We start from the raw sequence: 288,358 nt of genomic DNA, 5'->3' as shown, positions 1-288,358 counted from the left end.
CGCTGGGAATGTTCTGAGACAATGTGTTACAGGAATAAGGAACAAACCCATCCTCTTGAAGGGATGTAGCTAGATCAAACTGACAATAAATGGTACTGGCTCATAATGCCAGTTCTGGCTACTGAAAATTGCAGCCTGTGTCCTTCTGCTCAGAGTTTGAGATTACCTTCATGCATTTAACTTCTTGTGGTATACTTGTCTACATGTGTCTTCCAGCATCAGTCAGTAAACAAGTTTTTGTATTTCTGAGAGTCAATCCATCATTGTGTAGGATGAGGAGTATGATGAAAACCTAATGCAAAATGTCTTTCCTCCACTGCAAGTCATAATAATAGTACTTAAATTATTAAACTGAGAGATTAAGCAAACGCAGCAGTTAGACATCTGGTAGAAATCTTGAAAATATCATTGAGGATATTTTATACAGAGCATGAAATACTCGGTATGATCAAGCTGCTAATAACCTGATGCATATTTTCAAGAGTTGTTCAGAGCAGACATGAAGCATCCTGTATCCATTTTAAGGGATTTGCATGGTCCTGAGCCATACCACAACATGTTGGTGGTGACAACAAGGAATGACTAGGAGGAGTTTTTTGAGGTGCTGGTTAAGGAATTTTAAAGCTCTTTTAAGGACATGTTGAGTCATATTCTTTTCCACAAGAGTATTTGAATGGGATTTAATCCTACACTCAAGCACTTTTTCTGAAAATGGTTGCCCTCTGGAATCAGCATTCATTTCAATTTGTCATCTAGTGACAACCCCCACCTGGATTTGAAAAGAGGTCATTGGACCTGAAAGGTGAGTATCTAAGTAGCTTTCATGAAGACTTACTGTGTTGCCTATAGCTACTTTCCTCTTAAATAAGGAAGTGTGGCATGTTTGTACTCACAAATGCCGTTGTGCAATGTTCTGTCTCAATTGGGGCTGTCTGTGTCTCCATATTAATTCTGAGGGCAGCTGCAATTTCCTCCATTTCATGCAAATTATCTTCAGCCTTAAAGCTCCTGGCAGGTTGCCAGCATAGCCCTCTGGCAAAATTTGGATTTATCTGGGCAAAGGTATTAGCCCTTTGGCTTCAAAGGCCTTTATTTAGGCAAATATTTCAGGATTTTAAAGATAAATACTTAAGAAAAATCTGTATCTTTTAGACAGATGCATTTTTTAACTACTAGAATAGTCCCAAAGATAGATAAATAAACCACAAATACTTAAAATAATGCTATATATTCTTGCTGCTTATCTTAAACATTACTATAAATGCCACTGCACCAGTGCCATTAAAATGCATGTCAGGAATTATCCTTGGCTGCCTCTATGTGGCCTTTTAAGATCATTCAACTACATAATGACTTTTAAAGATATTATTTTTGAAATGGAAGGACTTATTTTCACAGCCTAGCTGAGAAAGGTATTCCACAGTTTTTCTGTGCAGGTTTTAAAGATATCTTAATTCCATCTCTCTGATTTTTGTAAAACAGGTAATTTTTTTAGATTCCAAAATGATTTTGTGGTTTAATGTTTTCTATAGTTATTCTGAGAATTTTTTAAACTTTTACATTATTATAACTATTCTAGCCATTTTTGGTTTTATTCTGGTTTTATGCTATTCTTATTAAAAGTCAGATTGATTTTTTTCCTGTAAAAGCAATAAAGGTGCTAAATTCTTCCTCTTTCTTTTCACAAGGATCACATTCATAGATTTCCCAGCAGCCATTATTTAAATTCTAGTTCTACCTGAGCAGTGACAATAAAATAGCATGAAAGATTCTGCATTCATGATGGCACACTGATTTTGCATTTAATTAGTTAGCAGATAAGTTTTATCTTTTCCAGATATTGCTGCCATATAGTTTCTTGGCTGCTTAGAATCAAGGTATGTTTGTCCTGTAAGGGTTATCATCAACAGAAGTAGAAATACCACAGTTCAACTTGTGCAAACGTGTTATTTTTACCTGATGCCCTCATCTCTATAAACCCTCTAGAGCACAGTGGACTTCCACAGGCATTACTGAAACCACCGTCTCAAGACACTGCTTGTGATTAAAATGATTGGCTTTTTTCTTTCCTGTTCTTGCTGACATGCAAGATGATAAGATCCTAGGCTGTAGTATCTAAAGTGTTTTCCAAAGCCGGTATTTAGAAAAATATTGCTGTATTTGCACTACAGTAACTGGAGGCACTTCGCAACTGACTGTTCCCTTGTTCCCGTAGTTACTGAGCCAGCATTCATGAAAGCTCCCAATTTTTAGGCCATCTATTGTTGTATGCACTTATATCATATCTGCTGTTATGTCCTCTCTAAGACAAACTGTGGCAATCATTTCAGTTTCTGTTTAAGAGCTTTTCTGTGGCCTTCTCTGGGCCTCTGTAATTTCACACAGTACCTGGTCACCCATGGAGATGGAGAGCCCTCTCTGCACAGAAGTGTGAAGGCACCTGGTCTGCCTTGTGATTTTCCAAGGTGATAAAAAAATGATACAGATATTCATTCTTCAGGAATGGATCGAAAGTTTGCGAGTAATACAGGAAAACAGGGTTTATTGTTCAGCAAAGTATGGTTAACTTTTGTAGCTGCTGTAGCTGGTCACCTGGCTGGATGTTTTAGGTAGTTAGATTTTTAGAAATATTTCTATGACAGTGGTTAAATAGTATAGTCTACTGTTTTACTTGTGCTGGAAAATTGGCTGTGTCACAAAGTGAAGCGATAAACAGACCGGCTTGTTAGGGACAATGAAGTATCCATTGTGACCTGTCATGGTCAGCAGATGTGGCATCCACAAGGTGATGGATGTCTGTCCTTGGATGATTTAAAAAAGGCTAAAAAACATTCCTGTGTTATCTAAGATCTTTTAACCCTGGGAAGCATACGTTTTCCTGAAGGGAACAATTTTATTGGAAATACTGGCTTAACCACAATTACAAGCTGGTGGATCATAAAATTCTTGAAGTTTCACCTTCTTTTAATTATAATCTGTATTTTTAAATGGATATTTGCTTACCAGGCAAGTAATTTCACCAGAAATTAGGTAGTGGCTTGGGTATAAATGTTATCTGTTTGATCACAAAGAATCAGAATTTCATTTAAGTAAAATTCAGAAGTTCTCAGATCTTGGGATACTGAAAGACAACTGTTGATGTATTTTCTCCATGTATTTTGTGTATGTAAAAATCCTGCTAATGTGAAGAATCAAATAGCTGCCTAATGCTTTGGTCAAATATGTTGTTATTAGAATGCCTGTTGGCACAGCTAACCTTTGTTTGGAATGCTGGTAATTCCCATAACACAACCCCTGCCCCAGCTAATTGCTATTTGGGGTGGAGTTCCAGGGCATTTTTTTTTTTCTAAAGTTTTGTGTTTTTTTTTTTTTTTAAACACAGAACATTTCTATGATCAGACACAGGTGAGAATGTGGTGGAAGCAGTTTGAAGGCGCTAGCACAGATAAGCACGAGGACAGGAATGTCTTAAACTAGCTTTGCCTGAAAGTTTGTGATCACAGAACTCTATCTTAGAGTCCTTGAACTCAGTCTTGGCCTGGCAACTGGTCCAGATCTTCATACCTGAGTGCTGGCACTCCATCTTTTGCTGTGTAGAGATAATTCTGCTCTGTGTTCTTTGTATGTCATTGGTACCTGTTAATCAAAACTAAAATACTGTTCTCAGAATATCCAAACCACTCAGAAAGGTCCACTGAAGGAATCTGGTCATATCTAAAGTATGTGAGTGTTTGCTGTAGTGAGGTGCTGCTAAGGAACTTACTGCATCAGTTAGATTACAATACTGCAGTCCTACTCTCCTGCAAATTTTAAACTCCTGCAGGTAGTGAAGAAAAGAGAATTAAAAAAAAATAAATAGGAAAGGAATGGGTGCAAATGAAATCCACTTTTCCATAGGCAATATTTGAATTAAACAGGATGAACTCCTGCTTGTTCTAACAACTGTTATCAACAAGATTTAGTGGAGCATTCAGCTGTCAGAAGATAATTTCTCCATTTGATACTCACACAAATTAAATGGAACAATCGGTGTCTGGGACAGCACCAAAAAGAGCTAAAACTGCATCCACTTTCTGTTCATAACAATGGGAAAAAAACCAAAACCATTTGCACTGTCCATGCATGTTAGCTGTGTCCAAAATTTGGGTTAGTCTTGGGGAAAAAACTGCCTACCTAATGGACAGGCTCAACACATCATAAAGGAACAAGTGCAGGTGCAGATTTCAAGACCTGTCTGGTAGTCATATCCGGAAAGTGCGTTCAGACCTGGGTGCAGCTATAGCCTTTGTGGTCCACTTGACTTCTTGCTTCTGGGTTACTCATCTGGCCAAGAAGATGCTTTGAGGAGGGTGGTGGGCACCATCGGAACCATGGTCCCACTGGTCTATGTGATGCCAAGGGGATGAATGACTTGCCCAAGGTTTGGCAGTGACAGGGACAGGATCTCAACAGGGATCAGGCTGCACACCTGGGCTTGCTCTGTGCCTTTCACCACTGAATCTACACGAAGGAAACTGAGGTGTCTTGGCTGCCTGTACTGTCCCCTATCAGCTGCAGAGTAGCTTTTGCCTAATATGTTATAATTGTGATGCATATTAAAATGTGCATGTCTGTGCTACACACAATCTATATGCCAGAGTTGCAGTTGTTCCCAACAGCAGTAGTTGATTTCTTACAGACCTGTTTGTAAATAGTTACTTTTATTTTTAAATGGCTTTAGGGTGCATTTGGGACACTATTAATGGCTGCAATAGCCAGAACCATTAGCTTTCCTGACTGTGATCATCAGTTCATGATGTCTGCACAATATGGGGGTATTTAATCCCATATAGGAATATAGGTAAGATATCTCCTTAATCAGAGGGCTAGAAAAAAGAAACTCAAAACACTTCAGGGAGCAAAATTGCTTAGAGGTCTTAGCTGAGCTTTTAAGTCCATTTGATGGAACTATCAGACATATTTACCAGCTTTGTCCTTGTAGGTGAGTGTTTGCTCAGAGGTCTGGGACTGACTCTTCAAGGAGCTTGCACACTGCAGGTATTCAGTATAAATTCATATGCATCAAGCACTCAGACAGAGAGAAGTGTGGAGGAACCTGCATCCCAGCTATTTACACAATGCACCTCAATTGCCTGAGAACAGAAGACGCCTGAGAGCCCTACATTGCCAATCCTTTACGTGGGTCGAATTTATCATTTTAAGAAAGGGAGAAGCAAGATGAGACAAGCAGGATAGTTTATTGCAAAGTTGCTTTAGTGTTTGAGAAATGGAGAAATGTGGTTGAATTGTACTTTTCAGCCATGACTTGCCACTGTCCATCACTCGGTGCCCTGCGAGTCATTGGGATTCTTGCAGGGAGCGCAGCTTGCTGCCAGAAGATCTCAACTTTTGTTAATGTATAGGCATTCATCATCTGCTGTTCATTATCACACGTATTGCTAATGCCTGGCAATGGAGCGAACATTTTTCTAGAGTGGGGTCGAAAAACTAATTATTCACCATATGGTGGCCAGCTCAGCAACAATTGCTGAAGCCATGGAAGCAAAAGGAAGTTGGCTGGTTGATTTCTTTGGGCAGTTTGCACAGTGATGACTCTCTTGACACATGCCATTCATGTGGCCGCTGCATAACAGATGGGCTAAGGCTGGGAACTGTGGAAAAATCATGGCAGAGATCTGGTGGCAGCCCCTGTCTTTTTATCCTTCAGAATGACTTTGGGTCACGTGGGCTGTGAAAATAACAAGTAGGGGATTGTGCTCTGAGGATTTCCCTGCTTCTTTCATAAAGCCAGAGCGTAATTTTGACTGCCTTTTCGTATTTTGTTTATTAAAGGGATCAGGGTTTTAGATGAAAGAGATTACTTGGTTTGTGGTAGGGGGCTGTGCTGTGCCCATGACACTCAGCTCATTGTTAGCAGGAAAAATGCTGGCAGTTTGATAAGGGATAAGAAAATGGAGGGGTTTTAAATTAAAATTTAAATTACTCCTTATTTGTTCTTTTCTCATTTGTAAATCTCACATAGGCAAGTTAAGATAAGAGCTGTTTTAGATTCAGAATACTCAAACCTGAAATGAGTTAGTGTTTTTTCCAGAGGAGCTTAGTAAGGGAGGGTAAGATTAATTTGAGCATGCTGCCTTTGCAACTTGTATGCTTTCTGGATTGCATATTGTCCTAACAGTGACTGAATGGGGAAGGCACTGAAAGTTGCTGACTTTTAGTGTAATTCAAAATTAAATGGGGTGGGGTTGAACTATCTGCAAATTAAATGTTAATTGATTATAACAAATTGTTGCAGTTGAGAGTTTTCTCATGTCTCCTTTCACAGGAGTTGAGAGGAAAAGTTGACAAGCAATGAAGGTATTGCTAGATCCCTTCTGATGCTGTGCAGCCTTCCCAGGTGGGTGCTGGTCACAGTGGACATAGGAGGGGAAAGGAAAGGCGAAGTGAAAGCAGAACTGAGCTCAAAGTTGCCCTGCATGAGGGGAAGCTTGAAGGTGAGTCAATCACAGTCATTTGGGATTTGGGTTCGTCTTGTCAGGAACAAAATATGAAGTTTCTTAGGTGAAATGTGATTTTGTGAGGTCTTGGTTCGGGATTCCAATTCTGTAAAAATTTTTTATTGTCATATTTTAAACGTATACAGGCTCCCCTCCACACCTTCCCCTCCCCCTCAAAAAAACTGAAAGAAATTAAAATCTCTTACATAGGAAACTTCAAGCAGTATTTCATGATTCACTGGTTTTGAGATTTCTCTTTATAAGCAAACGGGCCTGTGTGGCTTATCATTGTGGTGTTACACTGTTAGCTGCTGACGCAACACTGTCATTTCTTTAGCAGTTTGCCACAGAGATGGCATGGTGACACCGATCAGGCTGTCGAGTGAATGCCACATGGCTTTCAGAGTCCTCACATCAGCCTTCATGCAAAAATGTTCCATTCTTCCACGTCAAAACCGGGCCTGTTGGTTTCAGAGGTGGGATCTGCTTCTCTCATAGTGGTGCTCACAGGGAGCCTCTTCACAGGCTGGCACTCGCTGCATCAGTGCAAGTACACGGGAGTGATTGAGTGGAATGAAAAGAATCTGTTTTTATCTTGGATTCTCCTGTCACTCTTCACTGCAGGCAAGGGGGTAAATAGCATTAGTTTTCATCAGGGCATGATACTTTTCCATGGGTAATCAGGGGAACCAGCCCTATCTCCTCTGTGAGAAGGAAGTTCACTAGCCCATAATGTTGCTGGCACTGAGCATTTCTTCTGGAGAAGGAGTAGTGTGTTTTATTTGATGAACTTTCTCATCAGCTGTTTTGCCCTGCAGTGATCTGAGCAAGTGCAATGTGGGGTTATGCTGCATTCCCCTTAGCTCCATCGTGCGTTGCCTGCATTTCTGGGCTCTTGTGATCTCCTTAGTCCATGATGGCTTTTTCGCTCAGCCAGTGCATACCCCACCTTCCCTTAGCGGTTTTCCTATCAGTGCTAAAGAGAGGAATACTCTTTTTAGCAATAAGTGGGTCCAGCAGAAGATCAGGACGATTATCCTCTAGCAGTTGCTGGAGATTTACATGTCTCAGTGCCCTGCTAGGATTAGACTACTAGAGGGCTGGATTTTCAGATCACTGCTTCTCTTTGGCTTTTGGACATAAGCCCAAACTCCCAGTGCCTATTCAGGTGTTCCTCCATGTGTGTTCCAACTGCTCACCTGGCTGGAAAAAGTCCCTCAGATTTTGCATAGAGATTTGCAAGGAGTTCTTTTGGGTTGCAATACATAAATTTGAACGCCTGCCAAATGTGATGGTAATAGTTTCTTTTCTCATGAGAAAAATCCAGAAGAGGATAAATGTTTATTAGGAAAATTCAACAAAATACCTAAGGCCTCATGTGAGGTGTAAAGCCATTTTGCAGATTTGAACAGAGAAGAAGATGGCATGAAAGTGTGTCCATATACACATTTACACATAAATGTGCAATATACACACATACGCACTTCCATGACATTTCCCAGACATGCACATGTGTGTATACAAGCATATACTTAATAGCAAAATAATTAATTTTAAAAATAAAGGTTACATATTAGGAATACTAGGTCACAAAGAACAAAGCCAAAGAACCTGAACGTAAGACCATTTGTTTTTTTTGAAATGCCAGTAGTTGCCATAAGACAGTGATGGAAAAACATTGCAAACGAGTTTCTTCATAAAGTGCTTCTAATCCAAAAGATGATTTTGTAGCGATTTCACCATACGCAACCACTCATCTCTTTGTCTTTTGTTAGAATCTTATCTGACTATTTTACTAAAAGTGCACGTGGTGTTGTTTTTTTTTTCCACAGTGCAATTTGGAAAGTGTAATCTGTGTTCCTCCCCTGCTTACGAAATACATTAAACATAAAAGGCAATCTTTAGACATTAAAATCTAAAAATGGTTTGGTATGAATGACGTGAACAGCCCAAGTATCTGTGTTGAGGTCAGTATCTCAGATTATGTTTCAGTTACAAAAGACATAAATGAATTTGTCTCTGTGTTAATAGCTAATAAGACTGCAAATGATATAGTTTTTCTTTTGCAGTCAGCTGAAATACCACATGCAGTGGGAAACATAAGATTTAATATGTTGACTGTTTTGCTTGAAGTGCTCAGAAGACTGAAATTTGACAGAAAGTTTTCTCAGATCAGATTTTGCTGTTGCTTGCTCAGGTTCCTACAAGAACTGGAGGTGGGGATGGATTGTACAATGATTCCTCATGTGAAAATCCATCTGTTGCTGTGCTTTTGTACTTTTGCTGCTCACTGAATGGTTTTGGTTTTAAAGTTTCCTTCACAAGAATCTTATCAAAGTGTTCAGGCTTTTGAAACAGATGATAGATGAGCATAATGTTTTGTTTTACGAATGAAGATGTATTGTAGAATAAAGTGGGGGTTTTTGGGGGGTGGGTGGGTGTTGTTTTTTTTAAAAAAATTGAATTAAATTCCAGACATCTGGCCATTGAAGTGTAGGGTTTAATTTAACATTTGTTTAACTCTTCTTACACAACCAGTGAGAGAAGAGCTGTGAAGCCCCAGGTATAACAAAAATCTTTCTGTGTTGAGGCACAAGATCTGCCATGGGCTTCATATAGGGAACTGGTGGATACCTGCCTTGCAAAAAACCCCTCTATAAATTGCCATAAATTACGGTTACAGAGCAGTGCAGCCGTTTCTGGCTAAACCCTGGAGCCCAGAGTTTGCTGCTTTATCCAGCCCTCCTAAATCATATCAGAGTCCCTTGTGGAGCTGATGGACTGACCCGTTTGGATAGGATATGCTGTTTATTCTGTTGCTAGGCTAAAGCACCTCTCACTTTAAGAACAGCTGAATTGTGTTGCTCTCATCCTTGTTTAATACACATCTTATGTAGACTATATGAACCAAATTGGTTTAAAGGGGAGATTAAGTGAGTGATGTGCAGTGATTATATCTGCCTCTAAGTGTTAGGCTGGCTATTTAAAACTTTGCTGTGTATATTTTTTCTAAGTTGGTTCACGTAGAGCATGGTAAGAAACCCCCAGTCAGAATATAGGGATTTTTCCAAGACGAACATCTTACACACTTCTTGAATTAGCTTTGTTTCAGCTTTGTCAGCCTTATTAGATAAATCATCACAAATGTTTATTGGATGTTTTGGCTTTGCTACTGTCTCCACCATGCTGAAGCAGGCCATTAACTTTGGGAAATACTCTACTGCCATTCTCCTGTCACACATTAGCAGTTTCAGGGTCATAAACAATGAAAAGAGAAAAAAAGAGAAAGATAGGATGGATATTGCTTTCTGTATTTCCCTGTGTTTTATTTACATTATTCGTTTTTGTCCTCCAGCAGCTGAGTTGAAGCAGGTGGTTTAAACGGGAGATTAAGCAAGGACTGTACAACCCCATTTTTGGGGGAATCTCAGCCAAAAGTCTAGTCTCCACCTCCCAGGAAACAATTCAACCCAAATTTGATTTTAATTAGATTATGGTAGAGAGCAAACCTTCCTGCTGTTAGTTATAATTTTTCTCAGAATAAAATTTATCACAAAACTAACACTAATCACTAACCTTGATGGTCAGAGTGGACCTCAGGGTGTCTGGATGCCCCCAGTGAAGTAAGGATCACCAATAATTGTCCAGTTCGTGACTAATTTGTCTCACAGGCTTGTGGAGGCCTGCAGAGGTGGGGTCTCTGCAGCCCCCTCAGGCAATGTAACCCAGTTGCATGTACCCTTCTTGCATAGAACTAGGTTTCAGGGTTTTGCTGCTGCACTCGAAAGCCGTTTAACATGGGACCCTGGAAGACTTTTGGGTTGCAGGCAGCAGTGCCTGGCAGTCAGAGTTTAAAGCAGGTTGCTTCAGATTAGCTGCAAATAGCCTGGCACATAGGGATTTTTTATGTTTTTTTTACACAAATAAGGTTAATCCCGTTACCATGCTGTCAATACATCTGTGGTCTTATAAACCTGTGCTCATCCTAATGCCACAAAATGCCTCATTTGTTATTTGATCTGGCCACCTTTACACATATTTCATTTGAAGTCTGTGTCAGCCTCAGCTTTTTGTATCGCCTTTCAAGTGTACCTAAAAAAGATTGATGGTAAACAGGTCTTACGGTTTTCTTCTGTTTTCCCGGGAGTGTGTAATGCTATTCCATTTACAGTAACGTTCCCTGCATTTTACAAAGGCTGTATGATGAATTGTCTATGAATAGGAGATCGATTTATGTTGTGTGACTCTTTTTTGGGATGTGCTTCAATGTTGCTGAAAATCGGCAAAAACATGAGCAAAATGCCTGGTAAGCAGATTGCTTTATGATAAGAGTAAGGCTTCTCAGAAAAGATGTCAAACACTTGTATGTATTGTGGGAGTCTCAAGTCTATACATATCTGCACAACTAAATAGGATAAATATTTGTGGTGGGTTGATTTTGTTTACTGTGTTGGTAAACTTGCCAAACACATGACATGGTGAACACAGGGATTGACAAGAATGACAGAAGTGATAGCAATGACAATACCCAGGGTGTATTAAGGGCTCATAGTTTCCTACTAGCTTAAGTGATAGTGGTACCCTTATGGCACAGTAGAATTAGAATGCAAGTATTTGTGGTTTGCACATTTTGCATATAAAAAGACTCAGTTTTGGTCCTTGCCAATTCAGCCAACAAACTTTTTTTTTCTCCACATATCTTTGGTCTTATACATGTTTATAACACTCAGAGCTATAATCTTACATGTATGGACACGTGCAAGCATGTAGATGCTATAGACTCAGTAAACTCTGAGCTTATTGATATTGCTGTGTGATATGGCAGTAGCTGCAAGATGGCAACCTTATTTTCTCTGGTTGCTTAGTACAGATGACAGTTTTCCATAACCTAAAAGTTGTTTCTGGCACTTACTATCTGCTAAGAAACTCATGAACTGTACTGTAGAAAAAAAGCAGAAGCTTAAAGACAACCATGATTTTGGAGAGAGAAAGTATTTTTCCCCTATCCCAATAGTGATAACTTTACTAAGCCCATGTTTTTGATTTTTCAAAAGACATGATTTGTTGGGACAGAGAAATTGATCTATCTGAAAAAAATAGGACGTATGTGTGATGACAGCTGGGATGTGTTGATGTGGTGGTTTTTTTCTGTAGCCATCTAATTTTTGTTCTGAGAATGTTACACAAACTCAGACACTCACTAATTCAGCAAATAAGGACCCACTGCCAAAGCAAATTCCAGCTGTGAAAATGCAATCAGTTCTGTGGCTCAAATAGGAAAGTACCCTATGCTTAAATTCAATTTCCATGCACATTTGTCTGTTTGGCTGCTCCCTCAGTCTTCGAACAGTGCAGTTTTGCAGTCAGTGCAGAAGCCGACCCCATTGTTCTAATAATAATGAAAATAATTGTTGCATGGAATGTTTGGGTTTGCATCTGGGTTTTCTTTAACAGGACCTGAGTGAAAGCCAAATCCTCAAGTATGGCTGTGAGGGTATAATCTGACTGGCAGGCGGGTTCCTGTCTGAAATGTTGGTGGGAGGTATGTGCAGCCTTTGGGGGGGGCAGGGACCAACTGCTCGCTGGCATGTCACCCCCACCTGATGTCCCCTGGGTGTGAGGATGCACCTCCAGCACAGAGAGCTCTCAGGGTCTGCCTGCTTGTATGATGACGTTGGTCTTCAGTGCTGAAGCACTTGCGGATTAATGGGAGATTCCTTCCCACTCTGGCAGTATTAGTGGCACATATGGGCACAGCCACTGCTGTCATGTGGCAGCGGGGTTGCTTCCCATGCAGCTGCTCTTCTTCTGTGCCCCTCCAGTGAGGCAGTGCCAGTGCCTGCTGACCTCTGCTTGTAGGTGCAGAGCATGGGATGGGCTGTCACTGATGGTGGATAGACAGATTAGTGACCAAACTGGTCCTTTGCTCCTGGCAGGCACCCAGAAGGATAAGAACAGCAATGATCAGGAGCAACATCTCTGCTGCAGGGTTTTAGGCTTGGGAGAGAGCTTTTGAGAGCAGGGAGCCATAAGAAAAGGCCCTGAGAAGCATTTCTGGGCTCAGAGAGCTCAGCTGTGCGTCCAGGCACTTTGAGGTAAGGTGATAGGCACTTCTGCACAGCGTGGATGTGCTAAGGCTGGGCCACGCCAGTGCAGCTGGGGAAGCCTTCAGGAGGGGCATGTAGGCTGTGCCCTGCAGCAGCACGCTTGCTGGAGGGGCTTAGGATGTGAGCCACGTTCAGCTCCCACAAAATGCTTGTGAGGGTTGGGAGCAGGATCTGCCTGGAGATCAAACCACTGTATCTGCTAACATCACTTCCTGCTTTGCTTTGAACTCACACTTCTGGAGATTTCTGGGTTTGCCCCAAAATTATCTGTGCAAAACAGGTATCAGCAGCAGAATCTGTGTGTTTGCATTGACCATTTCTGGTTTGTTTCTTTTTAAAAGGTGATGAAGATCGTATTGGATATATTACTATTTAGTGCTGAAATGCAAAATTACATTTCAGTGAGCAGTCAGACAGAAGAAATACTTTCAGATACAACTGAAACATACTGGATGAATTAGAATTAAGGTCTAGAGGCAGTTAATGTACATTACCTGTACCTGATGTTATGCCGGAGCCAGTTCTAGGCCTTACTCATATGGGCTGGAGGCTATATGAATATAGTTGCAGCTTCTAGTGCTCAAGCCCAGGGCTGAGGACACAATGAGACTGAGTAAGACTATCTGCAGAGCCAGAGTGTGCAGCTGAACAGGCACAGAAATGTTCTGCCGAGCTGCAGTCAGAGCGTGCCTCATGTTTTGGAGAGCGGACCTTGAGAGTCAGCAGATGAGTCCCCCCAAACCATGTTCACTGAAGAGCTAAAGGGTGTGTTTCTTGAGAATGTCATAGGAAATTATTTCCCATTTTGTTCTGCTGTGGCTGTTGCTATTCAATTTTGCTTTCCTGTGGAACATGGTGGCTTCCTCACCTCCACATTACAAGTGTGAAAAAAAATTACCTTCCAAATAATTTTGTGCTTGGATTGTTATCTGAATTTCTTCACAAAATTCACTAACACTTGCTGAAAAATTAATTAACCAAAAATCTTGGAACATTATTATCAAGAGCATATAGGTTCATAGTTGAGTTTGGTATTGCTTTTACTAAACCACAGACTTTGCGTTCTGATTAAGCTGTGTTTCAGACTCTGGACTGAAGGTATTTAACACTTTCCTTAGTTCATATTCTTTCTAAGGCAGTTGCATAAGCTATGGTATGGTTAGGCCAGAGCTATAAGAGCCTTAATAAACTAACGATCTCTGAACACAAGAATTAATTCAGCTTGGTTCCTGGTAAATTCAGATCTCATGTCTGTCACATTTTAAGCAAATGCTTAAATGCACCAGGGCTGCAGTTTACCTTTTTTGAGAGCACCCTTCCCTCAGAGCTCTTACTGAAATATTTGTTAGAGCAGAAGGGAGCTGCTCAGAAGGAGCCTTGACCAAAAGCACATGTCCTCTCATGCCTGGGAAGCCCCAAGCTTGGGCTGAGTCGTCTCCGTGGTGAGGAGAGGAGCAGTTTCCATCCAGCCCTCAGACTCTCAGTTCAGCAGTGAGTGGTACAGCCATGGGTTTTGCTGGAACTTTGGCTGGCGGAAACCCATTTGTGTCATCCTTGGTGCCTGCCCAGGAATCCCTCCTGGGCTGCTTGATGTAAGGCTGTAAAACTGACTTGGAAGCAGAGTGTTCTCCTTCCTCTTTATTGTTCAGCTGATAAGTAAACACTCTTACCAAATTTAAGAAAGAAAAAAAAAAAAAAAAGGAGATTTTACAGAAATGTGTCATACTCAGATTTTAATTTTAAATATGTGTCTGTACAATTGTGCTGTGCATTGAACAGCTGTTAGAACCAAAGTGACCAATACATAGTACTATCTTTCTGGTTTCTAACTGTTCAGTGGGGCAGAAAATGATTGGGAAGCTAGTATTTGTTCAGTGAACAAAGGAGTCAAACTATTTAATTTAACTAAATGAATGAACACTGACAATGGAAATTTTCTGTCATCTATTAATTTTACTAAAAAGACCTCTACAAGGATTGTAACAGTTTTGTCCCTTCCATGCCATCTAAGGGCCAGACTGTGAATGTCATATACTGAGAAACAGTTGCTGACGTAAGTAGTACAGCTGATGTTTAACTGGTGTAACCTCACTGGCATCATTTTCATGACTACTGAAGGATCAGTCAAAGACTTTAGCTGGCTGCACTATACCCTTTTTATGTCAATTTTCAAATGTTTTTACAAGTGAAGAGTGTATTATTGGGCCTCAAAACTAGAGCATCATTGCTGACTACCCATTACTGGTTAGCCAATGTGAGAGCTATTGTGGGATCTCTACCTTATAGGAGGAACTGCTGTTCAGCCTAATTATTACAGATTATTAGATTAATTTTTTAATTGAGTAGCCTAATTAAAGTACCCCCCCCACTAGCAGTTAGGATGAATATATCTATTATCTTGTGTTCTCCTTCTCCACTGCTGCTGTGCATTCAGCCCCTTGAAGAATTGCCGCTAAGGAGGACCGTCAAAGTGGTCGCTGGGTTTGCATCGGTTGCCAACTTTCAGACGTGTTCTGAAAACAACAGGTCTTGACAGACTTCTTAAAGCGTTTTGCCCCCCTGTTTTGGGGCGATGATAAATGTGCCATACAGATCACCTTTGCACAAGGCCGCATGCTAATACTCAGAACCGTGCTTTTGTTTGTCTGGAACAATGGCTGTCATTAAGAAAGCTGAGTTTGCCAATATGCCCCCCTGTTTCAGTGCCGGACTCTTCCTGATTGGACACCGGGAAGCATCATGTGCCTTTGACTGAAATGACATGGAAGATGTATGGTCCGAGTGCCGTCCTCAGCACCACTGCTGTGATGGGAAGAAAACCACGCTGACCCAAATAGACCTGTGCTCAAACAATGTCACACCAAACGAAGACAACATATTGGGAAGAAAAATGCTTGTAAACTGTGTGTGCTGGAAGATGTATTGGCCAGACGGCCATAGGGCAATCTTTGAACTATTGAAATCTTTAGAAATATTGTTTAGTTCTCGAAGAATACTTACAAACCTAATTAATCAAGCATAGATGGTTATTTTCACTCTTTACATACTGCATCATTTTGGGACAAGAATAGGGCTGTCACATTTATTTTGCTGACCACTTCCCAGGTGCTTGCTGGAAAAAACAGGGTTTGAACATCCATTTCCCCAGCAATCTTCAAGTAACAGCCTTAAGACAGCTCCTGGTCTTCTCCTAACCCTTAATATGCTTCAAAACTTCCTGTGTGTTTCCATTTTTCTGTTTGTGCATGTCTTGGGCTATGACACTTCCCTTTTCTTTTTGGTTTAGTTCTGTTTATATTTAAGTATTGCTGGGAAGAAATCTGACATCTCCTCCAGAACAGCATTTTAAATGTAGCATGAACTTAATAAGTGATGGAACAGCTAATGACATAATTTTAATGTCAAATCAATTGTATATGTACCTCTCAAGAGATGTGCGGATAAAAAGTTCAGTATAAGACCTGTTATTACTATTTTATTTTCTTTTCTTTTACTACAATCTTATGTGTAGAAGCTCCTGGGAAATATTCATGCCACAAATTCCTATTGAATTGGACACAAACTGAAGACTTCAGTCTCTTTCCAAAACTTAGATTCTTTGAATCCACAGTCCTACTGAATTCCAAATTCTCATATCCCTAAATTTAGACTACTGTTACTACAATAAATGTTTACTGGTTTCAGAAATGTTGACATACACCTTCTGGACTACTAAAAGTAAGTAACATAACATATTTAATTAGTTTTAGAGGCTATCATCACATTTAGTAAGGGCTGAAACTAATTTGTACAGTCTGTAAACAATTCATGAAAATGTTAAAAACTTTAAAATTCACCTCAAGCTATAATGTACAGCACAAGCCATAAAATACCGTATTTTGTTATAATTAAAATCACTGAAACAACATTTTAATAGTTTAATACCAATTATATCTACCAATTTAATACCAATTTGATATGTATCGTCATATAATAGTCATACTAATATGTTCAAGTGGTGTGCTAAAGTAAGCTATTATTCAGAAAAATGTTTAAGTCACTTCTGATCTTGGACTTGACTTCAAATGAAAAGTCAGAGTTAAAAACATGTGTATGAACTGCCCTCAGAGGCAACACTTTCTCAATTCAGAGATTACTTGCTATAGGAATAGGCGTCCTTAAGCATATGGTTTACTATATTCGAAGGCAATGCAGTAGAGATATACCCATAAAACATGGAACTGTTGGATGTAACCAGGAACTATTTTGCAGTTCTAAGTGCACATAGTAATTAATATGAATTGCGTGTTTGTCACTGTCTTTTTTTAAGCACATTTTTTAGTCTACCCCCCTAGTAGTCTCATGCATGTATATTTAATATAATAAACAGTTCATATAGAAGCATGTCCCTCCCAACTAGGCTTGAGTTGGTGTGGGAAAATGTTCACCCATTGCTTGGCAAGGTCTGCTGTGCAGGAAACAGGCGTGTACCATCCTAGAAATCTTCCCATTTGCAGAAATGAATGGCAATAAGCCATACAAAAAGCTGTTTTGATCAGGCTAGAAATGTTGAACTCACATAAAATTAAAATAGTCCCAGGTATGTGGATCTTCAGGGTCTGCACACACAACCTGATTACAGGTAGCTGTGTAGATCTACGGACTAATTTTAAAGACGCCAAGCTGCTAGATCTAATCAGACAGTGTTTCTGTCTCTCAGCACTCAGAGATCAGGAACTGAACCACTTCTTCACTTGGCATTTAAAAATTCAGGATCTTTGGTTTTATTCTACAAAGACTGGAAAGGCAGTATTTTCATGTAAAAGGGAGAGACAGTGACTTAATAACTTTAGCTTGGGGGTTGCTGCTCCACTGTATAGAGGTTTAACTTCTTTCTCTGTCTGTTTCAGTTGGGTTTAGAGGAGAGGACAAATGGGTTGTGTCATCACAGTGTTTCCAAGTCACCTCCCCCCCAGAAGGCTTCTTTACCAGGCTGAGGGCAAGCAAGTATCCAGACCTTCTTGGATCCTGTGGGCCAACACAGGTGTTGGATAAAGACGCTGCTATATTAGATGTGCTATGGGTTGATGGTGAGAGTAGAGGTGAGGTGCGCCCCGAGGCTGCATCGGGGCCATGCCCAGGCTGACCAGGCAGCACCCAGCAGCAAGAGAGTGCTGCCAGGCCAGGTAGATATGACCCCATTTTACCTTCTTTTTCCCTGTGTGGACTCATTCACTCCATTTTACTTTCAATCTCATCTTCAGCAGCACCAAACCAAGCCTGTCTGAGATTTCTTTACTTCAACCAATATTCTGTAGCATATTTCAGAAACCAGTTACACCATTCATCACATTTTAAGGGGAAAAGAAAACCCCATCTTTAGAGTATATTTTCCATAGCTTGGAGCTCCTCTCCCTTTCCTTCATGAGCAATTTAAATACTGATTACACTGGAAAACAGATATTTCTATCATAGGGAAGCTGTGTTGAGGTTAATGCAAAAGAAGAGGAGCTAAGCTGTAAACCTAAACAGTCTAATCATGAGACAACATTCTGACGTAACATGTTCCAGTCCCTGGTGACCTTATGAGTCAAACGATATGTTGGTGACTGTCTCAGTGTATCCATCCTTAGATGAGGATGGAGGTTGCTTTCTGGCCCCACTATGGTAAGAAGATAGTCAGCCTGCATGTCAGGCGCTCTGCAGGCACCATTTCATCTGCCTCCATCATTCACAAACCTGCCTGCACCAGTTGCACGTTTTATATATTTCTGTACGAACACAGTGACAATAATATCTAAGTCTTTCCAGGTCTTTTTTGTGCGTACATCTATATGTCAGCTCATTTGCTGAGCAAATCCTCACTCGTAGTTTTTTTCCCTGAAATCTCCTCAGCTTTTTCTCCATCTGCGAGGGTCCCCTCAGCTGCGGACATGGAAGGAGGCAGGAGCAGCATCCAAACCTGCCAACCTGCGCCACATACAGGCTGTGCCTGGGTGGCGGAGGGTGGCTGCGGCCCCAGCAGCCCCAGTTACCATGGCACTGGAGACATTCTCCAGGCTTCTTCATATTCTGTGAAAAAAATGCTCGGGGCAAACACCTTCTTTCTCAGAAATTTGGCATGACCGTCTCCTTCGCCGCTGGCCTGTTCTTCCACCCATCTCCCCACAAAGAGGTTAATAAATGTTTACTTTTTTTCCTGTTTCCATATGGTTTGTTCACAGGCTTTTGCTTGTGTGTGTATGAATGCTCACTTGCATTGACTGCTGTGAGGGAATTGTTCTACTAATGCTGGCCATCTTCAAATCAATGCCTGCACATAACAACAGAAAGTGCCTCAGATGTAGTGGTTTCCACAGGACTATTGTTAGGCCTTTGTTAAGCATTTTTGAACCTAATAAATAATGTCAAAAGTCTCTATCCTAGCCAAAAATGTTCCTTTTGAAACAGTTCTAATAGTATTTTTGTTCTGCAATGTCTCCCAGTGTTGTGAAGAATTTGTGCCTCACAATAGGAATCTGGTATATCGCGTGCCGCATCGCCTTTTATTTATTTATTTATCTATTTATTTCTTTATTTATTTATTTTGAGATGTGAACTCTTCTCTTCTGGGCAGGAATTCCCATTTCTTTACATAAATGCTACTTTTTCTTGGATAAGCACATAACCTGGAACTTCAGTTCTGTAAACACTACTAAATTTCAAAACCTACAGGAGGATCGAATCTTAATAATGATGGAATGAAGGGAAGGAAAACAAATCGCTGAACTTAATTATGTGTTATTTCAGTGAACCTCCTTTGTGTTTTGTTGCATAACTCATAATTAAATTATGTCTAAAGCAAGGTTTTAACAATTGCTTTATGCACTGAAAAACAATGATAACAATGGTCAAAGATGATCACAGTAGTCCCCTCTGGCTGTAGGACCTATTAATCAAGATTAATGACTATTGACCTTAATGACTATTTATTCTGGATAAAGCTTTAATTGGAGACTCACTGTGATTCATTATACCTTATATAGTACATATTAACAATAAATTTGAGCTGTGCTTAATCTGTAGTTTAATTTGTGGATAATATTCCCATTTCTCCGGTGCAATAATGTGTAGCAAATCAAGCTGGGATGAAACATATTTGCTAGACATATTTTATTTTTGTGCATTTTACTTTGCTTATTTTAATTGAGCTCTGGGGAAAAATGTGAAAAAACACATTTCTGTGCATTCATTTTCTCTGTGGCACCAAAGCCGTTGGATGCTATCTGTATTAAACAACTGTTTATACTGTAGGGGTTTTTTAGTCATCTCATTTCAGATTAGTGCTAAAAGAGACATTTTAGCTTGTTTTTTGGCTACAGTAGAAATAAATGTAAGTTCTACAGTAGGAACTGCTTATTTCTGGTGTTATGTGGGAGGGTCTAAAATAAATTTCAGCTCACAACAGTTGTAGTAGAGAATGAAACTCTATTTGGGGTTTGATAAATCAAGCTTCTAATACTTCTGATGATAGCGCGGTAGGCTTATGTCTGTGTTCACTTTCTTTTACAGTTGATGTCAGTGGAACTGCTACCTTGGACTTCTGGAGGGCAGACTTTGACCTGTTTAGGAGCCTGGTTGACAGAGTCCCTTGGGAGGCAGTCCTGAAAGGTAAAGGAGTCCAGGAAGGCTGGACGTTCTTTAAGAAGTAAACCTTATAAATACAGGAACAGACTGTCCCCATGTGCCAAAAGACAAGCCAGTGGGGGAGAAAACTGGCCTGACTGAACAAAGAGCTTTGGCTGAAACCCAGGAAAAAAGAGTTTATGACCTTTGGAAGAAGGGGGCAGGCAAATCCGGAGGACTATAAGGATGTCATGAGGTTATTCAGAGAGAAAATTAGAAAGGCCAAAGCCCAGCTAGAAATTAATCTGGCTACTGTTGTAAAAGACAACAAAAATGTTTCTATAAATACATAAGCAACAAAAGTAGGGCTAAGGAGAATCTCCATCCTTTACTGTATGCAGGAGGAAACACAGTGACAAAGGATGAGGGAAAGGCTGAGGTACTTAATGCCTTCTCTGCCTCAGTCTTCAATAGTAAGACCAGTTGTGCTCCAGGTACCCAACCCTCTGAGCTGGAAGACAAGGATGGGGAACAGAATGAAACCCCCGTAATCCAAGCGGAAATGGTCAGTGGCCTGCCACACCACTTAGACACACACAAGTTTATGGGGCCTGATGGGATCCACCCAAGGGAGCTGGTGGAAGTGCTCCCCGAGCCACTTTCAATCATTTATCAGCAGTCTTGGCTAACTGAAGAGGTCCCAGCTGACCAGAAGTTAGCAAATGTGACGCCACCTACAAGAAGGGCAGGAAGAAGGATCTGGGGAACTACAGGCCTGTCAGCCTGACCTTGGTGCCAGGGAAGCTTATGGTGCAGATCATCTTGAGTGCCATCATGCGGCATGTACAGGACAACTAGGTGATCAGGCCCAGCCAGCAGGGGTTTAGGAAAGGCAGGTCCTGCTTGACTAACCTGGTCTTCCATGACAGGGTGACTCGCTTAGTGAATGAGGGAAAGGCCGTGGATGTTGTCTACCTAGACTTTAGTAAAGCCTTTGACATCATTTCCTACAGCATTCTCCTGGAGAAACTGGCTGCTCATGGTTTGAATGAGTGTACTCTTCACAAAGTAAAAACCTAGCTAGATGACTGAGCCCAAAGAGTGGTGGTGAATGAAGTTAAATCCAGTTGGAAAATGGTCACAAGTGGTGTTCCCCAGGACACAACACTGGGGCAAGTTCTGTTGAATATCTTTGTCAATGATCTGGATGAGGGGATCAAGAGCACCCTTAGAAAGTTTGCAGGTGACATCGAGCTGGGGGGGAGTCTTAATCTTCTTGAGGGCAGGAATGCTCTGCAGAGGTATCTGGACAGGCTGGATGGATGATGGGCCAAGGCCAGTTGTATGAGGTTCAACAGGGCTCAGTGCCAGGTCCTGCACTTGGGTACAACAACTCCACACAATGCTATAGGCGTGTTGAAGAGTGGCTGGAAAGCTGCCTGGTGGAAAAGGACGTGGAGGTACTGATCAACAGCCAGCTGAATATGAGCCATTAGTGTGCCCAGGTGGCCAAGAAGGCCAACAGCATCCTGGCTTGTATCAGAAATAGTGTGGCCAGCAGGACAAGGGGAGTGATTGTCCCTTTGTACTTGGCTCCGGTGAGGCCACGCCTTGAATGCTGTGTCCAGTTTTGGGTTCCTCACTGCAAGAAAGACACTGAGTTGCTGGAGTGTGCCCAGAGAAGGGCAACGAAGCTGGTGAAGGTTCTGGAGCACAAGGCTTATGAGGAGCAGCTGAGGGAACTGGAGTTGCTTAGCCTGGAGAAAAAGGAGGCTCAGGGGGGACCGCATCGCTCTCTGCAACTGCCTGAAAGGAGGCTGTAGTGAGGTGGGTGTCAGTCTCTTTTCCCAGATAACAAGCAATAAGGCAAGAGGAAATGGCCTCAAGTTACACCAGGGGAGGTTTAGATTGGATATTAGGAAAAATTTCTTCACGGAAAAGGTGGTCAAGCACTGGAACAGGCAGCCCAGGTAAGTGGTTGAGTCACCATCCTGACATGTAGATGTGGTTCTTAGGGACATGGTTTAGTGGTGAACTTGGCAGTACTAGGTTAATGGTTGGACTTGATGATCTTAGAAGTCTTTTCCAACCTAAATGATTCTATGATTCTATGACATTTTTTTAAAAAGAAAGAAATTTCCTTGCACATCAATGCAGAACTCTTGGCCCTTGAGCTATGTATGGCATTGGTGCAGGAGCAGGATGCAGGAATGAGGACTGCTGATTGTCATGGCTTCTCCAGGGAACACAGGATGCTGCTGGTCCCAGCTGACATGACTCCAGGTGCAGTATGGTACATGATATCCCCTCAGAGTAGGAGAAAAATGAGTGCTATCAGTGTATTTTTAAAGTGCTGATAAATCCTGGAATATCTTCACTTTATCTGTTGAAGTAGGAAAAAAGAGATAAATTTTGGGGTGTGAAAAAGCACCTGAAGAAGCCTCTCTGAAAACTGAAATGCCTCTTACCTGCACAGGGAAAAATGGATTTTAGCAGAAACTTTATTAATAGAGATTTTTTAGATTTCTTTTTAACTGCTGTCTCTCAAATTTAACTTATAAGCTCAAACCAAAATGAAATAACTCTCTGGAAAAGGTTTTAGCAAGTAATATGATTTGCTGTCAGAATTTAAATAACAGTATTATCAAAGTTTCTGCCAGAAAAGAAAAGAAAAAAAATCACCTGAAAAGCTGTGTGAATGTTTAAAAAGAAGTATTAAGAGTTTATTTTCAGTATTGAAATTATGAAGAGGAATACTGGATAAAACAGTTCTATTGGATATAACAAATACAATAAAAAATAGTTTTCTAGTATAGTTGTGGGGTTTTGTTATGTTACAACAGAAGAAAAAAATTATGTTGAACTTTTTCCTAATATTTGAAAACTCAATGTAATTTTAAATAGGTGAAAGTTCTCTTTCTCAGAGAGATTATTTTTTTGTAAACTTAGGTGGATCCATATGAGTTTTAGAGTGAGGTTAGGGATAGCATAGAATTATTTTGAGTTTTACTGAGACAGTAATTCTAATACCTCCCAGTTTTCATTGTGCGTTAGGCTGCACAACACTGAAACACTTCTGCAAGGCATGACTGACCAAGTCCCCAAACCATGACACAAATGCCATTGGTCTACAGTAATAAAGTGGAAAAAATAGTTTTGTTATAGATGAATGAAAAGGTTAGAGCCAAATAAAAGAACTTATGAATGGCACCATTCTCAACACTGATATATGTCTAGAGTCAGATAGACCTATCAAAATAGTAACATAAAAATAGGGGAATAGCAGTGAACTTAAAATACATCAATTATTGACCACTGTACCAAATTAAAAAGGGGCTCTTTTTAAAATGCAGGAGACTTCTTTCTTCTGAGGGTGAAGTTTGCTGCTCAACTTGCCATTGCCTTTTTTTTTCCTTAAGGTCTTTCCTTGTCAGGGACATGTCACTGTCGTTCGGTAGGACAGCCCTGGGGAAGTAGCTGTTTTAGAGGCTTTGGAGGCTGGTGGCAGATGCTGCCAAGCTGCGACGTGTGGCAGCTTCTCTGTCACCAAAAGTGGGTGCCAGGCAGAGGCTGTATTGTGGTGGGTAAATCGCTGGCTGGGCAAGGGGATGCCTGGCTGTGTCATAGAACCATAGAATAGTTTGGGTTGGAAGGGACATTTAAAGGTCCTCTAGTCCACCCCCACTGCAATGAGCAGAGACACTTTCAACTAGCTCATGTTGCTCAGAACCCTGTCCAGCCTGAACTTGGATGTTTCCAGGGATGGAGCACCTGCCACCTCTCTGGGCAACCTGTTGACAGTGTTTCACGACCCACATTTGTTAAAAATTTCTTCCTTACATCGAGCCTCTTTTAGTTTAAAATGATTACCCTTTGTCCTATTGCAACAGGCCTTGCTAAAAATTTTGTCCCCGTCTTTATTGTAGGCCCCATTTAAGTACTGAAAGGCCACAATAAGGTCTTGAAGCCCTCCCTGCACCAGGCTGAAGAACCCCAACTCTCTCAATCTTTCTTCACAGCAGAGGTGTTCCACCTCTCCGATCATTTTTGTGGCCCTCCTCTGGACCTGCCTCAACAGATCCATGTCTTTCTCGTGCTGAGGGCTCCAGAACTGAACGCAGTACTCCAGGTGAGGTCTCACCAGAGTGAAGTAGAAGGGCAGAATCACATCCCTTGACCCACTGGCCATGCTTATTTTGGTGCAGCCTGGGATACAGTTGGCCTCCTGGGCTGCGAGTGCACTTTGTTGGCTCATGTTCATCTTTTCATCCACCAGTACCCCTGCCAAGTCCTTCTTGGCAAGGCTGATTTCAATCCCTTCATCCCCCAGCCTGCATTGATACCGGTGGTTGCTCAAGGGTCCTGCCAAGGGACAGGCTGGCATGGACTATGTGGTGGTCTTTGGAAAGGCTTTGGGAGGTATTCAACCTCCTCCTGCATCCTGGTGGCTAGTGCTCTGGGGTAAACTAATTCCTATAATTTGAATAGTACTAAGGCAATGGAGCTTTCACCCCAGCTAGTGCTAGGGGGAGCTCCAGTTATTGAAAAATTGAATAATAATGGTAATAATCATCTAATAGCATTGTCCTTTCTTTCTCAAACAGACTACTTGTAGCCATGCAAGTCTGAGACATTTTCTGGCCATTGCTTTTGCCATTGCCTTGGGCAAGGGGAATGGGGTGATCCCGAGCTTCCTGATGCCAAACCGACCTGACCCAGCATCTCTGCCTTCCCCACACAGCATGCAGGAGCTGCAGCCTGCTGAAGTCTCTGCTCTCAAGGAAAGGAACATATTTTGCCACAGTTCACCTGAGTGCAAACAAGATGGTGGGTATGAGCTTGCTTCGATGTAGTTAGCTTCAGAAGTGCCCCATCACTGATGCAGAATGGGCCCCAGTAAGTGTTTTGGGCAGGTAGCCCATGCTGAAGCTGGTGTTTGGTTGGTACCTGAGGTGGCTAACTTGACTCTAACATGATTGTGTCTATATGCACAGTCATTAATTCCCAAGGTATCTTAAGTCTCTGCTACCTGCTTGCTCAGTTACATTGGTAAGAGCTACTGTTTTCTGAGTTCACATTCAGTTACTCTAAGAGGCAGCCAAGAAGGTCAGAGTTTGAATGATTTCTATTTATTTTTTCTCAGAAAATTGTCTTTTTTTCCACAGTATGGGATTTTTTACAAGGTTTCATCTCGTTTTTTTAGAACAGATGGAGAAAAAAAAAAGAAAGTTGATATGGTCTGTACTGAGGCCGTCTCTAATAAAATATGTCTGGTCTTCTAAGGAATTTTTCTAGGAATGATTCAGAGACCTTCATGGTGTGGATTGTCTGGTGCATCTTTAGCACCTCCACAGACAGGGCATTACATAGAAGGTTTTTTCTTTTCCTTTAATAAAGGATTGATGGAATTGATATATTGCTGGAAGAAAGCCAAAGTACTTACCTTACCCATGAAACATCTTCCCTTTGACTTGAGAGATCTGTAGCTTTCTACCTCTCTATTACTGCAAACAACGTGCCTAAGAAAATTCATGTCCGAAGAAAAGCCCCTGTAACATAGTAGCTGTGGAACAGTCGTTCTGCAATGGGCAGAGGCACAGACTGGACCTACAAGTGGGGTTTGGTTCTGTAATTAAAAACATAAAGATTACCTGGTGGGGTGGAAAAATGAGAGGACACACAGAGAGCAAGGAAAAAATCTGTTCATTGCTGTCAGGTTTTGGCAACAAGTGGAAAAGAGCAACAGATCTGAGCACCCTGATTAACTTCCAACATGATGAGTGTGGCAGCATCAGGTGTGCTAAGCAGTAGCCATGAGCACTGCTGAGCTAGTGACAGTGCTGTAGGTGCCCTGAACATCATATGCCAAAAATCCAGCCATGACTACTGATGCATCTCTATGTATGCACAGTCTGAAACTATACAAATTTGATTTGAACTGAGACTCACTGCCTTCCAGATGCAAACACAATATTATATTTCCAAGGGCCAGATCATACATTTCACAGTAGTTTTCTTTTATATGAAATATAATTCTTGTGGGGAATCTTCATGGGTTCTGGTGAGATATATTTTCTTTCGGACTATGTTTCACTAGTATCTAAAACCCAGAGGAAAAAAAATAAATTGAAAAAAATTGCAACTGCTGGTGATGGGAAGAAGATGAAAGCCTTAACATTAAATTGACTGTGAGAGAGAATCTAAAATAAGGATTTCTGGAGGTAGGAGTTCTTGGTGATTGATATTTGTTGTTTCTTTTGCTATGCCTATTCCTGCAATTTGTATTTTCTCCTTTCCTGAAGACTGCTGAACTTCTCAGAAGAAATCAAGAATTCAGCTCTTCTTGCCTCACCTTGCCTCGCTTCTCCCTTAACCCCTGCAGAATGAATACATTTGAATGTTGCATTAAGCAACATGACTGTCATCTGTTGTTCACGGCCGCTTTCTTCTCTGCTTGCACTGCCTTACCGGTGACCTTTTCATTTGTTCTGGTTTTCAAAGCCTGTGATGGCTGTTAGCATCACTCGCCGGCAGAGTCCCGAGGAGGCACAGCCAACACTATTGGGGCTCCTGCGACATAACTCGCTGGTCCTGGGCCGGTGGCCAGAGCCCCTCTGACGGTGGGACGGGAGCCGCCTGAAGCTCAGCCAGGAGCCTGGGTGGTGTTACACATTGGCTCTTGGCTCTGTGCTTTTCATAGCCCGGCTGCTGTAGCTCAGCTGGCAAAGCCCTGCGGTGTGCACCTGGCCTTGCTGCCTTTTGGACCTTGTTCTTCAGGACAATTATTTGGAAAGACAAGGAGGAGACTGTATGTGATTCCTTGTTCTCCTTGGTGGACAAAAAGAAATTTCTTATGAGGATAGTGGGGGAAATTCCCTAAGAGATTGAACGGTTTGATGTAGGATTGAATGAAACACCTGGGATTCCCCAGAAGGGTACATTTTAGCCATAGAACCTTTGCACCTGGAACCTTTTTCTGTCCGCCATGAGGCTTTTCCAAGAAGGAATCCAGCTTCATGTTAAATATTAAATGTTTACAAGCTTCTTGGAGCCGAGTAGGAGTTTTCTTCTGCTTGTTGAAATGGTGTCAACCACTCAGCTGTTTCAAGTTTCAGCAAATACCTCAAAGCAGCCTCAATGACAGCGTTTACAGTAGGGGCCAAGATGCGTGAGAATGTGTGACCCTCCAAACCCAGTTTTCTCATATCCCTATTTCTTGTAGGCAACCTTGCAAAGAGCAAAGCTTACTCATGAAAAGTTACAAGAGTTCTGTCTTCTCTGAGGTCCTCACAGCATAGTTTTAATATAAAAAAAAATAATAAAAGTTTTCCTTATCACCACCAGTACTATGTTTGATGGAACTGGAACTTTGAAATTCAAGGCAGAGTGTTTTTGCTCGTAGGACTTCAGTTTTTCCTGAAAAATCCTGAAATACTAATTTAGCTAATCAATTTGATAGTGACACATGAAAGAGGACAAAGCTATAATTGTTCTGCTAATAACAGGAGTGAATTGCACTGTGTCAGTCAGGTGTACGCTCCTAGAAATCAGAGGAAATAGGGTTTTTTTAGAGAGGAAAAATCCTGGTATCTTTTGAAAGCACTGTAAACAGCTATCTGAAGGTTGGTTGTTTTGTTGGTTTTTTCCACTTGTCATCCTCAGAAGTGTACCTGAAATGTACATGTGCACTATCTGGCTAAACAATTAATTGCAAATATATTATCAGGTGGATTTAACACTTTTGTTCTTTAGTCATTAATTAAAATAGTTTGGGGTTTTGAAGGTATTTACTACTGCAACAATTTAATTCTGTTTCAGAAAACTTTCCCCTGTGTTTTCCATGAGCTGTTCCTTCTGATCCACAGCTAGTTGTTGTTCATGGAGCATAACTGCCTTTCTGAGTCACGTGTGATTGTCTCCTTCCCTCGATTTGAGAACTGGGTCCTTCTAAAAAGAAGAGTAATGAGCTGTGATTAAAGATTGTTATTGGGCACGTGTTCATACATCAATACAGGATAATGGAGGATATTGGTGAATTTGCCTTAACACTGTACAGACATGTATGAAAAGTGGCCAAGTTAAAAGAACAAAAAGGACAAATTTGCTGCTTGTCAGCTCTGCCTTTCACAGAGATACATCAGCAGAAAATTTGACCCAACATTTTTGTGTTATCTAGAGTGCTAACAATCACAGGCAAATTTAAATCCTAATTATGTTCTAATTAGAAAAATCATAACAAAATCAAACCCACATTTGTCATTAAATGTCTTTGTACTTCATACTACATTTCCAGCTTATTCAGTTTACGGTGCTGTTAGCGATGTCTATACACATTCATCACCAAGAAATGTTTTTTCGTGTGTGTCACTTAGCCAACCTAATACTAAAGCTGAATTTTTTTTTCCAGGTGTCAATGCTAGGATAAAACTTTATGGACTTTCAGCAGGTACCATTTATCAATGTCTGACAGTAGAAATAGATGAAAGTGGGAGATTGTTTTTCTTACAGCAAAAAAAATGTACATGAAAAGCCTGAAAGCAAGATTTGTATATAATTGTGTTACAAGTTCGGCCCTGAGCATACACAGATTTCACCTATCCTGAGAAGACGACTGTGTGTCTACCATGCCCATTTCATGATCCCCAAGGCTGAACATAGCTTTCCTCCTCTTTTGCTTCTGACTGTGACAGCCTGCTCTCATCTTCAACATTAAAACCCAGTAAGGGGACAACAGTTCCCTTATCCTCCAAACACCCTGTCTGCTGAGATTCATAAGCCATGGAGGGTAATAAGTTGTCTGAAGAAAACGCAGAGGTTGGGGAACATGGTGCTGTGGGGGATGGTGAAAGAATATGAGAGAGAATGGAGGATGGAGGGGGAAAACCAGGATAATGACATAGCCTGAGTTGCCTCACACTGTTGTTGAGGGGAGTTTAAAACTTTGACCCTTGCCAAGGCATTGCTGGTGAGGCTGGGATAGTCACATATGTCTCAATTGCACAGAGGCCAGCAACTGTGTAATGACCATTTTCATCACTATTTTGAATGATCTAGTTTAAGACCGCTTTCGCAGCAAGCCTAAAAGTCACAAATGCTTTTGAAAAGAGTTAATACTGAAAGAAGCACTGATAATAGTACCGTGACTGCCATTACTGTTTAGTACCAGGTAATCATTTGCATAAGGCTGTAAAAAGCTCATTAAAAAAATAGTTCTAAATTCAGAGACAAGGGTTGTGTGGTATAGGGATTAGTCTACAGGGCTTTCAGCTCAATTTACCTTCACAGAAATATTTGGTGCCAGATGAACACTGAGACATCAATATTTTTGAGTATTTAATTTTTTTGTTGGAACCCAGTGTATGAGTGTGAAGTAAAGAAACTGAGCAGATAAAATAAGAATTATGACATATTTATAAAAACCGACCAGGGGTTGCTACAAGACAAGTTTTCACTGCTGAGATGAAATGATTTGTCAAAAAGATGGAAAAGATTTTATACCTGAAAAAATGACTTTGAAAACTCTTGAAACTATTGACCTTTGATTAGCATTTTAGGAATAGATAGCTTTGATGGGTGTGTGTGAAAGAAATTTTGTAGAAGTTTTAAGTAATTGAAGCTGCTTTTTTAACTGCAGGGAAGATAATGGTAAATAGTGTTTGTTACATTCATTATTTCTTACTCTTGTAGAAATGGGCTCCCATTACAAACCTTGATTTTTAAATTAGATATGAATTTGAACTTCCTCAAGTCTTAAATAATTTCATTTTTTATGACCTTCATGAATTTCATGTCCAACACTATTGGTGACTAAGGAGAACACCACAGACCACAGTTCTCAGCAGCTGAATTGATTTTGGGGAGATAAAAAGCTACATCACCTCAGAGGCCAGTTCTGCATCTCAGCAGATACAGGAAGATATAAGAAAGTCCAGCCCCAGACTCAAGGATTTTCCAAAATTTGAGAACCTGTTCAGTGTGACTGCACAGTTTCAAAGATGATTTTTTGTTCTTATTGTCATCTCGCCTGAAGGTTTGAAAAAGCAAAAAGGGAGAAGCTGTCTAATAAGCAATGTATGCAAGACCATCACTGACCTAGTCAGAAGTACAAGTGTGTGAAAACAGAGCTGACTTCTTGCTCCCAGCAATGTTACTGGAATTTTTGCCACTGACTTCAGCAGGGTGGAAATTTCAGGCATTTTTCCTGTCTGAAGTCGCTCATAATGGAATGTACCCTTGCTGCAAATGCAGATGCAAATGAATACACTTCATGACTAGTTCTGCTGAATGGAGGCTTTTTCAGGCTTATTCCTATGCAATGCTGCATTCAAAAATCAAAAACAAGCCAACATTTTATTAATAGAGAAATTAGACTTCTAATAATAATAAAAAGTAAGAATCAGGTTTACATAAATAAATGGCTTTAGAAAAATCTTTTATTTCATGGAAAATTTATCTTGGGAATTACATTTGTGTAAATTAAGTCTACAAAACTTTTTTACAATGGTAACATCTGACTTTCACATAAGCGTGAAGAGAACATGCACACACAAAGAGGTTTCAGTAGACTGTATAAGTATTGATTTAGATCATATGCATGTAACCAAAAATATTTTTGCAATTTTCCATTTTTTTCTTTTAAAACAATTGGTATTAATAAATGAGTAAGTCCATTTCAGTACCTAAGATGCACCCATTCCATTGAGCTGTGCAACACACAGTGATTCCCAAGGAATGTTGTGAAAGCTGGAAGCAGACAAATGAAAAAGTCATGGGAAAATTACAACTATTTCTCTCAGCGTTGCTGTTGGTTTTCCCCTTTGTTACTCAACCTATATCTCTCTTTTCTTTTCTGTGCTCTGGATGCATGTTGCTAAGAACTGCCATATCTAAACTGAAATTCACGGTTTGTCCACTTGCGCTGCTAGGTTTTTTGACTCCATTTCACTATGAGATTACATCAGTATTTTGTGTTGCACCCCCCGCACCCCTCCATACTTCTCCAGCTTAAAGATGTGCTCTTTTAGATTTTTTTGTGTGTGACTTTAACAATGTTCTGTTCACATTTCCTTGGATAGACCCAACAATTGCTTGTTGACCCATTTTAACCCCTTTTGAGCATCATCTTCAAAGTGTAACTGTCCTTGACAATGAAAGAGACCTTCCTATTGTCTGGTCCTTCCAGGCAATCTTTAGCATTGAGTTAAATGGCTTTCAGATGGAGGAGTTGGCTGGAAGGAAGGAGACAAAGTGGTCTGTTGTTTCTGAGTGACTTTGCTAGAGTTTCCCTTTTTTCTTTTAGAATGGTGCATTTCTATAGAAGATGACAGACGTTTTGACAGGTGCAATATGCTTTGAACTGTTGTGTCAGATAATTCTTTTGTCTTGGTTTTTCCCAGCAGAGTGGTACGTCTCCTTAGGATGCTGATATGCATATTGTTTGCTTTTCATTTAGTGTGGTGAAGCCTTCCATCCTCCTTTTCCCTCTCTCCCTCTCACTTTTTTAATGGCTTTTTGCATATATGTAGCTAACCCAGATAGGAAAGCGGAGTGACCATGACTTTAACTTCTCCCTCCAACCTTTTGATTGTGATAACTGACAGTTATAACTCAGGAAATTACAATGGTAATAGAGGAAGAGCTGGCAAAGACACACAAAAGCATGACCTCAAATAAAATCCTGGTATAATATCTCTGGCTGCAATGAATGATGCTCGTATAAAAAAGATGGTTTCAGGGCTGTTACTTCAGAGCAGGAAAGATCTAACTTTGCTCCTCTATGGATCGGCCTAGGTGAAAACAAAGGGCAGTCCCATCACACAATCAAAACTGGTTTGAGGGGAAAAGAAGAACTCCATGATAAAGTTTTAAATCTTAAAAAATGTTTTATCTTACTCCTAGTAAGGATGTTTTATTTCTTTTTTAATATTCTCAAAGAGTATTTCTCAGTCAGGTGGCTTCATGTATTTGCAGTGTGTAGGGCATGTTCTAGGGCATGATCAACGTTTTTGCAGTGTCAGCTCTGAGGGTTTTTAGTCCTGCTATGAATTGCTGTATTGTAAATAGCAACACTGTTACATGGGTCTTGCAGAGAAGATGTCAGGGTTTGTGCCTGATACTGTTTTTCTATATATGTCCCTGCTTCTGCCTGCCTGCCCATTTTGGGCTTAAACAGACTTTCCTACTATTACTGTTGATGTTTTCTTTCTATTTTCAGAGTTAACATCCCTTCTTTTGGTGGCCTGGGTATGACTCTCATTCATTGTGTCATGAATGACGCCCATGTTACTGAAAGACAACCTGACCCTGAAAAATTGAAAACAAGATCTTCTTTTGCAGTTGCTTCACATGGCGTAATCTCGAGGGGCAAGGCAGATTTAAAGGCTGCCAATCAAAGAGAGGAATGGACAACATAATTTACTGTAACAGGGAGAGGTGGTTTTGAAAATGTTGCTTTACAAATCCTTCCAGAACATCTGAGAACTTGATTTAATGCCTCATGGCATACGTGTTTAAAATATTTGTTCCAAGTTTTTTGAAAATCAGGGACTAGCAGCTAAATCTTTGTAAACCATAGCTGGGTGACCTGGTGGCTTGATTTCCAAAAATGGCAAAACCCCACCAACTTTAGCAATTTTCACATTTGTCTGCTCCACTCTGAGGAATGCTTTAGAGCATCTTACTCTAGTGTTTTAGCCTACAGTGCAATTTAAGAATTGTGTGTGTTATGGTATATAGTGGGTAATCTTGCATTAAAAATATATATTAATTCTAAAATGATAAAATTTATGGGAAGCTTTTGACTAGTACATATGATATCCCAAGCTGTGAATGGCTATTTTTTTTTCATTAGTAATAGACGTCTCAGTGCTGCAGTGTTCTACAGCAGTACCTAGGCATGTGAGATCAATGGATCTGAAATACATGGCTAAAACATTGTCTGAAATGCTGTCTGCTGCCATAGAATGGTCCTAATAATTGTTATACTTGATTGTAAAAGTGCTTCTTTGGAATCACTGAAATTTTCTGTCTTTTCAGTTACTTTTTTCTGAGTAATTCTTGTTTATATTGTAATTCTTGCTTTTGTCAGTCATGCAAACATGATTTTAGTGGTTATTCTTCTGAGCTGAAAATGTAGTATTTTTGCCACCTGTGTTCTCTGCTCAGCTGTTACTACTAGTCTCTGGTTGCACATTTATTCATGTATTGACTGATAAATGGTTGAAACTCCTTGTGTCACAACAGCAGAAAATATATTTGCAATACTGGAAATTTCAAAACAGATTTTTGTAGTTAAATGTGGTAGGCAGCTGAGAACAGGTTCTTATGAAGATTGTTGGATGGTCTTAACAACAGGCCTATTTACTAACACCATCTCTAATTGGTATGTGTCATGGAAAGTTCTCATCTTAAGAAATCTCACATCATTCAGAGAAGAACCAAACAGATCTGACATTGAATTGCTTCAGGCTTTTTTGCAAAGTAAAGTATATCTGAAGCTGGGAGAATTTTGCCAAGGGACTCATAAGGCATGAATTTCTTGGACGATGTGCATCACATTCAGTTTTATGGTTTCCCTTTCACTATTTGAGGACATTGCATAGCTGAATAGTTTGAAGGGGAACCCACGCCTTTTCTCAAGAGTTCAGTGTAAGCATGGCAGAGTCCTTGTTATGGTCATCAGTGAGATGGTTATTTATTACTTGATCGGTAACTGAAATTTCTATAGGGTTCTCGTCAACAAAATGGAGGTGGTTGCTCTTTTTATCAGGTCTAGCAGGAAAATACGCAGAGTTCTCACAGACTGCTGATGCCTCAAAATATGCCCACTGTAACAATTCAAAGGCTATACAGACTTCATGGTTGTCAAGTATTCTGCTTGCCCTTGCCATATAGACGTCATGGTTGTCACTGGAGATAGAGCGCTGTACCTTCTGCTCCAAACACGTAGGCTCCTACTGTCAGTATTGGTATCGTGTTGCGAGCATGGGGAGACTATGCAAATTGGATAACATAATGCTGCTCATATAGGAGCTGACTGTGCTAATTCCCACGTTAATCCTGTGAGCGAATGCAGTATGAATAAGACACTCACCCTAAGGCTAGCTGAGGCCAAGCCATGTGTTCCCGCCATTAAGAGCTGTGTCTGCTCTCCAGGTGAGCAGTCTGACTGCTGAGTGCTCACTAAATGGTGCACCTGCACCCGATAGCATTTTCCATTACCCTAAAAGTGTTAAGAATGGAATAATCGGTAAGGAATCCACTGGTGAAAAACCATTTTAAATCAGCTGGGAATCTTTCCACCATTTTGGTAAAATTTGAATCACATCATCAGCAAGAAAGCCATGCTGGGCGCATACTTTCCCAGAGGAATCATTTCACCTGTCAAGCAGAATAACATCAGAATGATGCAGTCTTTCTTAGAGCAACAGAATATGAAAAATCCTACTTTTTTTCCTTGCTCAGGAACCATTCCAGGCCCATAGGTTCCTTCCTACCTAAAATATTCTATTCCTATTCTATTCTATTCTATTCTATTCTATTCTATTCTATTCTATTCTATTCTATTCTATTAATTTCATTTTACTACGTTTCATTTCATCTCATTTAATCTCATTTCCATGGATAGGAGTATTTTGTCAGAGCAGCTCTGGAACACTGAGTTAAGCAAGAGGCAACAGCATCAGTGTTATCACTAACAGCTGCTTTCTGGTCAAAACCTTTAACATTTCTTTGCTTTATGAAACCTTGAATGCCATCACCTGAACGTATTTTTTCTTTGAACACAAACTTTATTGTGTTTTATATATTCTTGCATTCTTAGATCCCTCTTGCACTCTTAGATGAGTGAGATGGCAGTTTGAACATTCAAATTTAGTGGGTTGTACAGACCTTTAATGAAAGTGGAGAGCTTCTTGCATACAGTCTCCTCTTTGTCCCAGCACAAAATGACTCATCTGACAAGACAGTCATACCTCTTAAGTATGTTTTTTTGCTGATTCCTACTCATAACTGCCATGATATATTGAAAGAGACTATAGCACTTTATGAGTGCATTCTTCACCGAGGTTTAAAATCAACCAACAAAAACTTAGAATGAAATCTCTAAGTCCACATTTACTTATTCAAGTTTCTACTGTGTTTCAAAGCACGTTAGCATGCTATAAAATTAATGGTGATAATGAAATCCCCATTAAAAGGCATAAAAAGTTATGAATCCAAACACACTACATTTAGCAGTTGCTTGCCAACAAAGTACACTTGTATGTGACCAGATTCAAACAAAAGGATAGACCCATAATTTTCCATCTTCATTATTATGTAGGTCAACATAAAATTCTATTATCAATCATCTCAATTCAGTACTGATTTGATGCTGCTGAGATATGGTGAAACTGTTAAGATGTCCTTCTAGCCTTGCATCCAAACATGCTAGTCAAAAGTTAATGCCTTTTTCTAGGTAAGGTTAGTCTCAGATACTGTAGTCTGAAGTGTTTCATTTGTTGTATTTGATGTATTTAAGCAAGCTGAAGGTGTAAATTAATGGCTACAATAAATAACTACAATATCCTGTCCCATAGCTATAAGAAAGTTCATTTATGCGTTAACTTATATGGTCTATGTAGTGAAGAAAACTCTGAGAATGAATTTTACCTCTGATCTCTTTTCTCCCTCACAATGATGATGTTCAATCATTAAGATTTTTCATTTATGGATGGTTTTCCTCATATAAGAATTTAAGGATAAACTGAAAGAAATGATGCACAGAGGCCAAGCAAAGTTCTCCACATTACTTTGAATCCTACGGAAATATTTTGTGTAAGAGTTAGATGATTTCTAAAATGGTTCTGAATGACTTTGCACTTTTTATTTGGGCTGATTGAAAATTCTGTTTTCATCTATTTTCCTTTTACAAAATGTTGATTTTTGGAAAATAATATGTTCCCCAAAAACATACTGATTTTATTACTATTTTAATCAAAAGTTCCTGAGTGATATTTTCTTTTCAAATTCAAATACTTTTGTTCCAGGTTTTCTTGATCATCATTATTTTATGATTTATGTTATGATGCAAGACAGAAAAAAAATATTGAAAGGATGAAATGTCACTGTGAAACATTTGATAATGTCAAACCAAAATCTATCATTGTATGGAACTCTGCAACAAAAGTTTTTCATTCTGCTTCCACGAGAAATATCAACATAACATATTCTAAATTAGCAGTATAATAGATGCTGCCAATCACTTTTTCTCTATGTTTTTCATTTCAGGTTTCTCAGACTTGAACATTATATAAAGAATCAATAAGCAGTTGTTACTTTATCTTTGTTTCACTGAGTTTAGTTTATGTATGAATTGCTGTTTCAGGAGTTCTTGGTCTTCTTGCTTGACTGAGAATTGAAATCAGTTGCTTAGCCAAAGTTTAATCTTCCTGTTTGTAGTGCTGAGGGTGACAACTAGCATTAGTAGGGTGACTGTTAAGTAAACTGAAGGAGTTAAGTTCTTACTATTTAACTGAGACTTATAATAATAGTGTCATTTATTCCAATAATGTTAGTCCACATCATTTGATCCTGGAACATGACTTCAGCTGAAAAGCATTTGCTGATGTTGACTGTAGAGAAAAGGATCACAAAAGGTATCTTAGTGCTATGTTGCAAGAGGAATACTATAATTATTTTCCTAAAAAACAAAGATGAAGTAATTTGAAGATCCCTTTTTCTTTCTCCTTATGTCAAAAACTTCCTTGTGAAATGTGAACAATACTTAGACAGTGTCTCTTCACTGTTACCTGCTTCGAGTCAACACTTAACTACTCTGGAAGTCAAGCACAACCAATGCACCTACTTTGCATAGACTACATGACTACACAGGCAGAAAGGCACTGGAGAACCTGGATACTATACTCATTCTTTAACCCCTGGATTGCTGGGATTTAATTTTGTGGCATATTTTCTTCCCATCTCTCTTAAGAAGCCAGGACAGAAAGGATATTTCTAAGGAATTCTCTTAACCATTCACAGCAAAATCCACGAATCATTGCAAATGCATTTTTCTCCTTTCAGAAGAATTCAGTGTAATTAATAGCAGTTTTCCCTGTTGGAACTGAGATTTGAGCATTAATTATGTATGCAACAATGAATGGGTAGTTGGTATCAGACTTTCTTTGCTGAAGAACCAGAAATAGGAAAAGGTGCGTCATGAAAAGTATAATTAGAATGTTTTAAGAACCAAGTAAAGTTTGCAAAGATATTTCAGGATATAGGAGGCAAAATATTGTTGGACCTACTACCAGAAACAGAAATGGTAGGAAGACGTTTACATCAGCAGGGCTTTAGTTTGAAGTGACTCTGATCTTCACTTGGACAGCAGTTAATATATTTGTCTGCAAATGTACTAAGTCCAACTCACTGGCAGGGCAGTCTTGAGGATTTTCCTTCAGCCAAACGTGTAGAAGCCACAACTGAATAAAGACTGAAAGGATGCAGTGGACAGGCTACAGAAATGGAGGAGGAGAGGGACAGGACAGTGGAACCCAAGTTCTTGCCTATGACGGTTTGTATGTCAGCTGCTTCAATCTACAGAGGCCAAGGATGTGTTCGTTGAGCTCAGATGTCTCTTCCTTTTAGTGAAGCTGTTACAAGGCGAGTCCTGAAGGCTGCCTTGTTATTCCCTGGTATAGTCCCTGTGGTCAGGGATAACACCTCAGTCGTTGAGACTGAGAATATAATATCATTAGTTGGAAATTCTGAGCCTGGGAACTCCTCATTCCCTCACAAATGCTGAAATACAAACCCATAATTCAGGTTCTCAAGACTCAGCGCTTTCCTGGGTTCTGTATGTGCTAATGGCATCTTGAAGATGTTTAAGTGTAACTGAGAAGGGAATTTGGTTATTAACTAATACTGGTGCCTCCCCTATGGTGATGAGTTACCTCCTTTATGGTACCATCACATTCAGTTCCCAGGCATCAGCTCATTACATTAGCTTCAGGCACAGGTGCTCCTTTTATCAAGTTTTCCCACAGCTTTACTCTCTCCCTTCTCTAAAATGTGTCACACTAGTTTGAGATGTATTTTGAGAGTTTTTGCTGTCTTTGGTTTCCTATTATGTACACTATGTGGGAAACTGAACTAACCATGACATAGTCACATCTGCGAAGAGGAAATTTGCCTTTGGTAAGATAAACTGAGACAAGGACAGACACACTGCACATCTAACAAGTAAAGCTAGGATGTAATCTACATTTGCTAATGAATTGTTTCAGAGTGATGTACAACTTGAAAAATCAACATCTAAATGGTGAGCTATCTTTGTTGTGGTATTGCTTGATCTTCGTGGTATGATACATAGTTCTGAAGGAAATGCAGATAAGGAAATGCACACAGCTTTTCAGCTTCCATTCTGAATGTCACGCACTTTTCTGGACATAATACAGCTGGGAATATAGATCTTGTGCAAGCTTTAAAAAAATATTTCTTAAAATGGTTTTCATTTTGATAGCTTTAAGGTAGCTTTCCTATATCAAGATGAAGATTTCTGAAGATGAAGTGTTTGACTTACAGCCCAGTTTCAAAATATACAGATTACTGTAAGTTATTGTGATGCAAGAAGAGGAACGACATTGATCATCGGTTGTTCAATTTAGTTTTAATTTTACTGATGGATGAATGTTGAAAACAGCCCTAATTAATTTTTATGTGTGTTAGTGTTCCAGTAAAATGCTGATGTGGGTTTCCCTAGTATCTACTGATTTGGATAAGATCAGGGTTGGATGCCTCAAAGTGGTATCTGTATTTATATTTTAATTATATGCAAGGGAGAAAGGGAATCCCATAACTATATTTTGCATAGCTGGCAAACCCCAAAATATTTTTAAAACAGCTGGTTTGAAGAGCTTCTTCTTGAACTGGCCTTATATGAGCAGGTCTAGTTTAGTTCCCAAACGGTGGGAGACAAGTAGAATTAACATGTTTACAGCATGTTGAAGCCTGTTTCACTACCAGAATAGGGGTTTTAATTATACATATAGACCTCATGCTGAATCACTGCCCAAACCAAATAAACCAGGGACCATTCCAAGGCCAAGTCTTCCAGTTTTCTTACAAATACCTATGACCTGGTTGTCTAGGAGAGAATGGCCCAAAACAGATGGGCTGCTTCAGCCTGCGAGGAGGATCCTTGTTCCTGGTAGAGTTTTTTTTTTTGTTCCTGGAAAGAAAAATGCCAGCAGAACATCACTGCCTGTCTCTTTGGCTATAGCTTGGCCTTAGCTGCCTCAGAAATCAAAGTTTTGAAGGGTGGTGGTGTGTGTGTGTGTGTGTGCACGCGCGTGTGTGTGTAAACAGTAGACAAGGAAACTTGGGACATTCTGGGACTCTGTCACTTCTGACTACACCATGATTGAGTTACTGAATGAGCCAGTTCACCCAGGGAGCAGCACTTGCCAAAGTGGGTAACAATTTCAAAATCTAGGCCGTGCTTCTTTGCAATTATTATCTGTATAATTTCATTTGAACTTCTTAGCATTAAGATTACTCCCCTAGCAGAAAAACAACTATCGTTATGGTAACTATGGTATCAAAAGCAACTATGGTATCATTGCTATGTAGTTCCAAGTCATAGGATGTTTTCCAAAACTATTTTATTTTGCTTATAATGAGACAATTAAAATGTTTTGTTTTAGATGTACTAGAAATTATAATGGATAAAGAAAATGGAGCCAATCTGTTCAATGTTATTTTCTTCTTAGTTTCTTATTACTCTACTGTTTTAATTCCTGGCAGCATTGCATTAATGTTAAGCACTGGTCCCCAGCACCGAATAGCAATTTATCATCTTTCTTGGCAGGCTTCCTGCTTCATCCTGCACCTGCCTCCTTGAAAGAAAACAAGACATCAGATACTTATTCAAATAATGCAATAGCTGATCAGCAGAGTATCTACACAATGGTAAGTTATCCATGATAAAAGGACAACTTTTTCATGCATTATGTGTGACATATGTGTCCTTTCTCTTAAGATTTATGACATTCATGACGGTTAGTATTGTTACTATAATCAAATCTTTTATAGCCTATCTGCAAAGGTTCAACTTATTGTCAATAGATTTCTATATGAGAGTCAATCAAGCAATTTCATAAATGCTTTGAAACACCTGCACTCTTCTTGGAAGTGTAGAAATAGCAATATTATGGTCTCATCTTTCAAGTCATGAAGCTACTATGTCTTTGTAAATCCCTATAGGCAAACTAAGTGGAAGAAGAGTCAAAACTATATGTTCATTTGCATTTTTTCCATATGATACATCTGTTACATATATATGCAAGTGTGTATATTCATATATGTATTCACATTCATATATATATATATATTTATGTGTTTATATATATAAACTTCCTGAAGAAAGATATATAACATTTCTGAAGAATATTGTAGCCTTAAGGCACAAATAAAGCAGAAACCAAAGGAAAGCTATATCTAAGAGTCAGGATGTGAAGAGAATGGTAGGAACTATTCATAAAAAGGATACACAAAATCTTACTCACAAATATGAAAGGAAAGTTCATGTGCTTTATCAGGAATTTGCATTTTACAAGCCTCGCTGGAAGCTAAATGCACAACTTCTAGGAAGCGGGATGTCATGTTCCTTCTGGCATGGGAGGCAGGTCCTTTGGTTAAGGCATTCATTAGAGTGAGGTATGGAAACCATTTCCTTGTGCTGCCACCGATCCCCTGCAACTACCTTCTAGCTTCCCTTAGCCCCACTTCCCATCTGTAAAATGGGTAATCATAGCCTTTCCCTGTGCATTGGCTGTAGTTATCCAAGACACATGCAGGCACCATTCAGCTTCTTGTATTTGATCCAAAGTATTTAAAATATTAAAACAATGCAGCTGCATTTGGGAGCATGGTGATCGATAAAGCCAACTTACTTTCCGATGAGGAATACTGTGCTATCTAAGATTATTGAGAATCCATAACAACAACCCACTCTGTTAGGAGATGTAATTAAGGATAATTCTTGCTTGAGAGCTCTCAATCTAATGAGAAAAATGAAGAGAGGTTAGAAACAGTGAGAATGGAACTATTAAAAATGCCAACCCCACACAACGCAACAGGCTTGTGGAAGAGTGGCTGGAAGCTGCCTGGTGGAAAAGGACGTGGAGGTACTGATCGACAGCCAGCTGAATATGAGCCATTAGTGTGCCCAGGTGGCCAAGAAGGCCAACAGCATCCTGGCTTGTATCAGAAATAGTGTGGCCAGCAGGACAAGGGGAGTGATTGTCCCTTTGTACTTGGCTCCGGTGAGGCCACGCCTTGAATGCTGTGTCCAGTTTTGGGTTCCTCACTGCAAGAAAGACACTGAGTTGCTGGAGTGTGCCCAGAGAAGGGCAACGAAGCTGGTGAAGGTTCTGGAGCACAAGGCTTATGAGGAGCAGCTGAGGGAACTGGAGTTGCTTAGCCTGGAGAAAAAGGAGGCTCAGGGGGGACCGCATCGCTCTCTGCAACTGCCTGAAAGGAGGCTGTAGTGAGGTGGGTGTCAGTCTCTTTTCCCAGATAACAAGCAATAAGGCAAGAGGAAATGGCCTCAAGTTACACCAGGGGAGGTTTAGATTGGATATTAGGAAAAATTTCTTCACGGAAAAGGTGGTCAAGCACTGGAACAGGCAGCCCAGGTAAGTGGTTGAGTCACCATCCTGACATGTAGATGTGGTTCTTAGGGACATGGTTTAGTGGTGAACTTGGCAGTACTAGGTTAATGGTTGGACTTGATGATCTTAGAAGTCTTTTCCAACCTAAATGATTCTATGATTCTAAGAGTATGAGCATATGTAGACAATTGGTGCGTAAATAGAAGTTCCTGTGCTTTTAAAATATAAAAATCTGACCTCAGAGAATTCTCTCTTTACCATAAATTTGCCAGAAGACACATGGATCCTGATGGAAAAAAAGTTCATAACTGTATGGAGGTGTACAGGGAAAGAGGTACCATGTAGAGGTACCGTGCAGAGCTGATCAGATCATTAAAAGACAAAATGTTTCTTCCAGCTACCCACCTCAAAGCAGGGACCTGAACTTGGGGATCCTTGTGCCAGGGAAATGCCATGGGACTAGGGAACAGCCCATCTCCATCTTTCTTGTCAGAGCTGTTGCAGTTGTGCATAGAACTTTAGAATGTGGCTACAGAGAAAGACTATCATGGTGGCAACAAAGTATTTTAAGGTAAGCTGGTTTTTTAGTTTATGTTTTAAAAGATTTTAGCTCAAAACATTACATTTGCCCACAGAAATACCATCTGCAAGAGCCATTTGATCCAGAGACTAAATCTGGTCTCTGTCTCCTCTGAAAGAATTCTTCATATGTTCTCCTGTTCTTGCTGTGGTGCTGGTGCAGCACAGTCGCATATCATCTCCACAGAAGCCAGAGACCTCCACCACTCATAGCATCACCTAGGTCTGTACTGCTGTTGCTCACACCTTACACCTCCCAGGGGTGGTCTAGGGAATTGGTTCTAGCTGTTGGACCTCATGATTTAGAAGAGCAAAACTACTGGGAATGCTTATCGGGATTTTTTGTTGTTGTTGTTGTACTGTATATGTGGCTATTTGATTTCTCAGGTTTTCTTGCATGTGTGGATACCCTCATTTTCCTGATGAGCCCTTGTGTGCAACTGCTTAGTAAATACCAGCCTTAATGCTTCTGACTTAGAAGCTTTGTTCAGTAGCAATAAAGGCAGAATAAATGCATAAGGCTTTGTGTATCTGGTTGCTTGGGCAAGTTGCCTTACTTAGCAAATGCAAAGATATTAAATTTCTATTCAGATGATTAAAAAAGAGCTTCTTCATGTTTTACTGCATGACTTGCTCTGTTTACGGTGCATTAGGTGTTTACTATAGTGATAGAAAAATGGCACCTTCTCCATCTCTCTCCTCCTTTGTAACGTGTTTCTTCAGAAGGACTTGGTGATCACCTGTGTCTCCAACAGCATCTAACAAGATTTTATTTTTTTTTTTAAAAGTAATATGTATGCTTGCCTTTATTTGGTTAAGTTTTGATTTCTAAAGGTAACAGCTAGTGTCAGGTTTCTCAAACTGCTCCTTCTATTTCTTGTTTTCAATTGAAACAGTGCTGTGTCAGCAAAACCCGCAGCTCACTGCCGCGCTTTCTTTTGTGTGGCAGTTGTTTGACACATAAAACTAGCAGCTGCCCTTAAGGGACCCTGCGAATTAACCGTATTAAAGACACAAAACATAAAGGGGTTCTTTTTCATGATGGTGGGAAGCTTTCTTAACTACATTTAATTCAGGGGTAAACCTTTACTACCATAATTAAAAAGAAGAGTGAAGTAAGAGTGTGTTTTACATACAACAGGACTGCTAACATCGAGAAGATGGGATGAGATGGGATCAGAATTGCCTGTGGAGGAGTTATAGACTCACTTCTTCCAACAATTATCCTGACACCTGAGCTGTAGCTGTTGAGTGTAAGAGACAGTGTCCTCAGCCTGCTGTCACTGCTGATGTTTGTGTTGTGTTCAGCTTATACTCGCGAGTGTCACCAGTGTGAGAGCCTTTGGGAAGAGTTTGATGATGCTGAAAACAGTCTTGGATCCCTTGAGGCACTCCTGTTTTTCAGTGAAGTGACACAGGACCTGTGGGCTTGCATGGTCTATGAGCAGATACAATCTGTGCAATGCATTAGATAAGAAATACTGAAACAGAGCCCTGCAATCAGCACTTGGAAAATTATTCTGCCGGGGGTTTTGCTGGCCAAATTTTAGCTCAAACTGGAAAAGCTAACTTTCAATGATTTTGGTTATCTTGGAGTCGGAATTTTTGTATTTATCTGAGGAGAAAAAAAAAAAAGACCCCAAAAGGTGATCCTGGCAGGGTTTTTCTATTGAGATTTTTTTTTTCTTGTAACATAAAATGCAGCTTTTTACACTGAAGTTTCTGTGAGGAAACCTCACCCTGGTTTAAGTCAGTACTGCACAATCTGTGCTTCAAAGACAGTTATACTTCATGGAGATTACAACAATCTGTGGGTAGTGAGGCAAGAAATCACGGCCAGAGGAGAGGAAGCAATCTGGACATAATTCTCCAGAGGAGAAAAAGCAAACCTAAAGACTGAGTACGAGAAAGTCAAACTACCACTAGGAAGTTATGACCACCCATTTTCACTATAAAAGCTTCCCAGTGTGACAGCATCCAGTCTTCTCCTCTGTACTTAGATTTGAACCAGACTAACATGGATGGTGAGAAGAATTTCCTATACTCCAAAGGGAAAAGTCACAGGTTCCTCAAAACTTACTAAGGACTTAATTACTACCAATCTGTTTGACCCTGCAGATACTCAGGTTTCATTGCACTGGTGGGCAAGTGGGGCAGAGCTTCAAAGCAGAGAAGCTGTGTGACATTGCTGGAACCACAGATGTGTCCACTCATGAGTGGTAAATGGGCTTAAGGTAAGCATCCTTCCTTGAGTAATTTCAAATCAATGTGAAAGTTTTTGTAAATGTTACAGATTTTGAGTGAAAATGGAAGAATATAGAGAATTAATTACTATATTGTGCAATGTTTTTAGAACTAAAACATTCAAACCTAAGGAGGATGAAAGCCTTGTGCTGTGTTTCTTCAGAATATTTTAAAATGTTAAAGTTCCATAACAAATTTTAACATATATGTATGAGAATTAGTTTGTCCCTGTGTTACTGCTGTTCTCCTGGAGAAGACATTCTGTCATTTCAGTTACTTTATGAACTGGACCTATAATTTTGATAAATATTTACTGATCCAGTGCTTTATCAGAAACCAGAAAACTTAGGGAACTTAGTTCCTCAGGTTCCCAGCAACCTCATATTTTATCATGTATGAAACTTTCGTCTTTTATCAGAAGTGTATAAAGTAGTTTGTTAATCTGTAGCAGGGGATTTTTGTCCATCTGTCATGTTTCATTTGGCTCTGTCAGGTAAATGATGCCAACCATATAGCATTCAATTGGAAGGTGCCTACAAAAAGTCTGTTTCATGAGGGAAGCCTGGAAAGTATCTGGCAAAGCCAAAATGGTCTTATAAAGGAAGGTAGATTTGCAAGGGAAAGAGGAAAAATGGTAGCCCCCTCTTAAGATCCCAGCAAAACTCTGCTGACAACATGAGCAGCACGAATCCAAATCAGAGGAGGAATATGTATGTCTGGGCAGATCCCAAAAGACTGACAGCTTTTATCCACTGGAAATGGAATGTAATGGGATTTAGGGCTGCAGTATCTTCCACATGAAGGTCCAAGTATAGCCTAGAAAACCCCTGTGAGACATTTCAGGGAGTGTCAACAGGCCCCATTGGTCTGGAAGGCACTGGAGGTCTAGAACAAGAAGAAACTGGGTTAAAATGTAAATTTGGCCAGATCCTCTAAATCAGAAGAGCTCCACTGAATGTGTCAAGTGACCTGTTATCATTAAGCAGGCTGAGGAGAGCTTGTGATTTAGTCTGAGCGTGAGGTGCCTATCAGCTGAGGGTCAGTGATGTGAGAACGTGTTTGATCTGGGCCTTGAAAATAACCACTTTTTTGTTTTTCACAAAGATCTGAGAGGATCCTGCCTTCCTGTCCCAAGTAGGCCTGCAAATCAGTTTTTAAAGCTCAAGCAGTCCCTAAAACATCAATTCAATTCTGTGTTGGGATATAAAAGTTGCAAATCCTGGCTGCTTTTTCTGGTTAAGAACAGTGCAGTGATATTTTTTCTGTTTCTCACAGATGGAATTGCAGAAGGAATGAGTGATATGCAGGCTTGGCCTGAAGCGACAAAATCAGCAGTTTTTCCTTTCTCTTCAGTAGCCATTTATCTGGCCATTTGTATTATTTGGCAAATGATATACAAATCAAATGTTTCATATAAATGATTGGCTTTGGTGCACTAATATCTGAAGTGACCATGCAAATCACGAACCAGATATACAACTGGAATGTCAACATATGAACAATTTGCAAATCTGAAAATATTTGGAGAAAACATTTGTGACAAATTTGAATGATTTATAAGTTCAATACTTTCACAGTCTGTCCACACTCATCCAAGTAGAAATACAGGTGCAATTCATCAAATACATTGCTAGCTGCAGATTATTCTTTCAGTAACTTTAAATGAGGCCAGCCACTGTTTGGTGCTTTTGTTTAGTAACGGAGAAAAATGTAGGAGCCCTCCGGTGGTCAAAACACACTTCTCCAGCTAACGCATATTCCCTTTAAAGCTAAGCAATTTAGCTGATAAAAAGCTTTATTGTAGCTAGCATATTAGTCGCAAGCTGTTTTAAAAATAATTTTTAAATTATTAACACACCTGTCATCCTGCAACCATGGCTAAGTAAAGCCAATTTTTTTGCAGATTTCCACATCATAATCAAGAAAAGCTATCAGCAGCAAACCCAAATATATTAAGCAAAGGACTTAGGTAAAAAAAGAGATTCCCTGGATTCTTGATGTTGTGTGCTATGGGTCCTACCTAAGCACAAAGGGAGTCTAAAATAAGCACAACAATCTCCAGTTTACATTCTCCATAGGCATATATGTCCTAGTGCAGTGAGGTCCTCATCCATGAAGAGACCTCACACATTGCATAAAGCAAATAACTAATGATAGCAGTACTTTGGCATATATTTGACACCAAAGTGAATGACTACACCTGGGGCAGTGTGACTGTGACCTGGAACTCTGACGGTTCTCTGGGAATCAGGACAGTTTTTTGATAAGTACTTAAGAATAGATTTTTACGTTTCTCCATTACTGAATAATTTAAGCCCTAAAGAGAGAGGAAGAAAAGATACCACTGCAAACTGCGTGTATCATGGCTATAAAACAAGGATGAGTAAAAAATCGTTTCCTATTGACATTAACAAAACATAGTTACAACCAGGTCAGTTTCTGAATTTAGAGCTCCCATGGTGAGAATTTATGGCAACACCACATTAGGGTTAGTACTTCCCTTCTCACTGAAGCACTCTGGTAGCTAGCACGTGTGAGGTAACTAACTGATAAGACATTGCAGTCTAGAATCAGTATAAACCATTGTTTTGCTTAGCTTTTGTGGGGAGAAGGGAAGAGGAAAAATTACAACTTAGTGTCTTTGCTCTCCTGCTCATACCTGGCTGTGAGTACAAGGCTGATCCCCAAGGTGTGCTAACGGAGTCTCTTCTGGCACTGACTGGCACTGAATGGGCATAAGTCACCCCCAGTTTTGAAGTCCTCCTCTTTACTTCTTGCCTTTGAACATGCCTGGTCTGTTTGATGACCATCCCCTGGTTTGGATGTTCCTAGAGCTGAATCCTGAAGATGTGCTCACACCCTGGCTCTCCTCTTGATGTCAGCTGAGTGTTTCAGCATGCACAGACTGCTGGTTTATGGATTGCTCTCAGGGTAGCTGCTCGCACACTAGTTCATGGCCAGAGCACTCAGCACCTTGTGCAATTAAATCTTCAATATGAGTGTCCTTATACATAGTGCAGTGTCTTCATAGCACAGCCTTGTAACCATTAAGAAGGATGCTAATATACACTGTGTGTCTGATTTACTGTACTGAAATCAGTGTAAAATACCTTGTTTTTTACATTAGGGTAGTCCTGGGTCTAACATAGTCTTGAGTATCTCTTTATTGACAGGAGCTAATTGCAAGATGTAGTGTACTTCTGAAAGTAATTATTTCTCATTGTGCTTTTTTTTTTTTTTTTTTTTTGCAGTCTCCTGGAATAAAATCACCAAGCACCCTCAGAAATGCTTTATCTACTCCCGAAATGCATTTCAATAAGCAATTTGGAATAAAATTATCTGAATCTTCTTTGATTAAAAATTAATGCTTGTTCTACCAGTTACCAGGTAAGCAGGATGCAGCAGCAGTTAAACTGTAGTGTTCAAAGTGTAACGTGCTCCCTACTTCTCTTCACCTAAGAGAAGAGATAGGAAAAGACCTACAAAAAATAAATGGGCTTTCTAGAGATGATAAGATAGCTATCTTAAAGCCCCACTTGAAAAGGTGTATTTTCCTTCCACCGAATATCCTACCTTCATGCCGAGTAGATCAGCTTCCTGGGGAAGTTCACCTGAACTGTATGACCTGAATGAACTAACTGTAACAATGAAAACCAAGTCTTTAAGGTTATTAAACAAAGGGAAATAGATGGTATAGCTAATGTAGCTCTCTGAAGTACCATTGTCAACCCAACATTACATTTTTGCCTAATGCAGACGAGGAGGCTGCTGTGGTTTCTTAATGAAATGCTACTCCTATCACTAAATGTACAGTTTGTCTTACTAGTGTCTGGCATTAAAGGAGACAGAAAACCTCTACATGCTAAAACTTCTGCTGTTTTCCCAGCCAGACTGCAGTCTGGGCTTATGCTGCTCCCAGTGCCTATCACCTGCGACTCCTGCTCTCCTGGGCAGAACTGAGCCTGTCACTTTGTAGAACTGAGATCTCAGGAGCAACAGGAATTGCCTTTGATGAAAGCAATTCCTTGGCCCTCAAGAGGACAGACAGGGAGGTATTACATGCTGTCCTTAGCCATGAAGGCACTTTACATCCCTGGGTGAGATCTCATATTGCTTTCATTGTTGAAACTAAGAGGGGAAATAGGGATATAAGGGAAGCTGAGATGATTGTTTAAAATTCTTACCATTTTTACAAGTGTTGTTGAAAATTCACAGGCTCCATGATTGATCCATATATTTAGTTGAATTGTTTGCTTTACAGTTGGGTTTAGTCTGTATTGTATAAATGGCTAATCCACTACCACTGAACACAAATACAGTGAATGCTGTCTAACCTGGCAGCAGCAGGAAGCTAGCTGTAAGGCAGAGAGTCTTCAGTGATAAAGCCATTGAAAATGAAAGAAAAGAGTTGTGACTAGACTTATGAGAAAGAAAAACACGAGTATGTTGCTGTTTTGAAACAAAACAAACAAATGTATTGACTGTTCTATAAAAAACTCTGAGGTAATTACAGTTGTTCTCTACCTCCAGCATTAAAGGTCAGCTCATGTCAAGCTCTCAGAAACTCACAGGGAGGACCACTGAAGTGTACTCAGTTCTCAGCTTGGTGTGCTAGGCAAGCATGGGTAAATCATTTCACCTCTCTGTGTTTTGGCTCACCCTAGGTGTCTCCTGTTTTGACCTTAAGCCCTCAGAGCAAGGGCCTCCTCTCTTTGATGTGCCTACCACTAACAGGTCCTCAGACCAATTTCTCTACTTAAACATAGATAAATAGTGTTGATACTTCGAGAGTTATAAGCTCTTGGCTGGCCTCTCCCCACTTGGGAAAGTTGCTGTCACTGCTTCAGCACTGATATTTATTGACAGTCAAGTCCAGAAGTACCACAGATCTACTACTGCTGCCTTTCAGCCAATGCTGAACTGCTCCAGCCCTCCTTTGTCCTGAGCCTGAAGAAGAATAGGGAGCTCCCCTGCGTAACCCCTCTGTGGGGTTTGGTCCAGCAAACGTCCTCAAAACTTGCCCAACACAGCCAGCAGGACTGAGCCGGAATGCAGTTTGGGCTGCATAGCCTAAAAAAGCCCAGCTGAGACAAGGGTAGAAAGAACGGTGTCATGGAGAGACCAGGACTCTCAGGGTCAGTTCCTGTCCTTGCCTGAAGGGATTCAACCTGCATCCTGCATGACAGGGTCCCATATCGCATCCACTGGCCCTTATAACCCACCTGCTGAAGCTGTACCTCTGCAAAACGCAAATCAAAATGTACAGGGCAAAATAAAGAGCAAAGGAAGAGTGTGAGTGTGTCATTCAACACTGAGGAGGGAGAGGACATAAATCTGGTTGCTGCCATTGGTTATTTCATCAACAACTGATACAATTACAATACACAAACAATCCCAGAACTCTACCAGGGCTATTTTTATAGCGGTAGCAAATTACTTGTGTTGGAATTGGGTGATAAATGGCCACAGAGCTCATCTGGGTGGAATGCATGGTGGCTCTATGATGACGGTTCTTGAGTATAAACTCCTGTTCCTTTCCCACTTCTGACTGGAAATTAATTACCTGAATGACTTCATACTGAGCAAGAGCTGAATTTGTCAGTTGTATGGGAAAGGACATCAGAAATAACTTGTTTTCTGGACTGCATTTTTTTTCTTTTCAGAAAAAAAATAATTTTCATATAATCCTATAAGAGTCTGCCTGTGACCTACTCATAGTATTTTAACACTGGACATATTTCCTTCAGCAAGTGCTGTATTATTCCGCATAGTATTTAATTATTATGAATTCGAAGTCAGTTTCAATGTTAAATAGATAATGGACGTATGGCAGTGGCATTTTCCCTCTCTGAGGATATATCCAAGTGGGTAAAATAAGATTTTTGGATTCATAAGAATCAGCAGTAAAAATGCTAACAGCTGTGACATCACAGATAAATAATTGCATGTCATGAATTCACTATTAAAGATGTATATAACATAAAAAGCAGTATTTGAAGGCTTGGTGTCCCAGTAGCAATGCAGGGCACCCACTAACAGAGCATGTTTGGGGGCAGCCCTTCAAGGTTGTCAATGAGGGCAGAATTACTGGAGTCCTGGTACTTTGCTGCATAGTTAAAATGGTGAAGGAACAAGGGAAACAAGGACAGTCCTTGGGCAGGATGGCTCTGTGCATGGTCTGTAGGGTGCTCAGTAGGCATTTCTGATGAACACCTTCTTCTCAGCCCTCATCAAGCCTTTCAACTCATGGTGAGTCTTATGGTTTCTTTCAAAGTTGTGAACCAGTCCCTATCTCTCAACTGCAGTGAAAGACCCTGAAAATTTTATAGCGACCCACCAGAAAAATCTTTTTGCATCTGTTCAGCTGCTCTTGAACATGTATGCCTTAGTCAAGTGAATATCTTGTATGTGCGTTTCCCATCCCTAGTATCTCCTACTACACCTAAACACGTAGAGCTGTGGTGTTGTCCACTTGCAAGCAGCAGGGCTGAGTACCACCCAGCTTTGCTTCAGTCCATAGCCAACCCCAGGCTCTAGAGCAAACCAGACCTGTGCTGCTTTGGTGGGTAATACAGGAGAGGAACCAAAGGAGAGTGGCAACCCTGTGACTGCAGATCATGATTGGCAAAATGTCACTGAAAATAAAATTTAATAACCAAATATTAGTATTATTGCCAGAAGCAGTCTTCAGTCTTTATTCTTTCCTGCAGAGTTGCCCAACAGTGTCTGAACTTTTTTTCCTGATGTCATTTTTACTGAACTACATTTAAAATTCTCTGCTAAAGAAAGTCCTCAAATTCAGATAAATTTGGGGTGGGGGGAATAAACTGTATTGACCCTTTGGAGGTGTATTAAAATTAGCTGCACAAAGGAATGAGCACGTTTAGAGTTTCTCCATAAACAAACCAGTAAGGCTTGCATAAGCACTTCTCGGGTATGTTAGATGTGAAGCTGACTTACTAAAGAAACTTGCATGCCAACTGGGATGTATATTGGATGGCTGATTTTTCCTTGGAGAGAAGCAGGAGACTGAGTAATGGATAAAGGACACATGCCAAAGAAGAAAAAAAAGAAATTAGAATCTGGAGTACATGGGTAAGAACAGGCAATCCTTACACCCATCATTACCTCAGGCCTGTCCTGCATGGGGAACATGTTCCTCGTGTGCACAGAGATGCTCTGATGACAGCACAGGTAGGACCTGGGGGCTGTACTAAGACCTGCTAGCTGTTAAACTGCCCTCTTCAAGGAATAGAGCCATTATTTTTGTTAATGGCCTAGCGATTTTCCTTTTGTTTTGCTTAAGTTTTACAGTGAAGTAGGCCACAGAAGGAACCTTTAGCTGTTTAGCAGAACAATACATTGTTGTAGGGATAAGGGCAGAAATAAGAGCATGACAGTTTCCTCTGTGTAGTATCATATATTTTTTAATGTGACCCCGTTCAAATTACTGCTTTCCAACCAACTGCTTAGTAGGGTTGTCTAGGTAGGAAATGTGATCTTGTTTGTCACAGCGTCTGTCAGTGCGTGAATGGAACTGCTAAATTGATTTACAGTGTTTTAGCACAGCTACTCCTGGACATGTGAGGCTAGAGTTACAGAACAATTAGTGTGAAGACATCAGTGGTATTTTATTTATGAAAGGTCTGTCCACGTTCTGTAATTAGGCTGATCTAACCACAATTATTTATGAGCTGTAGCTGGCGAAAAATATTCTCAAAAAGTTAATTACATTGGACAGTGGCCAAGGAAATCCTGATCTACAAATGTTTTGCAGCTAAAATGGTGATACTTATATAGATACTTTCATTAAGAAGTTTTTATATCCTCCCTACTTCTTGCATGGGACATGCTCAGAGAGCACATAGAGAGGAGATGATGCTCTTTGGACCTGATGCAGAAGTGGAACATGTGCATAGTCTTAGCCCCAAATAGGCTTAAAGTCTCATTTAAGATGATTTAAGTTAACCCTTTTTCTTTTGCTCTGCCATGGAGCAAGGAGGTGTACGTGTACTTCCAGCAAACGTGCCACTTGTGTTATTCGTCTTTACAGATAAAGCCTTTACACCTTCTTGATTCTTGTGAAGTTTTGCCTGGCTGAAGACCACATAGTCAACTGTGACCAGAACATGAGCTTTTTTAAGGTTCCCCAGCATCAGACCAAGATGCAGATTATCATTTGTTCCCTTGAGAATTCTCACATTCAGAAGTACAGCACTTTCAGTTCCTTGCATTTTTACCTGAACAAAGTGACTTGAACGTACAGCTTATTTTGCAGATGATGGTACTTTCTGCTGTCTATCAATATGGTATTTAATTATTTTTTAGATTTTTCACAGTCACCAAGTGAGCATAGATATTTGTCCTCAACGGCTTGTACTGTGGGGTTGTAAAGACACTTTCTCTCAGTCTCAGTTTTTTCAAAGGCAAGAGGATTCTGTGCAGAAGCCATGACCCTTAGCTGTAATATTTTCATCATCTCTGGCAGCAGCAGGGCAAAACATACGGTGAAACCTGACCATACTTGAGGAAGAGAGCTAACAGAAATGAGGTGACTGAAGTGGTGTTGCCTGCAGGCTTGTGTTTTGGTTTGAGGGATGTCAGATGTCATCCTTGGTTCAGACCTGAACCCTAATTTATGCTGTAGCTTGTGGTCCATCTAGCTAGCTAGTCACACAGAAATTTATGCCAAGTGACAGCAACTGGTTGGAATAGCTTCTAAAATCAGCTTTCCACTGTGGGGGTGGAAGTGGCCCTTACTGCAAATACAGGCAGATTGAGGTGGCTCACACAGCCCTGTTTGCCTTTGCAGTGGCTGGGGAGAGAGGTGGTCATGGAGCTGTGCAGGCAACATGCACTTGGTCCTTGTTCTTGGGGCTGCTTCCCTGCAAGCCGCTAGGCAGAGGGTGTGGACTTGTCAGGACCTGAGGCATTCTGGGCTAATCTTGCACTGTGTCCATCACCTTTGTAAGAGAAACTACTGCTAACATGCAAAAACTGACAGAGAAAGCATCCAAATGAAAGTTCTTTTTTGGTACAGTTTCCTTTTCCCTTTTCAGGTATATAAAGAAGAAAAGAACCCAAAGAATAGGCCTCTTAAAAGGCCTTTTAAATGTTAGAAATTGTTTAAAAAAATCATTTCATTGATCTTCAAATCTTCTAATTCTGTTATTGACAAGTATTTCTTCAGGTATCTTTGACTGGAATAATGTGGGGGGAAAAAAAGCCATTATGGTAAAAGAAGAGGTTGGTGACATGCACTGATAAACTTCATATTTAGAATATGATAAAAATCTCTTGGCCCTTGTTCAGTCTTATTTATTCTAACACTCTCTGACAGGTTTGCATGAAACTGAATCCACACTGGAGAGCTGAGACAGTTGTTTTGCTGGGCAATTGTCTGAGACTCAGGATGGTACAGGTAAGCTGAGGACTGTTTTCTGAAGGCCTTCTTAAATTTTATATACTGTGTTTACATTCCTATTAAAGCACACTAGCCTGCATATCTAATTATAAACACTGCTGATTCCCTTGATAAACTGTTGGTTTATCCCCCAGTTTCTAGTCCCTTTTCTTATCTGATATCTGCTCATGCATGATGTTTTTTTTCCCTCTGATCTCTCAGTTTGTCTTTATTACAGATCTCATGGGTTGCTGAACGAAGTCTGGTCTCAAATAACACTTGCCTTTGAAGGTCTGATTGCTTGATTTGGGGACCTAAGAGCTCTTGGCTTATAATTCAATGATTGGAGGGTTTTTTTTCCTCTGATATTACACACATTTGTGTACATTCTTTCTCTGGCCTTCAGTATAGTGATATATTTACACAGATAGTATATTTTGTAAACACTACAAAAGGCAAATTTGAATTAATCTTATAAGATACTGTATATGGACTTGTGTATCTCTGTGTATTATCACAAATTTGACATCACTGAAAAATTTCTAAAAGCTCACTGGGTATGAGCTTTATTTTTCTGTCACTGATAAAAACCGTATGAATAGCTGCTGACATATGAACCTTCATATCACCATGTTATTACTATTGGTGAAAACCCCAAAACAATTAGAGATGTAAAATTAAAAGCAACTGGTAACTTTACTAAGCTTTCAGTATATCAGAAACTGCTAACAACTTCTTGCCCTAGTGGTTTTTGTCTGGACAGTTTTCCATAGAGGTTTGAATGAGAAGGGTTTATACGTGGCGGTAGCAGGCAGGAACAGTTTGGTGCAGAGGAGGGTAGTGGCTTGGTAATTCAGCTTGGGACCGTCACCTCCTACATCAAGCAAATGGATCAGGTCAATGGTGATAGTTGTCAGAGACGTGGACAAATAGGTGCCAGGTCTGGTACAGCTGGTGGTGCTTGGAGGATGTCATGCAACAACAGGTAAGAGAAAAAATCTGTCAAGACTGGTGAAGTCACTTTGAAATTGATGACAAAAACCTTTAACTTGGTGTGGAATGATATGATGGGGCAGCAGGGTAAAGAGATGATCTTATCTATAGTGCAGATAATTAAAAAACTTCCTGGCCCTGGACTTGCTAATGTATAAGGTGATGTAACTAGGTGCAATTTCAATGCCAAGGGACTTTAAACAAAATTCCACTCCTCTCCTGTCTGTTTTTATTTTCTCATGGTCTATTACTTGCAAATCACAGCAATATACTCTGCACCATGCACAGGCTGGGCAGATGCTATGTTGGTTTAAAGAAAGCTTGCCTGAGTTTAGAGACTTCTACCTTGTTTAAGAGATCTGATCCTTATACATCCCTTTGAAATCAGTCGAGCATCCAATGATTCCTCTCTTTAATTCTGATCGATATATTTGCATTTTATCTGAGCAACTTCGTATCATTTGTCTACTGAAAATATTTCCACAACTGTCAAGCTTCATAAACTGTTTCTGAATCCTGTGCAACTGCTGTGCAAATGGGAGCAGAATTCAGACTCTTAGCTAAATATCTGGAGCTTAATTATTATCCTGATCTAATGAAGGTTACTGTGAATCTAATTATAATTATACTGAATTACTGGAATACTATCTCTGAAAGCATGTTACCAATGCAGGTCCATGGTCACTGTCTTCTATTGTATCCCAGTTTTTTATGCTGAGACTGACAATGCAATTGTAAGGCTATGTGGGTATAGTTTTCGCTGTGATTAAACAAACTTGCTGGATTTTTTTGACATTCAGCTGTTGCTGAAGATGTTAAAGCAAAAGTAAATGTACTAATCATTGGTAACAAAGCAGCCTAATCCATGCTGACCTACAACTTGTTCAGGATCCTTTGGAGCAACAAAGAGATTAAAGTATATAAAAAAGAAGAGGTAAACAGTGGGTCAGAGATTAGAAGTGAAAAAGGAAAAGGCTGGCTTCCCCCAGACCACACACTGATAGTGGACCTTTGGTCAGTGATTGTTAGAAAATGTTTCATGTTTCATTTTCCCCCAGAACCTTAGAAACAGAAGGTTTGATTGGCACTTGTCATGGCTGATAGAGAGAAGAAGATGCTTTGGTAAAAAGGAGAGGGAGGCAGCCGTGTCAAAAGCAGAAGTAGTCAAAGGATGATTCCTTCTTTCTGTGGTTTTGTCTCTTTCTAAATTATTCAAATCTGGGTGGCATCTTAGGATAACTGGCATTTTGACACAGCTTAAAGGATTGTCTCACTAACTCTATTGAACTAAGGCTGCCATCCTTTTAAAAAAAAATTATAAAGAGACAGATCTTCTATAATCTGATATGTATACAAACGAAAGGCAGCTTGATGCAGGCATCTTAAATTTTTGGGGGTGGCGGGGGAAGCAATTTTATCCATTTTGTGACTGATTGTCTTCTACATCCATCTGCAAGAATGCTACTTATTGGTTTAAAAAAGCCTTTATTTGATTTTCTTTAGAATATCCATAGTTGTTTGCAATGCATCTGGTGGTTGCAAATCCAAGTCAGGCCATCTGGATTAGAATCAACAAATGTAGGGAATTTTCTCCGTCGAAATAAGGCACCTCACCAACAGGGAATCTCCTTTATTGATGGTCATCCTGATTATGGATTTTTCTTTTAGCGGCAATTTTCTTTCTTTCTTTTCAGAAAGGGACTGTGTCCCCCCTTAGTGCTTTGTCTGAACCACGCTGGCTGGTGTAAATGGGCTCCCCAGGGTTAAGAGTTCCTCTGTCATTCTAAGCTGCCATTTTATGCTTTGGTGTCCTCTTCACTTATCCATAACCAAAGCCAAATCCTGCTCACTTTATTCACAGGAATCACCCACTGAAATAAATAATTGCATACATTTAGCAGGATTAGATGTTCAGTGGCATTCTGTGCTTAATTTATTAAAATAATTCAGCAAAGCCTATGCTTCCCACACAGTTACAACTATTGCAATTCACTGTAGTTAGCAGGAAAAATATCATCTCGGTCCCTGTGTTGATGTATTTGCCTTGAGCTCCTAAAAGCCAACCATCAGCTGTCATTGGCTCAGCTTTTTGATTCCTGGTGAAGAAAGTCTCTGATTTCCTGAAAGGGCTGGCTACGTTGGGCAGACTCCTTACATATAGGGTGCCTGAGCGTTTCAGAGGTCCTTCATCCCCACCCAATAATAGCTGGCAAGCTAAAGGCTTCCTAATGGACAAAGTGTCAAACAACACCAACCGGTTAAGCACAACCTTTAATGATGAAAGGCTGAACTCTAGACAGATTTGGCTGATTTTTTCCTAGCAGCCCATTTAGCCTATGAGATGAATCTTCCAGACTTTTATGGACAGGACATGTACATTCATTATTCCAATAACACAGACCAAGACAGTTGTGTAAAGTTTCTGAGGAGACAGCTGAAACAAGAGTACTCCCAACATGGGGAATATGAAGTAAGCACCTTTTTATTTGACAACACTTGGTGCTTTGAACTATTACATCATGTTTTTATTAATTGTTCAGAAGGGAAAGGCCAAAAGAGATGAAGAGATGCACACCTAGTCTCTAATTATTTTTTTTTTCTGATTTGGAACAATTCTTACTATTCATACCTTCACGTATGATATACCTTTTTTGATCTAGCATTATAAGAACCAGCTGAAGATTCATATTCAGAGAAAGATAGCTTTTTCACTGGAGGTGGGATTTCTGAACTCTGCAGAAGGTCTGCATGAGACTTCATGTGGACTTTGGTAGATCTCCCAGCCTGGACTACAGAAACCCCCAAGATGCAGAGCAGTGATAGGAAGAAGGAAGAGGCACAAGTCTTTCATGTTAATTCAGAACTCAAGAAGGCTCAGGTCACCGTTTCCAAAGTACTGAAAATATGACCATCTCCAACTTCCAAGACGGTGAGTTTTTATGTCTAAGCTTGTGTTTGATTCCAGAGATCAAACGGGAAGAAGGTCACTGCACAATTAGAAACAAAATCCTGCCCCTACCATTTTCTATTATGTTGCCATACTTCAGACATGATCATGATTATCAAATAACCTTAGTCAACAGGAATACACTTGTGAAGATTATGTCCTCTGTAAAGTGATATCTTTCATGATAGCAGAAAAGAGACAGGGGGTCTATTTTCAAAACTAAGTAATACACTCAAAATCTGAGAAAGCCTTCCTTTTACACAATTGAACCTATTTGTGTGTATGAAATAATTGGATTGTCATGTGCAATTGCTCAGAAGAAATTCTGAATCTGCACCGGTGACTTGCATGAAAGTTAGGTTTTTGCATTTGCAGTTTAAGCTGCTCTGCTATATAATCCTGAACCAAAGAGTTTTCAAATGCACTGGTTCATCTGATTAGAACTAAAAGCATTGTTGTTGATGCCACTGTGTGATTGGTGAATAAGACTTACATCCTGCAAGGTATAGCTCCTCACAGGCTCCTGTACCAGGTCCCAGATTTAAACTAGACAGCAACAAATAAAGCAAAATTCTGACCGACCAGAATATCCTAAACTGGAATTATTTGTCCAGGTTTCTGAAATCAGTGGCCTTAAAGTGCCGACTGTATGATCTGTATTTGCCTCAAACTGTGAAATTAGATTCCTTTTATGGATCCATCACGGTAGTATTGAGCCATTAGATACATCATACTACACTTGTCAGCCAGCCTTCCCTGTTCATCGGGACTGTAAAGCATATTAAGCAGACAATAATAGTACCCTTCAGGATGATTAGGTTGTCACGTTTTCCAGTCGAATAATGTACTTCACTCCTGCATCTCACAGGCAGCAGAGGGCTTCTCTGAAACCCAGGTGCCCCATGCTCCACTTGCAGAGGGTAGTGCCAGAGACATTTCTTCCTCCTCTGCCGCCAAGTTTCCTTTTCCAATTCTCCCAGTGTGGTACCTATGAAAGTCAGCACAGATGCCAGGTTTTTATCCAGCCACACTTCATCCCGTGGTGCCAGTTCCTGGAAAGACGCTGAAACGTGCTGGCAGGCTGCAGAGTCACAACATGGAGTGAAAAGAGAGTTGTCCAAACAACATCTAATGGACTTAATCCCCACTTCCTGCCCTTTCAGGGTAACCGCCGAGTTTCAAAGGCAGTGCAGACTAATACACAACTCCTAGAAACAGTTTGACAAAGTTAAAACATCCGTCAGATTGAAACTGGTGACAAATAAAAGTCTCTCAGGAGGCTAGAAAGGTGAAAGACAAATTTCTTTTGTGATGTTTCAATCTACCCAGCGACCTGCAGCCTGGCCATGGCCAGGCATGAAAGACGACGACACCTGCCCCGAGCAGCCCCTGCCCTCCTGCCCTCGGCAGCCTGCTCTCCTTGCTGTGTTGCCAAGGCATGGGAGGCTCTGGGACTGGTTTTGTGCCATGCAGGGAAAAGTACATCTGGGACCTGTAGATGCTAAATTTAACTGAAGTGGGGCCAAACTCACATTCAACTGTGTTTCCTGTTAAAAGTCAGTATTTCAGTGGCAAATTTCAGGTATAACGTCCTTATGTTTACCTCTTCCAGTAGCTGCTCCCTTAATTTGGTTATATCCGTAAAAGAAAAAAAAACACAACCCAGACTCCACTGAGATACGTTCCCTGTTGCTTCTTTGGAAATTCCCTCCAGAGGTGGTGGGTGAATGATAAGGTATCACTGACTGTAGGCCTCCTCCTGCTGTGTCAGAAGTACTGTGGCTGTGGTGCAAAGTCATCATCTGTTTTAATGTGTCAATTTTGTACCTGCCAGTTTTATGTCCTGTAAGGTGATGATCATCTGGACTACTTTTTTTCTTATATCAGGCCTTTTTTATCCTTTTTCTGGTGACATTAAGCCAGCATGGGGACACTAGTGTCGCATAACTCCGTGTTGCACCTTTCTGGCTGCCTTGACAGAGATACAGCTGCATGTTCATGCCTGGTTTGGATCCTATTTGTAGAGCTAGGGAACTGCTACAGCATACTCTGCTGTTAGTGATCATAGAAGCATCACATAAATCTTTCGAGGTGTCAGCAACCGTTTGAGCTTTTCCATTACCACAGGGATATGCATGTACTGAAATGAACTGTGGGGTTTCTTGCCCTGTTGTCATCCATGAACATTATGCCAGTGCTCCTCTTCTGGGCTGGGGCATCCTCCTCCTCCGAATTGCTGCTGACAGCTCCTAACAGCACAGGCGGCGGCCCCACAGCCAGTTTTCCCATCCACACTTGCTGTCGGCAAGATTAATGCTGAAAACGCCAACAAAGCAAATTATATGCTATTGTACGATCATGCTACAATCATTTCTGTAGAAAATGTGCCTTTAATAAGTGCATTGTAAGAATTTCCATTCTCTTTTGTGTATAGCATAATGAACCTTCAGACAGCATTTTAAAGAAAGCATAGCAGTCACTAAGCTCCTATTTCTGTGTTTATTTATCCAGCAATTTACATTAAGCGACAAGTATAATTAACTTTTCTGAATAAACACTAAGCAAACTGGGAGTATTTTAAAAACATGATAGGGCACCCTGCAGTGGTTATCTTTTTTACTTTATTCAGAAAAGATATTTCCAGATGCCACAGATTCTCCTGTTTGACATTGCTTAATGGCTAGTGTTTCAAGACCTGTGCTGAGCACTGTTTGCATGAGGGTGGCTGCCCTCAGGAGTCATTAACAAGTCTTATCTAGCAGAGGGTTTTAAGGTGTACTGCTAGATAGTTTGACCAAATTAGCACTTTCTAGTAGTATAATCAAAGCAAAAAAAATAGGCCTTGACTCAGTCACATTGTAAAGGGATTAACAAGGTGGAGCAAAGGCCAGAGAAAGCCCCAGCCATGACCATGCACAAACCACCACAGTGGATGTGCAAACATCAAGGGAGGGCTTGACCATGGTGTTTTCAGGTGTATGTAGGTAGCACGGTGCAGCTTCTGGTTGCAAGACCCCAATGAGCTGGTGCTCCTAAGCCTTTATGCCTAACCCTCGGAAGCAAACGTCAGGTGTAGAGCTGGTGTCTGGGATCATGGTGTGCACATGTCCCTGCTCAGGTTGTTATAGATAATTTTTATAATGATGTGCTTTTATTTTCACAAAAATGATCATATGAATCCAGAACTGGCTCCTTGTGGCTCCTATGCACTGTTCTGAACTTCTAGATGAGGATCAGGTTGTTTCTGTCCTCTCATTCTTGACACATTTTCATTCTCCTGGTAGAGCCCAGTCCTGGAAATCAGTGGTTCCCCTGTGATCTTCAGAGCAATCTGCATAGGAGCAACCATCCCTTGGGTGGTCCTTGCATAGCCTCTGCACTGCTGTTCCTGCCCAGGGACACATGGAGGGAGGTCAGCAGAGTTTCAGTTTTCCCGTGAAACTGTGAGTTGGAAGTGAGTCTTTCTAGGCTGTCCCTTTAGTCAGCAGAGACGCATAATTTGTGCTACCCATCTGGAAAAACCTGCTTCTCTCCATTGACCACAGAGGGAGCCTGAAGTGTCCTAATTTAGGCTTCCTGCTAACACTAGCTAGTAAGAAGTGTCTTCCTCCTTCAGTGAGCTGCAGAGCCTTTACAAAGCTCTCTGGGCTGGCATCCCAGGAGCTGTTAGCTACTGCTTTGTGCTGGCAGGGGTGTCAGCACTGTGTGCCCTCTCTGGCAGGGTGGCAGCATGAACTCCACAGTTTTGCAGGCTTGTAATAAGACAGCACCAGTTCCTTGTACTAGAACAACAGCAAGGGGAAGTAGGAGGGAGGAACTGTGTTTATGCATCAGGCCTTTCCTCTTTCACACCTCCATAGTGAACAGTTGGATGTTGCTTATTTTTGGAACAAACAAACAAAATTCAGCAAACACCATCTGCTTCTGACAAAATGAACACTCACTAAACCAGATATGACAATATTCATTAAAATACCTCTGAAAGATCAACAGGCCCCAGAAAAATATAACAAAGGCTGAGGTTTTGTTCAATGCCAAAAATATGGGTAGAAAGAAATGTTTCTGTTAAGTCTAAAATAGAGTTGTACCTAAAAGAATCCTAAAACAAACCAATAAAACAACTTTGATTTTTTTTCTGCTTGAAGTCAAAGTCAGAAACTTCCGAATTGATTATTAACCTCTCTCCGTCACAAGGCATCTGGGACACCACACTGAAGTTACAACAGCAGTTTGAGTGCATCTTCACTTCTGTGATGTCAAGAGCCTGTTTTTCTCTTACCCAGAACTGAAAGCAGTTCAGTCTGATGGGCAAATTCCAAATGGTCATCTCAGATGTGTCTTGCTCAGCTTTGTTTTTCTGGAAACGGTGCAAGCCAATGAATGACCAGTCATTATGTTTGCCCTAGTGAAAATATTCACTGAACGAAGATCCTTGGAGCGGCTTTCCAGCTTCACACTGGGAGGGTGCCTTCATGCTTCTCTGCTTCTCAGAGTATGTCTGATGTAATCATCACTCAGTGTCACAGAGAGAGAGAGAATACAGAAATTATGTAGTTAAGATCATCGCTCTGCTGACATTGCATGATGTGACTCTTCTCTGGTCCCCTCTTAAGTGGACTGCAAAGAGGTACTTAGACAGCTTTTCTGTGATATTGGCATCAATATCACATCAAGGCTATGTGGACACTGCTCACTTCCAAGGGCTGCCTCTGTGAGTGTGTCACCACTTGAACTATAATCCACATAAAAGACTTCTAATGTCCCCTCAGACCACTCCAGGCCTCTATCCCTGTCAGACCAGCCAGGTAACAAGGTGCTCATGCAGGTTCTGGTTTTGGAAGACCTTGTCAAATTTGTAATGCCATCTGTAGATGTTGTATATCATCCATATGGAGAAACAGCCATGGGCCCCCTTCTGGGAACAGGAGGCAACCCAGGCCATGGGCTCCTAGCGTTCTCTGTGAAGGGGCTAACCACAGTAGGATCGTGTTCATGGAAAACTGCACATCCTGTAAGGCAATGTGGGTGGATATGACCTAGCAATCCTGTAGGCATTTTAGTCAGCTTGGGCAGCTCCAGGTGGAAGCAATGCTCGCAGGGTGGGTGTACTGAATAGTGCAATAAGGGAGAGGTACCATTCCTGCAGCACTCTCTTCCATACTGTCCAGGTACTGGCAGGACACTTAGGGATGATGCTTGAGTCTGTTCAGTGTATACTATCAGGAAATCAGGCCTTGAGAGCATCTCCAAGGGCTCTTTCCTGCCAGAAGTAATGTAACAAGTCTAGGTCTCATTCATATTCTCTGATCTATTAGTGTGAAATGATATTTAAAGCTGTTGGCCATGGTATTGAGCTGGAAGTTCATGTTGGGTGGAGTCTTCATTATGACCCTCAGATCTTTCTATTAGGAAGTCCTTACATCTAGTCGCTTCAAAGCTCATATTGCTTTACTGTTTTCAGCTAGCTAAACCATCCAGATTACTCTGGATAAGCAACAACAAAGCTGCTTAATAATATCATCCTCCTGAGCAACTGGTCCTCTGTTGTCTTTAGTGACAAGTCTTTCTTCTGGATCATTGACAAAGATGTTAATTAGGAGTGGAGCGAGATACAGGTCAATAAATGTTCTTCATTTGTAATTACATTTTTAGACCTGTCAGCCAGTTTTTAACCCATTGAATAGGTAGCATAATTGTTTTGTGTCATTCTGGTGTCTTAATCAAAATTTGATGTGATATGAAGTGAAACACACAGTAGAAGTCCTAAGTCTAATACTTATATCAACCAAACCAGTAATCTTATCCAAAAAAGAAATCAAGTTAGTTTGACAAGATCTATTTTCATAAACCTGTGTTGACTGGCATTAATTATATTTCCCTTCTTCCATTCTTTATTAATCAAGTCCCTGATCAGCTGCTGCACTGTTTTGCCTGGGTTTGATGTCAAGCTGACAGGTCTATAATTACCTGGGTCATGCCATTTACCCTTTTTAAACAGTGGCACAATATTAGCTTTCTTCCCAGCTTTGGTGCTTCCTCAGTGTTTGGTAAGTGAGGAGTCAAAGAACTGTTCCAATTTCTGTTAAAACTCTTGGAAAAAAAATCCAGGTTGGTTGATATCTAATTTTTGTCTTTGCTTTTTAATACCCCTATAAGCTGCTATTGCAATGGAAGGCACTTCATGATCATCCTGTGATTTCTTTACATCAGTGAGCTTAGTATAGCAATTTGGTGTTTTTTTAATTACAGTGGAGGGCTATATGTTGAGCACTTCTGCTTTTTCTTTATTGCCATTATTGGCATTTATATCCTTTCTTCTTAATGTCACTAGAGTAATGTCATTGTTAGGATTTATTTTGTTTCTTGTGTAGTTTAAATCTTCCATTGTGCTCATTTACCTCAAAGCACTCTATGAGCTTTGGGTGAACAGGCTTTCCCACAATTTCCCACAATTTGACTAAGGAGCTCAGCGCCATGGAAGTCAGCAAATTTCTCAGGTGCGTGTAGGTAGCACAGTGCAGGTCCCTTAGATGCTGCCACCATGTCTAGTGCAATATTGTGTGGCTCACCCAAAAAAAGCCTGGGCAGTCAGGCCTTTGGAGGCTCAGCCCATGCTGGCTTCATGGTGCATCCCCTCCTGGAGGGAAACGGTGGTAGTGGTGGGGGCTGTCAGACTGTACGGCTTACTAACTGACCCAAGGACCAGTCTGGTCTTTCCAAGCAGCCTCTACAGGACACACATTAGAAATGTGTTCATGACCTTCAGAAAAAACGGTAAGGAAGGTGTGAGTATACAATAATGTGGTGCAGAAAATGCTCAAATATTAAAAAGGGGGCAAAAGAATGATTTCCTTGTCTCAGTGGTATAGGTAGGAGAAAACATGGCATAAAGTCCTGCTCACATTTCTCCTATTTTGTTGAGGAACACTTTGGTTGTGCTGCTTTTAAACATTAAAGATATCTTTTGGGGAAGGAGAGGAGAAGATGACATTTTTTTAGACAGGTTCCTGCTGCAAATTATCATTTCATGCTATACCACATAGAAGAAACCAACCTGTGTCCTTTAAAGGGAAGTGTGAGGGGGTGGGCAGGGTGCTGGTGTCGGGGACGGGGAGGCAAGTACTCAGTATGTAATCAGATAAAGTGAGCTGTTTGGTATTAGTGTGTTAGCTTTGTCCAAGCTCCTAGCACCTTCAACGGGCCCAAGCACACTCTTAATTTGTCACCCCAGCGCACCTTTTGTGTGAGTAATTTCCCATTGGTATTACCCAGAGCTTGGAGTTGATTGCTGACTAGCCTCTTTGCTTGTACTATTATGTCCAGCAAGCTTCGTACATCTGCAATAAATCCAGGAGGATTTGCAAGTGGGCTGAGGAAGTATGAGTGACAGAATGAGCTGATAAGGCCCGAGTCCCCCAGAAACAAAGGGCTTCCCTTTTTGTCCTGACAAGACAGGCGCTGCCTTGGAATTGATTTGATTTGATCAAGTTTTTGCCAGCTGACCCCCGAAGTTCATGCGAGTGAAGGATTAATCCCCCAAGCTCTCTCATGCTCCCTAGTAAACGTTCACATCAGTGCCAAGGATGAGAGTATCTGTTGTGAGTTGGGATGCCTGTTAGTTTTCAGCAAGCGGGATCACTGAGGCTTTTTCTGCTGACGTTGTTTTGATGAAACTGAGAAGTGTCCAATGACCCACAGCTCTGTGGACAGAGCACCCTGGAAGAAAATTTAATTGCAAAGCTAAGTATCAAGACACAAAAGCTATCGAACTTTAATAAGCTCTAAAAGGTTAAGACCTAATGAAGTAAAACATAATAACTTTCTGTAAGTCCTTGTTCTTAAGCTGGTGCCTAGTCAGGAAAGCATAAGACAGAGCCATCATGAATCAGAATGCCTGACTGATATTACAGGGCCAGACTGTGTTCAAAAGTCAGTGAAAAATCTTTAGGAGGGTGTAAAAAGGTACAGGTCTACTTCTGCTTTGGTAAAAGTGAAGATAAAGCTGGCATGTTAGGTTGCACTAACTATGGCAGGAAAGCATGAATGGACTGGGCAACTTGGCTAGCAAAGGAAAAACTGGTGTCAGAAAGCTAAACCTTTCCAAAAAGAATGGGGTCTTCAGAGAAATGGATTTTTTGATAAAAGGTGTTGTTACTTGACTTGTGCAGTACAGTACCACAGGACTACAGATGCAGTAAAATAGATTGTCCTGCCCGTCTGTTGGGGGTGTGTGAGGGGTACACACACTTTCTCAAGTTTCATCCTACTTTATTGAGAATCTTCGCCAACCTGTGCAGTCTTGATCTAATTGGTTTATAATGCGTTTATGTATTTATGCCCAGGGAGGCTGATTTTGATGATATACAGCTGAATTTTTTCCCTCTTGGCCTTTCCTATTATACCACAGAGCTTTAGGAATGACAGGCTGGCTGTCTCTTGCTGTTACAATGGCATTCACACCCTTGTTTGCAAAGAGTAGTTAACATTTGTGTAACCTAGGAAGAGTCATCCAAAATAGAAGGATTTCTGTGTTAATGTATACATGTGTGAGAGAGAAGCAAGAGGGAGAAGCTAGTTTCAAACCAAAGTCCGACTCCTAAATTTTAAGATGTATTTCTTTTTAAGGGGAATAAAGTGAGTTATTTACAGTGCTTTGTGGATGCCACACCTGGGAGTTACAGGACTGTCTGTTGCGGAGGCCAGTAGAAGGAGGTGCCCTTTGGACCCTTTACCCTAGAAAAAAGGTCTGCTTTTTCATATGAAACAGTGTTGCTGTGTACCTCAGTTAGCTTTTACTTCTGTAGCATGGGAGTCCAGACTTCACAGACTCTTGAACCTGTTCTATACTTTTATCTAGCAGTGGTGATGTGTTAAATCTAGCTCTGTGCACAGTTTGTGGCAAACATCAAAAACCTGTAAAACTGTTGGAAATCCCCATTTAGGAAGCATTTTTGCTTAAATGAATTGTCATATTTTTCTTGTAACAAGGTCCATAAAAATAATGTAGTTTGGTTAAAAATACTAACACCAAGATTTTGAAGCCAGTCGAATGCAAATAAGAAAAGAACTCCCTTGCATTTGCAAAATATTGATGGGCTTTCTTTGAAGTGAGCTGATTTTGGGAATAGGTGTGTGTGCTTGTACATACACTTTTGACATTCAATTTCTATCTTTATGCAATATTATTCTGCCCCCTGGTTCCATATAAATGTTTGGTTCTGAAGAGCTAGTGTGTTAACTGCATGGGTAAATGCAATGAATTGCATAGTAATATTTCAGAATTATTGCTAGGAACCTGAATGTTTGGGTTCCCAGCCCTGACGTTTGAATAGTCAAGTCCCAACATAAAGTAGTTTCTATTCCAGCAAAGCTTCTTCAGCTCCTTGTAAGGAATATACGGGTTTTAGTATTTAATTGAGCCCCTGATTATTCTTTCCCTTGTAGTTGCCTTTCTATCTGTCTCATAAACATCTATGATTGCCCAGTCAACAGCATTACTTAATTGGCTGAAGATCCTAATCCAGCTTTCCTGAAAGGAAAGCAGCATAGACATAGTTGCCAATTATTCCATTATCTCTATTGACAGCCTGGTGTAGTTTGATGTCCTTCAAAGCTCTGACACAGATATCCCATGGGAGACTATTGTCTCCAGTTGAAGCACGGTACTGAGGAGCAGTGATTTTCTGTGTCTGCTACCACCATATTTGCTGGCTTTGAAAATGTTACTTAATCTCTTGATTTCCCTATCTGTAAAATGGGAATAATGTGTTGTTCAAGGAAGGTTAAGAGCGTTAATCCTTTGATGTTCATAAAATGTTACGTGATCTTCTTTATAGTTTTAAGAACATACAACAAATTTAATCAAAAACTAAGTGGAAGTTATGGAGCTGGGTAAGAATAGAGGTTGCTACTGATTTCATGTTAGAGTTGCCTCTGTTTTTATCTGATTTTGAAATGCCAAAGCTAAAGTTTCCACTATAATCTGACTTCTACCCTCCTTCTTGCATCATGACATGGCCTTTCAGAACACAGTACTGTAGTATTTTCCATAATTTCTTAGCCTTTAAGCACTCTGACTTTTGAATTCTAATATTCTTTTAATATAAGCAGCTTAGTGTGAGTATGAGATTTTTAGTTTACAAAAGCAAAGTAAGCCACCTTCCCCTCCTCAGGAATGGGGCTTGCTGCCAGAGCTGATGTGGCCCATGAGCTCTGCATGGCCACAAGGTCCCCATGTAAGCTTCCCCCCGGCCTGGGCACTTCCCTTGAGTGTGTCCTGAATCCTCTTTTATTTCCCTGGCATCTTACATGTCCTTTGCCTAACTCTCCTTACTCATTCTCAGCTGCTGGGCCCTTTCCTTCTGCAAACTTGTGCCTGTTTTCTTGGGACACCTCCTGTGCACGCTATGAAGTGCAGAAAGCAGTTACACAGGCATGAGTGTGTGTATGAAGTAAGTGCTAGAGGTGGTGCACAGCCTGTGAACAAAGGAGCAAAGACTAATTTTCCTGCTCTGTTCCCCACCACAGTAATGTATTTTATTTTTCTAAGTGTCTTTATTGGATAGGATCTTAGATATAAAGGACTAGAAAAGTGTTCTAGTACTAGCTTTTTTATTTTCCTTTAAGGGATTAAATTTTAGTTTTGCAACCCTCTATGAAATATTTGGTTAGAATGATTTCTGGTTTCAATAAATATCACCTTTTTTTTCCTCAAAATTAAGAAAAGTACATTATTCTACCTGTACCTAAGGAACTAACAGCCTTGCAACTGTGTTGCTGCAAAGCTAGAACATTTAAATGCTTTGGAGTCCAGACTGACATTTGGCACAGGGTGGGTGACTAGTCCAGCCTGGGCGATGCACCCTCTCACTGTCCGATAAACCTGGCCAGTCCATGCACATTTGGTTTGAGTTTGAAGCTGGTTTTTCTTAGGCTTTCCTCAGCTGTGTGCAAACTGAATAGCTACTAGGAGAGGGCCTGAGCACAACTTTGGATGCAATCACTTCTGTCACCAGCCCTGGGGTCCCCGGTAGAGATGGGCAGCGGAAACAGACCCTGATGGCGGTTGGGTGGAGGAGCGTGCCTGGCTGTAAGGTACTGAGCAACAGCAGGACAAACATGGCAGACCCACACTGGGGCCTGCTCAAGCCCAGAGACCTCTAGCAACCTTTTAGGGGTTTGTATTATGAAAAGTATAATGCATGTGGGGCCCACTTTCCCCTGACCTCAGTCTCCATAACTCCTACTGGGGGCACTGCAAGCAAGCTTATATTGAAAGCTATGGAGCTGTTTTTAAACGGTTCTTTATGGCAGAGAATAATTAATTAAACAGGTGGTTCCATGAGCGGTGCTACTAATGATGGCTGCTTTCCAGGGTTTCTCTCTCGTGTGGATTTCCAGGCAGTAACAAAGGTTGAGCTCATGCTGAGGTCTTTCCCTCAATGAGGGAATTAATAGGGCCTCCCTCCCTCCCTCTGCTCTGCTGCCTATTTTCATGAAACTTGTAGGTACTCAATTCCTGTCAAACCTCTACGCCTCCATCACACTTGGTCAAAATTGATCGACGATTTTGAAACTTCCTGGGGACAGGGGGAATAAACAAAGAGAGAGAAGCAGATGCATGAGGAACATGGCTGGACAACCCCCCTGCCTTAAATTGCCCAAGACTGGAATGGAAAACTGATCTTTGTTTGCCCCTTTGGCCATACCCAAGGGAAATAATAAGCAAGAGGAGATCTATGCTGCTGGTGAAGTTGTCCATACAATTTTGGTGTCCATGTTTTAAAAATATGTCAGCCTTTGTAAGGAGGACAAGAATCACTGAAAAATCCTTTAAGGATTGGTAAAAATGTCTGAGAGAAATAGTGACAGAGGTCCACTTAATTTCCACTGAGAGTGAACTTTACTACAGCATATAAGGGTTTTTACAGGGAGAATGTACTAGCTATTAAAGGATTCTTTAACCTAGTGAAAACTGCTGTTGTTGGGACTAAACACAAGTTCAAGTCACATGTAAGCCAAACAGTATTTTTACAAATAATGTACCATACATCCATATGGGATTCTTCATATTCTGACAGCTTCAGATTAACCAGGACACTCTTCCAGAAAACTGGGACAAATAATCAGACCAATGACACAGGGATATGTGACGTCCTTTGGCCTTTGTTATGCACTAAATCAGAGCAGATGATTGAAGAACCTAATCTGACCTTAAAACTGACTGAATAAAAACTAAAGCTTGCCTTCCTGATCCTCCGTTTCTGGGACAGAAATGTCCTTGTCCAGAAAAGTCCCTAATGTGCTCCCTCTTCCCCCTCCCAAAATTGCTACCGGGCTATTTGGTTAGCCACACAGTTGAAAGTGATGTTGCAATGTTATGAAATGCTTGGTAGGAAGAAACGTCAAGATTATACCGAGAGCAAACATGACACGTTTTCTTTTATGCCTTGATATTTTCCAGAATCACCAGATGGCGCCAATGTAGATTGTCCTATAAGTGATGTTCTGGCAGGTTGGAACATCTACATCTCCTAAGCCCGTGTCAGTGTGCAAAGAGGGCAACTCCTGAAAATTTCTTGTGGGGAAAATAGGTGTTAGATCCTGGGGAAGTGTTCAGTACTTAGCGTGATGCATTTTTTTTTTCTAGAAGCTACACCACTAGTGCAGTTGGTCCTCTGACTTAAATCTTTCTTAGTTGCTGCCAATAAGATAGATACGTGCAAAACCAATTTTGGCTGGAATTAGTTTTCTCCGTCCTTTCAGTATGGTAGTTTAGTTTGGAATTCAGAAGCACATCATATGACAACAATCTTGGAGCGTCTGTCAATTTGTGCTTGAAATAGAAACCTCTGTTGTTGTTTTGCCGTGGAAAGCCAAGAAATTTTTGCTGTTGTTGTTATCATACAGATTTGGTTCATCTGGAGTGTATAGGCTAAGAAACAATGGGATTTAGGCATCTTCATTTGTCCTTTTGTACTGTTTAGGTCACAGCTATAAACAAACAATGAGCCTTCCCTTCCAATAAAAACCTTTCTTGTGCATGCCCCAAAACACAACCTGAAGAGAAACGTGTTCTTTTGAAAAGTAGCAGGGGATTTATGTTGTGAGTTTGTTTAGACACCAGTCAGAATACCGTGTTGCCAGAACCCTTTGAATCACTTCCTTTCTCTTTACAGTAAAATAATGTCACTGAGAATGATGATGATGATGATGATGATGATGATGATAACAATAAGTCAGAATTTTTTTCAGGCAGCCTTTTGCAAATTATTACCTCTATTTTCCAGTTCTCACTCTAAATGAACAGGAAATTAGAAGAGCTGAGTTCCAACGCTTTTTCCCCATCAGGTCCTGAATTTGCTGGCAGTTTCCCTTGAAGTGAAAATGGAGTGTCTTTCATATGAAGGTGATGATGAAGTGATAGAAACAGAAGCCTACGGACACAGACAAAGAAATTAGAAGGGAACAAATAAGCGTTAGGAGGAGTTTGAATGCAGAGGTGACGTAGTCAGTATCATCCACAGAACTCATGAGCCCAGATTGTGTTTGTGGTACGACCTGACATTTCCCTCCAATTTTCTCATCCCATTTCCAGCAGATTTTAATGCTGTGTTATGTGTAACGAAGCAAGGCCAAATTCATACAACCCAGTAACTCAAGGTCCTTGTCTTCTTGGATGATAGGCCTAGAAAAAAGCAAAAAAAGCTTGAGGAGAGGGAATCACATATGTTATTTTTAATGGTCCAATGTGCCTTATTTGATCTCAATCAAGAGAGAAATAGGAAAAGATATGTTATTTGTTACAGAGCTACTTCATACTGGAAAAGTTTATGTTGATATACCTGTTTCTTCTGACTGGAACAAACCAAAGAAATTTTGATTCTATTGGTACCTTTGAACTTGGGAGTATATATGGAGGATGCTGCTCTGCAGAACTTGAGTCTGAAGAGGTTCTTTTCTGAGACATTTAAAACAAACAACAACAAGCCCTCGCCACGCTCCCAGACTACTGCCTGACCAGGATGGAGCTCTTATGTGTTATACATGTTAAACATCTCCTATTCAGAGCTAACTTTGACTTTGTGCCCTGGGCCAGGTGAAAAGACTTTTCCAAATAAGAAAGTGTAAGAAACAGCCCCACAAAACAAAACACAAGATGTGAACCATAAATTGAAAATTCTACAAGAGGATGTTTCTGTGGCCAGCGTTGTTGTGCATTTTAAAAAATAGTTTTCTTTATGGCAATTTACTAAAATGCTGAAGGAAAAGTGGGGAAAAGAGTTCTTTTATGGGCTATTTTATCCTTTTTTTGTCTGCTCTTGCAGTCGACTTTTTGGCAAAATACTTCATCTTCAGCCAGGAGAAGTTGGCGAAGCACAAAAGGGCTTTTGAAGCAGTAAGTGTAAATTCAGACTTCTTTTCTTTTCTTTCTTCCCTTTTTTTCCTCTCCCTCTCCCCTCTCCTCCTGTGTCTGTAGACAGTTAAGCAGAAATAATAAGCACCATTGCTTGCAGTACACGTCCCATGAATTACGCTGACATCAAATGTAACTTTAGAATGGAGGCACGCTTTATTCTTTTCGACGAACTGTTCCCCTATCCATTCTTTATTTACATGTCGTGAGCCTAAGCGCTGCACAGCCAGTCAGAACACACACAAGAGGGGGGAGAAAAAAGGAGGCCATTAAACAAATTAAAAGGGATGGGGATGACTAATACAGTACTCTTGGAATCTGCAATTTGATTAGTCTGAGTTTAATACAAAAAAGCAGCGCCGAAGCAGGAGGGGAGTCGAAGTGCTCTTTAATAACCTTCTACAATTAAATTATGGTGATGAATTTAACTATTCTGTGCTTCTAAAGGGGTCTTATTATCTGATTGACTCTGAAAGAAAGTCAGTATTTAACCAGGGTTCTTGAGTCCAGCTATTGGTAGTCATACAGTAGTTTTATGCATTAACAACTATTTTTTTTGTTGTTGTGTGCCTCTTCCCATTTGAATGCATCTGTGATTTGAGAAAGATGGCTCTTAGGGTTATTCCCACTGCTCTTGATGGGAGTGTATGCTAACCCCTTTACTGTACTGCCCAGAGAGTTAAAATGAAAATTGTATGCTTGGGTTTGTCTCCTGTTTTGTATTTTTGCTTGTAATTTGTAATGTTCATTTATAATTTTAGACTACTTCCCTCTGCTGGCCCTCTCCATTGTCTAACAATGCATCATTCAAATGTAGACAGTGTGTAAAGCATGCTGGGATCTTTGAAAAAGACTTTTGCCACAGTTTATCCTGACTTCTGGTTTTCTCCCTTCCCTTTACATGTTTTTACATATGCTGAAAGTGGAGTAAGAGGTTTCATGTACGAAATATTAGTAGAGGTGGGAATTGAATGTGTTCCTTGAAACAGGATATTTCTTTTCTTTTTTTACTAGCAAGTATATTTCTTTCAGTTCTTTGATCTTTGACAGAGAGAGGGAGAGAGAAGGGGACAGAGACTTCATGATTAGCCTGATGGCAAAATCAGAGACCTGATTTTATTCAAAATAGAGGAATATGATAGAGGCAGAATCCAAATACTCCAGCTTTTACTTTTAATGGCCAAAATGCTGGAGCTTCTTTAAAGAGTTTAATCTGAATATTTGGAGAGGATCTAGGCTGAGGGGATGAAAAGAGAGAATTATACAGTGTGCTGACTATTCAGCTAGGGCCTTATGCTGATACCTATTTTCATGCTAAGTTGTATCTTTCTCTGCCAGTAGTTTCGTTAAAAAAAAAAAAAAAAAAGAAAAAAAAAGAAAAGGATACTATTTCTGGTGTTAAAATACTGTGCTATTTGCATGAGGGTGCTATATCCAGCCCTCGTTTTGTTCTTGCGTGCAGTGCCCGAGCAGGAAGCTCGGTGCCTCTGCTCCACCGTGCCAGCTGATGGCCCCGGAGCCAGTCCCCTGGCATGGCTGAAGGGCAGCGCTGGCCCCGGCTGCCTGCACAACACCCGTGCGTGGGGCCGGATTCAGAGGTCTTCATTCAGCTTTTGTGCAGCTGGCTGGCTCTGGTGAATGAGGCCAGAGTGTAATTTAGACCTCTGCCGCTGTGCAGAGGAGGGAAGGGGCTCTCGCTCTCTCACTCTGTGTTCCCCTCAGTGTCCTCCGCTCCCTGGCAGGTGAGAAAGAGTGGCTTTGAGGGAATGCTTGCCCTCCTTTTGTGGCATTTTGCATTGCTGTTGTTTCACAAAAATGTGTGAGGACAAAGTATAGTTGTATGCAACTATGCGATAGCTTGCCATGGATAGCAAAGGAGCAGCTAACGCAGCCGAGGGGTGCACAGCTTAAGCCAGCAGTGAATGCAAAGTGCCGGCTACATCTCTGGCAGCCCAACATTGAGTGTCCTGAACGGCTTAGAGGGGGCTGAAAATTGCTGTAATTTATGTCAGCTGCCCCCAGGAAATATGATAACATCTGAAGATGGTCACTGCAGCAAAAAAAAAAGACAAAGCTGTGCCCCTTCTTTCCTGCCAGGGCTGTCTGCACACCCCGCAGAAAGGACTTGGGTGCCTGCACTGTGCTGCTGGCAGGACAGTTCCCTCCACCCCCTATGCCAAGGGACTTTGTTCACCCTGAGGGCTCCTCTGGCCTGCACTGAACACCTGGGGTCTCAGCACACTGTGTGCTGTAGTTACCCCCTCCTTGCTGCTGCTTGTGGCTCTTGTGCTGCTGGGCTGCCAAATTTCTGGACACTGGTGCTCTCTATAGCTCTGTTAACCAAGATGGAGCAGCAGACAGCTGATGTGCATTCAGAAGCTCTGCTCTTTATTTTTGGCCATGTTTTTTACTCATGGTGATCTGTCTTTACTCCTGTGAAGGGTCAGTTAAGACCAAATACTTTAGATCAAGGACATTGGAGGAAAAATTGTATTAGTGTTTTGATATTGCAGTTTATTGTTTTGTCTTAATAGTAAAATCCTTCCTCTTGCTTATTAAATCATGGCAGAAACTTCCATGTGAGCCAGTGATGACAGGCGAACATGATGTCAGTTTTTAACAAGATGCCAACCAGAGGTTTAAGAGAGCTGATTTTTACCAGAAGCTTTTATACTACTTGTGTAGTAAAAAAAATAGATTGCAAGTAGCATCCATGGCTCATGCTTGGTGAAAAGGGCAGCACGCTGCATGAAACTTAGGGATGCTGGGCTGAGCAATGCTTCCTTTTAAGAAGATTGTGCTCCCAAATTAACTTGTTCCGATGCTAAGCATAGCAGAAACAGTGCTGCTGCTAAGCAGAACAATTGCTTTTCCTTTGTAGTCTGCCTGCTGGTTTGTTCAGGCCTGCTTTGTGTTCAGCCTTGGCTGGGTCTGGGACAGTGGTTCAATAACTGTGAAGCTCTGTGTTTAGATCCTAGCCAAATCAATGACACACAAAATCAGGGCAGGCAGTGAATCCTCAATGTGCCAGGTTTGGGAAATCAGCCCTCTGAATAGATGAGCCAATATCCTGTATTTATTTTGCTGTTTTCTGTACTCATTTCTCTTGCATCTGGGTATTTAATACATATTTCTAACCAGCAACACATCAGCCTTAAATTAAATTCTCTACTATGGGCAGCAAAAAACAGGCCCTTCCTTCCTTGTGCTGTTCCAGCTCCGTAGCAGTCACCCAATACAAGACCATGCTCCCCCGCAAGCCCCCTCCCTCTTCCCTCCCTCCCCAAAAGCAATTTTAAACTGCTTGACTGAAAGCAGTATTTGAATGAGGATTTCAGATATGGACTCAGGCTTTCTCTTTAGCTCACCGTGAGAGAACAGCACAGAGTAAATGGTCAATTGCAGTGAGCACGCCGGCTGTAATTAACTTCAGTATTCACTAGCTAAAGAAGCGAAAAATGAATCAGATGCACTTAAAGTGAGCATGGTAGCATTAAATATTTTAAAAAAGGTTTAAAACAAAGGGGAATTTTACCAAAAAAGATAAAATGGGACTTCTATCTTGCTCCCCTTAGCCTGCCGTGGTGGAGCCAGAATGCCAGGAATATGCAATACGGAGAAGGAAGCAGGGAAATGAGTCACAAACATTGCACTGAAAAGGCAAGTGAGAAGTTTGGTCTCCTCAGATATTCCCCATTTCCCAGCCTGCTGCCACCCTTGGGGGGTGCTCTGAGCGTTGCTGTGCTCCCGTATGCATTGCACAAAGGAGACCTTGGATCTGGCCCTTGCTCTCCATGTTGTATAATCTCCTCCATGAGCTGCTTGGGCTCCATCTGAAAGCTGTCGTGCCTGCTCCTCTGCACTGATTAGCAGACTTTTCAGACCTGGGCTGCTTTGGTGGTAAGAAATCTGTGTCTGGTTTCCAGATTACATTAGTTTTCGTGTTAACGTTGCCCATTCATTTAGCTTGTTTCTCTTTCCATTTGCTTACCTTGGAGATATTTATTGAGGCAGTTGTGCTCCAGCTTGGCAGTGGTATTGCAAGGCTGACCAAAGCAAGGCTCCTTCACTCTCCCTCATGCTCCTCTCACCATCCTGAACCTCCTCCAAGTTGACTATCTCCTCCTGTATCGGGACACAGCAAGGGTGGGAGAGCTGGAAGATGAGGATAACAGCAGGGTGGGCAGGGCAGTGGACTCACTGGCACAGTCCCCTGCCCCACAGCACTGAAAAGAGGTGAGCAGGACATGTCCACCGGCAGTCAACAGGGTCAGATGTAGCCCAGTGGTTGCAGACACATCAATAGCAATGAGGTAGGTCTTAGGTCAAGCCAAGAAGTCAGTCCACAGGTCAGGGTCAACCATGTAGCTCAGGCAGGAACCAAGGGCAAGTGTCAGAGCTTAAACACAGCTCCTGAGCGCACGGGTCAGGCCCTGATGAGGCTCCTTGCAGCCGTTTCCATGGCAGTCCATCCAGCAAGGTTAGCCCACAGCACCATGCCAGGGCTCAGCCCCGTGGAGCAGCCCAGTCCCCAGGAGCAGGGGAGCGGTGGCAGAGCCCATTGGGGTGATCAGGGAGGGTTCTGGCAGTCTGGAAGAGGGTAGCCAGACTCCAGCCATCAGCATAAATAAAGTCTTTCTGCTGCTACTCACTAGTGATTCTCTACTGGAAATATACCCTTGAGAGATCTTACATCACATTTTTCACATCTGCATCGTATTTCTGGCTCATAATTCTCTCTTGCTTGGATGATCTCACATGAACTTCCACCTCTTCTGTCAGCTGCATTTGGCATGTTCCTGCCTAACAGCAGAAAGTCCTATTATTAGTCCTGAAATACATGCCTTTGGACATTTCACCTGAACTTTGTCTCTCCAGTCCTCAGTAACTCCCAATTCCATGAAAGACTTTGATCCTTCTCCTTTTCAGCCTTCTGCTAATTGAATGACTGCTTCTCCTGCTACGTAGTTGCTCACCTGAGTCTGGTGCTGCTGGCCAAGAAGAGGAAAGGGACTATAGGATTCTTTCATTCTGTAAATATTTTTGACCTTGACAGATCTGTGACTCACCATGACACAGATGTTCTTCTTTCTTCTGTTTCTCTCCATTTCCTTCAATGCCCTTCTTTTCTCTTGTCTTCTCAACCTACTCTTTTAGAAATGGAATAGTTATAATTGTGGGAGTTACTTTTCATTCAGAATATTGAGTCTGGAATTGTATTTAGATTCATATCATATTGGGCAGTGCTTTTAAGAAAGTCTGCTGATTAGTGACTGTTAGACTCTTTTACATTATGGTGAAGACACTTTGTTGAGTTGCATTTTGAGTAACAAAAGTGGTTTTGCCTCGCTGCGGAGATGAAAAACCTTTTGGCAGAAGTGCAAAAATATCACGATTTGGTTTAAGAAAACAGGCTTATCCTTTCAGGAAAACAAGCTTGGTCCTAAAATTTCAGTTGTTGATGGCATGAATCATTGCTTATGGAAGATTTTCATGTGGCAGGTTGGCAGTTTTGAATCCAGTGTTCTTCAGATGTGAACACTTACTGCCATGTTTCTGATCCTTTGAAAGCTTTGGGTGAGATCAGTTTGGGCACTGACATTTTTCTCAGGTGAGGTGCCACTGCAGATCTGCAGGGACCTCCTGCCTGTTGAGAGCATTTGCTTGAAGTAGAAATATTGGGTTTCCCAGGATACATGTTTGTGAAAGATGACAAAACTCATGTTGTTGTATATCACATAAGTTGTAAAAGGTGTATATTTATCTGTGTGTCTAAGAGAGAGAGCTGAATACATAAAACTAAATATAGCAACCCTTCTACCTCCCCACCACCACTATAAAACCATGACACGTTCACAAGACTTCTGGTTTTGGAAGGTCTGCTTTAAGACACTTGAATGTTAGGAGTCAGCAAGCTGATCCTAGTGGTTTCCCAAGTGCCCCTGCAATTACTGTCTTTCCGTGATATTTTGCTGAGAAGACAATCTTCTCCAAGATGGTGAAAGACAGTGTGGTGACTGAGTATGAAGGGATTGTGTTTTCCAGTCACACGGTTATATCAGTTTCCACACAGACAACTGAGCTTGCTCAAACACACTTCCAAACGAGATCTTTGTGGCAGAATCTAACAAAAGCCTTAGTCCCTAATGTGCTGCCAGGCCCAGATCATCTGTGTGCGAATGACCCCATGGTGCTGCCAGTGTCAGTAAGGCCTGCATCAGCCTGCGGTCTGACGGCTGTTTGCACAAATTTGTCTAGCTGGGGAGGGCGGCTCTGTGCAGTTTGCTTCTCTTTCAAAGCTTCTCAGAGGAATGTCCTTGTGCTAATGGCAATAGGTCCCCTTTTTTATGGAGCCCTGTGTCGTTTACTGCACATTTTGTGGGCGCACGTAGAGCAGACAGAGTCCCATGGGAGCACTGCATGGTCCCACGAACATCTGTTGGTGTAGGGTACGCCTGCTTTGCTTGCCTTAAGTTTTACTAAACAGAAAGCTATGGAGAATTTTGACTTCTCACCTTCTTAGGGTGTACCTTTATAGGAGCAGAGGGTGACCTGTGCAACAGTGCCAGAGCTGGCTTTCATCAGACTGGCTGTGTAAAGTGTGCTTTCCCCTGTGCTACCCAACACTTACTACATACAGAATTAATTAGCAGTGGGGAGGGATGTATATGTATAGAGAGAACCTGAGCTCATTACCTGTGAGTAATCATGGCATCTTTTCCTTTCTTTTGCTGTACTTTCACTGTTGTGAGTTTGTGAAATGTACTGGTAGTCAGCCGTCAAAATATCTATTGGCTTGAGCAGAAAGGGATACTGGCTACACCTGCACGTTCTCAAGGCAGTGAATGAAGGAACTGATGTGATGGGATGTGACGGCTTCTCCATTGCTGATTTTCAGTACTGAACCTAAAGTGTAAGCTGCTGCCTGGAAAGAAGTTGAATGAAAACAGAAATCAATAGTCCAGTTATGTTCCAGAAGGACAAGGAGATGCAAATCCCCAGTTTGTATGATGGCAGAGCAGTTACTTGCTACTTGCATATACAACTGGCTTTTTTTTTCCTAATGTTATCTCATATATTACTTTATTCTGCACCCAAATTAAAGTGAGCTTTAGTAGTCAGAGATACTCCTCAAAATAGGAAGTTGACTCCATTAAGGAAACTTCATGGACATCTTTAAAACTGACAATAGGCTCTTAGCATTATTTGCTGGTAAAATTGAATGGTAGCAACTTCACCCTGGATGGGATCTTGAAAATCCTTTCCATTTCCTGACGATCTCATTCTCATGTGTGAAGAAAAGTCACATGTTGCTGGGCAGGGGTATCCCTGTTCACCTCTGCTGCAAAACACAGCTCTGGTGTTCCTCCCGGGATGCCTTGGCACATCTGTACTCTGACATGCCTGATGCTGCTTCTTCTGTGTGGATAAAACAAATGAACAAAATTCCCACTGCTAAGCTACCAGCCTCTGGAAGATTAACTGAAGTTTACGACCTGCTGCTTAGCAAAGCTCTGGTTTGGAAACTCCATCACTCCCAGTCCTTTCTTCCAGCTCCCTCTGAACATTTCCCCCTGAAAATATCTGTCACTGCTGGCACAGGACTGCTCACCTCTCCCTGGGAAGGCCACAGCGTGCTGCCTTTGGGGCTGCCAGCCGACAGCAGGCTATGGAGCAGGCAGCAGGGAGTGTTGATAGTGCAAATCACCTCCCTCCCTCCTGCCACTCTTCTTGCCGCCTTTCACTTTCCTGGGAGGGGAGGCACAAAAGGAAACTCCACTTTTCAAAACTGTTCAGTTTGCATTGGGCCGAAATGTGTTTTCAACTGAACAATCACTCTGTGCAGACAGTGACAGCTCAATTGGTCCAAGGAGGGGGGGCGGGAGGGGGTGCTAAGGTTTTCTTTCACTTCTTGTAACGTTAGACCATGTCAAATGAGACAGTTGAAACAACACCCGGTTTGTTTGTCTTGCGGCCTGGACTGGGGTGTGAAATATTAGGACAGCAGCAAAGTGTTTGCATCTCTCCACAGCTGGAGAACATCTCCCACACAGCTTCTGCCCCTCTTCTCTTCGGTGGGGACCTGCAGAGCACCTTTCTCTGGGTAAAGGCTTCCTTGGGTGCCAGGTTTCTGGCCTCAGACTCTCCCTTGAGCATCTGAACAGATCAAAGGCATATTTGAGGAGCTTTGCTAAGCTCTCACTCTTACAAGTTCCTTACTTGGCATATAAAGTTGATTGAAGTAGGATGCTCAAGTTTCAGGTTATCCCTGAGACTATTTTTTCACCGTAGGCTTCCTTCCCATGCTTCTTTCCCTTAATGCTGTTGCTACATTATTGCCTTGATTGAACCACAAGCATAAACCCGTGCAGCTGGTGAACTTGAGAGCAGGGGAGGGAATCCACAACTCTGTGGTTATAAGAAGCATGGAATACCTTCATATTTCCTTCTCAATCTCTCTCTTTCCCTTTAAAACACGAACTATGCTCTTCCTGTCCAATCTTTGCATTACAGCAGTAGCGTTTCTACCCTTTTCCTACAAAAGATTTTTCTAGTTTGTGAGCAAGACCTGCTTTAACATTGAGTGAATTTTTAGTTTAGTTGTGGGGTTTTTTTTAATTGCCATTACTAACTATTTTGGGAGGTTCTAAGCACCAGCAGAGGTTGACAAAAGTCTCTAAGATGGCAGCTCTGCCCCTCAAGATCTTCTCCAGGAAAACCTTTCTGTCTATTCCTGCAATGACAGAGCATTGGTTTTGCTTTTGCTCTGAGTCCCAGAGAAACAGTAAACAGAGGAGTGAGCACAGACTTGTAAGAAAGCTCACAATACTAATCCATGTCCTATGTGGACTGTTGAATCTGAAAAAGGAATGTTTTATATCGATATTATAAGGAACATATGTAAGTCAGTATGCCAGTGTAAGACAGGTGAGACTGGTAGAACTGCAAGTGGAATAAGAGAGTATGCTGTCAATGTGAACAGATTTTCTCCACTAGTCACATTTACTTAATTCATGCAAACCTCTAAATAGTGTGTGTAATGATCTGTGGCCCCGAGGGAGCTAACCCAGCTGGGCGTGAAGTAAAGCAGGCCCAGAAACTCAACAGCTTTGTTAGAAGATGCACAGTCCAACGTGTCCTGTTGGGGATAAGGTGTGTGGATACAAAAGCTGAAATCCCTGAACTGCAGGTAAGTTGCTCCCAGACTCATGCTGGTTGGCATAGGCTGTGGCACACTGGAACGTGTGGGTATAGCAGTTCAGGTCTCCATCAACTGTGGGATCTCTGCACCGTCTTCCAGTTTGCAATGCAGACATGACCATTGTCTCCTGTGTAACTTAGATCTTTCAAATCTAGTGAGAGCAAGTTATTGCAGTGTCTTTTTCGGTCAAAAGCTGGGTGGTCCTTCCAATTAGACAGGTAACTACTGAAGCTCCATGAGAGAATTTAGGCTGTTTATTTCAGGATGCCCAGAGTTACGCTACATTATCAGATACCAGGGAGTTGCACAGTTTCTTCCACTGCTAGGCGCTGTGGCCAGGCCCATTAGACTTAGAGAAGACCTTGAAAGTTTTGTTGAAGTGGCAAGGATGGCACTTTCTGAAGACTGAGGAAGCCTGTTTAGGCTGTAGAGAGAAGAGAGGAGAGGAGAGGAGTCAAGTCCCTGACAGGGAAACACTAGGGACCTCTCCAGCTTGGTCGATCGAGGGAGTAAACTATGAGGGACAGCTGAGGTGACCAAAAAAAGAAAAAGGTAATAGTCTTATATGTGAATGGTTTTGAAGTAAAAAGTGTTGGTTTGGGTAGAAAAGGCTGAAAAACACACTAATCCTTGCTTGTTCAAATCTGTTTTTCTCTGTCTACACATGTTCTCCATTTAGGCTGTGCAGTGCGTGGACATACCTGATGTATCATCTCATGAAGAAACTTAGTGAACACTAGTGTCTCTGTAGAAACACTGTTATGTGTTACCTCAGTATAATGGGAACTCATGGACAGCTGTCAAGTCCCTACTTTCAGCAGTTCTTTATATTCCCATGATTTTTGAATTTGCAGTTATTCTGCTGCTGCTACTTGGGAAATGACTAATTGGTGAAGAAGGTGATGTGGAGCCAAAAAAAGCTAAACGACTGTGCTTTTGTGCTCAGTGAAGGGAAACAGTGAGAGGTTTTGAGGGTTTCCCTCAGCTTGAAAAATGAAAGCAGAGCATAACTACGCATCGTGAAAGCCACACTTCTGAGACACTGGAGTTCTGCCTAGAGGCAACTGGCTAATTTTGTGAAAACTGATATTGTGAGCATCATTCCAGGCTGATACTGATGAAGATGGGTACTTGAACGACTGGCAAGTTTTGATGTCCTTGAAAGAAGTTGCTCCTTCAGAAGCACTGGCTTACAGCATAAGTAAAGCCAATAGATCCATTCCTGGAAAGGCGTGAGAAGGGCAAAAACTTCCAGTACTCATACCTTCATCATTTATTTGTGATATTTGGTTGGCCAAAGCTCCCCTTAAATAAAGGAAAGGAACCTGACCAGCAGCAGCACTGACACATGTGTAAGACATTTCTTCATTAAACAATTCCACACCTAACCCAACTAATAAACAACACAACTTTCTTTTTCTTCAGTTTTGGAAGTAACAGTAGTGTTAAAGTTCTGAAAGGCCTGGAGAGAAATCAAAGCTCTGAAAAAAAGGAAAGACCAGAGGTCAGCAGTGGAAATAGGAGTTTTACCTTGGTTCTTATACAGGTAATTTTGGCCATGTAGGTGGGACAGGACCAAGAGACAACACTAAGGGTGCAGTCTACTCATGCTACTCAATATTATGGTTTTGCACAGATTTTTTTTCTTTTTTCAATTGATAGCTACATATTGAAAAGTGACAGAGGACTTGGGATCTGTCCCATTTTTGTCAGCCAACTTGGCATAATGTAGAAGAGTCTAAATATAGTGGTAGGAGGTGTTACTCATTAGGCAACTGAAACCACTAGACAAGATAAAAATATGCCAAATAATCTGTAGATTTAATTTTAATCTCCCTGTATAGCAGCTCCGTCTCTATGTTAGCTGCATTAATTTGCTTCCTACAACACACATATTTCATTACATTTAAATGTTTTGTCCATGCTCAAGTATTAGAAATTTTTCCAGGCTTCATGGTAGTGCTTGAAAGATTTCGATGTCTGGCATTAAAACATTTGGTTCTTCAAACGATTCTGGTTTGTAGCTGATGTACTTCAGTGGAGTTGTGCCAGCTTCCTCCAGCTGAGGCTTCGGCCCTTCACTGTTGGCCTTTTTGCAGTTCACTTATCACGATCCTGTTTGAACCATCCAGACATACAGCGTGAACTCTGTTAATACAGAAAAACGGTACTAGGAAATACAGGCATCAAGAAAAAGAAGTATAAAAACCTCCGTGATTTAATCCAAACCTTACAAAGGCGTTGTTTCTTTGGACGTTTGCTTTGAAAAGGCTACCATTTCAAACAAAACAGAAGGAAATTAGTAGGAAGTGATTATGGAGACAGGAAATCTGAAAGCCATGAAACTGTAAATAAAGTGTTATTTGTACTACTGTACTTGGTGCCCTGCTTTGCATTCCCAGCACGAAATGTTAGACAAGGCTTTAGCACTAGAGCAGGGACCAAGTTATTTGGATGTTTTAAACAACAACAACAACAACAAAAAATAAAAGAAAAAAATGTTCCAACTACTTATTTCATATGATTAAAAGAAGAAAGTCTTTTGGACAATTATTTTGCATGGAATTCATCTGGGAACATCTGGGCAGATTTTTATCTCAAACTTCGAGCCCCACAGCCAGTTTCCATCACGATTTGTACCTCTTTGCAAAGGACTTGTTTAGACATCAAACACATATCAAGTGACTTGATGTTAGTATTCTGAAGCATCAGCTCTACGGCAGGCGCCAGTGCTAACATCATTACACAACTCGTGTTGCACAGTGATAACCCAGTTCAACAGTGCCTGCATTTATTGTTTATTTTTATCAGACCTACAAAGCTCATCTTTTCCATCTGTCACTATTATCTTATGTGATCCATTAATACAGCTAAGAGGGATGTTTTACACTGCATACTTGAATCTCAGTTAATGAACCACCTTTCCCTATAGTAACAACAAGGAATGAATGAACAAAGATTTTAATTACTTCCATTATGATATGTTTGCTTTGGCAGTGGTTACTGACATACGAAAAGTTAACCAGCAAAATTAATCTTACATCTTTGGTTGTTTGTATTTATTCATTCAGAAAACATCTTCCTCTCCCATCCTCAGCAGCCATGTATTGTTTTCTGCTATAGTTTAAAAACAATTTGCAAGGCTCAGAGGGATAATAAAGCAAAGCACCTGAGCAAGAGAGCATGTACAATTCCAGTTTGGTCTGAAGAGATGCTCTGAAGCATATGAACTTTATGGGAGTTGAAATTATGTATTGCCATGTTGTGAGAGGCCACAGAAGTCCTGTGGGCAGGAATCAGCCTGTGAAAGACAAAAAGGGCTGACATAACCAAAGCTGAAAGTCCATTGTTTCACATTGCTGTCCAAGCAGAAATGTCTGCTTGAAACTGCTGTAAGGCCTTCGGTTGCCAGTGGTCTTTCACATTAAGAGCATCTGGAGATAAAATTTGGACCTTGATTTTTGAACAGACATCCATTTGAAGGGAGCTCCAAGGAGTCTGGTGATGAGACCTACAAGGAATTTAGACTGGTGTGTCCCCACGTGCCAAGAAAATCAAGATGACACCAGCAATATGCTTGTTGCTGGTAGAGTAAGTTCTGCAAGTGTTAGTGAGTGGAGCAAGTGTAAGACTGGACAGAGCAGACAAGAAGTCAGGTCATGTTAGGCAAGTTTTAATACAGCTGGGTGGCTCACCCAGCCAGTGTTATTGCTGGTACTATTTCAGTGGTCACAGAGGCAGTTAAATGGGTAATATGTTTCCTGAAAGCATTTTTCACTAGAGTGAGTTAGTCTTGTTTAAAATGTGGATGTGTGGCAAGGTGAATACAAAGTAGCTGAGATCTACTCGTGAGTCCTCACCATTCTAATGCCTTAAAAATCAGCAAACACCTCCTTTGCAGAGGGAGGGGGAAAGGAGGAAAAGACAAGGGTGTAAGGAAAAAATTGCACTTACTATCTGGTGGTACCCTGGAGAGAGTGTTATATAGTAGCAAAAGACAAAAAGATTTGGGGTGGGCATCTTCACTGATTTAGAGGATGTTCTCACAGAATCTTCAGTGCCTAGTTGTGTATGGCAATGCCTAAACTGTAGCTGTAATTTTTTAGGGCCTCCTTCAGCTTTCCTGCCGCAAAGCATTTTTTCCACACCAGTCTGGTGTCCTTGTCAACTTCCTTGGAGACTAGCACTAATATTTTGGGGGGCTGTTTTGCTGGCTGTGTTGGTTGGGCTTGTCTCTGCTTCTGTCAGGGCTTATTATCCAGCCTTCCCCCCTTCCCCCTGCCCCCTGCCTCCCTCCCCTCCAAGCAAGGCAGCAATCTGTTCTTTTTAAACCCTTCATCATCTTTGCTCTCTCCATCTCTGTTTCCCCAGATTTTAGAGATTGTTGACTATTATGTAACAGATGGCCTGACAGACCTCCGACTCTTTGCGGTGATGGCTAGCTTGGCGCAGAAAATAGCAGCACTGGAGTAAGTATTCAGTGGCATAGACGCTCATGAATTTTAACTCCTCGGTGACAAAGGAATTCAAGGGGGTAAGAGCCAATCTACCAGTAGCTGAAGTAATTAGAAGACTTAGATGGCTCTCTAGTGCAGAGTATCCCTTCACCGCTACAGGCTGTTCATAGTAGATTAGGATAGTCTATGTCCCATTGATCTCTAAACCATAACTATGCTTCAAAACAATGGGACAGCTTAATCCAGAAATTGAGACATTCAAGTAAGCATCAGCGAGGGCTGTTCTTTTGGCTTGTAATGAAAAGTACTTCGCAGCATCAAGCTGGGACAATGTATATTGAGCACAGTTAAATTTTGATTTTTGTTTCTATTGCATTCCTGCTTAGCACAGGAAAATCTCTTGCACTAAATGACCAATCTTCTGTCTCAAAACATTTAATACTTGGGAAATTAATTTTCTTGCCTCATTCTCTCTTCTGTTTTCTTTGTTCTTCGTCATTCTTGTTTCTGTATATATGTATTAAAAAAGTTCTTGTAAGTGACTACAGTTTTGGCACCCTCATATAGTTTTTTGTCATCGCTAATAAGTTTCTGAATATATTGTTCCCTTTCCCAGAAATCTAGCTGCTTGCCTTTCAGAAATATTTCTGTGTCTGACCAGTCAAAGGAAGATTTTTCTCTTAAAGTAGGGGAAATGAGGGGGAAAGACAGTCAGCTCAGAAGAGCATCTTCAAAACAAATCAGTCAGGTATTCAAGCCAGAGCAGGTTTATATTATTTTTAAGATGAGGTTAAATTCCAATAAAACCCAATGCCTGGACTAGTGTACTGCAGGGGAAAACGAGCGCAGGAGTAAAGATGTGGTCAGATGAGCTTCCACTGAACTGAAAATAAAGGGAGAGTTGAGTTTGAAGCTTGGCTTCTCATAGCTTCCTGTTGAGACTATGCCAGTCTGTGTAACCTGGCTAAAATATTGTCGAGGAGCATAGAGAGCTGGACGTACATCTGAGCAGGCACCGTATGGCTGAGGTAGGTACTGTGTCTCTCCCACAACATGACCAGAGGTACCATGTCCTCACACTCGTGCTCACAGCAGGGACTCCGGGAGCTTCTTTTAGCCCAGAAATGTTTTAATTACCTTGAACAATGTTCATTTTCTGTAGAAACCTTACCAAGTTATCAGCAGAGGGGAAAATCCAGGAGTGGAAAACCAACAGAAATCTCTCCTTTCCCCTCTTAGATGTGCTTTGACACTCCTGCAGATGAGGGGTGAGCTTTCCATACATGCTTCTGCAGTTTAGGAATACTTGTCCTATTGGAAGCCACTTGTGCTGAAGTTTAATACCAGCCAGTAAAGTCTGCAAAGAATAATTACAGTTTATGTTTCTCAGCAAAATGTGTGCTCCCTCATAGTTTGCACTGGATCCTAACCTCGAGCTAGCCCAAAGCCCTAAACACTGGTAAACGGTATAGACTATCCTGGAGGGACAAAATTCTCTTTACCTCAGTTACCCCTTGACCACTGCCCCTGCCTATATGTAGATGCACATATACACACACCCCATCCCTCAGCACATCTCCAATCTGAAGTCAGTGCTGTAATACCGGGAGACCTCAGAGACCCTCCTTTGCACCTTTGGGTCATAGAAAATCATCCCTCTCCCTGCCAAATCTCCTTGGCTCTATGCAAGTGTTGAGCTTCCCAAGGATGGTGTATCAATGAGAGGATGCAACATAGAAGTCAGCTGGCAGCTCCAAGCTCAGCAAAAGGTAACGATCTGCCTAGACTCTGTGAGTGCTAGTAATGTCATTTAGCAGCAATAAGTCTGTCTGTTTTAATAGGAGTGTCAGTGTCCTAAATGGCCATTTCAATAAGGTTTGGACACAGAGTTTTCCTGCTTTTGCAGCCCATAATAGCTAGTTAGTTGTGCTTAAAGTCAAACAACAATGTCTGGTCAGCAAATTCTTTATTCTACAAAATAGCTTAGAATGGGATGAGCAAATGGCATCAATGTTGTAAAACTGATTTATCCATTTCTGCTTATTGTTTATCCAAGTGTCACAGCTACAAAATAACTACCCCAACAGGAAGTCCAGCATTCAGTCTTGGGCAAAAGAAATCTTGGCAAACACACCAGCTGGCTGGAGATACCAAGCAGTGACACGACCATTTCATTCATTCTTATTTTGTGTAGAAAGAGAGACTTGAAACATGATCTTTTTCAGCCATTAGAAATAAACAGTCCATTCTTAGGTCACAACAGTTTCTGGGTGCACAGCACAGCGGGGCTAGGATGGATGGAGAGAGGGAGGGATGCTCTTCCCTCCCCAGTGCCAACACATGGGCTAATCCCACCTGCGGCCCCACAAAAGGATTGTTGCGGGTGGCTGCCGATAGCCAGTACTGGCTTCCCCAAATGGGAAAGGGCAAACTCTCCCCATCATCTCTGGCTAGCAGATGAAAGTGAGCAGGGGACATGCTTCAGTCACTCATGTTTTTAGTAAGGGCCTATAAGAGGGCAAAAAGGAACAGGTTAGGGAGCTGTTACTTGAGCAATGTCCTGTGGCCAGTGCCTCTGCAGCTGCAGTTTCTCTGTGTGTGTGTTACCTCTTCACAGCACTGTCTCAGAGGACAGGGACAGTTCAGGGTGTTTTTCATCTCCACCTAACCTTCAGCCTAGTTGCTGAAGGAAGGCAGACACTCTGTGGAGCCCACTGCTCCGCTGGGTACACCCAGTGTCTTGCAGAGCCATCCAAAGCCCGCTCTAGCAAGAGCATTGGTCCCTCACAGTCATGGCTGAAGTCCTTTCAACAGTGGGAGCAAGGATGGTTTTGTGATTTGAGGGCCTGCCACCAGAATCCAGGAGGCCAGGAGCTCTGCACCATTGGGCAAGTGCTGACCTTTCCTCTGCTGTGTTATCTTAGACGCAAAGTTAGAATAGCAGTACTTCTTCAGGCAGGCATCAGCAGGGGACTGGCTATAAGGCGCTTGAGAGGAAGAGCCATAAAATTCAACACAGAAAAGCCTACTCACAAGTAAAGCCTGCAGTGTAACTACCCTTAATGGGTCCATTCTGCAACTCTGGTGAAATATTTAGCATCTTTGAATCACAACCAGAAATAGCTGACTTCTGTCTCCAATGTTGCTATGCAAGGATTTCTCATGCAGTTTTGTACCTTTTTTTTTCTTGTAATAATACCCCCAAAACTCTTTCCATGTAACATTTAGGCAACTATACCTTGCAATTTAATTGTTTGGGGAACTTTCCTTATTGCTAATACAGGGCAGCTAACCAAGAAACACAGTAACATGGAAACCTCCTGCTGAAGTCACATCGGACATCCCAGTATTTCTCTGACAGGAATCATGCTGTTCTGCTTTATTTTTGCCAGGCTAATGTCTACACTGCCATGTAATAGCAATAATAATAATAATTTTTAAAAATATATCTTTTTGCATTATTTGTTCATGAATTTATCTTGCTTAGACAAGCCACTTCCTGAACTTTAGGCAAGTAAACAGATAGGAATAACCTGCGTCTAAAATCAGTAAAAGACAAGTGCAGCACAGTCTGCTGCTTCTTTGTGAGTCAAATGTTCCAGCTCCAAAATAAACATCTGCAGAAAAAAAGGGTCATTTTGATCAGGCGTCACATGTGAGAACTACCTGAGGGCAAATAAATGTGAGGATCACATTCTTATCAGCTCTTTCTGATAATAATAGCCCAGTCACTGGGGACAGTCTGTTAGTGTTGGCCCACTGGGTCAGATAACAATCCCTTGTCTCTCGCTCTTCCCCCGCTGTGACCCGGCCCATCTGCTTCTCTCTGGCCATATGGTACAGAAGTATCTGGGACTGGAGACATTATAGTTTTTATGCATCTGAATGCTCCTTGCTCTCATTGAAACTTTGCTGACATGACATTCCTTTGAATATTCCCTGACAAAAGTGGGTTTTGTTTTGGTTTTAGTTTTCATTTCAGGCAGAGTATAAATGAACACCGAGGTTTATATCAACAGAGGAGATATCTGTCTAACAAACTCATTGGGTGGGTAGGAAGGCTGGCCACGCGTTGCCTCCCAACTTACCTTAAATGCAATGTTATTTATTCTGCCTCTTAACAAGGAAAACAGCCTCCAGCATACCCAAAAGAGCAGAGTTTGTTTGGTTTTGTTATAAATAAGCCCAGCCTGACAGAGTATCTGTTTGCCATGGATGAAATGCAGTCAAACGCAAAAGCTGTAACACTGCTTTACAAAAAGTGAAGGAAATAAACCCACTGGGATAAACTGTGCTCAGATCAGGCATCCCTCCCCTATTCCAGACCAAGCAAGGGGGGGTCACAGGACACTGCAGTGCTCTGCCTTGCTGTGGCTAAGGTCTCAACCCTGACACAGCCCAGCTGTAGTCCTGCCCCTGCTCCTGGGGGCTGCTGGCCATGCTCCTCAGAAGTCTTCAGCTGGCCAGCACAGCATGGCCCCAAAACCTCCCTTAAGGAGACATCCCATTCCCCAGGCAGTCCTTGGGCACGGGAACACACAGGTATACCCTCCACTGGGGGCACGTTGCAAATGTCCAATTAGGCCTAATGAGAGCTCAGCCCAGGCATCAAAGCAGGGAGAGACAATGGCAAATGCACAATACTCCTGTTCAATGGTCCCTTTACCAAGAGGAGGATGTAATTATTGTGTGGGCTTTAACATAACAAAGCCTATATGTTCATACTGCGCCGGCATCCTGGGGCCCCTCTCATCTGGGACCTTTGGACATCACAGCAACCACCTGCGTGATGGAAGCCTGAACTGGAAAAGTAGAATAGGGATTATTATATAAATATTACCACAACAAGCTGATTTACAAATTCCCTGAGGCAAGTGTCCAGCAGCACAGTTGTCTTTCTGTAACAACTGTAATTAGCAATAAAACCCCAAAGAGCTGAATCCATATCTGTGTCACTCCCACCCCTCATGTTTCTTACAGGGTCCCCTCATGCTTTCACCTGCCTTGTGGAAAGCCCCGCAGACTATGTCACGGGAAGCTCCAGGGAATTATAAAATCAGTGACTGTCTCTACAAGAGTACAAGGGTTTAGGCTATGTTTTCACTTTGTCAATCAACCCTGTTCTTTCGCAGTTCCAGGGAGGTGACTAAAATTGTTCATTTAAAAAAAATATCAGTGTTTTTAGTTATGACAGTCTCAACAAATCTTAAGATTTACTATCTGAGGCTATTTTTAATGCCTAGATGCCAGAAACTAATGAACAGATTTTCTAGGGACATCTGAAAATTCAGACTTGATTGAGAGTCTTAGTGCTGGAATTTGATGTAGATAGGTTGCCTTTCCTGCCAAACAAAGAGGCTGACCACCTGCTGCTTGTGTAAAATAGACCCCCAACCTCATGATGTCAGAGTGAGTTTTTCCATGGCCTGGGACAGCATTTAATGGATCAAAATCTGTAAGTCCATCATCACCCTCTACAGCCAAGTCTGGATGTGCTGGAAGGGATGCTGGCAGCACTGTTGGGGAAGAAGGGAAGATAAAGAGGGAAGTAGGGAGCCAATAATCTGCTTCATCCTCCTCTCCACACATCCCATTGATCAGTGAAACATGGTAGGACTCACGTTACCTGAAAAGTAATACTGTCCTTTGCATTAACACCTTCCTGATTCCTCTTTAGCTCAGAAAATTTTATACTTAGAAAGCAAGATTTGGAACCTATTAAGCAATATGCTATTTCACAAGCAGTTTTGCACCTCAGCAATGATTGTGGAGCAATGCTTGCTGCCCTGCTGCCAAAGGGAAAAGCAACTTCCTCTTATAATCCCAGGTCTGACTGTCATTTACCTCCTTTCACTTCAGAAAAATAAATACTGTGAGTCTGGACTGCCTGTGCTGGGGGAGGCAGGGAGGGCTGAAAGGCCAACGTGATTATTGTGCCCATGTTAAGAGTTTGAAAGGAATACGGATTTCTGATGAAACTAAGTGCTTAAGTTTTCCATATGTTTTATTTTTTTCTTCTTTTCCTGCTGTTACCATTTACTGACATATCCCTATTAACACTAAGGCTTACAAAGATGTATGTGCATGCACATGTGCACACATACATAGATGCAGAGCCTGCGTGTGACACAGCTAGTGGCTGTATGGCGCTAGCACTGGCAGTCTGTAACTAGCACAAGTCTAGTCACTGGTATGGCCCACATCATAAGTGTATTCAGTTAGAGCAAAAGGTTCCTTCTGTCTTTACCTGAGATTTCACTGACCAATTTGCAAAGGAAAAGAAGAAAAAAAAAAACAACCAAAAAAACCAAAACACAGAGAAAATCTGCCATAAAAAATAAAAGCAGATAAGAATGATGACAAATTTATTGGATTATATGATATTGACTTGTTATTTCCTTTAAAAAGGCTACTCCCTTGAACATGCGTGAGGAGGGAAGAGATGAAAGCAAAAATTTGTTTGCCTGGGAACTGTATTCAGTGATGACTCAGAAACCCTCTGGACCCGGGCCCTCCTGTATTAGATGCTACATGGAGATGTTTTAAGAATTGTACAATATGATCATGTTATATTGTATGCATAATATTGCAGAATTTAATACAAAATGTGAATAATTGCTGAAGTGAGTTTCTCAACAGGCTTCAACAATCTCTCTCACAGCCATGATCTACCTCCCTTTCTACAATATCTTTGTTCCTTAAAACGTGCAAAAAGTTTTATATGTTTCAGAATAATGTATTATTAAGAGTTTATGTAATCTTATGTTTTATTCAAGAAACTTATTCTTAGTTCATCGTGTCATGTGTATAAGTACACTCACTCCTATATAACTTATTGTGGAACTAGAGCAGTTATTGAAGTATACTTTCCACATTTTAAGAATACATACAAACAAAAACTCCAATGCCAAATAAAAATACACTGCCAAATACTTTGATTTTCACTGTTCTAGTGACTTGTATACATTGTTTGTTTCACCACTTCAATCCCTGGTGGGAGAACTTACACAAATGCCCTGGGCCTGTAAGCCTTTAGAAGCTGTACTGTGTATTTATGAGGCATTCATACCGCACTGTAAGTATACATAGTCAACAACAGTCTTCAGTGAACAGGATTTCTTTTAGGAAATCAGACTCATGCTAATTCAATATCCTGTTGCAAGAAGGAGCTGTACACGTTGTTTCACAGAATGACGCAACCAGCCCAGAAGCTGGTGATTAGGAGATAATATGCTCTTGCGGAAAGCCTCTTCCCAAGCCAATGGGTGGGGATGATGCCCTCAAGACAGAGAGTTCATTTCTCATTCTGACTTTTTGCTTCTAGTACTTGATACTTTAATGCTGTGTTCTCTTATTTTCCCAGATAAGTGATTGGACAAGCAAAGCAGGGGTTCAAGTTGTAAGGTTGGATGAATAGAGCGTGTTAAGTACTGGGGAGAGAGGCTGATGAAAGAGCACAGAAAAAGGGTGAGTGGTGGCTTCCTTATGAATTGGTTTCCAAACCTGCTAATCGATCAGCGATTCTTTTTACTGTTCTCTTTTCCTTTTTCTAATGTAAGCTTTTCTGCATAAAATCTATTTTTGACACCGGGTTATTTTCATATTTGCATATAAAAGTCTCTAGTACTGCCTTAACACACGGTCAGGATTTCTTATGGTTTGTGAATATATGAATGAAACCAAAATCAATTTGACACCCGTCTGTACCGTACAAAGACTGAGATGGGGTGCAACCTTGAACTTCCTCAAGGCTGAGTAATGCTAGACTGTTATCTTGCCATTAAGAATTGCTTTGAGTCCCTATCTGTTCGGCAACTCTAATTAATGATCATTTAACTGTACTGTCAGCCCCGTTTAAGTCTGAGTGTTGCCAGTTGCTTCCTTCATGCAGGCAGCCAATAGGTGCTGGGGGAGTCGTTCATGCATAGCATTGCCCCAGTGGCGCTGGGCCTATAGCATCCCAGTTTAATAGGGCATTCAGGGCTCATTAGCAAGGAAACACATCAGGAGTGACCGCTCCACTGCCACACGTTGCAACTAATAGCCTTGCCGAACAGAATCGTTTCTGTTTCTGCTCACTTGTTTTTGAATCCTTTCAATGTCAACAAGTGGTCATGTCGGCAGGAGCCCGCCATTCTCCACAACAGTTTTATCCGTTGCTCTCCTGAGCCAGACTTGTGTCCTCCTCCATTGTTCCAGCCACAATGGAGCCTGAGCAATCACAAAAGCTTCACAGCCATTCATCATCAGCTCACAGATTCTGGGGTTGAGATTACCCGCCAAACTTTTGGGCCATCGTTTTGGCATAATGTGTGAATGCCTGTGAAATACAAATAGTTTCTGAAGTTTACACTTCTGTTGCAAAAGCACAGAATGGTGGTTGGGGGGGTTGTGGTGAGGGGACTGGATGGAGGGAAGAAAGAGGAAATAAAACCTGACATCTCTCTGGCTAAAAGAAGAAAAGATCCTGTGGAGAGGAGATAAGAGACAATGAGACTGCTGCTGGAATAAGAGGTGTAGAAAGGAGCAACTGGGGAAATGGAGGTGTGTCCAAAAAAGTGTAATCACACTTTTGGCTTACAGATTTGGAAACGGTCCCTTGGCTTTGCAAGGAGACACAGGCAGCGTTGCTGGGCTCTGGGAGGTGCAGGGACAGGGTGCCCCTGACTGAGCTCCTCAGACCCTGTCTCCTCCTTCCATTCATGGGAATAACCAGCATTTCTTCTTGATTACCGGAAACGTGATTGGCAAAAGGCTCGGCTCGCTGGAAACGTACACCTGCTGCTTGTGATTTGTATTAGGTGAGCATTGAGTCACTGTTGAGCTAACGGAGAGTGAATGGGCTTTACACCCGGAAACCTGTGATCTGAAGATGTAGTGACTTTACCAGAGTCACACCATAAGGGTCAGAGATAAGAAGCAAAGCTAGAGTGTGTGTGTTCCAGTTTATTTTGGTGTACCACTTTTACAGTGTCATGCTTTTCCCTACATCTGGAGTGACTGGGCTGAATTATGCCTGCTTGAATGCTAGGCAAAGCAGACATTCCTTTATTGTGTACTGGCTACTGTGTGGATGTGCTCAATACACCCAAAGCATCCTCCAAATTCTCTACTTTGGGTGATGTGGAAAGAGTGTACTGTGACCACAGTGCATAACAGTGCCATCAGATGTTTGCTCAGCACATGGCAGAGAGCTTGCTGGACACTTCCACCTCTTCCTTACTGTGTGCTGTTTTATGGAGTTTATATTATGTTGATTTTATAAAATCATAGATTCATTTAGGTTGGAAAAGACCTTTGAGATCATCGAGTCCAACCATACACCTAACTAACTGCCAAGTCCACCACTAAACCATATCCCTAAGTGTCACACTTACACGTCTTCATATTTTGCCTGAGTAAGGACTAAAGGCTGAATCCCAGTGAGGTGGGTTGACCTTGGCTGGATGCCAAGTGCCCACCAACCTGCTCTATCACTCCTGTCCTCAGCAGAACAGGGGGAAAGAAAACAAGTTGGAAAAAACCCCAATTTGTCTTTCAAGATAAAAACAGTTTAATGAAGCAACAGCAAAAGTAGTGCACATGGAAGTGAAGGAAAACAAAAGATGCTTTTCTCTATTTCCCATCAGCAGGTGATGTTTGGCCACTTCCTGGGAAGCAGGGCTACAGTACGTGTAGCAATTGCTCCAGAAGACAAATGTCATAAATAACAAATACTTCCCCCTTCCTCCTCCTTTCTCTTAGCTTTTATATCTGAGCAGACATCATATGGTATGGAATATACCATTGGTCACTTTGGGTCAGCTGTCCTGGCTGTGTCTACCCCCAAGATCTTGCCCAGCCCCAGCCTACAGCGGAGTGGGGGAGGGGGAAGGTTGATGCCTTGACGCTATGCGAGCACTGCTCAGCAGTAACCAAAACACTGGTGTGTTATCACCACCTTTCTAGCTACCAATACAAGCACAGCATGGGCTGCTATGGGGCTTAGCCAGACCCAATACGCTCAGTCAAAAGGATTTGATTTTAGGATCATTTGGAAATCCCTGTGAGCATCCTACAGTCTCCTCCTGGTCATTTTAGCAAGCCAGGAATTTACAAGGGAACGAAAAGTATTCATAAGAAAAGTAAAGGTGATTTTTATTTTTTTTTTCTGTCACTGGAAGATTAAGTTTGTCAGAAATCACAATCATAGCAAAAGATGCTTTTCAGTAGAAACACCTAGAAATGGTTTCCTGTTCCACTGTCCACTGTATATTGACTAGAGAGTTCTCTTTTTGCCTGTTAGAATAATCAGAATGAAAAAAATAATTCTTTAACTGCTGTACTGTTTTTTCCCAACAGCACAGTATCCACTATGTGGCCCAGGCTGTTATAAAAGTACCAAGAAGTATTGCACACCTATCAAACACATTTCTTAGCAGAAGTGTTGGGTGTAGAGCTACAGCAGTCTCCATCATCAAAGGTAACAGAGAACACTGTGAACATTTCTAGGTCGTGTTTTATGTGATCATTGCCCTTCAAAAACAGTCACAAACCCCTAATTTTGTAAATATTGGGTTTCCTGTTATCACATTAAGGCCTGCCGAAATCATAAAGCACTAACTCTGGAAAGCAGCCTGTGTGTAATTCCTGGTTATCTATTGTTTGTCTCTCTTGATTTTGGTAGTTACACCCAACTGATACTGCAGCAGGGCAGGTGTTTCTTCTTGCCTCCTGTGGTGTAAAGCAGGAATACTCAAAGCAAAACAACAGCCTGCAGTATGCTTCGGTGCTGTTTACAATTTGGTTATAAATTAATGAGCCTGATCTGATCTTAATTTGCAACTAGGCTGGAATAATCCCACTGATTTCATTCACATGTGGTATATACAACTGTGAGGAGTCAAACTTTCGCAGGAAAACCTTGAGTTCCAGTTGTCCTGGTAACTGCTACATGTACCTGCTGAGTGAGTCACCACCAGCAGTAAAACCTTTATGAATCACAGTACAAGACATGCCATAAAGTTAAAGTCCCAGCTGCAGTAGGCCCCCATACAGGCATTTGTTGAGTGAAGGTCTCACGGCTACGTCCATAAACTGCGCCTTGCACCTTCAAGGCCCCAGAGTTTTCATCACCCAGGGGCTTCCACAGACTCACATTAGGTGCTGAAGCTGTGTAAGGTGGAAGAGACAAAGGCAGGCAGGAGTGGAAACCACAATAGCTAAGCAGAGAACCATACAGGGTAGAAATATTCCCTTGGTGCGTTTTGTGTGTGGCTGATCTGGTAGATGGGCACAGGGAACACTGATTGTCAAGTCTTGTAGACAAGGTAAGCAGAAGAACATCACAAGGAATTTCAGCAGGTTTAGGTGTAATCTAAGTGTGTTTCAGCCCCCAGGACTTAAATGGGGATACCCATATTCAACACAACATCTTTAGGGATCCTTAGAAATACTGTCACAGGGACCCCACCTGTCCCTGGGGTTAGGCAGCAGCTTTGCAGAACTTAAGTGCAGGTGTATCTTGTGGAGCAATGAAGCAAAATCCTGACTTTGGTAAATCAGATGGGGTTTTGGCCTCAAAATGTTTTCAGGTACTTGCCCCAGTAACTCTTACTAAAGCCATAATGCTATGCATCGCTTCAGGCTTTTCAAGGACAGAATACTTCTTTTCTCCTTTCTTCCCCATCCCACCGCCCCCACCCCCAGCAGCCTATGAAAGAGGTAACTGCCTCTTTTCACAGTCACAGCAGCATATTCAGGATGGAATACTAACCAGACTTGGGGTCAGACTGAAGAAGCAATTGGGCAGTTTTTCAGATCTGGGGGTTTAGCTTCAGGATCATAAGTAATAATATAGAGGGGGAAACTCTATCTGGAAAATGTACAGATAGCAGCCTCTGAAATTTCTTCAGTTTTTTTAAAAGTTGGAAGTTTTCCCAAAGAGAAGGGGAATCACGGTATATAAAAATGTTGCTGTTGAATTTTGCAGCAGTTTTATGAGATTGTTGATTAGCTACATGGGCTGGAAAGCCATGGAATTGAAAATGTTCCAGGCTGGGTAGGTAAATCATTCTAGTGCTCTTCACAGAGCTCTCTTCTGAGCTTCATGTAACCCTCTACAGCTGGATATCAGATCTCCTCTCAAGTCTAGGTCCTACTAAGACTTAACTATATGCATCTACTTAAACTGCTCATTTGCTTAAAGTTCCACATATTGTGATGAGTTTTGGTTATTCTGAAAGAGAAATACAGTGAAAGTTATGTGAATGCCTAAATTTGTGGATTTGGGGCATGCAGGTGGGCAAAGCAGTAAACTGAGAGGCATGCTTGCCTCCCAAAGCAGGGGTTTTGCATTAAGAAATGTTTTTTAGTCATAGTTTCCAAAATCACATCTGAACATATCATTTCACTATCTAGAATTGATGCTGGAAGTTGTTTTTTTAATATAATTTAGAATGAAAGCATAGAAGACATAAAAAATAGCATGTTGGGAAGTATTCTGAACTATATTGAGCAACTGGCTGGGGGCAGGCTTTGTCCCTGATACTGACCATATCAGTACATGTTACTGATTTCTAGTATCAGATACCACGCTGGTATTTCAAAATGCCACATCTGCACCATGGCTTCTTATTTTATCATCATCAGATACGTTATTCAGTGGTAAGTAAGTAAATTGGGTACCTGAGATATGACATAAATATGTAAGAACCTAAGTCCTATGCTGCTCCATGTCTTGCTCTGCATTCCATATTTGGCTGCAAGTGTTATTTTTAGGCCCAAAAGTTATGTCTAGGTTGAGTCAAAAATCTCCCTTACCTCTGTTATGATGATGAAGTTCATTCTGCCTTCTTTTGTTCCATGCTTCTCCTCTGGAACTTCTGGGTTTAAACAGCAATATTTATGCAGTAGGGGTAACCTTAGGTACAACAACAGTGTAAGACAGCTAAAAAGTGGTGGTAAGAGGGAAAGCTCAGGCTTCAGTACCAGTCCCAGGGAACTGGTAAAAGGATTGATATGGTGGTCAAGCATAAGCCAGCCCAGTTTTCACTGCTGAATGCTTCTCTGAACATGTCGGATTGCCTTTGGTGCAAAGCTTTTATGGCCTCAAAAGTGCAATTCCCTTTACACTTTCTAGGGATGCGATCTTGCTTTCTCTGATTTGGGAGTAATTCTGATTATACAGTGAAAAACTAAGTGAGCAAAAACAAACCCTACGTTTTTAGTGCAAACTTTGTTGCATAGCTCTTAGTTCCTCTCTCCCTCTCTCTCCCTCTCTTTTAGGGCAAGTAGCTTAAAGAATAGCCTTTCCTTGTTGATTGCTCTACCATTCATCGGACAGCATATGGTTTTTGTCTTGGGAATCATCCAACATGTCACAAAGGAAGTGATACTGGACAGTTACTAGGCAGCTTTTGTATACTTTGGGGATAGGGGAAGATGGTATTTTAATAGATTTCCTTGGGGATCTCTTAGAAGGGTAATTTAATTGTTGAAATCAAATTTTGTACCCCTGTCACAAATCATTACCTTATCTTTCATCCATCTATTCCCTTGTTGTTCAAACTAATAAAACATGCATACTGCTTTCCATTCATGTGATTCCCTTCATACATTTTTAACTGTTAACCCTGGTTAATAATGGGTAGGTGGTCTGTTTTTGGTTGAGGATTTTTTTGAAAGAATGGATAGTTTCTCTCAGCTACCACATCAACAAGGGTGGCAACACTCATTCACTCAAAATGAAAAGCCACAGAAACATGTGAGTGTTGGTGAAATTTAAGCAAGAAAATGCCTAAAACAGTAGCATGCAGCCCGGAGCATCTCAAATATTCACATTCTGAACACTTGCAGACAAATTCTGGTCAAGTGAGCTGTTGGTGAAATGATCTCGAGACCCTTCTCAGAGGGGCTGTTTGTTGCCATTGCTATGGTAGAGTTTTAGCAGTTCTGGCTTTCTCTTGGTAATACTTTCAGAAGCTAGTTTGCTGAATTTTGTTGCAGCTGTTTGATTGAAGCATCTGAGATGAGGTGCACTAAGACAGTGGGAAATGACTTGTGGTCCAACTGCCTCAGCTGTTCCTCACCAAGTCTAAGCAATGTGCCACCTGCAGAAATACAGTCAGGCAGCACCTGTGTCCATTCTGTCCCAGTCTCCCCAGCCTCTATAGCTTCTTTTGTTTCCTCAGGAGCTTGCAGCTTCCTGCCATCAGTTTGAGTGCTGCAGTTCTCCTGAGGACAGCATGAAGGTGTGAAGATCTTCATTCCAGCACTCCAGACAATAAGGAGATGGGGAAGGGCAGGGCAGAGGGGAGTGAGCTCTGAGCTGGCAGAGGCAAATTAAGGTAAGAAAGAGAGGCTAGGTAGTAGAGTCAGGGCAGCATGTGCCATGAAGTTAGTGATACGGTCTCAGAGCATCCCTAACACTTTGCAAAACATCAAGTGACCTTCAAGCTGCTTGAATTTGATCCAAAGGCTGCTTCAGCCTTCTGGTTGCCCCCTGAATTTAGGAGTGGAGAATGGAAATGTGTAGGCTCGTATTTCTCACTGTTCAGTCACATTATTCAGATGTCTCTGATCATGCGGGCACTAAGGGATTGTAGTTATTTATAGACAGGATTTCTGAAAGTGCTCAGGCTTGGCCTGGCTCTACTCACAGAGACATAACTGGAGGTTTAAAAAAAGGAATCATTGCATCATTAAAGAACCCTAAGTCCTCTTTAAGGCAAAGTGCTTCCTTTACAGGCACTAAATAAGCAGCATCCATCCCTCCTGTTAAGTATTTATAAACTTAAAAAGTAGAAAACAGAATATTGAGGAGCATCAGGCCCAAAAATAAAAATGTGTGTATTTAGACTGAGGAGATGATAGCAAGCAGCTGTACACTGTTTGCTCACTTATTTATTGGCCTCAATTCTATGGTCACTTCTTGTTTTTCACTCCAACATCCTTTCAAATTTGCTCGCTTTCACCTTAACAAATATTCTTTGAGCTGGTGTGGGCTCAGAAAAATTATATTTAGAAACACAATGAATGGCTTAAATAATGATGACATTTAGTGGCTGTTTCTACCAAGTGTAGCTACAATTCCTGTCTTAGAGTGGGAATTATTAGGCAAGTTAATAGGTGAACTTCTGAAATAAAGGGAATTTTTCCTAGTTACTCCAGTGAAAACAGGATCAAATCTCGTGCTTCATGCGCTCAGGAGCTGACGCCTGCTAAGTGCAGTTCTTACACGTTTCTTCCCAATGTTAAGAAAACCCTAGCTTTTTTTTATGTTTCATCAAAAATGTTTTTCTGGAACAAACCAAAACAAACAGAACCCAACCAGTCTTTTGTTGGTCTTTCCACTTCCCAAAAGGGTGCCAGGCACTTAGTGACACAGCATCTGTCTCAGATGCTATTGAAGGCATTCAACTCCTAAACGCTCTTCCACTGACATTCTTTTATATTGTGGTATTTGACAAACTCATACAACTGAGGTAGAGGAAAGGGGAAAGGCATCTTTTGAATAGGATGGAAAACATTTAATCTTCTCTCCACTTGATTATCAGTTAAAATTCTCAGGAACCCTTCTGCACTGTTTCTACTTTGGGGAAAGCAAAGAATGTGTCTTTTCATTATTATTAAAATTATTGTTGCTCTTGCTATTAAGAAGAGCAACTGGAATAGTCCCTGTAAGATTTAAAATTGGAAGCTGGCTGAGGTCTCCAAACCTCAGTGCCCTTTTACTGAATGTGTGTTCAGGATTAGACCCTAGATTTGTGCTGCATAGTTTGAATTATGTTTTCACTGATGTTAAAGGAGAAAATGAATGAATACAGTTTCTTCTGTAGCAAAGCCTGTGGACGAAGACTAATGTTGGTCTTTTGAGGTCTGTCCCTTTAAACCATCCGAGGTGTTTATTTAGTGTATGAAGAAAGACTTTACTGCTCTGAGTAATCCTGGCTGTGTGTAGAAGTGGTGTGTATATGTGTGGAAAGAGGAAGGACAGTTGTTCTTTTCGTTCTTAAAAACCAGTGTTCCTTTTTATAAAGAGATTTTAGTGTAGCCCTCTGTATTCTTCCTCACTATAGAGAAATCCAGTGAAATAGTATCTATTTCTTCCGATTGCTGTCCTAGATACCGTAACACCACATGGGTAGTAGACATGTTAAGTTAGAGGGGGGTTTTTTATCACCTTTGTGGAAGTGTTTGTTCTTGTATCTTTTCTTTTTCTTCGTAAAAAGGAGGGGGAAAAAAAAAGAAAGAAAAACTTCACAGAATAGTAAACCTGAGACATGGATTCGAGTGCCAGACAGTTGAATGAACAGGATAATCGGGGTATTTTTTTTGACAGGTGCGACAGCCTGCCTATGACTGGCATTATAATCATTACCATTTTAATAAGGCTCTAATAGGGGGGCCGATAATTCAATGGGGTGTGAGGATCCTAATTCAACTCCCAATCCCACATGAATGTGCTAGAATTTGTGAGCTTTGTTTTCCTCTTTTGTACCCCTGAATGCAAATAATTACTGGCTATAGATTCAAAAATTCTTAGAACTGGAAGCTAAATTAGCTCTCCTAATACTGCACAAGAATGTCAATACTCAGGGGGGAAAAAAGGAAGTAAGTGGGTTTTGGTTGTTTTTTGTATTACACTTGTGGTACTGCAAAGGTTCTGTAGCTTAAGTGGTTTGGTTGGCAGTGTGAATAATACCAGCACTGTTTCTAAAGGACGTGCAGCTTGCTTTCCCCCCACACACACCCCCACACCTCCCTAGAAGGAGAAGTAAATATATTTGTCTGAAAATAATTTCTGAAAAATCATATGCTGCTTTCTACCTGCTATTTTTGTTGATGTTGCCTTGGTCTATTCTGGCTGCGTCCATCCACTCTGAATCATTTCAGCAGTGGCATGTGGTAAATTCAGCATCTGTGGCTCCACTTCCACAGGAGCCCTTTGGGCTCTAGTGTAGTCAGTTTATCCCATTCAGACTATCCTGTAAAAATTTCAAATATTGCAGCAGTGCCCCACGCTGCAGTTGAGGCTGTGTGCTGAAGATACTCTGTCTGTGCAGGAGCCACTCCACACCTGAAAAGGATTTGTTTCTAAGCTTAGGAGCAGACACCAGTCCCTGCTCAGGACAGTACTTAAATTTGTGCTCAATAGTAATTCGAATAGCTGTCTTAAAACACAAGAGGCTAAGGGGTAAGCAGCCCTTCTTCCTTGTTGCTGCTGACTCCTACCATGTGCCTGACTCACGGCACACAGGACTGGGTGAGAGGGAAGGGACCCCTCCTCACCCCTCTCCCCATTAACAACCAGAACAAAAACTAAAGGGCCTTGTGCTTTTCCTTTTTTATTGTTTTTTTTCCCCCAGCAGACCTATGCAATGAATTTCTCCATTCATTTGTGATCAATAATACATATTATAATTTCAAATTAATGAACAACAGTGCTACATGGGACAGGACTTTGAAAAATGGAGAGGGATATTTCCATATAACCCCTTGCAGCTGGAATCGGCTTCTCCCGCCCACTATTTCTGATCCCAAATTAGCTGTGGAGTCTTGCCATGATTTCAGTCCTCTTGCTGTTTTTGCACACACACTGCCTGATGTATAAGGAATATGAGCAGCAGTTGCTATATGAGGCAGTGAAAAACAAGCAAATACACTTTATACCATGTCAGAGCAGGAAATAACTAAGGTGGATGAACTGATATGGGAAAACCAGCCTGAACCTTTGCCCCAAACTGAAATGCAGAGTTTTGGAAGTTAGCCAAAATCTGGTTAATCTTTCTCCCTCTCTGTCTTTTAATGGTATTAATGGTTTCACTGCACTTCCTGGTTTCAGCTGGGTCCAAAAGCAAGAGACTGAAATATCATTGAAGAGGCTATTCACAGTGTTTCCAGCTGGCTAGGACCATGGAATGAAAGATCTTTCACAATCAGGTCTGTTCTAGAAGGATTTTTGCCCAATTTCTATCCTGACGAGATTCTGATGAGCAGCCAAACTGTTAGAAAATAATCCAAATTAAATCAAAACTTTGAAAATATGCCCATCCACAAAATAATTGATGTCCTTCACCTGAGGAACCTGTGTACAGAAAATTCATTAAGTTTCTCTTTTGCCTCTTTACTCAGAAGATGTTATTCTTGCTTGACCTTGGAAGGTTCCTCACTGAATTGATATGAACACAGGCTATTTATGTTCCCTTCAGGATAATTTTTTTGATCAAGGTTTCATGGACACTAAGCCTCAAACATAGTTTCTGCCTTAATTCAGACATTGAAACTCATTCTCAATCCCATGGTCAATGTGAGGGTGGGACAAAGGAACATTTTTTCTGTTATGAGTAGGGCCAGTCACTCTAGACTCTGACTTCAACACGGTCTTACACGCTGTCTATCCTGGTCAACTAATGACATTTGAGTTACCTCAGAGAGCTCTAGGGGAGCACCCTGGAGATTACTCAAGACTACTGTGTGAAGATTTTTTGTTTTCAGCATTCACTGAATGACCCCCAGCCATCCTCTTCGTCTTCTGCGTGTAATGACTCAGATAAGGCTTCTTGTCATCTCCACAAAGTTTTTGCTCTTCTACCTTTTGAACCCTCAGCTAGTGCTGTGTACACAGGACTGATAACTGTTTGATTCAGAGAAGATGTCACCATCCAGGGGTGGAAATGCTATATCAGCATTGACTGAAAGGCTCATAAGCATGCTTTAAATACTGTGCTGTAGCTGTATGGGAAGAAAAATAGGGTGTTTTTTAAATATATATACCTATCACCCACAAACTCTTGATCAGCAGATTTGATCTGAACTTTGGACATCTTGGATAAACCAGATGGTGCCAAAAAGCTGCCATTGTGAGGAAAAACCATGTCTCCTCAGGCAGAAAATAACAAGAATTGGAAATGATCATTGCCTTTCTGTAAGTATTATAAAGAATGTATAGAAATCTGTTCTCCATTGCATATAGTTCAATTTAGGTTAGATGTTGTTACAGAACAATATGAGATGCTGGGAAGAGCAAAACCCATAGCTGGAGAGGTTTATGTTTCTGTTTTGTCTTACCTTTTACTGACATTGTGGCTAACTCTTGTTCCTGTATAACAGTTTTCATATTTTGGCTAAAAAGATTGTTGAGAAGTTTGTGAAGAATCGGCTGAAGATGTCCTACTTTTCCTTAGACCTTATTCAGTCTCTCTGGGGGACAGGGTAATGTCTAGCAGTTTGGGAGATGATCTTGAGAGTACATGAAGTTCTTCTTGCTGACTGGGACCACATGACATGGTTGACTTGCTTCTAGGCACTGATCACTATCTTTAGCCTTCTGTCTCTGAGATCACAGGAGACGGCAATGGGCTGATTCCTGTCCTGAAACCACTGTCCCTGAGGACTCTCTGTGACCCTTCTTGTCACCCTTTTGGTTCAGTATGCCCATGAAGTTGGTAGGTGAGACAGTCAGGGGTCAAGAAGCTCTACTGGTTATCCTTGGTTCTCAGTCTCAGTTTCATTAGCTCTATTTGGTGCTTCTGGAAATTGCACTTTTGTCAGCTCCCAGATTTGAGGGAGGCCCAGGCATGGATGACAAGCATTGGCCTATGTTTGGGTAGAAGTAAAACCAGGTAAAATGTTACGGTAATGTTGTTATGGCTGGGAAAAGGTGCCAGAAGAATTGAAAAATATTTGAAAGATTCACTGAGGACATGTGCTAATTTGTGATTCAGCCGGGAAGGTTTTAGGGCACGAGATAGGACTCTGATTTGAGCTGCTGCCAGGTGCTCTTAAAGCACGAGAGTGCAATGTTTTCAAATTCCCCACCAAAGAGACAGAAGGCATTTCTTTTGCATGGCAAATTTGCTACTGTTGTCACCACTATATAATGACCATGTCTAGCTGTGGGCCCAGAGCTAAGCACGGGTCTGGAATAGCTGTCCTGCCCCAAACAGCTCAGCAGTCTGAGAAAAATAAAACAACATGCCAGAGGAACACAAGAGAACATTTGTGTATCCTGTGGTGATATGAATGTGGTGGAGGAAAACTGGTTCTAAACTTTGCTATTGAAAAGGGAGCATGGGGTAATTCATCCTGTTTTGTAGCCCCCCATGAGCTCCTTATCACCTACCCTTTGAATGAGGTGTCTCCTTGGTTCATCTTTCAGCCATTGCACCCACATAAGACACTCTGGCAAACGCTCCTGTGAGTTTTACAGGAGTGGCTGCCAGGCTGAAGTTCGTGAAGAGACACCCAGGTCACCAGGGCTCTTCCCCCTTGATACCACCCCCAGTGAGTCCCAACCTGCTATGAGACACTAAACAGAGCAAAGCTTGGCCTTCCCTGTGGAACGACAAAGAAGGGAAAAGGAAGGTGAAGATGCTGCCTTTCCCTTTCCCTAATCAGGAACTCGGCAGCACTTCGTTTTCTTGTTGATCTTTCCACACATTTAGTGGTTAGCAACCTTTCCTACAGATTGAAGATTAGTTAATTAATTTTTTCCCAAAAATACTGAAAGAAAGCAAACACCACCTGACTGGTAAATTTTAGGGATGCTGTCCAGGCCCAAAGGATTATGATACAGCAGCTAAAGATTTTGTTTCTGCCTTCACCACTGGCTTGCTACCTGGCCCAAGCATCTCGCTTCCCTCTGCTGTAGCTGCCCCTTGTCAAAGCAAGATCTAATACCAAGCTGCCTCTGAGAAGATCTGCTCATTAAGGTTCATAGTGTTTTAAAGAAGGTGCTGCTGCTAAGAGAGCTGCTGTAAAAGTTTTGACCATCACTGTTCACTTTGATGCGTCAAAAGTAACTATTTTTCCCTGAGGTGTTGGAAGTTTCATTGTGTGAAGAATTTAGATGAACATTAAATACAGAAAGTTTTAGAAATCATTCACCTTGAAGACTGGCAAAACTGGCATATTCACAGCAGAAGTGAAAGATATGTTTTATCTGTGTTGTCCTTTGTAATTATGCTGCTGAATAACAGAAGTATTATCACGTCAGGGTTAGTGCCAGAGGATTACCCAAAGTTTTTCAAATGGGATGGTAAAGTGGTGCAAACAGGTGCACAGACAAAGAGCAAAAAAAAAAAAAAAAGAGGGGGGTGGGGGGGAAGTGAGAGAAAGAAAGCTGAGGCCTTCTAGTTTCAGCCACATAGCAAAATTAATGGTTTCTCTAAATGAATAGCATAGTTAGATTACTATTGAGCCTGTAAAATTAGAGGAATGAGTCAGATTCTTCATTTCACTCCTGTTTTAATTTGAGCAAAGGAGGTCAACCTTAACTGTGCTTCACCTCAAAAAAAAATAAAAATCTTTTCACTGGAATAATTTTGCAGCAAACAAAGTGACTCATAAGAGGAATGTGATCTCTGAAATCTGCTTGCCAATAGCTCCCTCTGCAAACTGGATCTTGCTAACCAGGACTTCTCTTTGAACGTCCTGCACATGTGTATTCAGAAAGGGAGGCACTACTAAATGAAGTTAATGTCTTTACAAGCAAAACAGCCAACCTAAGCACATGGTCCTTGTTATTCTTTTTGGTGTTGCCTTTTTTAATCTATCTTTGTATGTTGATTTATTTGCGTACATTAGAGCCATGTGGACATTTCCTAATCTCTTCATCTCAGAAAATAACAATGTACTTTTTTGCAAGATTAAACTAGGAGAAAGTTGGTGGTGCCACTTTTCAATATGAGATGCTGTGTATCAAGAGGTGTGTTTCAGTATTTACTGTAAATTATCACAAACATAGCTGTTAAGGGTTAATGATTTGGATGTGTACATCTAGGGGAATTTGGGGAGGGAGAGAAGGGAGCATCTGGGTCTTCCTCATGGGAAGCGCTCTTTCGCATGGTAGCTTTGAGAACATTTTGTGGTGGGAGGCAGCAGGACTTCGGGTATTTGGGTCACTGGGGGAAAGTGGCCCATCTCGCAGATTTCTGTGTTACCTCTGTCTGTTGGCTGTCACTGAGAACAGGGATGTATTTTTGCTTATTGATTGCCCTGCATTTGAGGGAAGCTTCCAGGTAACTATAGGCTTGTTACTACTGTCTTGCTCCTCACAATGGCAGAAAGTCACAGAAGTTCTGTGTGAGTGGCTAATGGGGGAGGTGGGACAGGTCTGGGATGGCATATTGTTGTCTTCCCTGACTAATGCCCCATTAGTGGGCTTTCTATGATTCTAAGCAAGACCTTGAAGGCACGTATGGCATTGCTTTGTGATTAGAGTGTGGTAGTCCCTGAAAAGAAACCTCCTGAGAAGACTTGCTGTAAAGAATTGTCAGTACAAAATCTAAAATTGCTGGTCCCTGAATCACGTGGTGTGGACAAATCATGGGCTTCACAGCAATGCGAATAAACAGAAGCCTCGGGATGCCCCATCCCCTCTGCTCTCCTGTCAGCTCTGTTCTTGTGCATCACTAAAGGGCATTGAAATTGCACAAGTCAGTCCGCTCAGTGGGCTCAGTGCCCCACTGGCTCACAAGAAAAGGGACAGCAGGGAGTTTAGGGGCAACAGAGTATACATGTATGTGCTCACTCCACATGCATACCCTGTCTGTCAGCCCAGCAAGACCCATCACCTTCCTGATTGTCGTTTTGATCCTACTTCTTCAGCTGACATGCTCCACGTCCTCCAGCCAGGGTTGTGAAGGACTGACACTTTCCTGTCCCAGAAAGAGCCCTGAGATAACACGCAGTAGACTTTGTGGTGAATCATGTTTGGTTTCTATCTGAATTTATAGTGGTGGTGTTGACTTGATGACAGTAACTGAACATTGTTATTTCATTTTGTCTGTGTCATAACATAACCAAGAGGGGACATCTGAGATCAAGTCTTGGTTTAGAGGAACTCAAAAATCAGAAATTCATTTCCTATGAGTAACTTTGTAATTTCTGTGGATGCATGTGAATAGATAGCACTTCTTTATGCTTTGGAACAATTTTAATGAAATAACACATTTTGGTATTATCAAAACAAACTTTATTTTTACTATTGTTAGTAAAAAAGTCAGTAAACTCAGCTTTGTTTGTCAGAGTCTGTATTGCCTAACAAGGAAGTATTTAATTTGAAAATACAGGGTAAGTCCATTTGCATGGTTCTCAGGACAGTTTCCAGTAGGTGAATGTTTCGTGTTCCTAAAGTTCAAGCTCTGCATGAGATTTTGTAGCTCCTGTGTGACACTACAGCAGCTGGGATCAGCTGAGGTGTCTCATATAAGGCAGCCCTTCATTAAATATGACTGACAGCAGAACTCACCAAGCGAGGTATTTCTGCCTTGCTGGTTCACCTGAAGTTTGATGCATGGATATGGATATGGTGAGGTTCTTCTGCATTCCTCCTTTTTAACCCCTTCCCTAGGAAGCGATGCATGGGTAAGCTGGCTCCAGGTCTCTTAATTTTTTGACCTTGGCTGCTTGGCTAGGAGAGCCAGATGAATGTTTCTTACTGGAATAAATCCTGAAACCTGATCTTAGCTGTACTGTTAACAACAGAGGGTCTAGGTGGAGATAAGAAACGTGCAGATGCAGGTCTCCTGCTGGTCTGCTGGGACAGTGCCTCCTTCCTTTGACCTCTTATGGGGCATCATGTCTTATGAGGATGTTTCAGTGAGAAGAATGACAGCAAAATGGAGTTTGATGTCAGCCTGAGAATTTAATGCCCAGTCTTTTCTGCAATATCTTTAAAAAACACCATTTTATCTCATCTTGTGTAAGCCAGATTGCTAGGGGATACAAATCAGCGGTCCTCTATAGATGACCCCAGTTTTCCATCAGCAATGAGCTGGGCTCACACAACCTAGATTTTGGATTATTGTGTTTATAAGACTGATCATATAAAGCTGGGAGAGTAAAGACCCTGTAGAGAAGCTTTTCAGAAGCAAAAAAAACCCCCAGCTTTTAAATGCTTAATTTGTAATAGAGGTTCAGACACATTGACCACATAATGACCCATTCAGAGCATGGAGAATTTCTCCTAAATAAATAAAGATCATTTGGTGCCATGGTTTAACCCCAGCTGGCAACTAAGTACCATGCAGTCACTTGCTCACTCCCGCCAGTGAGATGGGGGAGAGAACTGGAAGAGTAAAAGTGAGAAAAGTCATGGGTTGAGATAAAGACAGTTTAACAGGTAAAGCAAAAGCTGCATGTGCAAGCAAAACAAAGCAAGGAATTCATTGACCGCTTCCCATGGGCAGGCAGGTGTTCAGTCATCCCCAGGAAAGCCGGGCTCCATCACACATAACAGTTACTTGGGAAGACAAATGCCATCACTCTAAATGCCCCACCCCCCCCACCCCCCGCCCCCGCCTTCCTTCTTCCCCCAGCTGTATACGCTGAGCATGATGCCATATGGTATAGAATATCCCTTTGGCTAGTTGGGGTCGGCTGTCCCATCTGTGCCCCCTCCCAACTTTCTGTGCCGCCCCAGCCTGCTCACTGGTGGGGTGGGGTGAGGGGCAGAAAAGACCTTGGCTCTGTGTGAGCACTGCTCGGCAGTAATGAAAACATCCCTGTGTCATCAACACAGTTTTCAGCTCAAGTCCAAACCATCGCCCCATACCAGCTACTGTGAAGAAAATTAACTCTATCCCAGCCAAACCAGCATGCTTGGTCAAGAAAGCTGAGATCTGCGCCTTATGCAGCATGTAAAAAATTCAGGTAGATTGTGCTATATGAAAGTGCTGTATGACAGGAATACGTTTGGTGTGTAAAGTACAGCACTTGCCACGTTAGTAAGCAGAATTGTATCCAGAAGTAATGTGAGAGCTCAGGAAAACACGGCTAATGGAGAACTGGATCCTTTGAAAAGAGAAACTTATTTTTGAGGTGCAAGGAAGTAAACAGAATGGGAAAAGTGCTGCCAGTCAAGCTGGCTTGTGTAGCACAAAATGTAAGGCATCCCAGCTGCTGGGAAGGGTGGTGGAGGTATTGCAATGGGGAGCCACACAGCTGTGATGTGCCGCCGCACATGTGAGTCTTGCTGACAGACCGACAGCTCTGTTTATCATTTCTGTGGTCTGCTTGGAACTACAGCCTGCTCTTTGTTACTGTGTGCAGGGAATACCCTGCAAACCCATAGAGGTTCAGTTTTCAAACCTATCAGTGAAGCAAAGTTTTCATTCTTCCATAGCAAGGGAGAAGAGTTACAAAGGAGACAGGCCGGGTTTAGCTTTGTTTTGTTGTTTTTTCTTTTGTTTGTTGGGTTGCGGTTTTTAGTAACTATTCCTCACTTGAAAGTTGTGGGTATTTTTTTCTTGGAGTAATTTAAAAACAATTTTTTTTTTCCAGTATGTTTATTTTTAAAAGGACAAAATCTAGAAAAAGATAGTCTCATCATCATCCTCTTTACCTCTCACAGCTGGTTGGAGCTGAGGTCTCTGCTCAAGCCTTAGGGGGATGAGCCAAATGAGAGCTTATCCCACCTGCACATGACTAGCTGTGATGGTGTTGGACCATAGGCCTGAGGCACCAGCAATTTGGCCATTGTCCTCATGTGGGATGGTGATACCTGGTGCTGCTTACACAGGTAATGGGTGTGCCTGGCTCCCCTGAGAGCTGCCGGGCTGTGCCGCGGGGCACTCAGCACTGGTAGCTGCTGTCCTCTGGCTGTGGGCATCATGGCCTGGAACTTGCAACTGGTAGACACCCCCCTGAAAATAATGATGTCATAAGAAATGCACTGTGAAGGGAGTAATGAAAGCACAGTGAGGTGGCTGAGGGCCCTGAAAGCAGCAGGATAAAGGAGACTAGGGGTCAATGAGGTTACAGTAGCAGCTCAATGGGACAGTCTTTCTCTTAAAGTAGTCTCCAACACCATATTACCCCATACCAGGCTCCAAAGGCATAAATCAAAGAGTGATGAGGATGTTGAGAGAATGGGCTCACCCCCTGACCTAACAAGGTTTTCATACTCTCACTAGCAGGTTACATTTGCTTTCCAGAAAAACTTTTCTGATATAGATAAAAGCACTCTACCCCAGTTTATTACACTTACCCACAGCGCCCGCCCTCTTTATGTATTCTTACAAATTTGCAGCAGGAGACTGTACATCAAAAATGACAAGTGAACTGCAATTATTTTTTCTCCTTTTTCTTTTATCCATCTCAAAGAGCACACTGCACCTGCAATGCCAGCTTCCTCAACCAGCTTCATCAGTGACCCTCAACCTTATTTTGGAGCAACTGAACTCTGCATGGGGGATAGGTCAGCTCAAGTATTGCCTAAGCTTGTCCCTACTTAGCTATGAGATCCCATGCTCTTTTTGAGCTTAATGGTCTCATCGGTTTCAGTTCCCTGCTGGCACACAAGGCTAGAGCTGGTAGGGAAGCAGGGGGACATTCCAGTGTGTACCCATGCGTCAGCTCCCCTTGCTTAGCCATTTCTCAAAGCAAGCTCAGCTTCCTCCTTTGGTTTTGTATGAGTCAATCAGCTTGGCAGCAAGGACAGACAACGAGTAAAGAAGTATGATACAAGGTGTACCATTCTGTCAACATGCTCCTTCAGCACAGGATCAGGAGAACATGATGGCAACCACTGGACCTCAAGTTCAGAGGTGACATCCTCTGAAACTGTCAGCCAGAAATCTTTGCTCATAAATTAAGTAGCTGGGATACAGGGCAAGTGGATTTGCTTAAACAAATGGTTTGTTCATTTGCAAAGGCAGAGTGGTGCACACCCACCCCCACCCCCACCCTGCACATTTGCAGGTGGGAATTTAGCAGCTGGATTGAGGTCCCTTTGAAACTCTGACACCTTAGCAATTCGTTAACCCTCTCTTTGTAACTTATTGTCCAGATGCTGTCACAATTTCCAACTCTTTCTAAGCATAGATCTGCATGCTGCAGTATACAGAAGATATTCTCAGACTAGCTCATCCATGGAAATATGTGGGAAAGAAAAGACTTTCTTCCTTAGCTACCTTCTTCTACTGCCTTCAGGCTACTATACCCTGAATTCTCCTGTGTACTCAGCAGGTACCTTTAAAGCTCTCTTACATGGTGGGCAATAGCAAAGAAGACTTTATCTAGAGGGCTTTTAATTACTCAGAGTATGTGACTGTCATAAGCTGTCACATTTTGCTGCACTGCACGCTGGAGACAAGAGATGTAGGACTTTGTGTCAGACAGGAGGATGGGGAACCCTCCACTGCATTCCAGAAGAAGTGTGGTTTGTAGGTGAAGGGCTTGCTTATCCTTCCTAAAACCCTGCTACTATGCCCTTGTCATCCTCCTGTGTGAACTGGTATAGAGTTGGTGGTCAAAATATCTTGCTGGAAGTGCTGTAGCCCCTGTCCCTTCATTTTTCCCTCCTGTAGATGCAAGGAAATTCCATGGTTCTTGCTCATATAATTTCTTTCTCTCCTGTCATTGGTCCTCAGAAGCCTCTTCCTATAACTTTTCTTTATGCTCTGCAAAATTTGCTACTAGCACTTTTCCAAAAAATAAAAAAAATGCTGCCTTCCTCCCCCACCACACACACTCCTCTATACGCCCAGAGAGACATAAAGTTTTTTTTTTATATTACTTGAAATTTGAATGGTGAAGGCTGGGCACCCCTTCAGTGGGAGCAGGATGTTGAGTTTTCTCTGTGGGCAGATACAGACCTTTTATCCCACCACATCCTGGCGTGGGCAGTTTGCATCACCAAAGAATAAATTACAGCAATCCTGTGACTGATCTGTCTAGTGCAGAGGGATCATCTCACCCTTGGCTGCCCTCTGTATTAAAGGAATGAAAATGGCCCTACCCCCTTCCACCACACTGGGCGTGAGCTATGACTTGCACCAAGATGGCCTCACAAAAACCTGATGTGATAAATGGAAATTGCAAGTTTAGAACCAGCCAAAGCTGAGCAGAAACTGCTAAGTAATAATAACCTCCTTGTTTTCCATCAATCATATCTGTATGACATCGACTCCTGTTCACACAGCGCCGGAGCAGTTTTAAGGGCAGTTGATTGCAGGAGGGAGAAGTGAAGGACACAAGGTGTAGAGGAATGAAGGCAGTGGGTTGATTGGCATTGCCGCAGAGGCAGCGGGTTGGTTGACAGTGATTAAATAGCCCTGAGGAGTGTGGGAAAGGGGGTTGGATGGAGGAGGAGCAGTGTGGTCTGGCCTCTGGAGGAAGGAGGTACAGCACAGACAGTAGCATCTGACCAAAGGTAAAAGTCTTGTTGCAGTCTACTAGTTCATTTGTGCTGCGACAATTGGTGCCCCATGTGAGGCTCAACCTCAGGACTTTCAGATTATGAGTCTGGGTGTAATGGGTGGTGACAGCAGTGATGGCTGTGCTGGGGGATGTTTGAAGTTTTGAACAGTGATGGCAGTGCCCGATGTAGCAGAGACGGGCAGGGATAGCCTGCGATCCGGATCATGTTGAGATAGGTGGGAAGAGCCTGGGGATCTGGATCAGACACTGGTAAGGGTGAGCCGTTGGGATCAAAGAGAAGGAAGCCTGACTGCCGTGGAGTTAAGAGACTGAGGGTAACAGGCAATAGCGGCAGAGTACACAGCCAGATGTAGCAGCAGCGGTGGGTCCAGAGCAGGTCCGGCTCGACAGCAGTGATAGCTGTGCTGGGGGAAGGCGCGGGAGCAGCACGGTGCCGTGGGTGGCTCCCACTGTTGCTGCTGCTGCTCGGCCTGATGGTATTCTTGCCAGTGTTTATGTGCTCATTGAAGGTGTCTCCAGTTGTAGAAGAAATGAGCAACCACAAGGATGTTGAGAGGCTTGCTGGAACACAGAGTAATATATTAATGCTGTATTCTAGATCTGCTGCTGTTGAAAGCTCATTCAGGTTACTGTCTGGTGTGACCCAAGAGGTGAAAGGACGAGGTACTGTAAGTTCATCAGAACCCCCCTCTGAAGAAAACAAAATCCTAGATGTCAAGAAAGCAAATGAGAAGAAAGGTGATCAGCCCCCAGAAGCTGAAAAGCCCAAGATAAAATGGAAGAAGGGATATGTGTATGAGTTCAAGGACAAATTGTCTGGACTGTATGAGAAGTTTATTTGTGAAAAAGTTGTGATGATTGTTAAATACATAAGGCATGAAATGTTAAGAAGAAAAAAAGAGTTCAGGGACAAGTTGTCTGGACTGTACAAAAAGTTTTTGTAAATAGGTTGTGATGATTGTTAAAAACATAAGGTATTGAAATGTTAAGAAGGAGGGGGAAAAAAAAAGGGGGGGGGGGGCGAGGGAAGAATTGTAAAGAATTATAGAGGGCATCAGATACCGACTGTTCCACAGAACCCTTGAGAGGGGAGTCAGAATACCTGGGTGACCCTGATGTGGAGCCTGAATCAGATGTAGCTTTGTGCCTTCTTAACTCAACCTGAACAGCCTTTCCACATATCCTGCCAAGGGCCCTACAATAGATGATAGACACAGCTTTTTTGGTTAAAAACAAAAAGGGGGAATTGTAGAGGAATGAAGACAGTGGGTTTATTGGCATTGATGGTATGCAGCTGTGGCCTTGCCTCAGAAGCTGTGGGTTGATTGACATGGATGATGTGCAGCTGTAGCTCCTTCCGCTAAGTGGTTAAATAGCCCTGAGGAGTGTGGGAAAGGGGGTTGGATGGAGGTGGAGTAGTGTGGTTTGGTCTCTGGAGGAAGGAGGTATAGTGAAGACAGTAGAATCTGACCACTGGTAAAGCTTTGTTGCAGCCTACTAGTTTGTGTTGTAACAATGAGGGAGCTGTGAGAAGGGCACTACAACATATCTGGCAGCTGGGTGTCCCAGATTTCCTAACCTGCTTGCCCTTCGTCCTTTGGATCCACTGCCAACCCACTGGGGGATTTTAGGACAAAGTCACAAACTAACCTGGCATGAGTGGATAGGAAACCAGAACCTATAAATGTCTTCTGAGGTAATGTTTTCTGACAAAAGCCATTATGGTAGTAGCTCAAAGGTTGTGAGGGACCAAAACTAATTGGCAGCTTTTGTTGAGAGCAGGAGCTCATCTGACAGAGGCTGAGATCTGAGATAACACTGACTCTGTGTGAATGCACATTTTGAGAGAGGAAAAAGTGCGACTAGAAAAAGGGTACTGTGCACTTGTACTTTTGGGTGAATATACATGAAGGAATTAAACATGTCTATGAAGGCACCAAAATCTTGCACCTTGTACAAGACTACAGGGATTTCCAAAAAAAGCTGGACAACTGCAGTTTTTTTTGGTCTGTACAGAACATGTATTTACATGTCTTCATGGAAATATCCTAGGCTTAGGGAGGAGTATTATCTGTCACTATCATATATACAAACAAACAAAAAGGTATTGTACAGCAGGGTGATAATGCCAGGAACTGACATCTTCCTTCTCTATTTATCTCAGCAATGCACTCTTAGTCTGGTGACTGTGATATTGAGTATTGTCAGGTTGGGTTTCCACTAATTAATGAAAAACAGGCTGAAAGCACAAAGGATTAATTTGGCCTATTCAATCTGATCACAAACATTTTGAGAATCTGTTTAGCTCTTTCGAATGGTGTGAGCTAGACTGAGAGAAACAACATCTTGTTTCAGCTAGCTGGCCACAAAAGAAACGTGGGTTTACCTAATGGGGTCAAAGCTAAGAAGAGCAGAGCATCCCTCGCAGGAGTCAGACAAGGCTGTTGTCTTATGGAGAAGGCTGATACTGGGGTTCTAACAACTTTAGAGCTACTAAATATCCCTGTGGATTTAAGGAAGCTTTGCTCTGCTTTCAGTGGGAGTTTTGCACTGCAGGTATCAGGTGCACCTAACACCTCCTGTGCTTTCTGCCACCAGGTCCTTTTACAAGGATTTTTCTGTCAGTATAACACGAAGCACCTGAGTCAGGTTCTCAGCTGGTGAAATTAACATGCTTGGCCAGTGAAGAGACTGGCAATCTATATTCAGGTCTTACTTGCACAGTATTGAGTGTCTTTGACTAAACTATAATCAGAAACCAGCAAAGAGATAATGGGAGCATGTATTACTGCATAAAACAATTATCCTAGGCTTATGCTATAAATATGTACCTAGGCTGGTGTGCTAGCAATGAGCTACTTGCTTGCTCCGAGGAAAAGTGTACGTTGACTTCATTAAATGTTATACTAATCAATGAAAGGTCAAAACAGTTGAATCAATATTTCATTGCACTGTTGCAAACTGTATTTATAGCATATTAGACTATGAATGGTTGACGAGTTTAAAAGCATGTAACTGAATCAAAATCTGAGTAACCCTTATGTGTGCAATTTAGAAACAGTTAATACCTTCCAATTGAGAGGATTTGTTTCTAATTAATATAAAAGCTGTTTATTTAAATCCTAGGCAGGCAGTATTTAAATACAACAAGTCACCTGGAAATTTCATCTAAACCACTTTGTGGAAAGCTGCTATGTTGTGTTGAAATACATCCAGCATGAAGTAACTGTACCTGCTTCATTGAGAGAATAGAGTTGTTTGGTGCATGCTGTTTTCCTTTTTTCTTCTTCTTCCTGAGTATGCTAAAACAGTCTTGACCTCATTCCTGATCAAGAAATTATGTAAGTTACAGTGTGGCTGCAGTTTACTGTACTTTTATTGCCTGCATATACTCAGTCATCCATCAGCAGCTCTTGTTTTGAAGAGGTATCGTATATGTAAAAAATGAAAGACAAGCCCTGGCAAAAGGAAAACACAGTGTCAGTAAGCTGGAGAGGCTCATGGAGACACCTGGTGTGTTGTCCAACATTTATAAACTTAACAAACTCTAGTTTCTAGAGCTCCTAGAAAACATGAGACCCTGGCTTTGTTTTCTTGATGAAGCATTTCAAATGGGCTTGTTATGATATTTTTAATATTTTTGTGAGGTTTGAAGGGGCTAAGGGTAATGAAGAATAGTAACATCAAAAGATCTTATAGCCCCGTCACCAGTACAGTCACTGACTTTTATTTTTAAAAATGTTTAATGTTTTTCCCCCTTGTTTGAAAGGGTGGTGTGGAATAAATAATGCTTTGATTATTTTTTTAAATTAAAAGTACACTTAAAACTTAATAATCTTTCACAATCTGCAGTAAGAGTATGAAAAAGTGTCACAATTTAATGCAAGTTCATCTGTCACCAGCAGTACATTTCTCTCATTAGTTTCCACCAAACAGCTTCATTTTCCCCCTCAGTTTTCTCCCCCATTTAATCTAACCTCTCCAGTCCTTATCTACATGCACTATGGCTATGGTGACAGTGAGACCTGCAGCCCATCCCAGATCATATCAGGATCCATCTATGCCAAAGAAAAAGCCAACAGCTCTGGTTAAATGTGGCACTGGTAACTCTCTGCTCTACCTCTGTAATTCCTAGAGTAGGCTGTGAATCTTAGCAAAGTTTCCTATGAGGGGAAAAAAAAAATCCAAACCAACTGTTTTTTGCCATCTGATGGTTTGAACTAGGGTTTTTTTGTTTGGTTGGTTTTTGTTTGGGGGTTTTTTTGGTTTTTTTTTTTTTTTTAAATGAGATTTTAGCAGGGCTTGTTGAAGGGTCCATTTAAAGAGTCAGCAATAGCCAGTGCAATTACACTCTCACTTTTTAGCACAAGCATCACATGATGGTCAAAGTTGCCCCTTGCAAACTTAGGGAAGCCAATGCCTTTATTTCATTTTCGCCTGGCATAGTTGCAAAATTAGCCTCAAATGACTTCCTGGCTTCCTAATTGTGTGCTAATGAGGCATTTACTGAGTATTTCTTCCTTCACACACCTTCCTCCATACACCTTTCTCCAACCCTTACAGCTAAGCTTAAGCCCCAGCACTGCTCATCCATTCCCACCTGCCCTTAGTCCAGGGATGGCTGCCCTGCAGGTAAGTGAGAGGTGATGTAAGCAGTACTTTAGCTGGCAAGTCTTTCTATGGTATGTAGGTATATTCCTCTGTAAGACAACAAACCAGTACGTTAAGCATGGAGCTGTTTCTGCAGGGCTCCCCTGCCACAGGTGGTTTTCTAGGTGTGTTTTGTGGCATCTCTGTAATGTACAGCTTTAAAGAGTCTCAGGGGGCTAAAGCCTGGTATTTCAATCAGTAGGGAGAAATGGCATTGTATCAGGACTGAGGAGCAAGGAATGTTGTGGTCCTGGCTCGTGGGAATGTTTTCCACGTAGACAGTTGTAATTTTGAGGGAATAAATAAATCAATTTAGATAAGAGAAGAATAAGGGCAAGCCTCATCTGTGACTATTGCCCCCCACCCTTCCTCATACAAGTAGTTGCACTGCCTCCTAACAACTTGCTTCTGTACTTCCCTGTGTTTTCCTGTCTGTTGTGCCTCTTGGCAGTTGCCTCACACTGCATATTTTAGGATGGATGTGTCACTAAGCAAGGGAAAGTAATTTCCCACAAATATGATAAATCCCACTGCAAATTTAGGCCCAAGCTCTGCATGAAAACTTTTGGATTTTTACTACTGACTGAAATATAAGCACAACATTCATCAGCTTTCAGGATGCCTGAGCTTTAATAATAAGCTGAGTAGCTGGTGGCATGAAGGTTATTGGAAAGTTGTATCCCATCTTGAGCAGGGCTTGGAATAGGTCCTCTATAAACCACAGGTGCACTACAACAGGTTAGGCCATTTCAGGTTGGACTACGTGCCTTGGGGTGAATCCAGAAGGAATCACTGTCAGTGATCAAATATTGATATATTGACGTACCCACTGATGTTACTGTAATTTGAGTAATTTATGAATATTTACTTAGCAGAGACTTAGAACTATGCTAACTCAGAGCCTGAATTATCTCTGTGTCTGAAGAGCAGGTGGCCAGCTGATGCTCAGGTAGGGATTATTGCTGCCAACGGTGTTAGAAAGCTTACTTTGCACCTGCCTCCTCCTCGCGACAAGCATGCAGATAAAAACAGTCTGGTTCCCTGGTACTGCCAACGAACACCTCCAATCTTTCAAAAACAAATACTCAACCTTGACTGTAAAATAAAATAGAAAATAAGAGTTACTGCTGCTTTCTATTGACTTGATTGACCTGAGCACTCTCCAATAGTGAACATAAAAGATTAGATATCACTTTCCATACAGGTGTTTAAGCAAACCATTTTTTTTCGTCTTACCAGGAGACTGAATTGTTCAAAGTGCTGGAAAACGTCTGTGTGCAGCTTTACAAGTGTACTTAGGAAAAGGCAGGCATTAGTTTATGCCTTCAAAGGTGGTGATTTACAATGTCCTTTCCAGTGTTTCCAAAATCAAGAGTTTTGTTGAAGCTTAGCAGAGTGTACTGAAAGGATGTTTCTGACGTGGTGTGTGTATTTACAGTTCTAACACAGTGACAGGCTTTTTAGACATTAATTACTCAAAGACCTCACACAGGAAATAGCCAGCACTACAAGGGATGGGGACTCAGAGTCTTCTTCTTAGAGACTGACATAAGCCAAGAGAAACTCCAACAAGGAGTAGATTCTGTGTGGTAAAGTCAGGGGAAGGGACCAGAGTGAAGACACAATTCCTTCTCAGAGGAGATGGACAGCATCCCTGACTGTCATGCATGTTTTTGAATCTCCAATTCACTAATGGTCTGTTGTGAAAAAAGCTATGAAAATTTGAAAAAATATACAGAAAAGGAGCGTGCATTTTTGGCAAGGAAAATTTCCTGAAACTTGGTAACAGTGCCAAAAACTGCTCATGAAAATTTTAAGATCAGTTTTCAGCAAGCACTTCTATTTCTTTCAGTAAAGACTGTGCTATATCCTTCATATCTAAGCCTAACAATGATTTCTGACTTGTTTCTTGAATGGTTTGCTATTCCCCAAAACATGGGGTTCCTCAATTTCTCCTTCAGTGCTACTAAGAGCTATCTTTTGGAAGAATAATAGACCGAATTTTTGTCCCATAGTTATGGGTCACCATTGAACAGATATCACTGCAGGTGAATTGCAGTGACAGAGAAACTTTGCTTGGACAAATAAGGCGACTTTCTAAACTGGCATTGAAGAGAAGGTTAAACAAAAAAACCAAACAAACAAACAAAAAAAGACACATCTTCAGCCATCAGCATCAAAGGGAAAGGACATAATTTCTCAATAAGTGGTGAGCCTGCAATAAAAAGCCCATCTTTGCAGAACTTGCTTCACAGCAAAAAACAGAAAGATTAAACCTGCCCCTATACTTTCTGCAAGTATTAGTTATTTCAGAGTCTAACTGTCCTAATTGGAAAGGATTTATTCATCTAGCAGTTGAAAGAAAAAAAAGCTACGTTGACTTGTCTGCCTGGGCAAAGACAGCTTTTTCCTAATTGAGACAGACTGTAAGCTGACTGCTGTTTCTGTGATCTGTATCCTTGTGGCTACTTAAAATCAAGGACAAGATTGTCTATCACAGCTAGTGTGGCAAACGCTTTTCCATACGATATAAACACAGCAACTTGATCTGGTTCTCTTTTCAGATTAATTTCAGATGACTCTACCTAAAACTGCATTTTCTCTCTTTCATGTAGTCACTTTCTATCTTGCCTTGGGAGACAATATTTCTACTTCTTTACTGGACATTGATTCTAAAAGGATTCACCTTCTTTCACTATTGTTTTGAAAATGCTTTTCTATGATTATACCTTTTGTGGCTAGTTTTTTAACTGATGATTTGGGCTGGGAGATGATAATTTGTCTTTTAAGGCCTTCATATTTTTTTTGGTCTCAATATTTTCCTTGCAGTGAGCTCTACAAATCAAAACAGCCCATCCACCCTTTAGAGAAAGGGTTAAGTCCCCTTCTGGAGTTCACTGCAGGATCTGTATTCAGGAATTACATAACTTCTTCAAAACAGAAATTTATTTACAAAGTGATGACTGGCTGTGGGCTTTAGCCTCTCTTGATACGGTGTTGAATTTTACCTTGCATACAGTACCTACACTGCAGGCCAGTTAGCACCAGTCAGGAAATGACTTTATTTTTTTTTTGGTTATAATGTTTTAGTTGTCATTGATTTATCTAAGTAGGAATAGATTGGCTTGAATCAAGGTTTTTTCCACTCTTCATGCTGTAATATTCAGGATGCTTAGTCCCAGCTAGGAGGTTCAAACTGAGTGCCCTGCTCACCAGGCTGCATAGGATCTATACTCATTTGTTGGACACATCAAGCTGTGTCACTACCTACCTATTTACCAGAGTGGAGAGATGCTAGCCTCCACGTTTGTTTGAGCATCTTCTCCTTCACCTGTGGGAGATGTGTGTTCAACTCTCCTTTCCAATAATACAAAAGAAGAGATCTGCCCCTCCAGTTTCTCACATTTCTGCTGAAAGTCCTAACCCTGTACTAGTCAAAGGTGGCTCTGCATCAGCAGGCAGGGGCTGGTGTCCTGAATGCACCATACCCTCCTCTGCTGCGGCAGAGAGAAGGCGATAAGCTGTTAAAGGGATTGGGCTACTGCAAACTTGTTTCCTCTCCTAGGTAAAGGCCAGCTTGGGCTTCCCAAGCACACACTGCATCGCTTTCTGCCTAGTTCTGTAGTGCCTGAATTCAGCCCCTGTGGGGATGTCATGAATTAGACCCAAATGCTAGGTGATAGCCACAAGTCTGAAAACTAAAATGCAGTAATAAAGTCAGTGCCTATCTGCTACTGTGTTTGTCATGGAGGATTATTGCAAGGAAATCTAGAATGTTAGAATTGGTGATAAATTATAGGAGCAAATAAAGTGTCTTTCCCCATTTCAAACTGGACCTCAAAAAACAACCAGAAAGCAAGAAAGGGGAGGGACAGTGAAAGGTCTTATACTCTGCATGCTTGGCTGAGCCTCAGACAGGGTGAGAGAGATCATGGCTGTATTGTAAGAGAGTTCAGTGAAAATACACCCTGTTGGCTCTGAACTTGCTAGTCTGAGGCTGTGCATGTGCTGAGTCCAGGCAAATACTGCTGGCTGAGAGGAAAAGCCTGTGTGTGTGACAGGCTGATAAAGCTGCTGATCCTGCTGCAAGTGTGTCTGCATGGCAGGGTGCTTTTCCATGTGGAGGTACATCCCCTGTGGGCACTGTGCTCCCATGGCCTCTGCCCCTATTTCAAACTGCCTTGAGGGACAGGCAGTTTGCTTGTTATAAAAGGGTGGCTGCAACACCTCCTTTCTCCTGTCTTGTACCTGTTTAAACTGTCAGATCTCTCAGAGCTGTGAAGGGGTTGTATCTGGCACATATGCACCCTTACTTCCCATAAGCGTTGCTGATTCAAGAGTTTCTGGAAGTGCCCATGAATGGCAGAACACCGCAGAGCACCACGAAGGGTCTTATGGCCATTGGAAAAAATGCATTGAGAGACCCAGAACACTCTTTCTCTTTGACATATTTTAAAAATTCCAGAGGAATGACCAGACACAGTATCTGAGAATCACAGTTCAGCTGCATATTTAGTCCCACAGCTATTGTCATACAAGGCTCAAGGGTTGGCTGGGTGAATACTAATGCATAGCATCCAAAATTTATTGCTTCTGATACCAGGAAAGGTGGTGTTGACATAAAAAACAGTGTCTGCATAGTTGAGCAATACATTTGTTGACTGAATCCCTGATGTTAAAGATGTTAGATTAAACTTTGCACCTGAAATCTGGGGACCTTGCACTACATGTAGACAAATGCAATATTGACATAGCATACAGCCAGTTATGCTCAATCTCCTGATATCTGTCAGACCCGCCTGTCAGTCATGGAGCTAATTTCTACACAGAGACTCCATGTCATCCTTCTAGCGCAGGGGTCCTCAAACTTTTTAAACAGGGGGCTGGCGCGCAGATGAAGTGGCAGGCAGTCATCTGCGGCTGCTTGGTTCCCCCCCTCAACCCCTGGCGGGGGGGGGGGGGGGGGGGGGGGGGGGGGCAGGGGCTCGGGCCGGGGGGGGGCTGTAAATACAGGGGGGTGGATTGAAGACCCTGGAGGGCTGTATCCGGCCCGTGGGCCATAGTTTGAGAACCCCTGTTCTAATGCATATGAATATGCTTTTCTAGCCATCACCAGAAAGCTCAGCTCACTTAACCGTGCTGCTGAAACAGCCTCTTTTGTGGAGGCATTAACACTTGGTGAACTTCAGCTGCTGAGTCCAGATAACACTAAATGTTCTTCCACCATCACATGTTCAGCAAGATCTATAACCTCATTCACCTGAACGCTGAGAGTATCATCTCAACCAGGCCATTGTTTTTTAAGCCTTCACTGGGTGAGAAAGATGTTATTTTGTGGCTTTGTGCTGGGGCATGAGGGGATGGGCTATTGTTACAGCTCGTATTGCTATGCTGGACACAAGTTATTGGAGATGTGAATGAGAAAGCATTACTGTTATAGCGAAAACACCCATGCCTTTGCTGCCCAGCGTTGCAGCATGCAAATAAAGCTGTTCTTGATGGTGTAGTTATAAGACTGGTTTCCAGGTAGGCATATTTCCTCAGTGTTTAAGCCAGGTGATTCTAAAGATATTCTACTTGAAACAAAAGGGACTCGGCAGGGATTTAAGGTCTTGCATTTTGCTGGGAAACCGAGGTGTTTCCAGAGTGACTTTGCCTCTTTCCCGGCAGTATTGCCGTGCTTTTCGAGCAGGCTGCAGGCGCGCCGGGCGGCGGGGGTGGGGGCGCGGGCCGCGGGGCGGGCGCTGTCCGTGGTGCTGCCCGGCCGCGGCGCGGGGCGCCGGCCTGCGGGGTGCGCGGCGGGGGCGGGAGATCTGTGGGGGCGTGTGCATGTGTGTGCGGGTGTGCATGTGTGTGCGGGTGTGCATGTGTGCGTGGGGTTGTGCATGCGTGCGTGGGTGCGTGTGGGGGGGTGTGCGCGTGTGGGTGGGTGTGCATGTGGGTGGGTGTGTATGCGTGTGTGTGTGTATGCATGTGGGCCAGCATGAGTCTGCACGTGTCTGTGCAGGTATGTGCTTGACTGCAAGTATGAGTGGGTGCTTATATGGTGCACACACACAGGGGTGCATCTGTATGTGTGTGCGTTCAAGTGTGTATTGTGTACATGCAAGTGCATGACCCCCCCCATAGAGGTGCATGTGGTTTGGTGCATGCTCCAAGGTGTACTTGTTTATATGTGTGAGTGTACATTTGGTCATCTGTGTGTGCGAGGATGTATGCGTGTGCATGCATGTGTGGGTGTGTCTAGGTGTGCATGTGTATACGTGCACGCTTGTGTACAATTATGCCTGTGGGCTTGTGGGTGAGTGGTTATCTGTATGTGTGCACGTTTATATGTGCCTGCATGTCTGAATGTAAGTACATTTATATGTATTTGTGTGGGCTTGACTGTATGCATGTGTGGGCAGAGAGATGTGCAAGTGTGCATGTTTGTGAATATATGGGCTCCCATCTATGCACAAACATGTGTTTGCTCACACAGAAAGCTGGTTAAGTAATAGAAGATTCTTTCAGTGAGTAGGCATTTTAATAACACTTCAAACACATAATTTTTTAGCAGTGGATTAACACCATTGTCACACTCAAAAGCATATATAACATGACAAAATTGTATGTTGTTAAAATTGTAAACAGCACCAAAAAAGTCTTTGTTTGTCATAATGGCAGCTCTGTAGCAGCCAAAAACAATCAGCACTACTATTAATATTGTATCACTTTTATATCTTATCATTAAACACAGAATCAGACTCTCAGTGCAACTCTCAGTAGTTCTGTACAGGCCTGTAGTTTTTAAACCCTGCACAAGACAGAGAAGTCAGTACAAGACAGAGGAAACTGTGCATTACTATTGCCTTCATATCCACCTACTTGCCCTGTTAGAAATACTGTACAGACTCTTTTAAAACAGATAGCAATATTTCAGAAACCTTTGGGTCATTCTGGTGATCATTTTTTCTCTGCTTGATGCTGAACTTGTTCCATTAGTTGTTGTAGAGTTTCAGTCACATAACAAAAGTGCTGCTGGTTATTTAACAACTTGCTGAAAAAAACCCACTCTTTTTGCTATATCCTGCCAAGATTGTTTTATTTTTCTCAATACAGGCACAGACGCCGGTGTCAGTTGCAGCCCAGGTGTAGGACTGAATATTTAAACTGTTTCTGGGGTACCAGAGAAACCAGCCAACAAAGGGAGCCAGGCAAAGGTGTTCAGCAAAACCTATCTCACAGATGACGAGATGTGTCCTACTGCTTCATCTCTAGACAGAATCTCTTCTGCTATCAGCCAGAAATCCATTCCTGTATCTGTTCAACAGAGATGTGGCCTCCTCATTCTGCTGTGTGCTGCTGGTAGCAGGTACCTCTTGATGCCCACTCTCCCTTATAATTAGGTAACCTGTGAAGAATAACCTTTTGCCTAGTAGGCATTTCACTGACAACACAATATGCCTTCCATTGTAAGAATATAGTAATTTGGGTCTGAAATTCCATCCCTCCTTGGGGTGGTGGGAGTGTTGTTCATGGAGAGCTCATAATTCATGGTATTCACTTACAACTTGCCACAAGTAGCAGAGTTACCCAAACGCAATCACAGCTAAGCAACAGTGGAGAAGTCATAAGCCTTTTTCTGTGTGTCTCTCCGTGGGTTTTGATGGTGTCCTGTAGGGCACCAAACCCTTTCCCAGGATCTTAGCATAGGGAATGTGACAGAGCCACCGGGGAGCTATTTTGGTCTGCAGGATACCCACAGCTGCTGCTCCAGCTCTGGCCAGAGCTGGAGCACCACAGAGGCAGCTGCTGGTAAGCTTTGCATTCACTGTGGATCTGGGGATGTCATTCTCATTGCCTTGTGCTCTTGGTTTGAACCTCTCTGTGTCTGCATGCTGACCTTTGCATACCTACCATCCTCTTACTGGAGTGAAAGGGACGAGTAGTTCTGGTCCCTTTGTTTCAAAGCAGTTCATTGTCCACTCTGTTTTCTAACACAAAATAAATAAGGAAATCATTTCATTATTATTTGTTAGTTTGGCTGGTTTTTAATAGGGATGTAGGCCAGCTGCATGGAGCTCTCAGAGTTTCCTTAGAAAATCTCAGACCTTTACTAAAGTAAAGTCTTGGAGAGGGCAGAGAATGACAATGTACTTTGCTTTCTGTGATAGGCAAGACTGTCAAGCAGATGTATAATGTGTTGCCTAATTACAACAAAATCTACCATATGATCAATTATCCTTTAGTTTAATCACTTTACTAATATGTCATTTTGGATTTGTGACACTGTCAGACAGCACATATGACCAGGGCTGGAGATTTGTCCTATCTCAGTGAACAGGATCTGCTCAGCCCCATGCCTGCGCCTGGTATTTCAGGGGTGGAGGTGCCTGAGGGGAGGTGGGGGTTTAACTTTGTTCCCTTCCTCAGGGAATTCCTGTTGCTAGCCTGAAAATAAGTATAAGATGTAAGGGAAATTATAAATGACTAAAAAATCTATTCTGGTTTATAATTTAATTCAGGAGGTTTTTTGTTAGAAACCAGAAAAAAACCAACAAAACAACAACAGCAAAGCCCAGCCTTTCTAGGACCCCTGAATGCAGGAAAGGTATTAATTTTAGCTACTTATCAGGCCCATTGCCTGGGAACCTCACACTCTAATATTTTATTCTCCACCACCCCCAGAATGTAAAATGGATGATTATCCTTACTTTACAGATGAAATCTGAAATATAAGGAGGCAAACTGGAGGGCCAAATTGTAGGCCAAGGCCCCATCTACTTGGCTTTTCCAGCTTGGCTTTCAGTGTAACACACCTTGGCTCATGCAGGCAGGACTTTCAGCTTCCCCTCTTACCCTTCCAGCTGCAACTTTTGTTGTAGGTTAGTAATCAGGGTATGAAAGGTAAATAATGCTTTCCACCAAAGCACCTCTGTTGAGATAAATACCTCCCTGTGAATCAGACTGACATCAGGAAAACAGCTGAAGACACAGTCTGAATCCTCAGCCCCACAGGATCGTTAGAAATATTACTGTCCCGACCTAATGAGCTACCACTGATCCTAAACAATGTCTAGGACAAAAGACTAGAGGGGGATTGGCTGCCCTCACCCCGCTGCCAGCAGACTTCTGACAACCCATTAACGTTATAGCTATTCAGCCCTGTTCAGACAGCCCTTTTTTTCCTTCTTTTTTTTTTCTTTCTAACAACTCCCAGCTAATGAGCAGACAGAGTTATTTTTATTTTGCACAGGGAACGTATGGCTAAACAGGCATCTGTGCATGGCTCTGGAAATGGATTGAAGTGCAGGAAGGAGAGACTGACCAGAGGTCTCTCAGAAATGTCCCCCTCTCTGTCCTCCAGCAGGCAGAGATGCTTTGGCCGAGGAGCCCTCCTTGTGGGGATGGGTGAGGGGCTGAGGTCTGTGGTGTGTTGGGCTGGCTGAGACAGCAGCCTGGCCCTGCTGCTTCCCCAGTTTTGCAGAAATGAGCAGGGGAGGTGAAGCCAAGACTCAGCTTGGCATGTGCCTTCGGCTCCAGGTGCTCCTCAGACACTGCCCTCGCTGTGTCCCTCTATCCACTTTTACTATAAAAATTCCCAAAGGCGCCAGTCTCTCTGTCCCTGTGCCTGCCCCCCTCTCTTTCCCTCATACTTTACTAAGTGATTGGAGTTGCCCTCTTCCTTTTGCGCCTTCCCACCTCCTTCAAGCTCCCTCTTCAGCGACAAGCAGCATCACTAATTGCTTTTTAGGATCTCTTTTCTGCTCTCTGTTCAAAATTCACAGGGCATTCCCTGGCCCCATTATGCTTCTTTCTGAACCTTTTCAGCTTCTTTTACAAACTTAGCACTTTCTGGGCTTCTCTTAGCCTTTGCAAAAAAAAAAAAAAAAAGAAAGTTTGGGGTTTTTTTCTTGGGTTTTTTTGGTTTGGTTTTTTTTTTTTGGCAAGAAGGCCCCCTCCCTCTGCAGGCCCCCCTCCCTGCCAGAAGAGCACACGAACGGGCCCACCTCCCATTGAATGGGGGGCTTTGTGTGGGGAATTTCCGGAACACAGCCCAGGGCTGGAGGCACAGTGTGAGTGGAGGGGCTTTGGGCAGGAGCCTCCCTTAAGCCCACCCCATTACCACGGTCACTGTTTGCCCTGGGCTCTCTAAAAGGACTATTGTTGCCTGTTGCCAGGTATTCCCTAGCAACACTTAAGCCAAGCTGCCTCCTCTATTTATGGCAGAAACTTTTCAATGGTCTCCAAAACACGTGCTTGTCAACTTGGGAGAATACCTTCAAACAGACACAGAAGGGGGAAAAAAATAATCCCAAGCACTTGCTATAGTTGAAATATGTGTGTTGGGGGTGTTTTTCGATTTCTTGTCATTTACCTTGCATCAGCACTCCAAACAATTGCAATTTGGATAAAAAAAAAATCCCTCCCCATCACCCTCTCCCAGCCTGTCCCCTGCACTACCAAGCCTTTCTACTGGCAGGTGGGTTGGGGGGCGTTTATTAGATGGATGAGCCTTTGCTACACTTGGAATCTTTTTTCACAAAAGATCGCTCCATTATTTTAAGACAGATTTTGATCTCTTTGTGTGTGCCAGAGCCACTCACTGGAACTGCCATACTTCATGTGTTGTCTGCCAGCAAATGGCCCATTTACCAAGAGGGTGTAGAGTTGGGGAGGGGGGTAGTAACATACCTGCACAGCATAGACATAGCACCACTAAGATATATTATTGAATGGTTGAGGTAATCACTTGTGGTGGATGCTAAGTTTGAATACACAAGTGCACATGTGTGTATTTATTTCAAGAGGGACATATTTCCATGCTTGCATTTCTGCAGTCAGCTCGTGAGCTACAGAGAGCCAGTGGTCCAGTCAAGTTCAAAGAGGGAATTAAGCTGCTGCATCTCTAAAAAGATGCATATACATTTGTATGACTGAGTGTAACAAGATGACAGAAAAACTTTATGGCAAGTCTCCCTTGATAGAAATAGTCTTTGCTCTTTGTGTGGTATGTCATACAAAGGGTTCTAGCATAAACTGGTGCATTTGCCTACTAGCATCATATTACTTGCTTGTTACTGCTACAAAGCATTAATGTTATTGTCACTGTTGGGAGAATCTTATCATATAACAAGAAAATGTAAGGTAAGGTCAGGTTTTAGAAGCAGTCTTCTTCTTCTTTAGAAGACAGCTGAAGCAGTGTGGTACCCAGCTTACATTGAATTTCAATGGGACGTGAACATCTCTGAGCTGCCCACCCATATGTCCATGCTTACAGTGGGTGCATTTCCACTGCCATGGAGGACAACATATTGATGCAGCATCAGCACCATATCTGGAAGGATAATCTCAAGTTTTCCTATCTGCAAATTCATACCAGTTTTCCTGACATGTCCTTTATAGCTTCAGGACATCAGTGTGACATCCTGGCTTGGGGACTTGTTTCTTAGCTGTAACCACTAAGCTGCCGCAGTGGCCCCAGGAGCTGAGCTGCACAGAGCCATGTAGGTGGCCAACCTGAGGCAGCTGCCCACAGCATGAGCACCACGTGTGTCTTTGCTGAAGCAAAGCCTCAAGAGTGAAACTGGGGCTTTCAGATAGCCTCAGGTCTGACTGACAGAGAAATGCCATGCTGCGGTTTGCTGTTCTCTTTCTGCAGTAGATGGCAGAGGTCAAAGTTTCTTCTCTTGTTCTGACTGAGAAACTGAAAATACTGTGTAGATGCTACTCATTCTGCGTATGATTTTTGGCTGCGACCCTCTAATGAGCTGTGTTGGGCTGGTGGGAAGATCAGAGCATATAAAAACCCAGGAATTCTCTTTTATGACCTATAACTATGACATTTATTCATTCAACAAGAGTGTGTTCTTACTCCAAAATTATATGCATGTTTTGTGATAATATGTCTTTTCCCAGGCACGTGTGTCAGTGTCTCCACAGAGAAGTAAAATATGGTATACCCATCTGTCTGCAACTGGCTCTGGGCTTCTACATTCCCGTCTGCCATGGAATAGTCCCTGCTCTCAGCGCAGCCTTCAAAACTCAGTTTTGTTTCTGTTTTATGGAAGTACTGTAATTAGAAGATGCTACATTTCCTGTGTTAACATATTCCCCTGCAGAGTTTGACATTAGAGTGAATGTAAATGGTTTCATGAAGTGCAGGATTAGGGCTGTTTAAATAATTGTTGTAATTGAAATTATGTGTATTATTATCTCTTAAGATGTTTTAGATTAAACTAATGAAGTTCACATCTGGAGGAGCAGATATTAACCCCTTTTGTGATTCTGATCCCTTAACTAGGTAATCTGAAGCTCAGGTTTTTGGTCCAGCCCTCATAACACAACTGTTCTTAGCTTTGAAAAATACTTTGTCTTACCTCTTGCTATTTTATTCTATTAATCTCTGGATTACAGTGCTTGACTCAAAGCAAATACAGTGAAAACTAGCAGCTTGATCTGTAGAAAGTCAGCCCTGTAGTTCCTGTTAAAACCAACAGAGTATACAAGACCTGACAGAGATGCCTGCCTCACCCTGTATTTAGTTAGCGAGCAGAATAAAATATATTAGAAGGCCAAGATTTTAATTTCTGGAACATACACCATTGTGCTTCTGCATGACCACAGGCAGTGCAGAAAAAGGGCAATCCTATTCCTTGCAAAGTCTTTCCAAGGTTCTTAGCTGTTTTAGCCCTATGACCCCATTTTACCTATCTTTGACATATAATGGTGCTCAAATCTAACTTAAAAATAGGCATGGAAAAAAGGATTCCCTATAGAGGGACTGATCACTCTAATACTTACTATTTATTTACAAGGGCTAGCTACTAACTCCTGTCTTTGCAACTGGCTGACATGCATCCTAAAGATGATTCTGTAAGCTGGGCAAAAACTGTGTTTCCCAAGTGAAGAGAGATACAACCTCTGGGCAAACTGTTCTCCTGTGGACACGTTTCCTTAGAAGTAGCTGTGATCATCCCTGTTTGCCTGCCTCAAACTGTATACTTGTGACTTCCAAAATAACCCATGAAAAAGGTGTTTGCAACTGTCAGCCACACAACAGACAGCACGATTGTTACACTTATTTCAAAGAAATGATCTACTAGCTCGGATATTCGCTGTGTGTTAGTTTGGTAAATAGTCATCAATATATATGCCAGTGCTTGAAGTAGTTCTGGATGATTCTGGGGCAGATTTTTCAGCTTATGATGAAAATCATAGTTTTCTCTTCTCATTGCCTTGTAGATAATTACATGCTTATCCACATTCTTGAAGCTACAATACTTTTACCTAAGCTTACTTTCTCTCTCTTCAAAGGGGAGGTCTGACTTAAGTCATTCTCAGATTTCAAAACACGTTAGTATGTGCCTTGCAGCCACAGGCAAAAGTCTCTAACTTCCTTAAAACTTTTATCCCAGCACTTGAACTCTGGACCTCCAAGAGTGCTAAGCCATCACTCAAGACCAGAGTCTCTCCTCTTGAAACACCTGGACTAGAAAAAGTTGCCAAGAGTGAAGCTGGAGTGATTCTTATTCCTCTTGTGTTCATATGCAAGTCATCCTTGGAAAGTAAACTGTGTCTACCAGTTAAACATAATATGTATGCAAACTGATGGTGACCTCAGTATGACATGTCTAAATAAACATAGTTTCTGTCTCTTTCATACTGCCAAGTCGCCCAGTTTCAAAGAGAATGACAGATTTTCTCTGTATTTCCTTTATTGTCCATCCTTGTTGTTGCACACTGAGCAGTGCACACAAACGTAGGTACACGAGCATCACCTGGGAACTTACAGTGTATGAAATGCCTTGGGATGAGAAATCAGAGGAAAGAAAGCCTGCCCTGTTCCTGTCAATAATCAATGGCAATACTTGAGCCACACCTCAGCCGAAACTTCTCTGAAGGTTGAAAGTGTTTAAATTACTTCTCTGCCACATGATCCTGTTTGTGCTCCTTTTTCTGAGTCAGAAAGGAAAATGCCAAAATCTTGAAAATCTTCAAAAATCCTGGTTCTAGCTGGGTCCAAGGTGGTGTGTTAAGAAACCTGATGGACAATTAATCTTCTCATCCGTATTCCAGTTCATTTTGTGGATGTACGTGGTTCATGTCAGGTGTGAAGCTGACTCACTCAGATAACTGGAAATATTACAAAATTTGTGAAAGAGTTTTTCAAAACCTGACCAGTAGTTCTGAGTGTTCAGGGAGAGATACCTTGAAGGAGCTTGTCTTGCTGAAAGCATTGAAGACATTCTTCAAGAAAATGAATCTCCTGAAACATTCCCTCTTGCATATCCAGACACCATGGTCTTCAGACTCACTTATGACCTCTGAAAATCTTGGTCCAGTTCAGCAGCAGTTCAAACTAAGGTCACTAAACACAAGGCACTGAGAGGCGATGACCAGCGTGAAATAAAGTTGACCTCACCACGTTGCCTAGCAGGCGGTTGGCTGTCTGACAGAAAACATGTCCCACATTTGAAACAGCTGGTTCCAGTAGAAAAGCTAAGGACATAGCTGTTGTGGAAACTTTGTGTCCCTCAGTGCTGTTTTCCACATGGGTGGTGGAGGTCTGATGCCAGTGGGGATCCTTGTTTTGCTCCCTTCCAAGTTACTATATGTGTGGATGCAGAAGTGAAGAGCAAGCTCTGTTCACTTTCAAATTAGAAAAGTGCTTTTAAATTAGTGTTCATTGTTTGTTGACTTTCTCATTCTTTTCAGAATCACCTGTGGGCTCCCAGACAAACTATTTCCTCTGACTAGACCTGCTCTGGTCCTTTCTTTGTTGTGTGGTAAGTGTGTACTTTTGCTGCTTTCTAACCTTTGTGAGGTCAAAGAAAAGGAGAGCCATTTGGATACAGAACCCACCTGAGGGGACAGGTACTGATTTTCAGAGGCACAGGCAAGTCTGGGAGCTAGAGGCCATGGCATCCTGAGAGTGGAACCTCAGAGGTTTAAGGGCTCCCCGCTGCTGCCTTTGCTTCGCTGCCTGAGTCAGGAGGAGCAGTTGTTTCACAGAGGTCAATGATCCCACTGCAGCAGCAGGTTTTTGTCTCTCTGAGAGGCAGTATCTTGCAGCTACTGATGAGCTCTGGCTGTCCTGTGTAACCTCTGCTTTGGGGCTGATAACCACAGGCTAACAGAGCACCACGGAAAGGTTGTTGACCCCCATCTAGTCCACCCCTTTGCCCTGAAGGCAGTGTCAGCTACGCAACCATTCATAGATTAATAGACTTAAATGCACAGCAACACTATCATGGCTGTACAGCAGTGTGCTTACATCTGATTTTATTTATGCATGTATTTGAGGCAAAGATTAATTAAAAACCTACTAAATAATAGGACCTCCATGGTACATCGCTGTGGGTTGGCTCTTGGTGTTAAAGGTGAAAACCCATGTATGAAGAGGGGAGGGAAAACACTGCTTTGCTTGAGTGTGTTCATAATCGGAGGTTTCTTACTCCTTCTCCCCCATCAGCAGGAAACTGTGACAGCCCTAAGCCTTCAAGTTGCATATTGTATATTTCCTATTTGTATTTAGCGGTAAAAATGTTTCTTTAAACAGGCACTCTCTAACACATTGGGCTCTGAAGCCAGAGTTGGAGTAGGTTGTTGTTGCCTATAGTGGGATCGGAAGAAAGGTCTTCTTCCTAAACAGCCTGGAGATATCTCGGTCTTCATGCTGGACATAGACTGAAGTGTGATGTATTTGCTTAAGTCTGTATGCAGAGAAGTGCTTACACTTGTACTTAAATCTGGAACCATGAAGGCTTTCCAAAATCAGGGTCTCAGCGCTTTATGTACAGGACTAAGAGATACCTTTCATCATGAGGGTACCATGTTATTACAAAGCTTCAACATTAGCACAGTGGAGCCCCACCCTTGTTTAAAGCTTCCAGGCACTTCCATGATAATAATAATGATGGTAACAATAGTGTGATGGTACAGACTGGATCTGCTATATGCCCTTTCAGTTCCCATCCCCTCAAGCCAGACACAAAGGAAACTAAAACTGGATGAATCATTAAAGTGAATATGACTGCAATGGACTAATATCAGAATTCTTTTGGTTATGACGGAATTATTCGGGTCACATGTAACAATTAATAATGGAAACAGGAACATATACAGGCTATTCTGTAATTATTTTTCAGAAGATAACCAATGTCTTTCTGAAAGATGGACTCCACCTGTAGCCCTGCCCTCGCTTTTCCTGTTTGCATTTACTTTTATTGAAAACAACCTCACAAACGGGAGCTATGGATTTTCCAAGATGACTCTCATCAGGACCCATGTTTTGAACAAAAAAAGTTTATAAAGTCATTATTCTACAGACTTTAACTGGATAAAGACCCAGTTGAAATCTATAGAGAAATCCTCATAACCTACTCCTGCATAGAAACTGAAATGGAAGACAAAGCTTTTGCTTCAAAATCTGCTTAGATTTTCAGATTTTGTTTATGGCATGGGTTTCCAAAGATTAACTTTTCTCTTTCAAACTGCATTAATAGCATTAGGCCTCAATTAATCAGATTCAAAATTTGGAAACAAAGAAAGTATTTTGTCTGTATAATCACTGAGAGACCATAAACCGGGATCTTTTCTTACCAGCCTTTTTAATGATTATTTCAGACCAGAATATTTGTTTTTTTAAACGAACCACTGAAATCTAGGCTTTGAATTTTGTAAATGAACCTGCTGCCCAACGCACTTCTCAGCAAGATAAGGGCAGAATGGCATTTGCAGAAATGTTTAGCTATCTCTCTAACAATCCTGCTTGGTTGTGGGCCCCTTGGTAACAGCTTGGCAAATCTGCAAAAGGAATGCGACTATATAGTTTGTGTGTGGATTGTTGAGTCATTATAGCCTCCAAATTGCACAGCAGATCATTAATCATAGGCCAAGATAGGCAATCACTGCAGAAACCTGATGAAAAGGCTCCAGAATAATGCCTGCTAAATCATGTTTAACATGCAGACCTTGCCTGTGCAGATATGGAAAGGGGGAGGTAAGGAAAAAAATTATTCCCCTTTTAGGAAAGAAAACTTCTACTTATCTTTGATTTGCATTCAGCCCTCCCTCAATAGTCCTTAAGCCTGTTATTTAATTCATTTTGGTGCCAGGTCCCATCACAAAGAAAAAACCCCAACCAGGACCTATGCAGTCTATGACCTCCAAACCCCCTGTCTTTTCTTGTCAGTTCTATGTCATTTGTGCAGTTGAACTCCACCAATTTGAAATGCTGACCTCTTCCATAGACAACCTTATTCTCCTTGAGTGAAAGAAAGGGCCAAGGCCTACAAACCACTCAAGCGAGAGATGGCAAGAAAAGAGAAAAGTGGTTGACTCGTAAATCAATTTCCACAGCCCACCCAAAACCCACACGAACAATAACGACGGTATTTTTTAAAAGTTGTGTTGTTGTGGTTTTCTTAATTGAGCCCATTCTCTTTTAGAGAAAGTTTCGCGCAAAGTAAAATTGTTTGTTCAGGGTGGAAGATTAGACGAGATCCCACTCACAACCCACTGCACATCAGAGTATATTTATATCAGACCTCCATTCCCACCTGTCATTCCCGCAGAAAAGGATTGCAGCCTCACAAACAGGTCTTTGTGTTGGAAGAGGTGGCAATATCTAAAGCAAGACAGACATTTGGGGCATAAACACGTGCTCAGCCCATGCCGTACCAGTATGCGGGAAAAGTGATGGTACCTGGCTTTGTGCTGCACAGCCTGCCCACATGGACGTAGCTGTGCAGCTCTGTCTTTGGGCCCCTGCATCCCACACGTGTGCCTATGGCCTCTACCAAGTCCCTGGTGTGCTGTAAGTGGGGAAGGAACGTGTGCACGTGTGGATTGCACCGAACCAAGAGCACGCATTTTGCTGTAGACACATGTGAGCAAGCATCCAGGCTCCAGGCACACAAACCAGCTAGAAGCCTGCCACCACACAGTGAGGTAAATTTTTAAAGGCTCATATTTCACTCCCTGGGGGTCTGATTCTGCCTATGTTACTCTCCCAGGAAGGTTTCCTACTCCTCAGGTGGTCTCACTGCATTCAATGATTGTGTCTTTGAAGAGCAGCTGCAGAAATTGCCTGGAGCACATTGTGCCCCAGGCCGCCATCCCCAGCTAGCAGCTTTCCATTTTTCAGAGGCCTGGATCTGGCTGTGCTGTTTCTTACTGGACAGTCACAACTCTGGGTTTCAGGCTGGGATATCCCTAAAGGGCATTACCCATCTTCCCAATGGGAAAGAGCACTCCTCCCCTGCTAGGTAAGTGTGTCTCAGTCCTGCTCTCCCAGGAGCATAATCCCTGGGTCATGGGATGACTAGTTAGTCTCTGTCAGCAGAGGCAGGTCTGACCATTAGGTTGAATACAACAAATTAACCTTTTGGTTAAAGATTCCTCATTGATCAGGCTTAGCTTAAAATGCACCCAAAGCCTTAGTGCCACTTACAATGTTTTTATACAAGTCCATGGCAGAAAAAAGTCCCTGGGAGCAACTGAATACTATGTCACTGCCTTTGGCTCTGCATGTCATTGAAGGTGGTATCACCATGTGCTCCCCTTTTCTTATTTTTTTCCATCAACCTCTGGTATTGGCCCTTTCTGGACAACTCAAACCCTCCTTCCAGCTTCTCTTCCTTGAAATGATATGACAGTCTTTTGTGATCTAAAAATCCTTGAAACCTCAAAACGAAAATACAGTGTGATGTGCTGTTATGGAGGTAAGAAAGTTACTCCACCAGAAAAGAAGCACCTACAATGGCAGACTAACTCCTCCAAGGAACGTGGCCTATTGCACTGGATTTTCTCTAAATTGCTGTGAAAATGCTGATGGGATAAAGTCAATGGGAGGGGTTCCTCATCTGGGAGAGCAGATGCTCTGAAGGAATCTGCCTGTGGAGCCTGCTCAGTTGATGTGCCCCCATTGGGTCTGTGCCTGCTTGCAGTGGGGCTCACCAGCTCCGCGCCCTTGGGCAGAAAGGAGATTTGGAGCTCTTTATACCACTTGACCCTCCATCCAGATGACCTTCCATCATCTGGGGCCAGCTGATGCTAAGCAGTAAATTAAATTCACTGGCACACTGTCTCACTTCTCAATGGTGTTTTAGTGTGAGAGCCGGAGTCCACAGAGCAGGGCTCATTACACGCTGCTACAGCAGCTGGAGCTAAGAGGAGCGTCAAACTCATTACCTTTTACAACATGCCCACCGATGGAGCTAGGTGTGCTGTAGATGGATTTGTTGCAGGCCAGCACTTTTGTTTGGGGGTGAAGCACTGCATTAATCTGACAGGCAAGATTCCGTATCATGCAAAAGGAAGAATTCAACAAGAAACTGATGCATGTGGATAGGAATAATCCATGCTTTCACAACCTTCACCTACGAGTGTAGCAGCATCCATAGCAGTAAAGAGGACATACTCTTTCCTTCCTCATCTCTTTGCCTTGGCGAACCAAGGCTTATGGCAAGCAGTTTGCAAAGTTTCATTCTAGTTCAGTGAAATCCTTATGTGTTACCAAAGTTTTCAGCAATAATTCTTTCGGCTTTCTGAATCAGCTCTGTGTATGTCATCATCTAACCCAATGAATTAGAGATGATTTTGCTCCTGAATGTGTGAAGTAATGCACCAAAACCTGTGTTTGACTATGCTTATGCATAGTTTGACTATTCTAGCACACACTTCCATGCAAATCTAACCTTGCAGCACCATTTTGTTTGAAGTGCAGTGCACCATATTTCAATAATCAATGTGCATTTACCTAATTCGCCATACTCCAGGGAAAAAATGTGGCATGCCTGTAAGGGAGAGAAAATGGCAAAACTGGGGAAGAAAACTAGCTGTGCCCAGGTTTCCTGCCTAGATAATACATATCTGAATCTTTCCATTAGTATCTAGATTTTTTGAGAGAAAGAACCTCAGATGTATAATGATGGTGGAGTCAGAAGAACAGGGTCTGCAGAGTCCCTTGCTGGCTACTGTCCATACAGTACAGCAATGGACAGCTGTCCTGGCAGATTCAAGAATAAACCTGTCTTCCTGGGAGCTTCGTTGTTTAAGATCTTGAAGAATAAGAGGCTGTTTCTGGACTTCTGAGCTCATTAGTACCTAGTGGTTATGGTCACTGCATTACCGATGGTGTGCAATGTCTCCGCTAGAGGATACAGAATAGTTTACAGAGTTAGGAGGAGGCAGACACAAGGAAATGCACTGACATTGTAAACCTTGCCCTTTCAGTGCCCCTCGATTCACATTTCACACGTCCCTGTTAGAAGTAGGCTGCTGTATGGTAGGTGGGAACCTTACACAGGTTCATCACTGAAGTAGCCAATTTTAATTTCCTGTTTTCTTAGATAGGGAGATGGCAAGGATATGTGCTTGTTGTCTCAATTACAGCAGCAGCAGCTAGCAGGCATGCATTTAACAGTGGTGTTAATAAGGCACATGCTCCTGGTTGTGTCTCACAGAAGTAGTTGTGCAGCCTTGCTTCTTTTCATGCTGTGGTGGCATCTGGCACAGCTAGATCCTTGTTTGGGTTATTTAATTGCTTCTTTGCCTGCCTTATGCAAACTACATTTGACGGGAGCTTGTGGGCACTTGGACCCATGACTGCACTGCATTTGGTAAGCACTCTGCTCTGTCCTGTAGGCAGTATTTCACATAGTCACCCAGTGACTTTATTCAATTCGCTGGTCTCCAAAGTTATTGTTACTCTGTATCATTTACCAATACAATTTTCACAAACAAAATTAGTCATTGCAATGTAGGTGTATGGAGGCCACCCCACTCTTGAAGGATTCATTAAAATTCTCATAATAGTCTCCTTGTCAGGACTCTTGCCTGCTGTCTGGGAAGTATTTCAACAAGTCTGTCCTACTGTTATGTTAATTAAACATTGTTCTATTTATAAATGCTCTGTTGGTCAGTAGCAGTTCCCCACACAGAGAGCAAGGAGTAGTGGTAACTAAAAGTGATGTGCCAAGATGATGGGATTTGGCCATAAAGAGAAGCCAAGGGACAGCCCAGACTGAGTGGAGTGCCCCTTGTGGACCTGTCATTGTCCTCATCTCCTGCTACTGTGGCTGCAGTGGTCTCCTGACAAGAAACTTAGGAGCAGGGGAGGAGGGAAGCAGGTTTGCTCACTGCTTCTGCCAGCAGCTATTTTATTTCTGTTTGTCTGTACATCATAATCTTTTCATGGTGATTGCCACAGGGTGTTGTAGAAGGTGAAAATATATCTGGGTTCAGAAAGAGACCAGGTAGGTGAATGGATGATAAAGCCGTCATCCTCCTGTACGTGTCTCACACTCCCACCAGCCTCATCTACAAGCCACTTGCACCAACACATCTCTCTTCTGATGTATGAGTGAACACGAGGGGAGGGAGCCGCAGGAGCCCCGGCATGCTGCTTGCTGCTACAGCATCATGTCCTGGGGCTGGCACTGCCTGGGTCTTGGGGGTGTCTGGTGTCTGACCAGCATTGTTCTTTCTATATGCTCCCATTCGCTCACGAGCAAGGCTGGTCCTGCACAGCAGTACATGGCACAGCTGCTTGGTAGGGAGCCTCTCCCTTTCATTAGTACCGTGACTTTCTGCCATTGCACCCAGTACCCCATCCTGTGGTACTGCAGGCCCATATCATCCCCCTTTCTGCACAGCTGGGAGAAATTGCCAGCGTTTTTACCCATCTCCTACAGGCTTGCTCACCTCAGAGGCAGGAGAAGTTGGCCACCATCCTCACCAGCAGGTCCCTAAGAGGCAGAGCAAAAACCTTTGGTGAAGACTAGGGGAATCTGGGATTCAGATGGGTAGTATTTGCAACAAGATGCTTCTGAATGTTATGTCTGTGCTTCCTCCTCAGTTTGCAGGTGTCCTTTCACCCCACACTTGTTCTTGATATACCATGCTGGTGAGGGATGTGAGGCTACCTGCATGAAGAGGTATACAAATGGTACTTACCCTGAAAGATGGCTCAAGGTGTGACTCTTGAGCTGCCGCAGCCCCAGATGTAAGAAACAGGAGGCCAAAGAGGTGGAGGAGAAGGCAGCAAATATTTGAAAGCAGAAAGTATAAAGTGCTGTCAGGCTTTTCAGGCTCATCCATGGACATAAATCTGTTTAAAACCTTACCTGGCTGCTTAATTCCAACTTCAAATCATCGAGCATGCAAAATCTGTGAGGACCACATGAAACATCGGATTTCATCTGAGTGGCAACACAGCCAGTGAGAGATGGAAGAGATACAGTTGTGTATCTGTAAGTGTCCTTGCTAGATCAGGGTTCAGAGCCGGGCAAACAAACACAATGTGCATTACAGTAGCTTAAAATGTGGTTTGCTCTGACAGTTAAAACAGGGTGAAGCAAAGTGTGTCCTACTGCCTGTTCTTCAGCCTTTTGGATCAGCAGCTCCAAATGCAGTTTGTAATGGTGTAGAAGAATATACACAGACATTGCTTAGAAGCTTGAAGTAAAAGTCTCAGGTCTTTGAAGAACATCCTTCATCTGAAAGGTCCAAAGGGTTGGTTATTAATTACCAGTGACCCTTTGCTTGTAGACCAACAGCCTGATATTATCCCATTTATTGTCTTAAAGCCATTGCAGTCCCACAGTGACACAGTAGTGCATGTAGGAGGGACTGTAGGTTTGGAGTCGACTGGTTATACCAGCGGTTCTCAAACATTTTAACCAGGGGGGCGGCGCGCAGATGCAGTGGCAGGCAGCCATCTGCGGCTGCTTGGTTTCCCCAGATTGAGGACCCTGGGGGACCGTATCCAGCCCGCGGGCCATAGTTTGAGGACCCCTGGGTTATACCATCGTTTGCTGGCGTACCCTCAGAGATGCAAAAGCAAAGGTCTCCAGTACAGTGAGGCATTTAGGCATGTGCTTACCTGTAACCAACACTAAAGCAGGCAGGCTGGCCTCCTGCCTTGTTGAGGGAAACTCTCCGCCACCCTCTTGCAGGCCTTTGGCAAAGAAGGGTGGGGAACTTCTCTGCGCTATTGCCTGGGCCGTGTTTGTCCTGGATGTGATACAGGACTTTGCTCTCCCGTGCTGTCAGTCGGGCACCTTTCAGGAGCACTGTGTTCCCTTCTCTGAGTGCACATGTGAATTGTTGTTTACTCAATAACAAATCAAACAAATTCCCCCTCCTATTTAAATTAACCATAGTGATAAAAGAAGGCTGATTTCCAGTATTATTAGCACTGAGGGCTGATTTCCAGTGTTATTAACACCGATTAATGTCTTCCCTTCACTTGACTGTCTTTATTTCACATACAGGTGGCTTTTTTTTCTTTTCTTCTTCTTTTTTTTTTTTTTTTTCATTTAGAAATGTCATCGCCACTTAATTAACAATGTGTTGTTACCTGAAAGTAAAAGCAAGCCTATCTTATGCCATATGGCAGGGTTTTAATCTGCACTGTCACGGTATAATCCTGTCGAAATGGCTTCCCTTTTCAGTCAAAACTGCATTTCACACTTTACTAATATGGGGCTTTTCCTTTCCTGTTCCAGAGTAATATAGCCCTGCCAGTGCAGCAAGTGCAAATTAAAATAGCTCACAGCTCCAACCAGCAGCAGGAGGGGAGACCAAGCAAGAGAGTGGGAAGGGAGGAGGAGACCCCATCCCAAAAGGGGAACATGTGCTCTTTCTGTGATCTGCTTCTGTGAAATTGGACCAAATGAGTTTGGGCTCCATTTCAGAAGACAATTCCACCCCTACTGAAAAGGTCTGGACTACACCACTGGGGCTGGTTATAGGGGTCTGTGTGATTTTTACCTTTCCTTCCCCAGTGCTATTGGGAGTTTCTAAAAGCAGAAAGCAAGAAAGCAACGTCTTGCTGCAAAGTAGGAATGACCTGCAGAAAACTTGGACAACTTGACTGCTGCTGTTGTTTACAGGGTCTAAGAGCGGGTTGAAACACAAGGCCTGGTGGGTGACATTTACAAAGGAATTTTGCTCCCAGGCAGCTTCCAAGTAACATATAGGACAACATACAGATGTTTGCTCTGATGTTTTAAGGGGAGTGAAGCTTTTCTGGGAAAAAGACACAACAAACACTTTCTGGGGTGGTGGGTAAAGAACACAAACAAGATTGAATCCTGTTCACAATGGGATGAAAAGAAACATGGATTGTCTGTCCACCAGAAAAATAAGGCAGACTATTAATATACGCTGGCTTTTCCCACAGCACTTTGCACAAGAGCAGAGTCTGGGTCAGCAGCCCCCTCTGTTTGGCCAGCTTTCTCATGTTCTCCCAATGTTGCATATCCCCAGGGACCTGTGAGGACCTGCTTATGGTCCCTGTTTAGCCTTTGTGGATCTCAGGCTAAAATAGATTGAGACAGGACCAAATCATAGCCAGCAATGAATCTAGCTTGCTAATGCCTTGTCACCAAAAAAAAGCAGCTTTCCTTTAGTTGCCTGCCTCTGCATTTTTACCTAACTTTTCCCTCTGCCATTAGTATAGTAAGTACCAGCTAGCCAGATAGAGGGAGGAAAGGGACCTCATGAAACTTCTCCCCTCTCCTACTGAGGAGGGACCAGGACAAAAGTGTCAGAGTCAATGAACGTACCAGCTCTCAGTAGGGCTCTTCCTTTGCTTACATCCTTCTGGGAACACATCTGGCTCCAAAACTGCAGGAAACACCTGCCCTTTCAGAAGGGGGCCAGCAAGCATCATATTGCCTGGATGCACTGTGCTGCTCCAGAGTGTGCATGGGATGGAGAGCTGGGGCTCCTGTCCCCAAGGTCAGAGCTTCTTCCCCACAGGATACATAGGAATTACACAGCGCTCTAACCATGAGCAAAGTATGACTTATCTTTCTTTCACACATCATCTGAGCTGTGTCGCTGTGTCCCTTTACTGATATAACCCCCTAGAACACCTCAGATGAGATTTGGAGATACTCCTTTTCTTCAGTCACTTCGTATTTTGCTGGATTTTCATTTTTTCAACCCACACGTGAATACTACAATTCACAGCAGTACTTTCCCCTGCTTCTCACCCCCATTCCCATCCCCCACCCCTGACAAAAGGCTGGCTGTAGAAGTTGCACAGTACTGATCTGGCCTTTATCACATATTGACATATACATATATTTGCAATGGGACAATGAAGGCAACAAGGGGAGAGAGAAAATAAAGAATTTAAGTGATGGTCTGAAGTTTTTCATACAGTAAGAGAAGGAGCAGATCTCTCTTGTAATTTAAATGCTTCAGAAAAATCCATGCTTTGGCCAGGAAAGTCAAAGCCTAGATGTTCAATTACAGGCAGGGAAAGGGAGGCTTTAAGTAATTTGGTGTCCTTGTCAATAGGTATTTCACCCCGGAAAAGGACATGAGCAAGTGGGTAGTGAGTCTGGGTAGTTAAAGCTGTACCTTTGAAATATGTTTTCCTAACAAAATCTAAGGGGTGAGATAGATCTGGTGCTATACATGAGCACAGCTCTCTGACACGAGGTGCTTCAGCTCAGCTGTGGGTCAGCCACACTGGATGGCCACACGGCCACAGGCATGGAAACTTAGAAGCGGGACTCTAGAGGGAGCAGAAAGCAAAAAGTGGTAAGAGCTCTGCCATGCTGCTGTTTCACCAGGCACCTCATGTGTGCTTTGCGGGACTGATGCAGGAAAGTGTTGAAGATGCAGAGACAATGTGAGTGCACCTGATGGTCCTGAGAGAAAATATCGTTCTGGAGCATGAAACAGGAGTGAATATAAAGAGAGAAAATCCAGCTGCAGGTCCTTTCCCCTTCTTTTTCCAGCTTTTGGATGAACTGCCAAGCTGAGAGGGACTGTTAAGTGCCTGGGCTTGTCCATTTGTCTCTCTCTCTCTCTCCCCCCGCCCCCCACCCCCTCACCCCCCGCTTCTCTGTCCCTACCCCCCTCCCTCTCCCCTCCCGCAGCTCCGGAGGGTGGAGGTGCGATTCGCTATGCCAGTTTTTTATTTCCAGCACGCTTGACAGGCTGGGCGAGGAAGGCGTTAATGTTTTCTGACAGGCCCCCTCTAATTGTTGGAGCTTTTCTTCTCTGCCTTTTCTGTGAAATTCTGACTTAGGCGAGCAGCATAACAAAATGCTCTGGCATTGAAATGTGCGCTTGCACTACACTGGGCTCGGGGAAACAGCATTATTCATGAAGATTTTCAGCTGTTTTTGTCTTTTAACTAACCTTTGAGTTTGATCAGAGGCTAGCCGGGCTCCCTTTCTCAAAAGGCGGTCTTGGCAACCCGACAATGGAGCCAAACTGTTTTCCCTGTTAAAGAGATAACTATGCCGTTGAGTTGGTACATGGGGGAAATTAATCTTCAGCCGCATACAAATGATAGCTTTACCTCGGTCTGCAATCGCCTGCATGGGATTATTAACAGGACGAGGGTAAGGAGCAGGAGAAATTCAGTCTGGGGCAGGCAACTTTAAAAAAAAAAAAAACCAACCACAAAAAAAAACCCCAACCCAACCCCAAACCCATCATCCCTTTTGATTGCATAAAGCCTGCGATTGATTCCTCACCACTTGCCTTTTGCAGCAGGAATTAGCCCTGCATTGTGCGGGCTGACACGCTAAAAGCGAACTCGCTTGGGAGCAAGAAGTTGCAGTGCGCCGGGCCGGGCCGGGCTGGCGGCCGGGGGTGGTGGTGGTGGTGAGGGTGGTGTTTGCCCCACTCCCCTTTCCAAGAGACGAGGGGGGCACACACACAGAATCCCCCCTACACTTCAAGGCGAGCTAATCCCTGAATGCACTGAGTAATACGCGCTGCGTTATGGAGCTGTGCGCAGCGCCGAGCCAGGGCGTCCCCCCGGCCGCGGCCGCGCCCGCCCGACCTTGGGCAGGTGCCCGCTCCCCTCCCCGGGCATGCTGCCCGCCCCCCGCAGCCCGGCCCTAGGGCGCGGAGCGGGCGCGGGCGCGGGGCGGGCGGCAGCTGCGGCGGGCGTACACCGCCCCCAGCCCCGCGGGCCCCCGCCGCGCCGCCGCCGCCGGGATAAAGGCTGAGGCGTGACACGCGCGGGGGCAGCGCTGCCCGCTGCCTGCCCGGCCCCCGCGGCCCCCCTGTGCCCCTGGGAGTCCGCACACAAAAGGCAGGACCTGCGCCGCGGGGAAGGGGGGGTCGAATAAAAGGAAGAAGGGGGGAGGAAAGGAGAGGGAGCAAACATTAAAAAAAAAACCTGTAAAAAAAAAAGTCAAGAAAGAGGAGCAAGGTGAGGAAAAAGTTTTTTGAAAAAGGGGAAAGCGCCCCAGGGTCCCCAAAGCCCGGCGCTTGCGCGGCTGGGTGCGGATCGGCACTTCCCCCTCCGCCCTCCGCTGTTACCTCAGCGCGGGGGGGGGCGCGGAGGCCGCGCGGGGCCGGCGCTTCTCCCGTGCGCGGAAGAAAGTCTGGGCAGCAGAGGATCCTGTGGGGAGGGGGCAGCGGTGGGAGTGAGGAGAGGGAGCAAGGGCAAAGCCCACGCCGCGGGGATGCCCCCCGACTCCGCGGGCGCAGACCTCGCACGTCGGGGAAGGGGGGTGAGTGGCAGCGCTGCCCGTCCCCGCGGCCCAGCGCGGCGGCGGCGAGGGTCTCACCGTGCTTCCCCGTCGCTGCCCGAGGGGCTTGACTTGGGGTCGTGGGCGGGGGGAGAGACATTTGCCACCGGGACGCTATTCCAGCATTATGATAAACACATAAATAGGTAAATAAATTAATAAGACCGTGACCCAGCAACCTCCATCTGCAGCCCACACCCCCACATCCCCCGCCCCGCTTGCGCGTCCCCCCCAGCCCTGAGTAGTTCTAAAACTTACACTGCGCCCAAAGAAGTCCCTGATTTATGGAGTTTACTAATGCTAACTGAATACTGTCTGTCAGGCAGCGCTGAAAGGCTCTCCGCGCTAATACAAGAAAAGGCTTTGTGTTGCTAAGCGATTAGAGCAGATGTAATGAGATTTACCCCAATCCTGCTTTGCCCTTTCCCTATCTTCAGTAAAATTGTGTGTGTGTGTTTTCTTTCTTTCTTTCTTTCTTTCTTTCCTTCGGGAGGGGGCTGAGGGGAAGAGGGAGGGAGGAGGTGGTGAATTTCTGAGCCTGCCTTATACATTGTAGCGAACAACAGCGTAACTTTGCCTTTAGTTTAATGAGTCTGGATATTTACTATTCAGAAATGAGCAAAAAAGAACACCTGTCTACACAAGGAAGAGAAATTTCGCCTTTGTAACAGAATGAAACATTATCCTAATGTTATATTCATAGCTATAAATTACTCGCTACACTTTCTTTGCATACCTTATCTGTACACTCGCAAAAGTGGGTAAATAAGAAAGGAGATGCTGTAAAGGCAGAGCGGATGGAGGCATATAACGGTTATTATTTTCATAACTAAACAGTAGTTCCACGAGCGGTTAAAACAATAAGTGTTTGTGCTGAAGTAATGAGGGATTGCGTGACCCCAGCGTGTCCCGTGTGTCCTCCCTCCCCCCCCCCCCCCCCCGATTAAATCACATATTGATCATTTCAGGGCATGGGGGGAGGAGGCGAAGGGGCACATGTGTGTACACTTCTAAAGCAATGCAGAAAAGACTATACATTGATATGCATACGAATATAGGTCCATGTATGCATATGCGTGTGTGCATATATATAGCTGCACATACATACACACACAGACGAAATTCCGGGGTGCTTCACCAAAGTTTTTCCATCCTCCTTTTTTTTTTTTTTTTTTTTTTTAAAGACAGCGCAACCCTCGCAACTCTATGGCACATTTGTAGCGGAGCGGGCTAGATTTTTTTAACTCCCTACGATGCACTGGCTCTCCCCCGTCTTTGTTGGTTTTTTTTTTTTTTTTTTTTTTTTGTAAGATGCATTTTGCGCTTTGCTTTCCGCTTGGCTTGGTGCACGCAAACTGAATTTGCAAGCGATGTAGGAGCCAGGCGAAAAGGAGAAGGCGAATTCTGGTCACGTCCTTGCTAACTAACAACAAGCAGGCTAGCCAAAAAAAAAAAAAAAAAAAAAAAAAAAGCGGGGGGGACGTCCAATTTCTTTTTGAGTCTTGGTAATTGGGTACTTTTACAGGCAGATCACGCTATTTGGGTAGAATAACAAGCTTAGAAAGACCAGTGTCGCTAAGCTGCCACACATTTCTGCTACTTTATTTATTTATTTAATTGTATCTCCCTTCGCCTCCCGCTTCCCGTCTTCCCCCGCCGGTTGTATTTCCCCGGCCGCTCGCCCCGCAGAGGCAGCGCTGCGTGCCCGGGGGCGGCGGCGCCTTCCCCTGTGTTTTCCTGCCCCGTCGGGTCACAGCCGCCGAGGCCAGGGTCACACCGCCGAAAGGCGGGATGGAGCGCCCTCTCTTTTTGGGACTTGGGCTTTTGGGGGGAATTCTTTAATGTGCAGTGATTTCAGGAAGGACAATGCAATCATTAATCATCCCCTGCCTTTTGATTTGGATACACATTTGCAACACAGAAGGGCAAGAAAACAATGGTGATACCGCTAAATCTTTGCATATTTATATAGAGATAGATAAAGATATATATGTTACATCCATCAGATACAAACACTTCATATGCATCTTAGCTTCGGCATAACATCATTTAACATTTTATCCTTACATTCATCGTTGTCAATGGCAGACAGAAAAAAAAATTGCATGCAGTAGGCAGCCGATCATTTCAATTTAAAAAAGTTTTATTACGAAACTAGTTTGTATAAAACAGGGTTATACAGGACCTTTGTAAGTTTGTAATAAAACAGTAAGAAAAGGCAATGGCACAGGGTTTTTTTTTGTTTGCTTGCTTGTATTTTTTGTGGGGTTGTGGTTTTTTTTTTTTCTTTTTTTTTTTTTTTTTCTCCAAAAGGCAGCATATAAAAACAAATGGCTACCATTTTGTGTTTGGACAATAGCTGCATAAACTTTGTTCACTTTGAACATTGTTTAATAACATTATTAATACATTAACAAAGTTTCTATAAAGTAAGACACGTTGGTGCTAAAGTACATCTGGAGGAAATCCAAGTCCTTTACAAAACCACATACAAAAATGGCAGTTGTAAGGTAACGTCGACTACAAGTCTAAACATGAAGAGGTAATAAGCATTACATATTAAAAAAAGTGTCAAGATATACACATTTTAAACCATTTGTACAAAACCTCTATAAATCTCTCTCTCTTATGTACAAAAATAGCTTAATATATCCCCAAATTGGTTAGGGTAGATACAAATAGATTTTCTTATAATAAAAAAATTCACAAAAAAGATTGGAAGCATTCTATGATGGAAACGGGAGGACAAACTCGGAGCAAGGGGAGGGCGATGCGCGGGGAGCAGGGGAGACGGGGCTCCGGGGTCTTCTTTGAGTACAGCATAGCTGAATTTCAACACCTCCACACACACTGGGGAACCGACTTTGTCCACAGAGCGACGGCCGCCAGTCTCTGAAGGGCCGCGGCGGCGGCGGGGTGCGGAGGGCGGATGCCTGGCTGCCGGGCCCGAGGAAGGGCTCCTCCGCAGGCCGAGGAGCGCAGCGCCCGCCCTCCCCCGCGGCCCGGGGCGGAGGCGGCCCGGCCGGGGCCCCCTCGGCTCCCCCGCGGCCACCTGCTCCGCCGGGGCGCAGTTCTGGGCGGCGCGGCGCAGTGCAAGGGCCGCCCGGGCTCCGGGGCTGGGGGCGGCCGCCCCGACCGCCCCCGCGGCGCGCAGCGCTGTTCCCGCCCGCCGGGAGACGTGCCCGCACCGCCCTCCGACGGCGGCGGAGAGGGAAACGCAACAGGTTCTTTTTCTGAGTGGATTTGTGTCTGTCTTTCTGTCTGTGATATATTTGTGTTTTGCTTTGTTTTTTTTCCCTTTTGCAACTGTCCTGTAACAATAAAAGAGAGAGCAGATCAGAGCCGCGCCGGGAGCAGCGCCGCGCCCGGCTGCCGGAGCCGCTCGTAAGTACCGCGGGACGCGCGGCCCCCGGCTGCGGGGACTCCCCGGCTGCGGGGACACCCCGGCTGCTGTCCCCCCGCGCGGCTGCACCCCACGCCGCCCCGTGTCCGTCCGTCCCCCCGCCCCGGCCCTCCGCGGGCGCGTACCCACCTGCCGCGCGGGCCGCCGGCGTTCAGAACCAGCTGGTGAAGTCGAGCAGCTCCTGCTCCTCGGGGCTGAGCGGGTCGTAGGAGCCCTCGTCGGAGGAGTAGGAGGAGACGGGGGAGCCCGCCATGGAGTTCATGTCGTGGGAGTAGCTGGGCGAGATGGTGGGCGAGAGGACGCCGGCCTGGAAGGCGGCGCTGACGGCGTCGTGCTCGTCGAGCAGCTGCTGCAGGGCGCGGATGTACTCGACGGCGGAGCGGAGCGTCTCCACCTTGCTCATCTTCTTGTTGGCGGCCCCGTTGGGGACGTGCTCCCGCAGGGTGGCGAAGCCCAGGTTCACCAGCTTCACCCGGTTGCGCTCCCGCTCGTTGCGCCGCGCCACGGCCGCCGGCTGCTGCTGCGGCAGGCTGTACCCGAAGCCGCTGAAGTTGAGCCGCCGCTTGCAGCGCATCAGCTCCGGCGAGGCCGAGCGCTGCCGCTTGGCGGCCCGCGGCGCCGAGGGCTTCCCGCCCGGCGAGGGGTGCCCGCCCGCCGGGCTCAGCTGCGGCGGCGGCGCCCCGGGCGGCGGCCCCGGCGGGGCGGCGGCGGCGGCGGCCACCGCGGCGGCGAAGAAGCACGCCGGCTGCAGGAAGGGCGGCTGCCCGGCGCCGCTGGCCATCCTGGCGGGGCTGCCGCTGGCCATGGGCGCGAGGGCGTCCTGCGAGGCGGGGGCGCCCGAGCGGCGGCCGGTGCCCGTCCCCCCACCACCCGAAACAAAACTGGAAAGGAGGTAAAAAAATTATTTTGCCGCGCTCGCTTGAGAGAGAGGGAGAGAGAGAGAGCGCGAGAGGCGGCGGGCAGGGAGGAGCGGCAGCGGCGACCAGCGGGAGCGGGCGGCGGAGCGGGCGGGCGGCCGGGGATGGCGGGCGGCGCTGCCCGCCCCCCTCCCTCTCGCCCTCCGTGCGGCGGCCGCGGGGAGGCTCGTGGCGCTCGCGTGTGCGCAGGCTGCTTTGCAAAGCCCCTTTTGCAAAAAAGTGGCTGGGGATTGTGTCTCTTATAAGGGGCGGACGGGGCTCGCCCCCCCCGTCTCCTACAGACACACACACGCACACACACACACGCACGCACTCTCTCCCCCCGCGCTCCCACACGCACACACACACTCTGCACCTCGCGCCGTCCACGCTCCCGGGCTTTGCCGGCCGCGGGTCGCGCAGCGCCGCCGCCTTTTCAGCGGCGGGGGGTGGCGGGGGAGGGGGGCGCGGGCGCGCACACAGCCGCCCCCCGCGCCCCCCGCACGCACACACGCACACACACACACACCCGCACCCCCCCGCCGGCCCCGGCGCACACGCGCTGACCGCCGCGCGGCCCCGCCTCCCCCCGCCCCCCTCCGCCGGCCCCCCGCGCCCCCGCCCCCGGCCCGCCGCCCCCACCCCTCGCGGGTTTGTTGTTGCAAGTGCGTGCGCCCGGCGCGTGCCGCGCTCCCGGCCCTGAGCAAACACCCGCGCCGGGGCGCCGCGCGGGGCGGCGGCGGCGGGCGCGGCCCGACGGGGCTGGAGGCGGCGCGCGTGGGCCGCCGCGGGGAGGGGGCTGGGGTGGGTGGGTGTCGCGGCTCGGTGTGGGGTGCAGGCGGAAGGGAGAGGGGGTGGCCCTGCCCGGGGAAGGGGGTGCCCGGGCGCCGCTTGCTGCCGTGTCCTCCCGCTCCCCGCGGAGGTGGGGTGCGCGTCGGGGAGCCGCTGCGGCGGGCGGGGGACGGGAGGCTGCCGGGGGAGCCGGGGTGCGGGCGGATGCGGGCAGCCCCGGGAGGTGCGGGGCTTCCTTTGCTCCGGCTGCCGCCGGGGCGCTCGCGGGGCCGGGGGCGGCCTTGGCGGCACCTGCCGGGATTCAGAGGGGATAGCCGCGGCGCGGCAGGTGCCGGCGCGGGGCCGGGGCCACCAGGCCGGTGCGTGCCCACGGGGGAAGCGCCCTTTGCCAGCGCCGGGGTGCGGGTGTGCATGTGCGCTGGCAGCCGGGAAGGGAAACTTCGTCGTGTGCGGCACGGCGACGGGGCCATTTCGTCCTCGTCCCCTGGGAAGCACTGGGATGCCCTGTGCAGCGTCCTCTGCTCACCGCGTGCTGCGAGCCCGAGTTCCCTGCGTGTCCGCGACCCGCCCCCGGGGCCCGCTTCCCCGGGCCCGCTCCCCCCCAGCGGCCGGAGCCGCGCGTGCCGGCCCCGCGGGCGGCCTGACGGCGCTGTTAGCGCGGGACTGCGCGGGGAGCCGGCGCGGGTGCTCGGGGGAGCGCTGCTCAGAGCAGCAGCGTGCGGAGCCTCGGCAGAGGTCACTTGTGGCACCCCTTTGACATGCGGAGTGCCAGGGGACGAGCCTGTCTGGAGGGAAAGGCTGAATCTCTCGGCTGCTTCCAAAGTGGCAGGTCAGGGTGTTGCGGTACGGCCACCGGCACCGGCGGGGAGCAGGTCTGTTTTAGAGGACAACGTAAAGCCTGGGTGTGCTAAGCAGAGCAAGCAGGTGTGGAGCCAGCTCTTCCTCCGCTGCCAGAGCCCATTCCCCAGGTCATGCAGCCTGCTTGCTGGTCCCCAGGGAACTCGCCGAGCCCCTGCTGCCTCCCATGCTACCCTGCAAAGCAGAAGCAGGTCACCGATGCAGGGGAAGTGATCGCTGCTGCCAGGTGAATCCTCACTTGTGGCTCAGGGCCAAATGTGGAAAAGCAGCGCTGAGGTGCTGAGAGCTTCAGGCTGGTGTGGCTTGGTGGTCACACCGACCCTTGGAGCTGCCAGGGCATGGGCAGCCTGGGAGACATGGCCAGGCTCAGCACTGGGGCGTGCTGGTGGTCCTGCTCTTGGCATGAGCAGCAGTGGGGACCCTGGCATGGCCTTCTCACCCTACCCCCCCTACATTTCACATAGCCATGTAGCTGTGCAAGCTTTAACACATTTTCTGCCTTCAGCTCTGTCTGATCTCCACTTCTCTCTACACTTTTCCACTCTGAAAACTCACGTGTGTGTGCTCTCTAACTCCCTAAAAAGAAGCAGAGCCGCAGTATGACAGTCTTGCCGTGGGCGACATTATGGCTCTAGGAAGTCCCTGGCAATCAGCATTCATCCTTGGTGCTCGCACAAGCACTAAAGCATGGGAAGAGGGGACCTGCACTGTCCCTGTTCAGGTTTCAGGGGAAGCGAGTGCAAAAACAGGCCCTGCTTTTCTGCTGGCCTCAATTACGGCAGCCTGGAGCTGTAGAGACCACTTCTCATCTGCCACTGGATCCTTGACCCTGGCTGGACACATGAGTTTAAACAGTGTTAAGCAGCAACGTCATATGGCAGAGCCTTAATGTGCACCTGCTAACTAGTCTTTTAGCAATTTTTAACATGGCAGCTTTTAATGCACATGATGAAAAAGGTGAAGCAGTTCTGTCTGGTCTAACCTCTGTCACATTTATTTCAGGTCCCTCTTCAGTGGTCACTGAGTTTCTTTCTGATTTTTAGCCTATTGTCTCATCACATGTGAAACATACTAAATGATTGCATTGTCTCTTGGGCAGGACAGCCAGACCCAAGCAGGATAAAACATTTGTGGTTATTTTCTGTATAGGGAGCTCTCCCACTTCAGTTCCAAGTCTTCTGAATGGTTTATTCAACATCCCTTTTCTGATGTCAGAATTCTCTGCACTGAAAATAGTTGTTGCATCATCAGCTCCATGTTGTGACATTGCTGGGGTGAAAGAACAGTAACGAACCAGCCCTGTGATTCACATCCTGGTGCTTTGGGAAGCAGCAACAGTAACACCAAAATAATTGCAGTCCTGTAAACTATATATGTATTTAAACAGAGTAGTTCTTCTGGAGCAGCACACTACCAGAACTGATGTGGAAATTCCTGCCCTTTTTCTGCAAAATGGCAAAATGAGACTGGAGTTTCTGGGTTCTTCCTTTTCCAGTCTCAGAGGGCTTTTAAAAAGGCAAAAGACGTGAGGCCCAGAGGTCACCAAGTGTAACTTGCATGTAATTTTGTCTCCGTGGCTCTGTCCCGGCTTGGCTTCCCTGGCTCCGGCACCCGGGGGGGGGGGGTGGTGAGGAGGGAGGGCAGAGCCCAGCACCTCCCTTGCCATCCACTGCTGCTGGGGAACAAACTCACCCCTTGCATTCTCCGAGGTAATGCCAATCTTGCCAGTTCCCCTGTCTGCTCGCTGCTCAGGGTAAGGGGCCTGGGGCTGCCAGATTTATAGATAATAAATACTGTTTCAAGGTCCCCTGCCTCCACCCACTTGTATGCACAGCCCTGCACCTGCACTTCGAAATTCTTAATTCTAACATAATGATAAATAGCCCTTGCCCTTTTCATTGGGTTTTTTTCTTTTTTCTCCCCCCCCCCCCCCCTTTTTTTTTTTTTTTAAAATCTTGAACTGTCATTATTTTATAGTGGCTTTTTTGTCTGCCTAAATTGTAGCCACACTCATGAGGTCTTTTGAAGTCCTTGCCTTTTTTTTTTTTTTTAAAAAACCCCCAACTTTGGTATGCCTTCCCCCCCCAATCCCACCCCTTTTCTTTTTTTAAAGGCCATTTATGTTATGATTAAATGCCGTCTTGGAAAAGCAGAACGAAAGTCGTTAATCTATATAGATCTTCAAAGAATCGATACATTCGGGACTTCTGTAGGATTTGTTACACTCCATTTTGTTACAGTAGGCAGCTCGTCTGGATTTGGGCACATGTGTTTCTCTCCCTCCCCTCGCCCTCCCCCTCCCTTTTCCAGCTTCCCCCCCCCAAGAGTGAAAATAAAGTAAAAGGTCTTTCATGGTAAACAAAACCAGCTTATTCTCCACATAGAACACATGAATAGCTGGAAAAAAAACTTACAATAAATGGTGCATTTTTTTCTCTGCTGGGTATAGCATTCAAGATCAGTCCAGTATTCAAGAAGCAGTCCATTTTTTGCTCAGCAAGAGAGTTTAGAAAAGAAGCGTGGGGTCTATTCAAGGATCTTTTCCCCCTTCACAATTGCTGGGCTTTATGAAACCTATCTTCCATGCCTTGTCAGAGTATTTCTGGGGACCAATTAGTGCTTTGTTGCAAGGCTTCTTTGCTGAATCTTTGAGCAGCAAGAAAAAGCTCTCTTGAGTCTCCCCTTATTTTGACTATTTCAGTCATTACTCAGTGTAATAATTAATATGACAACTGGACGCTGAAGTTTGTATAGAAACACCTCGGCTGCAGGAGAGAGCGTGCAGTGGGTGGTAACAAGCTACAGATCAGACCGAGAAGCCACACACACAAGGAAGGAAAATAAAAAAAAAGGGGGGGGGGGGGGGGGGGGGGGCGATGGGGGGGAGAGAGAGGATAATGAATGAAAAGAAAAAGAGAAAGAATAAAGATAAATAAATAGTTGGCGCAACCTGAAGAAACATAATACAGACTCGGAAGAGAAAAAAAAAGAAAAAAGGCAAGGGGAGGGTGGGGCTGGGGGGGGCGACAGGCGACCTCAGAGAGGTAAACTTATTTTGAAACAGTTTCTTTGTGATCAAAATTTTCCAAACTTTGCTACTTTCAGAAAGCGATTTTCCCCTGATGGCTGTTCCTTCGGGTAAGTAATTTTCAAGGAGCATCTGCCTACACTTTGGCGTACTTGATAAACTTTAACATCTCTTCCTAAGCGTCCCTTTACAGAAAGAAAGACTTTGAGCGTTTAAACCGTGTTCGTGAATAATTGTTGCCCGTCCTGCCCAGGGTGGCGGGAGGCTAGTTCCCGGGACAGCGAGTGGGACGAGTTCTGCTACCGTTGTGCCGTCCCCGAAGAGGAATAAAGCCTGTGCCCCAATGAAGAATTAAAAATGACGTTTGACCAGGGACACTGCTGAATTCTTCTCGAACGGCGTCTTGGGATGAACACTCATCACTTTGCAGACATTTCGTGGGCTGCCAATTAGGGCATAATAAATAATTAGAGGTTTTAAGCATATTAGATACAGCTCATGCTAATGAGCTACATCAGGCCTTGTGCTAACCTAAAGTGACAGTTTGCATATAGGGCTGCAAAAAAAGGGGGGGGGGGGGGGGGGGGAGGGGGGAAGAGAAAAAAAGCAGCAGCCGCGGCAGTCGCCCCCCGGCCCAGCCCCGGCCCGCTCGCCCCTCCGCTGCCCCGGGCCCCGCCGGGCGCTGCCGCCCACCGGCACCGGCGTGCGCGGCGCCCCCGGCCCTGCGCGCCCGCGGAGCGGGGCCCTTCGCCCGCCGGCCCCGTCGGGTGGCCCCATTGTGCGGCCACGCGTCCCGCGTCCGTCACAGCCCCGGGGGATAAATCACACCGGGCTGCCCCCCGCCACTTTTCGGAGAGCTGCATTTCGGAGGCTTGGGGAGTGGTGTTTTCCCGGCGCCTCCGAAGCCGCAGTCCTCTGGCAGGAGGGGTGGGCGAGGGGCTTGGGTGATACCTGCCCGCAGCCTGGGAGGCGGACCCCCCCCCCCCCCGGGGCAGGCGGCGGGGGCAGCCGGGTGTTCCCCCTGCCCAGCTCCTGGCTTCGGCGGGCGCTGCCGTGAGGACACAGTGCCACCTCCCGGGCACGCCGCGCTCCGGAGGGAAGGAGGCGGGGGAAACCCTCTGGGGACGGGATGGGGGGTGCCTGCAGCACCCGGAGACCTCTGGTAAATCCATACACAATAGGGATAAGGGGGACCCCCCTATGCCGTACGCATACACACCCCCACACCCCTACACCCCGAGCTACTCATGAATCCTCATCTGAGAAATTTTCGGGAGCTCCTGGTTTTACTAGGAATGCTCCCTCGGTTGCTTACTGCTCTCTCAAATCCACCGGGACATCCCGAACCAGCAGGGAAGGCAGGGAGCTGCAGGCCAAGGGGAGTCACAGTGTCCTTGCACGGGAAGGGGCATCCCTGCCCAAACCAGAAGCTGCAGCTCTGCAAATACTGGCTGAAGGCAGAGGCAGGAAAGAGCAGCCTGAAAAGCAGCCAAAGTCCGTGGCCCTTTGAACTTGCATCACGCCGGCCAGGGGAACCTGCCAACTTTCAGTGCAAAGAGCCCTCTTAGCTGTGGCTGAGCAGCACAGCCAGGAATGGATCCGTGGTGCATGCGTGTGTGTTTCTGAGGGCGAAAAGGCGTTTTTAGATGGAGGCAACATGGGACATTAGTGCATATCAGCATATGGTTGAAAGCAGTGGGGCTGCGCAGTCCTGCAACCAGAGCTCAGAGCAGGACTAGTAGACCCAAAGTTCAGGTGCTCACTCATGGGCTGGGGAACAACTCACATGGGGCAACTTGAAACCCGAGTAGGAAATTCCAGTTATCAATGTCACTGCAGAGGGACAAACCCGTGCCTGGTATGCTGAACTAGTACTTTGAAGAGGACTGGGAAGCTCCAGCAGTTTGGACTCTGAAATGGTCCAAGGTAACCAGTACTGATGCAATTGTGTGTTCATATTGTAATGGCACTGGACAGACACACACACATAGACACAAACACCTTTGCTCCAGTACAAGAGAATTTGGGAATTCCACTTGGCAAGGAGGAGCTTTACTTCCCCCAGCCAGTGCTACCAGGCAACTTCTGACAGCGCTAGCTGATGAAACAGTGAACAGGTGGCAATACACTGGTGATATTATTACATTATGTAGCAAATAAGAGTAAGAGAGAAAGTTGCAATATTTATGAGAAAAGCAGGGGGCAGGAGGAGGCAGATAATTACGAGGATTTGGCATGAGCAACATTTTGCATACCCAATACTTCACTTTGCCTTGCCATTACTGTCAGGATAGAGTGAACAGAGGGTGTAATGCATAAGGAAAGGGATGCAAGAAAGGAAAAAAAATGCTAATGCTTGTAAAAGCCAGAGAAGGAAAAGAGATAGATCAAAGATTAAAGAAAAGAAAAGGAAAAAAGAAAGAGGAAGGCACAAACAAATGACAGAAAAAATACTTTGTGATGTCACTGTTATTTTGGCCAGCTGTAGCATATATTTAAATTTTCTAAAATCTAGTTGAAAAATATACCAGGTAGAGAGGCATGGTGTATGGGGAAAGTAAATAAGACCAGTAGCTGTGGAGACTTTCTTGTCACTGTCTTGTCCTGCACAGAACTACTATAATCAGTGATGTCACCAACGTTATCTCCCTGGTTGTTTTTGCAATGTGGCCTTTAATGTCCCTATCATGGATAGGACTGTGCCTGGTGCTGCACAAACATAGAGCACAAAATACTGCCTACAGCAGTGAACTTATTGGCTGAGCCATTCAAAGCTACTAGTTTTTATTCTGCTGACTATTACTAAACTTAATTTCCTTTTCCGCTACTGCTCCATGTCTCCTTGCCCTGACCTGCTGCCATAGTGTCAGCAGGGCCCAGTGTGTTATGTGTGCATTGCATTTGGCTGCCTACCTTGACCTGCCAGCTTGTACTACCAGCTTGCCAATCACTTCAGAAAATAACTTTCTACCCTTGTGTGCAGCCACCGGATGCACAAATAAGCAACTCTTCCAAAAAAGTTCTGTATTTGTGCCCAAAGCACCGAGTTACTTCGGATGCACAGTATACAGTTGATAATTTCAGTGGGCTGGACTCCACAGTCACGGGTTGAACATGGGTTCAGGCTGAGATCCCTGAAAGTGGTTCCAACTCAGTCTCCCTACTATAAGTCTGATCAGATTTAGCAGCAATTTGATTTCATATGTACCAGTAATTCATGGTAAGTCTTTGTTAATATCTACCAATCTGAGTTTGCACTGGTGCAGGCAGTAGAGCTTCCCTCAAGGCTAAAATAACTATAAAGAAATGTTTTCTCTATTTCACAGAATTTATTGTAATCACAAAAATTTAGCAAGATTACTTGCCTTGACGTAGTTTGTCTCAGTAGACTTCATCTTTCCATATAGCAAGATAGATACTTGACCATTTTTTTTCCCACCTGCCCTCTAGTATTGGGCTACAGCTTTCCATTATTCCCTCAAACCCTTTGGTGACTCTTTCTAAACTGAATCTGAGCTCTTTTATACCAATCCTTTACCAACCTTTTCTGAAATCTTGTATGTCCCCCACCCTGTTTCCCTTGTAGCTCTCCATAGCTGACACAATATACAAGCACACATACATCTTCTGTAGTTCTTTTGCATCCTCCTGCCCTCTAGCTCGGATTTATTCTTCCCTGCTCCTTTTCTTCCTTTACCTTCTTCCCTTTCTCCATGTCCAGACTCATATCACGGTGTGAGGTTCACGTAGCTAACTCCTGTCTCACACTTCCTTTACACTGGGTCTCTCTCTCCAATGTCTGGTGTGTGGAGAGATGTCACCTGCTCTCTGACCTCTTGGATGCAGCCCAAAAGGCCCTATTGAAGGCAAAAGGCTGTGCCACAGCCTTCACTGGCTTGTGTTTGGCATCCAAAGATCAGATCAGATCCTAGGGAACATCTGATCTCTGGTCACGTGGAGTGAGCCCTGAGGCAAAACCCACCTGACGCTGAACAGGCATCCAGCGATGGGAATGGACAAGAGGGGAGGCTGAGCTGAAGACGACATGTTGACGTGCAAAAAAGAAAACAGCGGCTGGTGTTGATCAGGAGGAGGAAGGCTGTTAATTCAAAGCATGCTGCTCATCTACGTTGGGCGCAGATAGAAACAATATGTTGGTGAGCCACTGTGTGCTGGAGTGGGATCCGCAAGGGCTGGCTAGTGTGGAGCGGCTTGTCCATGTGCCAGGCGTGGGTGGGGGCGTGTAGGGAGAACGCCCCCTTGGCAGGGTGTCCAGGGGAGGGAGCTGGGGAAGGGGGGGAAGGGGATGGCTTTGCCTCACTTGCTCCACTTTAAATAGCTTTGCACAGTGCTCTGGCCACTCTAGTAGGGTCAGAAGGCTTCACCTGCAGCAGTGAAGGGTCCTCCCTGCGTGGGTGTCACTGTCTCCGCAACATGGATGCACAGCACTGCAAAACAAATGGCGACCCTTTCCAGGTAAGTGACGGGGTCTGTGCTTGCTGCCTCCCTCCTGCCCTCCGCCACGCTTGCAAATCTTGTCCCCCACTCTCTGAGAGGCTGTGTAACCCAGGATGGGAGGAAACATGCCTGTCTCAGTGCTTTGTGGTGCCTAGGTGCTGCCGTTCTCCCTCTTGGCAGACAGCATACTTCTCTGTTATTAATTGTGCTTACAAAAGTGCAGTGAGAATGAAATTAACATTGCAACAGTATCCTTGCGTATATGGCAAAGGGTAGCAGCAGCAGCAAAGACCAGCAGCTAATCAGAGGTGTTAAACCTGTGTGATAAAAGCAAGCTGTCTTCCTTCTGTTAAGGGAAGGCAGCTGAACTTAATGTACTCTTCTGGGGGAGCTGTTTGTTAAATTCTGGAGCTCTGACATCCGTCTTTTTTAATGTTTACTGACTGACTTCATAACCTTTGCTTTGGGAAATACAGGAAAGTCCTGAAGCCCGTGCCTTTTGATTACAGGCACTGTACTTACTGCAGGGGCAAATGATGTAACCTGAGGCCACAATGGTTAATTATTAGGACCAAATTCTGTATGTACCTGTCCTATGCGATGCTGATGAAGCCAGAGACAAGCTGCAGAAGATGTGCAAAAATGGGCTTCAGGTACTGCAGGCCTTTCTAAGAGTGGAGCAGCGGAGAAAGCCTGGTTTCCTACTGCTTTGTGTGCTGAGGCTGAACTCCCACAACAATTCTCTAGGGTCTCACCTTGCTACTTTTGCAAGTTGTGTAATTGCTTGCTCCTAATGACATCTATGGGAGCTGAGCATCTAAATGCCTTAAGAAATCTGTCCTGGAAACTAGTTTTATTTTCAGAAGTAACTTAGGAATCTTACTTCATTTGAAATACCTCCCCAAGTCCTTTTTTTTTTTTTTCCCCTACTATTTTGTGTATCTTATAAATCTGGAATTTACAACACAGAGGTTAAATTTTTCTCTCACTGAAACTGCAAGAAGATCTTACTCTGGCTTCAATAGTGCTGGAATTCACTTTCCAGGGCTTTATCTAACCAGCTGAGGAGTGGATTAGAAGGCTGACAGGTCTGTGTTATTGACCTCCAATACTGTCACATGTGTCAGAAAGGCAATATCAGTCTGTGTGTGAAGTGGTTAAAGATGCAGATTTGCATTGTGCTCAGGTAAACCCATCTTTGTACCTATACATAATTATCTTTAATATTGTACTAGATCCAGGGATGGATGTTCATATTCATTAACTGGTTATTATTCTACCTTCTGGGAAAAAAAAAAGAGTTGGAAGAAAATTAGAGCTTAATTTATTTCACACCACATTTGTAAATCACATATACATATCATATAGGCAATGTTTCAATGACAATGAAACAATTTGTTCAACTCTTAATCAGAATCACCGTAGTAACAGAACAGTAGAACTACCTCAGTGTTGCAATTCCTCTCTGTGTTGCAAACCAAGTAATTAGAATTAGAATTCAGAATGAATAAACTGTGATCAACAGAACTATGCACAGGTACTAGAAAAAGCTCAGCAATAAATGTGAGTGGTTGTGTGTATGTTGATGTGTATTGTGATGATGTGATATTACCTCCAGTGTATATGTTGATGTATATTGTCTCCAGTGTGTATTGATGCATATTGCCTTCATATATACTGCTGAGGACTGGGTACCAGGAAAACAATCATTTCGCTCTTCTTTCCCCTTGCAATGAAAGCTGTCATCTCTGCGGACAGACTCAGGCATGAACTAAAATTTATACAGAGATGTTCCAGTGAACTGAGTACATATGCAGATGTACAAGAAGTTAAGCAAGTATCGCTCTGTTTGCAGGATTAGTGCCTACTCCCTACTGCACTGCGTCTTACTTTTAAGCACCAACATAAATCAATTTACAAGAGTGGGAAAATGAGTGAGTACAGATCAAAAGTGGCTGATGTCAACACATCAAGGCTAGTGACCAATAAGAATCTATTTGGGTTGGAAAGTAGGTTTGTAAGTAATTTGGGGTAATCTCATGGTATAAAGAGATCAATTAACATTAGAATTACCTTGTAGGACTTGAACCATGCATTATATCCCCTGCAGGTCTCCAAACTACAAATTCTTCCTTTGTCATGCAGATTCAAGTCAACCTGCCATAGAAGTTGGTCCTCACAACATGCCTTGGCAAGAGTATTTTAAATACATAACTGCATGACTTTTAAATCAGTTTCAGTGCAGACCATGAAAACCAAATTCTCAGTCTGTCAGGCAGACCTTGATGTAGCACAGTTCTGTCCTTGAGATTAGTTTTGGTTGTGGTGGGGGAAAACAGAAGGGCAAAGCAATGCATGGATGGTATTGCAAATAACAGTTTGGGTTACACTACCATAAAATGTCTGGACTACTAACATTTGGTTTGCCTTTTGACAGGCTGCTGTCATTGTTTTCCCTTGTGGTTGCTTGAGGTGTGAATGGGTTTAATTTACACCAGCTGCCACATGGCTCCTGACTGCTTTTCTTATTGGTCTCCACCATATAAGAGCTGGGCTGGCTTTTGGGCTGTGTGAGGATTTGGGAGGTACAGAGATGTTGTGGGAAGTAGCATGGTCATTAGTTCCACTGGTGAAAAAAAAAACAAACAACACCAACACCAACACCCCCCCCCCCCCCCCCAAAACCACAGTACCTCTACTACAGCTTGCACTAGAGGTTCCCTATAAAGGTGGAAAACATTTGGATAACTTTTGCAACCTCTAGTAATAAAGCCAGATAGAAAAATCTGGTGTTAGTCTCTTCTGAGGTTAGCAGGACCCCAAAGACAGCCTGAAGAATTGGCAATTATTTATCTTGCAGAAGGTGGCAGTTCCTTATAATGCTGCCTCAGAAAATGAAATTCCACCAAGAACTTTATGGCTTCAGGGCAGCTGCATTTGCTTATTAATTTATCTGCTACAAAGGCTGTCTTTTTAAGGACAATATTTGGGAACAGCGACTTTGACTTGTATGTTAAGTTAAGCAATAGCTGTAATGAGGACAGGCTCTGACTAAAAATACAGATCTTCATGAAGAAAAAATGAATGGATACCTTGAGTCAAGTTTTGACCCTGGACTTGTACCTGACTGTGTTGCAGATGTCTGGTGTGATCTGTGAAACACCAACCGGGAGCAATTTGCCCGAGGCCAGTAGATGTTAAAAAAAACCCAGAAAATAAGGCATTAATGTGACTTCCAAAAGTTTGTGATGGTTGTGCATCAAATTTACTCTGACATCAGAACATTTAAATGATTCTGGAAATCTCAGCAAGCATGTAAGTGCTGTGTCAGGTACCCAGATAATTTTGAAAATCTGGCCCCACTCCAGGGCTGTTTCCTGTTTCTGAAGTGGTGAAATAGCTCTTCCCTACTTAACAGGCGTTTTGTGAAAAGAAACACATGTACTGACACATACTAAGAATTACATTCTGGTAATGAGAACCATGAAAATAATTAAAATAACCATTCTTCTTGCTTGGGAATACTGGAAAATGCCTTCTGGAATTTGCAGAGCAGAAAATCAATAAGAGAAAGGGAACAAAGAAATGAAAACACATCTTGCTCTGAGTCTTTACTCACTGTGGGATTTAGGGAAGATCTAAATGTTTGCTCCAATATTCCCACCCCTCCCCCCCCCCCCCCCCCCCCTTTTTTTTTTTTTAGATTTGTGGGGTGGGTTTGTTCGTTTGCTGTGGTATTATTTTGTTTTTACACCAACTTTCATATCCCTTTTATGAATACCACCTTACCTGGGGCTACCTGGAAGGTACAAGCAGAACTGAAGGGAAACATAGATCCTCACCTGCATCTGTGCACAGAGCTCATCTACACAGCTCTGCTTAAATCCTGAGTGTTAATGAAGAGAAGCCTGAGGGAAGGTCTTTGCACTGCAGCTGAAACCGAAGTGCAGAAATGTTTCCAGTCATCCCTGAGCCTGATACACTTGAGAGGTGAAGCAAGGCAGAGATGATACTAGACCATTGTCATGTCCTTTTTGACTACCTACTCTTATTTCTGACAGCAACAGTTGCCTTGATTCCTACTTAAAGCAACTTTATACTCTCTTTACATGGCTGATGCCTTGTAAAAGGTAAGTGGAGCAAAGCAAAACTGACTCCTATGGTGAATGTAAATTTTTTTTGTTTGCTTTCTTTTCTTTCAGGAATCTATGTACATTGAAGAGTCCTCAAATAAAAATGGTGTGATTTCTTTGATTTTCTCTCTGAAAGAAGAAGTTGGGGCATTGGCTAAAGTTCTGCGCACATTTGAGGTAAATATTTTCCTTCAGGAGACATGACCAGGTCTTTACAGTTTTGCACTGCAGCAACATTTGCTCAGGGTATTTGTGGTCATGTTTGTGATTCAATTTCATTGCCATAATGGGGGAAAGCAACACGCATTTCTTTTCTGGGATTAAAATCCTTTAAAGTCTTGGAGCAGAAGTAGTCTTTTATAGTTAAAATTTGTTTTCAAACTTTTAAATTAAAACCTCTACTTTTAACTGATATGAGGTGGAAAAAAATGCATTTTCTCCATTTAGGAAGGAAATACTCCACTATAACTGCTCAAGTGAGAGGTAGAAGTGAGTTGGGCCATAACCTGAGACTGACATCTGAGTATGTAGATGTATATGTGTATAATATATAGAAAGGCAAATATAACCTGCATAAGCTATGTGACTCATAGTGCACATGTTGCATGAAACATTTCTGTTGGGGGCAGCTATCACCCTCTTAGCCCCTGTACACCTCAGCAAATCTGATACAAATAAGCCCACCATCTCCTACCAGTGGTACTTCTGCAGAGGGGTTAGAGGGTACCTACACAACAGCATCAAAATGACAGCACTTTATTTACACCAAAAAGGGACTCAGCAACTTGTGTTGACTAATTTGAAAAACTTTTGGGAAAGCAAGGACCTTTTTACCTTTCAGGACATTGTGTGCCTATTTATTCTTGCAGAAATATTTCCCAGATGTCGTGGATCCTGTTTAAAAAGCACAAAATCCTTGCAATTCAGGGTGGTTGTGTTGCAACACAAACAACTGCGTACTCTATGCTCCCAAGTAAATACGCTGTTATATTGGGTTTGTGACATGTTTTTTTTTCTTTTTTAGAACATCATCATATAATAGTTGTGCCTGAAAGCAGCTTTTTCTATAGAACTCTGTAAAAAGTTGTGGCCTGCATACTTTCCATTAGTAAATTGAACTGACTAGGAAATGAAAAGTTTGTGTGCTATTACTACAAATGAAAAATGGTTATGAGTTACAGGACATATTTGATTCATTAAGATGAAGGGAAATTCATACCAATGACAGCAGAGCTAGCTTAAATCTGTGAACTGACCACTGTAATGCAGTCCTGCAAAATGTCTGTATGTCAGTGGCGTGCATGTTTGTAAGTGAATTAGGGAGTCTGTTGATATTTTCTGGTTAAATATGTTGCTGTTTACTAACCAAGTTGCTGTCAGCTGTAAAGGAAAATCTGCAGGGGAACTAGTATAGGAAGGAGAGTAACCGCCACTTCTTGGATGTGACTTTTATTACCTGAAAGCAGGTACCTAAACTAGACAGGCTCAGTCATGGTTTTCTCCAGTTACCCTGATGGCAAATGAGGGGATGGGGCTTAGCTGGCCCATGTCTGCACTGGTGGCTGGGTGGTTTCTCCTCTCAATGAAGCCAATTCTTTCTGTGCAAACATGCGGTCTCCCCCAGCATGAAGGCTTGACAAGGGACCTGGCATAGGTGTACTTATATCAGTTTTGCATGCTGTCGGCAATGTAGTAGGGAAATGGATGGGTGTCTGGAGGAAAGGGATGTAATAGTACAAGCCTGACCTGCAGCTTCAGTTCCTTAGAGCTGTCACTAGTGAATTCATGAGTGTTGGGGTGTGTAAACCAGAGCAGACCTTGGGCTGTTCTAACTCAGCACAAAGGACTTTGCCCCGTGTAAAGTGGTGTAGGACACACGCATGCATGATGCGATAACCTCCACCTTTCCCCACCTGGGCCATAACCATGGTGCCTCAGAGACACAGACTTTGTGCTCAGTGACATCTGCAGCAGAGATGGGGAAGGTGGTGATATGTAGGTGAAGAGTGGGGACAAGGAGGAAGACCTCGTGAGGAATTTTTATTCTTGTACCCCTTACTGCTCAATAAAATCAACTGAGAGATGCAGGTTACCTACAGGAGTTAGTTCAGACTCTCTGTTGGTGGGCTCCTCTGGGCAGGGAGACCTCTCAGCTTGTCCCCAGGGTTTCTGTTGCTGGCTTGGTACTGACCCAGGGAAATGCACTAAGTTTGCCTCAGAGGGGCGGCACAGGGAGGAGATGTGGGGACAGCTGCTCTGGCCGTTATTGCCTCACACAACCACATGAAATAGGAAAAAGAAAAACACAAAAGCCACAAAATATGATCAGATTGTTCCCTGGAGCGGAACGGCCTTGCAGCTGTCAACTCCCATGAGGGCCAGACCTTGGGGTGTCTGGAGCCCCTCTGATCCTTGATGAGGCTGGGGGATGCCCAGGCTGTTGGGGTCTCTCTGGGCAGTTGCATGTGGGAATGCAGGCAGAGAGCACAGCTCAACCCTTTCCTCCTCCCAGCTTGTGCTTTGGAGTGATCAAGGGACTGTGCCTCCAGCACTGGCTTTGAGGTTTTTGCCTCTCTAGCCAACCTATAAAACTATCCTGGAGATGAAGGGGAGAGGAGGAGGGGTGAGCGAGCTGAAAATGTGAAAGTCTTGAAAATAAATCCTCTCTCAAAACAGGGAAGAAAACGTGGAAGCAAGAGTCAGACTGAGAAATAGGGAATTGAAGGGAAGCCTAAAGAAAGGAGAGATCTCATGATGCCATCAGCAGCCAGGCTGCCTTTCTGTAAAGGAGGTGTCTGTGTGGACCTGGGGAGATTCATCCTCTCCTTGCTTTAAGAACTGGAGAAAAAAATATCTGTTACTCCAGGAGGGCTATTCAGTCACTCCTGTGTCTGTGCCTGGGCAGAGCAGTTCCTCACTCCCAGATTCACATCCTGCCCACACCCTACTTCTGTCCTGGGATGAAACTTGGCTAGGAATTACCCCCCAACACAGTTTGATCTCCATGGGAAACAAGAGCTCAAAGGGAGCTGCGCTGTGCTCCAGCCTCACCCTGCATCTGGATAACAGGAGGTCCAGGACTGCTCATTCACCAAGCACCAAAGCTGCTCCCCAGTCCAGATGTAATGTAGACTCACCTAGGAAGCAGACTTCCTAGGGAGGGAAGTAGTGCCCAAACTCAGCACAGATGAACTGAGTAATTCATGATGACATTCATGATAAATGAAGTCCCCATTGTGGGCCAGGATGGACTGAAGGTAGGAGAGCCTTATATCCAGGTAGGTGAGTGCACAAGCCGGTAGCTACCAAGAGAGAGCTCACGGCACAGAATTACATCCTGTAACTGAGACACCAAGTGTAAGAGGATTTCAATGTGTTTTGGGGAAACATTAATGTTTGTCCTACTCAGATATCCCTCAGGGTTGCTCATGCAGTTGTCAGAGTGCTGCATGCTTGCATATTTGTTTTTTTGCTCAAAGACCCAAACTCTTTTCTGTTCATGTCCCAGTTGCACACAGATATGTGGCTACAGTGACAACTGCTGTTTTTCCTGTGTAGCTTGAAGGCTTTTTTTTCTGAGTAGTCTCCTTTATGTACTCAGCTCCTTCTATCTGCTGTCTTTATGTCTAAAATGTGCTTGATTATATTCACTTTTTTCTTATGTTTACTTTTGGTTTATATTCTAATACATTTCAGTGATGGGCCAATGCACAATGTCCAAAAAGAGCAAGCAGTCTGTATGGAAGAAGGACTGGACCCTCACAAGGACAGGCACATATTTAAAGAAAAGCTACATGACTCTTTAAGCTGAAAGCATTTCTGCCTCTAAAAGCAAACCCATACTATGTCTATGGAAGGGTTCAATGTCCACTTCGGGTAGGAGGAGAGTTCTTTCCCAGCTTCACACAAAAATAAGCAGCACTCAGGAATACACCCCCAAACACCAGACCTCAGCAGGCTCTTAAGCTCTTCTGACCCCTGGCTCTTGTCCCTGCTCTGTTTTGCAAATCCTTGCCTGGCTGCATCTATCTGCCCTTTCTGGACTGCTCTGTACTCAGGGTGCCTTATGCCACTGCTGACAATACAGTCTCTGCAGTCCCTTCTCCACCTTCCCTGTGGAGAGGCAGTTTCTGCAGGGCCATAATCACGCTCTGACATGTATTGTAATGTAATGGCAGCTCAATTATGCCCAGCAATAAGCAGGTTGTTAAAAATGAATCCATTTTGCTTCCACACTAGCTGCTCTGTGTGTTTATTGGAACGTGGTAAAGATTCAATTTCTGCTTATCAAACCAAATTTTTTTGCTCCTGAAAAGCCTATTTGTCCATAATCTTTATCTGTTCTAGTAAGCATACAGCTTCCTTATGAGTTCTGCTTGGGCAACACCTCTGTCCTGACTGCAGGCTTGAGGGTGGCTGTAGAGACAGCATAAACCCACCAGCAGAGTCTTTACGCCAACTTCATTTTAATAGGACCCACTGTACACTAAGGCAGTGCTTGGTGCAGGCATATGCTGTTTGCTTGTCTCATGCTATTACAGAAGATGATAGCTGGGAAGCCAAAACTCGAGTAAATACCTTGGTCTGAAAGAGAACATTACACATATGTAAAATATCATGCTTAAAATCAAGAAGACAGAATAGTCATTGTGGAATTGTGGGGGTTTTTGATTCACTGGACACATAAAAAAAGTTACAGAGTGTAAGTTCAGGTCAGAAAAAGACAGAAATATTCCAGGTTTTTTATCAAAACCAAAGAAGCAAAGCAGAACATTTTGGGTTAACCCAAGCGTTACACTTGATGGGAATGTTTATTTTTCTCTGTAGTGATAGAAGCCTATTGAAACAGGCATCACTTTTTTTAAACAACAGCAAAGTACATTCTGAAACAAAAAAAGTGGGGAAAAAAATTTGTCCCCCCCTCAAATGCTGTCATTTCCAAAGTTAAATTCATCATTACAAATATCAGAACTAAACTTTTCAATATGTAAAAAGGATAGCACTCAGTTATGATTGAAATTTTTCCACATGAATTTGTGAATAGATTAATCTCCTCTGAAGTTCTTTTCCTGATGGATTTACAAGTAGTAGGAGACCTATCAGCTGCAGTATATGGCAAACGTAAAGTTGGTATATATTACAAGTTTGCTCAAATCATTCTCAGAGAGGAGCCTTCCATCTTCTCTTCACTGTTGCGACCTTCTCAAATACAGAGCAGGACTTCAGTACAAGGTCCAGCATCAGTGGCTTACTTATAGTGTGTAGGGTTCTAGCTCAAAAACAATCCCATCAATTTGCACTGAGTAGTACTCTGGCTTCCAGAGTAAGTTACTGCTCTGTGGGACCAAGTTGCTGCTCCATGGGAGGACTGGATGGGAGTAACAGGCTGTGCTACATGAGACCCTGCATTTTCAGAGCCAGCCAAAATGACTGTGCTCTTTTTCTGTTTAGGAGCTTACTGTATTTAACAGAAGTTCAAAGTAACTGTTATCTTTTTGTCCCTTGGGAAGGTATTGGCTCTGCAGTGTTTTGGGTTGTTTCCAAATGAGGAGAAGCGAGCAGTCACTTTGGCCAGGGGGTGTGTTGGAGGTGCCTGCAGCGATAGGTGAACCGCCCAGGCATACCTCTGCCAAGAGACTTGTTTTTGTCATCATAGTATGGATATGCACAGCTGCAATCATTTTACTATACCTGAACTCACTGTCCCAAGTCCATGTCCTTGGTCTGAGCTCTCCTCTTTCCGGGGCCAGGAGAGCAGGACTCCTTGATCTAGTAAACCAACATGAGTTTAAAGAGAGACATGCCCTCTTGCTAGGTGCTTGCACAGTGCAACATGTTGTCACATATGCTTTTTGGTTTGTCCTGCTCCATGTTTTGTGGCTAGATTGTGCTGAATGCTTTGTACTAAAATTCGAGGTTGGAGGAGAAGTGCAGAGTGATGGACCCAGGGGATACTCCAGCGCCAGCTTTCCTCTGGAGCTGTTTGCTGGCAGAGGCCAGCTCTGGGTCCCTTTGCCTCGGTGAGCTTGTCATGTGAGGAATACCCTAGCATATGTGAAGGAGAAGATGAGGAAGGTCTGTCTTCAGCTGAGAAGCAGGCCCTTGGACAGTAAAGCTGAACCAGATGACTGCCTTTGCCTTTACCTTAGGAAACCATGGCTGACGACGTGGCTGTAACATCCTAATTTCCCCCAACCTGTGAAAATGGGGCACTGGGTTTCTACTTGTGTTTCTGAAAGCATTCTCCTTCAGGAAGCCCTCAACTAGCCCATGGCAAAAAGAACATGTCACTTTTTTTTTTTTGTGTGTGTGTGTGTGTGAGGAATGTGCAAGTAAATCCTTGTGTATTTCAAGTTGGGAGAACACAAGTTCTCGCTAAAGATTGATTAGCAGCACTGTAATAGTTCTTCATCTGGTAGCAATGTGGGATCTCCTGGTGAAGCCAAACTTACTTAACAATAACAGTCACGAAAACAAGCTGCAGATGGATTTCACAGCTGTACTTAATTTTAGCAGCCATATACAGGAGTATTTAGTAACATGTAAACAGAAGGGCATATGAATGCCACGGGAAGTAGTAGCCCATAACAGTTCCAGAACGTATCTATCCCCACTGAAAGCTCCCCCTTGCAGCTATGAAAACACAACTTTTCCAATGATCAGGCCATTAAAGTCTCCGAGGGGACTAAATTCTCTTGGCAGTGATGTCTACAAGACTGCCAACATAGTGTAACACCAGGCTGGTTTGATCCTGCTGTGTGGGGCAGCTGCAGTGCAGGAGATGCTCAGTCAGGATGGCATAACTGGAATAACCTGGAGAAGAGGCTGGAGCTGCTTCACGGCCTCTGTGAGCAAGCGAAGGCTGGGATCCAGCACTGTGTGGTAAGGCAGGCAGGGAGGTGGGCAATCGTCTCCTGTGTCCGTCATTGCCTCGGTTGTAAACCGATACCTGTATCTCTAACCCCTGTCATTCAAAAACCATGATGTACACAAAACGGACCTAGTTCTAACTTGTTTTTTGAGCTCTGAGAACATGTCTGGAGACTTCTTTCTCTAATGGGGAGTGATAGAGATACAGTTAACTTGAATATTCAAATAACGGAAGCTGAGGTCTTTCACCCCCAGGAATGGAGGTTTTAAGAAAAAAACCAAGAAATTCAGAGTGACTTCTGCTGACTTCAAGGGATATGGCACTACTGTACCCCTGTGATCTCCATCAGGTATTACAACTAATGCTACCCTTAGTCCTCAAGGCAAAATCCATTCTGAATTGTTAATACTTGCTAAGAAGTATATTAGAAGTGGTCTAGTACGCTGCTTTGAAATAAATGCAGGGTGAACAGCTACCCCTCCTCTACCAACACAGAAGGAGACCAGAAGTTATGTAGTTGTATGATAGGATGTGTCCACATAGGAGAGACTCAACCTCTGTGCAGGTCATAAACCTGAGGAGAAGTAGGGAAGCACCAACCTGCTGCAAGTTCTTTGCAACTGCAACGGATAAGGGGATGAATTCAGCAAAGGCATGTTTAAACTCAAGCCGTGGGCTCAGCTGATTCCTACCAGCTGTAAAATAGGGAAGGCAGAAGAGACCAATGTTCAAGTGTGTATCCAGCCTCAAACATCTGACAGCCCAGACATTCCAAAACCAGTTAGTTTAGGAGTTGGGTTCTATCGATAAAAAATAGCTCAGAAATCATGAAGTCCCATTGAAAAAAATACAGAACTTTTGTTAGCTGTCTTTTGAGAGCATACATTGTCAAGATTTCAATCTCTACTAAAAAAGGGGGATTGAAAACTGCTCAAATTAAACAATTAACCCCCCAAAGCCCCTGGTTTCCTTTCTCAGGTAACCGTTTTTCTTGAGAACTTTGAGCTTTAAATAAAGCATTGACCACTGTGAGAAACCTGATGCAATTGCAAGAGCTGGCAGTACTGAGGATACAAGAAAGTTTTGAACGGTGTGACACTATGAAGCTTAGACACTAGATGGAGCAGTCGGACAAGAATGAAATAGAGATTTGTAAAGCAACTCCAGTAACAGCCACTGTAAATATTTTGAAATCAGGGACTTAGTAGCAAGACGCAGCATATGAGAGCATGTTTCTCCAGGAGGTGGATGTATGCTGCTGAATTCTTGCTTTGAAAACAGTCACCAGAAGGGTTCTCCCTTCAGCTTCTCTGCTGTGAGGTCCTGAAACTTTGGCACAAAGAGGCAACAGCTTGGCTCTTGCGTGTTGCTGAGCCACAGCCACCCCTCAAAGAAACAGTAAACCAGCTTCACACTCTGTGAGAAGCTGTTCTGCTTATCTCAGGTCTAAGAAAGGAGGTGACTCTCTCCACAAGCTTCTTTCTCCCTATCTTCTTTTTTCTTTTCCCCTTCCTATTTTCTCTTAGATTGTGGCAATGCTTTGGGAGGCATTGCTGCTCCCACTGCCTTAAGCATGTCGTGCCCTCCCTGCAGCCTGTCTCTTGGTTCCCAGCCCATCGTTCCCACCATTTCTGGGCAGTGCTGTTTGTGCAGCTGCTTGCTAAGCCAGGCTGGAGAGCTGTTACAGCACGAAAGTCAACTGGCCAAAAAAAAAAAAAAAAAGGATATGGTTGAGGTACCTGTGTGATCTCAGACAAGTCTGGCATGTCCAGGAGAGGGATGCTGGGGCAGGGATGAAGACTTGTGGGTGGGGGAGGGAAGCAGGGGATAATGGCCACTGAAGAGATGTCCTGTTATCGCAGCCTCTGCAAGATGTAGAAAGCCCAGTCAGGGCCCAGGACCCCATTTCCTGGGGTGAATCTACACAAAGAAAGGGTACAACACCCCAACATACCAGTGCAAGGTGCAAGTAAAGCAGCACCTAAGCATGCCTGAGCTGAGCCTTTGACAGGGGAGGTTTAACAGCCACTCTCCGCCTCTGCAAGTGGCTACGCAGAGCAGCCGCAGGGCCCTGGGCTCCAGGTGCCAGCCCCATGTCACCACACTGCTCTCGGTGACAGGGCCAAAGGGGCTGGCAGCCCCCCGCGCCTGCTGCGTGTCAAAAACCTCCCAGCCCGAGTCAACTGAACTGGCCGCTCCAGGCTGCCCCACCTCCCAGCGCCTCACCGAGCGGAGGGTACAATGTGTGGTCTGTTTGTGAAATGGGGCTTTGGAGGCCTAAAACAAATTGTCCTTGGGGCCCAGGACAGTGGCGGCCATTCTCTCCCCCAGACAGCCCTGTGAGGACAGTATCTTTCAAGAGCAGCAGTTGGTGAATGCGCTTTTGACCTTTTCAACTTATTGTATTGGTATCTAGCCAAACAATTTGAGTTCATCTGTAGCGTGCGGCACTCAGGAAACAGGGGAATGACATGCATGCTGCTTCCTACCAAGAAATAAACTGCCCATTGTGGTAGAGTGAATGAGGCCTTTGCGGCTGATGGCCAGATGCCCCCTTGCACTGCGCAAGCACCGAGAGGAGCAAAGAAAACCTTAAAGGGCTTGAGAAGCTCAAACTAGAGGGAGGTACAGAAGAAAAAACTCCCTCTTTTTCCCCTGTAGGTCACAAGTAGATCCTCATGGTGTTTCGTCATGGATGAAAACCTGACCCCACTGCAGCAGCTGGTTTGACACTCACACCAGCAGAACCATCATTTTACCCCATGTAGTTTGGGGTCTTAGGCCTGAAAGCAGCAAATCAAAAGCTTCTCCAGGGCTGCTGAACACTGTGTGTCAGCTCCTCTGACTCTTCTGCAGTTTTGCTTCAGGCCCAATTTTCCTCCAGGGGTTTGTCTATTCCTCCCATCCCCTGAGGACCACAGACCTGGTCATGGTGTGCCATGGCCACAGCTCCAGTGTAAGCCTGACAGGAATGTCAGGTGGTAAAGTCACCATCAACAACTGAAATCTGTTTAAAAGGTTTTTCTCAAAAAAAGAAAAAAAGGTAATATTTTCATATCAAATTATAGTGTAGAGGAATGAAGGCAGTGGGTTGATTAGCATTGATACTATGCAGCTGTGGCCTTGCCTGGAAGGGAGTGGGTTGGTTGACATGGATGATGTGCAGCTGTAGCTCGTTCCAGCTAAGTAGTTAAATAGCCCTGAGGATGGTGGGAGGGGTGGCTGGATGGGGGAGCAGCAGTGTGGTTGGACTTCTGGATGGAGGAGAAGCAGCATGGACAGTAGAACTTGACCCAATGGTAAAAGCCTGTTGCAGCCTACTAGTTTGACTGTTGCAACAGCCAGTATGTAGGGACAGTTAAGGAGAGGCAAGGTGGGTGAGAGTAGGATTTTTTTTGTGCTTATGTGAGGATGCTAGGAAGACATGCAGTGGCTTTGTCCCAAAGATAACAAGAAGTTATTCCAGAGACCTGAATGTAAGTTCTTTCAATGTGGAGGAAAGGCAAATATAGAGCCCAGTTGCTCGGATATTGCACCAGCATATGTGTTTGCCCTAAAGATGGGGTAGTGTCAGATGGTAAAAAGACTGGAGGAAGTGGCATGCTGGCAATACCTGCCAATGCAACCACTCTAATTGATATGTCCCTTTGGTCTGGGACTTCTCTAAGCTCTGAGGGCCCACCGATACTCTTTGTGTCAGATGAAAAGAGCTGGTGAAAGTCTCACATGAATTCTGTGATGGTTGGACATGGAGCCCAAGTCTTAGTTTTGCCAGATTAGTGCCTGATCTTTCTTTCCTTTATGGCAGCCATAAGGAACAGACGGTGGAAGTGCTGGCTATTTCAAGCCAACCCTGGCTGTCTTTTGTATGTCCTCAAAAGCTGGGATCACTAAAAGCAGGTATTAAGAAGGCCACAGCTGCATATTATCAATGCTAGTCAACCCACTGCCTTCGTTCCTCTATGTTAAAATGCTCAAGAAAATATTTGAGTTCAGCTAAACTGAGGTAGATTTTCATGGACTTGTGTTTAAGTGACTGGAAAAATAGCATTTTTAGCTACTTGTGGCTTTACACATTGGCATGGTGGCATGTCTGAGGTCAGGTACCCACTGGCCCTAGTCATCATGACCATAGCTGCCAATGATCCCTTCCTTCAGACCTAGGAGGCACTGCTGCTACTGAGTGAAGATCCTTGGTGAGATGGAATTTAAATTTCTGTGCTAAAGAAAAAAACTTCTTTGCTGTGAGAGTGACCAGACTCTGCAGCAGTTGCCCAGAGAGGTTGTGGAGTCTCCATCTGTGCGGATACTCAAAACTTGTCTAGACGCTGCCCTGAGCAATCTGCTCCAGCAGACCCTGCTTGAGCAGGTTGTTGGGCTAGGTGATCTCCAGAGGCCCCATTCAACCTCAGCAGCTCTGTGATTTAAAATACCCATGTTTTTATTTTCACAAACCTGAGCTGCCCTTTTGGTGTAGATTCACGTTTCCAGTTGGATCTCTGCCCAATACCTGCTTACAGCCCTGGAGACTGTGCAGTAGCTTGGCAGAATCTTATCTCACAGGGTGGCCAGCTGCTTGCTTTTCCAACCTCCTTTCAAGATGTTCATAAATACAGCATTTGCTTTCTCCTGAGAGGGTTCTCTGCAGGTGGAACACCTACTTCCCATGTAGATCCTGGGGAAATGTTCTTGTCCACACAGAGAAGCTCCCGTTATGTACTTGTGGTACTGGAGTCACGATTTACAATACAAAACCTGTTTACAACTTGTATTCTGCTGTCCACCTTTTTCAAAGGCTTGTGTGGTGCATAGTCTTTACGCTGGTGTTCTGTACGAGGATGAATGTCGCATCCTTTCTTCCTTTTTGTCTCTTTCCCTGCTATCAAAGTCCTCAGTCCAGTGGCTACCATAGGCAATTCTCTACTTTTGAGTTATTTGGATTGCATAGTATGGGTAAACGAACGACACATGAATTTAAGCTAGTCTTTATGTCATATTTCTTCCTCTAAACCCTGTGGGACCAAAATCTCTCTCATAGGAAAAAGATATAAACCTGACCCACATTGAATCCCGACCTTCCCGTCTCAACAAAGATGAGTATGAATTCTTCATTAACTTGGAAGGCAAGAATGTCCCAGCGCTGGACAAGATCATCAAGTCCTTGAGAAATGATATTGGGGCAACAGTCCACGAGCTTTCACGAACAAAGAAGAAGGACACTGGTAAGGATACGTTGACAAGGATAACGTTGATAAGGAATATTTACATCACATACTTATGTTACTTCTTTTTCCTGTAGCAAAGGGGTTCCTCTTGGATCTGTATGGCTGCATTTTCCTCCCTCTGCCTATTCTGCCTATGTTGTAAGCTTTTGCATATGGAGACTTTCTCTCAGTGTAAACTGCCATGCTCCATCTTTTGCCATGCTTCTGACTAGGTCTTCTGGGAACTGGTGTTAACGGTGTTATGTTGTCACCTGCCGGGTTAGCTGGCAGCACTCGCAGTCTCCTAAAGACAGCCTTGTTGCAGTAGCTTGTTACACTATCTGCAGAAGTTAACAGGGATCAAAAGATGATTAGAGTTACAGGCTAAGGGCTCAACTTGTAAATCCCTAAGCAATGGTGCAGAAAATTGTAGGTACGTTTATTTTCTGCTCCCAGTCTCTGCTCTGTTTTAAAATAATAGGCAGCATTTATATATACAGCTTTTGGAAAGTCATGCAGGGTGGCAATTTTTATTCTTGATACACGTGTAACGTGAAGGAATAACAGGGGTGCAAGTGGGACACATATCACCATGTTTAATGTAGATAGGTAAGTTTATCAAACCCAATGACATGTTCCCTAAATCCCTGACTACCCTCCCAAAGCTGCTGGACCAGTAAGCACTGAAAGCTGCTGCAGAGCTTGTACACTTTTACCCTTTTTTTATGTTCTCTGCCCACATAGGAACTTGGAAGAAGAGAGTCAGTATCTCCATGTGGGATACACTACATCTGTCTAGTTACTGTCTGCCCTGATTAAAAAACCCCACATAAATTGGATAACAATTTAAAAGGGCAAGCAGTTTCAGAAGAATCTTCAGCTGCATGCATGTACTTGGCTTGTAGATCAATTCCCCTGAGAAATCCAGGCCTTGATCTGTCTCCTTTTCCCTCCCACCCTGTCCCCACAATAAATCTGTGTCTGTTCAGTACCCAGTATAGTCAGGCCTCTACAGTACCATTTTGTGGAAAAATGTCATCTATTGAAGACTTGCCTTTCACCTTCCTAAGGAGGGATGGCTCCCTGGAGTCCCTAGGGAGGTCACCAAGAGGGTGTCCTGGGAACAATTACAATGCCTGTGCACCGTTTGTCCCAGCTAGGGGACTGCCCTATCTTGAGCACTTCTCCCAGAGAACTCTCAGGTGAAAAGAAGCTCTATGTTAACTTTTAAGTGATACACAGACTCTGTGGACCCATCCAGACTTGCATAGTGAGTCCGTTCAGAGTCAGTCCACGTAAAGCCCGCACTGGCAGGTGAGTACATCACGATTGTGACAAGGCATCTTAGAAACAGATGTAAAATACTAAATCAGGAGATGGAGAGGAAAGTCCTGCAAGGGGTTATGTGGTCTGTCCCCTGGCAAAAGGCAGAACCAGCTAAATTACCATCTGCCCTGAGCAGTGGAGATATCCCAGGCTCCATGGCTCTGCACTGAGGGGCTGCCCTGTTCTGACCAGCCTCACTGAGAGCTGATGAATTCTCCCCCTGCCTGCCTTGGACACTGGGAACAGAAGATACTCTTCCTCTTTAGATCAGCCTTTTCAGTCTGTGGTGACAGTATGGTGCCCAGCCTCAGACTTCCCTTCTCAGGATGCCTGGTTTCTGGGCTTGTGGCTGTCTTGTTGCTTTTCTCTGGAGCGTCTCCAGTAAATTAGATAAAACTTAGATGTAATGATGAGCTATAAGGAGTCTACTGCTCTGGTGAGAAATTAATTAATGACTTATTAAACCAGTTGCTGTTCCCTTGCTGTTTATTTGATGGATCCTTCACACAAAGTCCAACTGCTTTCCAGGTTCTCCTTATTTAGGTAGGAACTGATGGTAAAGGATAGTGTAACAAAACAAAAAGTGATGGTGAAGTGCTCTCACAGTGCCTTCCCCCTTGTCATATGTCTCTGGGACCTCATAAATCACTCTGGCACAAAACTTGTGGCGTAGCAGAGGTGACAAGAGCCCAGTCCTGTGCAAGGCCTGGTATGGAGTGATGGCATCCTTGTGGGGCAGATGGATGGATTGCCCTCCTGCGTTCCCCAGGGCTGGCATGCCCCTGGATTTGCTTCCTGACTTTGCTGTTGTGGGCCCTGCCTGCTGCAGCCCTGTCCTTAAGGCACTCTTGCACATCTGGGCTGAGAGGAAAGGAGGAAAAATCTCATGGGGTGACTGTCCCCGCTGGTCTTCACTCTCTGTCACACAAGTACATGTAAGCACAATACCATCCATCTGTTTCTTTGCTTTTTGGGATTGCCGGTGCCTCTCACTCCTGTTATTGAAGCTAGAAAGACTCTGCCACCCACTTTGGTGGGAGCAGGAATACCTCTTCATTTCTGTAAGAATGTAATTCTGCCTTTGGAGGGAAATAAGGCAAGATTTTTTTGAGTTGTCCATGCTCCTAATTCTCAGAGATTTGCTGGAATTGAGGCTGCTCAGTACAGTGGTGGCTGCCTAGCATCCAGTCTGAGACAAACTTAAATGCCTCTTCAGATAACAGATGTGATTTTAATAGGATTTCAGACTTTAAATACTTTAGGTCTGGATCTTCCTCTTCCTTCCTAGGAACAACATAAAAGGACATGAATACCTTCCTGAGATCAGTGCTGGTAATCCTTTTACCATTTCCTTTGTGTCCTACCCATGACATTACATTTGAAAATGAAAAAGAAGGCGGCAGATACTCTTTGGAGTCAGTTGTCTCCATTCATGAGATGAAGGGACAAAAGGTTGATTAGGTGATTTATGATCACATCAAATCAAAGAGCTTCTCTTTTGGGGGCTTTTTATTTCCAGGAGAAAGCTAGCAAGGCTTGCTGTTACCTTTGCTTTTCTAATCATTACTAAGGAGTTATTAATAAACTTTATTATAAAGTTGTGTATAAGCATAGGCTGGAGTTGGATAGAGATACAGCTCTCAGTATCATCCAAGAAGGGCTTATGAATGAAATTCTGAGCTCACAGAAGTCAAAACCCCCATGGTCAGCTGCAGGATTAGGATTTCATTGAATGTTACTGTGTTGATCAAAGGGGTTTTGAGCTAGATTATCCTGTCAGTGCTGCAGAAAGAGGTTTGATCCCCTTCTGTCCGAGAGGATAACTTTTGTGTGTTTGTTAGTTTCAGTAATTCAGAAATAGTATAAAGTGGGAGCAACTTATTGCCAAGAAAAGAGAGGAAGATTTATTTTTCTTTTTGCCCTTTCCTTTTTTTCTTTTTTAATTTCAGCTTCTCTCATGAGTAGTAAGCGTTCAGTCAAACTGAAATCCCAAAGGAGCCATATTTTGAAAGGTCAAACAAGCCCTACTTAGGGGATGAACTGTGGGTGGAAAATTCTGGGCTGAGGCAGCTACAAGGGCAGAGTGAAATGGGAGCAGCCCGAGTAAGATTCTGTCCTTTATCAGTGATGGCACTAACAAATAACAGGCCTTGCAGTGCCTTTTAGGTCAGTTTGCCTTTCTAAATGTATCCTCCTGGCAAGTCTGGTCATAATCTTCAGATGCAGTTCTGTGAAATTTTATTCCTAGAACACAGAACTAGAGCAATATGCCCTCAGGGAGCAAAAATTCTCAGATATATGGTTTATAAGGACATTGTCACACTCTTCTCAGTGTGCAGGTAAAAGCTGGGAAGGTTTTCTCCTGGAGGTAGTCTGGGCTGCCATGGGAACAATAACTTTCATTGCTGCCTAAAGATGCTCTCAGCCCTTCCTTGCTAAGGGTTCACTTTGCTCATGTTCATGGTTTGAGAAAAAAACCTCTATTTTGCTCAGTTTCCTGTAGGATGCATCAGTGCTATTCTTGGGGCACTGCTTTGCAGACAGTCAGAGGAAATTTCTGTATTCTGCCCTTCTGTACCATTCAGTGTTAAACACGTGTGTATGTGCTTTATTGGTGAGGGATAAATGAATGGCTTCTTTTTCTTCTTTTTTTTTGTTCTTTTTTGTTTTGTTTGCTTGTTTTGTCTGGTCACTACCTGCTTTTAGAGTCCTTCCTCAGTTAAATGCAAAATGTAATTTTGGTTTCCCTTTGACACACCCAAATAGTTACGAACACCAGATTTGGATCAGCAGTGTAATTTTAGCTGACAGCAGGTCAGCAAAATGCTTTAAATCCAAAGGTAGTTTTAGAGCTTCAGATGAGATGGGCTAGCAACCACTGGGCTGAAAGCCCTTTGTAGAGATGGGAAAATTTGTTGTGAAAACACAGTGCATCTCTTCATGGTTCTTTTTGGAAACAAGCTGGGTATCTGCAGTCCACTTGGAGCCCATGAATAAAAAGAATCAAATATTATTTTGTTGCAGCATTAGGGAAATGCAGACAATTTATTGCATTTCTGAGACAGGCTGGGAGCTGAGGTTCTGTAGGGGCCTTGTTTGCTAAACCCTGAGGCTGGCCAAAGCATTTGGGACTGTTTAAAAAAGGACTAAACCTGGGCCTTGAACTGCTATAAATTGCATAGACCTGTCTTTGACCCTCCTCACAATGGTCCGAATGGAGGAGGTCTGCAGAAGTCCTCACTGCCCCTGCTTTGCTGCTTCTCATATAAATGGCTTATTAGCATTCTGCTAAGCGTTTGACCCCACGGTAATTTGGTCACCACTTGGGTGTCCAGCATGATCCCATAAATGCTGCTGTTTCACTTACAGACAAATCAATATTTATTACTAATCAGCCCACGTTTGCTCCTCAGACCTTCACAGAGGCCCAGTGTTGCAGCAGCTTGCCCTGGCGATTCATTAATGGCCGTGCAGGCAGACAGCGAGTCTGGCGAACAAGCTGGAGGAGGATGTTGCAAACAAAATATGGGATAGATTCAGCCAGGGGGTAATTTGATTTTATCTTTTAAATAGTTGCTAGGAGGGCTGGGGACAGCCTTCTGACACACCACAGCTAGGCAGAAGACCCAGTAGCCCTTTTGCACCCTGATCCTTGGTGTGAGGGCTGTATGGACCTGGTGCAGTGCCTGCCCTGGGGCTGTGCTCAGGACCTTTGAGTCTTGTTTCCATGAGAGCTGAGAAGGCTCAGGACTTTCCAGGACCTGACCTAACGTCAGCTGTGCTGGTGCAAATGGCACTAAGCACCCTTATGATTTTCCTTTCACAGTCTGCTCCTTTCATCCACATCTGCGAGCTCAGAGCTTCCCTCTCAGCCACTATTGGTGTCTGGGGGGACCTGGGAGGAGGGCACAGATCTGCTGAAAATGGGTCAGGTACCCATAGGGGCTGCATGCCTAGAAGATACGGAGCTGCTCCTGTGCAGGGGAAAAGCAAGCCACCCATCTCCATGCCCGGGACTGATACTGCATCAGCCCTGGTCTGTTCCAGAGCTTATCATGAGCTCTGCACTAAATGCTTTGGGGATCTTGACAATAACATGTATTTAATGAAAGTAAGCCCCTATTGTATATCTGATTTAGCTCCTCCTGAAGTTGTGATGATTGAAATCCTGCCCGCCTAGACTTTTCTGATTCAGGACAGCAAAGCCCTACAAATATCACTGCTGAAATCCACTGTGTACTTCAGCCCTTGCCAATCTGTCTGCACAGTCTGGACCCTTCAGGTCATGGTGCGTCCCTGAGAATAGCTGTTATTCATTCTAACACTGACAAATCCTTTGCTGTGGGGCTGCCAAGACACCTTTTTTTCCGGTGCCTAATCAAAAAAACATTTTTATCAGTGTGCCTCACCGCAAGCTGATACTGGGGAGTTTGAGGCACAAAACTGTGAAGCGATTCCCCCACTATCACACAAAGCTCAGTGGCAGAGCTGGAAGATAAACCCGGTGCCCAGCTGCCCATCTGGAAAATAGGGGCAAGATGGCTGGGTGTGCTCAGCCTCCACGTGGGGCAAGTGAGCAGCGGCTCCTCTCCAAGACTCACACACACCTTTTCCTACACCCTCTCTGACTGGTTGAACTCAAGGGGTTGGAGGTGCAGCAAGGTTGCAAACAGCGAGGGGAGAGAGTATCTCTGGAGAAAACAGGGAGCTAGCAGCACACCCAGCAAAAAAAAGTCATTCCGGGAAGGTCTTCCTGGGACTGCTGCTGCCACCTAGTGACTTGTTCAGGTCAGTGTTTCAGGGCAGAGCAGGAGGGTGCGCAGCTGGGAAAGCCGGGCGACCAGAGCCCCCTCCTGCCAGGCGGGAGGAGGGGGAGGCAGAGCCGCCGGGCCGGGGCTCTGCAGCCCGGGACCTGTCCCGGCCGGCAGCCACCAGCTGCCTGCTCCCCCTGGCCTGCCCGAAAAAAATCTGAGGGCTTCCAGCGGGAGCGTTGGGTGGAGCCAGCCTGCTGGAACTGGGGGGCTGAGCCGCGGCCACCCAAAGTGCGCCTGTAAAGCTGCTGGTTTTGCTCTGGCCCCTCTGTGCAGGTGCCTCGCAGGCGCCCAGCACCACAAGTGCCCTTCGTGGTGTTAGGCTCAGCAGAAAGCGAGGCTGAATAGTCCTGGAGACAGAGTGATCCTCTTATCCTGTAGGTGGTCCATCAGTCTGGGGATGAACTCCATCAGCAAGGCACTGCAGGGAGCTCATGCAGCAGCTGCAGGCTGGGGATCAGGTTCACTTGGCACAAAACCCAAAATCAAATGGGGAGGTATGGCTGAGTGGCAGTGCTCCCAGCTGAGCAGAGCCATGCAGGGGAATGAGCCATTTTCCAAGCACTGACTGAGCAAGTGACGGCCATTTCTGCAAGAAAATCACCAAATGAACTGCAAACATTTTATTCATAGAGACTGCTGAGAGGCCCTGGGCTTGGAGCAGCAGACCTTTGGGTAGTATTAGCCTTGAAGTCCATGTTGCTGACTTGTGCTTAGTGTGGGGACCATATGGGTTATAATTGCATGGCCTAGGCATGGGATAAAACCTTAGGTGGAGGTCTTGTGACCTTTCCTTACAAAAAGTATGGCAGAACTGGAAGGGGTGCAGACAGAAGTGATGAGAGTGCTCAAAGATAGCCCACGGTTTCTGTGTCTGAAATGCACAGGCAAAGCCTCAGCCAGGAAGATGGACAATAGATGGAGGCTCTGACACGGAGCTATAAAATCCTAGGTGGCCTGGAGAAGGGGAGTAACAGCAAAGGATGTTTGTATGCAGGAACTAATTAACATCAAATGAAATAATCAAGCTTAAAACACAAGGGAGTAATTTTCCATATCAGATGTAAAGAAATGATAGAGCTCAGTGCTGCGGAGTTTCCTGGAGGCAGATGCGTGCATGGGCTCAAAGAGCACTTGTATTTGTGAGAAGTTCATCACAGGCTACTAAATTCATGTCTGTAGCCTCTGACTCAGGCAGAAGGGAAGGGAAAAAGAAAAAGGTCAGGCAGCTAGGGTCAAAGGGCTGAAAATGTAAGAATGGGGCAACAGAAAGGAAACCCAAGCAAGCTGAACCTAGTAGCACTGGCAGCTTCCAAGATGTGCCCAGCTGCCAGTGGTACCTAGGCAAGAGACTGGAAAGGCTCCACGTTCCCTGTGCTCCCTCCACTGAGCTTCCCTCTCTCAGTGTTGCAGAGACCTGGGGTGGCCAGGCCCAGTCGTGCCTGCCAAGAGGGTCTCTGGCTTGGTATCCAACTGGATCCTCCTGGAAGAGATGGAAGAGGGGGCTGCAGCCTAGGACAGCCATTGCATGTGTGTGCCAGGTCTCGTGCTGTTGAGGGGACACGTGGCAGGGACTGCCTGGACCACTGGGTGAGTACACTTGTGGCTCCAGGAAGGAGGTCTGCCCTGGGATGACTGTTCCATGTACCTCATGAGCTGCAAAGAGCCTCTCCTCGTTGTGCAGTTGGCATGAAGACACTTGCCTTCTGCTTTCCCCTCCCTGAACACACTGAATTGGGAAAGACCTGTTATTCTTCCTTGCCCTCCAACTTATATCCTTCTATAAAGGGAGGGCCACACAGGCATTATATGCTTTGTAGTCAGTGTGGCCCCATTTCATATTCTGACTGCACTGTAGGCAGTGTTTACAGTATGTGAGTCACAAGGCAATAGAGAACCAGAACCAGAATATTAATGAAATGAATGCATTATTGTGTAAAGACTGCAGTAAACAATGCTAGCCTGAGGTATTAGGTGCCGTTTATAATTTTATTTCAGCATCCTAGCTTAAGTGAGGCCATCAAGGAGGTCTTAGAAAGAGATTTCCAGAGGGTCAAATAATCCTGTATCATTCTTGTGGGGTTTCTTGGTGTTCCTTTGAAATGGCTGATTCCACCTACTGTAAAAACAAGGATTCTCTAGAAAAATCCCTGCATTTTGGTAAGCCAAGAGACCAGAATAATAAACAGAAAATCATAAACATTACAAGCCAGGTCTGCGCTAAGGGCTACACTGTTCTGATGCTCTGTATTCTTCCAATAGTGCAAAATTCAAGATATCTTGCAAGGTTTGCTCTTGCCTCCTACTACAGGGAAAGGCCATTGCTGCCCGAAGAACTTAGTCCGTTGCGTATGTTTATTTATATTTATGATGAAAAGATGGAAAGATCAGAAGGCAGCCCCAAACCAAATAACGAAGCAGCACACCAGTCTCTGTTTCTCTTCTGTTTTGCAGTGCCATGGTTCCCAAGAAGTATCCAGGAGCTGGACAGGTTTGCCAATCAGATCCTAAGCTATGGAGCAGAATTGGATGCTGATCATCCTGTAAGAAACAGATCTGTATTTTTTTCAACATGTTTCTAGTTATTGGGACAGGTGTTTCTTTCATTTACATTTGAACTGCTTTAAGACAGATCTAGTAGACTGTCTCAGATGGTATAGGACAGGAAGAGTACCACATTTCTAGGGTTAGAATCAGCCCTATCTCAGGTTATGAAGTAAATCGGACCAAAGGTTGCTTTGATTTGAGCAAATATTAGGAGACCTTAGAAGTCATAGCAGTCATCAAAGCACAGTGCCACCACAAAGACACCTCTAGTTTTCCCAGGTGGCTCTGATGTGGTGACTTCAGACTTGTTTTGTGAATTACAAATTACAAAAATTACAGAAGGAACATATCATAGCCTGGAGACAGGAAGACTGTTTTTTTGATCCTTGATTACATACACACTACTGAGCTTAGTGTCTTGTTATGCGGTTGCTAAATCTGACATGATTCTTGTATGGTGAAACATAACAAAAGAAAAGGTCCTTGTTTCAAAAAGTTTGTGGTTTAAATGGTAGGGTCAGAAAGCTTCATTGGCTTAGCTGATAAAAAAAAATTATTCAGTGTTTTTTCAGCTCTTCCAGATACAAGAATACTTTCTGCCTCTATTCCCTCTCCAAGCAAACAACAACTTATTTTCATTTGTCAAAACACAGTGAGTTCCATGCAGTGCAACAGAAATTGCTGCTATTAGTTTAATTGGGATAGGGTGATTATAAATAAATTACATGCAGCACAACAAAAATTGCTGCTATTAGTTTAATTGAAATGGGGTGATTAGTCATTCACTACCTATTGCTTAATTCAAGATGTGTTATGTATCATGTACAATGATTCATGATGTTCAGTGTGGTCATTTGAAAGGCAGAATGAAAGGAGATACACTGAGTCAACGGCCCCCTTGTGTGTCATGTGGGAATAGCCCAAGATTGTATTTGAAACAAGAAACAAACAAACAAAAAAAGGTATTAAAAGGAATGAAGCATCTCTGCTCCAGTTCCTAGAATTAGTTAGTGAGCAGTTTATGCCTTGAAAAGGAAACCCAGCTGCTAGGGTAAATAGGTGTGACAGTATACAGAGCGCAGAAAAAGAGAAATTAAAGGAGCCCGTGTTTTTAGCAGTTAAGTGATATAGGATTTTATCACAAATACCTGTATGCCAGGTTAACCTTGGACAGTGCATCTGGCCAAAAGAGGCCGCTGGCTGCCTCCTTTTGACTTACACTCTTAGATCTCCATCTCACTTCAGCTGCCTCCTCTACTTGGTTGTGTTTCATGGCCCCAGTCCAGTTGTGCTGTGTACCCCTAAGAGATGCATTCATGAACTGCTGCAGTGCTCAGTGTGTTGCTGCTATTTGCCCTGCAGAAGTGTGTCCTAGCTTGGAAGGACACTTCTCTACTGCAGGTGGTGAAGGCACTTCTAGCCCTGAGGAACTTTTAGTCTAAATAGCAGGCACACTGGGATAGGAGAATAGTTATACGAGATGAAGATTTAGAGATTATATTTCTTATCCCTGGTTTTATTAGTAATTAGCTGCAAAGGTCAAGCTCCCAACTAAAAGGTCTATTAGACATTCCCTGTAGTAATCAAATCCATTCAAATGGTTGAATTTGTAGTGCAAATGGGGCTTTTGGCCTGCTAAGTTCCTACTGTTGTAGCAGTTTGAAAATGGGCACCTTTAAGCGTAAGTTCATGCTGAAAATCCACCTAAAAAGTCTGACTGAGTCGACGAGTGTGTTTTGAACATGTTTTAACTCTGCTCCTCTAAATCAGCCCAGCTGTACCATGAACTGCAACAAGCTTCAAGAGAAACCAGGACACAGTTTTCTGAGTGCTGTTAATTTAGTGTATTGCTCTTGCAGAAGCACCTTGTTGGTGCTGCAAATAAGAATGTTTCCCTTCATAGTAGCAAGCAGAAATGAGAAAATGAAAGGACTTGGTGGACACGAGGTGCTGGGAGGCTGTGGCTGAATGGCTGCTCTGGTGGCCCTGCAGACTGGGAAGGAGTGGTGCCCTGTTAGAATGGAGCCGGGCAGGATGGAGACAGCTTCCCCATTCACCCTCTTGCACTTCTTAGACTGCACCACCCGTGCCTGAGGGTGTTCAGTGAGAGGAAGCCTGTTCACCACCTGTGCATGGACTGACTATTGCTGTTTCTCTCCAGGGGTTCAAAGACCCTGTGTACCGGGCCCGGAGGAAGGAGTTTGCAGATATCGCCTACAACTACAGACAGTGAGTGCTCAGTGTGTGGGCAGAAAGCAAGCCCACATCTTCTGCCCTCTTCCTAGGGCTCTCACCCTGCTGGCAATCTTTGTTTTTCCACAAGCATCCTCCTGCTGTTGGCTTTTCTCTGCCATGTGTTTAAATCTTCCTGTTCATGCATTTATCCCCAAATCACAGTAAAACAAAAGTAAATTGTTCCAGGCACACGTTCAGAAGAGAACATTGCCTCCCTCCTTTCCGCACAACACCCCTCTTCCATGGCTTTGTTGTCTAATTGAGCAGCAGACTCTGTTGTTACTACAAAGACCTGAGCATTGAATAAAGCCTCTTCTGGCATTCTCCCCATTAAATCAGAGCTAGGGGATTAGTGCCTATCATTTACATTAAAGCAGGAGCTGCATACACTATTAAAATAATGAATAACTTATGGTTCTGATGCTAATCCAGAGCCTGATACTCTACTTTTATCATGTCTGACCCAGCTGCAATCAGCAATTTGGGCTCTCATTTCCCAAGAAAAATAAATTCAGTTAGAATAGGCTTGCTTGATTGCTTTCAATGATCAGATCTGGAGTAGATAAAATTCTGTTCCCAGAGCCACTCACATATTTATATCAGTTCTACTGGGCCTGATTCTTGCTGAGACTGGTAAAAATTGTGATTGCAAAGGATAAAGTAACATATGTTGTACATTTAGGGCTTCACTTTGCAAAGGATTGTGATGAAAAGAGAGTCCCTGAGCCAAAGAGCTAATAGTCTAATCACAAAATGAGAGACAAAATTGGACTGATGGAAAGTGAAAAAATTCAGGTGAAAAATGTTAGGAGTCCAGTTTATAGCTAGAAAATTTGGTTAAAACTTTGTGGCCAGATGTGGATGGATCTAATGTCCATTTTTAGGTATCCCACAGAAGATTTTCTTTCCTGCATAACGGATAGCAAATTCTGGTCTCTAGTTTGCAGGCTTTCACCAAATCCTATATAGAAATAAAACAAAAACCATGTTAACCACTCACTCTTCCCAACAGTCAAACTGAAACCATTATATTATGAGATGTAATTAATATTTAGCCTGCTATCCAGATCCTCAGACACATTAGAAACAGATCCTACACAGACGTGGACTTATGTCCCAAAAGCACCTTTTACGCAAACTTCTTGGACTTTCTGATTAGGTCTTTCAGTAACAGAGACATAAGTAGGGTGTGAAAGCCCATGTTTGGTCTTCTGGGGCTTGTGGCGAGAAGGCATGTGGTTTTTGTGACTTTGGGTGTTGATTCAGGAAGGCCCAGATGGACCTGTGGTGTCTTTGCCCTGGGTGCTACACCTGGTGGACAAGCCTTTCAGAGTCTACAGTTTGGAGGAGAGGTCAAGGGGGTGTCTCCAGCACAGGGGGGCAGAAAGGCAGAGAACTGGGCAGCAGAACAACCACAGTTATCAGGCTTCATGGGAATATCTGAAAAGGCAAAGGTGCTTAGCTTGTGAATGTGCTACCCAGCTACAAAGGTGAGATGGTCCTGTGGTTGCTTGTCTTACATTCTTCCTGTAATCAATTTCATCCACTACTGTGTCCCTCCTTTTGCACCTATTTTGTTCTCTTTCCTCCTGCTGTTTGCTTCTCTGCTTTGCCTTTGCTCTTTTGCTTTCTCTCCCAATACATTTACCCATTGTTTTTGTTGGATTTTTAATTTTGTTGACTTCTCTTTGCTTTTAGCTTGCCTTTTCCCTTTGCCTTCCTTTGCTTCTGGCCCTGTTGATCCTTGGAATTTTTTAATTGAAACTTGAAAGGTTTTTAAGTCATAGCTTCGCCCTGTAGCCCTGGAAGGTGGTTCAGGATTACTTAGGAGTGCTATAGGACCTATCCCCCAGCAATCCTAATAATTCAACATGATGTTTAAAGCTCCACAGATCAAGGAGGGCTGATACAGAGAGACAGAAAATGATAGTGCTCCGGAGGAGCTGCCCTGAGGCTCAAGGGAAAAACAAGGGAGTGGGAGATGGTGAGGTGTCATCAAGAGTTTGACAATGGATCTCTGGGGCTTGGAAAGCTCCAGCATTATTCCAGCAGTGATGTTAACCCTATTAAGTTACTTACAACCCTTTGATTTTTCAAAGCTGCTGGATTCACCTATGGCCCTATCATTATTGCTAAGGAATTGACTGTTCATGGGAGGCCAAACTACATTGCTTGTGGTTGTCTAATTCCTGCTAGCTTCAACATGATATAAGCACATGGAGGCCTGAGGGTGGGATTTGACTCAAAATTATTCATGGCATTATAAAAAGTCAAAGTGGCTGGAATCTGCATCTGTTACAGTATAAAGCACAGATAAGAATTTCTCTGCTCTTCCGAAAAACAATTTTCTGGAGCTGATGGTTTCCCTGTTGTAACAAGAACAATTAATGTAATGTGTATTAGAGCAAGAAATACAACAGCTGCTCCATATCTAGAAATACAAATAAATTGAAACCAACAGCCAGCAAATATTTTTAGAAGAACATCTTGATAAGGCAAATATTCACTAATTTATTTTTACCACAATGATGCAAGGAGTTGTCTAAAGTCCAGTATCTCAGTTGAGGTCAGTAAAGTCCTTCCCAGCCTGTGCTTAGGAGCAAGTGATGCTCCTTTTGCACCTGCATATCAGACCAAAGGCATCTCCCCACCCGCACCAGTAGCTCCTAGCCAGCCCATGTGAAGTTCCCAAATGTGATGATGGTGGCATAGGACATTTCCTCTGTTGCTCCTATGGAGGGTATCCATTTTCTTCCCAGTGGCCAACCTATTCCTCGAGTCACCTACACAGAAGAAGAAAAGAAAACATGGGGTACTGTCTTCAGGGAGCTGAAGAGTCTTTATCCAACTCATGCTTGTTATGAGCACAACCACGTATTCCCACTGCTGGAGAAGTACTGTGGCTACCGGGAGGACAACATTCCCCAGCTTGAAGATATTTCAAAATTTTTGCAGAGTAAGTTTGAAGCATATAAAAGAACCAGATCAAAGGAAAGGCCTCAGCTGTCAGTGGGGGTGGTGCTTCCAGAAATGGAAAAGCAGTCCCTGCTTTATCACAGACTCCCTATAGTACCCCTTCTAAAACTTCTGGGTGTACAATGGTACAGATGCTCAGATACTGTAATGGTGGTATACATGGGTAGAAAATTCCCTGCTCTTTCACAATTCAATTCTGTTTAACATGGGAGCATAGAAAATAATTAACAAATGTTTCCACTGTGAGGAGTCAGGATAAGGATAAATCAAGCACACTAGCTGTTTTTAAGATGATATTTTTTTGTCCCTTCAGCCTGCACTGGATTTCGCCTGCGTCCCGTTGCAGGCTTACTCTCCTCTCGGGATTTCTTGGCTGGGCTGGCATTCAGAGTATTCCACTCTACACAGTATATTCGCCATGCATCCAAACCCATGTACACACCAGAGCCGTAAGTACTTTGGCATAGAAAACATGTAAAGCTGAAGCAGACTAACAGCAGGGTCAGCCCAACTGATAATAGCCATGTGGGGAGCACTCCTGGGAACAGAGCTAATGGAGAGCAGCCACACGACTGCTGTCTTCTGAAAACATTTTCGGAAGATTTCTATTCTTTTTAATGAGATACATCCTCATCTGCAAGTTCTCATGGGGCGGATGAGACAGTTCTGCTACTGAAGGCATGTTTGCATGGTGGTGGGAATGCAAGAGAGCAGTGTGCAAAGGCATTTAGCTTAGCTATTAGCACCCAAATAGTGGTGTGGAATCTAGTGCAGGAATGACTCAACATGTTGCAAGCAAGCTTCTGGCAGTAAGATAGAGGAAGCCCAGATCATTGATTCCTTCTCTTTTTCTGTTTATGCTATAATGTTGCTCTCTGTCCCTGTCCATTGTCCTTTTCCTCTCGATGTTTTCAAAACAGTTTTCTTCCTCTGCTTCATATTGTTGCAATTCTTCCTCCCCTCCCTTACCATTTCTTTTCTTCCTACCCATTCCCACAACCTCCTTTTCCCCCTTCATTTTTCTATCCCTCATTCTTCTGGTTTTCCTCCCTGCTTCTGCTTGCCCCATTCTCATTCTGCACAAAGCCAGGCTGAAATGTCTCTCACAGACCCAGCCCTCCTGGGATCATCTTGTCCCTTTTCCATCTCACCAAATCGCTTCTCTGTCTTTGAAAAATCTAGCAGTCCCTAGGTGAGTTCTTCCCCAGACATGCCTCTCCTGCCACCAACTTCAGCTTGTGATGAAAATAGTCCTACCTGATGAAAAGCAAGTTCCACCTGTCAGTGGGAGGCTCTGGGCCATAACAGGGACTGGAGTTGAGCTCTTGAGGTACCTGTTGACACCATGGTGACTTGTTTGAATAGCCTGAGCTTCATCTAAAGAGATTTCTTGTCTTTAAGATGGAAAAGTCCATGTTCTCTTCAGTGGAGTGATTTCTTTCTCGGCTTTCCTGAGCTGGGCCTGCAGCTGAATGGATGGTTTTCTTCCATAAGGAAAAACAAATAATGTATCATCCTTCCTCTGAGGGATGTATCTTGATAAAAGCACTGAAAACCCTGGAGTGTGCAAGCATTTCCATTACAATAATTTTAGAGAAAAATGTTTTCCTGTGAGTCTTGAGCTTTATTTGCTGGTACAAGCAGCTGTGCTGACTCTAGGTGTTCACCCAGCATTGTATGAAAGAATGAAAGAATGAAATACTGAAATGATATAATGAAAGAATGAAAATAAATGATGAAATGAAATGAAATAGTGAAATGAAAGGATGAATTAATGAATCTCCTAAAATAAAGTCATTAAAGATGTCATGTTTTCCTGCAGTGATATTTGTCATGAGCTGCTAGGACATGTACCTCTGTTTGCCGATCCCAGTTTTGCTCAGTTTTCCCAGGTAAGTTACTCAGTGGTTATACTGTTTATATAATTGAACACACCAGAGACTAATATAGAGGATGAACCAAGGGCTATGAGGGGTGGGGTGGGTTTACCTTTTAGCATACTGTTTAAGAGTGGATGAGGCTGATTTATTTATTGCTTGAAATGTTGACACAGATCACTTCGGTGAACTCATACACTCAAACTCCAAATATCTGTGTTGGTGGAGCTGTTTTTTACAGGCAAGTCCTTTGTGAAGCCATCATCTATAACACTTTTTGTAAATGTTGATCCTTCTGAGCAAAGTTAAATGGTTCATGAGTCAGATGAATTATTGTCCCACCATGCAGACCAAATGTTAGAGAAAGTGGGGATATTTTTTTGTTTTTATTGAAGCCACAGAAGAGGCTGAGTAAAGTGAGGAACTGTCCCAGCTGCAAACATGTGAGAAGGCTGGAGCGGAGCTTTTGCTTTGATAGTGCTAATGTCTCTGGAAAAGAAGCCAAAGCTTGGTGAAGGAGTAAACTTCTGGCTGCATCTTACCAGAAAACATGAAAAGACACAAAGAGAAGAAGTCATAAAGACAGAAAGACAGACTGACAAACAGACAGAAAGAAAGAAAGAAAGCAGAAAGACAAAAAGGAAAAAAGAAAGAAGGGATAATAAAGACAAGAAGAGAAAGAAAAAGAGAGACAAAGAAAGAAAGGATAGAGGACAGAAGAGTGAAAGGATGGAAGGACAGAGGAAGGAAGGGAGGGAGGAAGGAGAGAAGGAAGGGAAAATGGACTTGATGTAACATCCTGCTCGAAAGACAAAAGTTGGCTTCTCGTAGTTAATAAGCACTCAGTATTGCCCTCTGCCCTTTCGCAGAACTGGGGTTTCCTTCAAGATAAGCTCTACTGCACCTTGGCTTCTTAGGATTTGACATGGTGATGGCTGCTCCCATGCTTTTGGTATGTGCGTGTGTGGCACTGATTTTTGCACTGTGCAGTCCTCACTGAAGTAAACCAAAAAAGGAACCTGCTTATATACAGTCTTTGTGGCTGTCTTCTGAATCCAGCTATTGCATGCTTCCCAGGAAAGTCTCCATTAGCTCCCAAGTTATGAATAAGCTCCTTCAAGTCATGGCCTGTCATTCAGAAAAAATAACACATTCAAGGCTCCAGGAAAACTCCTGCAATCAGGGCTCATCAAAACAAAGAGAAATATTTAAGGTGTGTGAATGTGATTGATTTACTTCCTTTTGACCATGTCATTCTCTCAGATGTGCATTGTAGACTTGATCAAAAGCCTGTCAAAACAAGAGGAAAATTTTATTTGACCTCAGTGGCTTTGTACCAGGCACAAAGGATCATGCCTTGTAAATGACATTTGGACAAGACCCTTTGTTCATTTCTGGAGAGATTTCTGGTTTAAAATTGATGTTGCACGATAGGAACATGTCCTGTAAACATTTGTGTGTGGTAGTAAGTGATGGTAACATTTAAAATGTGAGAAATTACATAAGACGAGACACTAAGAATGTCTGCAATAAACAGCTTGAAGAATAATGGTTTATTGTTACAGGAAATTGGACTGGCATCTTTGGGAGCTCCAGATGATTTCATCGAGAAACTCGCTACGGTAATTTAATAAATGAGGGCTCAATTTTCAGAAGCACCCTGTGTTGTCTTAATTCTGCTGCCACTGAAGTCACTGATAGAACTCCCATAGAGTTGAATGGGAACATAGTGAAGTCCATGGTTGGAAAACCCCACCCTGAAACAGTTGCATTGAAGGAAAAAAGCTTTGGCACCCCTTATTCAAAGTGGCAGTTGTGATTAAACACAGAAGCCCAGACAAGATTTCCTCCAGCACAAACATATTGGGCAAGAAGAGATTACATGTGACTACATGCCTGCAGGAAATTTCAGGAGGCAGCTTCAGCAGCTGTTCTACCTGCAAGTGCCTCTTCTCTTCCATGCTGCCAGGCAGATAATGTCCTTTGCAGTCAGTGTGGCTCACCTGAATCCTACTCTGAGACTATTGAGACCCAGAGTTGTAAACTTGAAATAAAAAAAACCGATATATGCCTATGAGATTAGTGTCCCCACTGCCAACTCACCTGGGAAAAGCATTCCATCACCTTTGCTGCTTCTGATAGATGAGGTAGTTCTTCTGAGCCAGAGCAGGTTTCCCGTCAAAATGATAGACCAAGAAGTCAAGCTGGGCCACACACCATGTTCCTTCAATATTGCACTAACCACCCATTTCCCCTTGCTACTGCAGCTAGATGCCTTCTGTGTGAAATGGGACACAAACTTCTATCAATTAAGGTTCAAACTTCAACTGGCTTGGCCACAAAAAATGAAATTTTATTGCTATAATTTTATTGTCTCTGCTCTGCTGAAAAATGTAAGCACAATAAACCACAACTGTGTTTGTCAGGGAGCTGAACTGATTTGCAGGCACAATGAGTCTAGCACTGTGCCCCTTTCAGGAGAAGAATTTCATTCTGTGGGGACATTTATTGTATTTATACAGTTGATATTTGACACATGGCAACATTTTAAGTAGAAATGGAAATGCTAAATGTATTCAAATCAATGATGTGCACCTTCTCTTTTTGATCAAGGAGTCATATTTCTGTCTAACTTTCTTGCTAGGTTTATTGGTTTACAGTGGAATTTGGACTATGTAAGGAAGGTGATTCCCTCAAGGCGTATGGTGCAGGGCTGCTGTCTTCGTTTGGGGAGCTGCAGGTGTGTTCTATAAAAACATTTCAAAGATGTTTATAATCACACAATGTTTTCTTCTGAATATCTTCAGATTCTTATTTTGTTTCCTACTTCTTGCATACTAATAGCATGAAATGTGGTACTTCATTGAAGAGCTCTAATACATGTGTCAGTATATAAGTACACAGAGAACTCATACCTGCTTCTTTCCTAGTAAGTGACATTGTCAACGTATTCCACAGGAGCAACTTCTTCCGGTCTGAAACTGTGTGGGATTCAGTAGCTCTATATTTCTTTCACAGCAAATTCAAGCACTTTTAAACTGAAATAAATTTCTTACTTTTTTGCTCATAGTATAGTTTATCAAGTAAGCCTGAGATTCAGCCTCTTGTCCTGGAGAAGACTGCTGTGCAGAAGTACCCTGTTACTGAGTTCCAGCCTGTCTACTATGTTGCTGAAAGTTTTAAAGATGCGAAAGAAAAATTAAGGTAATCCAGTCATTCCACCAAAGACCCAATTTCTTGTCCATTGCCAATACAGTGGATTTGATTGCCACAACAGATCTTGGGTTGACTGTAATAGTTTGAGAGGCATTAGAAAGAGTTGTGCAATGCTTGAAGAGACTAAGCAGCTGTTACACTCAAAATCTTGTTATGGGCATTAAGGGGAACATACTTTATGCGTGAAGCCAAGAATTTGTGGTTAGTCTAATTGAGCGTTTGATCTGTATAACCAAAATGCAACAGAAAATTATTATTGGTTGAATTGCAAAGATACTAACACTAAGGGTCAAAGCTATTTAATTAATGCAAAACAAATCTCTTCAACAATACTATAGTTAAAAGTTCTAGTACAAATACCCCTCCTGGTATCTATTTCTTTTCCTCTGAAGTTATGCTCACCCTTACACTTTCTTTTGTGTCAGTTTCAGTCTTGTGAGGGCTGGAATTGTCAAATAATCATCATCTTGAGGTCTTCAGAGCAGGACTGTGATGTTCATCTCATGAACATGAATGAATGAAGTTCCTCCTTTTTGTGAGGAGGTGAATGGTATTGATGCTTCCTTTTTTCTTCTTCAGCCCAAGGTTTCCTCAGGGCCATTTTAATGTTTTTTAACATGCTTTACATTTTGCTTTTTCTACATTGTCTGCAAATCTGTGTTACTTCTGACTTAACTATTTATGTTACTTTTTCTTTGTCCCCTTTGTTTCCTCTAAACCAGTTTTTTTCTTCTCAGCTCCTAAGTTTGCTTTACTGTAAGTAACTGACCAGCGGGGAATTGTTGATAACCCAGAGACTACCAACATCATCCTATGCTCACGCCTTTAAGGCCTCTGTTGTCAGCCCATGCTGGTATTCCTTTATGCTGCATCACTACTTCAGGATCAGACTTTGCTATATATGGCACGACTACTTGCTATTCCTGCCTATATAAAGTTACTGATGATAGGCATTATAGCACACAATTATTCAGAATTAAGCAAAACTAGAACAAATTAGGTAATAGCTACATGGCCATAAGACAATTGTTATTACAGCTAAACAAAACTCCAAGCAAGCCTAATAACACCAGCCCTGAGGCCTGTGTGGTTAGCTTAATACAGAGCCTCCAGCTTGTTACCACCAGTGTGTTTACAAGACTGTGGGGTTACGCAGTAAATCTTGCAGTCATCTGTGACTCAAACACAGATTCAGTTCCAGTTCAACAAGACTTCGAAATAATGATCCAGGTTCAGTTCTGGTTCTTGAAACAAGAATGACTCAGACTGTGTTTGGGGTTCAGCTTGGGTTCCACCTCACAACAATATTTCTATTCTAAACACCATCATATTTCTGGATGTTAGTCAAGCCACTAGGGGTTAGCTTTAGTTCACACTTTAACAGGTTTTTCACTTGGAGATGACTTGTCCCAGACCTGCAGTCTCTTCTCTCTCTCTCTCCCCTATTCACAGATAAACACATGCTGAGACCCAAGATACTCTGCTGCTCCAGGCTTCTCAGCTCCACAGTCTTCCTAGCTACCTCCTCTGCTGCTTCCTCAATTATCATAAGCCTGCAGCACCTCCTTCTGCCCTTTTCTGTGGGGTAATACCTGAGAAAGATGGCTTTCTCTTCTGGTTTGTGCTATTAATATCCTGCACGCAGTTTCCATCTTCTCTGTATACTTCTCTGAGTAAGAAGTTCCTTGAGAAAGCGGAAGCTGCTGCCTTACTCTAGACAAACTATCTTGGAGCTTCTTTTATTTGTTTCAGTGACCAAATTAGAAAAGTGGTTAAATTGAAATAGAGGTCTGGGGATTGGTCCAGTGCCTGTGTTCGTGGCGTGCACCTGAACACATGAGTTTGTGTATAATAGAAAACCTCCCTGAAAAATTATTCTGAGGTTGACCCAAAACATTTCAGCTTAAGGCATTCATCTTCTAATTAGGATCTTACCTTCAGCTGGGATTTAGGAAGACTGTCTTCTAACATGCATCTCTCCCCTTAGGAAAATTGGACTGATGCCACTAAATACTTTCATCATGGCTAACATAATTTTTTTCCACTGTCACACCTTGTGATCTGCTCACACTGAACTCTGTTTGAGATAAAGGTAATGGCCTTAGCTGATAATAATTAGGACTAAAGTGAAGAAGCAATGTGGAGGTAGCATCCGGCATATTCCACTGTTCTGGGCATATGGGATTTACCATGCTAAATCACAGCCTGTATATTGGGGCTTCCATAATCAGCTCCTGCACGCTTTCCTTCTTCTTTCAGCAATGACTTCAGTAATCTGAAGCAGATATATAACCCAGTATCCTGCTGGAGTCTACAAGGAGTAGAACAATAGCTCTGACCATCTCATTCCATTCAGAGCTCTCCTTTCCACAGTTCTCTGGTTATGCAAATTAATGTTTTCCCAAGATAACAAAGTATGAATGCTTCTGCCATGGAATTAACTATTTTATAGCAGGGAAGGCTGCAAATAAGGAGTGGCAAGAATGCTGCTTTACTCCATTGACTATGTCCTGTCTTTGCAATGATGTGGAAGCTACTACCAACAATGTCAGAAATTAACACTCTTCTTGCTCCTTGGTATGCCAGGATGACATAGGTACTTGACCTTATTTTCCCAGAAATTGCAGACTTGGATCAGTATTTCTATATTTTGCATTACTGAAAGGACAATGAGGTTTTCAAGTTTGGCAAATCCAAATAACTACATAGTTGTCCTATACCAGGAAGAATGTTGCCATGCCAATAGCATAATTATTCCTGTTAGGTAAAAAAACCAAAGTTGTTAAGGACAAATGCAGATTCAAGAACATTACTGAATGCTGTAGGTCTCAGATCACTGGGCAGGAATTTCAGTTGTTTCCTCTCACAGATTTTCTTATTCCCCTCATCAACAAATGCACACACCAAGAAAATAGTGAGTTACTGAAAAAAGGAGCTTTCTGAGTTTGTATGTGCTTTTTGTATTTTTGCCTCAGGAAATTTGCTCAAACAATCCCTCGTCCTTTCTCTGTTCGGTACAATCCCTACACCCAGAGGATTGAAGTCTTGGACAATGCAAAGCAGCTGAAGAACTTAGCTGACACTATCAACAGTAAGGAACTACAGATTTGTTACCTTGAATTCCTCAAAACTTGGATCAGAAATAGCAATCACAAAGCAGATTTTGTCTGGTTGCATTTAATACTCTGAGCCTGACCAAGTTAAAGCAGCACACATGTCCTTTCTGGTGCAAAAACTTCTTCCTAATTCTAGCCAAGCTTCAAAATTTGACTGTAATTTGTTGCACCTGAAATATCCAGTTTTAGTGGAGGTGCTGGGAATGGCCACAAGGCCTTGGGATGGATTCTGATGTGTGGCTGTAGCTGTTCTCAGTAAGGAAGAAAAGGAAAAGTTTGGTTTTAATAAAATTTCCTTTTGCCATTCTGGTCTTTTCCCTGATACATTTTCCCCCTAACATTTGCTAGCCTGCTGAGAGCCAGCACCCCCAATCCTGTGAGCCATCCTTGTGTATGGGTGATGAAGGTAAAGAGCTGACTCTGCAGATATTACTCCAATAGGACCCTAATAAATGTGTCCAGCCCAGCACTTCTTTGCTGACCTTATTCTTTCAGGGGATGGATATAAGGGGTAATATATACTAGAGTGTTAGAGATGGGCTAGCTGTAGAATTAACTGCTCTGATTATTTCCTTTGCAGGTGAGATGGGGATCCTTTGCAATGCCCTCCAGAAGATAAAATGAGGATTTGCTGTAGCTTGCTGATCACTGGCTGCTGACTAGAAGCTGCCATGTGCAAATGTGTTTTCATCTAGCCTCAGTCTTTTATCTTCCTGTGTACTGCATAAATGCTTATGTTATATATCTTAATTACTGTAGATTAGCAGAGAAATACATGCCTTCAGGTGACCCTTGACTATTCTGGCCTTCAGACACTAATCCATTTTTTCTCACTAATGCATAAAAATGACCTTATTTCTAGGAATCTGGGGAAAGCCTCCATATCTCTTGTGCCAAAGGTTAGCAGAAGGGGGAGATCGTCACCATGCAGAGCTATAGTCTGCGGCAGCTGTGAGGTTGCATTACTACTCTGGGCCCAGGGACAGGATGGCAATGACTATGAAGACTCATCTACTTTGCTTTCTCTCACAGTCATTCTCCCCTCAGTCCCTCATATTTGTGCAAGGTTCCCATGGAATCCCAAACTCTACACCTTTCAGGGGGTCTACGTATACTCCTTGGACCTCTGTACCTCTATTTTATACACAATCCCTTCTATCCTGCAATACATTTTTTTCCTAAAAATGTGATGTCACCATTGATCCAAAGCACACATGCTAGCAGAAAAGACAGAAAGTGTGCTGCAGCCTTATTAACAGAGTTATTGCCATATATAAATATACCGTACTTGGCACAAGCACCAATCCCAAAAAGGTTTGTGCAAACCAAGAATGCTTTATGTTGTGATGTGTCATTGGTCTGCAGAGTGGAGTCCCTAAGCAAGGCACTGAGGCTGCTTACCCAGATCATGGAGTCTGTGTCTAATACAGTACCCGCAAAAAAGCCCCTTCAATGGAGAGTTACCTAAAGGCAAGTCTATGTGGCTTTTTGCAGTTGTATGTGAGGTCAGTTTGTCAGTAATTTGTGCAAGCAAGAAACCGTGCAGGTGCATTAAAAAGGCATCAAGGCCTTATTAGCCCAGTCTCAGAGCTGTGCTGGCTGTAATATTGTGTAACCTCACGGGTTCAGAGCTGATTCAGGATCAGTCAGCTCACAGAAAGTGGAGACCTCTCTTAAGACATACTCAGCTACTTACTGTGGAAGGTTGATGTGTGAAAGCTACCTTGTGTTGCCTGTATCCTTCTCTGAGAGAGCTTTATTCAGCACTGCTACAAAGTATCTCCAAACTTTCTGGACTCACAATCCAGAAGGTGGGTACCAACACCTTGGAAATGGAGAAGTGGTTCTTACAAGGCAGCTGAAGAGATCAAAGCCTTCCAACTCCTAACTCACTGTGTCTATCTGTGTCTAGAGCCCGCATGAAAGCTATGGGAGACCTGGGTTAGCTGTGTCCCAGTCTGAGTGCATTCAAATCCAAACATGATATCTTTCAAGACAGCTCCTGACACTTTTTGGAGTCTTCTTCCTTCTCCCACTTGAGCTTTAATCTTAATTTTTCAATGAAAGCAGTTTTATTCTTTCTGGACTATAGCTTGACTGAGGGAGCAAATGGAAACAAGGGTGATTCCAACTTAACCCAGCGGCTTAGCCATGTAGAAGAGCTTTGCTGTTCAAGAAGCTATTTCTGTATTTTATCCAATAACTTCCACTCAAAGTAGTTAAATGCCCTCTTGGACTGGCCCACATTGTGTAATGCCTCCCTGTAGCTCACTAGTTGAAGGAGGAAGGAGATCAGCACTTGTCCATTAGAACAGAATGGAGCAAAGCAAATCAGAACACTATTTCCACCTTGAAACAATTCTGCATCATGATACTAACATGATTCAGGACTCACATTTCTGTTAGAAGATCCAAAGGTGGAGAAGGATTTGAAAGTCCATGGGTCTCACGCCTGATATTGTACTACCCTTGTATTTATAGTTTGAAAATCAATGGAGCTTTAATGTAAGCATCATCCTTTAGGAAGATAGAAAGTACAGCTGTTTCCATTATATTTATATGGCCCATAACATTAGTCTAAGGATACCAGCCGGAACCCTTCTCAATAGACATATACTTATGCAAAATGGTATCATTTTGGTGCTTTGAAGTAAGCTTTTTTGATTTCTGTATCTTTTTTCTTCCTTTTCTTTTCTCGTGACAATGCCTGTGTGTATCTTTCAGGCCTGCTTGGCATGTATTTTCAGTGTGAAAGTAGCCCATATTTTTCTCTCTTAATATAATAGGACACATGAGGTAACTGTGTACCACAGAGATAAATTCATCCCAAGCGTGAAGTCTTTCAAACCAATCCTCAGACAGCTTTCCAAGCTCCTTTGTTTCTGGCTCGTTATGAGTGACAGCAGCAGTAGATCTATAATGATACTAAGAACCCATGATTCACAGTTGTCTTTTATGTACAAGTGGAATGGTTAGTGTTGATGTCACACGTGTGATTCTGTGTCCCTTAATGGAAGTTTAAATAAGCAGTATCTCCAGCCAAAGCAGCATAACATAGCTGTTCAGCAAGCTTTTCATCAAGAGATGAGAAAAAGTTAAATTCTTGGTATTTTAAAAGAAGAGAAAACATATCAAAAGTAGATTTTCTTGCAGAACAAATTAGCTTGTGCATATATACATTAAATAGCACAAATAAGTTGAATTTTAAATAGTACTTCTTAATGGGTGACTTATTTCCATGCTTAAATAAAATGAAAGTTGTGTAGAAAAATGTTTTTTGCACTATCTGGCCAGTGCAACTCCTCTTTGTAAGGTAACTGCACGAGTCAGTCAGAATTAAATTCCCCCAGGTAAGAGGGAATGCCCATTTGAGATGTGTTCTAAATCAAAAAAAGCTCTCTTGAGTTGGTTGACTATCACTCATCCAGGCAAAGTAATGAAAAAAATCCCCATATTCTTGATGTGTATAATTACCTAGAAACGAACAGCAAAGCCTTGCTTGTTCTACCTTTGCATACTCTATATGTCTTTGTATGTTACTCTGACTAACCTATTCCAAGCTACTCTTTTAAGCAACCTTCCTCTCTTCTACCCCACTATGATCAGTGTCCCCATCTCCAGCTCTGTTTCAGGTGATCAAAGAAGCTCTTTCACGAGATCCTTTTCATTTTCAGTGACCTTGGCCAAGGCCAGTGATGGTGTGGAGGGAGGGCTTGTCCGCACAGGTTACACAGGGAGGTGGTCTCCTCTGGGTGTCTTAAGATGCCTAGAACTGACATCAGCCTTGGAGAAGGGACGCTTTATTCCCCAGAGGATGCAGAAATTATTGAAAGAGAAGTGAAGCACAGGAGGACTCCACAGGAGTGCATTCTTTAAAAGCCTGTTTCTTTGCTATTTCAAACCATGCTAGCAGTTGGCAGAGAAGACTTTTTCGATGTTCAACTGAAACCATTTAAATTAACCTAAATAAACAGAAATATTAATGTCATATCCATCTCAAATGAATAGTACTGTACTCACACAGGGTGGAGATATCTGCAATGGTAACAGGTCAAAAATTGGCCAGGTTGGTTGTGGTGTTCATCCATGTCTGCCTAAATCACCCACCCCAGGGACTCCACAAGAGGGGGTGAGCTTACTCTTGGGGTGGGAGAGCCTCAGCTTCTGCAGGGAGAAGCTGCCTGTCCCCATGGGAAAGGATGACACACTCTGCTCCAGTCCTTGCATAGCCCTTTGAATTGCAGCACCCAGACTGAGACCTCTCCTTTTGTACTCCTAGATGTCCCCAAAAGCGCTGAAAGCAGGACTTTGGGATGTCTTAGCAGAGCTGACTTAAATCACAGGTGAGACCTTCCTGGGCCTGTCCCAAGCACGGATTCAAGGTGGTATTGCGGTGTCCACTGGGTAGGCAAGGAAATTTCACCACTTGGAGAGCCAGGGCTTAAAGCTGCACTGTAAGCTCTGCCTATGCTGCTTCAGCTATCACAGTGGCTGAGGAGCCCAGCCTGGGTCTAAAGAGAAACCTCCATTCCTACACAGAACAACTGGTGCTGTAGGAACATATAGAGATGGGACTCTAACACTAAAGCATGAAAACAGCTGTAGGAGCCTGATGTCCGTGCTCTTCCATTATTTGTGACCAGTGCCTTAAACATGCATTTTGAGCCCTGGGGCTTTCACCTACATGCCCACACGTAGCTGTAGTAGGAGAACTTGTGCCATTTGTTGTTTGTGCCATGCATGTGGCCTGGACGTGGGGATGCACGCACCCAGCCTTCACAGTAAAGGCCCAATCTGGACTCAGATAGCCAGGCTCAGCTCAGCTTGTTCTCCTGTGCCCAGCCTCGCCACCACTGCTGGGGGAACGTGACAGTGGGAAGAGCCTTGTTCCCCCTTAAACCCCACTTCTCATCCCCCTGTCCTGTTCAGTTTGCAGCTGCAATTCAGCCACCTCTGAAGTGGCCCCCTGCCCTCCTGGAGCCCCCTGGGACATCAGCTGGGCCAGGGCTGGGGGGCGTGGGGTAGCGGGCGGAGCGGAGGGTGCAGCAGCCCAGAGCCAGGCTGCGTTCAGCACCGTGAACAGGGGCCTGCCCTGCCCTGTCCCACCCCACCCTGCCCCACCCCACCCTGCCCCACCCCGCCCTGCCCCACCCCGCCCCACCTGCAGGTGGTGCCAGGCTCGGCGGCACCTTGGCCTAGGCTCAGGCTGGGCCCAGCTGCGAAACAGCTCCTCTGGGGCTGGCACTCACTGCGTCCTGCAAAGCCCTTGGTGCTCGAGGTCCGGATGGGCCCATGCTCCTCAGGATGCCAAGACCGGCTTCCTGGGCACGGTGGTCCAAAATTCACCTTGGGTTTGTCTGTCTCATCCAGGAAATAGATGGGCAAATCGAGACCTCCTCAGTGCTCTGTCTTGGGCTCAGGGGAACCACAGTGCTGTTGTGGTCTCTGGGGAACAAAATTTGGTTACATTATCTTTATCTTCCCTGGCCAGGAAGAAGGCAAGAGCAATATAGCACTGGGGTGTGTGACCCAGCCAGGACCAGTTAAGAGGCACATCAGAAACAGCTCTATCTGTGAAGGGAGGACAGAGAGGTGGTCTTCTCTGTGGACCTGCAAGATGGCTTTCACAGGGGCTCCACACACTGTAACTTGGGCTATGTAGATATGGGTGCTCACACCCAGAAACATGTTTGTGGACGTCAAGGGATGCCATGCCCTGGCAGGAGCAGAGCTGAATCTCCCTTGAGCTTGCCCTGCCACCTATGAGCAAGATGTGACCCTGGGCTTTTTGAGACACTCCTACTTCCTGGAGATAAAATCATGACAAAACCAAGTTCCAACAGAGGGACTTAGCCTGGAGGCAAACTCGGCTCCTGTAGGGCTAGGGTTGAGCAGATCCTGTGGTCAGGAAAAGCTTAGAAGTAGGCAATGAACTTTGTCTCTGCTCAGGTCTCTCTGGCACTCCCATGGTTGTGTCTCTGCAGAGGGGACACTGCTTGGATCGGACTGGGGTGTGCAGGGAGACCCCCTTTGGTTCTCTGGGGGCATGGTCAATGCAGAGAGGGGGCCAGTGGGGTAAGAGAGGGTGGGAAGGAAGGGGAATTTCAGATGCTTTATAGGGCAGTCCAGACTGGAAGATGTAAATGGAGATCAGGCTCCACAAAGGAGCCCGTCTCCAGGGTTGAACAGCTTGCAGACACCTTCAAACAGAGCAGGAGGGCCATGCTTTGAAGTTACCCAGAGGAGGAGGGTTCTTTTGGGCTCTTGCGCAGATCCTACGCAGGCTGTTTCCCTTGATGTGCCTGGCATGGCCAACATAAATGTCCCTACACCTAACACAGCAGTAACCAGCTTGCTCTGCTGCTGCCTCACAGCTCTGATCTCACTACCCGCACAGACACATCTCCAGTCCTACCACATCCCCTGGCCATTGCTGCAGGACAAGCACTCACATCCTCAAGCAGTTTCTGCTCAGCATCTGGGAACTGCAATCCACTCCTCTGTCTTCCAATGAAGACTGACTCGGTGGTGATCTCAGGCCAAAGAAAGAGAAGGAGATGCATGGCATAGAGCCACTGAACAAGCGAGACAGCCCGGACTCCAACAGGGAGGTTGGCAGAGCCACTCTCATCCTGACCCTCACCCTCTGCAATGTGAGCAAAACTGAGCTCTCTAAGGCAGCCAAAGTCTTTGAGGTACAGATCTCACCATTCTCCTCCTCCATGCAGCCCTCTCTTCTGTCCCTATTGCCTTCACCTCTCCCACTCTGCATCTCCCCCTCTCTCACCCTTCTGCTCCCTGCCTGACATATGCCTCCACCTGCCTTCCCCCATTTCTTATTGTCCCTGTTTTGCTACAGCTGCTCAGAGAGCTTGGCTGGCCTTCCCAGGTGGAGGAGAGTGCTTTGGAGGGAGGGAGCAGCTGGGCACAGTCATTTAGAAGAACCATCATTTAATGTAAGGGCTGTTTAGAGCCCAATCTATTATTTCTTTCTAGCAGGTGTGGTGGCCAGCCACAACTAAACAAGAGGCAGGCATTTCAAGCACTCGGATTGTGGGGATGTTAGAAGCCAATGAATTTTCTCTGCATTTTTGGCAGGGGATACAGAGAATACAAGAGCTGTAAACCATACTAGCATTATATATTCTGGGCATTTGAAGTATCCCTACCAGGTGCTTACTCTCACCTGTGAAAATGAATAACTCAGAAGAAAAGTATTTTATTAATTACTTATTTTTAATTGTTTGCGATTATTTTGTGATTATGGTGGTGTTATATATCACTAGATCTGCTTTCATTCTGCCAGGGTTTTAAGTTAGCCATCCATTCGTTTATTATTTCTGCACAGACTACAGTCAACAGTATCTCATCTTTCATCTCCATTTATCTCTACCTAATTCTACAGTGTTAAATCTTTAGCTCTGCCTGTGGTTTTTTAGCACTTTATAAACTGGGCATTATTAGGCTTCATTGCTTAACATGTACTTCTTGTTAATACCTCTTGTAGTTACCTTTTAAAGACATTGTAGAAGTGTATCTAGACTTACGTGGATTTCCAGCTTTTGGAGAAGCTTCATCATACGAACCTCTGGCTCTTGCAGATGTTTGAAACTCAGATCCATCACTTTGAAACCAGACGAGCCAAAAAACCCAAGAATGCTGCTGATTATTTTGACATTTTCATTGAATGTGAAGTTCACAGTGCTGATGTTAGTATCCTTATCACTTCCTTAAAAAGAGTGACAGAGGACGTGAAAACTAGCAGAGAAGAGAAAGGTAAGAGTTCTGTTTCTTTTTGGATTAACTTTTTTAGCTTTAGCTTTGTAATAGTGATTTAATTTGTCTAAAAAGCAGGTGAGCGTGCATTTAGTTTTCTTCACTGCATGACTGTTTTCTCTGAATTGGGACCATTTCCATTGGTGTGGACAGAGAGGCACTTCACCATAGCCAGTGGAACTGAGGTGAGAAAAGCATTCCAGCAAAAAGGGAGATAAGAAAGATAGAGCAGCAAAACAAGATGCTGAGGAGAAACTGGAAACTCCTCAGTGACAGGAAGATTGTGTGCTTAAAGCTGAGAGCTGTGCAGAGAACTGGCTGCTCCAGGGCAAGCACATACGCTCGATGGGAACATGATGATATAGCAGAGGGTCTGAATGTTTCATTTGCTTGTAGTGTATTGCATTTGTTTTCTTAAAAGAAGCAGTAGCTGTCTGTTTATGGTGCCCTGGGTACTGCCGTCTGGGTGCAGTAGGACTCTCTGGAGGTAGATTGGAAGCTTCTTACAGCCTGTTGCATTTAGCTTTCAGTGAGGGAGCAGAGTGCAAGAGGGAGAGAGGGTCAGCAGAAAGCCTGCAGGTAGTGGGCAGGCTGGGAGAACTAAGGGATGAGCTTCTCGTAGAGAACAGACCCACTGCCAAATCTGGAGTGACAGAGCATCAGACATCTGGCACATGAAAAGCTTGTTCAGAGGCTGTGCAGCTTCAAAAGTTGCACTTTGGGAACAGTATTTCATTTGGCAAAGTGATGCAAGTGGCTAGTCCACAGCCTGTGCTGTATTTCAGCCACCAACCCTACCAGTCACCAGGATGGGAAGTGAATTTGCCATTATTTTTCCTGTTTACAGGCAGGTAGGGGATGGGTGAATATAACAAGCTGTTAGACACCTTTAATACAATTCTGAAGATACTAGCAGTGCCCCTGGTAGATGAGAAGGCTGAGGGTCCATATTTATATTTATATATGTAAAGCGCTTATCACCATATTGATAAACCAGAACCACTGATGCCGCCAAAAAGGCTCAGCAAAAAATTCTGGGTGGACATAAGACATCTACCAGATTAGTATTTCTTCCTTCTTATCACAGAATTGGCAATAACTGCATGAAAGAACTGGGATTTCCCAACACCAGTGTGTATTTGTAGCTTTGTACCTTTGTGAACTGGCTGTGTCTGGATATAATATAATAGAGCTAAAGCTAAATTTGCCATTCAGTAGAGAGATGCCTGGTTTCTTGTGAAGTATGAGATTAAGGTGACCCCAAACAGACCTTTTCTGAGCTATAAGACACTAAATCTGATTACAGCGTCAGTCTGACCTTCAAAAGCAGTACCAACTTTGTCTTTTTCCAGTATTTCTTTAATTCATTGGTTATAAATACTGGCACTTAAAATAAGCACACATTATTTCAGTCGCTGGAAAAGGTCTTCACTTCAGGAGAAGGAAACTTTGGAAATTCAGCTAATGCTAGAATAGTTTTGCTGAAAAAAAAAAAAAAGAACCACAAGGAAAAAACTTGAAGTCAGGATACTTGTTGGCCTGTTTTGTTTCTAGAAATTTCATGTTTTCTTTTAAAATGTTGTTTTCACTCTTAAAGGTATGAAAACTTGACTATTTTTTAGACAAGATTAAAATATTTTCTTAAATCCAAAATGCAGAAATAAATTTGTTGTGCTGTGTCAAACAGAGTATTTCATTTGGCCTAAAGGAAATGTTTATGCCTTTAAAAATTGTTTCTACTAATTAAAACTCAGAGATTATCATTGCAAATAAGTTTCAGATTATTTTTCATCCAGTCTGCCACTTTGGTTGGCAAATGAAGTCAACTACTGACGTATGGTGACATGTAGATATGAATATTCTTAGATAATGATGAAAAGAAAGCTTGTAATCTTCAGCACAGGTTTTATTTTCTGTGCCTTTTAAAAGTGATTTGATCCTCTCTCGTTTAAATCTTGCTGCTTTCTCTCCAGTGCCCTGGTTCCCCAGAAAAATCCAAGATCTGGACAGGTGTCACCATCTGATCACTAAGTATGATCCCAGTTTGGACCATGGTCACCCTGTAAGTTTCGTGTCACCATTATTCGATTTTTTTAAACACAAAACCTCTGTAGAGAAATTTTTGTAAGGAAAATTTCAGGAGGAAAGAAATACTCAGGAAAAGACTGAAAAAATAAAGGGCTAGATAAAGGCCGATCTTCAGTGGAATTAGGGACTGCAGAACACATAACTTAATACTGAGAAAAGTTTATGGGCCCTGATTCACCAAGTTACTTATGATTAACATCAGACACATGGTGAAGTAATTTCTACGCAATATATTCTTTAGCATAAATTTACATGTCATTGTTTAGTTAAAAAAAATCTTTTATTATTTCACTTCAATATATTTGAAGTATGCCCACTTTTACTAGCTGGTCCACTTAAGAGTCAAGTTCCTCAGACTTGCTGTTTGTGTTTTCCATGTTTTGACCTTTCAGATATTCCATACCTACATTCTTAATTTTGCATATGCCAGCAATCTCATTCAAGTACTGATGTACAGAGGGTGGTAATGAGGACAAGTGGCAAAGAGCTAGTCACTAGTAAATACCACATCCTCAGATCCCACAGAGGGGAGTATTGTGCTTAAACTTGCTAAAATCATCTAGACAGAATATAAGAGAAATACATGGCAGCACTGATTAATGGATATAATACCTGAACTGTGTTTTGAATATGGCCAGAGAAGCTCAAAAGGTCTAGCAATTTCAGTTGAGGTAAGCATCTAAAGTTTAAATACGAAGCAAGTTGGAAAGGTTATAAACCTAACTTAACATCTGACTTCTCACAAGATCCTTGGAGCCAGGATTTTGGCAGTATTTATTGATATTACTCTGCAAAATATTGTTAGAATGTTTGTGATGGGCCTTCCCTTGGATTCAGGTAGTAGGTCTTGGTTAGGAGTGGGCTGCAGAAAGGGCTTTACTCATAACAGTTTTGTGTGTGTACCTTAGTCTTGCCATAAGCAGAAACTCTAAGAGAAGGAAGGGGAAAAATGTGCTTTAATAATGATGATAGCAAGGCAAAGTACTAGGAACAAACAAACACTTGTTTCTCATCAAAATTTTCCAACTTTAGTCTAGATGAGATATGAGTTTGGTACAGACAAAAAAGGGACTCCAAAGGGCCATTTGCTGATTGACAAGGTAAGCTGCAGAATTGTTGTGAAATGTTCTGCCAAACACCATATACAAGTGATGCATGAAAAGGAAAAAAAGCATAGACTTTGCACTGAAAAATGCAAGGAAGATTTGGATGGGTGTCAACAGAATCCACAAGATTTTGTCATTCCCTTCTCTAAATGAATTCTATTTAGACCTTTTTATTAACCTACGGAGTGTTAGCATTATTAGCTATGTACAGTTCTGTGTGGTATGAAAAAAAACTTTCCAAGCCCATCTTCTATTTTTGAGAATCGCTTATTAAACTGTAATGCTCTAGGAGAGCTTCATATCCTCTTTGACCAGGACATCTTTCATTCTTCCTCATCTCTTTCTGATAGAAACAGTCCAAGTATTTATAATTTTCCTGAGCTAGCTCTGAGGCTCTTCCTCATGAGATAAATGAATGCACATTGGGAATTCTTCGACCTGAACTGAGTTTCCTTCCTACTTGGCCAAACAGAAGATGTGAGCACTGAAGAGGATGAAAGTACCGGTGTTGCACAGTTACCAAAGTGCTGAGTGGGGATAAATCTAACTGGAGAATGCGGTGCAATTCAGAAATACCTAAACTAGCTTGAAACAAGTTAGCTCGGGCACTGAAAAGCATTTGTCTGCAGCAGGAGGGAGCACAACATGAGCTCATTTACTGTGCTGCTGAGCATGGCTTAAAAATGGGCAGGTTGGAGGAAAGTACCAAATATGCTGATGTACAGGTAGCTCAGCAAAGATTTTGCATACACATTTACTACCAAATAGACAGTTTGGGCTGTCCATCTCAACAGCTTCACTTTGTTCTTTACTATGTCTTTAATGGCCAGAAAAGCAAACTGATGACACTACAATGCCAGTCTCTGGGGCAGCCTGGCACTGGCTGTAGTGGTCTCCCAGGGAAGCTTCTGCTGCTCAGAACTGGCAACAGCAGGGACAAAACTGGGAGGTCACAGCATCAATGATAGATCAATGAAAGGCCCAATGGCTTTCCCACATGTTTTGCATGGACTTGTTACAGCTACTGACAAGCAAGGGTAACATCTGAATGAACATAATTATCCCTAACACATGACAGAAATAAACATGCTCTCAGGATCCAGTTCTTTCTTCAGATTCATGCACACAATAGTCATTAACTGCAGTATTACTGGTATTATTGCTACACTGAAAATTATGTGAATAAACCTAAGGGAGAAATTTGGCTCCTAGTATGCAAAGTGGTTCCAGTAAATTCTGAATATTTTAGAATAATAAATATTTGTACAGTGATGCTGATCAACACTGTTTATGAGTTATATTAGTAATACAGTGCCAAATTTTGGATTTTATTCCTATTATGAATGATGTAAAATTCAAAGGAATTTGATTCCACATCTCTATTCGTATTTATTAGCTGGAGAAGCCGGCTTGAAGCTCAACTTCTAGTAAGCACTGAGGGGGCAAAAACAAAACTCCAGGAGTTAATAAGTAAACTGCCCCTTTTAAACAGATAGCATTGCATCTGTCTTCATCATAACATGGTAATAAAGGGGTAAGGGGGCACTGAGCTGAAAGCCTGTACTGTCTACAGATTCAGTGGTGGCTCTAATGATTTCTAGCCATTGAGGACCCCTTCTTTGCCCAAAGCACAGGCTATTGTGCAGCTGCAGCATAATTTCTCTGGTGAGATGGTACTAGGCTTGGTACCATCATGTCCATCAAAGCCCTATATTGCAACCTTCGCTTAGCACAGGAAAGAAATAATTCATAGATTCAGCTCATCCCCAGTAGAAGTGAAACCCCTATTTCAATTCAATTTTTAATGTGATTTGCATTTAGATTTGACAGTAAGTGTAATGGTCTGTGATGTAGCGTTTATGAACAACTCCAAAACCTTCCTACCAAGCCATGTTTCTTTCCTTTCTGGTCACAGGCCCCAGTTTTTCATCAAAATGTCATGAATGTAACTAATTGCAGACTTTGGCTTACCTGGTTCATAAGGGTTAAGATTCATTGCTTCAAAGAAAAGCTATTTGAGGCCTATGTTTTCTGAATGCTTATTATTATTTCCGAATGAAATAAATATTATGCCTACAAATCCCTCTTAATATTAAACTTTTTTGAATTATTTTCTAACTCAGGGTTATGCTGACCTGGAGTATAAGAAACGGAGGGCGTTCTTTGCTGACCTTGCCTTTAATTACAGAATGTAAGTACAAGGCTGCTGAAGAGAGACTCCAGCGGTCCACATGTGCTTCCAGACATCTTTATGTGAAAGAAACACCAGGGACTTAATCTTTTGTCAATGTATCAATGGGGATGTCTTTTAGAAAACAGAATTCAGCCACAGAAGCTCTTGTTCCATATGAAATTGACTTCTCCCATAACACAGAAAATATACCTTAAGATAAAAATCTTAGGTTTGCATTCACATCTCTTTCAGTACTGTATTTTAGAATCATAGAAGCATTCAGGTTGGAAAAGACCTTTAAGATCATCAGGTCCAGCTGTTAACCCAGGACTGCCAAGTCTACCACTAAACTATATCCCTAAGCATCACATCTACATGTGTTTTAACAACCACCACCTCCCTGGTCAGCCTGTTCCAATGCTTGACCAACCTTTCAGTGAAGAATTTTTTCCTAATATCCAATCTAAACCTCCCAGAGGTGATTTCTCAGTATAATTCTTTTATTTCAATTTTGAAGTGCCTTTTAGGACTAGCTCCTGAGCTGGGGCTAATCTGTTCCAAGGAACTATAAGGAACAATGTTCAGGAACATTTTTGACAGAGAAAAGCAATTTACTATTTTTTTTATTTGTTTGACAAAATTTCTCTAGCTGTGTACATTAGCTACCTAAAAACCTAAAAATCTCTTAGGTCTCATGTCAGTGATACTGAAAATGTTCTTCTTTTACATGTAAAACTTCACCAGAATCACACCGCTGTCTGACAGTCAATCAGATGTATAGGTAGAACTGGTTATGGACTGTCAGCCTCTTGGTATCCAAGAACTGGTGAAATCTCCCAAGTCTTGGGAGATTTCTATTTGAGTATAGTTTTCTTACCACCACCATCTATCACAGCTAGTGTATCACAAAGCACAAAAGAACACATTGAACTGACTCAGAGCTACTGAAGAAGCAGCAGTGAGGAAGAGGAGAGAAGAGCGCCCATCACAGAAGTTGGTGATGGCCACGCAGTTTATGCCTGGGTAGTTTTCTGCTGATGAGTTTGTGAATGCTTCTCTGCGATGATACTGTGCTGATCACATCCTCCAGGGAGGGACTTTCCAGGTGCACACTGTGTTTGGGTTGCTAGATTGCCTTCAGCAGACGTAAGGGTAAGCCTGAAGGCTTCTTCTTTCTTCTGTAAAGCAGAACATGGCTCCCTTTCTTACCATATCCCTCTGTTTCCTCCTCACACCGGAACAGAGGAGACAATGCACCCATTAGGACCTACCAAGACAAATAAGTTGTTAATTATGTACTATTTTGCTGTTTCAGTCTTCATTACAGCAAATATCATGGTGCAGGCAAAGAAAATAATACTTGGAAACTGAACTTGAAACCTGCTTTAGACAAATGCATTATTTCCTCTCTCCATTACAGAGGAGACCCTTTGCCTTGCATTGAGTACACTGCGCAGGAGACTGCAACATGGTGAGTTCATTACTCATACAATCCGACCTCTGGGCCATTCCACTGCAGTACCAGGAAAGACTGGCAATGTGACACAGTTAATACATTTTAAAACCATATTTATCCATCTCAAATTTTACTCCTTGGTTAAGTGTCACCTTTTGATCATTTGTTTTGCAGAAAGCCATTCTCAGGGCTCGTTTTAACTATTCAATTCCTAGAGCAAAATGCATTTTCCGAACCATCTCCTTGCCTGACATACCCACCCAGATATCAGAAGCCAGAAAACACCTGGAGCTTACAGTGTAGCTTCTAACTGACCTCTAATTAACCATAGCTATGGTGGTGACAGAAATACCACCTTTCCAAATCTGTTACCAGGAGAAAATGCCCACTCGCAGGATGAGAGTTCAGTCACAGGATGTGGCTAATCCAAAGTTCATAGGATAGACCAGCCTTGCTTATTCTGCAAGTATTCATTGCTATTAACATGTATAGGCATCATTCTCTCAAACTGAAGGCAAAGGGAATTTTGGAGTGCCCTTCTAGGATACATTATTTACACTGTAAAAAGGCCTTTGATATCATATGATATCAGAGTGTAGCATTTCTTCACTGGGGCTTTGCTTCTCCTGAAGATTTTCAGCACAAGAAAACCCCAAACCAAAACCCAAACAAAAAACCACCAAATGCCAAACCCAAACCCAAACAAACAAAATTAATTCAATTCAAAGTATGTTTGCAGACTTTATGTGAAGTATGTGACCAATTTGAAAGAAAGCAGAGTTCTTATTTCACCTATCTCTGTTTCCACTTTCTCCAAGTAACTTTAACAAATTGCAGTAAGCAGCAATCATTACACATTTGTATGATAATACAAACATAAATATGTCAAATTGTCCCAATTAAAAGCAGAGTTGCAGGATTGTGCAAGGTGCTACATATGCACATATTAAGAGAGTCTTTGATCAGAAAAGTTTACAATTGAAGTGGAAAGACAGCCTAAAGGTGGGAAAAAGGAAGAATGATGACCACATTTTATAACTGTGGAACTGAAAAAGCTAGAGCTTAAGTGATTTTCCCCAAATTATACATAAAATTTATATCAATGCCAGGAATTAAATCCATACACTAGGTGTCTCATGCCAGAACCACAAGGCCATCCCATCTTTTCAAGTGATTATTTTATTTTAAATAAAATCTACTGTGCCATAGAAAGCTTGAGGGGTGTTACCCACAATCACATAGAAACCTTGCATCCAGCTCATCCAGGCAGTCACATTTTTATTAAGCTCAAAGAGGTTTTTATAGCATCTTTCAATTGTCAAAGATTGATGGCTGGTGTCATGCTCATGATCGCTACCACCAGCCAACAATCTTGGCATGGGATGGTGTGTGGGAATGTCATATTTAAGCAAATTTAATTTTGTGTTCTTTCCTGTTTTTCTCTTTTGTTGCCAACCTCCGTCATTCCAGCCTTTCTCCACCTAGAATTAGTCCCACTGTGGTAACAGAATAGACCTTTAAAGCAGTGTCTGCCCATTTCCCCAAAGAGCCAGCCCCAGCAACCCAGGTTGCCTTGTTATGTAAAGCTGTTTCCAAAATCAGATGTCCCAATGGCTATCACAGCCCCCTGGGGCTGTGCCCTGAAGTCAGCTGCATTGCAGCACAACTTAATTGAGCGCTGTGCACTGGAACAGGAAATTTGCAGCACAGACTAAATTCCCTTGGTGTTCACTCGGAAGAGTTGTTGGATGCCTTCAGTTTGTAGCAACATGGTTATAAAAATGAAAACTAATCAAGTGAAGAAATATGACTTTAAGAAAACAGAGGGTACAGATGATCTGAGTTTCTGTTTTGAAGCAGGCTTCTTGGAAGGCCCTGAAATTAAGGAGTTATAAAAGATGTCTTATGCATAAAAGCTACATAAGAAAAAGGGAGAATCTAGGAGAAAATTATGGGGATGCACCTGCCACATCTTCATAATAAAGCTGAATAGTGCCACTTTCTTTCCAAAAGAAGGATATTTATGTCAAATAAGGCCATTGCCTTTAAAATCTTTCAAGTAGCTGGCTCCATCATTCATTGTGAGGCACCTTTCTAGAGTATTCTATTGACCATGCTTTCAGCAGTCTTTCTTTCCATCTCTGGACTGAAGTACCACCAAGTAGCAGCTTAATGGTCCTTTCAGTGATAGCACCTTCATACAGTGAGACATTATACCTATTTGAGGCACTACGTTAAGGCAAGATAAATTGTTGTCTGGAAATATCTGCTGATCTATTATTGATCTTGGAGTGAACTGAGATGATTGCCTTAGAGGTACTTAAAGAGGAGGGACTCTTAGTTTTGGGTAATTCATCGCTAGTTTCAGACATTGCCTATGTTTCTGTGGCCATCAATGTTAGGACACACAGTAGAATGATACTTTGATAAGAGACTATATGTACAAAAGTGTAAACAAGCCTGCTCTCTCTAGACTCCAGTCAGGGGATGAACTGTGTACTGGTTCAGATCCTATGCAATCCCACTGAAGTCAGTAGTATTCTTTGGGGAAATAAGCCAGGACAACACTTGAACTCTAGTCCTCCTCATTTTTTCCTAATTCTTCTATGGAAATGGCCCAGTCTCCTGCGGCTTTTGCAATAGTGACAGCAGCCACTGTTTCCTTCTGTTCTTTTAGTTTTTTTTTCCTAAGGTTTTTCTCACCCCCTTCATTCTGGTTCATTACTCCCACACTGTGTAAGACATTCATACAAATGAAGAGAGCCATTACCAGGGACTGGCTATCACCTCCATAGCAACAATAGCATCACAAAAAAAAACCCCAACAAACAACAATACAAAAACAACAAAAGGTCATTTTCCGTAGCCAGCATTTCCAAGAATGATCTCAATTTTCATAAAACAATGTTTATAAAATTTTTAACACCCTAGGGCCATGTCTGAACAAAAATAACCATTTCTATAAGGTTCTTTGCCATCCTATTACCACTTACTTATTTTGCAACAGCTAAATATATTACAAACCACAGCTCTAAATCCAAGCACCATCAAGTTTAGGAGAAGCTTGAAGCCCGTGTCTGAATCTGGTTATATATATTCTTTTCTTCAGCTGGTCTCTTTTTGTACAATGGGATAAATGCTTCAAGAAGTTGGCATGTCTTTCAAATACATGGCCCATGCCAGGCATTTTGAAGTGCAACAGTACAAACCCCTTTGCCTGTCCAGATATTATTCTTCAGTATCAGAAAACGTACTTTTTTAGTAGGAGGTTTGTAAGAGCCAAATATAAGTGAGGGAGGCTTCAGCATGGAGGTGGAGGGATGAGTATTTCAAGTTGTACCCCAACATAGAGAGGGAGTGAATACCTGGCTCATTCCATCCTTAAACTGCACAACATAGAGAGGGCCACAGCTGTAGCTTTCTCCCTGGGATTTCTCTGGTACCTCCAACACCCTTACACCTAAGCAATTCTGACTCAGGATTAGAGTCTTGTTACATTAAAGGAGGGTGTAGGAAGGGATAAAACAGATTTGCTGAACAGAACCCACCTTCTGAAGGAAAAATGAAACAACGCCCCTTATGCTTTCCTCCACTACCCAGGCACCAGCTTCCAAGCACCAGGTGTCCTGAGTTCAGGTTTTTAGGTTGCCTGTGCTGGGGGTTTATGTCTCTCTGTAGATGTGTAGATAGGGCAGATAACTACTGCTTTATCGAGGTGGGTCATGCTATATGGCTTTTTGCTTTTCAGGAGGGAAGTCTACAGGAAGCTGAGAAGCCTTTACCCTACTCATGCTTGTACACAGTACCTGGATGCTTTCCAGCAGCTGGAGAAACACTGTGGCTACCAAGAGGATAACATACCTCAGCTTCAGGACGTCTCCAGATTTTTAAAAGGTCAGTTATTATGAACCACAGTTTATTCTAGCGTTTCCTGGACATGTTTGTACAACACGTACACACACAAACCATCTTGTAGGACCCAAGCTGATGAGCAGAGCTGATTAGCTGTAGAGTTCCCTTGTGCAAGATGAGCTGTAACACAGGGCATTAATACCAGGCATATCTAGGGACTGAACTGTAAGTTTGTTTCTTCTGTGAGTGGCTGCAGTTGGTGTAGCACTGACTAGCTAACTCCAATACTAGTGGCAGTACAGCTGCTGCAGTACACTACCCAGCAAGATTTCCACATGCAGGTGTTCTGTGGGTTTGTCTGTATTTAATGCTTCTATAGCTACGCTGCTTCTAAGTCCCAAACCCAAGTACAGGTACATACCTCTCAAGTCCCTTTTTTTTCTGATGCCTGAGACAGGATGGCAATATGTGATAGAGGGAATGATCCTCAGGAGCTCCTGCTAGTCTGTCAGCCTTGAAACAGTGCTGCTTCTTTCTTTAGTGGTCCCACTAAAGTTTGGTACCTACCGTGTGGCTGACAGGATAGCAGAAAGGCTGTGGTGCTAGTCTGTAAATGCATGAAGATATAGCCTTAGATGAAAGGACACATAATAGTGCTAGGCTGACCTAACTGCTGTTACCTGGGGGCTGACTAGCAAGGGGCCCTGCATTATTTTTATGGAAGGGTCCTGCATTATTTTTATGAGGCCACAGGCTGCACAGATTCCCAAGGCCACGCACTTTATGTCAACCAGATGATTTCCTACTGTTAGCAAGAATGACTAAAGATAGGTGGTCCTTAATGCCTCCTTGCTCCTTCCCAGTGACAAGGAGATGTGCCAGTGAGAGGAGGGCAGTTGATGACTATGATGAAATAAATAATAAAAAGTATGGCTTAACTTCAAACAAATTGAATTTAAATACAATATTAAGGAAATTAACTAACCTGCTCCATGTATCCGTAGGTGACACTAGTAAGTTTGAATAAGCTTTCTGTTGCTGAAGGTTTCTAAGACAATGACATTTTTAGGGAAGATTATGCTGTTTGATGATAAAGTTTTTATTGTATCTTTCTTTAGTGTAAGGGAATGGAGAGGTGGCATATTGAAAGCATCTTTCATGCGCACCATCACCTCCAGCTGTAGGAATTTTTCTGTGCATGCATTATCCATTTTCTGATCTATTTTCTCTTCTATTAACTATCCATCTTACTTCCCTCCTATAGAAACTGGGCTGATAAATATTTTTTCCCATGAAGTAGTTGATTTCACCTTATGGCATTTACATGGTAACTGACAGCAGGGAGTGCCAGAAATCATGTGATGCTGATTTGATTATCACAGATATTTGTATTCTTTAAATGAACAGGTGATTTCAAAGTGGAAGAATCTAGGATAATGTAAGAATGCCCTGTCCTTTGTACTACTTATGTTGGTTGACAGGATTTGATTGCCTGGAGTCTGTCCCTGCTCACATCTTTTGTAGGCTCTGGTTCTAAATTTTCTCCATGCCATACAGATTGTCCTAAGCAATAAAAAAAAAAATTAAAAAAAAAAAAAAGGGCAGTAAAAATAGTAATTCTGAAAATTCTGCTAATAATAGTTGGGAAGATGTTCACAGTGAGTTTCAACTCATCTGCTATAAACACTGGATGTCTACTGCAATCTAATTGTCTGAACTGTTCTGACTGGGTATGAGTTCAGGCACTTCAGAGGCATTTTATTCCATCCTGGAATGGGTGTCTAAGGGAACTGGAAAGAATGGCTCTCAGGAAAGCTAGTCCTACCCCCCTTAAACTGTAGAGAAAACCTGGATTAGTTTAGCCTACAGGCTTTTTAAAAGATGATGCATAGATGGAACAAAGTTTGTTCAAAAGAACTGTGTTTACAGCTAGAAACAATTAAGAGTAAGCTATTTTAGTCCCATTATATGGGGCTTTGAACTAATGTCTTACTTATCTTCAATGATTCCCTCTAATAAGGGTCATTTCATTATGCAGAATTCCTTATAGAATAATAGTATGAAGATTGACATTATTATACAAAGGTCCCTTTGTAACAAACTCAGACTGAGTCAGAAGCATCTGCAAGGTCTGTAAAATCTGTGTTAAAGGCAGTCTCATGCCAAGCAGCCACTGGGTGAGGGGTATGATTCATAAAGAGTTCTTCTGATTTATTATTTGAGTGTCTTTTACCACTAGCATCAATAAAGCCAGAATTTTTGCTCCTCACAAATCATCAATCAATTGTGTACTTAGGCTCTTTCCTGTGTTACAGGCATGCAGTGCTCAGCCAACCAACCCTCAATCAAACTATAGGCTGTGATGTGTGTCCCAAAATTCTATAGCGGATGTGTTTCAACTACAGCCTATGTGGAGATGCATAGTGCAGTTCGTCCTGTCACTGCTTAGTTCTGGGTGAGCCCCAGACTGTGCCACTATCTCATTTAGGACACAAATCCCAGCATGTACCTTTGCTAAATAGTGCCTCTATGGACTGGACCATTCTTTAGCATGTGTGATGATAAGTCTTTATATAGCACAGATCAGGAAAAGAACAGACCAGACTATTTCAGTTGGAAGGGACCTACAACGATCATCTAGTCCAACTGCCTGACCACTTCAGGGCTGACCAAAAGCTGAAGTATGTTATTAAGGGCATTGTCCAAATGCCTCTTAAACACTGACAGGCTTGGGGCATCGACCACCTCCCTAGGAGGCTGGTTCCAGTGTCTGATCACCTTCTTGGTGAAGAAAAGCTTCCTGATATCCAGTCTAAACCTCTCCTGGCACAGCTTTGAATATAATAAACTGTAGGGATGGAGAGAGAGAAAGAGAGGAATCTTCTGGAGAGAAAGTGATCATGTTATAACCAGCACACACAGCCAGATAAAATTCCACCTTCTCTTTTGCTCAGCAGTATCTGTGAACTCAAGCAAGCAATTCTTTTTGACTTCAATACAAGTTGAACTACAAGATCTGTCTAGTGTTAGCTGGCCTGCTAGTGAAGCTGGTTTGAACAGAAATGAATTCTACATCATAAGTACTTTATAATTACTTAAAGGGAATTTAAATGGTTAACCATGTGACCATTTAGTAAATGGTTTTCTAAACAGTTAACTAGATGAACCTAGGTATATCTTTCTTTCTAGGAAAGATGTTTGGATTTAGGCATTCATTGTCCTCCACAGCTGGAAGAAATTACAGCAGTGAACTCAAGCAAGCTTACACTACAATGCACAGGCCTGTATACATGAGTTTTTTAGGCCAAGAATTAAGACTTACAGATCACTTTAGGTCAACTGCTCAAGACCTTCCCTTTAACTAATTTTGATTTCAGAGGTCTTTGGGCAGCATGTCCAATCAGCCACACCCCCAGTTCTCTACTGATTGCTGGTTTTATTGTGCAGTAACAAAATAGAAGTTCAGATTTTGCAGATACTACCTTCAGCAGAAAACTTTTCCCTATGTACTTTTCAAGGCAGATGGCCAAGTCTGTTCCATCAGCAGACTGTCTGCTTCACTGGCCTATATTTAAAAGGGCATCTCAGGGAACTTGAGCTGTAATTTCCATTTTCCCCTCTGCTCCTCCAACATGGATGCTAAAGCAATATAAATTGCCCTAGACTTTTTCATAGTCGTTCCAAAACTGAGTTACTTAGGGCTTGGTTCTCATCTGATATATTTTTCAGCTGGTGCAGTTTTCACTTCACTCAGACTCAGAATTTAGCCCAGAGATGACCAGATTCTGAGATTTTCACATTCCTCTGGGTTGTCTTAGTATGGCTGCAGCAGCAAGGGAGTGCCCTTGTGCCAGCTCCTGGCCAGTGCCCAAGGAGACATAGCTGATGGTCTCCCTATTCCCCCAAACACCCTGCTTCCTCAACATAAAGAAATAATCTCGATACATTTGATTTCTCTTCAGCTTTGAGGCAGTTCTGTACCTATTGCCTTTGAATTCAGTGGAGCAATAGAAGATAACCATGGCAAATCGTATCTTCTAGATCTTCTAGACCAGGGGTCCTCAAACTACGCCCCCCACCCCCGCTGGGGGTTGGGGGGGGAAAACCAAGCAGCCGCAGATGACTGCCTGCCACTTCATCTGTGCACCGGCCCCCTGTTTAAAAAGTTTGAGAACCCCTGTAATCTAGACTAATCACCTAGTTCCTCACATTGTCAGGTAGAATCATTCCTTGCTGTCCATTCTTTTTTTGCCCTGTACAGCTTCAAATGTTTTGTCAGTTCCAATTCTTCCAGTGAAGCCTTCCCCCACCCCCCTCTTTTCTTCTCTTTCTCGCTCTTTTTTAAATGAGAAAAGTGCTAATAGCCAAACAGAGAAAGACAAGAAAATGTTGGAAGAAACACTAAAAACCAAACCAAAACAAATCTTATAAATGGCCTGGTTTCTGGGTGGGATTTTGTTGTTTGTTTACATAAAATAAATTAGCTTCCAGGCCTCATGACACAATAGAATATGGATAGAGAAGGGAGAATAAAGCAATTTCTGATTTTTTTTTAAATGTAGTTTTATACTTTAAAGAAGATGAAATGTCATTTATGGGAGCTGAGAATGCAACACAGATTTTGAATATAGGACTTCAAAAGGATTATCACTGGCTCTCCTTTAAAGCAGTGATTTTCAATTTTCTTAGCTTTGCAGACCACCAACGTGTTTCCCATGGAAATGTAGATTTTGTATTCTACTGACCATAGGACTGGTTATTTTGTTAGTTGTCTTTCACAGACCTTTTGTAGTAATGCAGCGGGTCCTGGGGTAACACTGATTGCATGAGCTGAAAGCATGGTGCAAAAGTATTTAATTTTTCTGTCCTGTTCTATAGATATATTCAAAGCAAAACATGTATGGTCACATCACTGGGAGGCTCTATAGTTAGTTCTAGGCAAACATAATGGTGAAAAAAAGAAAGAAAAACAGAACAGAAAAATATGTGAAAGCACTGATGGAAGTTCTGATGTGTAAATGATTAAGGGCCAAATTCCAGCACCCTTACCTCTGATAGGACCTGTTTGCTCTTTCTCCTGCATGTTCCCATTCTAATGAAGTCCAGGCAGAAAGATAGAATTGATAGCAGGTTTTGCCAGTGCTGAGATAGTTTACACATGCAGAGCATGCACTGACAAAGGGAAATGAATTTGAACATACCCTAGGGTATGTTGAAGTAGGCCTACTGAGGAACAGAAGAACCAGCTAGACTGGAGCAGACATTCAGCGCACCTGTTTCTGTCTTCAGCAGTACTAAGTACTGGGGGTTTCAGTGCAGGGAATAAGAAAGTCTGCAGGAGGGGGCTAAGCAGTAATCTAGCATCAGGGAACAGCCAGGTGCTCTCAGACAAGGGTAGGGGTGGGGTGTATCCCTTATCGAACTCCTGGTTTTCTTTTACATATGCTGTACAGGAAATGCAAGAGATAACCCCAGAATTCATAGACAAGCCAGGGCTGAAAATGCAGGTTCTGTCCCCTGCTTGATCATAAGGATCATATGTGACCTCAGACACATCACTGACATGCAAGACATAGTAGATAATGTGTGTAAATGTGCTAAAATTGTAAACTGGGGTAGGCAGTATTCCCATAACTCATATCATTGCTGTGTGAAGATGTGTAGGATGAATGGCTAGGTGCTGTGATGGTGCAGTAATTGGATCCACAGCAGTACAAGGTCATGTAAACAATGATAAGCCAGGATGTTCCTACTGTACTTAGGTGGAGGGAGCTCCTGCAACAGAGCTGGAAGGTCCTCTGAAAGGGCTTACCTGTAAATAACCAATTACCTAATTACCTAAGTGTGCCATCTAGTTAACCCCAGAAATGCCTAAATTTGGCCTCACTTCCTTTTGCAGAGAGAACAGGTTTCCAGCTGAGACCAGCTGCAGGTCTGCTGTCCGCTCGTGACTTCCTTGCCAGCCTGGCATTTCGTGTCTTCCAAAGCACACAGTATATAAGGCATTTCTCTTCTCCTATGCATTCCCCAGAACCGTAAGTTTGATGCCTTGGCACAGTCCCATGCTTCTGAATGTGTTTGGGATGTTCTCTTGGGTATGGCGCTGGAGCTTTATCCAGTAGTCCACAGAATGAAACAATTTGAGAAACTGGTAGCTGCAGAATTAGAGGGGGCAGTCATGCATGAGAGGGTGTGGGTCTCTTCCTACCCCAGACGACTTTGCAAGAGAGACAGAGACTGGAGAATATCTGGTTTCATCTTTTCATCCTGCATTCAGTTACCATCTGCTGGGGTTTGATTCCCTGCTGTGAAAGTCTCCCAGTAAGTGCTGGCCAGACAGCAGCAATTACATTTCATGAGAAATTACAAGTCTGCACAGATGCTTTTGTTGTATGCTGGGACAAAACAGAGGCCTTTCAAAGATGTTGTGACATAGGAGACCAGTGCCCGTGCCATCCCAAGTGAGACAATAGCCAGCATAGAGGGGGGCAGCTGGCCTTCTGCAGCAGTAGGGAAGGCTCCCTGCAGAGCCAGGTATGGAGGCAGCTACTGTGGAGCAGCCCTCACGCTTGGAGGTCTATCAGCTAGAGCCCTTCATGGGAAATACATGTAGGGCAAGAAAAGCAACCTTTATTAAACATGAAAGTCCCTTGTTTTCCAGAGACTGCTGCCATGAGTTACTGGGTCATGTTCCCATGCTAGCTGACAAGGAGTTTGCCCAGTTCTCACAGGTAAGAAGCTTGTTCTGACTGTTTAACTGGCCTCTCTGGTTAGCAGGCTAGATGTGCATCAAAGGCATGCAGCTCACTGCGCTTAAAATGGTATTTTAAGCCTTGATTGTGCCTGAGTTGCAACCTCCAGGGATGGTGGGCTAGCAGTGTTCCAGGAGACGTTTACTCCAAGAGAGTGGTAGCAATGGACATTGTGTAAAAGGAAGGGCAGGCAGTGCTTGTGGGACTTCTCTGTGGGAGGGCTGCGTCAGTCTGCAGAAGGATGCCAGTGGAGCCTCTGTGGTGCTGCATGTTTGGGTTGTACTGACTACGCTGTTCCCCTGGCTTTCTGTCCTGCACCACATGAACCTAACCAGCAGCAGCCATCCAGCCCCCAGGCTGGTTCTGTCTCTGGATGTACATTTTTATCTCACATGATACTTTAATTGTGTCCATCACCATGTCATTCATTAGAGTTGTTTTTCCTTTTACAACTTACCAGATTCTCACAGCATTGCTCACGCTGGTAAGGAGGCTCCAGAAAGCAAACAGGGCTTCTTTGTGTAATAAGAGGCTATTTGGTATGAGCAGTCAGTGTCAGACCCAAATAAACTCAATGACCTCACATAATTAAAGACTTCAGAACTATGAATGTGCCTCAAAACCATAGCAGAGGGAAGAAGATAACTCATATTCTAGGCTTATCAATCAGTGGCCAGTGTGGAAAGTGGCAATAAGGGCACAGGGGTTACATGATGTTAGGTCCCTGTCAGAATACCTTAAAAAGAATGCCAGTTCACCTCATATCATGTGGTTTTCAGTTGTATCAACTTGGATACATGCTGGTTTCCATTTTGGTCACAAATATTGGCTACTTTTAGATTCAGATGAGTAGTACTTAAAATATCCTAGTGGTCTATAATTTATTCTGGAAGAAACCTCTTCAGTTCAATACTAGAACTGAAGACACATGAGAAATAAGAGATTACAGCAATTTCAAGACTTTCAGCTTTCCCCTTTTCCCTGTCTATAACACAGACTACACAACATGGGCTCACATTAAATTAATTTTCACATTTCCCTACTTTTTTTTTTTACAAAACATTTTCACAGTTGAAATTCATCCCATGAAAATTCTTTTCCATTCCATTCAACATGAGACTATGAATGGTGAAAATGCTCTAATTTTGTTTGCTGTATGATATGGCTCCCACGGTAGTTATGAAGAGACATCTACAGACTCCTATTGTGAAAAGAAAAATTGACAGGGAGCACAGAAGAGAGCGAACAGAATCCATCCTGCATGGGTCTGTCAGAAAGAGAGTGAGAGACAGAAAGGTAAAGATAAAACCCACCTTGCTGTCCATCCTTCTCATGCCTCCCTGTAAAGGTCTGCCAGGGATAGTACAGCATTAAGGCAAGAGACGGTTAACTTTACACAGAGAACACTGAGGATTAAACCCTCGTCTAATGTGGCTCCCAGTGGTATGTAGCTGGGGGCCAGGGAGAGGTAGGCATCCTGGAAGCCATGGAAGGTCATTTTGGGTGACAAAAACAATGAATAGTTCATGCTATTCATGCTAGAAATTATGTGGTCCTCCCCCTTCCCCTCTTTCTCTCCCTTGGGTTGAATAATCACACAAGTGTAACACTGCCTGCTTGCTTACTTGCTTTAGGATATTGGACTGGCTTCTCTTGGATCATCTGAAGCGGAGATTGAGAAACTGGCCACAGTAAGTACAGATGGCAGTTTAATATCAGAGGCAAAATCCAAACGATTCTCTGCATATCCCTTACTGTGCAGGGAAAACTCTTCTCCAGCGTCTCAGGTTAGCTGGAAAAAAGGGGGCATTAGCAGGAGTGTCTCCTCTCATCCAGAGGTTAGGGAGGTGCTGGAGCAGGGGCTGGAGTCCCTCTTGGGGAGCCCAGAACTGTGTGATTTCACCTGAAGAAGTATTTATACTTTTTGCTTCTATAAGAAAGTATTACTGAAACCAAGTTTCTACAATTTTAGCCACAGGAAAGTCCAAACTCGCTTTCTACATTCATCTAATAGACTGGGTACCCAATATTATTCCTGCATTTTCTTCTACACAAGGTGCAGGGAACTATCACAATGTGATTCACCCTTTATTCATTAATCTCACAAATAGGTGAACACTTAAAAGCAATTTGAGAGCAGGTATTGTCATTTTGTTCTGAGACACTAGGCTGCCAAAAGAACTCATGCAGTCCCTTGCTGCCATCTTACCTTGTTCTGAGTGGGCTGGAGACTGATGATATTTTTTTTTTTTTCTGATAATGACAACCATTTCCCAGTCTTGATGAATTTTTCAGGGAAGGAAAGGAACCTTACCATCACCCAGCTAGGGGAGGCTCATTCATGAGAGGGGGTGGATAGAAGATTGTTACTCCTGAAATTTCTTACCCAGCCCACAGCCCCACTCATGGTGAAGTGGAACGAGGCACTGTGTGAAGGAGATGATGGCTCACCTAAAATCTATCTGCACATATCCATCCTTGGGTCAGGACCAGATAGACTAACAGTATTTTTAGAGTTCAGAGAACAAAAGGTACTAGTACTGATTTTTATGTACCATCATCCAGGTCCTGGGCTGAGTGATGTGAGTGGACTGTGTGGGAAGAGGCAGTGACATGTCCACATTTCCTCTGCAGTTTCCCCTCTCTGGTTCTAGAGAGGCTAGAGTAAGATTAAGAATGCCTTTGTAAGGGTTAAACAGTTGTGAGTCCCAGAAAGCCATTTTGCATTGTTACCCTGGCCTTGGTGAGATTGGGTGAAGGCCAATTCCTCTGCAAGCATCCCTCCCTGATGCTGGACTTGCTAGGACTAGATTAGAAATAGGGTTAAGATTAGATGTATGATGGGTCTCATATCTGAAATTGTCATTGTGTCATCTAGAGTTTGGGGGTGTAGAATAAGGGTACCTTTTTGAAAGGGCTAACTGAAGTTCAGGATCTGTAAGAACAGAATTTTGTAACTGCCATTCAAGTACTCTGGACAGTAAGCACTCTGGATTAACATCTCAGTCTTCAACTGCTTAAAAGTTAGACATCTAATTGAGGCTTACTGTTTAGGTTCCTTCACTAGAAAGTGAAGATAGAGAAGAACCTGCAACATATTCACTATCCTGACATAGCTGTCTAACAAATTATTTTTTCTGTCTGGAAGTCCCTGTCATTCTCTGTTCACTATAAAGAGAACATAGGTAACTAGCTTAGATGATAAGACATCGTTTAAGTTAACTAAAAGTTAATTTAAAGAATCTTAACTTATTTTGTTGCTATGGTCTGTAACATTTGTAAGACAAACTTTGAAATGCCATTGTTTTATTCAGTCCCTGGACGACTTTTAAGCAGGTGGATCCATGCATAAGAGATGGGAAATTGCCCATGTTCATGTCATCCACAGAGTGCCACTAGTACTGTGTCTTGTACCCTGTTAAAACAGTGACAGCTGAAAGAACCTCACTAAAAGCCAAATATAGGGTAACTAAGGAAACACTAAAAAGAACTACTCCTTCTCCAATGTCTCATTCTCCAGTCAAAAAGATCTTCTGCAAAATGAGAAGATACTCAAAAGAATTTTCACTGTGAAATAAGAATCAAGATTATTAACACAATAAGAATGCAGAATTATTAGCTGATTTGTAGATAAAGCAGCTCAGGATTCTGCAGAAGGAAAGATCCTGGCATGCTGTTTCTGTAGTGGTAAATTTGCAGGCTAAAACCAAGTCATCACAATTATAAGACATGTGAAAGAGAAAGAAATAGAAAGAAAGTAGCAGGCAGAATAGACAGAATAACAGTTTCACATTATTTTACAAACTGACTGCAGTTCTTTGAGAAGGGTGCTGAGAATGCAGTACTTCTGGCTAAAGTGAAGCCAAGGTCCAGCCCTGTGTATGAGGCAGCAAAGTGCAATGCATCCCTAGGGGAACCTTGAAAAGTTGTGACACAAAGCCATATTCTTGAAATGCTTCATGTTTTCCATTTTCTTCCTTTTTCACAGCATCTTTTCAGCTGCTTAGGGGTCGGGCTGTGTCCAGAATTGGTCCTCCACTGTCCATTTCCTTAGATGTTATCGTAGGGAAGGGCTAATAGGTTGGCAGAGCCACAGGTCACTTTTATCCCACCACTGTTCAGCAGGTAAAGGAAGTGTGATCCTATGTGTGCTTTATGGCACGAAAAGCTCAGGGAGATGCATTTTTTTTTTCTTTTTTCTTTTTTTCTTTCTGTTGGAGCATGATAAAGATGTAATTGGAATAATCTTAAAGGGTACATTGCTGCTAAGGGATGATTACTCAATTCTTCTGAATGCTATCACACAGACAAAGGAGGAGGGAAACTGCCCTTCCAAGTACCCTTCCTAGTGTTCTGAACCCTCTGTGGGGGCCTACCTGTCCTTCTAGGGATTATGGGTTGAAATCTGTCAGCTTCCACTGACTATAATGAAGCTCAGGGCTAAGATGTTGCAGGGCAGTTTGTAACATCTCCCAAAGAAAGAAGAGGATAGGACTTTATGACTTTATTTACCCATGCAATTATCATTAGCAATTTTTTTCCTTTTTTTTTTTTGAGTGAGAATGGGAAAGATGGCAAGTTTTAGAAAAGTGTGTTATAACTTATGTGTGTTTTGTTGAAAGAAATAATATAATTTGTTGAGAGAAAAAATAAATTCCTTAAACTTTACAACTATAAAAATGGAAGATACAAAGACATTAAGGAATAAGGATAAAAGAAAACTAAAGGAAAAATTAGAAGCTTAATAATGAACTCCCTGTGGAGACTGTTTTTCACAAGTTGCTCTTATTACCAGCTTTATTGGTTCACTGTGGAGTTTGGTCTCTGCAAGCAAAACGGATTGATCAAAGCTTATGGGGCAGGACTGCTTTCATCTTATGGGGAGCTTACGGTATGTGTCAAACATGGTATTGAAAGATTTCTATATTACAGTTTTCTGAACTCTCTGGTAAAAGCAAAATATTTTTCCTCACATGAAACAATGTGCTTTAAAATATTGCTTTTCTTTTGCGAAGAAATTAATTCTATCTTCCCAGAAACTACTGAGGAAGGGAAAAACTGCTGTAGGATTGTGTGTTTCTTCCACCTAAAGAAATGAAATGCAATGAAAGCAATCATCCTATAAAGTATTAGATTTGCTTCTTACTACTCCTGGCCAGTAGTATTACAGTTGACTTTAACACAAAACTCTGTACCCTTCTGAATTAACATAAAACTCTGTACCTTTCTGAATTAACATAAAACTCTGTACCTTTCTGAATTAACATAAAACTCTGTACCTTTCTGAATTACTCACTAGAGGGCAATATTATGCCTGTTATGAACGCTGCTACTTCATCCATGCCATTGACATACATGCATATATGAATCTGAAATGCACTGACTGATTGGACCAAATAAAGTGCAAAGAAGCTGTAAATAACATGGACAGTGACAAGAAGAAAGTGCTTTAGTATTTATCATTCCTAAATACATTTCAAAATTAATCCCATCTCAGGTTTTATGTAGATGGAATTCTGTGTACATGGGTTTGATACTGCTCTGCCTGGACAGATTAACTGTGAAAAGAGTGACTGTACACCTTTACAGAAAGCTTATGGGTTTCCCCTCCTTTGGACAAAGCTGATGGGGAGATACTAATTTCTCCTCAGTTCTGCAGAGCACGGAAGCAGATGATCAGTTTCTATGTGCAAAAGCCCTAAATTGGTATCAGTAGAACTCAATTGCTTCAGGTTGTGCAGATACTTGGTGATTTTTTGGAATTAGTAAGAGCCAAAGGAAAACAGAAAACGCTCTTTTCAAGCATTTGCAGAGCTTTCTTTCCTGATAAGCTGAGATCCGCATGCTCATTAGCCCCCTAGAGAAATAAATGTGCTTTCCGTTTCTACGTAGCAGCCTGATCTTGAGCCTGACTGCCCATGAACATGAGCAGAAGTGTGCTAGCACTCGTCTGTAGAACAGTGAAATGCATAGGTTTGAAACAGCAGATAAATGAGCTCTTCTACAAATCAGGCTCAAGCCCAATGCGTTTGGTTTACGTGTCTGTTCTATGATAAGTTCAAAACTTAGACAGGAAACCTTGGATTGGTTTTATTTTCTTGGTAAAACCAAAAAGGTCCAATATTAAAGCACAGTTCAAGGCAACATTTATTCTGCTCTGCCTGCCTGAATACTTTATATTCTTAAATCAAGTGCATTTACATGTTAAAGAGGGTACTAAAGGGCAGAAGTAATCATGTCTCTGATGCTTGTGTAGCTTTCCTAGTAATACACACCACAGAATCTATCTACATGATGTTACCTCCTTTTTCTGTTTAATTTTGACACAGATGAAGTTAAAAGTTGCATAAGAAGTGCTCAGTTTTGGTGGCTGGGGTTGAGTGTACCAGATTTGTGCTCTCCCTCCTCTCTTTCTACCCTTTTCCTCACCAGACACCAACAAGCTCTTCTGCTTTTGATTAAAGCAGTAGGCAAGAACTGCTTGTTCACAAAGCTGTGCTGTATAAAGCAACAGTATATACAAAATATATAACTGCATCTCAAATTTCCTACCTCTAAAGTTGACAATAGAAGTAGTAACTGTCCTTGAGTTGATAAATGGCAGATTCTTGTCATTTTTTTGTCATTTTATTATCAGCAGTGGTTGGGTAATGCTGCTGGAGAAACTTTTGATATGGCAGGGTCCACCTAGATCTTCATCCTTCACATTACTGAAATTACAGTTGCGATAGCATTGATATTCAATAAGTAATGAAGGATTAGCCCCCTTCCAAAACTGTGTCCATCTTGCATGTAATGCCTAAGACAGTTTGAAGATGGGCAAGTAGTTCAGCAGTAATGCTGCTGTGTGCCCTGTACAATCCCTGTGCCAACCCTGCAAGTTCAGCAGCATGTAACTTTTTGGACTTAGTGGGCTCTGTGCACTTCACCTGGAGCACCTGAAACTTCTTGTACGCAAATTATTTATATCCATGGCCTGAAGTTTTGAAGTTTCCTTTTATGGCTTTTATGTCACAGATTTTTATTTGGAACAAAACTGAAATACAGAAATGTTTCTGTGTAATCATTCTCATATGCATAAGCATCCAATTCTAACTTCAGTATAGACAGTGGCAATGTGAGTAAAGTGCTGAGATCCTATGTCTAAGCACCTGCTAGCAACTTGAAAATGTATACCAACTGTTTCTTTTGCAGCTCAGGAGAGGAAATATGTGCAGTGCAGTGTCTATTTCATAGAAGGGTTTTTTTTTAGAAATACAGCAATATCTAGGCAGTTTTGTTAAGAGGAAGACAGAGTGGAAAATAGTGAGGCTCATGATAGCCTTCAGTTTCTTGTAAAGCTCATTTTGCAGTCTTAGACTGGCTTTTAAGAAAGCTCTAGGTAAGTTTTGCTACTGCTTGGGAGAAAGCTGTTGTCCATCCTGATAATTATCTGCCAGTCTTCTCAGTATGGGCCCAGTTGTGAGCTTCTGCATGGAGGCCCCAAACTTGACTATAATTTAGCTGATGAGTATATTCAGTACAGGCAGACTCACGGCAGCTCATGTGATGGAGGAGACATGCTGCAGCGACCTGCACAAAGGAGAGGTTTCCTCATCACTGAAGGCTTCTGAACCAGTAGTAACAGGATGATTTGGTCACTGAGGAGGCAATAGAGGCATGAGTTACTAAGGCTAGGTGGTTGGCTATAAGAAGATAACGTTAACCAGCTGGAGAGAGTGAGCAGCAGTATGTCCAGCTAGTGTTATGTGAGAACTTAGCATCAGTAAGGAGCCTGGGAACATTCCTGAACTGCAGCCTGCACTGACTCTCTGTGGGTGTGCGATTGTAACCCAGGGAACCAATCCTGACTATGAAATCTTCAAAATGTTTTCCTCTTCTCCACAGCACCCACTCTGACCAGTTTGAACTCAGATTCAGGCAGTTATTTTCTGTGGATGAGTTGATCCTGCCCAAACTCAGGTCATGGCTTTGGAGAAAGGCAGAGGATGGAAATTAGAGCTAGACACCCTTGGCATGAGACTTGCGCTCAAATCCATGTTATCCAACAAATCCTTTAGTGACAGCAGCTAGGTATCGGGAAGGACAGCATAACCATACCCAAGTCTAAACTGAACAGTTGTAATGGGTCTGACTGCTGGCCAGCCTTGCCTCCTCTGAACTGTAAGAATTCCTCCCCAACAGCTCTCAGTATTGCACTGTTTATTTCGCTATATTCTGTCAGCTGTTCTACATTATCCAAAATGCTTCTCCTATTAACACTCAGCTGGACTCTGTCCTACATACTGTAAAATCTTATGGTTCATACCACACTTCTGGCAGCACTCTGTGCTACATATGCTTTTCTTGCAGCACAAGTACTTAACTTGTAGAGGCCTTTAAGGCCATCCGGTTTTGAGCTGAACTTCCACTGAAATCAGTGGGATTTCAATTCTGCTTCAACACTGACAGCATAGCAGGACCCCTGTCAGGTCTTGAGTTTCTGAAATCTTTTCCCATTAGTCCCCAGAGCTTCTAAGATTATAAGAGCAGCCTCATGTTTGTGTATACCATCCATCTTGGATTGTATGAGTGCTCGCCAAGGTTTATTCTTCAATTACACACTGAAAATGAAGAACAGAAAGAACACCATCTTTTACCATTTTATATTCTAGTTCGTTTTTTTTTTTTTTTTTTTTTTCTTAAGTCCTGTGTTAATTTCTGCACAAGTTCTGCAGCAAATTGGCCTACTGGTTAAGGCAGGCCTCCAGTGATGGAGAGTTCAGGCTCAGTTCAGTGAAATACCTAAAAACATGGTTAAGGTTACTATCTGAATTTTTCTGGATAGCAGATTTTGCTGAAAGTCTTGTGCAGTGTCACCCACTCTTACTAGTTATATACAAGTATCGTAGGAGTTGGCATTTGGATGAAAAAATAGCGAAGGGAGCCTTCTGAAGGCTGGGGCAAGAAAAGAGAAAGACAAACAGGCAGATCTCCGTGAAGAGGTGCTTACTAAAAGACTGTCCCTAGGTGGATGGGGCCCACGGCCCAGGCTGAAGGTGGAAAGAAAGGTCTTGACATTGACTGGAATGAGCTGCCTTTTCCTTTTTGTTTGTACCCAGGACACTTGACCAAAGTGGCCATGGCACTCACCAGCCTGGCCAAGTGGAGGCCAAACCAGCTTTTAGGCACATCTACAGTGCTGTTCTAGCATTACTGGAGCTGAGCTAGCTTGGAACGATCTCACTTGGGTTTCAGGGGCAGACAGATGGTACAGGAACTCACTTTTAGCTTGAGCTGTGCTGCCTTTCCAGGGCCCTCTGCAGGTACTAAACAACCAACACCCATACCTACGCAATTGCATTGTCACTAGCTCTGCTGCTGGCTGGCTGAAAGGTGGTCTCCAGTATGCGTAAGCAAAGTAGATGTGCCTACGGACTGCAGTGTGGGCATAAGTGTCGTCCATAATCCTCCTGTCTGCCTGAAGGGACAATGTAGAAGAACATACAGTGTAACCTCTGCAGGCCCAAAACACAAACATGTGCACACAGACTATAGCGCATACTTATATCTTGGGTTTCAGGGAAGCTTTCAGGTTTCTTAACTGGCATGAAAGCTGTGCAGAAAATACCAGGAGCATCCTGTCCTTCAATGCAGCAGGAAATGTAAGATTTGTGACATGGGCTGGAGACTTTGAAACAGTGTTGCACAGGACTGTGAATCTTCTATCATACTACTGAAAAAAGCAGCGGGATGTTGTTTTTTCCTTCTACATATTCAGATTTTAGGGGGTGGCATAGACTTTCCCCTCCCTGTCTGAGAATGTAACTATGGTACCCGATTGTACATCACTGTAATACAGGACATACATCTTTCTTTATTCTTTTTTCTTCTTTTAAAAAATATTATTTTTTTATTAACTGCTAATTATGAAAGCATCTTTCACCTGTGAAAGAATAGGACTTCATATTACCTTTAAGTGTTCCACAAAGAGCATTTCACAGCCCATTAGGCACTAATTCTTGCTATGTTCGTTCACCTGCTCTAACCTTTGTTGTTCTCATTACAAAGTACGCTTTATCAAACAAGCCAGAGTACAAGCCTTTTGATCCAGAAGTGACTGCAGTTCACCCCTATCAGGATCAAGCCTTCCAGCCTGTCTATTTCGTAGCAGAAAATTTGGAAGATGCCAAGGCCAAGCTTCAGTAAGTAAAGTGTTTGTGGATATTTTCATTGAGGGGGGCACACTGGCTTATATCCTAATCTCAAATACATCTACCACTACTGCAGTAACCCCACCAGGCTATCTCACAGCACAACTTCCTCTGCACAGTGGCTTTTTTTACAACAAAGTTAAACATGAGATTGTTTATCTCTGAAAAGCTTCATAGAAAATCATAACTATGTATTATTATGCCCTGTCTCATGCTTCATCTTAGCAATGCCTCTTTTTAGGAACTTCTGAAGTAAATTCTGTAACTGTAACTGCGTAAGAGTAGAGCGCAGTCCCACAGTTGGGGTGCCTATGTGCTAGTCCATACAAATAGGATGTCATGAAGAACTGATTTACCCAAGGTCACATGGAAATTTTATAGCAGACTCAGGAATTAACATGGATCAGCAGGGGGCTTAAAAACAAGATTGCCTTTCTCCTCTGATTATATCTGCACAAGAATGCAGAATCAGCATTCACAGGCAATCTAATTTCTACAAAGTAGCTGACTGCAACCTAAATAACATTACCTCAAATTAGCTTGAGGTGTTTCTAAATGTATTTCTTTGACTGTGTTATGTTATACAGAAAATATCCTTTTTTTTTTAACTAAGCAGGGTTTAAATTCTGGCATTCATCAACAGTTAGAACAACATGACTTATTCTGGCTGGATGCAGGAGGCTGGTTGTGAAGCTACTGAGGAGCATGTAGGAGCTGAAATGAGGAATTTATTAGAGGAAGAGAACCTGGTCCAGATTTCTTCCCTACTCCCCTCCACCTCTTCCCCAGCAGCACTGTCTGCTGGGGTTATAGCATGGCAAATTAGGTGCCTCATCTTAAACCTGGAGGTTCACATTAAACTATTAATGTGTATAAAAATGTGGTTGAGAACATACTGGCAGAAGAGAGAGGACTTTCAAGAGCATTTGACTCAGGCAAACCTGAACAGAACTTACAAGGACAAGGAATACACCACTCTCAGACTTGAAGGTTTTTCATACATTTTGTCAAGATAGTGGTGCAGCCAAAGCTGCTCAAAATAACTGAAGGCACAAGAATCTGTCAGAACAGAAAACATAAGGCAACATCAGTACAGGGGGTTCCTACCAGCATTTTCTTAGTGGAAACATTGTCAAAAATGGCAAGCAATTGTGATTTTTCTTTTAATAGAGACAGCAAAATAGCCCAGGATGCCTAGTAGCATCAGATTTTTAGAATTTTACGCAGAAAGAGCTACTCCAGGTTATTTCTTGGAAGTGAAGGCGGCAGACGGGCTGTGTTCCTGCATTCCTCAGCTTGTGGTTGTAATAACTCTGAATTGTGTTAACGTAGAGCTGTGAGAGCACAGACGGGTCTGAGCCAGCCACGCTGAAAAGCAGGCACTGCAGATCTTTTGGGCTGCAAGTAGTTCAGCCATGGGGAGGATATACTGCTCCAGGCAGTGTTAAGGAGTAACAGTGAGGAGGTGTCACAGCAGCCTCTGCTCCCCAGTAAGTCCATGCCTACGTACTGAGGAGTTAGGTCCTGCAGGTGTTACCCTTAGGGAAATGGCTTCTGAACCAGCAGCTCTGTCTTCTTCCCCCACAGAAACTATGCGATGAAGATCAAGAAACCTTTTTCTCTGCACTATGACCCTTTCACCAGCAGCGTAGAGGTTATGAACACACCTCAGAAAGTCAAGAGGGCACTCTGTCAAATGAAAGAGGAACTGAAAAACCTTTGCCTGGCCCTTGAAAACCTCTCTTAAAACTACAGCAGTACATCTTACCTGGCACAGAGATACTTGTAGATGGTTCCAGCACTTCAAGATTTAGTGATGAATTTGTAGTTGCATGTGAAAATCTGTAACCCACAAAACAGCTCTGTTAAGCTAATCTTTTTGCTGTAATTTAGGCTGCTGACTTAGCCACATTAATGAGTTCCTATTGAGTATGTTTCAATGACAAACAAGACCAAATTACTCCAATTTTGGTAGGTGAAATGAGCTACAGCTGTTTGGAGTGTATTTATCTGTTACTATTGGACTCTTACAGGCTTTTTTTTTTTTTTATTCACCTGTCACCTTTTCAAGTTATCTGTCACAAAGTAGCACAGTAATTCTTCAGCCACACACTCTTTTACTTGCTGCTTACTTAAATGACATGATCACAATCTTTTAGGTTGGCTAGCTGCCTACAGTTAGCAGTCCCTGCAGCTAGCTAATTTCTGCTAGCAATTACTATCAGCTATTGTGCTCACAGGCTATGAACGGTTCCCTTACAATGTGCAAATGCAAGAGTTTGTAAGAGGAACCCTTTACTTCTGCTCACTATTTATTTTTTAGCCACTCACCACATTCAGCAGCCTTCAAATATGGCAAAAAAATTTCCTGTCATGTTTAGATTGCAGAATATTTGTCCCTTGGCTAAAAACAGCAGAAAATAATAAGTCCATGATACTCTGGCTCTGTCACATATAAGGATGCTTAATCTGAAAAGGACATTTGGATTCTGGGGAGGAAGTAGAGGTGTAAGGAAGGATTTTCAAAGAAGCCTTTAAGAAAGAGTGTCACTGTATTTTAATGGGATTTGGATACTTCCGGAGACCTTTAAAAATCTTTTTTTCTTGTTGAAGTCATGATGATTGCAGTAATAACCAAAATGCCACATCTATGGAACATCTATTGTAAAACCCAAGATCAACTACTAGCACCCATATAAGCCTTACTATGGGAACAATATCAGATACATGCTCCAACTCATCTTGACTCCGTCTCCAGTCCCTCTCTGATAAGTGTCTGAAATTTAACTACACCCTGCAGGTCACATTTCCCAGAATTGCCTTTTCCAGACTTTCATGCTTTGTGTGTCCACTTCCCTCCTCTACTATCCACAAGTAGGGCCTAGTTCAGGAAAAGAAGATGAGGCTCATGCCTGGAAAGATTCCCTCTCCTCTTAGCATCAGCGGAAACAGACAAGGTTGATGCGGGTTACGGGTATGGCATGAACAGGGTCAGTGTGGATCTGATGGCTCAGGCTGGGTGACAGTGACCCACAAATATCAAGGAAAATTTATCCTGCACAATTTAGAAGCTCTACTTATCTTTTCAGAAGTATATTTATCACGTGGCAGACAGCAGGCTTGTCCACTGCTATCCACCAGCTGCCAGGGTACATGGTCTGAGCTCTGAGGCAAATGTGATGTGGTTTGGCTCTTGATGGAAAAGGAGTCACCATCTCTGCTTCAGCTGTAAGGTCACTGTGGGATAGGAGCATGAACACAGAAAGTCACAACACAACAATTCACATGCTGTTACTTCATACAGAGCTTATCTCACTGTAGTTTGTTCACGTGCCGGGCTATAAAGAAACTGTCTTATAGAAAGTTAATGGGATTTTGCCTCTTAAATCTTCATGTCTATAAGCACTTCAGAAAATTTCCCCATGGGCGGTAATAGAGTATTCAAGATCTGGGGAGTTACTGCAACTTCTCCATTTTATTAAGATGTGGTGATGCCTGAAAAATTTGGAAGCATCTTGACAAAAATGGCTATAAGACCCCTACCTCTCAAGAGCAGGAACATCCCAAGTTCTTTTTTTATTTTTCATTTAAGTCCAGGATTCATCTGTTCTTCTTCAGGAGAACACTTGCATATCATAAACCCTGTTCTCCTAGAGATTCAGACAGGGACAGAGCTGAAGCAACTTTCTTTCCTTCCAGTATATTTCTGCTGCGATGGAGGATGATCTCTTAGCATACTTTTATGGATTTAATTCTACTTATCCTGCTCAACACACACACCCCACACACAAATACCATTTCTCTTCAGACCAGTTTGTTTTGTTACATATTGTAATAATTTATCTGTCTGCTTCCTGCCAATTGGTGCACAGGCAAAGATCCTTGATAGCTCACAACAGATTGTTTTCAGAAGTATTATTTTCATCAATCAGTTGTTTTACAGTGAAAATTGAACCATGTGCTTCAGTTTTGTGTGTTTTCTTTTTCTTTCTTTTTAAGTGGAAGATAATGCCAAAGCAGAAGAGCTATCAAAATATTTTCTATAGATGGACTCTGTAGGCCATAGGGCCTTTTTCACGTATTCCCCGTGAAACAGTTGAATGTGGAGTTTAGACTTGAGTTTGGCTATTGCTCAGAACAGACCTATACTTGGAAGAAATGAGAGACCTGATGGATTTGTTTTGCCCAAGGCCTCACACTTTCCTTGGAGGGACTCCAGGCCCGCCCACACACCCTTGTCTTTTCCAGTTCCTGTAGCAAGGAGAGAAAAAGAAACCATTTGGAGCCAGATTCTCCCACCCTTACACACGTTGAGTAGTACCCAATCTCTTGAGCAATCCCAGCGACAGCCCTGAGCCTATTTAAGGTGCTGTACGCAGACAGTAAGAGCAGGTTTATCAAAACCTCTGCGGGTGTGCTTGCTTTTTTATTTCTTAATGACAATCAGCCAGCTTACATGGCTACAGTAGGCTCCAGTGAAGCTTAGCAAAGCTTCAAAAGTAATGAATTTGGCTACTTGAACTTTTAAGAAGCATAAATATTTTTCCAAAGGAGGCAAATCTTTCCCTCCTTACTCAGGCAAAACCTACCCCAGGATAACCACGTTTGACACTCCCTGCTAAGGAGGTCCAAATTCTTCCCTTCTGATTCAGTCTAGTGACAAAGCAAAAGCCTTCAGGATTACATCCTTATGAGGTACACTGGTCATGCTGCTCTTCAAATAGTCATTCTTTCATTTCCTCACAGAAGCCAAGAAGTACCTCATACTCCTGTCAGTCTAAGGCAGGGGTGATGGGGAAGGCAGTGATGGGGCCTCCCAATGAAAATAATGGCACAGAGGAAAAAGCACCAATTGGTAAAAATATGTCTTTTTGTCAGTTTGCATTTCAGCAGTTTCACATTAATCTTGCACAAGAAGGCTCCAAAGCCAAGTAAAACACATCTTGTGACTTGAAACTGAACTGATGAACTCCCCAAGGGTCCTTCGCTTATCCCGATAAACTTATTTTTCCTAGATGGAGTGCATTTAGAGCAAAATAGTGTATATTATTAAATGTGTATTGTGTTCTGTTATACATGGGAGAGTTAGTAAATTCAGTTTGTGGGTTTGGGTTTGTTTTGTTTTTTGGCTAACCAAGTCTGTCCTCTACCAATTTTGGTCAACCTTCAAGCCTCCAGCTGCTTCACTACTTCCCTGCAGATTCACTAGGGATGCCAAGGGTACCACTGTGTAAGGAGAATACACAGTTATGCAATTTGGGGAATTTGGCAGGACAGGAAGAGGAAATTTAGGCAGGCCTCCCACCCACTCCCAGGAGAAATAGTATTGTATTACAAGGCAGAGATGCCATCCTCAGAAAGACCTTCTCAATCACTTCCCTTTGGTTCCCTTAACATTTTGACCTTTATACTACCTGGTGAACCTAAACCTTACTTAACCAATTAAAGAAATACAGGGGGGTGGGAGAAAGATCTTCCAAGAATGGAAACTGCTTTACACTCAGTCATCTTTGTCTCTGGTGGTCCATGAAGGAAGAAGCAAACAAAAAAAAAAGCAAACTTCTGTGGAAATGATAGTGTATTCCTGAAGAAACCTAAACCATGAAATTGTTCCTTTTCAACTACACACACAAAGATTGCCTTACACCCATCGCTGAAATGCCATAACTTACCCATTACATCATGACCATCAATTAACCAGGCACAGAAGTGTTACATGACGGCTTCAGGCAGGAAATGAAGTTACCAGGAAAAACCCTTCGGTAGCTTTGCCTTGCACATGTACTGCAAAACCAGAAGGTTTTCTGGAGCCTGCTTCCGTAGATATCCTACAGCATGGAGAAATTCCAGCTGGCAAAGAAACAGAGGGGTATATGCATACATCCCTAGTAATCTCACCCACCACTAATCAGGAGTTTATACTTGGGCTTTGAGATTTAGTTAGAGGACGTTACTTCGCAGCACTCTTCAGCTGGCACATGATCAGAGGTTGGCAGAAAGGGTTACTGGCTGTATCGTATTAAATATACATTAACTTTGGGTAACGCTGGTGGCTGAGGCCCAAAGTGAAAGCAAATCTCTGGCACTCTCTCCCACCACAAGAATTCCTCAGGGAAAGAAAGTCAGACTAGAAAAGGAGTCTGGCTGACAACTGGCAGAGCAAGGGGACAAGGAATGGAAAGGACTGGTAGATAGGTCTAAAGCATGTTTATTTTGCGTATGCTGTTTCATTATATTAGAGAAACATTTCTGTTGGAAAGGAAGGTTTTTTAGCATAAAGGAGGAAAGTTTGTGCCTGCAAGAGTGTAGGAAGGAGTTAAGGTCAGTTAAGTTTTTTTTAACTGTGCCTGAGGAGTGTTAACCTTATCTTGGGCATTTACTTTCAGCATAGGGTACAAATGTTAGAAAGTAGAAAAGGAGTTTCGGGAAAGAGTTTTTTACATTGTGTGTGGAAAAGCTGAAGATGATGAGGCCTTGCTGCCCTGCAAGACACAAGAGTCCCAAATTTTGAGTGAAGGCAACCAAAAGCAAGCAACTGGCCAAGCACTGCTCCTCCAGCAGAAGACTGTAAAATTGTTATTGCTATAGTTGTATGCTAGGTGTTGTCTCTTACCCTGCTTAACTGTTTTGTCAAAAGTAGTCTTTTTCCTTTTATTTAAAATATTTTTTATTGATCCCTTTGACTTGTGTTTGGAAATGGGGAAAATTAACTCACTGAACATGAGAAAGTTTAATATTATTTTCCCAGAGTTTGAGCGGAACTTGAGCAACAAATGAACCCTCTTAAACTTAAACCTGGCCTATTGTTGAAGGCAATTAAGACCTGGCAAAATGGTTACATTCTGGTAGAAGAGATGACAGCTACCACTTGGTGTATCCAAACCGAATCTCTAGTCTCATCCACAACCATTAGTGTTAGTTTTCAAGGTATGCCTTTCACAAAATTACTCATGATAGATTCAAATATAAACTACTAAATTTAAAACATAACACTTAACACCTGCTATGTACAGGTACAGTAACTAGAAAAATCCTCCAGTCTGGAATTTCAGTATCTGACCTGGCAGCTTTGTAATGATTTTGGATACCATTTACAATTATGTGGCCTATTTCAGCTGTCGCTGAAGTTGTGGTGTTTGAGCATGGCATGCAATATTAGGCAGGATGTGCTGTTGACTTTAATGAAGCCAGTTTGACTGATCCCACTTACAGACTCTGAATCAACAGCAAAATTTCTCTTGAGCAGGCTAATAGCTAAAATGTAGAAGTCAGAATAAAGGATTCATTTACAGTTATATCACTGTGCTGCATTTGGTACTTTCCTCTTATATTTACTGGCAGAGAAAAAAACCCCAACTATCAGTATTATAGAAAGATTCCTTGAAGTGGTAGACTGGTACATTTTAAATACTCTGATATAAATAGACAATTAAAACAAACTCATAGAAGGAAAATATCTATTAATTTGTTAATTAACAAATGCTGTCTTTCAAGAACATCTCACAAGATGACACAGATGATCATAATTATGTTTTTTAAAAGAGTGTTAGAAACATTCTCAATAGAACCCATAAAAAAAAAAAAAGGCCTGTTTTTAAGTATTTCCTGAATGAATCCCAAAACTGATGGGTTAGAAATGGAATGTGTGTTGGATGATGATATGAATTTTGTAGTGTTTAAGTCTTGTACTTCAGACATTTCAATTTGGTTCTGACTCTTGCATTAGTTCATATTTCTTGGTTTAAATCTGAGTAAACAAAATGATTTCACTCAATCCTTGTGTCTCTAGTGTCCTACAAAGGCAGGCTTTGTAACCAAATCTGAATTTTAGCCCCCTTTATGAAATATTGTGTTAGCTGCAGGGAGCCCAAGGAGGAAGGAGTTTCGTAAATGAAACTTGCTAGTCACTGTTGCTTGTTGTAACTTTCTTCCAATTACAAATCTTTATCCCCGGGCAAGAAACAAGTCAAAGGTTACCACAATGGACTTTCTATTACAAATGTATCATCCAATAGTGTTATCAAGTACATACACAATTCGGTAATAAAGCCACAGCATCACTAATGTGGTAATGGCTTTATGATAATATTGCCTCTTTGGTTGTGGGCAAACCATTCAAGCATATTTTCTCAGCATTTTGTGATACATCATTAGTTTCTGCATTGTTATCTTACTTGGTTAAATGGAGTCAAAGATAGATAAAAAACTCAGATCTGGGTGGAGAAAATTTACTTTCCTATTGCCTTGACATCTCTCTTTGTCTAGGAACCAGACTGAAAACACAAAGCAAAGAAGCAGTGATATCTATGCAGAAAAGCAGAGAACATGTCACACTACTCCTTGAATAGCAAAGATGTGCCATACAAAGACTTTCCTGATTAATTTCTGCAAATCATTCTTCACATTCCAGCAGTTTACTAAGCCTTTAGGTGCTTAAGAAGCCAAAGCTGTTACAGAGGACTGTTGGGTCCAGTATGATTCCCACTGATGGCTTAAATCTGATAAGCTGAAATTAAAATGGTGTTACACCACCAGTTTCAGAAAAGCTGTCTTAGGCTATGCTACATGGCCCACTGTGTTGCCTAAGAATTGACAAAAGGAATTTCAGGTTTTGCGCTTTTTAATATATCAGTTTTGAGATGACAGAATCCTGTTTATATTTGTGTGTAAGGCAGGGTAAGATAAATTACATCATTTAGGAAACATGGAGCAAGGGGAAGTAATTTTTTATATAAGCAACCCAACTCATAGAAGTGAGGAAGAATGTACTCCCATAGCTGAGGGCACCAACAAAACCCGGCAAAAACTGTTTTGCTCTGAATTCCTCCTACAATGCTATCACAGAGTCTTCTGCTAGCAGTTTCTCTCCAGAGAAACAGATTCAGCATTTGTCACATTACCAGACTTCCATCCTCAGTAAAGAAGTTGTTATTTTCAGCATGACATGAAAATTTTTCACTAGCAAGATCTTGGTAGATTAAGTTAACACATCTTTAAGATTCAGGTCTTTGGTACACAATCCATTTCTCTGTGGCAGCTCTGCTGTTTCACAGTATGGATCAGTGGAAAAGTGGAGCAAAAGGACAGCAGGTGAGCATAAATAGGAGAGAATCCTAGATTCATGGTAGTCTTGTGTAGCAATTTTGCTGTGCTTGAGGCAGAGCAAGGGGTGAGGGATCTAATCCTGAATTAAAAGACCACTCTTCCACAGAGCTGGAGTGGAAGAGCACCTGCAGTGCACTTACTGTCCCTCATATCCTAAGCTTATCCTGTGCTTTTGCCACACCAAAAAAAGCAACCAACCAAACAAAAACTTTGGTCTTTCCCATCCCCTGTAAAACAGAAGCTGGGGGCAGAAGGGAGCTGCAATGCTTCAATAAGCTTTTTAGGGCAACAGGAGAAGTAGGGCACAGAAAGTGCTGAAAAGAGCACGAGGACTCGCTCATATCCCACAATACCTGTGGTATGAATCTTATCCTGAAAACAGAATCTAAAGATAGAAATGTTTTTCCTCTCTCTGCCAAAAAGAGAATGAGAAGTTGTACACAGGAGCATTGCTCCCATCAGAACTGCATCTGGAGTAATGAACATGTTACTGAACAGAATCGTAGAGGTTGGAAGGGACTTCTGGAGATCGTCTGGTCCAACATCCTACTCAGAGCAGGGACAACTAGACCAGGTTGCTCAGTATTGTGTCCAGTCAGGCTTTGAATATCTCCAAGGACAGAGACTCCACAAGCTCTCTGGGCAGCCTGTTCTAGCGTTTGACCACTCACAGTAAAAAAAAGCTTTTCATGTTTAAATGGAATTTCCTGTATATGAATTTGTGCCCATTGCCTCTTGGCCTTTTGTGGGATACTGCTGAGAAGAGTCTGTCTCTATCTTCTTTGCTGTCCCCATCAGGTATTCATACACACTTTGATAAGATCCCGCTGAGCCTTCTGTTTTCCAGGCTGAACAGTCCCAGCTTTCTCAGCATGTCTCTGTATGTCACGTGCTCCAGTCCCTAAATAATCTTCATGGCTCTTCATTAGACTTGCCCCAGTATGCTCATGGCTTGTGCTGGTTACAGCACTCCAGATGTGGTTTCACCAGTGCTGTGCAGAAAGAAAGGATTGCCTTCCTCCATCTGCTGCAATGGTCTTCCTAATGCAGCCCAGGATGCTCTTGGCCGTCTTAGCCTCAAGTGCAGACTCCTGGCTTATAGTCATCATGTTGTCCACCAGTACCCCTAGGCCAACAGACCTTTTCTGCCAAGTTCCTTTTCAGTTGACATGACCCCATTCAGCAGCATGCCTACATTTCCCCCATTTTTGCTGCAGATATACTTGTACAAGCCCTCCCTTTGCCCTTTATATCCCTTACCAGATTCAGCTCCAGTTGGGCTTTGGTTTTCCTCACCTCATCTATGATAGAAAGTGTCTTCCTTTACAGGAGATTTGAAACTAATTCCATGTTTCTCTCATGTTTCTTTTTTATGTTTGAGATTTGTCTAGAGCTCCTTGTTTCATCCAGGCAGGCCTCCTGCCATCTTTCCTTGGCTTCCTGCATGCCAGGATGGACCATTCTTGAGCTTGGAAGAGGAGATCCTGGAAAAAGTGACCAAACTGTCTTAAGAAAATGTAGAGGGTGGGGGAGGTGAGACAGAAGGAAAGCAGAGAAAATTCTGCTGCTTATCATTAAGCCAATCTGTAGTCATGTTAGAGGCCCAGGTTCACGTGCTTGCTCCAGTGGACACCTAATTTACCACAATAAGAGAAGTACTATAATAAAAGAGCAATTGAGGAAGGCTTTTCTGTATTATGAAATAAACTAGGGGTTTTGGACATGTTTTATGGATGTGAAAAGCCTCAGTTTGATTTTGTGTCACATGAGACCACAGAGAGAATTTGGCATCAGCATAAATCTGGATGTCTAGCCTATTGACTAACAGGAGGATCAGTCCCCTGAAAGCTTTTGCCTTCAGCCATGTAAGACCCAAATCAGACCGTGCCAATCATCATTGCCTTGTAATTGAGATACCTGAGTAACGCTTGTTTCAAATCCTTATGTAGTTCACGTGTGAGGAGGCACACAAGACAGCGTCCTGATCGTGCAGAGTTTCAGACCTGCAGAAGGATTCTTTTGGTTTTAGGGAAAAGGAAGATAAGGTTTTGAATACACCTTCTCTTGGAATCTGTTTAGTGTCATAGGGCACTTCATCCTGATGGGATGAAGAGGCTACCGATAAATATCCTTAAGAATAACAAGTTCAGTAACTGATCTTTTAAGTGGTGTTCTGATTTCTATTCTTCCTGAATCAAAGCACTGAAATGCAAGAGAGCTGCTGTAATCCCAGGATGTGGAGAGAAGAACATGGAGGAGTTGGGACTCCAAGGTAATATACTGTCAAAGAGCTTGCCAGTTGAGCTAGCAGGAAGAAGACAGTCAAGGAAGCTGCAAGTCGCTCTGAGGACTACAGTTAGGAGTTGCCTGTATAAAGGCACTGGTATCTCTAGTATAATAGGAAGATGATTTATTCCTGCTTATTTCTCTCTGTATCCTACAGGAGAATCAGCCTGTCATATCCCTTTTAAGGGGTACCCTTCACCTGCTATCACACTCCAGAGCTCCAGCAGATTTTCCCACAATCCATTTGGCTTCTGTCGGCTGCCCAGATCCTGAGCTGGCTCAGCCTGGAGGACTGAGACGACGCTGCCCTGTCCGCTAGGCTGCCCGCGGCCACCTTCCCAAACTGGGCTGTTTATTTCGCGCGGACCCTGCACCTGCCTGCCCGGCAGCGCTGTGCTATTTGCCTTCTGTCCACAAGGTGGTAGCGCAGCATTAGCAGTACGGTAGACCTGCCGGCTGGCTCGGCTTTTGCCCCGTTACCTGACAGGCTCCTACCGATGGACAGGTGTTGACAATCTTCTTCCTTTCGTTAACTTTCTAATTAAAGAACAGCATGGTATATTAGGCCAAAGCCATATAGACAGGGGTAGTAAACATCTGTGAAAATAAAGAAGAGATACAGAAATCTGTTCCACGCCCTAAAGGACTGTTTGGAAAGAATGAGTGGTAGGGATAAAATCATGTAGACCAGTTTTGAGATTTTTATCTGCTTCTAGAACTGGTGGGGCTAGATGCCATCAAACGCTGCTCAAGGGGGATGAAACTGCCTGAGCGGCAGTGGCCCCTAACATCACACTTGCGTGGCTGGCTGGCTGCAGGGTGTGGTGTGGTAGAACTCAGCCTTTCAAGGTCCACCACAACCCTTATCTAGCAGCTTGTACGACCATATCGTGGTTATCTCCTTAGTGAAGTATTTAGGCTCTTTTCTAAAGCTAGTTTAGGTTATAGTTTTGCCTTTGGCAACAGTACTACTGGCTTCAGACACTCCCATCTACAACCTCGTCCCACTTTCCACTGCTCCTTGCTGTCCACCACACCTGGCAGCATGACTATGACAGATCAGGAGACTACTTCAACATTATTGTCTCCCTGAAACATACTGACTTTTTTCAACCAGATTTCAGAGGTCTAGTTCACAACACAGGCTCAGGAACAGCTGTGCTGGCACTAGTGAGAAGGCATCAAGCTTGCAGCAGAGGGTCAGGAGTGGGAAAGAACACATTAAACTGGAGTTAAGCCCATGAATACATTTTATCATGGACCTGTGGTTGTAGTCCCCCATGCTGAAAGACCTCTCTTGTCAGGATTTGTGTCTTATTTTTCAGTCTGTTGTACCAAATGAGGTAAATTGTCCTTTAAAATATATGTATTTCACATTAATGTTATGCAGATCACTACTTAGAAAGTTACTTAACAACAAAATATTAGTTAGTTTTTCATAACATTATTACAGTATAGCCAGGTTAATGAACATCTCATGAGGATTCATACATGTTCAAAACCTATTCATACTCTTAGGTCTCAAAATAAGTCAGTTTGAGGGTGATTTTTAGTAGTCAGTCTTTTGTTCAACAGAAAATCAGAGCATTCATATAAACCCTTTGAGCTGATATCCTACCCTCACTGGATTGTGCTCAGTCCTGGGATATGTAAAATAATCAGCGATTTTTGCTGGAGTGGAAGGGGTAGGAAGAGGGCTTCATCTCCTATTTAGTGTGGTCTCTATCTTCATATCACATCATAATTAGTGCTGATTAACTAGGGCACTCTCTTGACTGCCTAATTTGAGATCTCCTTTAGCAGGTTGCCAAAGTGTCTCCAACCTCAAACCCAGGCAGCTAGGCTTCTTACATAGGGTTGAAAAGACCGGGTGTTACTGTCAAAGAGATCAAAAGAAGGTTTTAAACCTAGTTGGTACCAGAACCTAGTACTGGAACAGAATTCTGTTGTTTGAGTCTATTTACCAGTAATTCTAGGTGGTCTCCCTTCAAAGTGCTGGAAAGTCTTCCTTAGTGTCATAGTGACTGCCCACAATCCTTACAACCAAGACAAAGTGTTGCACAAACTACGCAGGCTCTTAGTTCCCAAGGGCATTACTACATACCATGGGTCTGACTATAATTTTTAATCTGTTACTGTAACTGTAGTAGGAGGCCATTATTTATGTCAGAGTACCCTTATAGTGTACTGATAAAGTATGATGAAGTATTCCAAGGAATGGACATAGCTGTCTCCAAGAAATGGAACTGCTGTTGCAGTCTAGTGAAACTATCCAGTTGAGTGAAAACACTTACGTTGATGGAAACAGTTTTGCCAGTAAGTTCATGCCACCGTTGGGGATCTCACACTCCTGACAGAGCCTGGCAGGAATATGGAACATAGATGAGGCCTAGATCAAATGAACAATTTAGAGTTAGAAACATATAGCAATGATCCTTTCAAAATTCTTTTATTTACAGAAACATTCAACTGAAATAAAGTCTCTTAACAGGAGGTCTTGATTACTTTTCCATTTCCAAACCACACATCATAATGGGGATGGAATGTGGTTACCATAAATTGTTGGTTTACAAATCATCACTGACTTGTTAGCAACAGCTAGGATGTTAGAGTTAGAGCAACAGTTTGGATGTGATAAAATAGCAAAACCCCATTTTTCATGGCATCGTTGGAATGAATATAAATGAATTCTTCCCAGAGATTCATTGTGGTGGTTGTGGTAAATAGCAAACTGCATATTTCCTGCTCATGTTGAAATCAATGGGAGTTTTATTATTGGCATCAGGAGAAGCAGGATTTGACCTTAATAGAAAAGAGAAGAGGAAAAGAGAAAAAGATGAGGAAAAGAGAAAAGAATGAGCCCAAGAGTTCTAAAATGACTAGCGATTCAGTTGCCTGACTGGATACACTTCAAAAGAGGAGTATGAAAAGCTGAAAGTACCAACAACCTGAAACTGGGGCCCCTTTTCATTTGGATTTCCTTCCAAATTTTGCTTTGATTTCTCTGCTTGTGAACTTTGAAACTGAGGAATAGCCAATACTAGTCACTGCTGAAAATGCAGATTTTCAAATTTTCCTTTTTCTTGGAAATGCTTCTGCCTCACTAACGGCACTGAAGAGTTCTCTTATTGGGTTTTGGATGAAGCCTATAAAAACCAGCAAAGGCATTCTTTCAGGGAAGCCAGCACAAACTTTCTTCCATGCTTGTGCTTGAGTCATGACATAGATCATTATCAGTCACTTAACCTTGCTCAAGCAAAATCCACATCTGCTAATAGACAGAATTAGGAACCTTGCCTCTGTCATATAGGTAAATCTTTACAAGAGAACTTCTGCATTAGAAATAAATAGAAGCTCTGGCTTGAAAAAGGTCACTACATTTTCTTAGCTAGTTGACTAAACTACTCAAATTTATGGATTTCTCCTCAAGTACTCTATAAAAATAGACTAAACCAAACAAAATCACAATGCATGCATTCTCACCACATGGTACAACACATCACAAACTTATTTCCTTTATTACATGTGTTCAAAGCACTCACCCCAGGTCACAATTCCTAAATACCGTCCTTTAAATATTTAAGAGTGAGTGAAATCTGGTCCTCTAAATTCAACAGTAAAACTTGCAATGGCTTCATATAGACCAGAACAGATGCCGAGTTGAATTAACTTAATATCAGTGGAGCTAGGATGATCTCTATTAGCCGAACATTTAGTACTTGCCTAATTATATTTTAACACAAGAAACATATAAGCATCCTTTCCAAAGTATATATGCCCTTAAAAAATAGCTAATGAGGGATGCTGATAAAGATATGACTAGCAAATGCAAGGAATAACTCTTCTGCCCAAAAGAAGTATCGTTCCATTTGATTTATGTTCTATCCTTCAATACCCACAAATTGCATCTCTTGAAATACAAGTCTATATCCAAGGACTCTGACCCTTAAGGTTAACCAGATTACTTGTCCTGAACCTCCTTTTGGACCTTTAGACTGGCGCACAGGTGCTGAAAATGATCATTCTGTGCAACTACTCCTGAGCATGCTGGTAAGGAAACTGGGTAATGTATGAGTATTTCAAACCACGTCCTGCAGCAATGCAAAGCAGAATGAATTTAACCACTGCTAACAAAACCTGAAATTGCAGTATATGTTAAATGGACTCCAACATATGGGTAGAGAGAGAAGACAAGTCCAAAATCACCATTTTTTTTAAGATAAAGGGTTAACACAGTTCATTCTTTCCCATCTGATATTATTTTTTTGGTTCTCTGTACAAAATTTTCATCAGCTGCAAGACAGCCCTTTGAATAGCATGCATTGTCCCAGCCAGATGAGGAAGGTTTGTAAAAGAAAGTTATGCCTAATAAATGTCATTTTTCCTTAACAGAGTCAGACATTGCTGAGCTCTAACATGTAAGAGCAGATGATCCAACTGAGATTATCACAGGAAATCCAAGAGGAATTTAATCCGGTCCTTTGAACTTTCAGTAAGATTTCTTGACTGTGAAGTACACAAGGAACTATGTTGACTATTGTCATATTTGGCTAGAGACCCCTTGTTTTACCAAACTGTTCTCTAGAAAATCACCCTTTATCCCTAAAATGTTTCTGATGTTTCCTGAAAGAGACAGCAAACACAGAGGAAAGATATATTCTGTGCTCTAGAAAATCTTAACCTGTCAAAAAATTCACACTCCCAAAGGTAAAAGGTAGTTAGTGCTTCTTAGAAGGTCCACTTAAATTTATTAGCTCAATTTACCTTTTGCCTGGACAACTTATCCCAAATCTAATCACTGAAGTACACAAGGTCTTTACTGAAGAGGTACCTATTGCCCATTTCTCTAGTTTAATAAATTTGTTTCTTGTTCCTCCAGAGTGGAAAAGAAGTTTTGGGTCCAAAATAGCAAATACATGCATTTCATGATAAGAAGACTTACCTTCCTCATCAGTTCACTGCTCCGAGGAGGATTTCAGAAGCAGCATTTCATATCCAGGTTCACTACTTTCCCCATGACAACTGGGATGTTCGAAAGAGAAGCATTCAAAGTGGTACCTTAGTACCTTAGTGTGCTGGTCTCCTTTTTTAAAACTGGATTTGATTTCACTAGTTTGATTTAATTACTGTATTTAAACTCTGAATAAGTCTGGACTATGGTTTTTCTAGGTGGTACAATATCCCAGACTCATTCTGAATAAAGGTACTGCTATTAGAGGAATTTCAAAATGTTTTAGCATTTCTCTACATGGCAGACAGAATGGTTTTGTAATGTAAACTTACCTAACCTAAGCTGCCTTGCTTGCGCACTGGTAGCTGTCTCATTGTGCCAGCAAGGAGCTTGGTAAGGGCTACTTTGCCCATTTTGGGAGAGTTTTGCAGCCTCTGCTGAATTCCCTGCTCCCGTGACCAGACTCTCCCTGCTGGCACTCATCTGCAGCCAGAGGCCAAGTCTGCTGCCTTGATGTCTCGGTGGAATCTAAGTTCACTCTTCAGATGTCCTAGTATGTGCCACAGTAATGCCAGTTAATAAAGTACTTGCCTGACCTACATCAGTTTTGATTAAGAGCAGAACACCGCAAAACCCAGACTTGGGACTCCAGGAATTATGGACCAGAGTGTTTAGAGGCTGTGCAGAGCTTACATGGCAGACCAAGTTGCCTTTGAATGTACTAAGATTCAGGCATAGCAAAGTCATTCTCTCTATCAAGATGTTCGGGGCAGTTTACCCTAATTCTGCACTTCCTGTATGTTTATTTGCCAGTAACTGAGGAGTCCAGGTAATGACATCACTTCAGGATTACCCTTTTATCCACAAGCACTTCCACATCCCCACCTACCCTTTTAACTACTGCTTTTTCCTTGGACTTAATTCTAGACAGGGAACTGCCACATTTCAGCATTCTGGGGCTTAGGAGAAACATGTAAGTGCTTGCCTAAAAGCCATAGTTAGCGCAGGGAGCTACTCACAATCAAGCAGTAGGCTAGAAGCAGGGTGCATTGAGACCTCACTTTTGGGATATGCCCAGAGAGGCACTGAGGGGTCTTCTCAGTCAGCACAATCCCAAGAATGCCCATGAAGTTGACAGAGACTGTAGAAACTCATGTGGATATCAGAAGATGCTTCAAACTGAGTGCTTCTTAACATCCTGCTTGATGGATATAATAGCAACTGTTCAGGCATCTGGTAGCCTTTGGCTATGTGCTTCCTAAAGAGTGTATATTACTGCATACTGCTTAAAGAGCACAAAGGCTGTTGGTATGTGGTTAATAAGCAATGCACAAGCCAGAATGTGGTATTTAGAAAACCAATGTGTTTTTAATGTAAGTAGACATTGTTACTAATATCTAAATTATAACCCCCCCACACCTTCCAGACTGAGTCCAAAGCACCTATCCTTGCCAGCGACAACAAAGTAACCCAAATATGGAGTTTCTTGGTTGAGATAGTTTTGAGTCATGACATTTCTTTAAAATAAACATTAGGAAATTATCCAAAAAGTGAGATCACCCCGCTTTCTGAAGTATCTTCCTATCTCCCAAATGTTTTGGCTAATATCAGTCGTTTTGCTGAAAGCTTATAGTCTGACATAGAATTTTGCCTGTACAATTTCAGGTGGATTAATTTCAGCTTGAAAAAGTCAGCGTGGGATTCAAAGTCAGGCTCGTTATGGAAGATCTTTCATCATACTAAACTGTGGAAGAAAGAAACATCTCTCCATCTTGTATTTTCTCTCAGTCAGCACTAACAATAACTTTGCCTCTGCTACTGAACAGCTGAGCCAAAAAAACAGAAAGACAAAAGCCAAAGGCAAACCAAAAAGACAAGAAGCAGAGACAGCAATGAAGACAGAGAGAGAAAAAACAAAATCTACCCCACATACAAACCTTGCTCTGAAAGCTCAAAGATAGGAACAACAGTATCTGTAAAAGTCAGCTTTGACATTAGGAGATGACAGCAGCAGCAGACATGGCAAAGCACCTAACATGACCTACTGTCAAGAAAAGCTAATGAAAACAAGATGGGAAAAATAAGGGAAGTTTGTCACTTTAAAAGAGAAGAGTAATTTTTAACACTGACAGTGTGCAAACCAATCAAATACTCAGATGTTGGATCAGGTCCATATCAAAGTAACCCAGCCTATAATTACATGAGCATCGAAAAATGTCAAAACACAAGAATAAAGATACTGTGGAATTGCTTTGTCTTTTGTGGAGCAAGCCTATCCATACCACCAAATAAGGGAAAAAATTAAATAGGAGTTCAGCATGATGATTATAGTAAAGGAACCGTAAAGGGTGGGAATGGGCAGAAGTAGGAAGAAGAGAAGAAAAAGTGCAGAAATTAGCAAAAGTGAATAGTGAGTGAAAAGAAAGACAGCTTTGTGCTAGGTGGATACCTGAGAAAGAGCTGCAACAGAGTCATGTCTTGAAGAAATCTCTGTATCTACGTTTGCAGAATAATATAGTATCTTCCACCAGTGCACCTAATACCATCAGAAAAAAACAAGCACGCCTTCAAAAATACGGGCCAACCTTCAGGTATGAAATGGAAAAAAGGTTTTGTATGCCCTGAAGGTTTTCTGGTTTTCAAACAATATAAGCTGGAGTAACAAGCGTACCACCTCTTCCCGCAAAGCTGATCTGGCCTATACACTTACCCCACCATAGCTATACTGCCAATATATCAATATTGTCACTTGGAATTCCCAGAACACAGGGTCAGATATAAACTGATGCAGCTACACTGAGTAAAGTGAATGCACATCTATTTTCATAAGTTGATAAATCACTTCAGGATCTGGCCAGCGGCATGTTTAGTCCTAATTGCCTGACAGGTCCCCAATGTGCTCATTGTGTATCTACTTTTGCTCTTATTGAAGCGAATGGAAGCTTTAACCTTCAGCTTTAGTGGGAGCAGCATGAGGCCAGCCCTAGATGTTTTGAAAAATCTTACCTATTTCAAAGAAAACATTCTCTGCCTTATAGGGGTAATTCTCCCATCATTTGAGAATGAGGCAATAGAGTGCATGAATTAACTCCTTATTTGTGTGTACAACATCAATTATTTCTAACATCTCCTCATCAGAGTTTGAACTGCATATCAAATGCAAAGAAATGGAAAACAGGAAAGCGAAGTTATCACTAATGATCAGAACCCCAACCAGATAAAACCTCCTACGCCTTCAGAAAAGGGACAGCAGCCTTCTGTCCGCCAGAAGCTAGTCCTTTTTCTTCTTGCAAACACCTCATTTAATCTTGCAGCACAAATAATAATCCTGAACTTCCTAAATGTTATCCTAGATCTACTACTGCAGTCAATGGGAGTTTTGAAAGTGCAAGGAGCACGCACTGGACTAGAGCCTTGGGCTATAAGATCTAAGTCCAAGTCTATGCCTTTTTCTAGTCTGAAAAGTGCCCACAAGTTTATGGGTAACCTATAAAAACATTAGAAGTAATTGTGGTGGTCTTACATTGTTTAGATTGTTTGGTTTCCACTCCCCAACCTCGTAATATGAACAGAGCTATTACAATGATCTATTATAGTTGGGGCCAGTCTCACTATAGAAAACTTTGTACAAGCTGAGAACCAAAACACAGTCACAGCTCCAAACAGCTTGGGGATGAGATGAATTCTTTGTCTATCCTGCATCGTAAATGCATCCAAATTATTCTAGTATCTGTATATCTACATGGACCACTTAACTCCCTCTTGAACTCTCCTTAGTGCTTTAAATTACTTGTCAGCCATATGTGAAAACCTTTACCTCATCTAAAATTTACATTCCAGAGCTTTCTATCACTGATTTCTCTCAGCAGTAAAGTTTCTTTTGGTCTCAGTGCCACTGGAATGGTGGGACCAAGCTGCTCCTGCCTTTTGTATAGCTACTCAGAGTTGTGTGTGGAGCAGAAATGTAATCAGCCCTGGGCCAGAATTTCAGCAGTCCCTTATTTAGTGCATCACAGCATGGGGGAGGGCTATCTGAGATAACAAGGTAACATGATTGCTGCTGCTGGCAAGAAGACAGATGTCAACATTGCTTCTCCTTTTCACAGAAACATACCTGCCTTTATGAAGAATAGGTTAGCAAATATTTTAATACAAATAGTAACCTCAGCAGAGCTGCCAAAGCAGGCTCCAAAGAGACTGACTTGTTTACAGTCTGGACCAGTGCCTTAAAACCTGACATGCTTATTCAACAGAAAATTAACCCCAAAACGGGTATCATCATTACTGCAGAGAGAAGCTCCAGAAAGATAATATCCTAACTCCCTCCAGCTGAACTCAGGACATTGTCCACGTTTTATCACATCAAGTGCCCTTGTAGTCATTCAGAATAAACAAGCAAATAAAGAAGTGAGGTGTATCTCATGTGATAGCTTGGGTCACTGGGACTGCATAGATGTTTGGCTCGTGGCCCAGCCCCCTGCCTTCACTTGAATTACTACTGGAATCTAACTTCTTGCATTGTTTTAAGAGACTAAATTGTTCTCTCTATGTACTTTGGTCATCCCAACTCAGATGTTATCTTTTCCTTTCCCACTCTAGTTTTTGGCTATAAAAATTACACATGAAGAAGAGTGCTGAGGAAAGCCTTTTTTCCCCAGCTGCAGAGTGTGTGTGTGTGTGTGTGGCTATGGTACTGTTCTCCTCCAAATGACTTTGACAAAGATTGTAATTTATGAGGTCACTTTTTTTAAGAGATTACTAGTGATTCTCAGGAAAATGAATGCTACTATAGATAGTGATTCTCATGAAAATGAATGCTACTATAGATTTGACCTTGGAAGGGGCAATACCGAACTGGTGTAGGTATAAAGGGACAGAAGAAATTGTTTCTGAAGTCATTGTAAACATTCAGTGACAGATGAAACTTTCATAGGAAATGGTCACTGATCTGGAAAAGTCACTCTAAAGAGGTGTCATAATCTTTTGCTATCAAATTTCTTGAAAGATGGAGAGAAAGACTGGTCCTAGAATTATTATGCAAAGGCCTGTAATGCTGGATTTACCAAAAGAGACCTCAGTCAGCTTTCATTGCATAATTCAGTTGATTTTGAGCAACCCCATGGGAGAGCAAGAGAGGGACCTGACGTGGCACAGGTGAGAGCCAGGGCTTTCCTCTGTGACCTGGTGGCAGAGCTCTGTGGGAGGCTGTGCACTGCCCTGCATCCTCCATGAAGGTCAGTGGCAGGCACTAGCGTGGCAGCTTCTAGATGGAAACAAATGAGGGTGGTGCTTTTCATGCCCATTACTTGGTATGTCAAACTCCAATTCTTTGGGAGAAATTGATCTCAGACCTCCATATAACCTGGCAACTAATTTAACTGGATTTGGATTTCATGCAAGTATTCATGTGTCATGAAACTTTTACTGAAACTAGACAAAAAAAGGATTTCCCCTATCTCAGACTATTTCCGTTGGGATCTGAACTAGAGACATTAATGAGAAGTCAATATTAAGAGACTGCAGCTGTCATCTAGAAGAAAGGGTGAACATAGGGAGTTATTGCTTGGGTGGTCAAAGGTGATAATAATTTTTGATGGTTACTCTTGATGGCCAACATGAAGGCACGTGACTTCCTTGTTCAACTGCTTTATCAGTGAACCTACAGTTGGACAAGCAGGTTTCCTGGGGCTGCAGCAATATGTCATTTCTTTTATCCTGTCAAAGTGGTGGACTGTTGTTAAGAAGGGAAAACTGAAGCGCCCTATAGTTATCAGGTCACTGGTGGGTTGAGGATTAAGCACATAATCCAACTAGGTTTTGGTGAGAAAGCACATACTTCCACTGGAAATACCTGACAGCACCTCCTCTATGCTGAAAGTGTAATAGAATGCAGTGAAAATTGAAAGGTTTTCCACAATATTGTATACAAAGTTTAAAAGAATTGTATCCCTTTTGTAAAATTTGGTAACTGTTAAAAAAAAAAAAAAATCAACAGAAAAAAAGAGCATTGCTTCCTCTTCTGTCTGTATTTTTAGAGTACTATCTGCAAGAACTTATTAGAGCCAACCCTACTAAATTCCTTATAACTATCCCACAAGGGTGGTTCTCAAAGTGAAAAAGAGAAAAATGTTGGCAGTTTATGTAATGTCTTTTTCACTTATACAATCTGAGAGGCTATCTAGGAAGTTCAATGGTATACGAGTCTCTGGTGGCAAAAATCAAGCTGGAAAGCTTTCTCTGCAAGCTCAGCCTTGTTTATCAGTGTGTCCTGTACAACTTTGTCTCATATCTCTCTCTGCTCATGAGAAGGCAAAGAAAAACCACATTCCCTTGAAAAATGACAGACTGAACTAGAATGCAGGATTCGGTTGACTGAAAAAAACCTTACACATTTTATGAGAGCTACTTCTGGGTCTGTTTTGCTGGAAGCAAACATTTGCCCACTAAAAAGTCTGGTTGGTTTCAAGTGGGACAGTAAAATGTTCCCGCTAGTCCTTACTCCATTCTCTGCCTTTCCTATAAGTAGCCCAGGTTCCCTAGTCTTTTCTAATCTGAACGCACAGAGGTTCACTCTCCTCCCCTCTCCCTTGCAGCATAGATGATCTGGAACTCAGGACTGTTAAATGCCTAACTCGTGCCCCTCTTGCTATTCAGTGTATTAACAACTCTGTGCTCCTGTGCTATTTTCCCTCCTCATGTGTCTAGTACAAAATGTTAAGCATCCTTGTGACCTTTAAACATCCTGCACAGCTCTCCATCTCCTCTTTACATGATCCAGACTCATCTCCACCTCCTGTTAGAAAATCCTATGCATGCACCTGGCTTGATTACATCAGCATATATGCACACAGCTGAGTGAACACATTTCAATGAATCTACTGCAGAAGCAAATGGAAATGAATACCTCTCCTTCTGTCCACAATCGAACAGTTGCTCTACTATAGTATCAATTTGGCATGAAATTAGAGTTATCTGTAAATCTGTTTTCATTGCTACCTGCATGCTGTGATGTGGAAGCTAGAAAAGAAAGATACTGACAAGATTTTGATGGTGGCCACTAAAAGCTGAAACTTTCAGTTCCTTGTGCTTAAAACATCACCTTCTATGGGTGTTACATCTTTTTTCTCCTTTTCTCCTAGGTGGAGTAGCTACATATTCCAGGAGTATGTGTGAGTAAATCAAGAATTACACAAGAGATCCAAGACACATACCAGTCACTATAAGCTACTACACAATTTACCCAGCAGTTGCATTTCTCAACATCTCTACTAGGGATACTGTGTTTTTCAGTGTTCTACTGCACATAAGTGGGTGATAGATGTTTCTTCAACCTGCACAACAAACATGCAGGAAACACCAGGAAGAGGTACAAGGATCTTATAAATGTATATGTGCAGCAGTACATTTGATTTGGAATCCTGAGTTTGACTGTAGAGCACACACAGCCTTTCCTCCTTCAAGGGTAGAGGGCTACTGGACTGGAGGGTACCGTAAAATAACTCCTGACTACTGCTGAGCAGGGCAAACCAGTGAACAGAAGTGTGGGTTCATTGCCGGCACCAGCTGGACAAAGGAGAGCAGCAGTATAAGAAAACAAGTGTTATTAGGAATAAAAGGTCTGCTCTGGATTCTTGTTCTGAACTTGACATCAGAGTACCAGGAAAGTCTCTGTGGGAGAGTTTGGAAGACTTCAATTCATGTCTGGTGGAGCAAACAGCAGTTGTAAAATCTCAAGAGATGAGGGCCACCCAGAGTGTGTCAGTTTATCAACTGGACAGCTGTGGTGTGTCTGCAAATGCCAAACCATAAGCATATTGGCAGGGGAAGCAGGAACTGTGGCCAGCACACAGAGAAGTGGCTCCTGAGTTTCTGAATTGCCTGCCTCTCGGAATACACTTCTGGTCCAGGCCAGCCTGCCAGCTCCAGCCAGACTACCATGCAGCAGGCCAGTGACACAAACACACCTCACACCTGGCTTCACAGCCTTTGGGAAGATTTCTCTAATAATATAAAGGATGGCATTTTGAGAATATTGTAGCACTCCGCTCACCTCCCTGCCTTGGAAAAGACCTTATACTCTTTTTGCTTCTCAGCTAGGGAAACAGCCCCTTAGGAGCTATGAGCAGTGTGACACAAGGACCTGACAGTGACAGAGAAACCACCTAGGGACTTGGTCAAATGCTTTAGGATCATGTCTGATCATAGTGTGTGAGCATAGCAGTAAAGCTACTTTTGCACAAACACAGTAGTCTTACCACAAAAGAGCACCCTGTGTCTTAAAAGCAAAAGAGTCAGTTGTTGCTGATGGCTGAATTTTCCACCCACAGGGAAAAAAGCTGGAAAGCAAAACAAATTAATCATGAGAGGAAGGCAGAGAATCATGCCTCGAAGAACAACTTGAGCTACAGTGGCAAGATAACCATCAACAACAAATGTCCAAGAAAAAGTGGACATGCAGTAGATTAAATATTGAATGAAGTGTTACACAAAACATACACAAAATTTTATATCATCCTTAGGTGTCTTTCAGATACTGTATAAGCTGTGATATTTATGATTATTGATGCTTATAGTAGTAGTAGTAGCAGCATTAATATATCAATAGGCTCTGAAGAGATAAACTCTATTCCTAATGAAGTTCTGGTGAATCCTAATAGATTCCACCTAATCCATTTTGAGGACATTAGCTATGGCTTATTTTCTGAATGTTAAGCTCCTAACACTGGAAGTAGGGGCAGAGGATTATCCAGGCTGCTTAAAATCCTCTAACCAGCAAAGAGTTAGGCAAAGGCAGGGGCAAGTAGGTGCTGTTCTTGCCTGTCCTCTGCTACCCTCAGGGCCAGATTAGTGGGCTGTTAGATATTCTGGCCTGATCTTTCCTCTTGCTTTCCTGTACTTTCATTGGAGAAGGATAGACACAGGCAGACTGGGGTGCACTCCGGAAATGTCTGCAGTTGTTCTGAGGTTAAGGGAGAGAGGACGGTGTCTTTAGAAACTAGCAAAAGATCCAGTCTTTCTTTCCACTGACTCTGTCTTCCTTGTGAAGCATCACTGTCTCCAGAATCCTTGCAAGTAACATGGATACTTCTTCCCTGCAAATACAGGGAAACAGTCTCAGGGCATTATATCAACCAGGAACCAAATACTGGTGGCACCGTTCCAATGGAACTATCAGTGAAAGTTTGCAGCAATTACTCAAATGTCCCAAACATTGGTTTACGGTGAATGGTTGTGTCTGCAACACACAGAACAACACAGACTGATTTAAACATGTTTCCCAGAGCCGAGTTGAATCAACACATGGTCCACATCAGGGGGATTGGACTAGATGACCTTCAAAGGTCCCTTCCAATCCAAACCAATCTATGATCTCTGCAGTTGCATAGGCATTCTGGAGCTGCATATTTGAGAGATGGGCATTGGGGCCCATTAGGGAGCAGATGGTGATTTGGGATAGCACGGGACATCAAGGTGTGCACTAGTGAGAGAAAGAGGAGACCACTACTGTTGTTTTGCTTTTCTATTCCACCATGCCTGCGAGTGTTTGTGCATTCCTTAAGACCAGCACTGATGCCTGGCCCAGGCAGCTCCTGCAGGCGGGTGTGATGGGAGGCAGGCAGGGCTGAGCAGACACCAGCTGTGACCATGCACACAGTTGCCAAGTGGCACCATGGCACGAGGTGAGGACCTGCCACCAGAGCATTCTGTAGTTTGCTAGTCACAGAGTCAAATGGTTGTGAGGAAGATGTAGATCAGCTAAATAACGTGGTCCTGCTACTCAGCTGGTGAATCCTTTCTGCTCTCCAAATCAAGTGGGACAATCTGGCATAGGCTGACTCTACCCTTCTTATTCCCTGGATCTTTTGTCATAATCACAGGAAAGGATGAAAAACAGGGAAAAACCAACCACACAACCAACCTCATTTGTTTGACTCTTTACCCATAAATACCACACCTGTTAAAATAATCTTTTGGCTACTGAGGTCAGAGTGAGCAGTGAATTTTGCCTGAAAAATGCAAAGAGAAGGAACTTCTTATTTGAAATTTTAATGGCAATATCCAAGCATAGCCTTGCAACAAAATCCCTCTTGTTAGTTTCAGTGCACAGCTACAGATTTTATTAGGACAGCTCTAACAGGGCAGAAGAGGGAAAGGGTTGATGATTAGTCATTAACAAGATGCAGCCACAAAGAAGATGACAGCTATGACTCTAGCATGTCTTGCTAAAGAAAGGGAAGTATTAATGTCATTGCAAAAAGCTTTGGCAAGCCTCCATTATGAGAACAATACAATTCTGACCACCCATGTGCAGCAAACATGTATTGAAAATGAAGCAGGTACAGAGAATGGCCACACAGCTGATCAGAGCCTGCCTTAGAAGGGGACTTAAACCAGTGGGTTGTTCAGTCTAGGAAAAGAAAGGCTGCTGGATGTCCCAGTGACTGTAAGTTCAGCAGACATAAGGGAAGGTATAAAAGTAGATACAGAGAAGAACTTTGAAAATCTAAAGACAATAACAGTATTAGTAGTTGTAAATTGGCTAGGACTAAATTTAGGCTAGAAATTAGAAGGTTTCAAACTTTTGGAAAAATGAGTGGAGCTTTGGTGCTTCTCTCCTTGCATTCCCTACTCTCAGTCCTTCATGGTCTCCTTTAGTTGCTGCTGCTATTTCTCCCACCCAAATCTGATGTAGCAGCACAAACTGGTTATTGAACTGAATGATGCCCCTAGCTTCCACGGTTCCCAGGAGGTTACACTCTGAGTAGCAGCTGTCCTTCTGTGCACTACGAGTGAGCAGTTTTTGCCCTACACTATCCTGTAATCTGTAGTAGAGTCAAAGGGATTACATTCCATCACATTCACGCAATAAAACAACAATTTTTTTCCCCAGATATGATAAAAAAGCAAGTCTTAACAGCAAAGCCACTATGTTTTTCCCTATAACAACACAAAAGACAAAGGGAGAATCAGATTTTTAATAAGGATATAGAATCTACATAAGGATCGAAGATAGGCTGGATGCTTTAAGATTATCCACCATCCAGTATAAAATTTGTTTCCTAATAACCGCTCCATACCAACTACTGAAATATCATTCACCCATTCTGTGCACTGCTTTCATCCCTACCACACATTATAAAATGTAATACCAAAGATAAGAAACCATCAACAGCAGCTTCACTGCTTTCAATACTTCAGTACAAACACTGCTTTCTACTCCTTTAAGAACCAACACCGACATCTGGATCAATCTTCAGTTATTTGCAGTAGCAAACCCTTATCATCAGTCTGAATACTAGTATAAACTCATATAAACAGACACTAGCATAAGGGTATTAAGAAGCATTTTATTTAGCTGCATGGGAACTTGTTATTTTGCTCATAAACATGGGAACTGTCATATTTAAATATTTCTCCAATACAGTCATAAATCTCTGTTATAACTGAATGTCTGAGTCTAGCTTTCTCTTTGAACTTTATCTTGCCTTTATGGAAATTTATTGTCTATGGTTCTTTTTTTTTTTTTTTTAGTTTAGTTGCTTGCTTGTAGTTTTGTCTACTGTCTGTGTTACAGATGCCTGTGACTTGTTGAGTATTCCTACGTGACAAATGAAGACACTATATCTACAAACATAGGTATATAAAAGAATTTTATATTATATAAATATTATATAATTATCTTCCTGATCCCAAGTCCAGCGAAGTCAGAAGCACCTTTCACCCACTCAATGTATTTTTAATTAAACCTTCTAAAAGAGATTGGCCTGAGGCATGAAGCACAGATCAGAAGTTCATCTTCTGTAGGGTCTCTGATGTGAAGGTTTCATTTAGGCCACACACTACCTGTAGAGCAAGGAATGGTGCTGCAGCTAAGGAAGAACTCTGCCAAATAAACAAGATCATATGTAACACTACATAATGCTTTCTTTTTATTCCAATTAGGAACTTCCAAAGAAAAAAAAAAAAAAAAAGATTTCCACTGTTCTGAATAAACTACCAGTGACAAATGAATAATCAAACTATCGTGTTGACATTTAAAAGAAGGCAATGTGGTCTGTCCCAGACTTAGACTTTAACTGATTTCAACATAGAGAGGCACAGGGAAGGGTATGTGTGATTGCAAATGCAGTGCCAGGAGGCCTGTGTATAATTATTAGCCTTAACAGAAACCCATATAAATATGACATGCAAATGTGCTCTCTCAGGATCCTTGAGTGGCAAGACCTAACTGAAATGCCAGTGAAACTTTATGTGAGAGGTCCGTGAAATTAACTTTTTTTTTTTGTGCGACATGATATTTGTTTTTCTTTAGTCCTCTACATAATGTGAACTTCTGTGTTTCAACTGGATTTTAATGCACAAGACCCTGCTCCTGTATACGTGATTAAGGAGGCCAGGAGACCCTCTGATTTCACTGGGATTATCTGCATCTTTTAAATAAATTAGGAAAGATGGGAAATTTTCTCCAAGCTTGATAATTATCAGGAAGTGGTACAGGGAAAATTTGTTCTCATGCCACCCCTTAAGCACAAATTTGATCAGGAGAGATTAGCTTTTAAATCTCCCAAAGAACAGGATTAGTTTAATCTGAGGGCATTCTTTTGAGGTTTGCCCCAAACTATCAATTACCGTTCCCATGAATCAAAACCCTGAACTTTTTCTCTTGCTGTAAAACAGGTTCTAGCTAGAAGTGTGTAAAATGCCATGGTTTAGTTCCTACTGACAATGCGCAACAATAATCACCTACTTCCATAGGAATATACTCAGCCTACATACTGACAGTTTTGGGCTTATGAGAATGATGCTTTAACAAAATGAGCGTGAAACTCTTGTGTTTTCCTTGTCCTATCACAGATAGCAAGGCATGGAGCAACTCTTAGAATCTGGGAGTCCCACATTTGAAAATGTCAACAGTCATAACCAATTCTGCCCCAAGACTGGGATTAGTGGACACAGTCTTTTAAAAAATGCCCTTTTCCCCCTCATCTGTAGAGTTGAAGTGTAATGGCAAGCTCAAGAAAGTCATTAGAATATGTTCCATAGGTCTGGTGAAATGCTTGTCTGTAGCTTGATGCTATAGAAAAGAAAAAAAAAGAAGGAATTTCACTGGAGTCTGTTGGGTTCTGAAAATGCTAGTGCAGAAATCCAAGAATTTAACTCATTATGCTCTGTACTGTTAAAAAAATCAGCAGAAAGAAGGTAAATGGTGATATAGCGCCATTTATTATATACTGCACCAATAGCAATAGACTGGGAAGCCAGCCAGTTGCACAGGAAGGTTCTCCTCTAATCTGTATATTCAATACATCTTCTCCCCTGAAATCTCTATAATTTCTATAGGGAGGTTACATTTTCACTTTCTTTTCTGCTGTCTGTAATCAAATGTTCTAGTGCCAGACATCATTGCTGGCCACAAAAGGATAATGAAAGCATTCATAAGTTCATAAAATGACTGGATACTATTCCTAAGAGACAAAAAGCTGAAGGAGAAAAAAACCTATTAACAGCACCAGAGAAATCAAATTCTCAATAGCTGGTATCACTGTAAACCCCATTTTACCAAAAGCTTTTAAAAGGACTGTATCACAAGCCACTAGTCCTTGCCAGAGACAACCTGCCTTGTTATCCAAAGTGAAGCCTGCTGGGAAATGTATAAACTTTGCTGGCTCACTGAGATAAGTGACTTGTTATCCGTTCTGACATAAAGGAGGTGGGAGTGATCCCCCAGAGAAAGGCTCCAGAAGACAGGCCGAAAAATCTGGCGGAAGGAACCCTACGACCAGACAAGCCTAAGGAATTGGCAGAATATATATGAAATTATTACTAATGCACAGATTAATAACAAAAGCCCAGAGCAGATGGACTCTAGCAGCTTTAGTTCCAACAGGAGTGCCATTGTGCACCTTCTGATCCCATGCCACCCATCCCAGGCACTTTGAGGGCCAATAGGGTTCTCTTCCAACATACTTGACGCACATCCAGCCATTGTCACTTTCACTACCTCTCTGTAATGTGTGCACCCTTAAAGTCATCCTGTAGGAAGCAGCTGCTGTATGAAAAGAGAATGAGCTTCCACTGGAAAAAAAAAAGTGCTGTTATTGAAAATAGCCATTACTTCACCACTCAGCATGCTAAAATATTAAACACGGGAAATTGCCTTTCAAATCTAGTATTGCTAGATGTATCAAAAAATACACGGTCTTTGCAGGACTCCATCTTTGCTACTCTCAGTTTAAAAATCAGCTTGGACTCCCTGTGGAGGAGGCAAGTGCCTTTGCTTATTTTTGGAATACCTGTGAGTATACTTAATGACATGGACGCTGGCAGAAAGACTGATGTTACTGTGGTCTGCAATGAAGAAAATTATGAAGGTGAGAATAACTTCATAAAGTAGCAGGTCATTGCAATGGTGACAATCGTGCTGCCTAGAGAAGACCAGAGCTCAAGACAACTTTCGTGTACCCATCTGTGTGGGTCATCAGAAAAAATCTATGATGGAAGAGAAAATCTAGCAGATCTCGTGGATCACCTCAAAGGAATGTTGTTCCTATGGTACTACCAGAATCTCATCGTGACATAGAGATGTTGTTTCTAGTCCTGGTCTATAAGGAATACTCAGCTCACAATGGTTATTGTAAACTACCACGAGGAGCAAGCCAGAAATTGTGAAAAATGTCAAAACCAATTTTTCTTCAAAAGGCACTAAACCCCAAGTAAGGAATCTTTGCTTTTCTTTTGGGCATGTTATTTACATCTTTTTCCTGGCCATGCACTATCATATCTCAAAGCCAAGGAATAAATAAATACATACACATGTATGTAGTAGGGTCACTGAATGCTGAGGAGGGGAAGAAAAACTGATCAGATCAAGTCTTCAAATTAGAACTGGATCTCCTTCTCAAAGCTACCATAGCAATCAAAAAGAAGAAATATGTTAAATAAAGGAATGTATAGGAAATAATTTATGGCTGATGTTATACAGGAAGGGCTTGAAATGAGAGGGGAAAGATATGAAATCAGTATAGTTCAGTATAAGGGGGAGCCAAAATCATTTGTCTCTCACACAGAGAATACTCCATCCCTATGGGAGTTAGGGCATATGGTAAACTTTGAATGCAGCTGGAACTGAGAGCTGTACCATGGAGTCAGGATATGGCCTCTGGCATGAGGCAGCTGCTCCTGGCCCCCAGATTCCTCTAAGGTCTCAGTCCAGGGACACAGACAGCCACGCTTCCCACACAGCGGGAGGACCATGCCATACAGGATTGCAACAGCTCCTCTTTTGGGCTCTGGGGTTTTGAAGTGATTTTGCCATAAAGGAAAAAAAAAAAATATTGCCTCCTAGGTAACTGGCTGTCACATAAGCATGCTAAAAACCACAAGAACACCTGTGCAGGCTCACATAAGCACCGTCTAGCCCAGTAGCCTGTCTCTGACAAGAGATGCCCAGTTAACCGTTTAAGCCCAGGGAAAGCATACAGTATCAAACTCACAGATAGACACCAAGGTTCTTTCAGGCTCAGATGTGGCAAAAGTTGCTCCAATCAAATCAGTATTGCCCCTCAAAAAATGCAGAACTGTGTATTTTTTGACACATGCTGGCTCAGAGAAGCAGCATCTCTGACCCAGCATGTGTAATTTCCTATGTATAGAAGGTCTTCATAGGAGCAAATGCTGAATTTCTGGGGTACTGCAAAAAGAGATCTTTCCACAAATAATGATAATACACTTGGGGGGGGGGGGGGGGGGGAAGAGAAAGAAAAAAAAGAAGCAAACCAAAACACCCCCCAAACTTCCATATGCATTTGAAATATTTGCTGTAGGAAATAAAATCAAATGAACAGCAGTTGTTCTTTCTGCTCTTCTGGCATTAAAATCTGAGAATTTCTAATATTTTTTCACCTTTTCAATGTAAAATGTGTAGATTTGCTCAAATCTCAGAAACCTCAGGAACATAATGTGTCAGAAGCCCAAAAATGGTTTCCATTTCTTTACATAGAACATGGTAACTCATCTCAGTCTTTCTTGCATCTGATCACTATCACTTGTAAGTCAAGGGCCAAGACTGTACTAGGAAAAATAGAAGTCACTTTAATCTATACTGGAAGAATGGATATTTGTTCTAGTCGACAGGCCAGCAGGAACTCAGAAGAGCAATATATGAGACAAATCTCAGAAAAAGGTTATTTATTCTCGTTCAACCGCAGTACAGATTTCCTGATGAAGCTGGAGTTTTGGAATGCTTGACCAGATCTCTGTGAACCTTATTACCAAGGTTGAAATTATCATGAATTACTGTTGTACTCATTAGTGGAAGTTCTTAGAGACATTAAGTCACCTACTGGCTGACCTTCTGCAGTAGAAGATTTACATTACCCAAGACTCAAAAAATACCAATATCAGCACTGAAACACAGATGATTATTATATAAAGTCTGCCGAGTTAAATCAAAGGATTTAATGTATCGGTCTCAGAGACCGGTAATGGTGTATTCACACCTGCTCCAAGAAAACCATTATTGATTAAATTTTGCTAAGCTGGGTTTCATTTTCATAGATTTATGCCAGGTTAAAGGTCACAGTGATCCCAGATGGTATAATACAACTTCAATCACATTTTAAAAGACAGTTCATTACTGGGTGCAGGCAGATGGCCAAAGAGAGCATTTGAGTAGGGACTGGAAGCATTTGAAATGTCAGTGGTTAGTTCTTATTTACATCTGAGAAAAGACAGTATAGGAAAGATGAAGAATGCCAGGGGTAAAATCTCAGCCACACTATGGTTAACGACGCCAGAACTTCCATCCTGAATAAGTGTTTTCAGTAAAATCTCTCCCAAGGTTTTCTAAAAATTAGAGTCATGTGGTTGTGACAGTTACATACATTTTAACAGGCAAGAAGTTTGCATAAATGTTTGAGGTTTGGGGCCAGATTAATTTGAAAGTAATACAAAATTGGAACAATTAGTCCCTCTTCTTCCAGATTGCAAAAGTTCAGGCAGTAGATGTAGAACATCGAATCTGACCCTTGTTTCCACCTTCACATTGTAAGTTCTAAGTGTACCAAAGAAAGCAGCACTGCTCTTCATTACGGCATCTTAGCAGAGCCTTTCAATAGCTAATTACAAAGATTTCCTAGTGATTGTCCTTTCCACTTCTTTTCCTCAGAATGCCTGATGTAACTTTGTCTTTAACTTACCCATACTAAAATAAACATGATTCCACTTCCCTGCTGTTGGCTTTTAAAATTCTGCAGCTTTAATCTCATACAGTTCCCTGGCTTTCAAGCCAACAGGTGAATTTCTCTAGATGTGTACAGCTATAGCTCCTGTGTATTTTGTTCTTCATTTGTGTTGGACATGAAATTTTACAGTTTGGTGTTATGCATTATGGAGAGGCTGGAAGGGAAGGTTGTTCTCTTTGCGCTTGGCCCTGAGGCTTGGCAGCAACACTGCAAAATGACTTTATCCCCAAACCAGATGTTCAAGTTGTTTTAATATCTTATGTTTCCTTCACAAAATAAAACAAAAACTCACTGTATCAGAATGTTCCAGTGTTATAACAATGTGATTTTTGCTGTCTGCATTTTGCCCACCAGATGGTAGCACTGAAATGAAATCGGAAGTTCTTTTATCAAAGCACTTATCACTTTCATAGGTTGGACAAAATTCCTCTTTTGTAATATTTGTAGGATCTGATTGCAGATAATTCCCCCCCATCAGCTACTGTATTATCTGACAGCAAACACAATACAAATCTTAAGTAAAACAATCTAAGATGGGCCCTCTTCTTTTACAGTTTAGATGTCACCTAGTTCACTTACAATTTATATCCTCCTTATTTCTTTCTCCTCCATCATAATTTTGTTTCCCATCATCATAAAAGGGAATGATATTCATCTAATGTAACTGCTACTGTTAACTTTAGCAGGCTTTAAACTGAGTAAAACTGAAAACACCATATTGCTTTTCCCAGGAAAACCTTGTTCTTGATTCAGAGTATACTAAGGACAACCAGAAGACTACTGAAAATACACATGGAGTGACTAATGTGTTGCCTTGTGCAGAAGTTACTTTTCATCTCCCTGTTATCTGCTTTTGTGTTTTATTCCTGGACTAAAGATACTATCCTGATTCACATTTGTGATAAGAACATTGCTCAAATGCCATGACGCGTAGCTTTTCTTAGCTCATTATGGATAACAGGCAGCACAAGAACCAGAGGTACTAGGACTACTAGTGCTACGCAGAATTCTTCAAGCATGTCTGGCATACAAATTTACATTCAGAAAGGAGCTTGCAATCATATTTAGTGAATTCAAATTCGGAAATTTGAATACTTCATTGAAGTGTCACCATTAGTATAGTTTCCCAAGAAGAAAGACTTTATAAAAACCATAGTAATTATTTTAACTTGTCTTAATTACAAGCTAGTGACTATCTAGTTGGACCTAAGCAGACTACTCACATTCTATGAAGCAGTGCACGTGCCTTCAGTGAGATTTGAACCAGGACCCTTTTCTGTTAAGAGGTAAATTTGTTCTTTTCCAGGGGTCTTGCTGTGCTTAAATGGCTGATATATAATTGTTTGCAGATCTTTATCTAACACTATCAAGTTTCAGTAAGCACAGAAAGTCCACAGAAAGGCTTATTGTCTCACATTTCACCAAGAAAATAAGGACCTCATAGAATACTGAAGCTGAAGCTGTCAACCTTTGCAAGAACAAAATTTCATGAGCTCCAGCTCTACTAGAGTGACTGGTTTACTGCATTTCTATAGCTTTGTCTTTTTACAGGCACAGGCTAGTGGCCTGTGAAGGAGAACTTTTGGACAACATTTAATTTCTCCTTTGCAGGGATGCATATGTCTGGAATTAAATTTTCGAGAATAAAAATCCAAGGAACACTGGAAGTCATGAGTTTTCTGAAAGGATCAACACAGGTACCTGAGGAAGGAATTTTAAATGTAAGTGCCAAAAAAAAAAAAAAAAAAAAAAAAAAAAAAAAAAAAGGTCAGCTTAGCAAATGGTTTGTAGAAGACACTACAAATGTCTGGTAAGTATCTTGGTACTACACCATTTTAGGTGGCTGCCGGATTTATGCCAAGCTTTAGAAGTGAAATGAACCTAGCAGAGAGCAAGTTTAAAATATTTTGAACCTTTGCCATCAACCTGGAACTTGAGCAGTATTACCCAATTTTCCGTACCTTCTTTCTGAACCTGGCTGTACAGTAAGAAAATTTGAGGTGGTTTTCTACAAACCTGGGTGGCTTAATGTTTTTTTATATAGAAACCATCTGAAGTGTTGTTTTCACTAGGGTTTGACCCCAAACCAGGCAAAAGTTGGTCATTTCAGCTGAATTTCCTTTTGAGGTTTTGGATTCCTTCCAACCCTAAACTCGAGCTGCAAAAGGTTCATACATGCCTTCTTTGTGAACCTGCTGAGTTTACTCATCTCTCAGTCAGAATTCAGAGGTTCTACAAAGAGGTGAAGGGAAAGGATGTACAAGGGCTGAATGGCCCAAGCCTGTAAGCCTCCGATGCGCACAGCTTCCACGCATTTTGTTGAAAGTGCCATGCTAGGAGCATACCTAAATCATCCCACCCTTTGGCAGAAAGGGGTATGTCACCAGACAGGGGCTCAGAGTTCAATTCCTGTCTCTGATGCAGACTTCCCCTATAGTTTCGGACAAGTCAGCCAGGGAACAAATCCAGGTCACATGGAAATGAATGACAAAACTCTTATTGACATGAGGCCAGGATTTCATCTTAATCTGCTTGCATTGTAGCTCTTGATCTTCCACCTGAAGGCATTTATATAACCTTTTTTTTTGTCATAGCCATTTGGACTATACAGTACAGTATCTAGACTACACCATACAGTATCTAGAATTGGCAGGAGCTGATCTCAGGGCGGGTGCCTAGGTGTTTCTGTCATGCAGATGACAATAATAAGGGAAAAGCATGTGTACTTGACCTGAATGGAAAGAGATTGGGAATTCAAGTCCAGAGGATTTAATTTGACAAGATCACAGCACTGTGCTCCAACGTCCCGCAAAAGTTCAGAATCTTCCTGTAGACTCTGCTTGCTAACACAGAAGAACAACACTTCTCCCACAACAGAAGGCTGTATTCATTGACACAGTATTCACATTTAAAGGTTAGTTTTACTCAGTACGCTATTTCAGCTGACTGGTCAGATGTAGGCACGAAGTCACAACTGACATAAGTCAGTAAAACAAAATGATTTTTTAAAGTTTATAAAGCACCTTGAATCTTCAATATGTTGTAGGCATTAACTAATGCTCACAGGAGGTGAGGAGAGACCTGAAAGCTGTGTACTTGCAGATCTAGTTGCACCTAACTTCCAGGTCTCTCCATGAGATCATCTGCCAATTTGCAGGTTCAGCGTTTGCACATTTCACACTAGATTCATGTTGCTTCAAGACTGTGTGTACTGCCTATATAGCACTACATGTACTTCCATGTACCATAGCCATTAGAGAAGATGCTAAACAAGTAACGCTGCTCACTCCCATGTATAATATTCTGCCCTAGTGCCTATAAGCATTGACATGGACAAGACCCCATATGTTATCACCTGTACAAATGCAGCACCAATACTTCTCAGCATGGCAGGCAATGATTTCAGCACATCCAGATACAGCTCTGTCTTGTTTAGTTCCCCTACCCCCCACTCCCAGAGATTATATAGACACTTCTAATTTCAGTCTTTTATTCTTCCATTGCCTGGACGTGCCTCTGCTGTTCTGTGTCTATCTTGCATCTTCCCGTTCAGAGACTCGGGGCTGTTCTTCCAACAGCTTTCTAACACTTTACCTTTTCCTATCTAAAGAAAGCTGGTCTTGTTCTAAGCTAAGGAGTAGCTGCATCCTCTCTTTTCAAGAGAGGAAACAATGCACCCCTTGGCTGCATCCATGCTAGTAAACGAAATGTACTAAGGAATGTTCCCTGGCCAACAGTACATCTGGCAGAGAACAGGCTGCCTCAGTCCCATTCACTTCCCTTACCTGCCAAAGTGGGGTGAGTGCATCCAAACTGCCTACTGGGAACTGCCCTTGGCATGAACTAACTCCTGAGCCATACTTGGGAATTGTCTAGGAGAGTGCTATCTGACCTGGGTCAGAGTGTTGCCAGCATCCATGCTAACAATTTAATAGAGAAAAGTGGTCTTCAACTCTCAGGAACATTCCCTGGCATTGCTTAATTTGCTAGAGTCAGTCTAGGCTTGATTCCTGTGCTGTTAGCTAAGCACATGTGGTTGACAGTGTGTTCAGTCATATTCTTCTAGTTTCTGCATATCAAATCTTCCAGTGATAGGTATGGCTATCAAACTAGTAAAGCTAGAGGTTCAACAGCATTGATAGAGATAGAAAGATCCCACTGCCCTCAGTGGGATATAAACAAACAGCAGAGAAGAAATAAGGGGTGTGTGTGTGAGGGGAAGAATGGCTCCTTTGCATGCCGGCGTTAGCTTTCCTTTTACCCCAAAATATTCCTCCTCACAATTCTTTGTTATATTTCTCTAAGCTCCTGACTTTTTTTTTCATCCCCACGTGTTTTCTGTATCCCCTGATGCTTCCTCTGTGATCTTTTTTCTTCCCTTCACACCTACTCAAAGCTATTATTTCTGAATCAAATTTGACACACATTTCTCAAATCATTACTTCGCTTTCCTATGTTATGTTTCTCTACTTTAAATTCTCCTCTCCTACATGTTTTTCCTCCTTCCTCACAACTAGAAAAAGCTCTTCTGTTTGATTCTCTTGCTCCTTTGAATTGTTTTCTTCCTTTAACTTTTAATCTTGATCATATATTGTTTAAAGTCTAGTATCATTCTTGGACTTCTTCCTAGTCTCACAGTTACTTGCTCCCTTCTCTTGACATACTTTTCCTGCACCTATTCCTTAAAATTCAGGATACCACAAGACCCTTTCTTGCTAATTTCATAATCATATCCCCATTCCATTGTCTTGTCTCGGTGCTTCTTGACTCTTCTCTCAGGCTTTCCGCTATCCATTCTCTAATAAAATCAACAGTAATGGTGAACACCAAAGTCTTTCACAGCCAAGGGAAACAGAGGAGAATGCTTCCACCAAAGTCAGTGGGTTTCATCATGGTGCAACCATGGCAATGGTGTCCTGAAGTTGTTGCTTGCCAACTGGCAGGTAGGAAAACTTGGCAAAGCTTGAAATTTGTAGTGAGATTTCAGTGAGATCCTGGCACATTCACAGCCTGACACCTACTTCCACTCAGGAAGCTCCAGTGGTAATTTACTGGCCCGCTTTGGGGGTCTGCTTCAGATGTCTCAATCAGTGTGACCTTGCTATTAGCATCCATGTTCATCTGCATTCAGTCTGTAGATTATCCCATTTTATTGTTTTCTCAGAATCTCAATTAATCCTCTGACTGATATTTTACATTAACTAAGGTTTAGAGTCAGTAAAATATTTAGGCTTGTACCTAAAGAAATCTCTGTTCAGCAGTAAGAACTGTAAGTACAGAAAGAGCTGAGATGTCTCAGGCAGGAGTTCATCTGCAGTAGGCTGGAGTTCGGTGCCGACCAAATGCCTAAGCATTTCTCCAGGTCCTTGGGTTTGTTTTGAGGCCACAAATCCTGTTATCAAACTAACTGTTTCTGAAGGAGCCCAGGCACGTCTATACTGAAATTTGGCCATTACTGTGGATGCATTGTAAGATGTGAGGGAAATATGTAGCATGCCTATACCTCTCCAGTCTTTGCTGGCCAATGGCAAGATTATTAGGCAAGTCAAATGGTGGCCAACAGCACCTGCCAACCTCAGAATGTTTATGAACAAGATAGAGGTCAATTAGCAATCCCAGAAGTACCATGTTAATTGGGCACAGTTACTAAGCTCAAACAGGAATAACCGGTGACATCTTATGTCCTACAATCTACAGGAAGACTGGATAATCTGACAGTCCTTTCTGACACTGAAAACTATGGCTCTGGAAAAAAACCCCACATTTTTACAGAAGATATTGATACTGCTATTTCATATATGGTTTGAAGTATGAGGGTTTTGTCAAATTTTAAATTAAATTTCTATTTTCCTGTGAACACAACTGATTTTATTCAGCAGAAAATCTGGTATCTTGCAACTTTTCAAAGCTTTCTTTACTTTGAAAAAGTTGCAGGGTTACAAATAAATACACATTTTTTCACCCTTTTGTTACTCTCCAACATTTCCAGAGTTGAGAATGTTTTGGAAGATCACAAATGAAGAACAACCACAGCAACAAGAAAAACTTTCAGAAAATTTTGGGAGTGAAGAGTCTCTAGACATCAGTCTTTACATTGCATTCATTGGCAAAAGAAAGTAGAGTGTAGGGAGGAAAAAAAACCAAACAAAAACCCCCACCAGAAACCAAAAAAGAGAGGAATAGAAGAGCAAAATATTTGGTTCTAATAAAAGTATAGGAATTTAAAAGAAACTGAAAGCTTTTCCTGAAAGTTCTGGTTTTGGAAAAAAGCCATTTTATATGGAAATGTTTTACTCCAAGTATTTTTTCAGTCAGCTCTAGATTAAACTATTCAAGTTGAACTTTTGCTTCATTAGCTGTTTAGCAGTTTCAGGGCAAATTAACAAGACACAGACAAGTCTTAGTACACTCCTCAAATATTCCTTTGTGGTCCAAACAGCTTAAAATTTCTTTCTTTGCAGGATTTTACTCCTCCTTTCAGTTTTAAGAGCACTTCACAGATTTCATTTGATCTTTTTTGTTCTTAGGGCTGTCTGAAAAATTTTTGTTGGAACTATGTGATAGAAAGTTGGGAATTTGGCAAGAAAAAACAAAAACCAAAAAAACAACTTTTTGCAAGGATATTTGCTTTCTGTAGGGGATTTTTTAGTGGTTTTTTGTTTGGTTTTTTTTTTTAATTTAAATTTAAAAATACATCCATTTTTCACTTCTGGCTGAATCTTCTAAAGGAAAAGTATTTCCAACTGAACTATTTAAATAATTTCAATCACAAGTTCTTCATAACCTTTATAAGTTAATGGATGCGCACAGGCAATCACATTTTTTGTTGTAAGTAATGCCTGCTATTTTATAAGTAACACAGTCCCACAGTGAGCTACTGAACATCCTCTATTTCAACTTAACTGAGGGATATTTCTCTGTCATGCTACTACTCCAGGCACGTAAAGCAACAGTTAGCTTTTGGCTTAGCACAAACTGTAGTTTGCCACTGTAGCGATTCAAGCATGCAATGGAGGCGTAAGCAATGCAGAAGAGATTATAACTGACTCAGAGCAAGCCCGTTGTATCTAAAGTGAAACATAACTTTTGGAATCATGGAGGTTATACAACGTATTGACTGCATATGCTGGACACTAATTTTTGGCAGTCTTCCATTACATTCACTTTGTCTTGCACTTGTTCTCCACTGCCATTAAATTTTTTGCCAAAGAAAATTTCTAAGGAACCTGGGAATCTGGTGTCTGTGTGCAATCAGAGGAATTTCAGGGTGGAGTTAAATATTTTACTTATCAGTGCCTAAAATGTTATAGCTTGCTGGCTTAGAGTCTGCTAGTTTACACATGTGGTCCTCTATCACCAGGATGCAGGGGTGAGGAGGTAAACCTATACCCTGATTTCCTCATTCTCTTCCCCCCACCACATAGTTACTGTATGGTTACTTACTTTTCTCATCCTAGGATATTTTTGCTCAGAGTTAGATACAGTTGCAGTACCAGTAGGGGTGGGGGAGACACAGTGGCTCTGCCCTTTTTCCCAGTTACTCCAGACCAATGACAGCCAAGACGGTCCTAGTGAATGGAGCAAAGCATCTGAATCTTCTCCCTCAGAAAGGAATTACAAGCCCCTGATTCTTTTGCAGGTAAACAAAAGCTTAAAGAAATAACAACAGTCCTGTGCCTTTCCTGTCTATCTTTTCATTACAAATGCCATATGCTTATGACCTCTTCCCACTTGCTTACAGGACTTTTGGGACTGTAATTCATCAGTGGCATACTCCTGTACCTATTATGCAAATGTCTTTTCTCTATGCCTGCAAGAGAGATCATCCCTCAAACTTGGTGTTACCTTTTTGGCAAGGGAATGGAGTTCCTGAGTCCCATCTTGTTGTTTTCTTTGCTTGTGGCTAGAAACCTTTCTTGGCTCCCTACCCAGCCAGCCAGCACTTATTCTCTCAACAGCAGTAATCACATCCAAATTAGATTTGCTGTTAAACAACATCTCATTTCTTTCAGAAACAGGAAAAAATGAGAACACGTATAGCAAAGCCTTTATTCCTATTCACAGCAACAGGATGTGGGGTTATAATGGGTCATGAAAGCATATGGTGCAAAAGGTGAATATTTGTTGAGAGCCTCTCCTGTAGAGATCAGACCCTAGAAACTGCATTTGCTCCATATGGGTTTGAACATTTCTACTGGCAATGACTTTATTTCAATTCACACAAAAATTAGATTTTGGGCTGACCGCAAGTACTTATTTATTTTGGGTTCAACCACTGAACCTCCCCTCTCCAGCCCCAAGTAGCTATTAAAAAAAAAAAAAAGAAAGAGAAAAAGAAAGGGGGAGAAGAAGAAAGAGAAGAAAGGGGGAGAAGAAGAAAGAGAAGAAAGGGGGAGAAGAAGAAAGAGAGAGAGATAGATATTAATAGTATCAACTTCTACAATTGTAATCCAGACTGCATTTTTGCTTTTTAGGCCAGAGTTTCACACTGCTTCCTTCCTCTAAATTAAGGAGTTCCTGATCTTTTCCTCCTTTCTACACCCAACCATTTTTGCTCTGAAAAAATGCAGGCCCACACAGTAAATCAGATAAGAGAATTGCAGGTAGTCTTTGCAGTAGACATTTCTAACTGACAAAAGAGCTATTCTGCTACCAGCTAAACTCTAGTTACTGGGGGAATAGGGCAATTCTTCATGATAACTTTCTCTAATGTACTTCCCTAAGCATCTGCTGTCAAAAAACAAAACAGAAAACACCATGAAGCCACCATGCGAGTAGTTCTGGTGGCTTCTCGAAGAGAATATGCCAAAACTAGAAACAGTACAAAAAAAAGATGACAAGATGGATCAGAAGTCTGGGGTAGCCTATGTTTAAGGAGAAAGCAGCCTAGAGCTCTTCGGCCTTAAAAAAAAAGAAGAAAAAAAAAAAAGACACAAATAAAAAAGACACAAAATGAAAGCTAAATATATGTAAGGTCTTCCATAAAGTCATGAATGTCACTGTTCATAATTAAAAAAAAAACAAACAAACAAGCACCCCAGGGGGGTCATCAAAATAGTGTTAAGTAACCAAATGAAGTAAATGAAAATAAGTACAGTAATTAATAAGGTGCAATTTAACTATGGAACTCCTTGCTGCAGGATTTACAAAAAATAATTGCATACATGGGCTCGTGAAGTGTTTTGATATATAAAAGGCAAATAAATCAAATGCCATTAAATACAGAGAATCAGTGTCTGGGCTTGTAAGCTTCTGTCTCAGGGAGTTATACCAGTGGAAGTATCTGTCTGTGAACTACCTTTTTATATGCTTCCCCTAAGTACATGTCATCTGCCGGGGAAAGAAGACTGGGACAGATAGATTTTGTCTGACCTGATGCAGTAGTACTTACAAAATACAGTCAGGTTTATCTCACTAGCTCCCAAAATAACTTATAATGTTCATCTCAGACTGCATGCAGAATTTCCATTTTTTTCCTAAACATCTCAGAATTGTCAGACAAATAAATATGGTTTAGCTTACCTTTATTTCTTAACTGAGATAAGAAAATTTCCATTGATGACTGAAGGCTGAAATCTGTGTTGCTGTAGCATGCCACAATTTAGTTTAGTGATAGAGTACATCGTTTTCCCATTTATCTGAAAACTAAATCAACCTTCCCTCAGAAAGTTTATTGTCCCTGTTAAAGACACTGTTTTCACCATTAAAGTTGTTACAAATACTGCTACACCATTGATAAAGGTAAAATACTACACTTTAACCTTTCTGAATCCGTCAGGACCAGAATTTACTTTTCTTTCCCATATCTGCAAAGGAGAAACTGCTTCTGTCATTTTTATTTACAAACAGAAAGTACTTTCTGATTTTCTAGATATACAATTGCTACTGTTCTTTACTATAATGTCAGGTTTACACTTTAAAGTATATTATATACACTTTTATATATATATATTAAAGGCTTTCAACACAGATGAACGTATGTACACTCAGAAAGAAGGAAAGTTCTGCAGTAGATCGCTTAGATACACTCTAAAGAACAAGTTTATTGGAAAAGACTACGGCTGTCTCATAATATTAAGAATACTGATCAATAATACAGGAATGTGATATAAGCATAATTTTGTCCTAATATATCTGGAAAAATATTTTAAAATAATTCTAGGCAAAGTTGTTTGAATCTGAGAAGCAGCACAGGCAGAACACCACTGAAGAGTTAAAAGTGGTTGTTTTTTTCCCAAATACATACATTGCTTCATTGAAAAGGTGTGTGATGTGCCAGAGGGACTACGAACAACTCCTTAGGGTTATGTGACACCAGTAGTCCTCTGCCAGTGGGCACCAGTAATATTGGAGCAAAATAGATTACCCCTTAAAAAAGCCCTACTATTATGGCTTAGAAGCTGGACGATGATTCTGAACTGCAAAGTGAGCATCTCTGCCTTTACTGTGGAACAAAATATTACTGATTATATGACTTATTTGAAGAGCTGCTGAAAGATTGTTTCATTTAATGAAAGACAATATTCATTCAGCATGTTACACATTGTAATGTAACACAAAGGAGTGCTGGTATTTCCTGGCATTAACCATCGGATATGGGTTGGGTCATAAAAGACCCAACCACAGGATTTAGTAGCTAAATTATACCTTCTTACCCTCCAGATATTTTTAATCTCAGAAAATTAGATAAGAGAAGCAAATGTTTCAACCAAAACCAACAACTAACACAGATTAATTCAAGCAATTAGTAAACCACAAATCAATAGCTATAGAAGAGAAGACAGGGTAAACTCTCAGAATTCCCCACACCCGTAAGCAGACTGTACTGATGCCTTTTGGATCTCTGTTAGCAAAATTCACCTCTGATCCTCCATGTTTACCATCACAGTGTCACTATGCATTCTGAAGCTCATGAATCTGCCTGACCAACTCCAAGTGGAAGCACTCACTGCTGGAGGTTCATACTTACTGTTCCTGTGGCTTTCCATTTCTAATGGCTGCATTGGCTTCTTTACATTTGTTCTCAAGAAACAGAAAGCCAGTGACTCCTGATGTTCTCTTCTGAGAGCATTCACCATCATGAGTACTTATAAGAAAGGGCATTGTTAAGATCATCAACTTATTCCCTAGCAGAAGTCCCATTGCTTTGCTTGAAATATTCTCAGACACACTAACGGTAACTATTGTACATTCTTGGAGTAAGTTTTCTGCCCTATTCGTCATTCTTGATGTATAGTTCTTTTGGCTAACCACGGCTAACCACCTTCAGTTCAAGAAACCCATTACATTCTGGCACAGAAACTTTTGTTCTTCTTCCCCTAAGTCTCTAACATCATCTTTGTACAGTGAGATGTATGATATGTTTTGCAAAAATGCTCCATGTAAATAAATTTATTAAACTCTCCAGAATATATTCTCATAACCAAACTATTTCTGCTAACCCATGCAAATGTTCATAAGAGGTTGGCTGAAAAAGAGCAGAAATTTATGGACTGCTGAACACAATTGGTTATTAATTCATCTGGAATCCTGTATGTGGGGGATGGAGGGTTATACTACAAATTTATAAATGGTTGCTTTATGAAATGTAACATACAGCAATTTAAATTTAAACAAGACCTTTTTCATTAAAACATAGCCCATAAAAATAATGAATCAAATTCAGACAAAAGTGAGCATGATCTTCCTATTGTTTCAACTTCTTGTTTGTTTTCCAGCATTCTGTTTCTTAGAAACATGTTAATGCTTAAACCTTGATAATGTGCTCAGGTCCTTGGAGTAAAGCAAGCTGCACATTGTGAGACTTAAGAAGCAGAAGATTATTTAAAATTCTGTTAGCACTTTTCCAACAGTCAGTGCAGAGACATTTTGATACTACCTAGTGACACCTTCCCCATATCACCATGTTCCATTACACTTCCAACACCTTTTCTAAGCACAGATTTTTGCAAAGGATCTCCCTGAAAAGAGCCCTCATAGACCACTTCTTGTTTCCTCTCCTAATCATGGGTATTCTAATCATGCCCTTTTCAAGCCAGGATTTCAAATTAAAGGTTTTTTTCAATTTCATGGACACTTTCCGAGGGTAAAAGGGCTATTTGTACAGTGGTTTCTATGATATAGATTCCTGTGGTATATGGCTTGTTTTTACCTCGAGTGATTTACAAACATGTTCATGAAACCATTCATAAGTCAATCCAATAACCAGCAGTTGTATTTCCCAATCTGAATATAGTTCTGTTGCGGCTCAATCTGTGTGTTGAAAGGATATGCCCCCAGATTGTCCTCTTTCAGAACGGCACTCTCTAATTCACACAAACTTATATCAAATTGGGTTTTTGTTAAACTAAGAAACATTAGTTTCAGCTCCTCTGTGGTATTTTCCCAAGCCTTTCCCCTTGTAATCACAGCAGCATTTGCTATTACCCGCTAGCAATACACTCATTGGAATATTTTTGATAAATCAGGGAATAGGTTTGCTTAGAAACTGTAGTGATTCTGTGAATCTCAGGGTGGCCTTTTTCTTTTGAAGTCTTTCCACTTGTTCAATTACCTTACTTATATTCAGTCAAACTCCTTTATCATGACACACAAATCATAGTAGGTTTCCTAAACAACCAGCCTTACTCATCCCTATCGGATATTAGTTCTCACTCAATTTAAAGATTTTTTTGCTTGGCATACATTCCATAGATTTTTATAACACTTAATAATTTCTGCCTCAAGTAAGCACATCATCAATCATTATTTCCAGTCGAAGAGATTTTGGTACATCTTATGTGTCAATGGAACCCTGCAGTGAAAACACTTGAATTTATCTGCCCAAGGAGAAGACTAACCCACAATGCCAAAACCATAGGCTGGAGAAAAAACCCTGAAACATTAAAAAATAAAATAGTAGTAATAATAAAATCTAGATTTGGCCTTCACATCTATTCTCAAAGGCTAAGAGATACCTTGATATCTTTGCCTCATTCTATGCGTGTGTATGGTGGCCATACCATCACTTCAGTCAGCTAGCATCTAACTCCATTCAGTGCATTCTAGTTCTACTAACCCTTTTACTTTCTTCCACAAGGCACTGAAAGGATTGTTTGTTCTGCACATGAGTTTTGGCAGAAAACTGGGATCTGTATTGTTGTTGATTACATCCTTAGTACATTGCTCACCATTAAATGACATATTTTTAAGACTATTTATGTCCTATTCAGTAGATCTGCTAAACACCTGCTGGTTATCAGAATTGCATTCAAATTTCTTTTCCACTATTTTAAAACCTGAGTGATGTCCATTTAACCTTACTACGTTAGCATGATTTTTGCCTATTATCTTTGCTGCATAAGAATAGTTTTGCAGTTTTGATACTAAGTAGCCACTAACCTTTCTGTTAATTATTTGATATTTCAATTGCACTATTTCAAAATTGACTCTCCAGGTACTGTTGGTATCACAAAACACTATTTTGAAGAAAGCAGATATACCACAGCAGAGAATAATCACATCCCAGCAGAGAATAATCACGTCCATTGCACCCTACAGCTGCTCCACATCCAAGCTCTGATCACCCATAGAAACAGGATGCACAGAAACAGATCGAGACTCACCTCTCTTTCCTCTGTATTCTTCCAGGGAAGCTTCTCACCCTGGTTCTTGAAACTTACATGTGCAAAAGCCATTTTCTCTTGCTCCCTTGCATGCTCCAAGAAGGCACGTAAACTCTGCTCAGCAGTTCCTACTTTATCACAGAAGTGTTCCATATCAGGACAGTGAAGGAATGGACCAGGTTACCTAGGGAGGTTGGAGGTTTTTAAGACCAGACTGGATAAGCTCTGAGCAACCTGGTCTGATCTCAGAGCTGGCTGTACTTTGAGCAAGAAGCCCATTTCCTGAATTTTTCCATAATTCTACATTTCAAGATGTCATGAAGTTATGACTCCTTCATTACTGAGGTTAGAGCAAAATCACAAATTTAACCATGGCAACCCTCCTAGAAATTCCATCTTCCCAGCATGTCTTGAGGTAGCCAGCCTTAATTTTCTTTATTCAGACCTAGCATTGCAATCAGCTGTGGCTATTAGCAATCCGGGTATCTGTTAGGGATGTGTCAACTAAAATGCACAGATGTATCCCCTTTACACAACACGAAGCACAGTACTTTCTCTGATTACTGACCCATTATTATGTTCATTCAGAGAACAAATCAGATAGTTATTACTTTCTATAAAACTTTTGCATCTTGGTTTTAGAGTAGAAATATGCCAAAAAAGCAAAGTCTGAAACAGAATACAAGATTATAAGAAAGTGGTCTGGAAGTCCAAAAAGAAAATTTAAAAACATATGTGTATTCCTTATGGTTTATGAAAGCTCATATATCATGGATACCAGTGCAAATCTTGACTCTGCTGATACCAATGGGAATTCAATGAGAAAGTCAGGTTTTCACCCTTTCCTAGAGAACCTTATCCTGCTAATATTAACGTACATTAAAACTTTTTCAGATACGGTGAAATTAAACATGCATTAAGTATTTCAAGATTTGGACCTAAGATCTAAAACATGCATTTAGTTCTGGACAGAAAGTAATAAACTGGACCAGAATCTAAAATAAGATTCAGATCTAATAACACTTTTCTGAAAATTCTTACTCATAAATATCTGTCCATATTTGAGCACTTACACTGAAACTATTATATATGTGAGTGGCTTTAACTTTTGTATCCCTTTTTGGAAATTTGACCATAAATATGCAACTCATTTAGGTTGGTGCCCCTCCTAAACAAAATGGTCTAAGCTGCATACTGAAGTGTTTGCAGAACTGGGGTCTTACACATTGAAATAAGTTACTCATGTGAGAAAAACCATTCACAGATATCACAGTGTAAAATAAAGACTGTATTTTCCTACATATCTGTCCAATGTCTAAAATGTTTTAAGTTTTCAACATGAAAAATAGTGAAATTACAGATGTATTGTTTTTATTCTTGTTTTAATTATTATATTGCTTTCTTTAAAATAGGGTTTTGCTTACATAAAGGCATCATTTTTCAGGTATATTCACTAGTTCCATGTCATCTGTTTGCCTTGATTTTTTTTTTTATTTTGCATATGGCATTTAAACATCACAATGACAGGCAGAACATTAAAAAATTAAACTAAGATAGCAACATAGCAAATTTTTTTCCCCAGAAAAATCTCTTTAGCAAAGAAGAATTTCCAGACCTTAGATTCCAAATAAGTGCTAGGAATAACTCACTCAAACACAGAATCTTAAGGGAGGTGAGAAAAGATAATTCCAAGCAATAATGTCCTACCAAAGACCCAAATCTATCTTACCTTAGCAGGATCTGTAATTCTGTGTTCTTGAAGTATGAAATATTTCCCGAATTAATTTTCATCACAGGTCTTCTAGAATCTGTGCTTTTAAATACTGTCCATTCATCTCAATTCTTTCTCCTAATTCTTATTTTCCCAGTCTTAAGACTTTGGTCTGGCTCATTTAATCATTTCAGACTACTGTTGGAGCCTCATTTTGAGGTACTTTCTTAATTCTTAAATGAATTTTATAACCCTTAATATCCCTATATGCATTGATGGAAGGAGTGATTTACTGTGAACATTCTGCAAAGCAATAATCTGATGCTTGAAAGAATCATGGCTTGGTTGCCCACATCTTCCTTATCTGAGACTACTGCCAGAATTATTTTCCCCCCACTCCCTGCAAAACCCTCCCTGCTGAGTAATTATTCCAGGTATTTATTTGGCCTTTAACTACCTACCTTGGACATGTGAAATTGTAGCTGGCCTTGTAAACTGTGTCCTGTTGTATTAAAGGACCAATTCCTCATTCTATTCTTTCTACTATCAGAGTACATCTGAAAGAGTCTGCAAGGATGAGCCTGTCCAGACCCTGCTGAAAGACTGGACTTATAGGAAGGAATTCTTCAATGTGAATGGAAATTCTAATTCCTCGCTTTTGATTTAGGGCATACTTTTTAGAAGAGCCCATGTTGTCCATGCTTACTCCATCATCCAAACCAGGCTTTAAGAAGACTTCTACATTCTGGAGTATCTGTTCAATATCTGACTCTTGTTTCTCAAAAAAATAATCCAAAGTTCTACATTTCTGGGAGAAAAGTTCCACACTCAAAAATAACCCCATCGTACCAGAAACTGGCAAATGTCACCTTGGCAGACATTTTTTTTAAAATAAATGTGCTTGTCTTTTTATGGATAATTCATCTTCCTAAAGAACATATTAAAAAAGGCTATGGTTTCTTATTTTGAACACACAGTTACTTTATATGCAGCACTAGTGTCTTTCTTAGAGAAGCAGGGGGCAAGGATGAGTGGGTACAAAAAGCAGAGACCAGTTGGTACCAAAGTAGCACTAGGAAGGTAGACAGTTGCTGTAACCTTATTGGGGCACAATATAATTTTGCAAGCATGTTCAGGCAACTCTGGCAGCAGAGGTGAGAGGTAACCAGAACTGCAAGCCCTCCCTTTGTTGGTCACTTGCAAGAGAGTCAAGAGTGACATTTTGGTCCTGTCATACCCGTGATGACCTGAACATCTTTATTTGTCTGCAAGGCTGCTGGACCTGTGCACAGTCCAGCTCCGACTTATCCCCCAAAACTCCAGACAGATCAGGACTCTGTGACATTTAGCTGATCTTCAGTGTTCCTCCTGAACCAGATTTACAGCCATGCCTCTTAAGTTTTTCCATCCTCTTAAGCTGTCCATCATTAACAGCCCACTGAACATAGTAGGTTAGTAGTGTAACCCTCCTTCCACTGTGTAATTTCATAATCAGATAAAGTCATATCTCACTTTCATTTCCCATGATCATTATGATCTTTTTTTGTCATATGCTAGACACTTTACATTATTTCTAACATCTCCTATTTTTGTCTCTTACATGCATAGATTGTGAGCTAAGACAGTTGGATAAGGCAGTACAAGTATTTTGTCACAGTAATATGCTGTTCCCCTCTAGAAAATCACTCCTTTAGAAAGCACTGTGATTCTGGCAGTCACCATGAATTACCCTTTGGTCACATCTACACTGTTAAAGTAGTGTTCCCAAGCACTGCTCTTGTTAAAGTATTTGGCTAAAATGCCCCGTCTATCCTCACAGTGCAGGCCTGTGGTGCACCTTAAAAGGGGCCAAGATTATTTCATTTTTTCACTGACAGGTAGTCTTAGGGATAGTCTCAAACCTTTTATGCACAACTGACTGCCTTTTTTTTTTTTTTTTTTTTTTTACCCTGATATATTTGCACCTCTCCAACTCTAAAACCTCCAACTCTGCCTTATATCAAAGGTTTGACTCAACTTAGAACCATCAGGATGTTCAAAGAACAACTCTCTCCAGTGGACAAGGCAAGTTTGGCCATAGAGGCTCATGCTTTCGCTCTGTGAAGAAGACAGGTACATCTGTAAGCTCTGAGGGCAACACACAGAACTTTGATGGACTCCCAACGAAGCATTTCTTGAGCCCTTCCTTTAGAATTTCTGACAAGCAGAACCTGACACTTGGTACCCCCTCAAACCAAAGTTCAGTCCAGGAATGGGGTCAATAATGCTGTTATTAGCCTAGTCTCCTACCAGATCACAAACACATGCTGCTGGTTTCATTTAGTCCTACAGAGGTGGCACCAAAATCAGTGGGCTGCTTTGCTTATACCTCTTCACTCTGCCTTTCTTACTTCTCTGTGGCTTGATTACACCTGTGGTAGCTAGCCAACATCAGCCAAAATGAACTCCTTCTCCATACTTAAGTGTAATATGTCAACTACATGCTCCCTGTGAGACCTTGGAGCCATTGCTGTCTGCTGTGCTCTCTGCCCACTCCCTACCATATGTCTGGGCTTCAACCAGCCTTTCCTTAGAGGCAATCACAAGACTTGGACCAGAAGCAGCAGAGTTTACCAGCATGAGGAACACAGAGTCCAGGCTGAAAAAGGGGAGAATTACACCAGGTACTTAATACAGTGAAATTGTTTCTCCTGGTCTGTCTGAGAATTCTCTGGAACTATTAAGGAGCTTACAAATTGGGCTTGCTGGGTCCTCAGCTAACTTGAGGACAGCTAACTGTCCTTGAGAACACACAGAAAATAAAGAGAAGCCTCTCCAAGTCTAACCTTTACTTGTGCTCTAACATGCAAAATAATAAAAAAAAGCCCACCAAAACCCACCCAACAATTAACTCTGAAGTGGTCTTTCAGTCTTTTGGTCCAGTCCCTTTCCTGTGCTCAGCAGATACTTTTACCCTCACCCTTAGTACCTCTCATGGATTCTGGACAGTGCCAGAAATGGCCTTGAAAGTGGTTCACAAAGGTCTGGGGATTGTAAAGAGTTGCCTGTAGAGAGCTGAAGAGCAAGGACATCTGTCAGCAGTTTCTGCCCTGACTGTTCCAGAAAGCTGGCAGAAATCACATGGAACCAATTTCTGCTCTGATCAAGGGCATATCTCACAAGTTTATCTGGTCTCCTTCTCCAAGTATTCATTCATTATTTAGCCAAACACCCTTCATGTTTCTCCTGTGGTTACGCGGGATTTTGGCCTTTGGGTCAAGAAATCTCATTCCTCACATTCACTCGTTCCCCTCTCTGTGATTAACCTACCCTCCTGGCTTCCAAAGTGATGCTGTTCACTATCCCACATGCTTTAAATTTCTGTGATCTTTGACTCTCCACAGTTCTCTGACCTCCACATATGTCATTGCTGCACAGTCAGTCCTGTTGCCAGCATCTCCCTAATTTCATGTGATTTGCATACGAACATGCCCACCTTCATCACCTCCTGAAATCCTTCACTGCTACTACAAGAGCTTAGGAAGCAACTCTCTCTGGGTTCTTTCTTCCTTTTTGCCTAATGAAAAGCAGCTTCAGATGTTTTCAGGAGGACTAGTTAAGTAGCGAAGCAAAAAAATAATTTTCTTGCTCAGACTAAGAGAGAATGGGAATACATGGAGATATTCCAGCATGTTGTGGTCTTCCCATTTCCTTCTTGTTAAGGGGAGGTGCAAAGACCTTTGCGTCCTTCTTCCAGCAGACCTTCCTGAGTGCTCTCCCAGGCAGGCAACCAGTTAGAAGGACTTTGCCCCAGATAGGGCTGGCATTCCATAAAGAGTTGGAAAATTTTGTACTATTGACCAGAACACAGAACCTTAGCTTTTGTCGAAATACTGTCTGTCACTTATGAAAGCATCGCAGGAGTTCTCAAAACCCCATTACCGTACATTTTCTCCAAACCTACAAGTTTTTTATTTAGAAGCATTTTAGCCAGAGTCATCTTCTAGAGATTAATCATAAAAGATCAAAAGAAACATATTCCAGGGGTAGAATAACTGAATTCTTTTGCATTTCAAAAGAAAAAAAACTGCCATCTTTTCCTTTCAGATGAAAAACAACAACATGGAGGAGTTTTCAATCCCACGGAATTACTGCCATAATCTTTTTAATTTCTATTTCATTATTACCTTGACAGCGTATAAAAGAAAATTTTTGTGGTCCAAGTTTCAAAGCAGCATTTCATAATAAGGGACTTTCTCAAAATTTGAGAAGACTGTGAAATCACAGAATTAAAGTAAAGAAGGTGGATTAAACACAGACAATTACCTCAACAGCAATCAAACTGACAAATCATGGGCTATAAAATCTTATTTTGTTTTGGTTTTTTTTTTTTTTAATCATGCAAACCCCTGGGGCTTGATGTTATTACACTTTTTTTTGCACTGATGCTGATGTCTAGAACGTGCAATACACATAATTCTTGTAAATAACTACATTCTACATCACGTTAGGGGAGGATGCACACTGTCAGAGAGATGCAGGAACATGAACTTAAATGACTTGTGAAACAGTAAACTTACCTGGACAGTAGCCTTAGTATTTATTTGCTTGTGAGTTCCTTATCTATATTCTTCCAAGAAAAGAAAAAAATAATCAATTAAATCACACAACTTTGGGTACAAAGGCTTTAAAGAAAAGTCAGAAATTCAATGGTAGCACAAATGGAATGCACTTTTAAAGAATTAAGGTCTACTGCCACTCACACTGACATATAGCTGCTGCTTTTTCTTGAATTTTTCTTGAATTTTTCCTTGCTTGGAATGGACACATTCCACAAAATGTTTCTGGTCTTAGATTACCCCTTTAACATTCAAAACTATGAAGCAGAAAACATTATGCATGGTCCCTTTGTCTTATAACAAGAATGGAGGTGTACACACGAGGAAGAATTTCTAGGGATCAGCTAGAACTCTAACAACTGAGCAGGACGCACAACGACATCTAGATGGACCGTCCCAGGAGCAGAGCAGAGAAGATGGTATCAGCACTTCTCTCTATGAAAGGAAAACATGACTTTGTCCCTCTTTGGGAAAGAAAGCTTACTTTTATCTGTGTACACAGGTGCTGAACCAAAGCCACCGAAATCAACACAAATATTTGCATGGACTTCAGAGCACCCTGAATCAGACCCATAGCCATCTAATCCAACTGGCATGTGGAGGTCGGGGCAGAGCTGGGTTCATTGCATTCCTCACAGTTCTTTGCCTTCCTGTTCACCCTATTGGGTGAGGAGTCCCGGCACCACCAGCATGCGGGCTGCGGCTACTATCCCAGTAGTAAAAGTGGTTAGGGAGCAACAAAGGTGTCAGAGAAAGAAAGCTGGGGAGGGATGATGGAAAGCTTTTTCCCCAGTGGTGCTGAGTAAGGGCTGTGCTTACTGTTTCCCATCTGATCACTACAAAACTATTTATAACTGTCCTTGCAGGAAAATATACAAGATATTAATGAATGCAATACAGAAAACAGCTGAGTCATAATGTCCCACCCTCACATTCTCCAACACTTGAGCTCAGCCATCTAGCAAGTGCCAGAAACTATAATGCATTTTTATAAAAGAGCACGCTCATATCTTTTAGACAGCTGATGTTTGCCTGCTGTTGGCTGCTGGAGTCATAGCCTTCATCTCAATTAAGAGTGGTCACAAATATTCCCATAAACTCAGTAGTCATCCAACAGTGTGGTGTGAGCAGACAGATGTGTGACACACAAGAGTCAGAACAGAGCTGGCAGGTGAGCCAAGGAAGTTTTGGCTGTCCCTTAGAAAGGAAGACTTCTGCAATGTCATTTAAGCCTTCTCTGAAATCAACTGCACTGCAGTGGCAAAACAAGCCTGCTTTGTAAGACTTCCCAGCCAGGAGGAAAAGATCCTGCGTGATGACTCTGAACAGATGGACT

At 42.5% G+C, this 288,358-nt stretch overlaps 3 protein-coding genes across 3 annotated transcripts; 2 read left to right on the top strand and 1 right to left on the bottom strand.

Moving 5' to 3' along the window:
* Positions 1-149,573: 149,573 nt before the first annotated feature.
* ASCL1 (achaete-scute family bHLH transcription factor 1) lies at positions 149,574-150,702 on the bottom strand. Its single transcript, XM_080394020.1, has 2 exons — positions 149,914-150,702; positions 149,574-149,692 (listed from the first exon to the last, which is right to left on the bottom strand). Exon 1 carries the CDS (start codon positions 150,587-150,589, stop codon positions 149,936-149,938), a length of 654 nt encoding a protein of 217 aa, XP_080250146.1. The 5' UTR covers positions 150,590-150,702; the 3' UTR covers positions 149,574-149,692; positions 149,914-149,935.
* A 974-nt stretch (positions 150,703-151,676) lies between these two features.
* On the top strand, positions 151,677-203,260 carry PAH (phenylalanine hydroxylase; the record flags this gene model as incomplete). The annotated part of the gene is made up of 14 exons (XM_080391622.1): positions 151,677-152,315; positions 159,694-159,834; positions 164,019-164,126; positions 175,859-176,042; positions 184,616-184,704; positions 186,870-186,937; positions 189,703-189,899; positions 190,233-190,368; positions 191,742-191,811; positions 193,362-193,418; positions 194,441-194,536; positions 194,867-195,000; positions 197,988-198,103; positions 198,709-203,260. The coding sequence occupies 14 exons, from the start codon at positions 151,677-151,679 to the stop codon at positions 198,750-198,752; spliced, it is 2,079 nt and encodes a 692-aa protein (XP_080247748.1). The 3' UTR covers positions 198,753-203,260.
* A 1,425-nt stretch (positions 203,261-204,685) lies between these two features.
* LOC308065566 (tyrosine 3-monooxygenase-like) lies at positions 204,686-287,065 on the top strand (the record flags this gene model as incomplete). Its single annotated transcript, XM_080391621.1, has 12 exons — positions 204,686-204,823; positions 205,730-205,904; positions 207,803-207,966; positions 211,222-211,289; positions 212,692-212,742; positions 216,476-216,621; positions 222,479-222,614; positions 223,241-223,310; positions 224,966-225,022; positions 228,127-228,222; positions 233,382-233,515; positions 235,112-287,065. The coding sequence occupies 12 exons, from the start codon at positions 204,686-204,688 to the stop codon at positions 235,269-235,271; spliced, it is 1,395 nt and encodes a 464-aa protein (XP_080247747.1). The 3' UTR covers positions 235,272-287,065.
* Between the last annotated feature and the right edge of the window lie 1,293 nt (positions 287,066-288,358).

This window comes from Falco punctatus, assembly GCF_963210335.1.
Source record: "Falco punctatus genome assembly, chromosome: 6".
Taxonomy (NCBI): domain Eukaryota; kingdom Metazoa; phylum Chordata; class Aves; order Falconiformes; family Falconidae; genus Falco; species Falco punctatus.
This window is presented reverse-complemented; position numbering and strand designations above follow the sequence as displayed.

What these genes read in the sequence shown, in the direction of transcription:
- ASCL1 (XM_080394020.1), bottom strand. Translation starts at nt 150,589, where the DNA reads ATGGCCAGCGGCAGCCCCGCCAGGATGGCCAGCGGCGCCGGGCAGCCG.